Raw genomic sequence first — 288,358 nt, 5'->3', positions numbered from 1 at the left:
TACAACTAGAGGAGCTTTGAGCGTCCCCTGAGCCCCCCCCTCAATGACTAACCTGCCGATTGACACATTCACAAGACCCCTTACTGCTACTCCTGAGCAGCTGCATGGCCCATTCATAAATACCGACACACGCCTTGCACTGGTCCTGTTTCAGAAGCGGAATTTGGTCTGAGACGGACCATGAAGCAGCGTGTCAGAAGCGACTGGCCAAACGAGTCGAGGTTTTTCCCGCCACTCGATCTCTACGATTCGTAAACATCGTTGTAGATTTGATTTTTTTTTTGCAGGTGTTCAACCTTTCCTTCCGCCTCTCTCATCTCCCTGATCAAAGACCCCCCCTTCATTGGCTGCAACTTAAAATAAACCTAAAAAAAAAAATAGAGAAGCATTCGGACTTGCTCCTCTGTCACTGCCAACATGTCATCACGTTGCGGCAACTCTGAGTATATTGTTCGGGAGTGATTTACGTCTGTTCCCGTCTTTGAATTTGCCTTTGATTTGAACATGAAACGAAGGAGGGGGGTGGGGTGGGGTGGGGGGGATAGCTTTGTGGGGTGCGTTTAATTTACCCATTCAAACGCCACGATGTGAACAGAATTCAAATTGAAAGAGACATTTTAATTACACATCAGTTCGCAGCCAGTAATTCCAGCAAACCGGAAAATAAAGCATTTGGTGCTTTATCAAGTCTGGTTATTCTCACACTGCAGTTAGGAAGCAAAATTTATTGAATTTGAAAAAAAAAAATGCTACTCTTCTTTGAGCAACGGCTAACACTTAAGATTTAATGACCAAGTTTTTTTCTTCTCAGCAGATAGTCCAGCACCAACAGCACGATAGAAAAGCAATGACCGGGTTCTGCAGAACTGGAGCTTAAAGGTACACTGCGTAACATTTTGGACTACACTGATGCGGCAAAACAAAAACATGCTCCTCATGACCAGCTCAACGCAGAAAATGCTATTACTGCAGTGTGTGAGAAAAGAATGGATTTGGATGAGAAACTAACCTGTGTAAAACTCAAATTCCACTGCCTTTCGTCACATCTCCATGGCGACGAGCGGGAGACGTACCCACTCCCAGTAAAGTTTACAGTCATATATTGGGAGGGGTGAGCCTCATAGATGTTTGTTTGTACATTTATGACGTATTTTTCAATGATGAAAATATCTGTCATAAAATAAATGCTTGTATTTCAATTTTATTCATTGGGGGAAATTTCACGCGGAGTGGCTTTAAGGTCATAAAGCGACCCTGTTCTGCTGGACCGGCAAGGTTGCATTCCCACAGTGCTCTCCTCTCGCTGGATCTCCCTTACCTTGCAGCACACACCCCTCACCCCCACCCATCCCCCGCACCATGTAAACACAAGCACGTGTAGACTCAGAGACAGGGCCGGACTGGGACTGAAAAACAGCCCTGGACTCTGACCAGCCTGGCCCAAATTAGCGTAAATGGGCACTTACCACCCGCCTTAACGGAGCGCATTTTCTCCTGTTTGGCTTTACCCAAATCTAAAAGCTTCTCGACTGGAGAGCAACAATGTAACACCTCATTTGAAAACTAAGACCTACAAGAGTGATTGTAACTTTTTGTCAAGTCGGCACAATTTTTAACCTCTTTTTTTTTTCATTACTTTTTTTGCGGCTTTTTGTTGTGTTTTTGTCACGTTTTTATTGTGTTTTTGTCACATTTTTTCTATCATTTTTTGTAATGTTTTTGTGGCCTTTTCGTTGCTTAGTTGTTGTGTTTTTGTTGATTTTTCATCACATTTTTCGTCACTTTTTGTGTTGCTTTTCTGGCACATTTTTGTTTTCTTTTCATCCTCTTTTTGTCGCTAATTTGATGCTTTTCTTTTTTTCTTTTAGATTTGGGTAAAGCTCAGTTAAAGGAATAGGCCACCGTTTTTACATAATATGTAGATATGATCTTACCTTATCTTTGACGAGTTCTTTAGGACCTGTCTGGTCTTCGAAATCCGCGCAGTAATCCTCACTTTACTCTGCGGATGCCAAATTACTCCTGGTATTATTACTCCTTACAATATAGTTCCCCCTTTTATCCGCTTAGAAAATCTACATTGTTTCATTTTGTGTAATTATACTTTGTAGTGTAACACTTCACGTAACCATATTTAAATAGGGAAAACGTGGAAGAGCTTGGTAGCTTCTATCTTGACCTGTTTTGGAGCTATAGTGGAGAGGGGGAGAGGCTAAATGCTAACGCCGTCTGCGCTGTGTATACGTGACTGAAGGCACGGGTGAAGATCAGACAGGTCCTAAAGAACTCGTCAAAGCTAAGGTAAGAACATATCTCAGTATGTAAAAACGGTGGCCTATTCCTTTAAGGCGGGACCGGTGGCCCTAGAGCCAGTGGCCCTTCTGTGCTCTTCCAGAATGGACATATGGCTGCTCAGAGATCAGCAGACAGTAACAGTTAGCAGCTTAGCAGTTTAGCATTATGGCAGAAGTTTACAAAAAGATCTGAATATCTTACCAAACTACGCTGATGCAGCTGAAATCCACATGCAATGTCTGTTTGTTCTATAATCCAACATCTACAAGGAGCCATCAGGTTCTTCCCCTCTTGATTAGCAGCACCGGAGGCTGTGTGAGTGAGGTGTTCAAGCAGGGTTGCCAGGTCTGGGCATCCAAACCCGCCCAAAAATATCTGAAAAACCGTGGAAAGCCCGCGGACATACTACATTGTTTAGTTACAGAGCCCATGTGCTCCTACAATGATGAGAAACTCACAGAGCCTTGGATTTGAGATTTTGTCATTCGAAATAGTGATTTTGATCAAAGTTGACAGTTCTTTCACCAAAAAAATAATGGTTTTTTTGCATTGTTTTGAAGCGTCTCTGTCGTGTTTTTTTTTTTTTTCGGTCACTTTTTTATCACTTTTCCGTGGTGTTCTCATTGACGTTTTTGTTGTTGCTTTTTCATCACGCTTTTGCAGCGTTTTTGTCACATTTTGAAAGTGTTTTTGTTGTGCTCTCGTCTTTTTTAACCACTTTTTGGAGGACTATGAGGCCTTGGGAAATGCCCGATCGGTAACCTCTGGTATAGATCTTCACAATAAATGGCTGTGTCTGCTTTGCTGTTGGTCGCCCCGATGAACAAAGGCATAGCTGGATGAGAAGAGTTTTTTTTTTTTTAAACTGTCGCCGTTCATGTGTGTCAGTTTTGCAATATGTCCTCGCGCATCTCAGAGAAGTCCATTAATCCTACAGACGCATTGATGACTTGTTAGTCCCTCTTGGCTCTGACCTTGCATTGGGCATCTCTCTGCAGCTTCAGAGGGCCCTTCATTAAAACCTTCGCTCGACATTTCCCACAGCCCCAGGCTACTTATACACATCCATGTACAGATGACTGACTCAGAGCTCATGTCCATCCACATCGACAGCTTTACTACTGAGATACTATGGCAGTCGGAATTGCTTTTTTCCCGAAACAAGGTAAGATGCGATTCTGTAGGCCAGAGACAATGATTTATGTGAGTTTAGCTGGAAACCTTTTCACCTCTATTTACCTCTTATGTCTTAAAATGAAACGTGCTGGCTCATAAGACAAAATCACTCCTGTCCACTCTCTATTATTGTGCAGAATTCTACTACATGGGTGTGAATTGAGCTTGTCACTGCAGTTAAAAAAAAAAAAACCTTCATGTGATAAGTTTCTGAGTGCAGAGTAATTAAACACATTGGGGTTTAAGCAAAGACTTGCACTTTAAATGGCAATAGTGAAAGCTGAAGCGCTTTATAATTCTCAGACAGCGCTATCAGCTCTGCTTCGCACAACTTTAATTAGACTTTTAACTATTCCAGCGCCGCGCAGGCACCTGCTTAAAATGGAGACATCAAGCTACATTAGAGGTGTCTCCTCATAGCCTACTAATCAAGGCACCACCGCACGAACTGGCTCCACGCGCTGCTCGGAAATGCATGTCAGCATTTTGTTTTTGTGATATCCACTGGATTCATGAGACATTTCCTACACCATTTTGAGTTAACCAAGAGTATTTTCTTTTCTTTATTTTTGTTGTTATTAGGCTATTTGCGCAGGCCAATTTTTTCAGTGCTTTATGAATTGTTTTTTTTTTTAAATGAATGTATTTTTTCATGCCTTTTTATTGTTTACAGTGTTTTGATCAATTAAAAAAGTTAATAAATTGAAAAATATATATATTATTGTATTGGCCGTAGCTCTCATCGTCTAAATGAGGCACACATTCACAAACTTTATTCCTTATATGCGTCATGAGTTCCTCACATCCATCACATCCCTAAACGCCTGTTGAAAATGGGACTTTTGACCAATTGGACATTATCATTATTCATTCATTTGATACATGCACAAACACAAGTCATGCTCCATAGATGCCATCTTTAATATGAAAAAGGCAACACAAATCTATTTATTTCATTGTATCATTGACATGTGAAAAATTATATTTTCTGTAATTTAACAGATCTTATTTGTAAAGTTACAATTGATGACATATCAACGTCATCTTCTCTCTGTCTTGCCTTTTCTTCCATGTGCAACAATAATCCACTGGGTGGCACTGTGACCTGAGTTTTTGCAGAGTGGACCAACAGCGACATGCACAGAGAGAACCCAGGTGGTGCTCAAGCACCTGCGCTTCTCCCTGGTGCTGCTGTGAGAGGATCAGAGGACCATGACCAGCCTAGTGGTTTATTACTGATATTTATGGACAAACCAAATGTACTTTGCACTACATATTAGTATTCACACTATTCATAAACATAAAGCCTTTTCATCGACTTTACAGGACAACGTAGAACAATTTAGTTTAAAGGTCTTAGAGCAACTTGTAACACATGGTAATGTTTTACCAGTATGCTAAAAAAAAAAACAACCACAACAGCAGTTTTATTGTGAACTCCATCACACTGTGTTACGCAATGTTCCATTATCCAAAATACCATACTTGTTTGCTATGTTTTCAGGTTTTTTGTACGTACTGCGGTCTTAAGGTGTTCTATGTCAGTCCAAACAGGCAGAATTCCACTTAGGGTGAACAAGTCATGCACCTGCGGTGGAAACAGCATAGAAGAATGGTGACCAAACAGATGACAGCAAACCACAGAGCATCTCTCCATAACACAAGACGTTTTGTTTCCATTTCAGTGAGTAAACACAGTGGGCCGATCATTCAAACTGGCAAGAGCACTATTCACCCTGCCATTGTGCCACCTGGCCGCGAAGTGCATCACTCAAAATGTGAAGAAGACAAAGGAGGAGAGAGTGGGAGAGCACAGTGGGAGTTGCTGCCCTACAGGTTAAAATTAGATCTTTTGCATGTTTTGCCCAAGTTTCTGTTCAACTCCAGCAGTGGTGAAGAGCAATCTGACCAGTTTCTCCACATAGAGAGGAATCTGACCAGTTTCTCCACATAGCAGTGATTGTTTACTGTCCCAACAGTGGAGGGGCATGGGCTCCCTATAGCCCTTCTCAAAACAAACCTTCTTAGTTCACTGTGTCGGCCTGATTCGAGTCTATAGGTTACACCACAGCACAAACTAGCTCCACGCTCTGTTCAAGTTTTTGTGATATCCACTAGATTCATGGGACATTTCCTGCACAAGTTTGAGGAATTTTAACCAGTCCTCATCCCGTTGGCTCATGCCCGATAATCATACATACACGAGCTAACCAAAGAGTGTTACTGATTCCCTTTTCTTTACATTTTTTTTTATTAGGCCATCAGGTCCATTTTTTCAGTGCTTTAAATATGCAGGTTCAAAAATAATTGCATGATTTTTATTCCTTTCTATTGTTTTCAGTCTTTTGATCAACCTAAAAAAGCAGATTGAAAAATACACATTATTGTATTGGTCGTAGCTTTCATAGTGTAAGTGAGGCACACTCTTCACTTAAAGCAGAAAAGCACAAACTTTTTTCCTTATGTGCATCATGAGTTCCTTACAAAAATGATCTGTTGAAAATGGGACTTTTGACCAATTGTACATTTTTATTATTCATTCATTTGATATATTATACACAAACACAATTCATGATCTATAGATGCCATCTTTTAATATGAAAACAAATCTTTATGTCCCCCCTGAAAGTCGTCCCTCTTTTCCCACATGCACAGGATGGCCGGGTGTTACTTGTTGTAACCCGATACATAAGTCTGGTTCATGTTTGCATATAACCTTGTGGAACCTGACATCCCTTTTTCGGCGTCCGAGCTGAATGGCATATGGTGTTGTCTCACACGGCGGGGCGGAAGAGCTCAGTTTAGGTCGTCTAGTCTTTCTGGTCTGTTGTACTCTGACTTGTGAGTTTCGGTGGGACAGTGGCTCGTTGGCTTTTTTTTTTTTAAATGTATTTTTTTTTTCTTTTTTTTTCTTTACCATGGCTTATTTCAACAGCTTGAGTTGTTCAGTGACCTTTTATCTCTACTTGAATACTTCATACATGGATTAATCAACCATATTTTAGTACTCAAGCGGAATACACAGTAAGTATTTTAACATTTGATTAGATTTACACTACAAAATAACTAACCTCGATCCAGAGATTTTTCCCCCCCTTCTCCCTATAAGCGACTAAGAAGAGAGGCTACATAAGGCCATGTGATACCTGATGTAGAGGTGGTATCGGACTTCATTCAAGGCTCCTCCCCACCCTCAGCTGTACCCACCTGATCTTGCTGACATTCCAGACGAGGCTCACCTCATCTTAAACAATTCACTGCGCTCTCCACTGAATCTCTCTTTTTCTGAAAATGAATGTGAAAAGGTCCACCTAGTTGGCGTGACTATGGAAACAGGTAGACTCCCACGCCCTTTGCATGTCAAATTTCTGAACAGTTGGCATGCAGTCTCACAAGAACACCCGCTCTCTTGCCTCTCTCCTCAGCAATTATTGTTGGACACACAGATGCCATGATTGGAAGTTAACTGCTCAGGTAGGAAGCCAATTGTTTTGTTATTTTAATTATCATATAGGCCTAATTAAGTTGATGTAATATTAAAAATCTCACAATGTGTCTTTTCTACAGAGCAGATCTAATGAACCCCTCGAGTAAACAAACTTTTAAAAGGACAGTGTTTTTGTTGCTGCTATGCGTTGCTGGCATCACCACCATCTGGAAAGTTTCAGAAATGTCACCTTCATTTAAACTTTATTTGACAAACACAGAATGTGGCAGTGAGAAATGCCTTGAGCAGGATCACTCCTGGTTTATGCAACGTTTCCAGAAAAACATCACACCGTTGTTGACCAGCAATTATAACCTGTCACAAGAGGCTTTTAACTGGTGGAAGGTAAGAGCCCCATTTGTTTTAAATGTATTTTATCAAAATTGTATTTTTTGAAAAACACATTTTTGTAGGAACTGTTACGTTCATGCTATTTTTGTTGTGAAAAGATGTGTATCGAGACTGTGATGAGAAGTGAGCAAAGAAAGTTTTGTGCATCTGTCAGTGGTGTGCTAAGATCTCAACTGACTTTTTATCATATGGTAAATTCTACAGTTCTACAGCAGCCACAAACTAAACTGGCTAGCCATACTCACTTCTTTCTCTTTTTATTTGAAATATATTTGAAAGAAAAGCATCTCCTGTTTAGAATAAACCTGTGTTTCAGGATCGATTTTAAAGTTCTTTTAATGGTTTTTAAATGTCTTAATGGTCTTGGTCCTTCTTATCTCTCAGAACTGCTTTTACCCTATGAACCTTCACGGCCCCTTCGCTCCTCCGGCAGAGGTCTCCTTGTTATTCCTAAAGTCAACAAAAATACTTACGGCGAGGCGTCTTTCCAGTATTACGGCCCTCGCCTCTGGAACGACCTGCCGGAGGAGCTCAGGGCAGCAGAGAACATTCATGTTTTTAAGAGCAGGCTCAAGACCCACCTTTTTAGCTTAGCTTTTAGCTGATTTCTACTTACTTATTTATTCAGTTATTTTTATTATTATTTATGTTTATAATTATCTTATTATACTAGTTTCTAGCTAGTTTTACATATATGTTTTTATTATTCTAATGTTATTTACATATTGCAAATATGAGCCGTTATTTGCATATTGCAAATAACGGCTCCTCTGATGGCATTTCTGATGGCATTTCCTTACCTGGTTCATCTGTACCCAGACTCAGCACTACGTCCATTATCTCATCGTGTGTGTGTGTGTGTGTGGCTGCGTGTGTGTGTGTGGCTATGGGGAGGGGGGTGGCGTGAGCAGTGTTGTCTGTTTGGAAGAGTGGGTGGTTGGGTGGGCGGGAACTGCTTTTAATCTGTAAAGCACTTTGTGTTACAACCCTGTATGAAAAGCGCTTTATAAATAAAGTTTTGATTGATTGATTGAACTAATAATAGTATGGCTAGCTGGATAGGATAAACTGTGATGCACAGAAAGTGTGCCTCCCCCCACACACACCCCTGATAAACAGTGATTCACTTACACCTCAGTGGGAGGGTTGGAACATTAGTGCCTTGTTTCTAACGTGGTTGAGGCATCATTAGCAAGTTGTAAAGCTCGATTCAAGAGTCGAGCTTTATATGTGGCCTCCAGGAGCAGCAAAGTGCAGCCAATGGTGCTGCTGGCTGAGCGAACCACTTTGTTCAAAGACTTTTTCTCTTTCAGAGTGAGATTACCAAACCACACAGCAATACAACTGTTTAGGACACTCTCAATTACACAATAGTAAAAGTTCAAAATCTTAGTATTCTGAGTTAACTCTCGGAGCCTGTGTAAAAAGAAGAGGTCCTGTCTTGCTTTCTTAGCAATGTTAGTAGTATTAGAGCTCCAATTCAAGATCTGAGAAAGAGTCACACCCAGGAATTTACATTTCTCAACAATCTGCTTCGGCACATTTGATTATCACATTTTTATCATGAGATGCTACATGAGTAAACAATGTGAACAGCAGGGGGCTCAAAATACACCCCTGCGGGAAACCAGTGCTGACATTCAGTTCATCTGAAACACAACCATTGATTTTGACCCTTTGTGGTCGACAAATAAGAAAATTTAAAATCCATTTACAAATGTCATCATCAAGTCCAAGGCACTTAGTTTGTGGATGAGCTTTGTTGGGGCCATTTGAGTTAAATGCTGAACTGTAGTCTATGAATAGCATTTTAGCATATGCTTTCTCTTCATCAAGATGCTGAAGACAGAGTCCAAAGGAAAGGAAATGGCACTTCTGTTTTTCCTATATGCAAATTGTTGCAGGTCAACAGACACTCCAATTTGATCTCTGATAAAAATCCAAATCTCAACACTCAAGAGTTTTCATCGATAGTCATTCAGACACGTCACAGGTGTCTTCTTGGGCACTGGAATTATGATTGATCTTTTAAAGCTAAGTGGAAAAGTGCACTTCCTAAGTGACATGTTGAGAAGATCTGTCAGAACAGGAGCAAGTTGCTCAGAGAACAGTTTAAGGAGGGAGGAATACAGTCTGGCCAATACTGTTGGTCAATACTCCTCTAATGGGTAATGTCAAATCTGTGCTTTTGTATCTCACAGAAACTGCAGCTTGAGAGACGCGACATGAAGTTTTTCAAACAAACCACACAGAAAATCTTCAAGATGTTCCCTGCATATCCTCCTGTGCCTGAACCTGGTCTGGATGGCTGTCGCACATGTGCTGTTGTGGGCAACTCTATAAATCTAAAAAGATCCCATTATGGAAAACTAATAGATGAACACACTTTTGTGTTTAGGTAAGTAGCATTTGTGTTCTTTTACTGAAAGTTACCATAAAACTAATGATGAAATAAAAATGTTCCATCTAGAATTAACTTTGGTAAAACGAAAGGCTTTGAGGAGGACGTGGGGAACAGAACCACTCATCGTGTCATGTACCCAGAGAGCGCCACCGACCTGGACAACAACACACACCTGGTGCTCTTCCCATTTAAGATCCAGGACCTTCAGTGGCTTGTGGATGCATTTAAAACAGGCAGTAATGCAAAGTAAGTGAACCCCTTTTGTATTATTTGGATGTTTAAAAGATGCTGCTGGTTCAAACTGCCCATGGTCCATCTTAACAGTGTTTGGTTCTTAGGTCCTATGCTCCAATAAAAAAAAGGATGTCAGCAAACAAGAGCTTGGTGAGTTCATGTGCTCATTTGCAGATGTGATGACCTTGACTGATTCTTCTGTATAACAGGTGATGGTGGTCAATCCAGCCTTTATGAAATATGTCCATCAATCATGGCTTGAAAAGGAAGGGCAATACCCATCCACCGGCTTCATGGTTGTGATTCTAGCTTTGCATATTTGTGATGAGGTAAGATGCAGCATTAAAAACGCGGGGCCCATGAAGCAACTTAGAAGTTGGGCGTTTTTTTCTGGCCATGGAACCTTGAAACCATCTCCAACAACATTCCTGGTCAAAATCTGACTTAAACGTAGTAACAGTAATATATAGCACAAATAATAGCAATACACTTTATTTGTATAGCACTTTTCTAAACTTCAGTTAATGCTGGAGTAGACTGCATGTTGAAGTTTCAGCCAATCCTGTTTCACGATTACTGAGTAAGTCCATGGGATACACTGTACTTGTTTCAGAACATTATTGACATGTTTTCATTTACTGATCCCAGAAGAAACACTGTAAAATCTCTTTAATGTCTGCATTACGTAGCCCAAAGAGCATGTGCACCATCTGATCAGTCCTAGGGCAGTGTCTGGGCTCACAATTATTAAAAAGTGTTTTTATATTTTTTTATTTGAACTGTCCATTAGCATTAATATTTGACATTATGCTTAAGAAATCTTTCCTGGTCAGTATGGGATGTTTTTGTTTCATTTTTATTTATACTGAGTTTGTGTCCCAAGAAAGCACAGCTACAAATGAGCTCTTTGTTTTTAGGTGAGTGTGTTTGGTTTTGGAGCCGACAGCGATGGAAACTGGAGTCATTACTGGGAAGTCCTGCAAAACAAAGCGTTAAGAACAGGACCTCATCCAGGTTCTGTTGAGTATGACATGATTTCGGAGCTGGCCAGACAAGGAAAAGTTGCTTTTTATAGAGGCTGGTGAAAAAGATTACTGTATACATATATTTCATACTGTATATTTGTTTCACTTTTTTTTTTAATTTTTTTTTAACATAAACAATTCAATTTGTCTCATCTGAAGTGCAGTTCTGTTGATTGTTTTGACACATGTTTACACCATATTCAAAAATGGAGAGCACACATTTTAATTCTTCAAAAATAAAATTTCAATGCTCTAAATATTGGGGGAGAATTGTGAAATTTTCATTGACTGTCTAGTAAGTTACCCATCCTGTGTTTACCGACCAATGGTAAATGGACTCAACTTATATAGCGCTTTTCCACCTACATGGGGCACTCGAAGCGCTTAAGATCAACTGTCTGAGATGTTCTTATAGCTCTTGATAAGTTTGGGCTTTGCTCCGGTTCTCTCCTCAGCGATGGAAATTCAGACTAGAATCATAAAGTCCTGAAAAATAAAACCTTATCTAGGCTCTGTTGAGTATGACGTCCTCTACTCCGATGTTAGGCCTGTAGGCAAACTGCAGTGGGTCCAGGGTGGAGGTCAAGGCGGCTGGGCTTTAGTGGGCCGGTTCCCTGGCGTGTGCTGTTTTAGGAACCGGGATCACACAGGAGGTCTTCCACAGGACGGGGACCTTCCCTAGTGTCATGTGGACACTGTGGGTCCTCACCATTTGAAGTTGATCATATAGCACAGTATATGTGATGTTGATGGAGCTCAGCAAAAGTTGTATTTTACAATTAGGTTAGACCATCTCATTATTCTATACTGGTTAACAAAGAGACCCAAAGAATCGGACAAAATCTTAGACAAACCAATAGAGGATTCTGCTTTTTTTTGGGTTTTGTTGCTTAAGTTCTGACTTGTACCGTCCATAACTCCCTGATCACATGGATCAACCCAGAAGCAAATCCACAGCTCTTCTTGAGATGAATGTATCAAAGGACACAAGTGATAGACAAAACAGAGAACAGAAAGAATGCTGCACCCTCAGCCTATAGTATTATACAAACCTTTTCTGGCTTCAAAGGTTTTCATAATTCATGTCGCCAATATTCCTGTATGCTTTATTGTGCTATGTATAAATAAAGTGAATAAGTTAATAATAATGTCCACATGAAATTACAGGCATCAGAGGAAATGCTTTAGATTAAGCAGCTGTTTTAAAGGAAACAACAAGCCATTTTATCAGCCAGACCCATTTGAGACCTGCACATTTCGTCTTCTGAAACACTGAATACACACCAGGAGCCCCTACACCTGCTGCACGGTGGAGGCGTCACAAGAAGAGCTACAGGAAACAAAAAAGGGACAAACGAGGACATACTTTAGTTATCAAACATCAATCAACACGGAATGCTTATCAGAAGGAGGTATAACTAGTTTTTATTGGCAACATTTCCAGAGAACGTGAGAGACAGGTCAGTCGTGTTTGTCAAGTTGCTGTCTCATGGAGTAGGAGTGCTGTGATTGACCTGGTGTTACCGGTCCGGCAGGTCAGCGATTCTGTTGGATATTGGGGCTTTTCTACAGTGTTTTTTAGTTATTGAACTTTTCTAAATTTGAAGATGACGGGCCTCTGAGAAAACAATTCACACGCCAGAGACAACCACCACACAGCGTGTAACATTTAACAGAGAGCCATAACATCGAGCACACATGCACTGCGCAGCTGTCGGGATTGGTCTGGGGTTTAGGTCGCTTCAATTTAGATTTGGCTCCAGCAGGTGAGACGGAGGCAGACGAAACCTGAGCAGACAAATGGTAAGTGGTCTCAACTTGTATCACGCTTTTCCACCTACATTAGGCACTCAAAGCACTTTACAGCAAGGAACCACTCACCCATTCACACTCTCATTCACAGACACTGGAGGCAAGGTGGGTGAAGTCTCTTGCCCAAAGACACAACAACAGTGTGGACCATGTGGGAGCTGGATAATATAGCCGCCCTGCCTGGATTTTTTTCTTAATTGCAAATTTGCAGGCTAGTTGTTGTGGAACTTACTGCGACAGTTACGCTCCTCTTTGCTCCCTAACGTTGTGAAACATGCTCATGAACTCGTCTCATCTCACAATGACTTTGGATATTACAGATGCATTATGAAAGTTTGAAATGAGTTTATACTAGAAATAACAATTGTTACTTGACGTGCTCCCTTTTTAGTTTATCGGTCTGTGCATGATTCTTGTCAGCAGCATCTCTGATGATGAGAGGATGACTGTGGCGATCACCTCAGTGAGTAATACAGGATAATCCCTCTGTTAATGGTAAAAGACAGGGGTCAGGATCCTTTTTAGAACCGAGGGAAACTTCAAGAGCATTAAGTTGCTCATGGGCCACTGGTTAAAAAAAAAAGTATATGCAAAAGACTTAAAGTTAAACAAATGAATTGCTGGGTTGCAGGTGACATCATAGCGTTCTAAAGGTACAAAGGTTGTACAAAGAGCTCATGGACCCAGCGAATGATATTGTTGGGTTGCAGGTGACATCACAGCGTTCTAAAGGCCTATTGCTGGGTTGCAGGTTCTAGAATGTGATGATGTCATCGGACCCAGCGGGGGGCAGGAGCCAGTTTTTCCTATTAATAACATTACACTTTCACAAGTCGTAGCTAAAAAGAAAATATATGAATTTAAAAAATGATCTTTAATATCAGTCACTGGGTCAAAGATCTCTCTGTACAAGACCAAAAATTTCCTCAAAAACAAAATATTTTTTCCTCTATATAATAGTATAGGCCTTTAGAATGCTGTGATGTCACCTGCAACCCAGCAATTCTATTATATAGAGGAAAAATTATTTTGTCTTTGAGGACATTTTTGGTCTTGTACAAAGAGATCATGGACCCAGTGACTGATATTAATTATAATTTTTCTAATCCATACATTTTCTTTTTAGCTACGACTTGTGAAAGTGTAATGCTGTTAATAGGAAAAACTGGGTCCTGCCCCCCCCCCCCCCCCCCCCCCCCCCCCCCCCCCCCCCATAATCACATTACATCATGCATGCGGTTAAACAAATAGGGGACAGAAATATCAGGTGAAAGAAAGTGAACTGGAGATTGGCAGCCTGGCTTCTGTCAGTCTGGCCCAGGGCAGATGTGGTGTTACCACCAAAGCGCTTTGTGACCATGTGTGTGAAAGGCTTTATGCAAATAAAGTCCTTTCCTTTACAATAGGCTATTCATAATTTTTCATTACTACAATGGCCTACACTTTTAAAACAAATAGGCTACAGTTGCTTCATTACACATTATAGGCTCAAAATATGTACATTTTCTAAAAAACAACATATTGTTTATTTGTAACAATAAATAAATAAATAAATACATACTAATACTAATAATACTATAATAATAATAATAATAATAATAATAATAATAATAATAATAATAATAATAATAATAATAATAATAATAATAATAATAATAATAATAATAATAATAATAATAATACAGCTGCTACATAGGCTATCTCTTGCTGCCCCCTGCTGGCATTAAACCTCTTGTTCACCTTCTGCCATAAGGATCGCCTATGTCATCATAGAACAATGGGATAAGTCCATCCATCATGCCTGGTTTTGTTGTTAAGAGTTTTCTATTTTTATACACCAGTAAAATACTAGATATAGGATATATAATAAGATAACACAACTGTCGGACGTGAGCTAAAATCAGAGCATCCAACAGCACTCGGGCCACCGCTGTCCGGAGACAGTGCTTTTAGTTTGAAAGGGCAGCGGTGTCTCGGCTCAGGCTCAGAGCGGGAGATGGAAGATGTGTCCGTCCACATCATTAAAATATGCCTTGTTCGATAATGTGCACAGAGTTGTACTTTTACACAACTGCGGATTATTACTCGTAGCGGGACGGTGAAAGCAGGCTTATGGTGACGCTCTAGTTATTTTGTGTGGATGGATGAGTATTTTGGAAAGATGCAGGCTGCAGATGCTCCTCGTGGTTTCAGGAATCCGTGCAACCATGGCTGTGACTCCAGCGATGGACATGTCACCAGAGCAGAGCACACACCACAGTCACCACCCAGTTTCAGTCGCCCCACAAACGTTCAGCCGACTGGAAACGTGTAGACCAGGTTAGATTTGAGCGACGCCTTATCGGAAAGAAGAACTCGTTCAGGTAACAAAAGTTGTTGTTTTTTGTCTTTGTTTTTGTTTTGTTTTCTTTCTTTTTTTGTTTCTTTTCTTTTCTTTTCTTTTCTTTTCTTTTCTTTTCTTTTCTTTTTTTCTTGTCTTTTCTTTTTTTTTCTTTTTTTTTTTTTTTCTTTCTTTTCTTTTTTTTCTTTTTTTTCTTCTTTTTCTTTTTCTTTTTCTTTTCTTTTTAAATTTAGCAAATTAAACGCGCCTCCTCTCAGACTATAGCTATCCAGCCTTTGTTTTTACCAGTGCATTCTTAAATGACCCTAATGGCTACAACTATACCATCTTCTGAGACATATATCTTGATTATTTAAAAATATTGCTTTGTGATCTTTTGAAATCTTTGGATCTTTGGAAAATTGCTGGTAGAATATAAATCACAAGAAATTGAATATTAATTTTATGTGTAAAATATAGGCCTACATAAAAAATAAAGAAACAGTTGACTAGAGGATCAGACGGTGCGTTTACATTGTTGTAAATGTGTCTTTAAGTCCTCCTATTAAAAGCGTAAACAAAACAGATGGGGAACAAACTAGCTTCCCCTCTGTAACTGGATACCGTGAGCACTGTTGTGCTGTTCTTCCATTTAAAGAGCATCATTAGCATTATTTGCTAAAACATAGTTAACGTTTAGGATTTTAATCAAATTTGTATCCAGTTTTTTAGTTTGACCATTTCTGTGACGTTTATAGCTTCACTTCTTCATTGGACTGACAGGGAGTGACAGAGACAAACAACCATGTTTGCCTCTATCTATGTCACTTCCTGTCAGTAGCTCCAAAATTCAAATAAAAATAACTTTTCTTCCCAACATTTCTTCATTAAAACTGCTGCTTCACTGAAATAAAGTGATTGTTCTTACTCACAACAGATGTTATCCATCTAAATAAGTCATATTTTCAAAAGCATTAAAACCTGTCTTTTTACATGTTACATTGATCGCTGCTACAATCAATTTTGCTTTAAAGCAAATCATGGAACTGATATGTGTGTTTTTCTCTAAAATAATTATTGTGTAAGTATACACAGTAAAAATGTCACTGTTTTTATGTGTTTTTTAGATGCCCTCTAATTCATCTTGATCTTGTGAATCACAGGAAATAGTTTAAGAAATGGTGTCAAGCAGCTGTGCCTAAATCTCTCATTTGATGTCTTTGTTACTGGTTTGCCCGTCAGACCATGCAGGTCAAATGGGACAGTTATGTGTGTGATCCATTTCAGATTCATAACGGTGTGAGACAAGGCAGTTTGTTTCCCTGTGCTCTTTAACTTTACATCAATAGCCGGTCCAAACAGTTGGATATGTGAAAAACTGGTTGTGTGTTTGGAGATGCCTTAATCAATCACTTAATGTATGCGGACGACCTAGTGGTGTTAGCCCTCGTTCAGCCGGTTTCCAGCAGTTGTTTAATGTGTGCTCTGTGTGCGGGGGAACTGCAGGATGTGAAATACAACTCCACAAAAGTGTAATTAGGGTCTGTCGGACAAAGGAGAACAGATCATTGAAGTTTCCTGACTGTAAGCTCTCGGGGAACATCTTGAATGTGTGTGATGTTGTCAAGTACCTCGGCCACATCATAACTGGTCGTTTAATCCCATGATGAGGACATGTATCGCCAGTGCCGGATGACATTCTGTCATGGAAATTCTCCTCCTGCTCTGTACAGATGAAATTAGCTCTGTTTCAAAGCTATTGCCCATCTGTGGGTGAATTATAAAAAAGTCCAGTATCCAGAAACTTACAGTTGCATACAATGATACATTTACTAAATAAGCCCTGATGAACAAGTGCCAGTGAACTCTTTGTGTCAAATCGAGTGAACACTTTGCGAGCTGTCTTGAGAAATCTGATATGTAAATTCATATGTCGCCTGAATGATTAAACATGTTGTCGAATGTTGTGTGCAGTGTTGTACGTTACACCTCGCAGCTGTGGAAACATGGGTATGACTGCCTCTTGAAAGTTTAGAGGTTTTTATTGTTTGTTTTGTGTTTTGATCTGGACCATGAGTCTGTAATGAGATTATCTATCTATTAGGGTGTCCCAGGCTATACAGTGAACATTTTAAAATTGTAATATTGCAATGCAGTCCTCCCATAAAGTTTCACTATGACTCCATGATGCTCATTTTTCAGCTCATATAATTTTTTCCATGGGGCAGCTCACAATTGTATATACTGTTTAGTTTTTCAATAAACTAATCATAAGTGAAAAAACCTATAAAAACTCAAATTCCACCTTGTTTTTTTTGGGTTTAAAGCTGAATAAATCAGGCTTGGAATTAGATATTCAACTATCCCTCTTAAAAAACCTTTAAAGTATTGATTGTTAAGTCCGAGACTGGAAAATTTGAAGTCTGTAGTGCTCACCCGCTGACCGAGTGGGGTCTTTCTTCATTGCTTTTTTTGTGCTTTTTTATTGTGTTATAGTTGCGTTTCCAGCACATTTTTGCTTTTGCTCTTTGTCACTTTTTTGTTGCTCTTTTGTTGCTTTGCTTCGCTGTTTTGTCTTTCAAGAAGCTTTAAGATGTGGGTGAAGCCAAACTAGAGTAAATGTGCTTGGTTCAGGTGGGGTTAAGAAGTTAATTTTTAATAATTATTCAGGAATAGCTTTTTGCTAGGGTTTACTGTTTAGGCCTTCAACTAGCTTGAAAACCAGACAAATTTATCCTAAACAGTAAACAAGTTTGCTCACTGTGCACAGTATAATGTGTCTAACATTTATGTTTGTTTGCAGCAACATGACCACATCAATTAAGCATCACCTCGAACTCGAAGTACAGATAAAGTCCGGTTGATCGGTCATCCGCGAAACAATAAACGGTCGAGAAGTTATGAAAAACTTTGTACATTAGCATCGCAAAATGAATGAAAGTGCAAGACCTGCTGATTCCTTTCTGGATCAAGTCACGCATACCGGTGCGACACAAGCCGGACATTATCAAAAAGATCAAAGACCTCTACTCTCATCATGGTCAGTTAGTGGAGTAATGGCAAAGACCAACAGAAACAGAAGGAAACAGGAATCAAGAATTTAATAATTGCAACGCAAGCATCACGAATAATGAAGAGGAGAAACGGTTTGTTTTACAGGTAAAACAAACATGTAGTAGTTCAGCTTAAGTGGACTATTGGGTTTATTGTGAGGCTTTTGAGCAGAGTAAAAGTACTAAGAGCTGTGAGACTATTTTGAAAAACACTTGCGTTGTCATTTAAAAGACTTCAATGACCTTGGGGGACCTCTAAATGTTATCAAAATGAGCAGAATTTTTTTGAGTAGTGTCATGGTGCCATAGTGAAACTTTTTAGGGGGACTGCACTGACATTTTCCACATTTTTGGGACACCCTAATCTGTATGCACTTTGACGCTGGCTATATGGAAAATCATCTGACTGAATGCAGGTAAAGACTGAATAATAGGTCAATAATAAAATTGATGAACAACAAACAATAAAATGATAAACAATAAAATGATAAAATGATACTTCATGCCAAGGAATCATTTACAGCACAATATGCAAAAATATTCAATTACACCATTTTCATTTAAAAACAAAGTGACCTTCAAAGCGAAATCCCTGCCTAAACCTATCAATGACACATTTGGCTTCTGTTTCCATGCTGCGACAATGCTAACATTATCTTTATTCCTTTGTAGAACCACCAGGGGGGAAGTCGACAGAGCTTATCTATCCGGACCATGGCAAGTACTTTAAATGGACGCTTATGAGATTTTGTTTACAGTATATGAATAGTCTGTTCTTCTTGAGGTTATAATGTTAAGATGTGTATATTTGAAGGAACATGGTGTAAAGTGCCTGTGGTATGAGGTGACATAAAGGGCAAGGCTCTGAGGCAGTGTAACATGTCCAGATTCCAATAAAAACAAGCAGAGTGAAGAGTTGTAGAGGCCACTCTTTTGATATGAAGTTGAACTCGCTCTTCTCTGTAGAATGTGTGTGTCTGTAAGCCTGCCCTTGTGTGGTAAAGCAGACAGGATTATCTCAAAGGGAAGTACCACACCCATCGCACCGCCTCTTTCAGGTGACAGGTCCAACTGACTGAAGGACAGCATTACATAAAATTGGGTGAAATCAAATCCAATCGTTTCAAACTTTAGAAGGAGTTCACCCCTCCCAACCTGAAAACGGAGCTCAATTGTGAAGATCCAGACCCTCTGTATGAAATGAGTACGAGGGCATGGTAAGACCAGGCTAGGTTCATCCATAGGCGGGCCGCATATATTGATTCGAACTGTGGCCTAATAAATAACAACGGCTTACACTTATTGCGCTTTATCACATCTACATAAAGTCATTATTCACTCACTCCACACTCGATGGCGGTAAGTTACTAGTGTAGCCACAGCCACCCTGGGGACAGACTGACCATTTACCACATGGCTATAACGTGCTGTTTATATCCTGATCTCATATTATGTCAGTGCCCTCTGCTGGACAAGTGAAATTCATGCTCTACAATCATCTCTCGGGCCTTGTGTTCCTTCCTGTCAGTCAGGAAACTGCACTTTCCCCTTACCTTGCTCTGCTAGCCCCTATTGTGTATTGGTTATTGCTCTGTATGTAGTGTCAACAGCTGTACTTTGCACCAAGGGTTTGAGAATATCAACATTTAGATTTATTTCTTGTGGTTTACATTTGAAAGAATTGACAATCAAGCCAATTGAATTGAAGTAGGAAATTTCTTGTAAATTTTTTTTTTAACATGTTTTATCTTTACATACTTTTATTATTGGGGACAAAACAAACCAGTCTTGCATTGTATTTATAAACTAATGTTTTATGATGACTGTGTTGGTCAATGTGTCTTACAGATGTTCATGTGGGGGAAGAAGTTGAATACCAGAGCTAAGCTTGTCGTGTTGATTGTCAGCGCTGCTTGCTTTGCAGCTATCTGGAGATTTGCCTCATGCCTTTCCTTTGAGGCACTAGAAGAACCTGAAATGGACAAATGGACTGAGACATGGTCAAAAATCAAATCTTGCAGTTGTGCTACGTGCATTTCAGATTTCAACGTATTTTTTATGAAGCGATATAACAGAACAGTCAATCCTTTTTTAACCCCGCTGGAGGATATCACTAAAGAGGAATTCAAATGGTGGAAGGTGAATGTGGCTTCATTCACAAAAGCTATTTCTATTTTAATAAGCTCTACCTATCGTATTTTTGAGACTTTAAGAGACTGTTTTATTCTGTTCACTAGACATTGCAGCGTGAAAACGGTGATTTAAAACAATTCATGGAAGCAAAGAAGCGTGTTTTCACAACGTTTCCATCCAAGCCATATATAACTGGACCCCGTCTGGACCGCTGTCGGACGTGCGCTGTCGTGGGCAACTCAGGAAATCTGAAGGGATCCAAGTATGGAAGTCAAATAGATGCCCATGATATTGTTATAAGGTACATTTCATATAGCTACATTTGAAAGAGTGCAAGTCAAAAGTTACTATTTTACCATTTTGTCATAGAATGAATAAGGCTATGACTACTGGCTATGAGGAGGACGTGGGGACAAAGACAACTCATCGTGTCATGTACCCAGAGAGTGCCATCGACCTGGATAATAATACTCACCTGGTCCTGTTCCCTTTTAAGATCCTGGACCTTCAGTGGATAACCGAGGCCTTCACCACTGGTTTCCGTGGACAGTAAGCCATTTCTAATACATACAGTTGGTCAGGGAGTTTTCATTTGAAAAAAAGTGTATACATACTACAAATTTGTATAGATTTTGTAAAATTAAACCTGTAACATAATAAATGCACAATTATCTGCCCCTCCCAAAGCAGTATAATATCCTCAATAGAAGCGCAACAAGCATTTACTAAATGCATACCAGTTCATTGTTAAAGAGGGGGTATTATGCTTTTTTCAATCACATAGCACCAGTCTATAGCACACTACAATGATGACCAAACCTTCTGTTGGTCTGTAAATGCAGTAAATTAGAATATTTGCCTTGTATAAAATTGCTCTCTCAAAATGGCTGTAGCAAATGTTTTGAAATAGGCCTCTGTCTCTTTAAGAACCTCAGACTCTTTCAGACACGCCCCCTCCACACGCTGTCTGTGGCATCAATGGGGAGGGGATTCTGCTGAGGAGCAGTGGTTGGTTCCTCGGCTGGTGACAAAAGCTCGGAGGCGTCTCCAGGAGGTGGGGGCGTTCCTAGGAGGACTCAGGCAAACCTATCCCTAAGATGGCTGCCATCAGAGTTTTTACAGATTACTCAAAAATACGTGAATGTGCCAAGGCAACACTTCAGGCATGTTTTTAATGAGGGAATGACATAATAACATGATGTAAAGCTTGAAAAAGTCGATTTTGCACAATACCGCCCCTTTAAAGAGTTTTAAGTTAAAATAATAGCATCATATGAGTAAATAAAAAATATTCTATACGAATGAGAATATACAATCAACAATTTATGCCTTTCCTTCCCAGATCATACGCACCAATAATACCAAAAATTAAGGCTAACAAGAATCTGGTAAGTACTGATGATTATTGACCTCCATTGACAACTAAAATGATGTTTCAGTTCTTTTTTCTTCATAAGTGTCTTCCTGATTGCAGGTGATGATTGTCAATCCTGTATTCATGAAGTATGTCCACACATCGTGGCTTTTCAGTGTAGGAAGATACCCTTCCACAGGCTTCATGACCCTGGTTCTCGCCATGCACATTTGTGACGAGGTGAGCTATTGTCTATGTTAGGGCCTTGGTTTGTCGCCAATTTTGTCGGGGGCTGGTTGGCATCAGGGTTGACGCTAGATACTGCAAGCTTGGCACGACAGTGACTTTGTGGTTACAGTATTTGTCCACACAGATTCAAAAAGCTGGCATTTAGAATCCAGCTCAGACCTGTGTTTACCATCCTTGTGTTCCTGAATGTGGCGTGCCAGTGAGTGATAGGTGGTGGTTGCGGAGGCCTGATGCTTCAATCAGTGAACCCCAGGAAAAATGCACTGAGTGTACGGCATCATTGTGTCCAATTCCAACTCCATTTAGAAAATTAAATATTAAAGTGCTCAGGAAGTTGCGGTTAGATAATTGTTCTGTGGTGACGATGCTGTTTAGTGATGCAAAAGGAGCAAAGAAGACTGTTGTGTCATGATTTGTCTTTTGTTCCTCTGTTTTGGTATGTTTTGTCTTTGGTCTTGTCCTGTGTTTTATTTTGACATGTGTTCTGTCCTTGTGATTTTGCTTTACTTCCCTCGTTACCTGCCTGCCCCGCCCTGATGTGTTTCACCTGTGCCCCGTTTCCTCTTGTATTTATACCCCTGTGTTTCCCTTGTCCTTTGTCGCGTCATTGTCTATGTCAGCCCCGGTCTGTTTTAGTTTTGTCTCTGGATTTTGTTATTTTGGTTTTCATCCATTAAATGTCACCAGTTTTGTTGCAGTCCTGCACTTTGGGTTTTTACTTTCTTCGTTCCACCACAACCATGACAGAATGACGCGACCACTTCCACACCCAGCGGACTGCCCTTTGGCAGCTGAGGACCCCGTTCCCCTCGTTCCTGCCCTGAGCCACCGCCAGACTCCTTCCTTCGTTCGAGGTGGGCCCCTTCTGTTCCTGAGCCACCGCTGGACATTGTTCTCCGTCCAGGGTGGGCTCTTCTTGTCCTGGGGCCACCATCGAACTGGAACCTCGGTCTGGGGTGGCCTCCTGTCCGTGTCCTAGGTCCACTGCAGGACATTGTTCTTCGTCCTGGGTGGGCCCTTCCTGCTCCTATCCCTCTACGTCACCCATTGTCTCTCAGCTGCCTCCAGTGCCTGCACCTATCCCCGAACCACCGCCAGACAACACTCTCCGTCTGGGGTGGGCGCCATCCATCCCTGCACCACTGCCGGACACCGACCTCCGTTCTCGATGGGCCCCTTCTGTCCTGGAACCACCGCTGGACACCAGTTTCCGTTCGGGGTGGGTTCCTTTTGTCCTGGGGCCCCCGTCAGACTGAGACCTCTGTCTGGAGTGGGCTCTTTTTGTTCCTGTCCCTGCTACATGCCTGATGTCCTACAGACCTGCCTCAACCGCCATGGCCCTCAGTAGGCCATGGGACGTCTGGGAGCCGTCCCTTGGTGGGGGGGTACTGTCATGATTTGTCTTTTGTTCCTCTGTTTTGGTATGTTTTGTCTTTGGTCTTGTCCTGTGTTTTATTTTGACATGTGTTCTGTCCTTGTGATTTTGCTTTACTTCCCTCATTACCTGCCTGCCCCGCCCTGATGTGTTTCACCTGTGCCCCGTTTCCTCTTGTATTTATACCCCTGTGTTTCCCTTGTCCTTTGTCGCGTCATTGTCTATGTCAGCCCCGGTCTGTTTTAGTTTTGTCTCTGGATTTTGTTATTTTGGTTTTCATCCATTAAACGTCACCAGTTTTGTTGCAGTCCTGCACTTTGGGTTTTTACTTTCTTCGTTCCACCACAACCATGACATGTTGGTCTGCTCAGGTACACTTCAATTAGGGGGCACGGTAGCACAGCGGTTAGTGCTCTCGCTTCACAGCTAGAAGGTCCGGGTTCGATTCCAACCAGGGACGGGGCCTTTCTGTGTGGAGTTTGCATGTTCTCCCCGTGTCTGCATAGGTTTCCTCCGGGCACTCCGGTTTCCCCTACCACTAAAAACATGCACAATAGGCCAGGATGAATGATGTGTGAGTGAAAGTAGTGGTGGTCAGAGGGTCCGTTGGCGCAGACGTGTGTAGTCGTGAAAGCGCCTCTGACAGTCTCCCACAGGGGAAACTGAAGCTACCAACGTAACTTTCCACCACTGAGTATGGAGTGAATGTACAATTGTCTCATGTAAAGCGCTTTGTGACTATATGTCTGTGAAAGGCGCTATATAAATAAAGATCTTCTTCTTCTTCAATTACTTGCCGCATACTGACTACTTTTATTTTTGCTTTCCCAGTTGAAGATTTTTGGATTTGGAGCTGACAAAAATGGAAACTGGAATCACTACTGGGAAGAACTTAAGATCAAAAACTTAAAGACTGGAGTACATTCTGGCAGACATGAATATGATCTGATTCAAAAGCTGGCAAAGCTAAATAAAGTGACATTCCTCAGAGGGTGGTGAAACATCCTCCAAAAAAAAAAAATACATGACTGTTACAAAGGCTTTTGTTTTTTTATATTTTAATATCTGTTTTGACAATCTATACATAGTGTGCAAATCTGTGATTTTGTGTATAGCAATACCTGACATCTTGAAAGATTGTTTACAGTAACAAAAAAAGAAGCTTGATTTATAATAACATATTGTTTTACTTTAATTTTGTTGTGGTTTTTTTTTATAGCTAATTAAACCTGGTCTACAAATAAGGACTGTACACAGAATAATGGACGGATAAAGAGTTGAGAAACAAGATTAGCCTGTTTAGTGCTGAGAAAGAAATGTCAGGCAGAATTTCAGTGACTTACTACGATACAGTACCAACCTCTGCTGCCAAGAGCTGTCATGCAAAGACGGTATATCTAAACCATTCCATTCCATTTTAGGAAGGTGGAGACCCAAACCCAAAGTAAAATGTAATTGATCTATATACACACACACATATATATATATATATATATTTTTTTTTGGTAGAGTTTATACATTTTGGGCAGAACTGTGGGCTCTGACATTGATTTTTTGTCACAAAATAAAGTGCAAATATATGTTTTTGTGCTATTTTTCAGAGAATAATGATAAAAACAAGGTTTTTTATCACTGAGTTTATGGTAAAACAACTTTACTCTTTTTAAATCCTAATGATAATTTAAACTAAAAATCGCCCTGATCAAAAGTTTACATACCCCAGTTTTTAATACTGTGTATTTACCCCTTTAACATCAATGACCACTTGGATTCTTTTGTGGTAGTTGTGGTTGGGCCTGGCCATTCTTTTTCGCAAAAAGCCTCCAGTTCCTATAAATTCCAGGGCTGTCTTGCATGAACTGCACGTTTGAGATCTCCCCAGAGTGGCTCAATGATATTGAGGCCAGGAGACTAAGATGGACACTCCAGAACCTTCACTTTATTCTGCTGTAGCCAATGAGAGGTCGACATGGCCTTGTGCTGTGGACTTTTGCCATGTTGGAATGTCTAAGGGCGTCCCATGCACAGCTTCCAGGCTGATGAGTGACACTTTTCCTCCAGTATTCTTTAATAACATGCTGCATTCATCAATTTTGATCTAGTTCCCAGTGCCTTTGTAGCTGCCGATTGATACTCTCAGTACTTTGGATATCTTTTTTATAACCTTTTCCCATTTTCAATTCTTTTGCTTTCCTAATGATTCAGAAACCAGAAACCCCAGCAGCACTGGCTGAAAGATGCGAGCATGTCAGGAGCGCAAAAAATCACTGACCTTTTACACACAATAATTACAAACACAGATCACAGGTGAGGATGCTTACCTTTTGTAGCCATGCAAACCCAGTGTGTCCACTTGTGTGCATTTTATCAGGCCAAGATCACCGGGGTATGTAAACTTTTGATTAGGACCACCTTGGTAGTTTCTTTATTTCATTATGATTTAAACAGAGTAAACTCAGTTGTTTGATCATAAATGTCTTCACACAACCATGAGTGAAGATAAACATTTTGTGTTATCATTCATATTCTCTGAAAAATAGACAAAAAAACAAAAAAAAATCTGCCAGGGTATGTAAACTTTTCAGCACAATTGTGCATAATAATCGTATTGCATTTGTACATATTATACATTTTTAAAAAAGATATTCACAATTTTTTTTTTTTTAGACTTTAAAACCTTTTTTGACATGTATTTATTTATTTTTTTTAACAATTTTATTAATTTATTTCAAGAGGGACAATGCACATTAATCAACATTTCTGTAAATGTGCCAGTTTTAGCTCTAAAGCTAGTTTTCAACTTGGTAAGATGTGGATTGCTGGCAGCAAACACACTAACAACAGCAATCATTAATAATGGTGAAACAATTCATTAGTATGATATCACACAAAACCTATGGCAACATTCGGCACAAGCACTACATGGTGTATCATCGAAAGTGTGGGCTCAATCTCATTTATCAAATGTCTTCATATTTTGATTTTGTTGTATGACACACATGAGAGCAAATGTGAAATGTGTTCTTTTTAAGTGCTGCATTATGTGTTTACAAGGCCACACAAATAATAATAATCATCATCATCATCATAATCATAATAATGCCTTACACTTGTACCGTGCTTTTTCAAGCCTGTATTACCAAGTTTCTCTAAGTGCCACCCTGTGGTGTATTACCACAGTACCTATTGACAATTTAAAAAAACTGGTCAAATCAAATCAACAATGTGCTGATGCATGACTGAGCCAAGTGCTAGGATCCTCTGCACAGGTGTTGCTTTGTAAATAATAATTGTATTTGTATATTTATCCTCATAATGTCCTCTGTTTGAACTGTATGACCTGCCCTTGCACCAAAATCTATTTCTGTTGTGCAAGTCACAGAACGAACATTCAGATGTCATCAATGTATGAATTGTATGAACAAATTCTATGTTATGTAAGTATGTAGCCTTAACTTTTAAAATGTTTGATCCATCCATCCATTTTCTTCCGCTTTATCCGGGGCCGGGTCGCGGGGGCAGCAGTCTCAGCAGAGATGCCCAGACTTCCCGAGCCACGCACACCTCCTCCAGCTGTTCTGGGGGGACCCCGAGGCGACACCAGGCCAGCTTGGAGACATAGTCCCACCACCGTGTCCTGGGTCTTCCACGAGGCCTCTTCCCACTAGGACATGCCTGGAACATCTCCCGCGGGAGGCGACCAGGAGGCACCCGGAACAGATGTCCTAGCCACCTAAGCTGGCTCCTTTCGACGTGAAGGAGCAGCGACTCTACTCCAAGCTCCTCCCGGGTAACATGAGATCCTCACCCGATCTCGAAGGGTGCGCCCAGCCACCCTGCGAAGGAAACTCTTTTCGGCCGCTTGTATTCGCGATCTTGTCCTTTCGGTCATTACCCAAATCTCATGACCAATTGCTGACGCCGCACCGATCCGTCTGTCGATCTCACACTCCATCCGTCCCTCACTCGTGAACAAGACCCCGAGATACTTGAACTCCTCCACTTAAGGCAAGGACTCCCCACCGACCTGTAGAGGGGAAGCCAATGTTTGATTGGTTTTATAATTGTTGTTGGCATTATACACCTTGCCCAGGGACAACAGTTGAAAACTAGCTTTGCAGCTTATATTGACACATTTACAGAAATGTTCATTAATGTGTACTGTCCCTGTCAAATCAACTAATAAATAAATGTTTTTAGTGGAAGGGGAAACCAGAGTACCTTGAGGAAAGGCAGACACGGGGAGAACATGCAAACTCCACACCAAAAGGGCCCCTGGTGGGAATCAAACCCTGGACCTTCCATCTGTGAAGCACGAGCGCTAACCACTGTGCCACCGTGCCGCCCAAAACAGCCACATCAAAACTAACTAAGTAAAGGTGAGGGAAACCCTGGGCTAACAGGTTTGCCTTAGGATTTCTTTGAAAGGGTATTGTCATTTAACAAGAATAGCTGACAAAGGAACGGGAAGTGTCCATAATGATGTACAAAGTACATGCAAAACTATGTAGACCGTCTAGAGAGTGTGTTATAACCATACAACCATCATTGTTGGATCTACCTGGATGAATACAATGATTCATGATGCTGCAAAATGTATTTGGAGGCAATGATCATTCCTCATATACTGTATTTCTTGTTGGTCACAGACAAGTGAGACAACCATAAAACCTCTACAATCTCTATATCATCAAGCTGTTAAAGTGTTCATCACTGTCTGAGCCTTGGAAAATGCAGCATGTTAAACTTTGATCATTTAATTGTATACGCCAATGTGCAATAGGTTTTTAAAAATGTTGAATACTCTACCACTGATTTTGCCTGACGAAGGCCACTGGCCGAAACGTTGCATTAATAAAGGAACACTGGTGTTGCAAGTATACAGTGTGCGAGAGATTTTTCCTTTTCTACGAATACTCTACCACTGACAACATTTGCCCAGCTTTGTTCTAAACAGACGACCAAGAGCTCCAGGTCAACGAGTCGCAATGACTGCAGACTAACTCCTAAACGTAGCTCGGCCTTTGCATAGACGGCCTTCTCATTCAAAGGCATCAAACAGTGGAACAAACAGGGTCTGAAACTGTCCTTAGACCTGAAGGATTTCTCGATTTCTCGAAACGTCGGGCAACTATGTATCAAAATGTCCAGTTGAAACTTTTTAACTTTCATTGTTTTATCTACCGGGATAATCTTCGTTGGAACATACCACCACCATCAAAGGCCAAAGCTAAAACTAATGTGGTTCTTCAGAGTTGTCAAGCAAGGAAACACACGTATTTGGAGCCAGGCATTTAAATAGTTGTTTTACCCATAGCAAACCTTCTGGAGTCGCCCTTATGGCCAAGGGGTTAGTGTCGCAGCTAAATCGGTTATGTTTGCCTTTGGTTGTTGAACAAGACCAGCCTGTTTGGTGCTGAGTAAGGAAGTTCAGTGACATGAATACATTACTCACCACTACTGCAAAGTCTGAGGCACTTGGTCTTGGTTAACACATCCAGCTCTGAACTAAGTTAGTGTAGACATGGTTTGCTCTTGATCTAAGCCTGTGAGCAAATTAACAGCACAGCAATGATACAAAAACACAAGCTATATCAGCACCCCGCCACGAGGACCAAAAAGAAGTGCTTTCTTTGCCCTTTGGTTATGACATGACAAGGGATAGGGATAAGACAGTGTCATCTGCGCACAGAAAATATAAGGCTGAAGAGCGCAGCCATGCAGCAACTGAAGTGCTCTTCAGAGGCACTAAAATGAAAAGCAAATTAATAATGAATCTCTTTATGTTGTAATGATAAGAAGCATTTTCAATGGACAATACCTGTGAGCGGAAAGACAAACAAGCGCATATACCAGGTATGTCAAAGGTTAGGGGAAGCTGTTTATATTCTGTAGAGTTGAGAAACAATTAGAGGTGGAGAACAATGACATTGACAGGTCACGTGAGAAATTACAGGCTTGTGTATTTTGAGAGCACCATTTTAGTAACACCAGCAACCTTTGTTAAAACTATACCTGACCCATGCAGGAAAGCAATTTCGGAAGAATCGAATCGTTTGGCAACGCAGGATTTCTTTTGAAACGTAACCCCTGTCGTGCAAATACACCTGTGTCATCTCTCAGCAAATGTCGATTCAAAGCCCTCGGTAAGCTTTGGTTTTTGCATATTTACGCTTCAATTGTGTCTGTTCACTGACAAAGAACATCTATAAAGTTAGTGTGATGCAATATTCCACTTCTTTTGGTTGCTACACAAATATACCCACATACAAAGATATACAAATGGCGAATTGAATGGTAAATCAATGAATAGCTTTGCCCATTTGCCACTCATTTTGCTCTGTGGTTATGTGGTTGTTGTGATGGAATGTGCCATGCTGTTACTATGCTTAAACACCAATTTGAGGAAGCGAAACACACATCCAGAACTGAAAATGATCCATGAACCATGTCACAAGTTATTTGTTTGGGACAGTGCACGGATGAACACACATGGCATGACAGGCAATTTGTGCAAAAACCAAAGCCCCAGCAAACTGTCTCACTCTTTGTGCTTGAGCTTTTGTTCATTCTCGTATAAACTGCCCTGCCTTCTATGCACCTGTTGCCTCCTGGGGGGGGCGGAGTTCTCCTCAGCTTCACAGTTTACACCAAAAAGGATATACAAATCAGTTAAAAGTGCAATTACTAAAGCACAGTTTTTCATAAAAACATAAAATGTCAGTCAGAGCCTTCATACAACATGGAAGCTTATTTGCATTATATTCAAACGAGAGCACCTGGAGGAGGCCTTCGCACACACATGCAAAATCCACACACGAAGGTCCCGTCCGGCCCGGAGGCAATAATATAATTAATTTTTCCTATTGTAATAAATATAATTCATATAAATAAATGTGCATATAGGCTTGCTTCAATGCAGTGACCAATTAACACCCGTACATTAAAAAATGTGGGCTTGAAATGAATACACTACAGTGTAAGGAAGAGCGCAGACAGTGACCAGTAGTGGAAACAAAGCAGCCCCTTTTCAAGAGGCTCATCATGGCAGGAAGAGCAGCTGGCCCACAGTCAGCCGCAGATACATCTCCGTCTGAAAGCCACTAACCATACAGCAGGGGTAGGCAAGTTTGTGTCATGCGTCAGTGCCAAAACACCAAGGGCTGAAACTCACCATTGTAGCCCAAAGTAAAGCACCTTTTTTCATGTTTTGCACATAATATATGACCCAATTTGGTGTTTTGCTGGGAAATGTGAAAATATTTACATTATTTTCCACAGTTTTGAGTCCTTTTCACATATTTGGTCTCTGATTTATGAATAAATGTTTCTTCAAAATTCTCTTGGGGGCCAAAGGTTTTATGCTGGAGGGACGAATTTGGCCCCCGGGCCTGACGTTGCCTACCTCTGCCATACAGTCAGGTCAAAATTCAAGCTAGAGTGAAAAGACGGTTCAAGAGAGGTGTAAAGGACATCATTATTGTCAACAGTAGCCTCAGTCATCAAATACTCCAGATCATTTGCAGATTTTCCATTTGAGAATTTCCCATGAAAATATCACTGACACCCAGTGGTGGAAAGTAACAAAGTAAAAAGTACAAGTAAAAAGTACAAATTATAGGTACTTTTACTTTACTTAAGTACATTTTATGATGAATACTTTTTACTTTTACTTACATTTTAGAGCCTGTATCTGTGCTTTCTACTTCACTACATTTTTAAATTGGATTAAAAGCAAAAGTATTTTATTTTCAAAGTGACCTCTATACGATGAACTGGTTCAGTCTTAGTCTAGACTTGGTTTACCCCTTTAGACCTTGTTTAGATCTGGTTAAGACCTGGTTTAGACCTTAGTCCGGGTTTAGAGCTGATTTAGTCCCTGTTTTTGAGTTGTTAGTTAGAGTTAGTGGTTTACTCTTTTAGATCTGGTTTGATTAAAAAAAAAAATCCTACACATTATACTCTTAACTTTTACTTAAGTACATTTTTGGTCCTGTGTCTGTTTTTTCTTCCACCACTGCTGACACCCAACCACGAGAAAGCAATCTAACAATCCTTACTTTGTAGCGCGATTTGTACAATAGTTCATTGTGTTTTATAGCACATGAACTTACAAAAAAATCAATATAGGCTGTTAAAAGACATATAGTCATTTCAAAATGAAAAGTGTGTGGATACAACTTATTTCCATAGGCTATATGCACCGCTGAACAGAAGTGTTTCCAGACAGGATTTTTAACATCGTCAAAGCAGGAGCTGGCCTCATTTCTTATACCCTAATGTAAACGTTTAATGGGCTGCAACCTTCTGTTGGTCAGTGGGTTCATGCTGTCTCACGCGCAGACCATCGACAATACGGTTTGGAGTCCCGTTCGTCTTTCGGATCAAATTGAAAGCAATGCCGCCCTCTAGTGTTTACCCACTGGTACACACGTTGTAGTGTCGGCATGGTCTGAAAGTAGGTGATAGGCTAAATATTTTCGCGCAAGTTTGATTTTCACAAGACATGATAAAACTAAAACATTTACACAAAAGGCTATTAAGTGACAATAGGTTGTTCCCTATAGGCTACGTTTAGGCCTATTTCTGTGTAGGTTTTTGTTGTTGTTTTCCCCCAGAGTCCTTTTGGACACACTTTGGAAAAGGCTAGTTTTATTTTTATTTTATTATGATGATCAATGTTGTATTATATTATGATTATCTATTCATTGAAAAAATAAATAATAACACTTGCAATCAAGAAATGTGCGCACAACAGTTATATTGGAGGAGGAACCTCTTTTCGAGTAAGTTTACAAATTTCAGTCAGTTGAAAATTCATAATGCAAAAAGGTATTACCTCTATATAAGCCTGAATGGTTATAGGTCTACAAGGCCTGCACCACAAGGCCTGGATCAAGATCAAATCAGGACTAAACAATTTCTAAACCAGAAGAACCAGTAACTTCAATCATTTAAAATCAAGCATGAATTTCACAGATGTTATGCAGATGTCATTCCAGCACAGCAAAAGAATCGGATTGGATAAGTAAGGGTCCTGTTTAGAATGAAGTAAAAAAAAATGCATGTTACCCCGAGTGCCACCTTAAGAAGCCCACAACTAATGATACAGTTTGAAAACCAATGTTCTACCCTTAGTAAATAAAATAATTAATCTGAATTGTTCTGCTTCCACTGCTCTGTCTACCTGTCTAAATGAACATCGGCAATCTGGCCCATTCTATTAAGCACCCGTATGCGGTGCACTATTATTAGACTGCAGCTAACAAAGCTCCAACAGGAAATTTGATAAAAATGAATGGCAGAGGAACATATCTAAAGCCATAGTGCATTCTTGTCATACCAGCAGTGTTGCACAATAGTCTCAACTTCCAGCTCCACACGGCAGACTTCCTTTGTATTTTCTAAGAGGGTAAAGTTTCAAGTGGGTTGTACCATCTATTTTAGCTTGTTAAAAAAAAGGGATATATTTTATGTTGGTTTTCTTATACTAACTGTACAGTTATATTGTAATGTTGTACTTTCTGTAAAGCGTCAGAGAAGGAAGCGTTTGAATGTGTTAAAACTGAAAATATGATTTCAAAAGTGAATAGTATATTTTGAGGGTAATTATTCAGAATAGACAATAAAATGCAAAACAAATCCTTTTTTATTAGCAATTCTTTATTAAAGAATATTACCGATACATACCAAAGTCGCTAGTTTTTATAGTAACATATGAAGTTGTTCTCCAATTCGTGTTTATTGTTCTAATCTTTTCCATCGGGTAGTATTGACGTGGATGACTGCTTTTCAGCAGCCGGTTCAAGTAAACAACCTTCTCTCAGCCTCTGCTGCATCTGCTCACAGCTGAGTGTAGGATGTTTACATGGACAAGGTCTGAACAGATCATGCCAAGGACATAGGCTAAGGCCGTTAACCAGTTCCGAGGGCCGCTCCAGTTTCATTGGGCTATGTTTGAAATAGCTGGACACGATCATATCTTGAAGCGCTTTCTGTGGAAGTGGAGGGGCAAGTCGGCAGCAGCAAACATCAGACTGAAAGCTTGATTTGACAGACAGCTTCCAGTCGGGGATGTTTACAGCTTCCAAACTGCCTGCTGAAGCGCACTTGTAGTTTCAGTGGTCACACAATGGAAAAAGGTTTGCCCAGGTCAAGACAGAATAGTAGCAGGTCATGAAACACATCGGCGGCAACAAAACGTGTAGCTCTTCAGTCAAGTTGTGAGCTCTGTAGAACACGGACTCCTGTTAGAGAGTAAAAGGAAACAATTACTTAACAACAAAACATCTTTAATGTGTATATACAGTTATACAAGAAAAAAAAAAAAGAAAAAAAAATCCTGCTGAGAAAAGAGCAAAGAGTACAAAATGACATACTTGAGTCCTGCTTTAACATGCAGTAGTTCGTTATTCCAGACAGATAACACATATTGTAGCCACAAGGAGTGTCATGTATGCCATTAATATTAAAATAAACTAAACAGAACAAAAAGTTGGCCTAACCTATTTTCCACAGCACAAGCCCGGCTCTGTGTTAAATGGCTGCTCGTGAGGTCGACTTTCAATGACAAAAAGAACAATGTTTTTCTCCACAAGGTCAACCGCTCGCATCCACTGTCAGGACTCCTGATTTATGAGCGGCGACAATTACGTGCTCGGATGGCTTACGTCAACAATAAAACTTTGTTTACATATTCAGTTTTACAATGATAAACGAGCAAGTTTCACCTTCCATTAAAAGTATGTCAAATGACATTTAGCAAAAATAAACGCTAGCTAACAGGCTATCTGAAAGACGAACGTCTCCAAATAACGGTGCAGTAGTTAAAGTTGCACAGCTGGAGAACAAACACTGTTAGAAGGCCAGCTACTTTGTCCTATCCTGACTGCAACACTGAAAAAGATCACTTAGAGGAATGTATGACACTTGCTATGTACCACCCACCGCAGAACAAAACCCACCTTTTCCAACACATTTCTTAAAGTAACTTTTCTACTGAGACGTTGATCGTAAAAACAAGCTCTAAACTGTAGCAACTGTTAGCACTAGCCTCTGTTAGCAGACGTCCTAGGCTAGCTAGCTCAGTGACAGAGCTAGCAGTTAGCTCGTGTCTGACCCTAACCTTCTGATGTCTGACGGTCCTTACCAGCGGACAAAACGATCGTTTCCTGCAGTGCACAGAGCCATCACAGCGGTGAGTAATCCCGGACTTTCGGTGGATTTTAGTTGTGTTGTATCCTGTTCGGAGCAGCCAGTTAAGTTTCCTTCCGTTTTCATTCACTTGTCTTTATTTTGACCTTTGGTTACTCGACACCAACATTGACGTCATTGTCATGGCAACAGAGCTCCGCCCCCGTGAGCCTGGACACTAATAATTGCATTTGCATTTTCACTTGACATTTTTTGCAGAAAAGCCTGCACTCACAAATGACCTGCTTGTCTGAATGCACTGCTGTTTAGATTATTCCAAGGTAAAAAAAAAAAAAAAGGTTGGTCTTTTGTACTTGGTTCACACTAGACAGCCTTTAAGGCGAGACACGCAGCCTGCTGTGAGAGGGAACAATAAATAAATAAATAAATAAATAGCTACGTTCAGAGATACTGCATTGATTTGTGAATGTTCCTAATGTAATTTCCTCACATAAATATAAGAACAATGTTTTTGAACTGAAATTAAGCCATTTTATGTATAAAATAAAATTCAAATTACAAAATTGTTTTCAAGTTTTGAATGTATTAATTTGTGTTTTGTTGACATATTAATTTAGCTAAATCAGACTTGGAATTTATATTGAAAAATAAACACCATATTATGGCAAATTGTCCTCAAACCATTCCATTTAAAACCGCGTGTGGTCATTTATAGTAGAGAGTCTACCCCAGGGGCGGCAGTGGTTACAATAGCTGACCACCCCCGAGTATGTCGTGAATGAATAATGAAAGTTGGTAACACAGGGTTGTGTTTTGCTTCCCATTTTGACCTTCGTTGCTGGAGTGCTTATTGTTTTGCTCTGGCCCTTGTTCTCACTTTCTGCCGGGATCATTACAGGTAGTCATAGTTCTTATATTCTATAGTCTGTTTGCAATTCCTTGTTCTTGTCACAGTCTTTTATGTACCTGAGCATATTATTATTATTATTGTTATTATTATTATTATTATTATTATTGTTATGATTATTATTATTATTGTTATGATTATTATTGCGTGTTTTGAGGTGCAGCTCAGTGAAAATTAATAGCCTCAGCCATTATGACGGAGTATGTTATTATCTGAGACTAGTTAGGTTAATAAAGCGCCATTATAATTCCTTAGACTATTTTTAAAAATCATATTGTCCTTCTTGTTGCTTAATAAACAATGTGATTTTATTTTAAAACAATGAGGGCCATAATACTTGCAATTTTTAATCACCAATTCTTGATTAGCCATCTGTAGTAGTACAAGGCTTCGGAATGTCCCTGTGAATCACCACGTAAGTAAGGCGAGACTGCCGAAACATGTGGGGAACCAAAATTAATAAATACATATATTGGTGAATAATTATTGGAATATCACTGCAAATGCTGGAATAAAAATATTATATTTTTAATTAACATGCTATTTTTGAGTTAAAATTAACAAACAAAGTCCTATAATAACTTTTTTGCTGCTTAAATGCTGATTTCCGAATGAAAACTCAAAGATAGTGTTACTGCCATCGTAAAACCCATGAATCATGATGAATACACTTATTAAAGTTTTAGTAAAAGCACTAGCTTTTTATTTCTGTGTTTGTAGTAATTTAAAAAAAATAATTATTCGCCAATATATACATTTATTTACATTTATTATTATTATACATTTTTAAATTAATTTTCGGCAGTTTTTGTCATCCATAATGTTCATTTCAACACTGCATTTTCTTTTTATAGCAATCCAATTGAGCAGCTTTTTCTTGTTTTTAAAGCTGCTTTTCAACGCATGCTCCAGTAGAGGTCAGGCTTGTACCATTTTGTTCTTTGTTTCATAGCGGAGTAACATTTGTGATACAGCCTAAAACCAGACCACATATCTATTATAACCTATTCCACTATTTCCCCATTAATTTGGCTATTCTGGTCTTGTAGTTTGTCCCTTTAAAATGTCTGAGCAACAGCAATACTTAGTATTGGGAGTCGCCTTGGATTTCTGAATGTCACACATTGGTGGATTTCTTAATAATTCATATAACATGTCTGAGTTATTTCTTACCAAAAGGCCGAGCGAAGAAAATCTATCTATAACCTAACCAGGAAGATTGATTCCCTTGTCATTCCGTGTGGTCTGAAATTGCCCAGAGCTATTATATGACGAGCTGATTTTCTGTGCTCACCCGAATGGAACACTTTCTCCTTGTAGGGTCTTTTTGCTATATGAGATTCATTAGCAGATCCTGCGCTAAGGAAGCGTGCTGTCTTTCCAGAAAGACGCTCTGACCACGGACAATATTGACAGCTGTTGTTTGGGGGAGAGCGGTGCTGATTTTTTTATTTTACTTTTTTTACATTCATTTAAATTAGTCAAAATTCCATTTTTTATGTGTCTTTAGTATCTTATTCTGTTCAGAAGTTATTGATCTGCAAATTTAAAAAAAAAAGAAATAAAAACAAAAAACATCCAGATCTTCATATTATTTTCATCTTTGTAGTCGTTTAGATCCTCCACACGGTTAAGATTTTTTTTGGATGAATGTGTCTGCTCTGTTTTAAATGGACCATTACGACAAAAGATTTATGCATCTGCTGTTTGCATGACTGTTGACAATAAGTTACAATAAAAAAAGGAGGGTACTTTATTATCCATCAAAAACAAGGATGAAGCCTGAAAAAGCAAGCGTTGTTCTGTTCTAAAAAGAAATTCTCTGCACTTTACTCAACTAAAATGACAAAAAACTTTAGTGTGTAAAATTTAAGTACTCCAGTTTATATTTGTAACAAATAGTAACAAAAGCCATTATAACCAAATATGAGCAAAATACAAAAAGTTAAAAAGAGAAACGTTATATTTAACAATGATCTGTATAATTCAATTTAAATGTATTTAACCAAATAACACTTGAAAAAAACAAAAGCCTAGTAGCTTCCCAGAAAATGTATGTGCTGCACTTATGCTGATTAAAGTCATAATAATATTAATACATACAATCTTAAAGCATTCTTTGTTGTTATGGCTTCTTCTCTCCCTTCCTCTTCTTTGAAAATGTATTTCCCCACTTGCCTCATTGAGTGCCATTTTCTTATGGTACCAATGAAACTCCAACCAGCCAGCTATCCAATTTCTGTTCAATAACCACCGCTGCATCCATCTCCCATGTCCTGTCAAGTGTCATGGGGGCAAGTGCCATCCCTGACAGGCAACACATGAGCAACAGTCATCCTGGAAATACGCTCTATGTTCATACATATAGACAGAATTGCGCTTTTACGTCAATGACAGGAAACTAGAGCATCCCTCATGCACCCATGACAGCTGGAACACCGAAGTTATACATGAAATATGTGTTTCTATTTGCTGTATACTTTCTGACGCTTTCTCTTTGCAAGGTAAACTAGACTTGGTTATTTGAATAGTTGACATATTTTATCTGTTATTTTTTATTTGTACCCTGTGACTCATGTCCGCATGTGTTTGATCTTCCTTTGGTGCTAGTGATCAGACCCTGAAATGACGTATAGTAATAATAATAATGGCTTGTATTATGACAGTCTGCACCCGCAGGAGTCAGGATTCGAACTGCCAACCTCACAGTTATACAACACACCCTACCATATAAGCCACTGCCGCCCTTGCATCATCTTTCCAAAACTCAACACAGTCATTATTTCATGATTAGTGCACATGTTCAGTTTGACACGCGAGTGGACATTAAGTGATAGCACAGGTCTTTAAAGGGATATTTCAGGATTTTTGACATAGGACCTCATTTCCTAGTTATCCAGAATGTTGCTGATACCTGGAGATATTTTTTGTGTATTTCATGCAGTTCTTATGTTTGAAGAGTTTCGTGGCACTAGGCTAGTGCAAGGCTAGCGCATTTCTACGATATCAGCTAGCCTGCATTAAAAACAGTCTGACACACTCCACAGTGCACCTGAGGCAAATCACTTATAACGCCAGACTAACCATATAAATGTCTGTGTCGATAGAATAATTTTTGTTATATAACTGACCTTGCATCACATGAATGATTGCATTTTGAGGGACTATTTTGTAGCATATCACTCTGCCGCTGCATAGCTTATCCAACCACGAAGCTGATGCTGCTCAAATATAAGGTATTTTAAATGCAAAACGGTTAAAATGATTCTACATTTATATGGTTAGTCTGGTGTTATAAGTGATTTGCCTCAGGTGCTCTGTGGAGCGGGTCAGACTGTTTTTAATGCAGGCTAGCTGATATCGTAGAAATGCGCTAGCCTTGTATTAGCCTAGCGCCACGAAACTCTTCAAACATAAGAACTGCATGAATTACAAAAAAAATATCTCCTGGTATCAGCAACACTCTGGATAACTAGGAAATGAGGCCCTATGTCAAAAATCCTGAAATATCCCTTTAATCAAGGCTGGTTCAAGCTTTTGTGAGGGCCAAGTGTAAAATTCAGACTGGGGCCCCATTTACAAGAAAATATCTGCAGTCACTAATATTTAATTGTGTGTATTTTTTTCCACTTCTAGATTACATCATCAGATAATCCTAACTGTATAAATACATTTGCCTTGCATTGCCTTGCTAATGCTTCAGTTATTTTGATTCTCTGCAAACAAGAATTTTTAATTTTTATTTTAATTTATTTATTCATTTTATTAGGTAGTATTAAATATGTTAAACCTATAGTTTAGACACATGTTTCTCAATCTTTTCACAAAGCTTTTGCACTAATCTCACCCCTGTCTTAAATTAGATCAGAACTACGTCTAGGCCTCTAACAGGATCATACCAGGTCTTAAAGGCCCTGTACCTGATTTTTTTTATTTTTATTACAAACAGTTAAAGAGGAAGCCACTAAGTGAAATTGTTGGTTGTGGTCCAAAGTCATTGTTAACTTTCCTCACATCACAGTTCACATCTTTATAGGCACATTTCACAACTTACAGGGTCACAGAAATGCTAGAAAATTAGAACAAAATTGGGTATAGTGTCTTTAACTGAATTATTTCTAAACCAGAACTAAATCAGGTGTGTAGGACATAACCTTGGCTAAAGTGGTTCTAAACATCAAATTAAAGAGGTCAAAAACACAGCAGCTAAACCAACACCCCCCTCATCTCCTCCCTTTCACCTCCACAGTCTCAATCTTCCAAACTTTTTGCCTGACTTCTTCAGAGTGATACAAAGCGAAGTTATGCTGTTACTGATGACGATGATGACGACGGTGATGCTTTAAAAAACTTTTAATCCAGCAGGCCCAGGATGAGCAATGCCACTGTTACACATGCACTCTGTAAGTCCTCCTTCGAAGGGTGGATTTGACAGGCTTTAGTGTGCTCCAACACGACTTAAGAGCCTGATCTGTTCTGGTCTAGACACCTCTGCTCTGATGAGTGCACTACACCTCACACAGTCTACTGCAAAGGTATGAGGACTAAGGTATAAGGGACAATTAACAATGCCGTTTCTAAGCAGACTCAGCGGCACATCAGGAGCAGGGATTCAAATATTTAGCAGATAATTATGAGAAAAGTACTTTGCAATATATTATGGCTTCCCTGCCATATAGATTTTGAGTACATCTGTTGCAATATTCTAGTGTTGTTGTGATCTTCTTAACGCCTGAACGAGCCTCCCTCGGCCCATAGCGCTCTTCCTCACCGGCCTGGGAGGATTTATGCTTTGTGTTAAGTAAGTCTGAAGCTACTCATGTTATCTCGCTCCATCAATAGCAAATACATTAACAATATCTAGTCGCTGCAAGCACACTATTAATTTACCGCCAGTTGTCCCTACAGGGCACAGCGCAATGATTGTTGGAGGCAACCGGCTGTATCTGCTTACTGCCTCCCCGGGACAGAGTGTCGCGGCTGGGGATCGATGTCCACTGAGTCCTCGGGTTTGGAGGGAGGTGGCAGGGAAGGGCGACGGGATAGAGGGGAGGGGGGGTTGGGGCGGTTGGAGCCATGTCCCCCCCTCACTCAGACTGTGCAACACGGGCCCGTCCCGTCCAGAGGTTGAAGAGGACACGCGTAATGGATACGCGCGGCTCCGGTTGGTGACAGGAAGAATGGGGCAGAGGAGTGACAGGTGATGGGCAGGCAAACACAGAGGCATTCATCAAATGGAGGGGAGCGTTTGTTCTCCAGGGCAGCTTTAGGGAGCGGTAATTGAAAGTACAAAGTGACGAGAGTAACAAAAGATTAGAGGTGGACTGTGGTGGTGCGGATAATGCAGTTTGGGTTCCCTGCTATTTGAGGACAACCATTTAATCGCTTTGATATAGGAGGGAAGAAACGCTTTCATGTTAATTGACATTAGGTTAGGGCGATGTCGCCACAGATTTACCATGTGATGAAATAAGAATATAATATAATTGTCAACTTAACGGAAATTTAACAAAACTTTTAAAAATAAAGAGCAATTTTAACTATCTACACTGGTGTTTCTCAAATGGATTAGGGGGACCCCAGGGGGTACGCGAGCGTTTGGCAGGGAGTCCTTGGAATAATTTCAGAAACTGAATTTAATTTCAATATGATTTTAAAAGAAAAGTTTATTCTAGTGATATTTTCCTGTAAAAAGTTTGCATTCAAGAACGTTTCAGCCTTATTTTGAACTCAACACACTTAACACTAGCTTGGGAATACCCACAGCACAGCAGTCTGGGGACCGAAATCTTCGCATGGATTTGGGGACCGATCACAGAACAAGGAGGGACTGCAAGACGAAAACGAGCTCTTCGACATACGGAAGCTTGTTTGTTTATGGAGACAAAAAAAAAAGTTGATTCACGGATTGAATGCTTGAATGAACTGTACACATGGCTTCTTTCTTTGCGTCAACAAAATAGAGTCTTGTAGCACCATTAGCCACGCCGACGTTTAAACAATACATTTTTGTAGTTCTGCTTCCACTCCAAAGAATAAAGTTAGACATTGTAGAAGTAACACATGCCTTTTTCTGCTGTTATTAGAATTTTTAGAGTGTACAGAAGCCAAAGTTTCATGTTTTCCATTTTTCACCAGCATTAGGAACTTTAAGCCGACATGAATTTGCATTTCCCTTTTAGAATTGGCTTTTTTTAATGTATCCAATAACCTCTGTTCTATTCAACTGTATTACGAAGGATCATTTCATACAGTCTGAGATATAAACACCCCCCTTCCCCCACTTTGATAACATTAATTTAGCTCAAGTACAACCCCCTCTCCGCATAGACCTCGAGTTTGACCTTTCCAGTTGAGACCTAGATACTTACACGCTGCTGTAAAAATGAGAGTTCATTGCAGAGGCCGAAAGTCCCCAGAGATAAAGCTACTGCCTCGGCAAGTTCCGCGACCTCCCGACTTCCTGAGCTGGAGTCAAAGGTCAACAATAGGGCGTACAGTAAGTGCAGTAAGAGGAATGGGTAGCATATCATGAGAAAGCGCTATTCGATGTGGGTAGTTATTCCAGCGGGTGGTGAGCAGGATAGGACGGAATAGTTTTGACATTGGTGTGGCAGACAAGCAGAAAATTGAGTGCTTGATCCGTTCCATCTCGTGGAATCACTTGGTTTGATGCATCAAACCTTTTATTATTTTATTATTGTCAGTTTTTACTTGTGCTGTAGCACTTTGAGATTCCATGTAAAGTGCTTTACAAATTAAAGGTATTATTATTATTATTATTATCAAAAATGGCAGATGCCTTCTTCTTAGCAGTGTCTCGTGTTTAGCAGCACACAACTCTTGTTATCTTTGCTGGTTTTGCTGTTCACTATATGTAAATATATCGATGTTTGTGTAGAGACATCTCAGGAACCGAATGGTCATGTCAAATCTTGGACTCATGACAATCAGCGATCTCTCTTTCCAAATGCACCTGAATCTTCCAAATCAAAACAAAAGGCATCTCCCTCCGCCCCTTCAGCAGTGATACCCAGGCATTCCCTCTCAACTAATAGGTCCTTGTCCTCCCCGTATAGCTCCAGAGGGCAATAGAATTCCTGGTGCGAAATGATATTTGAAGTGATTAAAGGGAGTGGCTGAGCGGAGATGACAGGTGTAATGGAGAGCAGAGAGTGTTCGCCGGGCCATGATAGCCACGGGAGGGCCTCTGCACCAGGACAAAGTGGGTTACCCGTGTCATCCTTGTATTTAGGACGACTGTTTTCACGGGTTTGGGCTCGAAAAAGACGCAACATGCAGAAACTAAGTGCTAATCTAATTATATTAACAACAAGTACTTCTTTGAGTTTGAGAGTTCATTTGCCAAAAAAAAAACACACAAATAAAACACAAAATCTCTGAGTATGAGATAGAAGGTTTGTTCACCCTGATGTATTTCAAATTAACATGTCGTCTATGTGTATTCAAGTCCAACAAAGTCCATATGCAATCACCTCAGGTTATATTTTGTGCACAGAGGATTCATTCTGCCATCTGGGCAACGGTCCGTCCTATTGGCTACGCCTACGCCTCTGTTTTTGTGTTTTTCTCTGTGATTTGGAAAACCAAATCAGACAATCCTTTTACAAAGCCATTCATCTTGACAACATAACCACCGGTAAAGGCTTATTGTTGCATACAAATGTGAGCACGGTGACATCATTAGCGCCCCTGCTAGCGGGACGTTAACCTGCGGGGAAAGGTTGTTGTTAGCCGTGCTCCAGTCCAGCTGAGGAAGATGTTAGCGCTGGAGGAGAGTGGGCTAATTGGCTCGGACTGTGCCCCGAGAGCTGCTGCCCCTGGTGTCAGATCGCACGGCCGCGTGCTTCACTGCTGTGGAAACATCCCTGTCAGCAGCCGGACGTTAGCGCCAACTAACCGTCCTGTAGTGGAAGCAAAAAGGAACCTTTCCTGAACAACCTTGATTACGCCGTTTTAACAAGGCCGAGAGGAGCGAGAGGAGCGTCTATCACTCGCCTCACTGTGGGTCTCAGGTTTGATTTCTGAACTGTATGAAGCTTTTTCAGGTGCATCAAACTCTATTAGGTAAAGGATTCCTATTTCCCCTATTTCTTCCTATACTATATTTTTTACCTGGCATATACAATGATACATTTACTTTATTTTTGTATTTGATTTCATTTAGAGTAGTGAGCTTTTTGCCCGTATTTGGTAATACATTCAAACATATACTGATCGCTATGTAAAACTTTGTTGGTAATGCTATGGATCTTAAACGATTTATTACCTTGGCTTCTCTTGCGGTTTGACTTCTGCAGCAGATGTTTTCTGCCTGACGGCACTGTGCAAAGGAGTTGCAAGCTGCGATTCAGGAGCCTGTGCGGGAGGTTAAGGAGAGCGCCTTCGTGCGTCAGATAGGGCGACGTGACGGGCCGGCTTTTTTAAGGTGAACAGTTCAATCCAAATTTTCTTTTTTTTCTAGACAATTTTACCCAGAACTCCCCTGAACAAACACAAGAAACAGCCCAACAATAGAGCAGGCCACACAAGTAAGAGCTTTTAGCACTAAAGTCAGTCACTGTAGCTTGGCTGAATACTCTAGAACAGGGGTCCTCAAACTTTTTCTCTGGGGGCCACATTATCGTTCCTGACTGAGATGGGGGGCCGGGCCAGGTTGGCTATAACATAGAATTGTATGACCCAGACATTTAGTTTTAATTTGAAATACCACAGCTATTCCATCTATTTTTATTTTCAAATAAAACATCATTGCGTAATGTGACCAAAGTATTAGCTGCTTAAACTTGTATTGTGCTTTACAAGCCTGTGTCACAAGTTTCTCAAAGTACACTGCAATCATTATTCATTCAGTCCACACTCTGTGGTGTTAAGCTTCATTTACCACGTGGCTATAATGTGTTGTTTATGTCCTGATCTCTTATGTCAGTGGCCCTGCTGGACACGTGTGGAATTCTTTTTTATTTATTAAAGTTGCCCCCTAGTGGTTGGAATGAGTATATTTGGCCCACGGGGTGTAGTTTGAGGACTCCTGCTCTAGAAAGATGAATTTGTAGAGTAAAGTTACACTCTCATCAAAACATACATAGAGATATTAGGAGTTATGTTTTCTTGAGTCCAAAGTCCTGGAAACCCCGGCCTGTCCCTGTCAGCACAAGAACATTTAGTGCTATGTAACCCACCCCCATTGAGTGGCAGCAGCAAAGAACCTTATAATTACCTTTCTTTTAAGTGGAATTCTCTAAACAAGGCCTGCTGTCTGGGAAGAAGGAGGAGTGTCTGACGGTTAGGGCACAAAGCAATCCTATTTACTTCTCTCGACAAAGGTGGTCTTCTGCTGGAATGGATCAGCATTGTGTGCAAGACTGATGGCCTCAGCACATCTCGCAGGTATTTCATGCAGAGCTTAAAGACAGCGGGAATAAAAGGTGCTGCAATTTCCCAAGTGGCAGATGTCTATTAACAGTTCCATAATGAATGCTAATTTGTGCAGACAAAATAAGAGCGAATTGTTTGCAGCCGTCTGTTGCACGGCCCGAGCGCTCGACAAACAATAGCTACGTTACTCAGCGTGCGCTCTGAAAACATAAGAAAAGGTTAGAAAGTGAGAAAAATGTTATTAACAAATGCCCTTGCAATAAAATGACACTTTTCATAGGTTGGGAAAGTACAAGTGTGCCTTTGAATCATTTGAATTGTTAAAATGGTATCATGTAAAAAAGAGTTACTTACCGCTCTCTCACATCTTTATTTAAATGAGGAATTTAGGTCTTGAGCTAAGTATACAGTGAGCTACCTACTGAGACGAGCCATTTCTGCATCGACATTGATGTTACATAAATAGATTTCAAATGGTTTTACAGTGCCAGTAGATTCTGCGCGTCTTTGTGTCCCACTTGTTTAAACAGGTTTCGCAGATTAAAGCTCCTCATGCTGTACGCGCGTAATTGCTCGCGGACACGAGGCATTTCTGGAGCCGAGACTGTCGAAAGCCCGAGACGCTCTGTGGTCCTCGGATCTTTCTATTAACGGCGCTGGAGGGTTGTTTCGCTTTTTCTTTTTTTTTGATTCTGGTAATTCGGTAAATGGTTCTTTTCTTTTCTTTGTCTGAGCGAGTGTAAAAGTGTTTGATCTCGCGTCCGCCAGGCCCCGCGCTCCCCTTGTGTTTGACTTTGTGTTTAGCAGCTTGAATAAACGCTCTGGCACACTTTCTGCTCCTACACAGAAATACTTATTGAATGAAGATCTACTTTAAAAAAAAAAAAAATACAACTACAACTGAATTTGTATTCCCAGTCACATATTGAGTATCTTTTGTGACCTGAATGACGTTCAAGGCTGGGAACAACGGCAAAGATCACTCCTTACATCCCTCAAACCAAGTCTCAGCATCTTCAAGGTGAATCAAAATTGTGCGTTTCATCTTCACCAATCTTCGGGAAAGGAAAAGTCGGACAAGATACAGCAGGTGAAACACCATTTTCTGTTTGATGGTTTGTCGAGACGAAATGTCCACTTTGATGAAAGACTCAAGCAAGCCAGTGCAGGAGAGAGTGGATGTGTTGAATGCACAGTAAAAACTCAAGTGGACCACATGGAAGCTGAAAGCACAGTTCGTTGCGAGAACAGAATCAGCTCTTTGATGAACTGGAAAACAGATCTCGTAGATTCAACCTGAGAATTACAAATATCCCAGAGGGCAACGGGACCGGCCTTGACACCGTGGAGTTTGTGTCCGAACTGCTGAGAGAATGCATGGGGGCGGATGTCTTGGATAGAGCTCACTGCAACGGGCCTCGCTCTGACTCCCGGCGGACCTCACCCAGGATCTTCGTAGTGTGTTTTCACTACTTCCAAGATAAAGAGAAGGTGTTACGCTGCGCAAGAACACAAGAGTAAAAAAAACACGATGGATCGATGGATCTGGATTACTCGGATTGGAGTACGGAAAAAATGCCAAGTTGAGGTACCACAGCTTAACCACCCATCGCCAGTTTGTCCCATCAACCCAAACATAAGCCCTTACTCCCACAGCACGAGAGAGCCAGTCAGTTTGGTCCAAAGCTACGGTGCATATCAAGGTTGTGAAGACAGACCCAAGAAGCGGATTCACCTGCGTCGTCTTGACAACCGAAGTGCCGGGATGAGCGCGGCCCCTGTTAGCCAAATCCTTACCGCCTCATCTGCCAGGGCAAAGCTAAACGGTACATATTTGACATTCTGCGCACAAGCTGTACAAACAAGGCCTTCATCTTCTGTGTTCCAACTTAGAAACACGCTTAGCCCGCGAAGGGTGAATGCAAGATGATCGTTTCAGAGCTACGGTTTCCTTAAGTGGCGGGTCAACCTTCCAGTTCTAGAGTTCAAAGTACTGCGAGTCAATATCCATCATGGCTGTAGAGCCAGAAGTCACTTACTGTAAAAGCTCCCCCAAAAAAGCCGCGCATGATCCGTCTGTGTAATGCAATATTTTTATTTAAAGGGAAGGAAAATCATTAGCCACAATTTATTATTCAATAGCTCCAAGGCTAGAGTTACTAAGGTATTCATGAATAATAAAATAGTTAAAAGTCAAATTTCTATGGATTTTTGTCTAACCTCCACAAAACGGTGGAGCGCTGCTGGGTTTATAAGCTTCAGCCCACCGTTGGGCATTGATGCCACGGCAGGAGAGAGAGCACAAGTACGAATGGAAACTGAAGCAGCACTGAATTCAAACAGGTGAGAATTGTGCTTTTTTTTGGGGCAGTGTGTTATTGAATAAAGCAATTGGAAGAGGCCCTAGTGTATGTGTTTGACTACCTGATGTCAAAGCAAAGCAACACCTCTATGTAGCCAATCCCGCAACTTCACTTAATTCCACAGTGTAAATTTTAATAGTCTTTTCTAATCCCTACCCCTTGGTGCCCAGAAATAAACCTCTCTTTTGCCAGTGACTCATTAGATTTTCGCTTTGCAGTATAACTCCGTCCAAAAATGAAGACAAACAAGCCTCCCTGGCCTCCCTGTTTTAGTGGCACATTAGCGGGGCCGACATGCCGCGGGCCCAAGGCGCGCGGATGCTATCTCCGTATCATTGTTCTGCTGCTTAATCGCTGTGGCTAACGACGGGAAATGAAATTGTGCAACGCCGCTTCCTACGGGGTAATTAGCGCTCTTGACCTTGTGGCACTCTTTGGCATGTAAAGAGCGTTTGGAGAGAGATACACATTGCGCGCGGCGACGTTAGCCTCGAGACAAAAGCCGGGCCCGATTCGGCGACACTGTTATGTGCTTGAAACAAATTGAAAGAATGAAAACTTGATGAAACAGGGTTGTTATGTTCACTTGGAGCGGTTGAGGGGATCGGAAATGACAGGGAAAGACGTCAAAGCTAATGGAAATGCAATGGAATACTCAGATATTCCATTGATATTGACTGCGCGCAAATGTACTTATTATTATCATTCATCATTATCATTATCCAAAGTGCAACAAATGAATGCTGTGTTGCTATTTTTAGACTTACTTGGCATGTCCTTGCTTTCAAGGTAATTAAGGCTGGGTGTACAACTTGTATTGATATGTTAACCCTATAGGGCACTCATTGAAAAACTTTTATACTGTTATTCGGGGACATAACACAAGTTTAGTTCTGTTTTAACGTTTTTTTCCAATTTTTTCAATATCATGCAGAAAATCTATGTGAGCAATATTGTTTTTACTCATGTACGCTGGGATTTTCCCTTTTGATGTGCGAAGTTTCTCTCCTAAAACCTTTCCTAAAAATAAACTTTGGCAACATATGAGCATAGTCATAGGGTTTCTTGGTTCTTTTGTCAAGAAAATACTGTAACAAAACGAATTAACTTTAGGTTTAAGTATGATCAAATATGGTGCCTGCCTTTTTCATGCTGTAATTTCACTTATTTCACTTCGTCCTCCAAAACCAACACATATATCATCACTTTGCACAATTATTCACCAATAACATGTGAGTTTCATCAACTTACCATGGTGAAATTTACAAGTTGTGTAAAGAAATGTACCATGGATTTAGCCAGACTTGGGTCTTTTTCAGATTTCAGAGAAAACAGGAAGTTGAGGGTATGACAAGTCGCTGCTGATTGGTTAAATGCCACAGTAGCGGGATCTGTGATGTAGGGTAATCTCTTCTGATTGGCTGAGTGAGGTCTACATGCAGCTTTACCTTACTGATGTGCAGTAGGGAGGCCATATGTAAAGCATGCAGAAATGACTAAAAAATAGTCACTTGCTCTAAAAAGGGTTAACTCGGCTACATTTATATAGAAATTATAGACAGGAGCGTTGTTGATCATATTCTTATAAAGTAAACCCATAAACAAACAAACATACACTTATAAAGACCCAATGCATCTTTGTAGAATGGGGGGTAAAAAAACAAACAAACAGACACGCGCAGGTCTACAGCACTGCCAGTACCGTTTTATTCTGAAGTAGGTCGCGTTTTCAATTTCTCCTCGAATTGAAAGCGTCGCGGAAATTGGCCCCCATTTTCACATACCGTTCAAACAATAACAACAGTGTGCATTTGCGGTTTGGAATGGAAACTGTGTGCGCCTTCACCTTACTGCATTTGAGATCTTAAAAGAAAAAAAAAAAGTACAGGCCTATGTCTGGAAAATACACTACAACAATGGGACTATATAGCAAAAGTATAGGCTCCTTGTGTTAGGCTGTTGCGACCACGTTTTCCTTTTACAGCAATGGGCCGTTCTCCATATAATGCTGGTGATCTCGCGCCATTGTCCAGTCTTGCTGCCCTTCTTGACAGGTGCGTGTGTGTGCGCGCATGTCCTGACCTTGGTAGCGCTGCGGGGTGCCATTGATTTGTTTACCTGTGCGCCCCTGACACTTTCTCATTAGCTTTTCCTTTCGCACAACACTTCCAGCTGCACGGGCGGAGGAGGCTAGACCACCGAATGCACTCCACTGCAGACCCGGGCTGTGATCAATGCGCCTGATAGATCGGCCCTGGCAATATAATTCTGCTCAATGGCCGCTTAAATGGATGCGAGCGCTCTATTTAGTGGCCACAATGATGCTCTCTTTTGTCACCGTGGGAGACGGAGGCTTTTTGTGCGGCGATGAGGGGTTGACGAAAACAATATCTCCAAACAAGAGCTGGCTTCCAATTTCATTTCAAGGCTTTTAGTACGTGCTGTTACATAAATAAGTGAATAAATAAAAGTAGTAGCACTGTAGTAAATCATAGCCAGGTAGTGTACTATAATAATAAAAAAAGGTCTCCCCTCACATTTATATCAAATTTAGCAAATGAATTTCTATTGTACTCCAATTCATCTCCATTGTCTTGCCTTATGATTATAACATTTACACCGTGTACCTGTGTGCTGTTTACATTGCTGCATGGTCAGTAGGAGGCACTGTTGTTACTCTCCACGGCTGATAAAACTGTTCTGAGCTGAGTGTGAATTGGAGCAGCATGAAAAATGACGACTTACCTTCAAAATGTTTTGATTATAACATTGGTCCATGTACTTGATGGTCACACTGGGAGCTGCGAAAGAGGCAAGTTATTCATCATATCTAACTGAAATGTCTGATTGCCCACGTAAGCTCTGATTTACAGTATTTTGGTTGCATTAATAATAGGGAAAAACGTAAAGGTGTATACTTAACCAAACAAAACGCCCCCAGGGAAGAAGAAATCCATTATGGAGTAACCTGGTTATTCGGGATGTTCAGGTCGCCAGCTGATCTCTTTCTTTCTTTGGGCTCATATTGTGTTGCTGAACCGAGACCTGACCAACAGCAGCAACCCCAGTACCTTGCCTCCAGGCATGGTGATCGAATTTTGCGGTTCCAAGCCTTACAATACAGATACTCCCCTAATACATTGAACCATTGAAGCCATTTTATTTCCTTTATGCCGTTTTTTTCTACGTGTGTGTTTGCTCTTAAACAATATGCCATCAGTGAGTCACGGTGTGTCTGTAAATATACCCCAGCCTTAGTCACTGTGGATTCACAAGGCTGTGTGCAGTCAGGCAAACTTATTCAGGCAATTTGTAAACACACCCTTCATATGCGCATCAGTCTTTGGCTGTGGCGGAACATTTGGTCTCAAATTACACTGCCTGGGTTTAACTCACTGTTTTGGAGCCTATCGCACGACAACCAGAAACACTGGCTCTGTAGTAGGTAATGTATTACTTATTTGTTTGCATATTACATGAGAGTAATCCAGAGGTAGTAGCAATGACTTCCCCACAATAAAACTAAGTATCAATCTAAGGCAGGGGTGGACAATTCATTTTCATAAGGGGCCACATGAGAAGCCTGAATTGAGTCGGAGGGCCGCACCGACAATAACTCGATCTTATTCTGCTCAACTTCATCCTATTGTACATTACACCAAACTGTGTATTTTGAATAGCTACTACCTTCTGTTATTTAGAAGGAGTATTTATTTCTAAAATATATCGGGAGTGTATTGCTGGGGTCCATAAACTACTATAATAAGCTCCAAAATAAAAATATTTTGATTGGGAAAATATTATTGAGGAAACTTCTTTTCAATCAATGAGTAATAATGAGTCTGACAGGACTGTAGCCTCATAAAAACGGCTTACAGTTGTATTGCACTTTACAAGCCTGTGTCACACTGTTGTCATTATTTATTCACTCCACACTTGGTGGTGGTAAGCTGCTATTGTAGCCACAGCTGCCCTGGGGCAGACTGTCCATTCCCCCACGTGACTACAATGTGTTGTTTGTATCGTGATCTCTCATTATGTCAGTGCCCTCAACTGGACATGTGTGGAATTCTTTCGTTTCATTTTTATTTAAGCTGCCCCCTAGTGGCTGGAATGAGCATTCTGGTCAATTCTTTAAAAAATCATAACTCTGCACAGGAATGGGCGAGAAACGTATTTTACATACTCAGGAATTTATGCTCTACGTCGGGCCGGATTGAATCATCCCGCGGGCCGAGGTTTGCCCAGGTCTGATCTAAGGTAACGTTATTGAGTTATGAGAGTATACGTTGCACAATTCACTGGCCTAACCGAGTGCATCCAGTTCGGCTGTACCCAAATCTAAAAGCTTCCTGACTGGAGAGCAACTGTGTAATGCCTCATTTGAAAGCGAAGGCCTACAAAACTGATCCTGACTTCGTGGGGTTTTTTTGTCCTATTTTTTAACGCGCTTTTGTCGTGTTTTCATTGTTTTTTTGTTGTGTTTTTGTTGGTTTTTTCGGTCGCTCTTTTGCCGCTTTTTTGTTGTGTTTTTTGCCACAGGTTCGTCACCTGTTTGTCGTTCTTTAGTCCCTTTCTTTGTAGTATTATTTTTGCTTTTCTGGCACATTTTTGTCGCTTTTTTGCCCCTTTTTTTTTACTTCATTGTCACTTTTTTCCTCACATTTTTGTTGCGTTTTCATCCTCGTTTTCGTTGCTATTTTCACACTTATTTTTCCAAGAAGCTTTTCGATTTCCGTAATGCCAAACTGGAGAAAATGTGCTCGGTTCAGGTGGGGTTTAAGAGATCAATAACACATCTCTCGACGGCCGGCTCTTTCCTATATAGGACTCGGCACATATCACATTAAAAACAAGTGTGAACAACCAATGGCCCTTGAGAAGTGCTGACAGAGGCAACTCAGAAGTGACAGCTCTCAGCCAAGCGCTATCATCCAAATGCAATAACTACGCTACAGCATAAAAACCTATGTTCAAACTTTCAGTGCAGCCGACCTGTATGTTATCTCGAGGGGCCGGCGGGCAGCGTAATTGCCTCCTTCTCTCATTTAGGTAATTGATGGCGACTGCGTGACTTCTTTGGCTGCTTTTACTTGTTAGACAACCTGTCAATAGATTGTGCGGAATCCATTCACCTTCGCATAGGTCAAGCATCCCAGCCCGTGTGCATGAATTCATTATAAAGGTAAAGGCTGTCAGAGGTGTTAAAGGGCAGTATGGTGTTTGTAAGGGGAGATAAACGGCGCTCATGGGGAAGAATGCGTTAATAGGACTGCGTGAGTCAGTGTTTGTGCATATAGGGAAATGGGCTCATATAGGTATCAGTGGAAAGCATAACATAATTGATGCGTAAGACTTGAATTGAACTTGCCACACTGGGAATTGGTCTGTCCAAAGCAAGCCATCCAAGCTTAAAACGTAACATAGACGGGTACATTTGTGTTAGCTCTCAGTCCTCCAGGAATTCTCCACCGTGCTAAAGGTGTAAATATCATTGAAGCTTCGGGGGCTTCTCGCTGTTGCAATGAAATGTCAAACATGGCATTTTGAATCACTTCCTTTAAGGCTGTCCCTGGACCCAACAGGCATCAAAACCTGATCTTCAAAGATATTAGATAATTTATTATACATATTTTTTCGGTACCTGCTTTCAATAGTTTTTTCATTTTTCGAAATCAGTAGTACCTAATCGTTTCTTCCGGTATCAAAGTGATATTGTTTAATGGTGCTCATATATATAGGAACATAGGAATACTTAAAGCCAAGAGCCCCCTCAGCTGCAGCACACCGGAGGCGTCACAAGAGGAGCTATAGGAAACTAAAAAGGGACAAATGAGGAGATGATGAAAGACTGTTGTGGAGCTGCAGGAGGAGGAGGAACGAGGGGGTGGAGCTGACCAGTGCAGGACACCACGCTCTGAAACAGAGACAAACCCAGGAGGCGCTGCACCATTTCAGAGGATCAGAGCAGACAGAGGTCAGCCAGGTTTCTACTGAGTGCGACAGTTTCCCCGACCTCCAAGGTCATGCTGGTCAGGTTGACACACAGTGGCAGCGCTTGTACAATGACAATAAAGCACTTACTTACTTACTTTCTTTTACCAAAATGTGTATAACAATAATAATGGCTTACACTTGGCTTACACTTTACAAGCCTGTATTACCAAGTTTCTCAAAGCGCTGCCCTGTGATCCTTATTCATTCACTCCATACCCGGTGGTGGTAAGCTACTGTTGTCTGCCCTGGGGTAGACTGACGGAAGTGAGGCTACCATTCTGCGGCATCGGCCCCTCCTTCCTGCTCTTCCCAAACGGTCTCCCATCCAACTTCAATAACTTCAATTACTTTCAAAATCCTCATGTATCAAAGTAACATTTCACCCAATGAATGGAATAAAATACATTTATAACACTGAAAAACCTAAAAATTACCAAGCCAACATGTGTGTGTTGCTGTGGGCGGCTCAACTCTCCTCAGGCCTGACTGTTCGTCTCCATGAACTAAACGCAGCCAAATATGAGATTTAAAGAGGTCAGGTCCTCATCCAAATCCATTCATTGATTACCCACTGCAAAAGTAGTTTTCTGTGTGGAGCTGGTCATTAAGATCAGGTTTTGTATTGATGGCAACAGTATAAATCCAAAATGTTACGCAGTGTGCCATTAAACATAAGTGACATAAGAGGAGGGAGAGTTCATTTCACCAAGAGAGTCTGCACTCGTGGTTCATTGAATGTTTACCTCCTCTTATACCACATTTCCAATAACAAAATCTAGTTATGTTCAACAGCAGGACAACACATCTACAGCTGAACCTGCACGGAGCATAGTCAGCATAACTGCGGTAAGCATGTTACAATGCAATGGGCGGAACCTGCACTTTAAACATGTCAAAACAGATTGATCTCTTCTGAGCCAGACAACAGTCACATTCTCCTGTTTTTTTTGTATCTGGATTATTTATTCGACCTTCCGCTCTGAAAGTTTAAGTCTGTCCCGCAGGACTGTGGGGATCTCGAATGTCCCGGGTTTGCATCGGTTTCGAACACACACACGCAGCATGGAAGATATAAACTCTGTCAATATTTGTGGAGGATGCAGCGGTAGCCTCAGGTGGGCGGATATATCTGTAGGCTGATCAGCTCCGGTTATATAATTGAGATGCACTTTTTTTTCCTTCTTCTTCTTCTCTCCATTCTATTTTAATAACTTGTGAAATGTAACCCAGGGGGGAAATAAGAAAATTGCAATGGATTTATGTATTTTCTTTTTTATTATTATTAATCTGCATGAACTCTCAAACTTAGAGTGAGGAATTTCCAGCTTGCATTTTTGATGCATACCCTCAAGGCTGTTTTGACATGTGGTATGCATAAAGCAATTTACGAGGTCAAAAGATCAGTCAGTTTTATGCATTTGGATGAAAAACTTTGCTCTCTTCAACATGTCAGTGGATTTCTGTTTTTTTTTTTTTTTTTTGCTCGTTGTTGAGTGATTCATTTCAAACGCATTATGAATCAGCTTACTGTTTAATCTCACCCAGAGACCATTAAAAATGCGGCTCAAATGCACTAATCTCCTATTCCAAGGGAGCGACTTTATTTATAGATATGCTCCGCCATCTGTTGGTCTTCATAAACAAACCCATGCGTTGTCATATAAGCAAAAAGTCGTGCGTGTTCCACGGGGAGTCGGCTAAGTGATCGCAAAGCATCGGCGGCAATACAAATAACAGTGCTTGATGTTTTTCAATATAGAAGTCGCGGCGGAGGAAGCGTGAGGGCAGTGGCCGTAACTTAAAGTAATGCCCTGTCAGGCGGGCGCGAAGAGTGAGGAACAGTGGGCCATTACGGTGACAAAGTGGTATTTTGATCATTGTGGAAATGGCTGGCCCTTCTCTCTCTCTCGCTCACGCACCGGCCCACAGCTTTTGTCAATTCACTAAATATAACGTTGACAGCGCCCGCGAAAGAGGGAGTCCAGGAGATCCCGGGAGTGTTGTCTGACTGAGGGAGGAACATCCGTTATGTCACGGGCCCTGAGACGTTCCACTGACCAGTATCGTGTCGGCGGGTTCCCCCTTTCAATTCAAAACACGCACCAGCAGCTATAGGTGCTCGCTCTGAATCTTTGTCAACAAGAAGGGTGCTCCGGACAGATGGCCCCAGTGGCAGCCCACAGAAGGCCCAATAGGGACAATAGAGAGTTGCTTTATCTTAAATAAATGCTTTATCCCCATCTGAACTGAGCACATTTTCTCCAGTGTGGCTTTACCCAAATCTGAAAGCTTAAAAAAAAAAGAAAAAGAAGAAGAAGCATCACAATAGCGACAAAAACGAGGATGAAAACGCAACAAAAATGTGACAAAAATAGTGACAAAAAAGTGACCAAAAAGTGACAAAATAGTGACAAGAAAAAGTAACAAAATAGTGACAAAATGTGACAAAAAAGTGACACAAAAAGCAAAAATAGTGACAAAATGTAACAAAGTGAAAAAAGTGACAAAACAATGACAAAATAGTGACAAAAAAAAAAGTGACCAAAAAGTAGTGGAAAATAGTGGAAAAATTGTGAACAAAAAGTTGACAACAAGTGACATAATAGTGACAAAAAGATGGCAAAATAGTGACAAAAAAGTGACAAAATAGTGATCAAAAAGCGACAAAATTGTGACAAAAAATGACAAAATGTGACAAAAAAGTGACAAAATGCATAAGAATATTAAATTAAAAAACAAAAGTGACAAAAAAGTGACAAAATGGTGACAAAAAATGACAAAATGTGACAAAATGTGACAAAAAAGTGTCAAGATGCATAAGAATATTAAATTAAAAAACAAAAGTGACAAAAAAGCGACAAAATTGTGACAAAAAATGACAAAATGTGACAAAAAAGTGACAAAATGCATAAGAATATTAAATAAAAAAACAAAAGTGACAAAAAAGTGACAAAAAAGTGACAAAATGTGACAAAACACGGCATTACTATCACTTTTGTTTGTTTCAAATTAAGCATTGGACTGTTGCTCTCCAGTTGGGAAGCTTTTAGGTTTGGGTAAAGCCGAACTAGAGAAAATGCGCTTGTTTTAGGCGGAGGAGAAATGACATAGAAAATGATAACCATGTTACCACATTCTGTCGTCAAAGACATACCTGGAGTACTATATCACTACATTCACTGCATTTTGAGTTCTATCTTCGGGCATAAATGTGGGTGCATTTGGGTAAAAAAACACCAGATTATCACAGTTTATAAAGCTGGCCTCATGTCCTTTCGTTCTGCTGCTGCTGCTGCTGCTGCTGCTTATTGGAATTCGGCCCAAAATAAAGCTGCAATCACTGATCTCACTCTCTGCATTCAAACACAGGCTAAAGGATGTAAATGTTTTATTAATCTCTTACCACCCGCCTCAACCGAGCACAGTTTATCCAGTCTGGCTATACCCAAATCTGAAAGCTGCTCGCCTGCGGAGTTTTACAGCCTCAAGGCCAGAGTAATGCCTCATTTGAAAGCTAAGACCTACAAAACTGATCCTGATCACTTTTTTTCACATTCTTTTTCATCAAATGTTTGTTTTTTGTTGCTATTTTGACACATTTCTCTGCATATCCTGCTTGTTGTAACTGTTTGTCCTGTGCTCGCAATGTTTTGCTCGATAAAACAAAGGAAATACATATACACATTTCGACTGTTGTGATTTGTTTTCCTTCTTTCTTCATCAGAGTCATCATTAGTTGAGGGTAACAGCTCCAGCCTCGTGGAGGGGGAGGGGTTTAACAACTGGACTCGCATTCAGATCGCGGCGGAAAGACGCGGCTAGACTCCGGTCAGGGCGAATCCAATTTTATAACCATTTTGAGATGCACAGGAGAGGCGTGGGCTATTTCACCAATTCCAAACACGAGCATATTTGTTAAACGTGAACACGCAGTTAGAGACCTCATGACAAGACCCGCGTTCATCCTGCAGATTTTACCTTGTTATTATAGCAAAGCAAGATCTATTTGTAGAAGTGTTCGGCTGCTAATAGGAAGCAGCAGACTTAACGCGCCTCCTTCCCAGTGGCCCAGTTGATGTAAATCCAAATTGATTGCAGTGTGAGACGTGTCAGCTTTCAATCTTCATAAAGTCTTGTTTTACACTGGCTGCCGTCACCTGAGGAGTAATTAGCCCGACGCGACCGCGAGCTGATGCCAGTGTCATGTCCAGTTACGCACCAAAGCCACGACTGGAATTACAGACCGGGACCAACAGGGCAGGGGGGCAGGGGAGTCTGGGAATGTTATCTTCTACCCCTCTTTGGAAGATGAGGGGGGCAAAACAATAGATTCATTGCTCTACGCCTTCGGACACTCTTTTTTTTCTTCTTCTTGAACTTGAGGATGAGAAGAGACAGAGCATTTAAGGTTAGGCACAGCTCATAAAAACAAATAAACTACCGTTGGAACTCTTTGAAATTGAAGATCGGTTACTAAAATCGAATACAATTAAGGGGAAGATTAGTGAATTTTACAGTATTCTTGAAAATGGAGGACAGTCATCATTCCAGATGTTAACCTCTTACCACCCGCCCAAACCAAATCCATTCTCTCCTCTTTGCCATTTTCATCACTTTTTATTTCCCTTTTGTGTTTTTGTCACTTTTTTATTACTTTTTTGCTGCTCTTTTGTCACTTTTTTGCTTGATTTTTGTATTTTTCTGCTGTATTTTTGTCATTTTTTTGCCTTATTTTTGTCAATTTTTTTGTCTTTTTTTTTGCTGGATTTTTGTCACTTTTTTCTTGATTTTTGTCTTTTTTTATTTGCTTGATTTTTGACATTTTTTTGCAGTTTTTCTTGTCTTTTTTTTGCTGGATTTTTGTCACTTTTTTGTTGCTCTTTTGTCAGTTTTTTGGGTCACCTTTTAGCGTTTTTTTGGTTGCGTTTACATTCTCATTTTCTTCTCGTTTTTTGCCTCTGTTTTGAAGAAGCTTTTAGATTTGGAGAATTTGGAGAAAACATGTTCAGGTGGGAGTTAAGAGATTAAACACCACCTGATAGAAATATTTAGGGTTGACGTTCGAAGAAAATGTATGGTCAAACATAGTGAATGCACCTAATTTCCATTTGCAAGCAATAAAATTAAAGAAGCAGATTTTAAATGTATTTATAGATTTTACCTTACACCAGTAAAATGTATTTTTTTTTTTTTACTGGAAAACAAAATTTCAAAAAACATTTCTGTAGGAGCAGTTTCGAAATCCGCGCAGTATCTTCACTTTACTGTGGATGCCGAACTACTCCTGGTATTATTACGCCTTACAATATAGTTACCCCTTTTATCCGCTTAGAAAATCCACATTGTTTCATTTTGTGGAATTATGCTTTTGTAGTGTAACACTTCACGTAACCATATTTAAATAGGGAAAACGTAAAAAATAAGCTATAAACTTTAAATTATAAGGCTATAGGGGCATGCATAAGAATATTAAATTAAAAAAGATAAGAATAAGAGGCAAAATATGACGACAATTGACATAGAACAACAGGATTGGATTTACATATGGTGCATAAAGTGATAAAGTGATATAAAGTGATACAGTGATAAGTGATAGTGCGGACATACCACATAGTGCAATAGAGCAGATTACAGTCCGTACTGAGTTATTCGGTCTCTCTATAAGTGGGTGGGACATGAGGGGAAACACAAAGATTGTGCTGGCAACTTGCTATGTGAAATAAAAAGATAATATTGAAATAGTAATAATGAAAAATGTTAGGCACAGCAGGCAACGCTCTTTTTTTTTTTTTTCATATTTTATCGCTTTATGCATTTGGATTGCTAAAGAATTCTAAATAAACGTCTGATCCTGGGCTTTAAAACGAGACTTGTGCCAACAATCTCTGCTTTTTCAAACATCATTTTCAACCAAGGCACAGAGCTCTGTTTGCCGTGACGCATAGAGCCACGACTATGCTGACGATTAAAGGTTTGTCTTTTGTCGCTTCCTGATCTTGTCTGGTTTTCACATCTGGTTTTCACATCCTGTCAAACTGTGAGGCGAGAGTGCTAAACGCTGCCCGGACATGATTCAAAATGTTTCAGGTGGTTTGCGTTTCAAGTTAAAGCACAACTCTAGTTCTCACTTCAACTTTTCTAAAAAAAAACAACAACAACAAACATTAATGACGGTCTTGGCTCGGATCACAACCTCTTTCTGGAGAGGAGTGTAGTTCTTGAGGAGAATACAAATATTGGTATCAATATGATCCTTCTGTAGCGCAGCTTCGGGCTTGAATTTGATGGAATGGTATGGAGCTACAATAATATAAAAAGACTGAGAAGATGAGAGAAAAAACAAAACTTGTATTGAATAAATCTACGATGAGAAAGGGCTTATTAAAATTCCCCAAACTGTTTTTTTTTTATAGATATTATGAAATAAAGCTAAATGTTAACCATCATTTGAATTCATTGAAATAAAAAATAGACATAGTTCTTGATAGGGTATTTATAACTATCCCGGGCTGATAGTTCAAGCTGATAACATTGATTTATCTAAATGGACTTAGTCACAGAAGGCTCTCAGCCGCCACAATGTTTCACTGCTCTGGGCCATGTTGAAGAGTAAACAAAGCCTTCGGAAGTGGCATCCTATTTATAAGAAAATAAACACATGGTGGTATCCCAGTGGAAAGGCCTCATTCTGCAGTATGAGAATTATGTCTTCAGGCGATGCATTCTGTGACTAAGACCATTTAGATTATTCATTTATATCAGCTCTAAACATCAGTCCTCAAGCCACAGTAACCAAACACATTGTTTATAGTGGAACTGGGTCTGTAACTGCGCAAGCGATCATGGAATTTCAATTATTATTCTTTTTCAATCTATAGGACGTATAATCAAGAATACAACGCTGGATTATAATCTCTTCACGTGTATTTTTAGAACATGAGAAATTCAGCTTCATCAGATTGCCACTTCACTGGTGTAAAAGCGTGATTAATTTAGTATGAGCATTGTATCATTATTTCTTTTTATTTCGAAGCTTTGAACCTCAAGAAGCTCCCGAGTTTGAGCTTCAGGGTAAAGGACCCGAATTCATCCCATCAATCCAAAAGTGTTCCTGAGACTGTAATCTACAAATTAAGCTCTGCTGCTGGTGCTTCATCATATGGACTCAGGTATGATGATTTTGGTTTAATATTGTGGAGGCAAATCAGCCATAAATGTCTCAGCACCAACTAAGACAGTTTGGGCAATTTTCAGATGATTGTTCTGTTCCTTATTGTTGTTAATGAGTCCAATTACAGCGATGTCAGTGTTATTGATCATGCGGATGTGAAGTTGTCTGTAAAGTTGTAGCTTTTAGAGGAATGGCTTGGGAGAAGACAAAGCACTGGGAGGATAAGGGTCACATGAATATTGGTCAATAAGCTCTTATTGATTGCACGTATAATCTGCTGTGAGTTTGTACATGTGCTGCAACAGGCTTTCTCTATCGAAACGATCACACTTGCACTTAAAAGGATTCGCTTGTGATATGACCATTAGGGCTGGGAATTGATTTGGATTTCCCAAATCAATTCGATTCATTTTACAAGGGCCCAATTCGATTAGATTCAATTTGATTTTCGATTCAGTACAGGATGTCACACAGAACTTCTCAGAAGAACTAATGCTGCAAATAGTAGAGATTAACCCCACCAGTTTGGCTTTACCCCAATCCAAAAGCTTCTGGAAAAAAGGAGTGAAAATAGCGACAGAACTGAGATGAAAATAATGATGAAGATGTGACAAAAAAGTGAGAAAACTTTGACAAAAAAGTGATGAAAAAATGACAAAAATGTGACAAAAAATGACAAAAAAGACAAGAAATTGACACAAAAATGTGACAAAAATGTGAAAAAAAATGACCAAAAAATTGATTAAAAAAGACAAAAAATGTGTCAAAAATGTGACAAAAAATGTATTAAAAAAAAAGACAAAAAAGTTACAAAATGAGTTGAATACCCCCCCAAAAAAGATGGAAAAAAAAATCTGATGACGTGAGGAAAAAGATCCATTTAGATGAGATTTGTAGATCTTAGCTTTCAAATGAGGTGTTGCACTGGCCTACAGGATTTGGGTAAAGCTAAACTGGAGAAAATGCTCTCGGTTCAGGCGGGAGTTAAGAGGTTAAATAACTTGGTTCATTCATTAAGAATTGAACCCAGTACATTAATCATGTACTTTTTACCACCTGACCAGGAAGTCACGTGGCATATTATGGAAAAAAAGACGTATAAAAAAAAGATTGCTCTAAGTTTGTTTTTATTATCAATATTGGGCTATTCAAAGGACAATTGATTCTAACCCAGCCCTAATGTTCACCCAAATGAGCCATTCATCCACTTTCTTCACTTTCTTACTGGCAAGTCCAGAATGATACCACTCCCTATTTTTCATACACAGGATGCCCTACCATGCCCTCCTTCGCCAAACTCAAACGGGCCCGTGCAATCAGTTTATTTGCAGTCAAGTGTTTTTAGTGGGCATCCTCCATCTTGGGACATGGAAGTTCTTACAGTAACAATCCATGGATGGCGCACGGGAGTTAAGAGTTTTGTGATTCATTATCCTGTTCGACTATTAACGCGGACCACCTCATAACACCAACAACACACATCCACCCGCCGTTGATTGGTTTACTCCTCATGTTTGCTCATGCCCTTATCTGCGCTGTCCGGTCTGTCAGCTATAGGACCTGTTTGCCAATGGACTTCCAAGGAAACGAAGCCCCTGGCAATATAGTTCCAAGAATAATGAGCGGTGCACGGTGTTCTCCCCGTGTCGGCGAAGTTCCCTTCCGGAGCTCCAGTTTTCCCTATTACTGACAACATGTACAATTCTCAATCTCAGTGGGACCTCACGGGTTAAACAAATGGTCAAACATGAAATAACCAATGAGGGGCGATTTAAACAGCCCAGATACATTGTTGAAGCTCTTAGTTCTGTCATCTGAGCGTTGTAAAGGGTCTTAACCTTAACCTTAACCCCCGCCATGACCAAGTGCATTTTCTCTTGTTCAGCTTTACCCAAATCTAAAATGTTACAGCCTATAGGCCAGAGTAACGCCTCGTTTGAAAGCTAAGACCAACATAAGTGATCTAGCAGGATATTTTTCCTCGCATGTGTGACAGGGTAGCCCTTTGCGCTCCTGCACGTAGTGGCTGATGAGGTGAGAGGGCGCACTATAAAAAGGAGGGTTCGTTACGCAGCCCGACCTCTCACCTCTGACGTCACCCGCTGCGTGGCTGAACACAGGAAGCAAGGGCTTCCACTGTTTAGGCCGGCTACTTTGGGCCAAACATGCGCTTCAGTGGCCGAATTTGTGCGCGGAAAGCCAGCAATTCAATAGCGCTTTCGCGCGGGGTCCAGTGCGCGTCCTGCTCTCCGGGTGCTGTCACCATGGGGGAGGGTCGCAGCCCTGTGTCGCGCAGGTGTGCGTAATGTGAGCGCTTCGCTTTTATCCCACGGGTCCTTCCTTCCTTCTGAGAAAATGCAAGTCTGTTCGTCGCTATGTTGATCCCTCATCGCAACCCTGCACAGCCCAAATTCAGAGACCTCTTTGATAGCAGTGGTCTGTTAGGGCAGAGGGCTTCGGACTCACACCGCCCCTCGTCAGTCCCCTCATCCATTGCTGGACCGTCACTCCAGGTAAAAGGTGTGATGGACACGTGGGGCTGCTGAATCTGGGCCGCCAGCCGTTCCGCAAGGACTTGACTAGCAATGGGTTTTCTCTGCTGTTTTTGTTTTCTTTAATTTCAATCTGCAAGTTTTGTATTTGCACCGCTCATGTAACCTGCTCTCAACTCAAATGAACTAAAAATATATTTAAATCCAAAGTAATAAAAACAATATATTTTTTATAAACCTGTCTCTGTCCTACCTAGTCCAACGAACCTGTGTGACCTTAGCGTGGGGTAAAGTCAATACTGGGTTCTCTGACCCACAATTCAGAGTGGCGTTGTGATCACTGTAAAGCAATGCAGTTAACAAGTGGGCTACTGCCTCGGTCTGCTACACATGTTTTTCATTGCTTCTTTGTTAACTTTTGTCTCAATTTTTTTTGTCTTTTCTGCTGCTTTTTTTTACTCTTTTGTTGCTTTCTTGTTGCTCTTTTGTGCCTTTTTTGTTGCGTTTTTGTGGCTTTTTCATCCTCGGTTTTTGTCTCACTTGCGTGCTGCCATTTTGACACGTTTTCAAACAACAAAACGTCAAAACAGCAACGAAAATGAGGATGAAAATGCGACCAGAAAGCGAGAAAAGAAAACAAAAGAGCTACATAAAAGCCAGAAAGAGCGAAAAATGATAAAACACGGCAAAAAAGCATCAAAGTGCAAGGGGAGAAAAATATATGATGATATGATGATTATTATTATTATTAAATCCTCTGTTCACACAGCGCTGGAGATGTATGGTAACGCGTATGCTAATGACGGGCTTCAGCACCACGGAGAGCTCCTGCACTTGGCTCCGCCCCTCGTGTCTGCTGCGTGCCGCCTGTGTGGCCGGCCGCGCGCTCTGCCTCCTCACTTTCCCGCTGGATACGAGCGAGACCGAACCGCTCCTTCCTTCCTTCCTTCCTCCACCTCTGCCGCCAGCCCGTCACACGACACGACGAAACCACTTTTCTCTCCCCCCCCGCAGGCTGTAATGCGCACCGGTCTCAGCGCTGCGCCCTTTCGGATCCTACACGAAGCCTTACCCTTCTTCTTCTTCTTCTTTTTTTAATTCTTCGGGGCGATAAAACAAACTGAGACATGCTCCTGTGAGCGCACGCTTGGATGACAGCAGCTGCCGCCTCACGCTTCACGCTCCAGGTTTGCTAAGTTTGGCGTTGAACAAGTTTCCCCCCCCAACACCACCTGTCCGTTTGGGCAAATTTCACTAGTTTTTTTTTTTTTTTTTTTTGCATTTGACTCGTTGACTCTGAGTGAAAGGGGGGGAGAAGAAGAACAAGACGCAGAAGAACGAAAAAAAAAAAAAAAGGAAACAGAATGGGGAGCGAGAGCTACTTACCGGAGCTTATGGGAGAGAAGGACACGCTGGACCCGGCGTTTCTGCACTCCATGCGGCTACTGGACCAAGGTAAAGCCGCGTGGTGATCGGAGTGGCGTTGTTGGTTACTCGACACCAACAACGCGCCTACTTTGTGTTAAAAAATACAGACTATTTTACTCACATGTGCGTAGGATTTCAGAAAGAGACAGGTGGTCGAAGTTCGAATTGTCAATCACTCTTGTAAACTTTTGACGTTGCAGCTTTTGACGAACAACGTGGGACCTATTTAACGCGATTGACGATACCAACACATGTCGATAGAGAGCGCGGCGCAACTGAACGTTAAAAAATGTGACTTAACTACAGAAAATCTGACTTCAACAAACAAGAAAAGGGCTGTGCTGCGTTTGCTTTGTAATGTCCAAGCGCTCTTATGTGAACGATCAAAAAAAAAACAAAAAAAAAAAAACAATCACTTGGTTTGTTATTATGGGATGTGCCAGGAATCCCCCAAATCAGTGCATATCCCTCATGAACTCTTTTCATGTTGTTGAAATTCTTGAATAGCTCTTCTGAATCCCCCCCCCCAAAAAAAAACCAACAACCCAAAAAACCCCAAAAACCAACAAAACAAAACAACCCCAAAACCCCAAAAAGCACAACATTTTGCCAAAGCCAAGTTTTTGCGACGGGCGCATTAGTGAGACCTTCAGCATTCAGTCGACTTGACATCCAGTTAGCAGGCTGGACTCGTCTTCATCCCCACGCCGACACGTGTAAGCCGCAGTGCGAGAGCAGGAATAATCACCCTCTTATTCAAATGTACATGTGTTTCCCCTCTTTGAAGCGAGTGGACGTGACCGAAATGGAATTTGTATTAAAAAAAAACGGGGATGGAGCCACAGCCACAGTTTAATTAATCCTTTGCCTCTTTGAAGATGCTGGAAATCTTTTTTTTTTTTTTTTTTTGCTACGCATTTATCACTTGTCACCCCCCCCTCTCCTCTCCCCTACTTTCGGACTACATAGCGATGGGATTTATGGCTCTAAAATGGGATGCAAATCTTCGGCACAGGTTAGGAAGCCCATGTGCATTTCCTGTAGCCGTTCTTTTCATAGACTCAGGGTATGTGAGAAATAATCACGTATAGGGGCACGTATGGTGATCTACTCCTTCCACCGAAACTTTGAAAATAGGCTTACGTAACTCAAACTTGACACAGTGAAAGGAATGAGTCCGGAGCCATATCCCGAATAAGTTTAAGTGCGAAAAGCCTTCACTCACGAAGCCAGCTCTTCTGTAAAGCTGTTTCTGAGGTTTGTTAAGTTACACTGTATGAAACCAAAGATCTGATCCAGTCACAAACGGCTAATCACGGCACTTCCACGACCCCCCCCCCCCCCTAATGGGCTGCCGGGACGTTTTAAGTATTCTTCAACAGCCACTGGTGCACTATGTTTCTTTTAAAGGTAACAGACAAGCAGATTTGGTCCGCTGCGTGCGCCGCTGTGGCTGCACTGGAACTAATGCTATGAGCCCCCAGACACTGGTGCTGCGCGGGCTGCTTTATCCTATCTGACAGGCCGGTCCTGCTCACAGCTTGTGCCCAAACATAAGACCTCGAGGGTTCCCTATAAAAAAAAAAAAAAAACGTTCCCCCAGCAAAGTCAGGCATAATTTTTATTTAATGACGCGCTCCCACAGCATTACTTCCACGGATACTGTCGCCCAGCGCATTCGCAATCAGACACTCCAGATCATTATAAGCCTCCCCTGCCTCTCATGGATCATCACTCGCATAGTTTTATGTGATTCGCCGTGGCGTTTACTCTTGGGCATAACCGCGACGCGCCATTATATTTCAAAAGACCAGTGTGTTTGCTGTGAATAGTATGGTAATGCTTTCAGACAAGAGACTCAGCCTGGTAAGTGCATGTTCCTATCATTTCTGAGGGGCTTGTTTACTGAAGTCAAGATAGTTGAGAGGCGAAAGCAGTAGTTTTCAATGTCTTTTTTTCCCCTGTATTGATATTCCATTATATAACACACTTTTACAAGTCCCCCCAATACACACACACAGAGAGATTGGTGGGAAGGGTTAGGATTAATAGTAGCTGTAATTACATTTCTAATAATTGCCCGACCCTGACACGATAATTACTATATCGACTTATCGTTCAATAAATGAATAAATGACAGATAAACAATACATCATGGGCTCAGTATTTATCGTCTTTACATAGATTTGTATTTTCCCCCATTTTTCCAATGTAATACTTTTTTTACTTTACCCAAAGCAGGTCATGTTCCGCCGCATCTCATGTTCAGTGTTGGATATTTTAAGATTTCGTTTCTGTGGCATTATAAGGTCGTCAATATTATCGTTTATCGCGATAGTTTCCTGCCTCAGTAAATCAAAAATGAGATTTTGTTATCGTTAACAACAATCTTAATCGTCGGCTCATACAATAAATCGATGACAAATATTTGAATGTGTTACGCTGTGTAACCAAATGATTTTCTCACCCAAAGTCATGTCGGGCATAGGAAGTAATCACAATACATTAGTAGTAGTAGTTTATTCGGTCACCTCTTTCCTTTAAACATAAAACAAACATTTCCAATTATTCGTGTACAACATGACCGAAAGGGTTTAGGCTGAAGTGAAAACTCATTATGCCTAACACAGTTTACATACTTCCACTAGAAAACAAACACAAACATTTATAATAAACTATGTCAAGTGTCAAACAGAAGAGAAATTAGCTCGTGTCTCGAGTCAATTTCAATATTCCAACATAGATGCATTTTGTTTTATGTTAATTTATTTTAAACTAAGTCATTTAGATTCAAATTCATCCTTTATGGATCTATTTAAGTCTTTTCACTTTCTTTTCTTACTTTATTCATCCTAAGCTTATATATTCTTGAATTTTAGTCGATTTATACAACTCTTAGAAAGCTTTGACAGTTTGGGACTGTTTTAACTGATCTTCCAACACCTCTTACAGAAATACATCGACTTTTTTTTATTCTTTCTAGCATGGCACATTGACATACCATGTAAACGATATTGTAGTAAGTGTAAAAACCAAGTCACAAAGTATATGAAACTAAGCATTTAGACTTTACCTGAGGACAGAATTACATCTATATTTTGATCGTCATCGTCCTGATATGAAAGTCTTTTACTTTCTGTTTTCGAGGAGTTTGAGTTCAGATGTCTGTAGGGAGCAGTATGTTTGTAACACTGCCTTGACGCTGCGAAAATCCGCTGGATAAACAAAGCCGGAATGAAACGTCACTTCGGGCTGTGCTTTCTTTGAAACATAACAACAGTTGCGCGAGGACCCTTTGTCGCGAGAGAAGAGAACCCAATTCCTGCCCCGAGTCAGTTTGAAGTCGGCTTTGTTGACGATGAAAAGGTTTACATTTACCGCTCAGAAGTACATGTTTTTTTTTTTGGGATAGAGGGTATTATCGCGTAACGTTGCGCGGCATTGATCCCATGAGCTTGTTTCTCCTTGTCAGGTTTGAGGCCACTGGTATCAAGTCTTATTATCACTTGGCTGACTGACATGCACTGCTGCGTCTGCGCTCCGAGTGTTGCTGGCGTTGTTCCACTGACTCTTTCGTGGCGCATATGGATGAAGTGTTGCCTCCTTCACCACTTTGATATTGTCGGGCCGGTGCGAGCTTATGTCGCTCAGTTATGCAGGCTTCTTTCCCAGATACTTACCCAGTCACTCGAAACCTCTCATTACGTCGGTCCTCTTTGCACGAGCCGGAGCGCATCGCATGTAACTCTTTTCTTTTCAGGGGCTTTTATGTCTGAAGTGTAAGATTCAAACAGCTGCTGAGATGCAAATTACAGCGAGGTACAAAGTGAACAGTAAGCTTTGGGAGTCATGTGGAAGAATATCAGGGGCACACAGTATAGAGAAGAAACTATAGGACTACAGCTTATAGAGGAAAAGGAAAAATGTTCCAACGATGTACAACTTTTGCTTTGATTTAACAACATGCGATATGAATGAAATCTAAAAAAACAGGATGCAAAAATAGAATTACACTGTCCTTCAGGTGCAAACATAAATGGAAAGGTAGAGTGAAGAAATATTGAAAAAGATTCTCCAAAAATATGTGGCCCAAGGTTTGAACCCCCAGCACAAACGCATCCTCTGAATCCAGGTCTGAATGTCTATGAACATGGTCGGGAATCTGGTTTAGCAGCACATATGTCAGTCTTTTTCCAGATGTGTTTAAAACCGTGACCTGAGTCATTATTTTATTTTTATTTGTTCAAATCTAATTGCGATATTTGTCTGATAAAATCCCATCAGATTCACAGAGCCTCATTCCTAACACGCACCCTTCGTAAAACCTAAAGAAAATCTGCTTTACCGCTTAGGAATCTAGTGAAGACCCAACTTTTCATCTGACAAGTTTAACTTTAACACTGTGAAAACTTACTGCCAACATAATTTCAAGATCAGTTCGGATATAAAAAAACTTTATTGCTTTACTCAGTCTCAGACTTGGCCATTTCCACCACACAGCATCCAGACTACAGCTGAACTACACTGCAGAAAGTACAACTATGATGGTGCTTGGACTGTCAGCCTGAGATGATTTGGAATTCTTTCATTTAATTGATGTAGTACTGTTAAAAGTAGAGATGCACCGATCCAACTTTTTTTGCTGCTGATACCGATACTGAGTTTTGAGTATCTGCCGATATTTACCGATACCAAGACACTGATACCAGTTGTCTTTCTCTGAGTGAAAATTTTAATTGATTCTTTCCCTCATTTCAAGATCAATAAAGTCATATTTTATTGTTTTATTTTATTTATTGACCTTTATTTAACCAGGATAGTCCCACTGAGATTAAGAATCTCTTTTTCAGGGGAGTCCTGACCCCAGAGGGGTCATGATATTACAGATCAATCAACAGTTATATCTGGGATATGGGGCTCACCAGGATCTCAATTAGTTGCACAGACCGGTGCTCATTTTCATCAGGGCACAACAATTATATCCATTGATAAACTCTCCGATAAACATTTAACCAGGATCACTGAACTTTTCTACAGTAAATATCCCTGGGTATATGACAGGTTTGAGGTTACATTAATACGTTTAAACAACTCACATGAAGTGATCAGTTATTTCTTAAACTAAAATACAAACACTTGGCATCAGCAGTGGTCGATCTTATTTTACTAGGCCACTTTAGGTATTTGTACCATAGTTTCTGTCCCATCTGATAAGTTGACATCAACATTACCACGCTTCTGCTAGCTTTAGCATGCTCGTGCTCACCGCTGCATTTTGCGCGGCGATCACAAATACATTTGCGTGGGTTAAAACTAACACAGCGATTGAATTCTCTTCTTAGCTTTAAAATGATATACAACATGCCCATATTCACTTAGATTTACATGGTAAAAGTTTTGTTTTTAAGGAGTTGAGCCAAAACTGGTATTGGTTCAGTATCAGCTATTTGCAGCCGATACCTGATATCGTATTTTTTTCAGTATCGGCGCCGATATCAAATGCCAGTAGTAGATCGGTGCATCCCTTGTTAAAAGCGGTCGGTAACGTGCCGTGTTCTGAGGGCTGTAGATGCTGAGGGTCGGGCATGATTATCCGGCCTTACTTTATCACAAATTTTTCACATTTGTGCAAACCTTTTTCTTGTTTTAGTTTGCGTCGCTCTCCTCCATATTTGCATAGATATAATTTGCCATGAAAGGGGTAGGATAGCAGCGACACCTTGTAGTAACTCGGACACCCACCGTCAATTTTTCCGTCCTGCAAACAGTAATTGGCCAGAGTTAGAGCCAGCAGCCCAGACGTCTCCCTCTGCAACGAGGTGAATCCGCTCTCGTCCGCCGCCAGATAAGGCTATGTTTCACTCAGCACTTTGTTATCTGGTGCGCCGCGCAAATCTGGGTTAGACTCTTTTAAGAACAAGCTCACCGTCGGAGGAGCTCTGAATACTTAATGCTTCATGAAAGACATTTAGCAGCCACTTCCCCGACACACGCGCTCTTTCAGTCTTTCATCCACAGAGCAGGTCCTCCCTTCGAGCTACTGCAAATATTGGACATTTCTCAAAAAAAACTGGAAAAAAAGGAAAAGAAAAGATGGAATACTTTAAGCGTGTCCTAATACGAAAAGCGCGCAAGTTCTCAATCAAGCGTTCCAATAAAGTTAGTTTGTGGTATTTCCGTCTGGGGAGAAGATTGCTGCTTTGGACGCCATCGCACAAATTAATCCGTGACATTTTGTGAAGTAAGCTGAACTCTGCGGTGCGCGGGACTTGGCCAGAACAGTCTGCCACAACTCCCCCCCAAAAAAGTGTAAATACTGTTATCTCTCTCTTACACAACAGATGGAACATGATGCAGCTTAATAGAGCACTTCTTCTGCCATCTCGCTGATGAGTTTTTGGACTTGATTATGCAATTGGCAGGAGAACGGAGGGATGACAAACTGGAGATTCTTTAAGCAAATGGAAAAAAAACAACAACATACAAGACTACTACATTAGATTGAGCGGACGACCATTCCAGGAGTTGGGTAGGCGCTGCGAAACTCTGATTTCGAAATACAGAAACTCATAATCTTGAGCAATTGAAATATCCACGCCAATTTACAGTAATTACAAGATCTTTGTCAGCTAATTAGACTCGCCCTCGGGAAGCATTTAAAAACAGCAACCACATCGGCCTGGGATGAAAGGGTTGCGTGAGATGATTAAATTACTGTAATTTGTGGATTACTTTTATACAATTAAACACAATTGCCTTTTCTTATTGAGTTTCGAGTAAACTCTGGACAGTTTCTAACAAAGCGGGGCAGTTAATGAAAGCATAGGATGTAAAGCTATGAAAAAGGGGTCGCGCTTTAACAAGGGGGAACAATGTGTAACAAGGCAGTACAAAGTGTAACTATGTGTCAAGGTGTAGTAAAGATATTCAAAGAGTAATTTATGGCGCTGAGCTAACACACAAATTGTGCATTAATTTTAATGTTGCAGGACAACAGTATTACTGTTGTGAAAGTAAAGACATGACTCCAGGCATTTTTATTGATTGTTCTTTATTTTTTTTATATTGAAAGTAATTACACACTGTCACCACAGTAATACTGTCCTGCAACATTAAAATGGATGCACAATACTACATTCCCTTTTGCCACAACTATCTGATAGCTCAGCACCACTAATTGTTCCAGTTCATTCATACGGTATTGGCTTGGCGGTTTTGTTATGATTGTATGATGTAACCTTTGAATGAAATAAATAAAAAAAATGAAAATAAATACCTTGACACATAGTTACACGTTGTTACATGTTGTACTGCCTTGTTACACATTGTCCCCCCTTGTTGCACTTTGTACTTCCTTGTTATACATTGTTCCCCCTTGTTGCACTTTGTACTGCCTTCTTACACATTGTTCCCCCTTGTTACACTTTGTACTGCCTTGTTACACATGTAAGAGTACCTGTACTTACATGTGTAATTACTTTCTTGTTACCCCGTACTTACACCTGTATTCTAAAGCGTTACCGAAAAAAGTTGGACGTGGACATTTTTTGACCAATAAAACCACTGACAATCTCATCATTTCGATTGTCTTTTCAGTTTTTGAACCTGCGTCAAAACCAAATCAAGAGCCTCTACGAGTCCGTCCAACTTTTAGTAATTGTGGCCGACATGGCAAAGGCACGAGCGCGTTCATTTCCAAGGCTTTTGTAAACTTCGTGAATGAACGCGTCCGAAAATCCCAGCTCACACTGGCTCGTCCCAGCTGCCCAATCAGGGCTGGAACCGTCGTCCCCCCGCTTATGAATTGTACTCCTCTGCCCTTGCTGACGCCAGACAACGCCGCGGACGAGACCGCGGAGCCAAAACGGGGAAGACGGGCAGGTCCGGCAGCTAACGGGGAGCGGAAAATCCTCCGCCGCATACTAACGAGCGCCTTCCAGGTTACACGTACACTTGGGGTCGGAGAGAAGTGCATCTGTTATTTACATGAAGTCGCTCTTGCCGTAGCCCACAGCGCAGCACACAGGGTTCCCGTCATTAAAGCATAAATCATATTCACAGGCTGTACATCTTAGCACTTATTTCCTATGTGGCTTGCCCTGTCGGTAATTTCAATGTTGCCTTAGGTCATTCGGAAAAGAAGTGGAGCCCCATAAGATTCGGCTGCATGAATCAAGTGTTTAATGACAGAGCAGGTAATTACTGTAAATGAGAAAGGTTCATAAGTTTTGTAAAGTAAGTTAATTTTTTTTCCTTTAATGTAATTACGGATTTAATTATACAACCATGCATTGCTTTTATGAAACATCAAGCTCATGTAAGTAGAATGAAGAGCATTGTATTGATCACAGTTATTACAACAATGGAATGATTTGAACCACAAGCATTATATACAAACGAAAACTATATGTCCAAATTGTCCCTTAAGTCGTGGTAAAGTACCTGAGTTTGTATCATAAATGCCTCTCTCTGATGCAGAGCGAGTGGAGAGAGTAGAGCTCGGACCTCTGGCACAGTTCTATCCTCGCCCGCTGCGGCGCGTAGCCTGCATGTCTAGTGCTTTTTAATTGGACGTTTCTCAGCAGGAGCTCACAACATTGTTTGCATCGCATCGAGTCTGCCGTGAAATGCGGACAAACAGCAAAAGCCGCTGCTCACTTGCAAACAGCGCTGTCTTGCTCTCTGATAATGTGGTATTTTCCTGGATTTACACTTAAAGCAATACTAACCTTAATAAATCCTTTTCGTAGTCCCTGTGGGGGTAGTACAAGTGTTTATGGGATGATTGGAGGGTCTTTCATCTCCCCCAGGTGTCTCCGGCCAGAAAACCATGTTTGCAACTTGACTGCCAGCGGACTGGAGCAACCAACACACCCTAATAGAATCATGAAGAAGAAGCTAACATGCCAGCGGGAAAAGCTAGCTGTGGGCTAGCGTCACTTTAAACAGTATTTACAGCAAGTTTGAGTGAAAAAAAATATTTCCATTGTATAATTAGATGTACAATATCCGTCTCTCCCTTCGCCTTTCCTGTCAGCGTAGTATTTACTCTCCAAGACAATTAATAAGTTAAAAAATCGCAACTTGCTACGACACCTGCAGTTGCGCTTATGGCCTCTCGGGGCAAGAGTTACTTAGTACTGCTTTAACAAAAGACTGTAGGTAAAAGAGAGATAGGACAAAAAAACATCAATACTGTGAATAACAGCCTATTATCTGACCATTTGTTATAGTTTATTTAACAGCCTATTATCTGACCATTTGTTATAGTTTATTTTTGTGTTTTGGCCATCTATTTGAGCTGCCTTTTGACAAAACTTTGTGTGGTAACTTCTAAACTAAGGGTGTCGAACTCTTTTGGGACGAGGGCCGAAATTCAGCCCCCAGGGCAGGTCGTGGGCAGCATATATTGTAAAGTACTGTGACCTCATAAATGACTGAGGCGTACACTTGTTGCGCTTTATCAGCCTGTGTCACACGTTTCCCAAAGTAGCTCCACACTCGATGGCAGTAAGTTACTATTACTATTACTAGACTGTCCATTTACCACGTGGCTATAATATGCTGTTTATTTCCTGATCTCTTATTATGTCAGTGACCTTTGCTGGACACTTGTGGAATTCCTTTTTTACTTTAAGCTGCCCCCGAGTGGCTGGAGTGAGCAAACTGGTTCTTGTTAAAAATCCATAATTCCGCACGCAAATGGGCTAGAGACTTTTTATTTTGACACGGTCAGGAATTCGTGCTCCTCAAAGGGCCACATTAAATCTTGACCTTGACACATGCGTTCTAAACTAACAAGTAGCACAAAGAGATATTAATTACAGTGGAAAGTAAGCACTGTTTTCTCACATTGACATGATATGATAAAATGTAAATATGTGGGTGTTATTAGTTTAAGCAGACACTGTTTAATCACTCCTAAAATTTAGATTTTCTTCCCACTGCATAGTGTAGTTTGTTGTTTGCACCAGACAAATACAACCAAAACAACTGTCTCTTTTTCTACTTGCCACCACCAAAAATCGTAGTTTTGATTCGACTGTGATTCATGTTGCGCTGTCGGTAATGAACTCTCTCTGAACTGCGAGGCCTTTTGCACATACAGCCTTAGCATTCAGATGAGCAGAAGACCGTAAGTCCTGTTAGCACTGCTCCGTCTCCCTTTCCCCGTGGACTCCGGAGGTGAAATGTAGGCCAGGAATAACAAAGCCAAACTCGGGCTATAAAAGCTAACAGGCCCCCGTTTACAGACGGCACACATCACGCGCATTGATTCTCTCCCCCCGCTAATGTGGAATACATGTTCCAAGCGCCGCGTAATGAGCTGAAGATGCTCTGATTTAGTTGGAAAGCCACTGTGACATATGGCTTGTTTGGCGCAGTTCAATTGTCATCCCTGTTTCCCCTCATGCTGGTGAATGCACGCGGTACTTATCGTCAAGAGTCATGGGCAGTATATCAAATCAGTTATAGCTTCTCCTTGACATAATTGACTTTTCAAAACCAAGGGAAACAAGCCAAAGTTATGAAACCCTCGGCGTGTCTGTCATCAAATACACACATGGGCTATTTTCTCACTGCATTCTTGGATTGTGGAATATATATTACTTTGAATAAGGTAAACAAAACAAGAATTTGGCCTCAAGAGAAGGCTACCGATGCAGTGTGTTGGATGGGGAACAAGCCTCATCTTTCTCGACTCAATTAGAAGCATTTCAGCCTCCTCATGCGTGAGTTTTCTGGCTCTTAGATTTTGCTAAATAACACAGAAGGAAATGTGCGGCATAAAGAAAAATGAGCTGATGATGCTTCTCTCAACCTTTTTAAACTACTACATTGTGTAGTTGTTATTGACATACACTATATTGATGTGAGCACATCTGAATTCAGTAGTTTGAATTCGGGTGCCTCCAGCGTACATTGGTGTATGAATGAGTGTGTGAATGGGTGACTGGTTCAAGGTAGAAAAGCGCTATATAAGTTGAGCCCAGTTACCGTTTATGTACTGGATGTTGTCTACAGACCTGCTGCTTTAAACGTGCATATTTCAGCTAGGGTTGTTCCGATCGTGATGGAGGATGAACATCACGATGGAGAGCCACCATCAAGGGCCATCCATCCTTTTTTTTTTCTTCCGCTTTATCCGGGGCCAGGTCGCGGGGTCGTAAAAGTTTTTGGAAGCTATCGGAGCAAGAACATCAATAACGGAGTCACTTGAAGAAGGAAGAGAGACAGTTTTTGGACAATGGACTTCTGATGAGCAGAGGCAGCGATGTCTTTAACAAGAAACATGTCTCTGTGGAGTCCAGCTTTGGAGATGGAGGTGAGCACCTTCACTCATGATTTTATTCGTAACAAGTGCACGTGTAGTTTTCCTCCCACTCCCATCTACTTTAATGCTGAATGAGTGGAATCTGTTGCGCGTCGATGGCGTGTTGGTCGGATAAAAGCGACCTGCCGTTCAGACTGAAGTCGCAAAAGATACAGTACGTATCAGATTTAGGACAAGTGGCCTGGGTCGCATCGGGTCGTTTCAGCCTGCAGTCTGAACATATGCATGATATTTGAAGTAGCCTGCCAGTGACGTGTTACTCTGTGAAAATACCATTAATTCTCAGCACGCACGCCCCAAACCCCCCACCCCCGATCCCATCGTCCATCACGATGATTCACTGTAAACATCATCGACTGCCAATTAAGGGAACATTGCCCATCCCTAATTTCAACACATTGCCATGTCATTTTGTCAGATTTGAATATTCTGGTCACCTTAGCAAATGTCTCTCGAGAAATGGGGAGTTTTTGGCCCCTGAAACTTTAAGTAATTAAGATTCAACATATGCCTGTTTCAAACAAGTGCACCGTTTCTTCCTGCAGGCTAGGACAGTGCTCCGCTCTGCTCTTTCCAGATTTTCTCCTCGAGACATTGGCGGCAATGGGACTTAATGACTGCATTATTCTCCAGGTGTCGTCTTATTAGTCTTTTGCATGTGCGCACAGCGACCGTCAGCACATCTCCATATTGCTCGGGATCCAAACTCCACCTGGTGCGACTCGCCTTGGGCTCAGCTTGTTGATTCAATGTCGAGGCGCCACTGTTTCCTCGTAGGCCGTCTAGCCGAGGTGTAAATGCTGCATTCATATTTCAGATGCCACAAGGTTGAACATTTTCGCTTCCATGTCGCTAAGAGCCTGCCTTGAGCGATCTGCTGCACGGCTGTCCAAGAGGAGACTCTCAATTAAAGCGGCCAGCCAGGGCAGCTTAAATAATGCAAAGTGCACTTGTTTAGGCCGCATGCTGAAAGCTGATATTTCTTGTCTTTGTGAAGGACATATGCCGTGTTCCCTCACTATGTGTCTTCAGTTCACATCGTAGAAAGTAAGATTATTATGTAATTTATTTTTATTTATCATAATTAATATACTGTGTATCTGGTAAGGGCTAATTTTTCATCACATTGGCCCCAATACCATGGCTGCCAAAAGAAAAGAATTGGCTCTTCGGTGAAACTGTGGAGAAATTAGGAGTCTCTTCCCTCGGGGGAAAGGTTATTTGTGAGGGGATTGTACCAGGGTCAGTTATAAAAGTGAAAATGCAATCTGAAGGCAGGACAAAAATGGAACGAAATGGAACGGGAGTTGAAAAGGGGAATGGAAGGAGGTTATAGGAGCTGTCGTTGATGTGTTGGTAATAAATAAAAAGTTTGGAGGATTTAAAGAAAAACAGAAAATCCACGGCTACTTTTGACCCTCTATTTCACACAATATACTTGAGTCTCATCTTGTACATTTCAGCCGTGCTCAGGGAGGCTCAGCAATGCCATGCACCACTCGCTTCTTCTGACTTTTCAACTCCAACATAATTCAGACATTTCTCTGTTGAGACAAGGACCAGTTCTCGCCAAGTAAAAGAAAAACTATTTCTGTGAGTCGCTTCTAAACAAGAGGTTCTTTATATTAGTTCTCGGACTTTAGGCCCCAGTATAATAGTTGAATTGATTTGTCTATAAAAGTCTGTTGAACGCAGTTTACCCAAGGTCTTCTCTGCGATATAGTGGGTCATGTATGACTTTTGAGCGGCTTTGTGTCTCCTGCTTGAGGTGTCGTGACAGTGCGACCTCCTCCTTATTTATTTGGTTCTGTGCGATTGGCACTTCTGTAGAAAGGATTGCACTGGATTAGCTTCTCCGCCTTCCCAACTGATCCCATCCATTTTGTGTAATCCAACTCAATTTAATTATGTTTATCGTTCCACCTCGCTGGTGCCGAGGAGCCGCGGCACACCTCCACCAAGATAAGCCCGGGGACTTTGTGCCTTTTACTGGCAGCGTCTGCTCAGCCTGTTGCTTCACAAGCAGATGGTAGAAGTCACCCCTGCGCGCCGTAAATAACATAGTATCCACCACGATATCATGCATCCCTCAAACATGGCTTCGACACAGAAATAGACATCCAGGGCAGAAGAACACAACCTCCATTTTTCCCGGGCTGTTGTAATGAGAATGTGTCGACTTTAGATGGCTGTCCTTTGATGTTTGAAGAATAAAACGGACCAGCATACATTGCGCTTCATTACTTCTGTGAGTCTAATCCTCGGTCTGTATCAACAGACACAATGAGGCCTATAAATAGCTTTATACAGAAGCGGGCAGAGAGGCCCAGCATTGCTAAGAGCATGGTGAAACCCATACCTTTTACTGCTAGTGCAGAGTAAATGGTACTTACTTTGAACATGACTATAACATTTATCTGCTCGGCCAAACTCCCACAGCATTTATGCTCCAGGAGCTGAAATCCTTTCAGAACAATGCCTTATAAAAACACATGCTTTTTGCAGATTAGCATTTAGCACGTGCTAAACTTGTTCAGAAGAGAACCTTCTTTTGAGATCCATTTACTGTGAAGATACTGTGAAGATGCACCAGTCCAACTACGTGTACTTTTATAGATGCTGTAAAGAAGCCAGCGAGAGCACAAAGTGGGGAATTACTCCCACACAGAATGACCATTACAGCTCCTAATTTATGTCAACCAAAAACTCACTCGACTTCCGAAACTTTACCTGTTTTAAATGTTTCATTCCCCTATAAAGCACTATGGAGATTTCGGCTGAATGGCAGCGCTGTAAAGATGATAGGAGGCTGGCGCTGTCGGATTGTATGCCTTAGTTCAAATCCCTCCGGAGCGGTTCACAATACGGCGCGACCAGGTTACCTTCTTGTGCCATTATCCGCCGTCATTTTGATGTCGAGGAAAAACCAGCGTGCCGGATCTGCGCCGTCCTTTCAGCCGCATTCATCTTCTCTGCCGCGTTAAGTATTAAATGTCCTGCACACCTTTTTGAAAAGTCGGCGTTGCAGGCATGAATGTTTAATGAGCGAAGGCGGTGGGATATCGCTAAATGAAAGTTAAGTGCATTTTCTGGGTTTTTGGAGCAAGGGAGAAGTTCTCCTGTAACGCGGCGGTGAAGAAGAGGGAGACGGATGCTCATTTACCACAGCGCCAGGAGACCCTTTTCTCAGTGTCCTGCAGGGCTGCCTGCTACCTGCACCGTCTCTATTTCAAGCAAAGCCTAATTGCGGTTTGAGTACTTTTTTCCCTCTTCCCTAAGGAGTTAAAATAATATATAAAAGTCTAGACATTTTTCGTACAAAATGATGTTCCAATTACCCGCCAGATGCCAGTGTGTTTTTCCTCACCTTGTTACCGCGTTTGCGCCTTTCTCTATTGTGTGTAAAACATTCATTAAGTCTCTCAGCAAAGCCATAAACAAGGGGTCAGATCGGGATATACGACCCTCATAACAAGCAGTTATCCCCTCTCCCCGCAGCAATTCAATAAATTCTGCTGCTGCCCTGAGTCTGACACCGCTGTGGCTCATACTTGCACCTTCGTGGCACCATTTGGCAGCTCTTCCTCTTGTTAAAGTTTGACCTAGGATTTGCCCATGAAGGCACTTGTTATAGGTCAACCTGTGAGTGGATTGCAGCGGTCTTGCTTGTTAGGCCGCCCGGCTCTGCTCTCTCTCTCTCTCTCTGGCCATCATTAGTGGACCGAGAATACTCCGAATGTCCGCCGAGTATACAAATGGATTTTTTCAGGGGATTTCCTCGACAAAATAAAGACCTTTGTGACAAGCAGCAAGGGACATGCAAAAGCAACCTTCAGCTTTTTAATGAAGACCGTTGAAACAAGTTGAAAGTCAAAATCGGAGGCTTTGAGAAATATACCGTGTGCCTTAACCCAGACGGTGAACACTATGAACAGCTGTCAGTGTCTGATTATAAGTTATTTGTGTTCCCCCCCATCCTCTACGTTTAACCCATCCTTCAGCCTGTGCCTTTGGGCGACATGTCACGGGTTGTGGGTGACTGGTGTGCAGCATCCAGGGATTCATCTTCCTTCATCGAGGAGGTCAGGCGAATATAGCAGAAGTATTCATCTAGAGCAGCAGTCCTGAATTAACATACAGGGAACGTACGGGGATAATTTATGATTACATGAGGATTTTTTTTTTTACCTTTATTAAATCCTATATTTTCACTGTGCTTTGAAAAAAAATGCACTGAATTGAATCCTGATATTACATTTTATTACATATTACATTTTGCCTCAAATAGATTAACGCCTGTATATTCAATTTGAACGATGTTGCCAATGCAGTGCTGTGTTTCTCCTCTTTGCTCAGTGCTTGACACTGAGCCGTGCGCAGACCTGGTTTAGTCCTGGTTTGGTGCAGGTTTAGTCCAGGTTCAAACCTTCTTGCTGCTAATGTTTTTAGAAAACTGTCGTGAAACAGCGGCTCTGTGCGCGCTTAACGATCACGCGTGCATATTTAATGAGATCATTAGGGTCTTCTCGGCTTTAAAACTTTAGCGAGCCGTATTTCAGTCATTCCTAAAAGGTGTCAGGAGCTGAAGGGCAGTTGTTGTCGCTCTGCTGCAGAGAAACAGACCACGCGACCGCTCGACTGAGGGGATTCACCGTTGGGTCCAAAGGTTCAGGTCTGGACGGGATGGCATGGGACCCCCCATTAGTGCATAAAAACATTGTCAAATCAAGTTAATATGCATTTAATCAGTCTGTTTTCAGTATTTTAATGGATTTCACAAATGATATGCTCTTTTACACTCAAAAACATACTAAAAACAGTATCATTTTTATTTTAATTTCATCTTGAAATCACCTGGGGACCCCCACTCAAGGCCTTACGACCCATGCTTTGGGAACCACTGATCTAGAGTGTGGGTTTGCGGTAATCGAACCCATAGCCTTGTATTGGTTGTGCAGGGGTCACACGGCAAACCATTTTTTTCCCTTTGACCGCGCCGCCAACAACACACTGCCCTCAGCCTTGAGGTAATTTTCCAAATGTAGAGCATGAATGAATGTATTTTTACACAACGCCCACTGCATTGCACCTACTGTACCTATTCCAAAAGAGGAGCCAGTAATGTTCCACCCACCATTAAGCAAGTAAGGAAGACGAAAAACATCGCGGCTTGCAGCAGCACTGTAGTGGCGTGTTACTTGTTTGATGGAAACACTGGCCTGACAGTATATTTTCATTTACTCAACAATGTATAAATAAATTAGGTTCAAATGTCCTCAGGAAAATGTGCCACCTATGCTTTTATTAAAACGCACTGCAGCTCTATACATTTCTGAGCTCATTATTGTTAACACCAGTTTTTCTTGACATTCCATTCTCTAGATTTTCTCCTTGCGCAGCATCTCTGTCACTTACACCCGACAAAACAAAAAAAAAAAGGAAAAAGAAAGAAAGTCTGTGTGCTACCGCAGCTATTTATCAGACTACTCATTGTTTGACAGGATCACATGTGTAACAGCTCAATTCTCCGCCGTCATAAGTAATGCATCCCTGGCGTAGACGATTATAATTACAAGCGAGCGCCCAGTCCGCACAGTCAATGCTCCTCAGCCGGACGTGTCAATGGGACGAGGTGAACGGATAGAAATCAGGTTTATAGATCTGTGGTTGACGGGCGCCCTACACCCCACCAGAGGGCCCCGGTTTTTAATTGCCGTCTGACCAGGCGCGCTCGCGTATGTGTGTGTGTGTGTGTGTGTGTGTGTGGAGATCGGTGGTGTTGATAAAGGGATGGAATGGCTTTCTTTTTCTCTGTGGTTGTTGTATTGACAGCTCCTCGTCCGGGAGGCGCTGATAAGGAGTCACGATCCACGGAGACAGCACTGGATTGCATTTCAGAGCCAGGATCCAGTGTGTGGTTTTTTGGAGTGTGGGTACGGACGCTGGCAGAGGTGTCGCTGTAATAGTAACATGACGTGCACAACAGAAAGAAAAAAACACGTGTGAAAATGGTTTGTGTTTGTTTACATGTGAAATTATTTCCCGTCTTAGCACAGAGTTTGATTAAACATTGCAACTAATTGTCACAAAAACTCACAGAGAGAATTCTTCTTTCACTTGTAAGGAGGTATTAGGCAAAATCAACTTTGTAGAGCTTTGAACCATGTTGCAAATAGAGATGCACCGATCCACCTTTTTTGCATCCGATACTGGGGGTTTGAGTTAGGGATGGTCCGATATGAGAATTTGATGCCGATACCGATATCCGATATTTGCTTCGCTGCTGTGGCCGATATCCGATATTTGCCGATATTTATTTCAACGTGAAAAATAAATAGAAAGGCTCAAATGTGGTAAAGTTTGCAAATTGCTCCATTACTGGAATGTCTTATGCTTATGCCTGGGACACATCTCACACACCAGGATGAAGCAAACAATCCCTTTTATTAGAAAAATATTTAAAAAGACCAAATGCAATGTTGGAGTGAAATGTAATTTGGATTTTGGCTAAATATTAACTCAGACCTACTTATTATTATACTTTCACCCATGTCCTCTATTTATGGGAAACACTGACACTGGGAATATGTTAGGCTACTATTGATTCTATTGTTTATTGAAACATGTAGCCTACCATGTTATTTAAGCTACATGTTTTAACTTTAAACAAATCTGATAAAGGACACACTGCTCTGTATGAAGCTTTGGAATTGCAGAAAAATAGTCACTTTAACAGCACCTTATACTGAACTAATGAGGCCAGACTGAAGATTTAGAGTTGGTTTAGAGCTGGCAAAAAGCAAACAGTAGATTTACAAGATTGGCATGAGCTTTGAACTGCATTGTCTTCAATGATAAATGCGCAAACGATCGCAAAAGCGTCTAATTAAATATGCGCGAAAATGCAACATAACGCCTCGTTTTCACGGGTCATTAACGTGACAAAAGTGGGCAGAGTAAACATGAATACAGACATTATCATCACTGTAGTTACACCTACATGACAGAAAGGTCATGTTTACGTGTCGTAGCCTTTAGCCTGTTAGCAGCTATGCTAGCGCTAACAAACAAAGTTATAAATCTGGCGTCAGGACGGAGAAACTTTTGCAACATTCACCTCAGATGTAGCAACAAATAATCCATCAGAAAATGATTCCTGTTAATCCTGACTCAGAATAATGTCCATGAGGCAGATTTAGTCCAGTTTGTTGCAGCAGCAACTTGTGTCTCTGCATCTCTGTGGTGTCCGAGTGTCTGCTCCACTTTGTTTAAACTTAGTAAAAACATATTCTCTTTTGGAGACGTGTGAATTTATACTGGAGGTTTTTTATTTTTAGGAGACACTGTTTATTTTAGATCATTTGAATAAACTGTTGGCCCAGTCAGGTCAGTTTAGCCCGTCTACACTGCTGCTGCATTCAGGTGCGCTACGACATTACGGTGCAGTAAATAATTAAAGGGGAAAAAAAAATATCGGCCGATATTTCCCAATATCGGACTGATACCGATATGTCAAAAATAGACAAATATCGGCCGATAATATCGGCGGCGCCGATATATCGGCCATCCCTAGTTTGAGTATCTGCCGATATTAACCAATACCAGACTTTCTTTAAAGAGCCTTTCTCTAAGTGAAAAAGTGAATGGTCCTTATTTTCATTTCAATCAAGTATTTTCTCATGATGTTACAGATCAATTATCAAATAGGCCTATATTAATAAACTAATGGAAAAACATTTAACAAGGATCACTGGATTTTTGATGCTATCCTTGGGACAGGCTATTTTACATTAACAGCTCACATGAGGTGATTTGATCATTACAAAATCTTTTATCAGTTATTCTTTAGCAGCATCCGCCGATTTTATTTTATTTGGCTACTTTAGGTATTTATCAGAGTTTCTGACTCAACCTTGATTAGTTGCCGTTAGCATTAGCATACGGCCGGTAGCATTAGTATGCTTTTGCTAGCCGCGCCATTTTGTGTAGCAATTAAAAATAAGTTTGCTGAGGTTAAAACTAACTTAGCTTCAAAATGAAATACAGCATGCCCATATTCACTTAGATTTAGGTGGTGAAAGTTGTGTTTTTAAAGTGGTGAGAGGCAAAACTGGTATCGGCTCAGTATTGGCTATTTGTAGCCGATACCCAATATCGTATTTTTCCCCGTATTGGCTCCCATATCCGATACCAGTATTGGATCGGTGCATCCCTAGCTACAAGGTTGTTCTCTCATCGAAAACATACCTGGGGCAATTACTGCTATTTTTATTGAAATAGCTGCACAGTGAAGGAGAGCAAGAGGAGGGCTGGGCGGGGCTTATGGTGACTCACTTGGTGGATCAGGAAGTGAAAATGCTGGATTTTTGCTGTTAAAGATCAATATTGTATCTTTCTAACAAACAAATTGTAAAATAGTGATACAGCTGTGTTTGACATTATAAGCACATACTGCACAATGCATAGTACCCCCTCTCTGTCACTTTAAGGTTTTGATACAAAAGTATGTTTAGAGTAATGATGTCATATTGGAGATGTATGCCCCATTGTAACTTCAGAGCTAAATTCATTAATTTACATTAGTAAATTTTTTTGATCGTTCAGAGAATCTAATAATACACTAAATAGTTGGACTCATACGCCAATACAATACAATAATGCCAAATTGTATTTTACAGTATGAGTATTATAGTTTGGTAAATATGAGATACTGCGAGAAATGTACAAGCAGGGCCGGGGGAACATAGTGAAACGCATGCGGCAAATGAAAATGCTCGCCGTGTAAGAGCATCGTATCTAACAATCAATAAGGAGAGAGTGTATTGATTTACAAAACACAAACACAGCGGACTGAGCTGTGTACAGGTCACCGTCTGGCCGCTGTCTTAGCACAACCCAAAATCGGGGCGGGACACAAATAGCAGACAGGAAACGCCACCCACCTCCGCGCTAATTGAATATACTGTCAGCGTCTAAAAGTTACCCGGCTTAATTAGGCTTTTGTTCACAGCTAATTGCAGAAAAGTGCTGATACTGCAGATGCTTTTCGGTAATTAAGCAGATTTCGTCAGTGGCTTTGTTCTGACTCTGCATTTATGACTTTCTTTCTTTATTGTCTAATCAGATGCGGTCACGTAAATGAGACGTTTCATATTTACTGACAAATATAAACAAATACGGTACTTCATTTTTATTGGCGTCTTTGCTTTGAGGTGAAAAAACAACTTACTTATTTGCTGGAAAGTGTCCATATTGTGGAGTGGGCAATGTCAAACCATTAGTTGTGTCACCAATCCACTGCAGATTGTAAATATTCTGGTTCAATACAACAGCGTGCACTATCATTATTGAACAGGGAAACGATCCTGCCCACCACATATTATGCAGCTTATTAGAGCATATCAAGTCGAGGACCAATAGAAGAAATACCGAGAAGGCACGGATCCAAGGGAGCCGCCAGCGCCACGCTCTCGCACGATCAATATGTGATGTGTAACAGAAGCTAAATGCCACGGCGCCTTGTGCACAGTGACATCCCTCCGCACACTTGACTCATCTCAGTCTCGGGCAGAGAGGCCGGACATCTGCTCCGCGTGTCATAGATCTGACCATTGAGAGCGACGTTAACCCCCGCGGGGCACAGCAAGGGCCCGCGCTCCGGGGATGTAATGGTGATTCCCGCGGAGAGGGAAGAGCGCAGCGTGCAGAGCCGCCGCTTCCCCCCCATCGCCTGCGCTCATAATGATTATTGCTTTGTTATCCACACGGCACGCCACCGGGACTGGTGTGAAATGAACAATGCGTATACGCGTTGAGATCAGAAAACACGGAGGCTGGAACAAATCAAAGCTGTCCTGTTCGTAGACAGGACGTAGCATTGTGCAGAGAATAACATCAGTCGAAGCAAAGTCAACTATGGAGCCAACGACTTGTCACCTATGCCTGTTTTAAAATGTTATTAGTGACATAAAAAGCATTGTGTCTATTAATTGATATTGTAACATTTGTAAGATTAAGATATTTCATTTCTGAGTTCTGACCAAAACAAGAGGTTAATACAAAGTGACGTTAACTATCTTCTCCAGGTCTTGGAGATATTAAGGAGCCATACTTGAACACTTCATTGCCATGGCAACACCCTGCACTTTTCTTGTCTTATTGGTCCTTTTTTTTTTCCTTTTTAAGCGAATATATTATATTCAAGTTGCTCTTCAAGTTGTTCAATTCCCCCCTGCTCCTTGGGCTTAATATAAGTAGTTAGGAATCCATGAACTTTCCTGATTAGTCCTAAATAATTCTATGTCTTGCGGCTTGTTTGTATTCATGAGTGGAATTACTACAGAGAGCCGGCAGCTTCAATGCACACAGATGTATTTTTAGAATGTATTTAGTCTATATTTACTTTGCAAAGTTGCGTCGTTTAACTGCACACGCCTGGCTAATGAAAAACGTATTTGAGGACATTGCGCAAGAGCTAATTTTAACTTCACAATGGTACTTTTGACGAGCGCTGAAACATTTCTTTTGTTCACATCTTGTGTCGGAGAAGGACCATGATATTTGGCGGCGTATTACATTTTGGAGAAACACACAGTATGCCATCATGAAAAATCCGTTTCTTTTTGTCAGCAGGTGACATTATTACAGCGTTGGCACAGCTTGGAAACGTCTCAGAAACAGCTTGTAGTTGCGCTTAAGGTGGAAAAAGAAGTCACCATTTCTTATGTGGTGAGTTTGCAATGGGAACGGAATAATATGTAAATGAGAACAGTGCTATAGTGAATCGCGTCGGACCAAAACGCACACAATGGTAAAGCGGAGGATGTGAGGGGCCGGAACTGAGGCAGGTACAGGAGGAAAAAAAAAATGTCTTTTGGCACCTGTGACATCTATAGCACTCAGTACTCGCTGTCTCTGCTAGATATTGTTGACAGAATAGACTATTGTACACGCTGTAAGGGGAAGAGAACTTGAGACCAGCCATGCCATTTGCAAAGATATCGTCAATTGGCTGCTCTAAACTACGACTGTACACCTCATTTGGCGTAGTTGGCAGGTTAGAGGGAAAGTTCCACCCTGACTCTGCTCATTCACTTCGGTGGAATCACATTACAACCCATGTTGATAATGCCTGACTTTGAATATCTTTGGAAATCTCTAGATTAACTTTTAATTTCGAATGTAAGCAACTGTTTCATAATACTAATACTAATGCAACTGTTTTTGATATTAAGAAAAAAAAGCTTAAAAAGAGGTAGCAAATTCATCCCTCCATCCATCCATTTTCTTCCGCTTTATCTGGGGGCCGGGGCTGTTCTGGGGGGACCCGAGGCGACACCAGAGACATAGTCGCACCAGCGTGTCCTGGGTCTTCCACGAGACCTTGTCCCACTAGGGCATGCCTGGAACACCTCCCGAGGGAGGCGACCAGGAGGCATCCGGAACAGATGCCCGAGCCACCTCAGCTGGCTCCTTTCAACGTGAAGGAGCAGCGACTCTACTCCGAGCTCCTCCTGGGTAACTGAGCTCCTCACCCGATCTTGAAGGGTGCGCCCAGCCACCCTGCGAAGGAAACTCATTTCGGCCGCTTTCATTCGCGATCTTGTCCTTTCGGTCATTACCCAAATCTCATGACCATAGGTGAGGGTGGGAACGTAGATCGATCGGTAAATCGAGAGCTTTGCCCCCAGACTCAGCTCCCTCTTTACCACGACGTTGTGGTGAATTCATACACATTAAACTTTTGTTTTAATTTGGAAAGCCAAACCTCCACTGTGCATGAGATTCTCTTTAGCCCCTTGGTCATTCATTTTTGTCAGGTAAAATGAAGAAGAAAACAACATGATATAACATTGCTTTGTTTAAATTCAAAATCATCCTGATATTTGTAGGGCGAGTCGTCTCATGATCGGAAGGTGGTTCGAATCCCAACTCCTGAAGATGCCCACTGTCGTTGTGTCTAGAGGTGGGCCATATCGTTATCGCGATAAAAAAAAATTGATTTCGCTGTCATTTTTAAAAATCATCGTTATAATTACGCTCAGCTCCATCAGAGCAGGATAAACACTGACTGTAGAACATGGGGACAGGTGCTTAAAAAGTAAAATGAAATGAAGGATGCTTGAGTAGCTCATATGTGCAAAGAAATAAGTATGCTGTAAAAAAAAAAAAAAAGGCGTAAAGCTGGAATTATTTGTCGATCGTCAATTATATCATCACATATATCATTATCGTGAGATTTCTTTTTGTATCATTGTATAGATTTTAGGCTATATCACCCTGCTCTAGTTGTGTCCTTGGGTAAGACACTTCACCCACCTTGCCTCCAGTGTCTCCGTACATTGGTGTATGAATCAACGTGTGAATGGGTGGCTGGTTCCTTGCTGTAAAGTGCTTTGGGCCTAATGAAGGTAGGAAAGCACTATATTAGTTGAGACCATTTGCCATAATGCCCAAGAAAGCCCCACCACACCTGACCTAGAACAACCGAAGCTCCTTTGAGGTCTTTTATTTTCCATTAGCTTGTAATCAGCGCATAGTAGATTCACTTTACATTGTTTCGGTCTCCTGTATTGTACTGTACTCGTGTCTCCCTGCTCCCCTTTTTCCCAACACAAATAAGCCCGTCGGCAATTACTGGCGTCTGCCTCATTATCATATTTATTTTAAGTATCTTATGACCCATTTCATTCCAACATGGCTTCCTCTGGTCATGATTGAGTAGTCGCGTATTTAAGGCCAACCTCCAGAGACGCCCCTGTGCATAACGGGAACATTACTATCAAGTGCAATCACCGGGCCTGTCCTTGTCCAAAGGAAAACTGCTAGTCCTAACTAAGCATTGTTTTAAGTTACATTGACTACATTATCAGAGTTAGAAAAAAGTGCTCCGTATAAAATGAAGCTTTCGATGAAGGAAATCCAACTCAAGCGATCAATGGTCTGTCATGTAAGCAATATGAGAAGGAATAGTGAATATGTTTGCCTGGCGGCGCGTGATACACTATATAGAGTCGCGCTCTTGATAGGAAAGGGCTTGCGGTATGCTGCCCTTTGTAACGTGACCACTGTAATGGACCACATCTGATGGACGGTTATGATTGCGCCAATGGAACAAGCAAGAATTCTGTCTTGATTGCCAGGTGCACACATCAAGACTAGAGTTAATGGCAGAATCTGTCACCACAGTGTTTACCGCGTCCACTGGCCTGGGACTGGTAATGGAAGATTAATAGCAGGCCGACGCTCCCCTCCCGCTCCAATCGCACTTATCGAATGGTTTCATGAGGATATGTTTCTTAGGTCTGGGCAATATTGATCGGCCACTTGTAAATTTATGGTTATGTTACTTCAATTTGCTCAAAGGCAGAAATGTTGTCTTTGCGGACGTCGTTCATTGACTTCCTGCAGGCAGTAGGTCTCAACCCGATCCCTGGAGACATGAACCCTCTCCTTTTGTGACAAGGGGAATGTCATTGCTGTTATATTATCCACCTAATTGACTCTGACCTTCACAATGCATTACATTTAGGAAATAGTTATCGATAAGAAAGGCTCGCTGGCGGGTTTAAGCATTGCACACACTCAGGAGTACTGTAAATATATCTCAAGTCGCACCTATTTTCATATTTTGGCTGGGGTGCGACTTATATATCAAAATATATCATTTCACATGTTGAGAGCCGCTAGAGGGCGCTCTAGGCTTGTGTACCAGGATCTGTTTACTCCTGTACCACTGAAAATTGAAAAAAATGGTAATCGAGCAGCAGAAAGAAAGTTTGTAGTGAGCGAGAAACTTGTGAGGGACTGGCGAAAAGTGTATGTTACTCTTACTGCATGAAGAAAACCAAAAAAGCTAAATGCCGGCTAAAAGCTAGATGGCCACAGCTAGAGGAATGTGTTCGCAAATGAGAGCTTGAACAACGTGTTACCGGGAGAGGTTTGTAAACGGTGCTGTTGCGCCTCCATGCCCAGGTAGTTGCCAAGGCTTGTTGAGACTTATAGTCCGGAAAACACGGTTGTTCTCTCATCAAAAACATACTTGGAGCTGTGTTTTGACCCACTCGCACATCTTTGAATCTTCTCCAGTGGCTATTCCTCTCATCGCCGTAGCAGCTCTCAAAAATTGCTTTCCTCACCTCTCGGTCTCTTCCTGAGCTTAATCCTGTCATCGCAAATGCTATAGATCACTACAACCACACGAGTTGTACAGACATTTTTAGGCCCGAGCGGCCTGCCGTCGCAAGGGCCTATTGTAATCGTAATCACAGCGCAGTGCGCGCAGCGCACTGAACCTAAGTGCGCGGAGCGCACAAAAACAGCGCGAAGCGCTGTCCCCATGTCAACCGTAAACTCACCGTGTAAAACAGTGAAGCCTACACCGGAGGTGTGGGCCCTTTATACTTATTATTGCATTAAAATGAATGGGGGTATATAGTGTGAATGGGGGTATATCGCGCTCGTCATCCACCCAGGAACCCCACGGATGCGTGCGGATCGTTGAAAGCTTTCCAAAAATGTATAATATGATATTGTCGCGAAAGCGACGATATTGTTTTTGTAAAAAATATTATTATTATTCTTTCTTTCTTCTTCTTCTTCTTCTTCTTCTTCTTCTTCTGCTCTTTGAGCAGGAATTTGACCCCCTGAACATTGTTGAAAACTCACCAAACTTTGCCCAAAATTCAGGTCCGGTGAAAAATTAATTTAAATGTGTGTTTTATATTGGGGAAATAAAAAAATCAAAATACATTACGCCAATGGGGGAGGGGCCAGCGTCAACTTTGTCGTAGAGCGAAGAGATTCGGTACAGACATTCGTCATGTGACGACAAACAAAAAATATTATTGTGGCCACGCCCCCTGACAAACCGGAAGTCCGCCATTTTGACAGGAAGTCCGGAGAATGCTGAGTCAGCGTTTTCGCTGACGTCGCATTTTAACGAACTCCTCCTAGGGCGTTTGACCAAATGAGCTCAAAATCGCTCCAGCTCATCTCGAGATGTGGGGCATCAAAAGTTATTCCAATTTTGTGCCAATATTCTACGGTTTGTTTGCGGCGAAGCCGCAATCTTTACGAAGAATTTTGCAATTCATCAAAAACTAATAATCGCTCCCATTCGCACAAACAAACTCCGATTAAAAATCGGAAATATACATTTTATTGACCTTTCACCCCTGGACGCAACACATGTGAAAAAGTGACAATGGGCGCAATAGCGCCCCCTCCAGGTACAGAAGAAAAAATGCATTATCGGAAAAAAATTAGTTTCTCGGAAATGGATGAAATTCGGTACACAAATAGTTGATGGCGTCCCGATCCAAAAAGCCAATGAGACGCCTATCGTACTTTGTACGGTGTTGCCATGGTGACGCCCGGGGCCCCCCATGTTATCCAATGGGGCTGACACATAAATCTCACATTATACAAAATTACAGCGCGTTAGCGCCCTCTGTCAGGAGCTTGTGGACAGCGGTCATGGAAATACGGCCCGTTAGGGCCGTCTGATACTAATTATGAAATTAAAAAGATTATGGGCGCGCTAGCGCCCTCTGCAGGCTGGAGCCATTATTCACATGGAGAGGCTAAAAATGTAGTTTTGATGTTTACTGACAAAGATTAATGGCACATCGGGGCAATAAAATGCAGTGTGGCGCCCTTTGGTGGGTTATGGCGCGGCAATAGAGGCGCTAAAGAAGGCACGGCCCGCGAGGGCCGTTCGATGCCGCTTGCGGCTTTAATTTTCTCTTCTTTTTCCTTTTATTGAAACAGCTGTACAGAGAAGGAGAGCAAGAGGAGGGGGAGTAGGAGGTATTTACAGAGATTGTGTTGAAATCAGGAAGTTAAACTACTGGATATTTTGTTTCCGCTGTTTTAGATCAATATTGCATTGGTAATAGACCGAAAGCAGCCACCAAAACAGGCTAGTTAATGTTTGTTTTATACAGAGAAATAAAACCCACTCACTGCATTGACTTCTTGACCGCATTGTGCTCTTTTTGTAGCAGAGAACTAAGTGGACATTATATTGAAGTGTAATGGACTAAAATGACCTCCACTCTCACCTGCTTCTTCATATGGGAACACATTTATCACATTTGAAAAGCAGCACTTATTTTATACTGCATTTGACTCTGACAGCCTTTGCTTTATTACTTTTTGGAGCCAATACATTTCAAAATGGCTCCAGTTTCAAAATGTCTGTCATTATTCTCTTTTCATGCATAGGTGAAACTTTTTGTAGTTCAAGGCAGACTATGTTGAATGTGATTGGCCCGTCATTCCTTCAGAGCGAGATGGAAACTGATTTGAATGATCTAGCACAGGTGTCTGCAACCTTCAACATCAACGAGCCCTTTTGGACCATTTCAAACCAAAAGAAAGACTCAAAGATTCTGGGCACCACACTAGTTTTAACGTTCAAACGAGCCAACTAACTGATTAATGTTATTGTTGATCTGTTTAGGAAATACATTGGCTCATTTACTGAAAGCGGCTGATGAATGAGGGTGCCACACAAGCAGATATACGCAGATAGGGACTTAAAAAAAGGACTGATCTGTGAGAACACGCAGACAGAGGCTGTTCCACAGTTTAGGCGCTGCAACACTAAGGGAACCATTGCCCCACTGTTTGTACCGGGACCTGGGCACATCCAGAACCATTTGATTGGAGGACCGGAACACTCTGCTGATAAATAAGTGAAGTACAAGTTTAAAATGGAATAAATAAAAAGGTGCTTCATTTTGCAGTCACTGACTTCAGCAGCAAATAGCAACATGTACATGCATGCACTTTAGCAATTGACATAGATTCTATTATCACCTGCCCACAGTAAGGCGTTTTTCGCACTGGCTTTCATACCGTCATTTAAATGAATGTTTTTTTCTCCACAAGTCCTTTGCAAACTCATTCTATTACTTCCCATCGTCTCAGTGCAGGGACCCAGATGTTATGCACACAGCACCGGGCGACGTCTTTATTGTGAAGCCCCTCTCAAACCTGAACTGGCGGGACTTAATGACAACAGTGGACAGCTGCCGCGTATATTTCCATCGCCGAGCTGCCATCCTAATGATGTGGAGTGGGCGGTGATGCAGCCAGGCATTACACGCAGCGCTGCCACGGTGTGAACAGATTTTTCGTTTCAGATGACATAAAGCCACGTCTTCTATGTGTTACACCGTGAACTGTCAGGCCCGAGAGTCTGCGTACCCTTCACACTTTTCTTGTTTTTTCCCTCATTTCACTCCCTTATTTGCTCATATGTCTCAGGTCGCCGCTCTGACTTTGGCAATGCTGTCAAAGATTACTGTCAGACAATAGTGGCAGAACTGGGCTGAGATAAAAGACAGGCCAAGAGAACAATGTGTTTCAAAGCCACACTGTGATTACAGTCTCTGTATGTGAGTGTGAATTTAGCAATGTTAGGAAGGTCTCCACAGCGTGCATTCACACTTACCAACCTGTCCATCACTGAGGAAGAGGTTTCTCTTTCTCATCTCTGCCTCAAACTGTACACCTCAACGGATGCTGCAAGATGCAAGCATCAGCATCAGCCATTAGCCATATATGCAATGTTAGCATGTAACAAAGTGTGGTAAACATGCAAGTACATTGTAATATATTAGCACTAAAGCCGGGGTGCTATTTACGGTCACAACCAACCTTTTATGAATCAACTACTGAAAAGGTAGTCAACAAATGTATTAGCATTTAGTATCATTAAATATCTAGACTAAACATATTCTTAAAGGGACTATACGGAGTTTAAAAATGTTAAAATTAAGTATTTTCCTCCCCCTACATGTTTCAACAATGTCCTAATGTGTAGAATGAGCTCAGACATATTCACCACAACTACCTCTGAAATCATGCACTGTCACTCAAAAAGGTGTTAATTCGGGTCCGAAATGCCGTCATGCACAAGCTTTATATAGAAGGTGTATGACCTGAGGTGGCAGTAGTGAGTATAAAATGGCTAACTTGCATCTAGCCCCTTTAAGAGTATGTAAAATAATGTAAAATTACTCTTAAAGCAAAATATAAGTAATACAACTGAAGTGAAATGTAGTACCATGATCTAACCATCATGATTCAGATGTTTTCAGAATATTCTTTCTAAATAGCTCTGAATACAGGTCTGTTGTATGTTCATTTGTGCATTGGTGGACACTAGTGTTTAGTTTGTTTACTTCTCGATTGCTCTCACGATGTGGCTCTGACATTGACATGGCCGACCCTGTCAAACATTACTGCCAGACAAAAGTGATCGGGCGAGAGGGAAGGACACAATGAGGAATAATTACTCGGCGGGCCTGTGTTTTGGAATGCGTGATAATTACAGTGTCTTTGCTTTTGCTCGTCTTTAGCCGTGCTGTTTTCACGGAGCCGCTTGTTTGTCTGGAGTGGGTGTTGACACGCAGGAAAATATGGTTAACATGTCTCATGTGACACTTCAATTTCCTCTCTGTCAGTCAGTGCAGCTGCAGCACTGCTCTCCCCTCGCTGACTGACAACAAGAGAAACATCTAGCTCTTGGTCTAAGTGTAATCACACACGGAGGCTTCTTTTTATAGCCTTATAAGAACATATATGAAAGATATATTTGCCTTAATGAAGCTGTGAACTTGACTGCTGAATGCTAAATTCTGGATTATGACTTAAACATATTCTTAGTAATAGTTTTATTTATTAGAGATTCCACTTGCTGAACCAAAACAAATCATTACTCCTTCTTCCTTTGGCAGATAATTTATTTTATTTTATTTATTTAGAGCTTGGTTAGATAGATAGATAGATAGATAGATAGATAGATAGATAGATAGATAGATAGATAGATAGATAGATAGATAGATAGATAGATAGATAGATTATTCATCATTGCTCATTTACTTGCCCATTTTATTTCGCTATGTTCTATTTCTCACCGCTCACCAAAATGTAACCTTTTTCTCAGTGTAAAAAATTTGCCCTTATGATTTATGTCACCGGCGTTGGTTGTAAAATAAAAAATAAAATGACATTCCCTGAAAATGGATTTTGTTTACAGTAAATCCTGTCCACCGGTGGCACAGGGGTGACGGCTCCCGGGCCCACGTTCGCTGCCGCGGCCTCGGGGAGACTGTCATAAAGAAAGGCGCGTCCTGGAGAGTCGGCCCCGCGGCATTGCTGAGTCGACAGCCCGCTGTGTCCTAGAGTAGTCCATTAGCTCTACCTGCCCCCTTTCTCCACAGGATCCCCACAGCACTAAATGAAGGCAGGCATATTTTCATCTTCCTGACAGGCTGGCTGCCGGTGGAGCCAGGGGAGATGGAGGTCGGTGTCAGCCCCGGCATTCTGTCGGCAGCCATGGCCCAGATGCTGCCGCGCTGACCACGATAGATCACTCATACTGTTTTTTTTTTTTTAGCAACACAAATTTCATTATCGCTCCGTGGGGACACTACACGCACATTGCATTGGAATGAAAGCAGTTTCAATAGAGATATTCTGTCGATCACACCCTCCATTTTATGCTTTCGAATCAAGAACCTATAGCGAGAATGCCTTTTCCCATTCATAAACATCCTTGCATGTCTTTCAGGGCTTCATTCCTGGTGTCGGTGACCTCAGCCTCCTTCTTCTTATGTCAATCGACCCTTTGTAGGTCTTCAGAATATTTGCACAACCTACTACTAATTCTACGCTTGTATCTGCAAACATTTCTCTCCAACGCCGTGCTTTAAAATATCAAGATGAACCAGTCTGTTAAAAAATAAAAAATCAAGCAAGATAACGACCCAAGGCAGCGGTCGTTAAGTGGTCCCCTATTGCTTTACACAAATGAAATAAAAGCAAGTATCTATCGCATAGCGTTAGATTTGTATTGCCGCTGCTTTTTACAACCACCGGAAGGCTCATATGACTGCCTTGTTCAATTAAGCTAATTAGCCTTCATGTGCTGTTTCGAGCCATATTGGCGCGCATCTGCAGTATCTAGGCAACACCAAAAAAACTGCACTGATGTGAGCAAACCACCAACAGTACCCGGGCTGTTGCTTGTTCCTTTGCAGCATCTCCCCAGGAAACATCAATGTAAACTGGAATAAACCCTACTTTGAAATACCCCAGAACACAACACTATCTTTATGTCCGCGCGCCCGTGAGCCGACTGAAAAATATCTATCGACAGACTTTTCCTCTCAGTTTGCCTAATCAATTAATCATTAAAGGCTCGTTCTAAGTGCAATTCCACCTGGCGCTTCTAACGCGGCGGTAGGTTCCTTTTAGTCCCTTTGACTCCTGTGTGCTGTTTTATGGTGGGCTGTTAAATGCTCCTCTGTGGGCCGGGGGTGTAGCAGCTTTGACAGTAGGACTGGGCTATAAGACTATGGACGACGGTGTATTCAGGCCGTGTGGATCTCCAGTGCACATAAATAAGTCATGTCAAACATAAGGTTTTATATTAGCCATAGCGTGTGTCCTGTAGACCTGCCAGCCATTTTAGTCAATGTACATCTGTGCCCATGTCTATTTGTAGATTTTGACACTACAATTGTCATTTTAACAGCTTGTTGAAAGAGTCACTGACTGCTTTTTGTATTATGTGATTTTTATTTATTTTTGTTCAATCGATGTAGCTTTGTCTGCAGTAGTGGAAGTCTGTCTAACATTCTGGATCCTCTTGAAGGATTATTTGGAGTATTTTGAGCTTCTCTTTTGCACCTCTGTGGCAGGTGCTATAAATGTCGTTGGAAATTCTTCTAATGTAGAACGTGTTGGTTAGGTTTCATCTGTCAGACGGTAGGACTTGATTGAACTGGAGCTTTTGGAGGTGTTGCCTTAAAGGGACTATACAGAGTTTACAACTGTGTATTTTCCTCCCCCTACAGGTTCCAGCCATGTCCTAGTGTATAGAGTGAGCCCAGACTTGTTCACCACTCAAAAAGTTGTAACTTCGGGTCCGAATTGTCTTAATATAGAACCTGCTGTTACACGTAAGACCTGAGGTGGCAGTAGTGAGTATAAAAATGACCAACTTGGATCTTGTCCCTTTAAAGGTGCATTATGCAACTTTTTTATGAAACAAAAAGTTGATATTTGCGTGCATTTGACCTTGTAGTGGCTGTATGAGTGGTTACCATGGCGCCTTTACCTCCCATCACAGTGGACTCGATCCGGGATCAATCGTTTCGAAGGTTTTCACTGCTGCCTCTCACCAGAAAACCTACAAAACAGTTGATTCTAGAGCATTGCAGAGGCCACTGTGATCAAAAGAAAATGGCCATGCTGACCACTCATACAGTCGCTTGGTCACTACAAGGTCAAATACGGGCAAATATAAACTTTTTTTTCCACATAAAAAGTTGCATAATGCACCTTTAAGGAGCGTAGCGTGCGATGACTTCCTCGAGCTCAACGACCCCTGTGTCCGTAAGATATGTCTCTCTTTAGGCACCATTCAAGCACCCGACTCCGGATTTTAATTTATTGATTGTGGGCCAGGCGGATTATGAAAAGTGATGAGGGAGGGGTCGGGTTCGTGAATGTCATGCACGAGGGGGAAAACACTCCGACAGTCATCTGACAAGAAACGATAAATAAAATAAAATAAAATAAAACATAAACTGCAAACTTTGTCTTGCCGCAAGATCTGCCAGATGTCATTGTTTCACAAAGCGCGAGTCAGTCTGTGATACAATTGTCACAAGCGATGCTAATAGACACACTGAATGTTGTTTGGTAACTCTGGAAAATGATCATTGCCTTCCATGACGCCGTTCAAATTTTATTGCCACGAAATCTGAAAAATAGATCGTGCCTTTCCACTAATAACTAGACTCTGCAGCGCTAAACTCCCTCCACATCGTTTCTACTCGGCTAAGCATTGTTTTTTTTTTCTTTCTTTTGCACATTTTATTCCTGCACATCGAGTTAAACGAACCATCTGCCTCCAATATATCTCTCTGCCTCTGAGAAATGTTCACAGAAAACACTAACTCCAATCTGCCAGAATGAACGCTACTCCCCAACCGCAGCCATACTTCTTGTATTTATGTGCTTTTTTTGAATCCGGTGATTTGAGCAGCCTTTAGAGGAGTGTGGAGGAGTCGGTGCAGCGCCTCCACCTCAAACCACGGCCGCCTGAACAAAGCCAACCACCCACTCAAGTTAGGCGTGCATTTAAATCTCCAACTTTTGCCAAGAGGTCCAAGTCAGAAGGTGAAAAAGACTATTGGAAAGACATCTGTTTGCTGTTTGGGTGCTGAGCGCAAACCTACTGGGACGCCACACTCCAGTGCTTCTGCTAATATATTATGTCTAATTACGTGTACAGCGTCTATGGTGAAAAAGCGTTAATTATCTTGTTCCATAATGCATCTGTATGTACACACATTTATTACTTGCCAACTCCAGCGTTGTTGTGAATATGATCTCGAGAGTCATTTCGCAGTGCGTGTATTCAAGGCGGGTTAACGCTTCACAATCTGGCACAGAAAGTCAAGAAAAGACTCCTAAAGGTTCCTAAGGGGGCTCTATGAGGAGGACGGTGGGGGAAAAAAATCACACTTTAAGTTTGGAATATTAAGTGTGAAAAGGATAGTAATGATGAAGTCATGGGGCCAGATCTTGTGGCGGCGCACGGGGCGGCGCAGGCTCTTGGCGAATTATTTTCCGAGTGGCGGCGCTATATGTGCCATTCGCCTCCGCCACCTGTGAGGGGGCGTCACAAGAGGAGGTGACTGCACTGATGGAAACAGGGCTGACATTCACTTCCTCGTTTACATTGCGCTGTCTTGCGTTCTTTCTTAAGCCTTAGGCTCTCACAGGTCAAACTAAAAACTTTATTTACCCCATCGTGAGCTAAACGATGTTCACGTCTCGAGAGAAAAAGCGCTACAGTGTCCGCTGTGGCGCGGATCGGCCCGCGCTTGGCGTGAACGCGAAGCAAAACAAAAGCACATGTTCACCCCCCACTCCTACACAACCACTCTCCTGGACGCGGAGTCGATCTGGTGTCAATCTGTGTCTCCACCCACTTAAATGCGCTAAGTCTGGAGTGGCAAGATCACAAAGTGCCCTCCTACTGAGCGCAAAATGTCACGCTATCGTCTCCGTTTTGATGCACAAGATCGGGCCCATGGTGTTTGAAGAATGTTGTGTACGCACCTAAGTAAAATGGATCTAGTGGGGCCAGATTCAGATTTGAAGCCTATTGGGAAACCATAGAAACGCAAAAACAGGAAGGGAAAAGAAAGAGTTTAATCTCACTCATGTTCGTTCTTTCAATTTCTGTCAGTATAGCAGTCCCTCCAGGATTTCGTGGCCATTTTCCATGATTGTTGCTGGGATTTTTCCTAAAGTTGCGCCAAGAAGTTGCAATTTTTTCTGCTTCTTCCTAAAGAGACTCTAGGGAATAAGGAAATACTTAAAAATACTTTTTTGAACAGTTGTATCATCTAAAAAACAGAACCATGTACCATTAATATTATCTGCAATTTTATCACAATAAGATTGCATGATTTTGGCCCATACAGCTGATGGCCGCGGCCCATAGAAATGAATGTAGTGGCGAGAGACGTGTGCTCCATCGCATGCTCTTTGTTTACTTCTCAGTCTAGCTAAGGTGCTCGGTAGATCGTGGATGTACATGAAAATATCAGCGTTTATGATGCAGCCACCGTATAGGACTATTGTTTTGTTCTCCATTAGCATTGCATTAGCCGCAGCGCTAATCACTCCATTCAGAGTCCCGCGCTGACGCTGCTACACACTCTGATGCGCTGATCACAGAAACTCCCTCACCTCCGGATTCACACGTCTCTGCCTCCACAGAGATGAAGGTGAGCAGCGTTTGTGCAGCTTGTAAAGAGTCGAGTGCAGCTCAGTTTGGACCTTTTAGAACCTAAAAGGAGGCTTATGTTCGGGAATGTTTTGGATAAAGATAAGAACTGATCTCATAAGCACTGACTAAAACACAGTAAGATGTAATTAGCAATAAATGATTTAGGCTATTTACAAGAAATATTCAGTATAAGCTTATTGTAAATTATATAAATGGCCATGTGGACTATTTAATTGTATTTCAAATTATTATTAAAGGGACTATATGGACTTTAAAAATGTTAAAATTATGTATTTTCCTCCCCCTACATGTTCCAGCAATGTCCTAATGTGTAAAATGAGCCCAGACCTGTTCACCACAACTGCCTCTAAAATCCTGCACTGTCACTCAAAAAGGTGCCGTCGTGCACGAGCTTAATATAGAAGGTGCAGTTACACACATGACCTGATGTGGCAGTAGTGAGTATAAAATGTCAAACTTGCATCTAGCCCCTTTAAGGACTTAAAAGCAAGTAATACTTTAATAAGTCAGCTGTAAATATTTCATGTGCAACAACATTGTCTCGGTTTAGGCTATATTTTAGTTACATGCGACAAAACGGTGTTAACGGTAAATGGGGAGAGAAAAAAACGAAATAATATCGAAATCGCAATATTGATCGAAAAGATTTTTGCTTGATTTTGCATTAATAGTTCACTCAATCAATCAAAGTGTACTTCTATAGCACTTTAAAACAACACTTGGCAGACCAAAGCGCATTTCATCTATCTAACTTATCTATCTAATATACACATCTTGTATATCTAACTTATTAAGTTAGGCATCTTGGCAATCTGCAGCGTGGTCAGGTATCCAAGGAAATCATAATGAGAGTTCATCCCAAAGCTCTTAACTTCCTCATTAAGTGGATCATAAAAGCCCCGACTGTCTTGTTATAATTACAGTTTTTTATTTTTTATGATGCAATGCAGAATTGGAATTCATTACTTTCGAATGTTTTTGTCCGACTATACAAACCTTGTTGAGAAAGAACTTTCTGACTGCATATTTTTACTCAAACCCATTAACCCCAACAAAGATAAGCATCAGTGAGGAGAACCTCGACCTTTCAGTACTATATTCCCTTTGCTTCACTCTCTAACACCAAATTGTCATAACCCTTATCCTGATTTACTTTTATACTTTTTTTTTAATACCATATATCTTATTATTTGTTCACTTGATATTGTCACTTTGGAATATCTTTAAAAAGTTGCCACCTTTGACAGTGCTGTCATTCTATTTTCACCCAACTTTTTCTATACTTTCTATGCGTCACCCTCTAGCCTTGTCCACTTGCTGGTTTATTTCCTCCCCATCTCCCATTTGTTTGGATTTTTGAAGTTAGAGGGGACGCAGGTGCTCCTAGCTCCAGTACGATCCCCTCTGGTGTGCAGTCGATAATGAGACTGGGAGAGCGGCATGAATAAGTCTGTGAACTCTTTCTCATTTCCTTAATCTCTACCCGCGGGCTAGTCCGGTAACGCCGAGTCATTATATTCCATCAGTTTGCCGGCTACTTGATCACACGTATCGCCTCCCACGAGGTAGGATAAGGCCAGCATGAAAGATCTAAATGGGAAAAAACACACTCAGTAATTCAATATCTTTAATAAAGTCAGCGACTAAATCCTCTTGTTAAAACCCATGTCGAAAGATTAATTGCGGCATTACCTTGCATCTTTTCAAGCCCAGACGTGACCTCAAGCAACCTGACCGACTGGGCAGGACGAGCGCACCCCCAACACAAAGGCGAGTATTGTTTCACTGCGGAGCTGGCAAAGGCCTCGCTCTCCACTTTGTCGACGTCGTCCACTTTCTTAATATCCCCACTTTCGATCTTGTAGATGCTTGAAAGTCCACTTCGAGCCAGCAAACGGACTGAGCGACATTATCAGCAGAGCCCCAAGGCTAAGCAAGAGGAGATTGATTTAATCACTTCCAAAAGAGGCCGAATATTGAGACGCAAGGCCTCTCCTTGACAACTGCGTAAAAAGGTTAATAAGATATGGGGACCTTACTGGCTCAAATCTGCACTATCAATGTAGGTTTATTTTTTAGAAATGTCTGGAGATGAGGTGATCAATAAGGCTGCATGGCTTGGACTGTAAAGAGATGAAATGAACCAATGGATTTATTACCCAGCATTAAAACGTAGTATTCTTTTGTAACTTTTTTCTTTTAAACATGCAAAAACTTGGTGTTTTTATTCCATTTTCCAATCCCCAAAACATAAAACTGCTTTGTTTGTTTTTTGATGTGTTCTGCTGCTACTACAACCTCGGGGCATGAAGCTGCACACTCTCACTCTCAATCCTTTTTGTTAACACTGCCCTATTGTTCAACAAAGAGCTAAATGTCTGAAGCGTCCATTTAAGAGTTTACAGAGCTCTCTTTATAGATAGTGTATATTACAGTATCTCACATCAAAACGTTATTCACTATAGAACTTGAAAGGTCACGGGCTCCTGTCAAAGAGATTCTGCCGGAGATGTGAAGCTTGTAAGCTGTCGGCAACATCATTTCCATTTTACTGCGCTGCCGAGTTGAATCCGTTGAAACCGGTCAAATTCGCAGCTAAAATGTGACTTGTGAGTTGCATCCCGTCCCGAAGAAGTAAGGAAAGTAAAGTTGGTCCCACTTACGACATCATCTCGGACAAAGTTTCCCTACACTTGCTGCATACAGTATATTGTACACTATACGTTTTGCTAAGTTACTTCAACAATTAGTCTGCGTGCCCATTACCGCAGAAATAAGAAGTTGCACGGAACCATGGGCTGAAAAATGACTTGGAAAGAACTGGCTCAGAGTAAACTTTGTCCTCTGTGTAGTTTTTCATAGACACTTGCCAGCCATTTAAAGTTTGCCTCATGAAAATTTACCCAATTACCCAGCTGTTGTGCAAATGATGTTACAATTATTTACAGCCATAATTGTTTCATCCATAATTGAGCAACTCTTTGTCCTCAAGGCACTGGTGGGCATATAAGGGAAAATAATTAGCTTGCTTTTAAATGAGCTTATATTAATGAATCTAAGTGGTGCGCTTTAACCGTTAAGCACATTTGGAGCGGGTCGTCATTTTAGATAAAGACTGTGCCACTTTTTCTTCCATTAGAAGGCAATGTGGTGTGTTGCATGAGCAAAGATGGTCATGGTGTATTTTGCCAACTTTTAATGCAGACGCGGCTTCATCAAGACGCCGTGTTCGAGCGAATGTCCGTTCCTCCTCAGTGGCCGTCCTCTGCACCTGAATGGGCCCAGCTGCTTCCAGTCAAACCTGCACGAAAAATTGAATTAAGTAAGAGTCATTAGGAATTCATTACCCTCCATTCATTACATGGCCTTATCTGAAGGACCACTGTAGCAATGTGAGAGGGGCACTCGCGTGCGCTTGTCCCCACTAAGGTGGTTATTAGCAGGAAGCCTGGCCGGTTTGCCTGGCTCTGTTAGCAGGATGAAAAGGTTGTGATATTTTTGAAGACTCATTCACGCAGGTATCTGGAGTATGGGTAGTTCTAGCACTTTGTTTTTTCCTTTTTTTTTAAATACAAAGGCATGTAGACTGGGAGCTGGTGTTATCTTTGTGAGTTCCGATAGGCATCACTGACTGGCGGATTAATCGATCGGGAAACATGGTCTGTCTGTAACAAAACAAATATGGCATCTTAAACGAGTGCTAAGGCATGAATAAGCGCTAATATTAATCATGCAGACAACTGAGAAACAGCATGAACTTCTGATGAACCAACAAATAAAGCACTATACGGACTGTTAATGAGAGGTAATAGAAGTTATTAAGTTCATGACACTGGATACTGAATTTAATAGAAATACGACGCTCCTCCTTATGAAGTAGAAGTGGCGGTGTTGCCTGGCTACCAGCTTACTATATGAAGTTGGGGACAGTTGAAGTGTGACGTGAAGTGACTGCTCTCACACTGGACAAGTGAGTTTCCTCATTGACAGTTGTGTCACTCAAATCGCAAGCCAGACTCGTAAATATCAAACGTTTGTTACGATTTGATGTTTTGGAGGTTCTGATCTGACAAACAGTCGCACTGACACCACTGACATGAACTCGGTGAGCAGAAAATCAGGCGTAATATTGGGCATAAAATCCTCTAGTGTGTCCCCAGATTTGGCCAATGGGACTATAGTCGCTGTGTTAAAGCCTTGCTTTGCATAAAAAGACTTTGCAATAGCTCTCTACATCCCCACATTTACATTCAACATACTTTTAAAACGCTTCAATATTCATTTTGCAAAGTGTTAAAATGACTCCTTTGATGGCACCAGCAATCCAAACCTGTTCTGCATCAGCGTTTAGCATCGGGAGAAATATGCTTGTAGACCAGTGCAGATCTTCAATGATAAATTTGCTGCTAAACGCCTTCTGACAAGTTGTGCGGTTGTGGGAATTTTTAAAGCTGAGTGAAGTAGCTGCGAAATGTCAGGGGGCTCGAGCATGATCTCCGTTTGCCAAAGAGAAAACATCCCTTTGACAAAGACACTATGGAGGCACCGTGGAATCTGTTTTTCTGGAGGGAGCGTGGGTTCATTTGCACGGCTTTGTTCTTACGCATTCCCTCGCTCATTATTTATTTAGGTCCAGCGCACTTCCTCAGCAGCGTGACCTTTTAGCGCGCCTCTGAAGGAAGTGGCTTCAAGTAGCTGCACTTTTCGACGACCCCCAAATTGCTTCATTCGAAACCGGGAGGGGCAACCACAACCACGATGTCACAACCTGTGAAACCGCATGGCGCGGTGCGGCGCAGCAGGTCAGGAGTCACTGCGCTGGGAGCTGGGGATGCACGCGCCAAGCAGGGAGGAAATCTGTATGAAAACCATATGGCCTCCTTTCCCGGCAATTAGTCTTGACTGAATCGATGAGTGGCTGTGGATGGTCTTGTTTTTCCGCAGATGATACTGCTTTTTACTAGACGAGTCGTTTCAGCGAATATGATACGATATTTGTTGAGAAAAGGTCTTTTGCAGGAGTCTTTCAAACGTGATGCTTGTGGTGGAAATGTAGCGTTTCAGATTAAGTGGCTGAGCTGCGCGTTCACCTCCATCTTTCGAGACGTTTCAATGACGATGGCGACGGAGACGTTGTTGCGAGGGGGTGGTGGGGGGGTGGGTTGGAGGCTGCCAGTGTCCGTTTACCCTGGAGAGAGTAGCTGCAATCCATCAGCCTGGCTGCGGGCCGTACAGCTGCCGACTGGCCCTCCGCGTGGACCGCTCAGTGTCGCTGCTACCTGTCCCCGTGCGCTCACACGTCTCTGTCCACTGTTCACTCATTTATCACAGCGTCATCTACTTGACCACTGGCCGAATCCTTGAAACTGGACTTGGCTAGTGTTAGATTGGCCAATTTAATAAAGTATACAAAAAGAAATCAACTTTGTATGAAGTTTTTAAAGGGTAGCTTGAAGGCCTGTCACGATAATTACTATATCGATTCATCGTTCAATAAATAAAAGATAAACGATACATTTTGGGCTCAATATTTATCGTCTGAACATTTATCAGCATTTTTCCCTTATTTTTTCTTGTAAAACTTTGATTTCTAACAGAAGCAAATTGAGTTACATTATATTTCATGTTTATTGCCGCTTCTGTGGTATTTTAGGATAAGATGATGCACTTTTAGAACAAAGGTCATTTTTATGCCTGAGAGTTGACAGTATCTAGTATCGTTAGAGTCAATAATATCATTTATCGTGATACTTTCCTGCCTCAATATATCGAACCTCAAATTTGTTATTGTGACAGGCCTAGTAGCTTGACATTTTATTTCAAGAAATATCAGATATGGACCAAGTCACCAGTCAGGCTTCTGCTATTTAGGACAGACTAACATTTACTGCCTGAAATAAAACCATGTGGTAACTTTAAAACGTGCTAAAGTTCAGTTTTTGTGTCTTGCAGTTGTCTGTTTTTGGTCTTTATCTAGTATATTTTTTGGACCGGTCTCGGAGTGGCTTTATAGAGCGACCTAACCAGAACCAGTGTGAAAAACGTCTTTTTTTTAATGCAATTTGGTGAAGAAATTAAGATTTAATTTTAAATTTTATCAAGCCTGCTACGTTGAAATGGTTTACTAAAATACAGCGATGATATTGTTATTGAAATATTCAAGCCATTTGTCAATTGTTGTTTTTTTCTCTTTAAAACCTCCATCATTTATTGCTTTGTGTCTGTTTATTTACCAAAAAAACATTTTTAGAATAATAATTATTTGATGTTCAGACCCAATTCTAGGTTCTACAATGGAGACTGTTTATTTCACTCAGACTTTAATCCAATTGAACTGTAGTTAAAAATGCAGTAATTATCCACTCATAATTGTTGCTTCATAATGAATAGTTTATTCTGATTTACTATTAGGAATATAAAACATACAACTAATTATTCACACTTTTCTCCTAATGAAATATTAACCTCACTCATGCTCGCTCAAAGATGAAACATTTTGAATTCGTAATATGTTGTTACATGATTAACTTTAGCTTCTAAATATTGCTAATTAAGTAATGTCAAATAAATGTATTCCTCTATGATTGAGGGAACAAGCAAACATTCTTTTTAATCTCAATGGGACTTTCATGGTTAAATAAAGATTAAAATAATGAAAGTGTCCACAGACTATAGCTAAAAAAGTATAAAAAATGGATGACGCTTAACATAACGCCAGTATTTTCTATATTTATCCCCATTATGGAAAAAGTGTAAACACACAAAAATCACAAAATCTGTCATTGCCTCGTCCAAAATCCAAAACTAGGACCTGTTTCTGCCAAAGAAACGGCTGTAGACAATCATAAAATTGCATGACGATGATTGAGCTTGAAGTAGAGATTGCAAGTTTTATTAAATTAAAGATAAAAGATTAATTGCCCAATCCTACCACTTCCTATTTACGTCAGAAACCTGCTGTAAAGATGCTACAATTAGACACGGCTTAATACAGTTATATGGGTGTATGGCGAGTCACTGAATGACAATAGGTTTTAAAAGAAAGAAAATAGAAAGACAATAAAGGCACTTACCGTTAACTTATGTCAATATAAAACTTCACTTTAACCACCTTATTGATTTCCTTAATCTTTTAGCTTTATTCTCAGTCAGGGTTCGGTGCAGTAGGGCCCGACCGATATGGATTTAATGTGATGTAATTAAAAAAAAAAAATCTCCAATAGCTTATAGTTAAACATTTATTGTTATAGTTCAGGTTTCAATCATAGAAATATGTATCCAATAGAGGTCGACCAATGTGGGTTTTTCTAAGGCCAATGGCGATATGCACCAATGACATTTTAGGCCAAAAAAATAAAATAAAAAATTCTGGTCGATACTCCTGTGTATGATGCCTCTAAATGTGTAAGTGTTGAATTGTGACAGAAGGGGGCGCTGTATGATGGCAAAGGGCTGATTTGTTCAGGACATTCATGTTTAGTAGGTACTTCAGAGGGAACTCGTATGAAAGAACTCGTATGAATCAATAGATTTAAAAACATAAAGAACGGTAAGTCTCTAACTCTTATGGTTCTAAAATTATACATCCACAACATAAAATATTAAAAAATAATTGTACAAACTTGTGACTGATTTTCACCGCGATGTTTCTCTGCTCGCCTGAGACCTACAAAGTTGTGGCTTACAAAGAGCTCATTTTAAAGCTCTGACTGAGCCTTGAAATTTTGCAGCTCTCTGAAAGTGGCTTCATGAATACCTGTGCCTGTAAAAGAAAGATCTGAATCTTATTAGAGATATTGAAATGACAAAGCTTATCTTTTGATGCCTCATCATTAGCTTCAACCTGTGATGTAGCGACTTCCTGGAGTCCTGGGCAGCTTCAGTTCCAGGCATGTCCTAGTGGGACAAGGCCTCGTGGAAGGCCCAGGGCACGCTGGTGGGACTATGTCTCCTAGCTGGCCTAGTGTCACCTCGGGGTCCCCCCAGAACAGCTGGAGGAGGTGCGTGTGGACCGGGAAGTCTGGGCATCTCTGCTGAGACTGCTGCCCCCGCGACCCGGCCCCGGATAAAGCGAAAGAAAATGGATGGATGGATGAATATTATCAGAGAGAATAGAGAGACAAAGCTACAGTATATATTCTTTTTTTATTTATTGAAGAAGACTGTGACATCAAACTGGCAGATACCGATAGAAATGGTCTTAACAGAAGCAGAAAGCCCTCCCCAGTCTGGTGAAGAAGTGAGCTGAGACAGTTTTGGGCTGGCTCAGGAAGGCTCCTAGTTCAATGTTGAGATGCTTCACCACATCTTCATTAAAAGTAGCTGGTTGTTGAGCTTCAGCCTTCAGGAGTGAGTGGGCAGAGCCGTGCTCCAGCACCAGCTGTTTAGCTGCTGTTTTTCCTATCTTCTGCAGGTCTCTAAAGCTAATGTCACATTCTCTACTGATGATAAGCTGTTCTTTGATCTTCTCAGTCAAGTTGATCGCCATGTGCACACTGCCCTGTCTGTCATGGGATTTGGCCAATTTAAGCACTTTCTTTACCAGTGCATGTGAGAGAATGTAGGACACCTGAACAGGAGCGTCCTTGGGGACAGGGGTGTCCTGAACAGGGGCGTCTTCAACAGGGGCCTCCTCATCAGGGGCGTCCTCAACAGGGGCCTCCTCATCAGGGGCGTCCTCAACAGGGGCGTCCTCAACAGGGGCCTCCTCATCAGGGGCGTCCTCAACAGGGGCGTCCTCAACAGGGGTGTTCTCAACAGGGGGGTCAAGGGGGGGGTCCTCAACAGTGGCGTCCTGAACAGGAGCTTTCTGAACAGGAGCGTCCTTGGGGACAGGAGCGTCCTTGGGGACAGGAGCGTCCTCAACAGGTGCATCCTCAACAGGGGTGTCCTCAACAGGGGCGTCTTCAACAGGGGCGTCCTGAACAGGGGCGTCCTGAACAGGAGCGTTCTGAACAGGAGCGTCCTCAACAGGAACGTCCTTGGGGACAGCAGCGTCCTTGGGGACAGGGGAGTCCTGAACAGGAGCGATCTGAACAGGAACATCCTGGGGAACAGGAACGGGAGCGGCCTCAAAAGGGGCGTCTTTAACAGGGGTGCCCTCAACAGGGGCATCCTCAACAGGGGCCTCCTCATCAGGGGCGTCCTCTACAGGGGTGTTCTCAACAGGGGCGTTCTCAACAGGGGTGTTCTCAACAGGGGCGTTCTCAACAGGGCCGTCCAGGGGAGGGTCCTCAACAGCGGGGTCCTGAACAGGAGTGTTCTGAACAGGTGCGTCCTTGGGGACAGAAGCGTCCATGGGGACAGGAGCATCCTTGGGGACAGGAGCATCCTTGGGGACAGGAGCGTCCTCAACAGGGGCGTCTTCAACAGGGGCGTCTTCAACAGGGGTGTCCTCAACAGGGGTGTCCTCAACAGGGGCGTCTTCAACAGCGGCTTCCTGGACAGGAACATCCTGGGGAACAGGAACGTCCTGGAGAACAGGAACATCCTCAACAGGAGCGTCCTCAACAGGGGCGTCCAAAGCAGGAGTGTTCTGAACAGGAGCATCCTTGGAGACAGGAGCGTCCTCAACAGGGGTGTCCTCAACAGGGGCGTCCTGAACAGGAGCGTTCTGAACAGGAGCGTCCTGGGGGACAGGGGCGTCCTCAACAGGGGTGTCCTCAACAGGGGTGTCCTGAACAGGAGCGTTCTGAAGAGGAGCATCCTGGGGGACAGGGGCGTCCTCAACAGGGGTGTCCTCAACAGGGGCGTCTTTAACAGCGGCGTCCTGAACAGGAGCGTTCTGAACAGGAATGTCCTGGGGAACAGGAACGGGAGCGTCCTCAACAGGGGCGTCTTCAACAGAGGTGTCCTCAACAGGGACATCCTCAACAGGGGCCTCCTCATCAGGGGCGTCCTCAACAAGGGCGTCCTCAACAGGGGCGTCCAGGGGGGGGTCCTCAACAGTGGCGTCCTGAACAGGAGCGTTCTGAACAGGAGCGTCCTTGGGGAAAGGAGCGTCCTCAACAGGGGCGTCTTCAACAGGAACGTTCTGAACAGGAGCGTTCTCAACAGGAGCGTCCTGGGGGAAAGGAGCGTCCTCAACAGGGGCGTCTTCAACAGGAACGTTCTGAACAGGGGCGTCCTCAACAGGGGCGTCCTCAAAAGGAGCATCCTCAACAGGAGCCTCCTCTACAGGGGCGTCCTGAACAGGAACGGTCTGAACAGGAGCGTCCTTGGGGACAGGAGCGTCCTCAACAGGAACGTTCTGAACAGGAGCGTCCTTCGGGAAAGGGGCGTCCTGAACAGGAGCTTCCCGAACAGGAGTGTCCTTGGGGGCAGGGGCGTCCTGAACAGGGGCGTCCGGGGTAAGAGGAGCAAAGTTTACCTCTGTCAAAAGAAGAAGGTCTTCTTTTGTGTTGTCTGGTTCTACGCAGAGAAAGTTGTATCCAAATCCATTAAGTATTTTGGCGGCAGCGTTTTGTTTGGCCTCACTCTTGGAGTGTCCCGCTCCCACCACTGTTTCGTCGGCTACTGTCAGTCGGACGTACAAGATCCAGGGGTAAAACGCTTTGTCCACGTTGGCTACATGGTACTCTGCAGGGTTCCCTCTCCATTTGGTGATGATCTCATGCAGGCACACGATCGGGTTTGCGGTTGGCTCAAAAGTAGGGAGCTCTCTCCAGAGCTTGGTGCTTTTTGAGGATTTTCCGCCCAGCATTTTCCCTGGGAGGGGGATACTCTGCACTTTGGGTAGAATCTGCTGTGCGGCCAGTGTTTTTGCAATCATTTTGGTCGGGCCCTGAGCCTCTGACGTAAACTTTCCCACCGTTAAACGGAAGGTGAAGGTGGCGTTGTGGATAGGGCCGTCTTTATCCAGCTCGAGAAAACAAGCGTCCAGGCGATGTTTTGCTGCGAGCTCAAATACCTCGGAGATTTCATGCTTGTAGCTGACGTCGACCTTTTTCTGTAAGGCCATTGTGAGTTTTGAATTCTCCATTTCAGTGGGAAAAGTCTCGTGTTCGTGTCCTGTAGCTGTGATGAGAAATATGAAATACGTCTTGTCTCTGCTGAAGGTCTGAACGATATGAGCAGTGGGAAGTGATGACCTAATCTCAACAGGCCGTTATTCTGCAAGGGTTGCTATGACGTCATACTTGGATGGAATGTATGATCGGAATAATGAGCACAGAATGTTTTTGGTTAACTTCCTGGTTACCAGTGTGGGTAACGACGACTTCCTGTCAACACAAATTAAAGATTAATTAAGATTTAAAAAACAGAGGAAAATTAACGTTAGCCTTTAGCTTCAAGGCTATTTCTTTTAAAAATAAATCGATCGATTCATTATATGTATCACTTTGTTCTACAAAACCTATTTAGTTCAAACACATTTTCAACACATTTCAATAATATATATATTTTTATCTATGTTTTCACACCCAAATCCCTTAAATGTCAGGTTGTGCAAACGTCCGAGCAAATAACCAGACAAATAAAGCTTCTGAAAATGGTATTTTCAGGGTAACAAATTAAAAATAAAACATCATGGCATATTTTTATGTTAAATATCTTTCAAATAAGCCATCATGTGTGAATATTTATGGTTTTAGAGCTTTTAAGATCACTAAAAAACTTTCGACAATTTGTAATCTTAAAATGTCAGGGTGGCACAACCGTAAGAACAGGGCTTTTATTTTAAAATAAAGAGTAGTACCAGCTGTTACGGCCCTAGGCCACCAGCTCCTCCATTTTGGCCATACCCCTTTTGTGGCGTCATCTTGTGTGCTGAACCTTGTTTGTTTTGTATTTAAATGTGACTGTGGAAGTCCTCGACAGCCATTGGTGGACTGTCTCTGAGCCTGGTTCCTGAGTGGATAATGGTCCTGGTGCTCCCCTGGCCTGTGATTGGTGTGCCGCCCCAGAGTCAGGCCAACTCTGGGCTCCCACCTGAACGGCCACACCCTTAAAGGACCTGCCAACCTGCCATTCGGGGCTGCTGGGATTGGATGTGAACAGCATGCCACTTTGCCCAGTGTCTTTTTGAATCTGTTGTAAAGACACTCGTAGTCCTTGTGACTTAAGTTAGAGACTGGTTTTGCTTTTTGTATTTCGTTTGGTTATTAGTTTGAGCTTTGTTTTGGAACCCTTTTTGAAACCCTTTGTTCAATTCACCTTTGCATTCCTTTTTAAATAAATTATAACTTTAGTTTTACCATTTCACATCTTGGTTTTGTTACTTCCCCTTCCCCTTAGCTGAGCTGGGTTGTAACAATTGGGGGCTCGTCCGGGATAATTATACCCTATCCCAACTAAAGTTGTAATATCATTGTAATTGGATTGTAGTAGGTGAGTTTTGATTGGAGTTTTTTTTTTCTAAAATGGCGTCTGTGATCTCAGGCCAGGTGGTGGAAGGTGGTAGTCCCTTGGCCTTGTCTGTGGCTGAGGTTGAAGAGCCTAGTGTGCATGAGCGTGTGCTTGTGAATGCTGTGGGGGAAGATGGGCGACCTAACCCTTCGAACACTCTTCCTCATCACCAGCCCTCAAGTTCTCCGTGGGACGGGGCTCGGCTCAAAATGCGCCTGGCCCGTCTCAAAATGGAGGCTGACGAACGGGAGAGAGTGCGCATGGTTCAGCTTGAGCTGGAAATCAGAAGGCTTGAGATTGAGGCTGAGACGGCCATAATGCTCAGGAAGCTTGAGCTGGAGTCTCAGACCCCCTTGTTAAAAGGCCCTTGCTCCGGTTTTGGGTCTGACCTGCCTTCCACCTCCCAGTCTGTAGCACCTTTTGACGTGAGTAACTGCATTTCTCTTCTTCCAGCCTTTCAAGAAACTGAGATTCATTCATATTTTACTGTTTTTGAACGCATCGCAGTGGCTTTAAAATGGCCCCGTGATGTTTGGTCCATTTTGTTACAGACCAAACTTGTTGGCAAAGCTCAAGCCATTGTTGCCGCTTTACCACTTGACCAAAGCTTGTGCTACGACACTGTGAAAGCTGCTGTTTTGAATGGCTACCAGTTGGTTCCTGAAGCCTACAGGCAAAAATTCAGACAACACTCAAAAGTTCTGAGCCATAGTTACACCCAGTTTGCTCAAGAGAAGGTGAATATGTTTGATAAATGGTGCACTTCTGCTAAGGCTACTGATTTTAAGGTGCTCAGAGAGCTGATTTTGTTGGAGGACTTCAAACAATGTTTGCCTGATTGTGTTTCAGTATATCTAAATGAGAAAAAGGTCCAAACCCTTTTTGATGCTGCCATGTTGGCTGATTCGTTTGTGTTAGCTCATCAACATGACTGTTTTGACATTCCGCCTGAAAGCTGCTCAAATTCTGTTCCTTCTGTGTCTTTGAGGCCCAACAGACCAAGAAACCAAAGAAAATGTTTCTACTGCCATAAGTCTGGACACCTCATTGCCAACTGTCCTTCCCTGAAACAAAAAGCAGAACGCTCTGCATCCCAAACCAATGGTGCTGGCATGATTCAGTCCGAGCCAAAGTCCTTAGCCACTAGCACCATCCAAAATTCTGACTCCAATTTTGAGTCCCCTTTGTCTGATAACTTAGTACCCCCTTTTGGCAAAGCATCTGATCAGCACTCTGTCAATGTAATTCCTGACTCTCTTTCTTTTACGCCTTTTTCAGATACCCAGTGTGTGATATCCTGCTCTGCTGGTGAAAGGTCCCAAGCCCGCCCTGTATCCAGCAGGATGTCTAGTCCAAGATCCAAAAGCAGTCTGTGTATGGAATCTTACCAACACAGCCCCAAACCTGTCCCCTGCATTGTCATATTGCCTCATAACAAGAGCTGTAGTCAGCTCAGAGGACTCAGAGGTTTCCAATGTGGCTCAAAATGTCAGGTTGGTAGAATTGTAGCGCCTGGTTAGTTTAGCTGTGCGCTGATCTTAGTCTCCTGTCCAGTCTACACGTTAGTTTCGATTAACACCATTTAGCTCAGTCCTTTTCTGCTCGTGTTCCTTTTGTTTCTGCCCTTTGTGTGTTTTGCAGAAATGCTGATGGTGCTTAATATTTTTGCCTTAGTCTGGGTTTACAGTTGTAAGTGCGATGACTTGTTCGGATGTAAGTATGGCTTTGTTTATTTTTGCATAATTTTTACAAACATGGTTTGTAATTTAAGGGGGGGAGTGTTACGGCCCTAGGCCACCAGCTCCTCCATTTTGGCCATACCCCTTTTGTGGCGTCATCTTGTGTGCTGAACCTTGTTTGTTTTGTATTTAAATGTGACTGTGGAAGTCCTCGACAGCCATTGGTGGACTGTCTCTGAGCCTGGTTCCTGAGTGGATAATGGTCCTGGTGCTCCCCTGGCCTGTGATTGGTGTGCCGCCCCAGAGTCAGGCCAACTCTGGGCTCCCACCTGAACGGCCACACCCTTAAAGGACCTGCCAACCTGCCATTCGGGGCTGCTGGGATTGGATGTGAACAGCATGCCACTTTGCCCAGTGTCTTTTTGAATCTGTTGTAAAGACACTCGTAGTCCTTGTGACTTAAGTTAGAGACTGGTTTTGCTTTTTGTATTTCGTTTGGTTATTAGTTTGAGCTTTGTTTTGGAACCCTTTTTGAAACCCTTTGTTCAATTCACCTTTGCATTCCTTTTTAAATAAATTATAACTTTAGTTTTACCATTTCACATCTTGGTTTTGTTACTTCCCCTTCCCCTTAGCTGAGCTGGGTTGTAACACAGCAAACAGGATATACTGTAACATCAGCCAGAAGAACAAGTAGTCTTTATGTTGGCTTTGCCACACATAGGCCGCACTCGAATATAAGCCGCAGGTCTTCATAGTACTGTGCATCCGCTCAGAGCTGCCCATGGTGCGGGCAAAGGAGGGCGGCAGGGACGGCAGTGATAAACGCATAAAAAGGCACGCAGAAATGGTCAGTGTAGCCTACCTCAATGTGGAAGTGTAGGGATGTGACGTGTAACCCCAGGTGAGCGAAGCCCTTCGACTTTTAGGCTTAAGTGAGCCTTCATCATTTTAAAAGTTACTCATCTACCGTTCCTCAGCCAAGAGCAGTGTTGATTAGAAGTTCAGCCATAATCTTTCGCCAAGCTCGTCTCACTTTTGTGTTTACTGCCTCTTGTGCCTGTTGGCGGCAGTTCAAAATATCCGATACTGAACCGATATCTGTTTTAGGCTGACACCAAGCACTATGTGGCCCTCTTGTTTTATTGCTGATTACAGCATCAGTCTGTTAAAAGTTACTGATGAACTGTTCAGAGGAGAAAGGCTATAGAGACAAGTCAAGGCTTTAATTTTCAAACTTTTCATTTGTAGGAAGTCAGAAGCAGACCACACATGCATGGCTTGTACAGCAGCTGCCTCAGTCCTATGCTGCCATGGTTAATGCTAAATGGTCTCAACTTAGTTCTTAGGTCTTAACTTGATAGATATATTTTGAACTTGAAATTAAAAGGATCAACTCTTTTATTGTTGGGTGTAAACACTAAGTATAACAAAGTTGTTAAAATACCAGGTCTTTCTACAAGAAGAGTTGTTGAAGCAAGAAGACAAAATGAATGTACAATTTGGGTGTTTTTTGTTTTTGTTTTTTTTACTGTTGACTAATGCATTGTTTCATATTTGAAGTTATTAACAATACAATTGCCCAGCATATTTATTGTCTTTTCTCAGTTTGTCAGGTGGCGCAACCAAGCAAAATGCAAATGTTTTCATAAAACATAGGTTTAAGTGAACAAATTCTTAATAACAATGATGAGAAAAGGTACAGTATTGAATAAGATAAGATAAGATAAACCTTTATTGATCTCACAAAGGAGAAATTCACTAATGTAATCATTTATATACTTTTAAATACATTTTCCTGTTATTAATTGTAAAATCATGTTGAGTGCAATCATCATAAATTATTGCACATACAAAAACACAACCAAAAAAGATTGTGTGCTGTTCACTGCAAACATCCTAAGATATATTTGGAGATTTGACTTGATTGATTTGACTATTTCGATTTTAGAAAAAACTTAGTTGCGCCACCCGACATTTTTTTATGCAGAGAAGCTCCAAATATATCAAAAAGGTACATTTAACACTTTTAAATATTATTTGACAAACATAGCATGTTTATACACATTATTATCACCTAAAAAATACCCTTTTTTCCCCCAGACCCTTAATACCTCATTAACCTGAACACAGTCGACTCTTTGTTTGATGAAAATCCCCCTCCTAGGGCTGGACGATACATCTCATTACTCTGGATGTCTTCTCACTCTCGAATCAATCTTTCATGAGCAAATGTCCGCCACTTCACTCAGTCCACGTGAAACCTCGCGTACTCTGGGTCTTTCTCTAATCTCCCCTCCTGCCTCCTTGTACTACTCCACTTCTTTCTTCTAAATTTAGCACCTGTGTCCCTTCGCAACAAAGTGAGAGGCAAAAGTAAAAGTGGACAATGCCTGCAGTGTGCCCGGCCTGACCGAAGAGCGCGGCGTGTATCCATTTCTTGTCCATTGTAGGATATCATTTGCCGTAACTCGATCCGACGCCATGGGACTCTGAGTGAGCGAGTTGGAGCGCTGTTGAGTGTGGCCCAAGTCAGTTATACAGTGTGCTTCATTGTGTATGGAAAAGTCTAATATTATGCTTGATTTAGGCTTTTTCATAATACTTAGCCTCATAATATAGTGTTGTGCAGTCAGTTTGTGATAAAGGAAACTCAAGTCAAAGGATTCAAATATTCGACAACTTAAGTAATTTGGAAGAAATATGAGAGGTGAAGAAATTAGTTCTGTGCCTATATTAGAGGAATTGATAATGGAGGTATTATTTTAGTCTTTGGTTGTAATTAAACTTTTGACAGGTGGGTAATGAAGGCTGGGCAGACGGACTGTTGAAGCTCTCATAACTATTTAATTAGTTCTAAACTCATTAGAGAGCACGCATTTCATTCTACGCATGTTATTACAGTGTAAAATTGTGAAAAATCTGTGCTTGAATGGTTGAAAACAATGGAATTTCGATCAATTTGGATTCTATTTTTCTCACCCCCCAGTAGATAGCAAAAAAAACACACAAAAAACATTCTGAATCTGATTTGCCCTTTCAAAAATGTTTTACCCACTCAGCTCCAATTTCTCCCTTTTACCGTCTTTAGACAAAATGTCAAGAAGTGGTTCGGAAATTGCAAGTGTGCCGAAACGGTGAGCTTTTCTAACTTTCAAAATATCAGCGCAACGGAAAAGTCTGCCTTACGTGCCAAGTGAGGAAAAGGGCAGGGTGTAAGAGGAGCTAAGCTGAGCATGGGTAGGTTTCCGCGTGAGGAGGGCTTAGCATTTAAAGCAGGGTGTAGTGATTTCTGGTGAGGCTCGTTAGGACCGCCCTCATACACTGTAAAAGCGGTCACGGTCCGCGCCGCAAAGCTCCTCAGCTCGGAGGAGTCGTCGGCCTTTTCCTTTGTCGAGATGTTTCTTCGACTGCAGTGTCTTACTAGTTTGAGTAAACATTCAGTGCACTCAGAAATCAACTTCTCCACAAAAAATACAGCAAGATGTGCGGTTAATCGCCTTTTCTTTTTATGATGGACTCTTGAAGAAAGGTGGAACCGGGGCCAAAAGATTGATCAAGGTTACAATTTGAATGGTTGTATTGAGCAAAGGGAAAAAGTAACTTTCAGCATATACTTCAACACTAGTATTTTTTTCATTTTTTATTTGTATATACTCTGACATCAACAATAAGAAGAATATAGAAGTTTACATGTTTTGTAGATAGATAGATAGATAGATAGATAGATAGAGACACTGCAGGTGAATAGGGAAAAAATTTATATTTACAGATATCAATTTTAAACTTTTGCTGTAGATTACTGGCATAAATGAGAGAAAAAAATACATAGGTTTCTGTCATTTTATCTTTTCATATAAGAACAAGGTGTTTTATGCCTAAAAATGCCCCAAATTTCCCATCTTTTTGGCGACGAAATCTGAATAATGGATAAAGCTACATTCAAATTTTTTTTCATTTTATTGATAAATGAGTTGCCAAGACTTTTTCAGAGGGGATTTTGGATGTCTTGTTTAGTTTTAAAATAAGCTGTTTTTTAGTGTAAAAATTTGTAAAAATTTAATTTTCGCCTTATTTTTTGACACTCAAAATTCAATAAATGGGGATAGGGATTAAATAATAAAAAATCCCTCTGAAAAAAATCTTCCAAGTATTGTTCAGTCCAAGGAAAATTTGAAGTCTTTAGGTCCGACTGACGTGGACATAGTGTCGCCACAATGACAGAAAAACGTTTTGAGAAAAAGGCCCTTGAAATTGCATTGTCCCATATAAGTCTATGGGCAAACATTGAATCAGCGCAATATTTAAACATATTGTTGTGAAGATTAGGTATATTTTCTTTTTCCAGGTGAAAGCTTGTATGTTCAGAGACCAATTTGGCCCAAAACCTGAAAAAATTTAGTTTTGCCTGTAGTGTCTCACCTTAAGAGTTCGTGGTGAAGTTTTCTTCCACTAAAACAGAGTTTCCCACTTTCCTCCGGTCGGCTCCTGTGCCTTTCTCTCACTCTGCTCTGAGCGGACCATTTAACTCCGCCCCTTTCCCTTGAGTCTCCATGCAGACGGTTGTCAGTCACAGCAGAGGCATGAAGACGATAAAACTAAAACACTTTTGAAAACTCCACGGCTTATTAAGAGGTTTTTACTTTTTGAGAGCAGACAAGGAATATCTAAAACAGAGATTACTATTTGTAAATAAAGGGTTTTGTTATCTTAATGGGCCTGATTGTAGGCTACATCATGAAATATTAATGAGCGGGACTTTGAGCAGTTTTCTTCATTTGTCCAAACTGAGTGTAAAAATAGAAATTTTATTTTTTGGCCATATTGCCCAGTCCTACTCCCCACAGGAATAGGCTACAAACATTTTTTTATTTTTTATTTTATTTACATATTCAGGAATGTATGCTTTCAAATTAAATCATCTCGGCGATAAGACATGGGGAGTGAGTGCATTTAATTTGTATGAATGCCTTGAGAGGTAGTGGATAAAGATGGATTCACACCAACCAAACGCCTTGTCACTGTCTGAAGCGCAGCAGGGCGATGTTCTGTCCCCTCTCGTTAATTGTTTCCTCATGTTTCCATGGCCTATCAACACTTCTACACAGCCGAGACCCGACAAAAGCACGAAGACTGACTTTTCCAGACAAACTACACTTCACTACTTTGTTTCCTCACAATTTTTACAACGAACCTGAAGCCTGAACGCAGCTGCATATGAATCTGCTCTCACCGATGGATGAAACGGACTGACTATCGATACGGGATACAGGAATATTGGATCGATTCAAAGTTATAATAGACGAGAGAAAAGTGTGAATGGACCACGCGACCAATCCGTCTTCAACACAGTCGGCGAAATAGTCTCACCACTCGAGGAAAACCTGCAGAGGGAGATTATTGGGTCGGTGCGAAAACCATAATATGAAAAGGTACAGACTCACAGCAGCAGAAGAGAAACTAGAAAGAATGGGAGAATGTAGTATATAGAACATAAAGCAGAACTGAAAAGCAGTCTGTTTTTTGTCTTTTTTCACAGATTATTTTGAAAACCTCGCCACATTTTTGACAGACATAGTGTATCTCTGAATGAAAGCTTGACGGACAGATTGCTACTGAAACCGCTCACAATCTGCATACCACATCAAACCTGGAGAGATAACGTACGCTACAAAACTACGTGTGTGTGTGTGTGTGTGTGTGTGTGTGTGTGTGTGTGTGTGTGTGTGTGTGTGTGTGTGTGTGTGTGTGTGTGTGTGTGTGTGTGTGTGTGTGTGTGTGTGTGTGTGTGTGTGTGTACGCAGCCGGTGCCAAACGCGGCACTCATAAATTAGTGCGCCGCGGCTGGAGAACATCAAGTGCCTTTTCTCATCGCAAATATTGATCTTTGTTTTCTGCAATTGTTTGATGCTCGACGCCATGAAAAGGATGATGAAGCGCAATCCAATTGATTTGCCTCAGTCAGGAACAAGGGCTGGCGCGGCCGGCAGAGATCACAGTGAGAAAGCAGTGCAGGAAAAAAAATAATACAGAGCGATCATATCAGAGGAACCACTTAATTCTGTCTCAATAGGCAACAGCTACATGCTCGCAATCTCCAAACATGGGGGTTTGATCTGGCAATTGTTCTTTACGTCGAAGAAAGTCATGCATATTACGAGCAGAAGCGCCATAGCGAGCAAACCAGTGATGTGTAAACAGAGTTTTTTTAAGGCGAGGCATTGATTTCTCACACAGTGGTCAATGTTGAGATTTTTTAGCTGGTTTTCTTCCTTTTGGTTTTAATGTCAGAGTAAAAGAAAGATGAAACGCACCCTTGATAATGTTTACTTTATGACTGAGATGACGCTGTTCTCCAAATATGGCTTTCTGACGAGGCAGCCGCCGCGAAAGACAGGAGAAAATACAGGTGCGTGTGCTGACCTCAGAGAACTCTTCCAATAACATCTCCATGTTAGTTGCTCCACAGTCCAAACTTTCCAGTCTTGGACTTAAAGTGCATATGACAGGATTTAATGCTTTTGAAATTATGACCTATTTAGATGGATGACATCTGTTGTAAGTAATCATTATCATTTCATTTCTGTAAAGCAGCAAATGAATGAAGAAATGTTCTTGAAACTATAAATATCACAAAAAATGTCAAACTAACAAAAGCTGGGTAATTTTTTCCCCGCAAAATCTTAAAGCAGTCCTAAGTAACTCATGCCCCTAGAGACCATAAGCGCCACTTTTCACTCATTAATTATCCCTTAGAGTAAATACTACACTGACAGAAAAGACCAAGGGAGAGATGGATATTGTACATCCAGTTGCACAATGGACATCATTTTTTTCACTGAAACCTGTCTGTAGATACTGGCCCGCAGTAAACTTTGCCTGTTAGCTTCTTCTTTTTGAATCCATTAGTGTGTATTGGTGGCTCCGACTCGGAGGCAGGAAAGTTGCAATCATGGCTTTCTGGCCAGAGACACAAAGGGGAGATGAAAGACCCCCCAATCATCCTATTAACACTTGTATTACCCCCAGAGGGACTAGGAAAAGGTAAACAAGTTACTTAGTACTTTAAATATAATTGTGTTAACTACATGTTGTGTCTAATAGTACTATGGTCAAGGTCAACGTTTATTTATAAAGCACATTTAAAATACAGTTGACACTGCCCAAAGTGCTGTACATGTTTCAGTGAGAGACAAATATATATATATATATATACGTACACACAGTATGCACTTTAACAGTATGCACTTTAACACAGTATGCATTTTAACAATATTTTTAACTTTAACAATATTTTTAAGTGTTTTTCAGAGGGATTGTTTAAAATCAAATTCCTTGGAATACGAACTGCTAAAAACAAGTTTTTCACTTCAAAAAACTATATGAATAAAAAAAATCTCTGGAAAAAAAACCTGGGTCTATCCATTATCTTGATTTACCCGCTGAAAATATAGGCAATTTTGTCCATTGACTTCACATTAAATCACAGAAGCACAGCACATTCAGAGCAATGAAGTGAGACATCAAGGCAACATAGATGGGAACCTGTGCTCTCCGGGCGTTGGGAGCACTTTTAATTGACAAAGGCCATGAGTAATTGAAGCTTTAGAACCGACATCCATTATGAGTTATGATGATTCAGTGTATTCTGATAACGCAGCCCGCAGATGAATCCCCGATAACGACGTACATTAAGCTGCGGCATTTTCATTTCTCTGTCTCCCGACTCCTCTCTGCCAGACAAACCCCCCCACCCCCCACGCTCTCCCCCTTCTCCTCCTACCCTTAATGACACTTTTATGGGAAACTTCATTAGGCACGTAGATGTCGGACGGATAAACACCGGCCCCTGCTAATTGCGGGATAGAGGGCTCTTGCTGCGCTCGGTCCACTTCAAAAGTTTCATTGTAAACTCGGCTGTTGTGATTGTGGCACGTGATTTATTGTTAATTAATACACGTTGCACATGATTTATCTGTGGAGTGGGAGTTCTTTTTTCCCCCTCCTCTTCATTCAGGTTCTATTTGCAGAGGCTGGGCACTGGGCTGATAGGAAGAGAAAGCCTTACAAGCTGTATGTGAACGGCCGAACAAAGAGCATGATTCATCCCAGTGTACTGCATTGAACGTGCCTCGACCAATGTCAGGCTGGAGTCAAAAGATCGTTGGGAGCTTTTAATAAGCACCATGTTTCAGAGAGTCATGAGGTTCACCTGCGATGTAAGATTTCTGCTGTCCCCAATGCAGTTTTTAAAGAAATGGACTATCAGCAGATACTGTGCATGTTTTGTTCAATGAAGGTTCTTGAGTCATTTTCTGTAGTCGAAGTGTTGAACGAATCGCCTCTCATCCAAAAGTCTTAAATTATATTGTGGCCATACCGCCTTTGCGATGCCCAATCCCGTCAGACTTTGGAAGCTAAGCACCAGGAACACCAGGAAGCCTAACAAATGTAGTGTGTGAGTAGTTGGTGGTGGTCGGAGGGGCCGATGGCCTGACTGGTTGCCTCGCTTCCGTCAGTCTACCTCAGGGCAGCTGTGGCTACAATAGTAGCTTACTACCACCAAGTATGGAGTGCATGAATAGTGCAATGTAAAGCGTCTTGGAGTGTCCAGAAAAGCGCTATATAAAACCAATGCATTATTATTATATGAAAATCAATAATCTAATCTTATCTTATACTCTTATCTTACCTCAAACACACAGCAAACATACAGTTTTATGAGGAAAACATGAGCATGTTTTGTTTTCTCGAGTTTTGAGAAAAGAGCCTGTAGCTCTTCTACTCCAAATGCGTGAGCAACAACAACAGCAGCAGTGCTCCAGTGCAGGTGTGACTGGCACATGTGATGAAAATAATGCAGCTGCAAGAAGAAAGGCTGAGCTAAATTAACAATAGTTCCACTTTAGCTCCAAACTTTGTTTTGTTTGACAAAAAGAGTTGTCCATGACCTGGTGAAAGTGAATTCTCTGGAAAGTTTCTGATCCAAGTCCATAAGCGATTTCAAAGGTTCCTCGGTGGTGTTAGCAAAGCAAAGCAAACGCTATTTCTCCTGTAAACCCGCGCTCCCGTTTGAATGACAGCCAGCAGCAGAGTGGCTCATGTGGCGTTTCATTTGTTTGAGACTAATTAATCGTGTGATTAAAGAAATGTACACTGTTAAAATTGATTTGCATTAACGCGTTAATAATTTTTTTGATTTTTTTGGACAGCACTAGTTTAGACTTTTTCGGTCTTAAAGTTCTGGCCTGTTGTGGCACAATCTATGAGACTTACTGAGTAATTGTGGACAAAAACTGTATGCAAGACATATAGTGAATAATGTATGCCGGTATACAATTAACCCATTTAAATTGATGTTTTTTTCTCTCATAGTAAGTAGTTTTAGAACAGACATTCATTACAGAATCAGCAGTTTTTAGATGTTGGCTGTGTTATATACTGTATACCACTTACTCAGTCTATTGGTACTTGTAAGGATGTTACCGGATGTCCCGTGAAGGCAGACGAGGAGGCAACAAAATAGTGCTCAAAAAAGTGATTTATTTACAAAAGAACATGAACTATAAAGCAAAACAAAAAGCCTAGGATTTAACTTAAAGAAACAAAGGAGACAAACAAAAAAAACTGGTGCAGCCTCACGGCAAACTGCTCTCTTAGACAATCTACACCTCAAGGATTAGTAGCAGTGCCCCACCTCACCCACCTGGAAGCAACCACTTCACAGGGAAGGGAGGTGAGCCAAGTGGTCTTTAAAACAACCAAAACAAAACAAAGATAAGCAATAAACAATAACAAACTATACAAACAATAATCAAATCATATTAAAGCAATATACTTGATTACAGGAACCTAAAAAAAACATACACAACAAATGAAACACAACACCCCCCCTTTAAATCAATCCCAGTGCTGCAGCCCAACTTCCTCAGGTGTCACCACTAATCACCCAGCTGAGCTGACAGCACTAAACCAATCAAAACAATAATCAACTAAACTAGACCATATGACCAAACAATACAAAATAACTGACCACTCCCACATACAGTGAAAGGAGAAGTACTAAAGATCAATGTGTAGATGCAAAACAACTTTCTCCTGCTAAACTCAAATCATTGTCTTTGTCCCACAGAAACAAAGTGTTATCAGTCTCCTTGAGTCTCTCTGTCTAAACCAAAGGTTAGAAATCTTGAGGTAATGGACTCAAACCTGAACTTCAACAGCCACATCAAATCTATAACATCAACAGCTTTTTACCATCTAAAAGAATTGTGTTAGACGTCTCTAAAAGCTGCTCACTGGCCTCTCTAAACGATCTGTTAGACGCTGCTGCTCGGGTCCTGTTGAGAACCAGGAAATACATCTATATTAGTCCAGTGCTCGGGTGTCTGCACTGCCCCCGTCGCTCAGAGAATAGAGTACATGATGATGATGATTGATGATGATGGTACACATCAGACATGCTGCCTTATGAATCATCGCCTTCTTTGAGAAGCTCAGGGGTCTCTTGCAGGTCCCAGAGTTAAGACTAAACATGATGAGGCTGCGTTTCTGGAGTCGACTCCCTCCCTGAAGATGTGAGACAGGCTTCACCTCAGACAATGTTCAAATCCCGGAGGCTGAAAACACTTCGTTTTTAGCCGTGGCTACAATAATGAAAGCATTTTATCTGCACTCTTCACTTTTGATGTCATTCATTTATGATTTTATTGATGTTTCATGGATTGATTTGATCTGCCTCCTTTTAATTCAATGTAACTGAAGCACTTTGAATTGCGGTGTGAGTGAACTGCAAACAAACTCACCGGGCCTTACCTAAAGAATAGAAAAACTGATGTGTTACATTTTGTGTATAACCAGTACATTCGCATCTTTGCGTACATTAATTCCCCTTATTAGAAGAGCATGTGCCAAAGGCCTCACATCATCATGATACATCATTATCATCTAAAGAGCTGGAGCTTGGTCTGGCGTTCACTTGGGAGTTGCACGCCGAAACTTTCTTTCCTTTCATGTGTTTTTCCACTTTTCTGGACTTTTTTTGCATATTCTTAACAGTTTTTTGTCATTGTCTTTTGTCTTCAAAGTGAGTCAACGGTCATTTTTTCTCAGAAGTTCACTATGTGTTTGAAGTAGAACAGAACAGAATTTGAAAGATAGACGTTCAAAAACTGTGTCCTTGGAGTTGTTGCCTTCTTTTCCATCAATTGGATGTTCTCTGCCGCTCAGAGTCTACAACATCGTATTCTAGTATTTAGGAAAAGTCTCCTCAATGTCACGTCTTTTACTGTAACACTCCGATTGTAGTTGGGTTTTGAAGCGATTTTTACTCAGAGCAGTGACTTTGAAATCCAAGACTCGCTGTTTGTTGTCCTTGCTTCCTATTTTCCAACTTTGAATCACATACAACTTCCACTTTATGTAGATATGACGATTTTTTCTTCTCTGGAAACCTAATTGTAAGTTCAAGAAACTTGCAGCACCTATTCTAAAAGCCGGCTCCGACTCCATTTCACCTAATATGCCGTGTGCAGCTGCTCCTAATTTCACGGATTAGGGAAAATTTGTCAAACTGAATCCTCTGAAACCTTCCGCAATCTCTGCTCAAATATGTGCCAAGATAAACTCTGTCTGCTACAATCGTAATGATAAGGAAACAAGGCTGAGACATTGTGCCTCGCAAGGTGAGGAGCCTTGAGCACTTCTGGCATCTTTGGGCACAAAAAAAAGAGAGAGAGTGAAGGAAAAAAAAACCTTAATAGTCTTAAAAAGCAGGGAGCGTGCACTTTGAACAACCCCGCCACCCGAGGGGATCTTCGGGGAACTTTAATGTTCTTATGCAGGCATTTCAAATTCTCTCCCGAGATGACGTCCCAGCAGAGACCATGATTCTGCACTGAAGATGGTTGCTTAATGCTATAGTAGTAGATTGAAGGGGATTAGGGCCCTATATCGTGCATTAGTGGTTTCTAAAGCCTTTTTGTTTGGAATCCTGCTCTCCATATGAGGACTTTTTGTGACTATCATATGGATCCAGTATCCTGTTGTGAGCCATCTTAAACTGGGGTACTGGGATTACATTTGCGGCTTTTGTTTTTGCGTCAAGATTCTGTTTGCTGTGTTTATTTTATACATTTAGGAGCATTTAGGGAAATATGAACTGCAAAAGTTGTCCAAAAAAAAAAGCATTTACTTATGAACTAAACTACAGACTACAAACATAATAAGAACCCATGGAGAAAGAATATTTTTGCGGGATGTTGCTCATTGTACTGCCTAAACAATTGCATTTGAATTTTAATTCTGTACAGCCCGACTGTACAGTTAAGTTAACCTAATAACCCCCACATGAACCAAGCACATTTTTGCAACTTGGGCATTACCCAAATCTAAAAGCAAAAAAGTGGCAAAAGAGTGATACAAATGTGCTGGAGAAGAAACAATAACATGATAAAGATAAAAGTGATGGAAAAGCCACAAAAAGTGGCAAAAATATGACGAAAAAGTGACGAAAACATGACAAAAAAGCAACGCAAAAAGCAATGAAAAAGCAACAAAAACGTCAAAAACATGACAAAAAAGCGATCAAAAAATACGAGAACACAACAGAGACACTTCCAAAATGTGACAAAAAATGCAGCAAAAGAGCGACAAAACTGTTCTGGAAAAGCAAGAATAACAAAACAAATAAAGCAACCAAAGCACAACTAAAGAGTGATGAAAAAGCAACAAAAAATCAACAAGAAAGCAACAAAAGAGTGACAAAAGGTGGCCATAACACACACCAAAAAACTACTAAAACACGACAAAAACACTTACAAAATGTGACAAAGCAGTTGGAAAACAGTGTAAAAACTTTCAAATGAGGCGTCACACTGGCCTATGAGCTGTATGCTCCCGTCCAGAAGCTTTTAGATTTGGGTAACGCCACACTGGTTAAAGGAACAGGCCATCGCTTTTCCATACTGAGATATGTTCTCACCTGAGCTTAGACGAGTCTTTATGAGGGCATAAAGATTGAGGTCTCAGTCACGCAAAAAGACCAAAGATGTTGTTAGCATTTAGCCTCTCCTTCTCTCCTCTGTGGGGCCAAACGGGGTGAAGTTAGAAGGGACCAAGCTCTAGGTGTTATTGCGCCTTACAATATAGTTCCCATGTTTATCCGCTTAGAAAATCCATGTTTAATTTTGTGTCACTATACTTGGATCGCTTGGTCGCTTCTAACTTCACCCCGTTTGGCCCCACAGAGGAGAGGAGGAGAGGCTAAATGCTAACAACATCTTTGGCCTTTTTGCGTGACTGAGCGCACACATAAAGACCAGACAGGTACACATCAACTCATCTAAGCTCAGGTAAGAACATATCTCAGTATGAAAAAACGGTAACCTGTTCCTTTAAGAGGAAAAGTAGTTTCCATGGCAAAACACATACATGAAAGTACCTTGTGTAAAATGATTCTGGCCACTAGAAGCACGATAAAAGACCACAAAGAACTCTCTAGCCTGATCTAAAATTGCATGCCACTGAGTCAGAGGCATTCGAACTTTGATGGCGATTCTTTCACCCCACTACAGCCAACCATCAGCTTCGAAGCAGTTTATTTCAGGTAAAGAAGTAACTGAGTTCAAGGGAAAACGACACCAGAGAGAAAGAGAGCACGCGAGTGTCAGAACCGGTCTGCACCAGGACCTTTCTGAAGTACAAGTGCTCTTGTGTCCCCGAGAGCGGCGGGGAGTGTGTAAGTGGCTGGATTTGTTTCCGATGCTCGGCGGGGCTGGATAGTGAAATGAAAGAGGCATCACTGGAGGGGCTCTGTGTTAATCCGTGGACATTATCTGTACAGTGTGCGTGGGTCTTGGCTCGTTAGCTCGCAGCGGAGCGCCAGACTGGCAGCCACCGAGGCAAGCGAGGGAAGAAGGCAGAGGAGGAGGGACTCGCCGGCCGCTGAGAATGTAATCTCCAGATTAGGGGGCGAGACGAATTCCTGCTGCCAGCCTGACCTTGTCAAGGCAATGGAGGAGCCGCGGTGAAATTGAGATTTCAGGACGGGCCCGAGACGCAGACTGGTGGCTTTTTTTTTTTTTTTTCATGTGCGTTTCTCTTTCAAGGGTCACAGCCTTGACGCAGCAGTTCACGCTAAATGTGCTTGGTGGATCACATGAAGAGTGCGAGGGGGGGGGAGGGATGTTTCTGGCATGGTCTCCAAGCCTCGCAGTCTGTCACCCCGAAGCGAGGCATTTACACGCCGTCGAAACAAACTAAAAGCACTGCCGAAGGACCGGCGTTGTCCTACTTTAATGTGACTGTGAAATGGCAGTGTCAAATTCAAATCCAACCCTGCCAACGCTGAGGCTACATGCTCCTCTGGCATGGCAAATCTTGTCAGAGGAGTTATTTCTACTGTCCACAATCATTCATTACTGCCCTTTTGCATGAGTAAAGAGCTTGCTAATTATTCAAAGAAATCCAAAATGTCTTACAATATCTTTAGTATGATAAAAAAAAAAAATTAATATGAAGCCTAGGCGTTAATTCAACCTGGGAGACTAATTTCAGCATCACCTACCTCCAGCTAATGACGGCTACTGAGAGGGCCACACCTCCACCTCAGCCATCAGCGTAAGAGCCGCACCCCCATAGCAGCCAATCATCGCCCTCGGTCCTGCTTTTAAGCCCCAGCAATCATGGTTCGTTCGCTTCCCAGCTGTGCTGCGACCCGCCTCCACCCCATCTCCGCCTCTTCCATCCACGGCTTCTACCTGCTGCATCTTCACGGGTCTTCCATACCACCACCAGTGTCCAGGCTCCGGGGGAAGACATCCCAAACTACAAGCATGTCAATAAATCTTCCTAATCCCTAATCGCTGCTTTTGTCTGTTTGAGACTATCCAGGTTGAATTAGCTGGAATGTTTGAAGTGTGTAGTATTTATGTGCATTAAGTAATTGTCATAAGTTGGCTCAAGGTGACGAACAAAAAAGGCTTAGTTCAGTTTTAACCCTTGTCTAACTATGAAGCAAAACTAGATTTTCAAACTCACTTTAATTTGAAAGCCTGAGAGAAATCGTACATGTGCCGTCATCTAAACAGCCTTCTATTTAGAGTTAGAGTTAGACGCCTCCTGTGTCCGTGGATTTATTCTTAATAATATTGTGATGGCGAGCACAAATTGGAAAATGAAACTAATGGCACAATGTTCCGCTTCCACTTCTGACCCGTAATTGCAAAACAACGGAATAATGCGAGCGCATCAGTGCCACGCACACTGGCGAAGTCGCTGTCACCAGATGTGTTATTCACTAAAGCGGAAGAGAAACTTCTTCCAGTTTTCAATTCCATCATTCACGGCAAACAACTCGCACTAAGCTGCTCTGCGCAGGTGAAGAATTGATTACCTGTGCAATTTGTGAAGTCGTTTAATAGTCCCTTTACTTTTATTTACAGTCAGCAAATAGAGTCAGATACAGTCAATACAGTCAGAAATATGAGCTTCCCCAAGACAATACAGCAGCTAGTCTGATTTACTTTCTCAATCGATTCAATTACTTAGTCAAAAAGTTCAGGCGTGAACTGAACTTTTTCTCAAAATGAGGTTTTCGTTACGCTCTTGCAACAACTTCTCCACTTTTCTCTACTGACGCAAATTTTCCATTCTTAACAATAGTTTTAAAGGAATAGGCCACCGTTTTTCCATTCTGAGATATGTTCTTATCTGAGCCAGTGCCCGTGGAAGAGCGTGGTCGCTTCGAACTTAAACTCTTTTGGAGCTATAGGAATATACTGGGAGAGGCGAAATGCTAACAACATCTTTGGTCTTTTTGCGTGACTAAGGGCACACAGTTCTTCCATACTGAGATAAGTTCTTACCTGAGCTTAGACGAGTTGATAGGTACCTGTCTGGTCTTTGTGCGTGTCCGTGGAAGAGCTTGGTCGCTTCCAACTTCCAACTTCCCCCGTTTGGAGCTATAGGAATACATTGGGAGAGGCAAAATGCTAACAACATCTTTGGTCATTTTGCGTGACTGAGGGCACGCACAAAGACCAGACAGGTACGCATCAACTCGTCTAAGCTCAGGTAAGAACATATTTCACTATGTAAAAACAAGTGGCCTGTTGCTTTAAAGGTTTTTGCAGAGGGATGTTTTAATATCTAATTACTTGCCTGATTAATTGAGCTTTGAGCTGCAAAAACAAAGTGGAATTGGAATCCCCCGCTCGCTTAATAGCTTATTCAAAAACTGAAACAATAACAATATAAAACAAATAACACAAGCCTGGCTCTATCCATTAAAATAAAAATACAGCAAAGGTTTCACCTGCAGTGTGTTGTCATGACACTGCACTGTCAACTCCTGAACATGTCCTCATTGTCAAATATAAAGCACAAATTGAACTGTAGTGAAAATAATCACTGCTGAGTTTTAAATCAGTCTATCAGAAGCTCCACAGTACAAGCATTAGCAGGATTGATCGTACACTGCCTCACATAGAAAACCACCTGGAGCCTCTCGCTGAATAATAAGCGCGTGCTCGGTCAGCTGTCTACCTGAATATACTGAATGACTAGGTTATTCCATCTGTTTTTCCTGATGGCGTGGGTATAACCCAAGCCAAGATCACAGTTACAGCATTTCGTGTGGACCATAACCCGTTTATCTGCTGAGCTCGTGCTTTTGGGCCCATAGCAGGTGATACTGAACATTAACAAAACTGCAGTGGACTGTGCGCCTCTAACTGCATTTCCATTGAATGAAAGTCATGTTTTTGGGTGGAAGCCGAGCACAAAAGGGGTTTGCGCTGCAACAAAATGCAAATTCAAGTTTCAATATTTGGAGTATTCATGAAGATTCGTACAAAAATCCGCGCGCGACACCGATCTGAAAGGGAACAAAGGGCGTTCGTTCTGTTTCTCTATCCATACTCTCGCCTCATGCCCTGCTTTTCATTGTTTGCCAGAGGACACATTCCCTTCCCGCGTGCAAAATGCCGATCTCGCTTTAGTGAGCTGCGACCTTTCATTCCACTCATAATATTTACTGAGGAGGTAGTCCAAGCGCTGGCTTATTAAAGAGCCGCGGACCCAATGTCATTTGTCAAATGGGAATTAGAAACAACATTGGCCTTTGCGACTGTAATGTTATTGGCTCCAGGGGAGGCACAATAGGTGTTTAATTTCTGGTGCTTTGAGGTCTGAGGACAATTATGGCGAAACAAAACAAAATTCGAAAGATTTGGTACATTTGAGCAGACAAATGAACCAGAAGCTTTTTTTATACCCTAACAATGGTAGATTAATTTCACTTTAAAGTTACTCTCCTATTTGTTTCCCTCTTATGTATCGTCTGGATTGATTGTGCAGGCCATCTCCGGACACTAGCCGTAATAGCCAGAGAGCTCTCCCCGACTTGAAACCCCGAACTCAGCTAAAGTCATGCATAATCCCAACTAATCTACCAGCAGCTTATGAATTTTAAATGGGCAACTCGACACCACCAGGCTGCTTTTACCACAGTCCACTTCAGACAGAAATGCAGATGGTGGTGTCCTGGTGAGGGTTGTGGACACTCACTACCTCCATATGTCGCACAGGCGGTGGTTCATCTATCGCCATCAATGTAATAATGTACAGGACGTGCATTTACAACCAAAGAAGGACGGAGGAGCCAGTGCCCTGAAATCATTCACATTCCTTGGTAGTCTCTTGGCCATACATGTTGAAATATCGTCCTTTTGAACACTTAGCAATGACTTGGAGGTACTTTCCAGTTCACTCTGCTCTGTGTTGTTGTCTCAGTCAGTCAGTATATTTTTTTGAAATTGCATTTTAATTTGAGGAAGGCCCGGCGTGGTGCACCTCATGATTGATTGCCTTTGTCGATGCTAAAGCATCAACAGGTAGCCATGCGCTGAATCAACAACCAAGTGGTCTTTAAAGTATGAGAAAACACCGCAAATATTGATACAATATGTTGATACAATGACAATACAATGACAGCAGCATGTTTGCAATGGTAACACTAGACACTAAATGAGATCACATTTATATCTTCAGTTCTGTCTTTAGTCAGACCCAGCAGATGAAGAATCATGGTCTAAAGCCTTTCTTTGACATTTTAACAATAAATAATTTTTCATGAGAAACTGTGCCTTATGCTCTCGAAATCAGTTTTTGTAAAATTTCAAATCACAATTTGGCAATGCATTCATGCTGTACGGCGGATGCGAGCCGCCTGCTGGAAACAGAAAGCTTCATCTTGGCAGGTTGCTAGGCGATGCATAAATATTAATGGAGTCTTTTCCTCTGAACGTGCGCGCCCTGTGGCCCCTCGGGATGAACCAAAGCTTGGAGATATCTCCATCTCAGCGATAACTCTTTTTTATCCCTGTTAAAACTCCCATCAAAGCATTTAATTACATTCTGCAAATGTATCACTGCCTTTTTGATGAGCTAGTACAATGAGTTTAGCATCGCTGATATGGCTACTGCTTTGTGGCCCAGTCTAATTGAAAATGTATGTGTTCTGGGGCTCTCTTAAAGTGCCTGAATTAAACTTCATTTGTTATTTTGTTATTTTACAAACTTCAGAAAAAAATACTTCACTCTTTAAATATGAATAATTTAACTTCAGAACTAGACCTGTAAATCACTATGGGCTCGCCACAGAAATGTGATCAAAACAGCAGCATGTGCGACATACCCACCACCGCATAGAACATTGGTCTGTAGAAAGTAAAGGCCATTGGCCATGGGGGTCTGTACAGCCCCGGTCAACCCACTTGAGCTGAAGATTGCACAGGGCACACCTAGTCAGCACGAAAGTCTAGTCTAAAGTTAAGAAACTGAAGATCGGGCACTTTGACTTTTATCTTTGGCACAGACATGATTTGCAGCAGCCACATTCCCTTTACAATTGCAAAGAGACCAAAAGGATACAGATTAAACAAACTCACATCTTTAGTTATCAGATATGACTCAGTCGGTGGAGCATTCACAAACGGACTGGGAGGTACGTGTTTTGATCACAGTGTCCGTTTGTGTTCACTAATGTAGTGTTCTCGGCCAAAACACTTCATCTACCTACTCAGTCCTCTCCGTGGGTGTTTGAATGCAATGTGTGTGAATATGTGAAAAGTTCTTAGAAAGTGCCCGTAGAGTCAATGAATGCAATCATGTATTGAGCTCACGTAAGCTTATTTTTGTTTTCATACATCTATTCTATTCACCAAAATGATTCCTCACCCCACAGAACGTGTGTAATAGAGTTGGCCCGGTGCCTCACCTTTCCCCCGTCGAGCTTTTAGCCTGAAGTCTTTGTGGTGGCTGCACGCCACCTCGCACTGCCCTCTCCGCTGCCCTCTCTGCAAAACCATTTTCCTGGCACCAAAACACAGATGTTATCCATCTGATTAAATGGTCAAGGTTACATCTCCAAATACATCAAAGTCTGCGTCTCCCAAAGGAAGCCAGCAGCGGGGCAGGCGAGTTTTGGATCGCCAGGAGGCTGGGGCTCTTCTGTCCTCGCTGCGTTTTGTCTTACGCTCATGACAGAAAATGTCGTGGGTGTGGAAAAGTCGTGCCGATGATTTGAAATTTCTGAAACGGGCACATTTCCCTGTTGGCATGGTGGATATGAATGGAGTTTGTGAAACTATTGGAAAGACTGCAATATCCACTTTTCAATGTTGTGATTTTAATTAATAACATAAACCAGTGACTAAGTACTCATCTAGCCGTGTTTATTTGTTGGGAAAATAATTTGTACCAAACCATACACTGAAAGCAATTTTTACTTTAGATCAAGTTTTGATGCCCGATGTTGACACTACAGAAAGCAGTATTGTTTAGGTGTTGATGTTGTGAACCAAGTATTGTTTAAGAAGAACTAAGTAACGTTTTTACCATAATAAATCCTTTTCATAGTTCCTTTGGGGGTAATACAAGTGTTGATGGGATGATTGTGGGGTCTTTCATCTCCTCCTGGTCCGGGTCGGAGGTGCAATACACACTAATGAAATCACGAAGAAGAAGCTAACAGGCTAACGGGCAAAGCTAACTGTGGGGTAGCACCACTTAAACAATATTTACAGCCACGTTAGAGAAAAAAAAAATATCTCCATTGTGTAATTGGATGTACAATGTCCCTCTCTCCCTTTGTCTTTTCTGTCAGAGTAGTGTTTATTCTCACAGACAATTAATGAGTAAAGGGGCATGAGTTACATAGTACTGCTTTAAAGCAAAGGTATATAAAAAAAGAGCAGTCCCAAGCCCAAGTTAATAGTTTTGACACTTGTTTTGTTTGGATCAATTTCTTGAAATGCAGTGAATACAAAACCCCACAAATACTATGCTTTGTGACTCATAATAACTTCTTAAGTCGACTATGGCCGACGAAAGACACTGCACACCTTCCATCTACTTTCGAAGCGACGCGACTTGTATATTGAAACGTTTGCTTTTTGTCTCTCCAGAGATCGAGAAACTCCAGAAAGACGAGGGGAAGGAGGAGGAGAAGGAGAGGTTCATCGACGTCGTCATCAACAAGAACATGAAACTGGGACAGAAAGTTTTAATACCCGTCAAGCAGTTTCCTAAAGTAAGTGCCTCCGAACCGCCACCGCCACCAGGGACTGCAGTTTGACACGCGCTGCATTAGAATGTGTGTTATTTATGGAGAATGAAGCTAACTACAAGGCAGAGGCAACCTTGGTAATTCCTCCCAACAGCCACTTGACAGATTTTGTTGACGTTGTATGTTGTTAGCTGTAGCATGTTGCGTAAGTGCTGCGTGACAGAACTGGGCTAGATTTATATTAGGGGCTGAAGTTTTTTTCTTCTTAACAATACTCGCGAGGTTAGATATCCGAGGCGAACCGTATAGCGAGTGCATCTATGACGCTGAACACCGACCTTGGGCGCTGACACTTTGATGCAGCGCTAAATTCATTTGAGGATGAATATTTATGAAAAGATTCGCAGGATTTTTTTTGTCAAATACAGTTTGTGGGAAGAGCGGTTTATTTGCGGGATTACCATAAGTCTTCTGTTTTATATAAGTGACAAAACAGATGCTCGGACAATATGTTCTCTCCTCGAAAGTTTGTAAAGAAGTTTGCACCTACGCTCTCATGCAAACTTTTTTGAACGCTGAAATTATGCAACTGTTTCGTCTATGCCATATCTATTGCTTCTACTTTCACCAAATCTAATACATTTGCCCATTTTATTTTTTATTTTTTTTGCTGAAATCTTGGTGCAAAAAGGCACTTCCTATCTTCGACACAGGATTTGAGATGCAAGCGTCCTTTATTTCTCTTAGCAGAGCCACGTGTGAAAGCGGCGCAGCCTTTGAAGCTTCAGTGACAGTGGCGTTGAGACATGACGGGGTATTCCCAGTGAGAGTGCCTCGGGCAGGTTGGTGTAGAAGTGCTCGGGTCACGCTACACATCGGCACATCACTCAAGACCGGCACAAAGACAACAGGGGCCGCGTGTGTGTGCTGGAGCTGTTGTAGACCTGACAAAGAGGTGTTATTTCGCACTTCAATCCTTACTTTAATGGCATTCACAGTAAAGTATTGTCACCAGCTTTTCAACAACACCGGTGTCACGTTTTACATTAGTCGTCACTTTACACTCGGATGACCATATAAAGAAGGCGCCGTCGATACAGTACGTGTTGTGGTGACAGATTTCATTTAAAAGTAAGAACATTTAAAGGAATAGGCCACCGTTTTTACATACTGAGATATGTTCTTACCTAACCTTAGACCAGTTAATATATCCCCGTCTGGTCTTTGTCCGTGCGCTCTGTCACGCAAACGGAGCACATACGCAGCCTCTCCCACATGTCATATAGCTCCAAAAATGCTCACGATAGAAGCTACCAAGCTCTTCCACGTGTTCCCTATTTAAATCAAGTTACGTGAAGTGTTTTCATGCGAAGTATATTTACACAGAAATGTAACATGTCGATTTTATAAGCAGATAAAAGACTTCCCCCCGCTCACTTCCGTCAATAACCTTTAGGAGTTACTGCGCGGACGCTATGCTCCTCGTATCATTACGCCTCACAATATAGTACCCCTTTTTATCTGCTTATAAAATCGACATATTAGAAGAAGAAGAAGAAGAAGAAGAAGAAGAAGAAGAAGAAGAAGAAGAAGAAGAAGAAGAAGAAGAAGAAGAAGAAGAAGAAGAAGAAGAAGAAGAAGAAGAAGAAGAAGAAGAAGAAGAAGAAGAAGAAGAAGAAGAAGAAGAAGAAGAAGAAGAAGAAGAAGAAGAAGAAGAAGAAGAAGAAGAAGAAGAAGAAGAAGAAGAAGATCTTTATTTATATAGCGCCTTTCACAGACATATAGTCACAAAGCGCTTTACATGAGACAATTGTACATTCACTCCATACTCGGTGGTGGTAACTACGTTTGTAGCTTCAGTTTCCCCTGGGGGAGACTGACAGAGGCGCTTTACACACACTTTTCTGTGTAAATATACTTCGCATGAAAACACTTCACGTAACTTTATTACGTGAAATAAGGGGTATATATTAACTGGTCTAAGGTTAGGTAAGAACATATCTCAGTATGTAAAAACGGTGGCCTATTCCTTTAAACTCATCAACACAGCGACCTGACACAGCAGGGGTGGAAAGTTTGTTCATCACCCTCCAATTGTAGGCCAAAGTAAAGCATCACTTTCTAAAGGCAGTGTCATCATATACAGTTGTGCTCAAATGTTTACATATCCTGGCAGAATTTTTTTTTTTCAAAGAATATGAAAGATAACACAAAAACTGATTTTTTTTTTTGCTCATAGTTAGTGGTTGTGTGAAGCCATTTAGTTTGCTATTTTTTAAATCATAATGAAAAAAGAAAGTACCAAAATGACCCAGATCAAAAGTTTACATACCCCAGTTCCTAATAATGTGTATAGCCCCCTTGGAGTCTGTCATTGGTGTTAAACTACCACAACTGCTCTTTTGTGGCAGTTGTGGATGAGGTTTTTTTTTTTTCTGACAGTAAACCGGCCCATTCCTCTTGGCAAAAAGCCTCCAGTTCCAATAAACTCCTGGGCTATCTTAACTGCACGTTTGAGTTCTCCCCACAGTGGTTCAATGATATTGAGGCCGGGTGACTGAGATGGACGCTAACAAGACCTTGTCTTAATTCTGCTGGAGCCACTGGCATCAGCGAACCAGCTCCATATTTCAAAGTAGCACTTTTTGAAATTCTACCAGGGTATGTAAACCTTTGAGCACAACTGTATGGCCGAAAAACGTGTGTTCAGCCAAGAAGGTTTAGGAGGAGGAATGGAAAGGAAAGGAATTGACGGTATTTTAACTTTAACAGGCATTTGATCTCTGATTTGATCTCAAAATTATCTAAAGGGCCAGAGGTTTAATGCTTGACGTTGCCTACCCCTGGCTTACAGCCATATGGAAAAGAAACAAACCTAATGCCACTAAATTAGAGCGGCCTCCTCAGCGATTTAAAGTTAGGTGTGGGAAAAACATTTGACAAAGATTAGGACTTCTGAGTTACACTATGCACCCATATTATTCCCATTTCCGTTATACATAAGTGACTAAAGGGAAAATTCAGTTCCTCCACCTGTGCTTGACCATACTCTTGACATACTGGTTAATGATAAACACATATTTATACTACATTGCACTTTTTTAGGACACATGAAATCAAATCTTAGTTATTAGCAGCCGCAAAGCTATTTTCTCCTGGTGGTGTCACTTACATGGTCTTGAAACTCAATCTAGCTGCTAATTGGTGAAGCCTGCGGTCGACTAGTCATCGACATTCTCAGAGCTGAAATCAGGAGCACAGAATGCAGTGCATGTGCTGTCGGCGGTGTTTCTGTATGCAGTGTCACCTGAGGGTTGATCTAAGTGGCGCAGGTTCCCGGCTAAACAGATTTACTTTGACAGCTTTGATAAGTAGAGCCACTAATACGCTGTTTAGAGCTCCAACAAGCCACCAGAGGAAGACAAATTCAATTTGTTCCATCTGACAGGTAGCAATGGCAAGAGTGATCGGTCGGACTTGAATTGGTTTTTCTCCTGAGCCGCGAGCATCACCTTTTGGCTTCTGGCATTGAAGTGGCACGGCCGCTTTCCCAATAGCCATTTAGAAGTACACGCTGAGAGAGCTCGAATCCATCCTCGGCAAACACCGCTTTTTATCAAAATGAGGCGGGCAAGGACACGCAGCGGCGGCAGGTTCCGGGCCGCTGATTCTCCGTGATAAAGCGCTCCTACAGAACACTGATGAATGCCCGGACCGGCTCTGGCACTGGCACGAGTAATGCTATAAATGTGTTCCGTAATAGCGCTGTAGAGAAATCAAAGTCTCCTTTTCATCTGTTATGTTTGTAGACGCCCAACCAGTTATTTAGAAATCATGCGACCGCGTTGAAGCTACAGACGTTCACCTTGACAGAGTAATGCCACCTCTGCTGCCCTATTGTTAGGCTGACAATTTTTCAAACTGTCTTTTCCGACTTTCTAGTTTCGCTCTTGAAAAAGGAATAGAGCTAAACACATGTTTTCCAGAATAGGCTAGACTGTTTGTATTCACATATTTATTTGATATAAGTTTATATTCCTTTCATGATTCCTTTCAACGATTTTCACAGATATTTGCAAAAGTACACATTGGCCGCCGATGTCTTGGTCTGTATTTTTGAACAGGCTTTGGGTAGAGGAACAATCGATGATTAAATAGGAGCCTCTGCATAACTGTGACTCAACCCCACTGCACCTTGGATTTTAATGAAACACCGTTACGATGATTGGCAAATTAGTCACGGTGATTAGAAAATCAGTGGTATTCAATGAAAATAGGCAAACAAGTTTAGTCACAAGTTTAATGGTGGCAATAATCAAACACATTTGTGCACTGCAATTATTTACACTGCATGATCACAAGAAAAGTCACAACAACAAAAAAGGCCACACGTGCTATTTGATTTAACCAAGTGCTTTACCTAAATCTACAGCATTTAGGCCTCCTTTGAAGGCTAAGACCTACAAAACGGATCGTGTCAAGAGAAAATGTGCTCGGTTAAAGTGGGGATTAATAGATGAATACAGTAGGGCTGGACAATATGGCAAAACTATTGCTCAATCTCGATTTTCAATTTAATTCTATTTTTCCATAATTAAAACAAATACATGTGGCTGATAAATACAAACTCACACATAACCTTTACAAACCACAGGTCAAACACAAACCAGTACTTTCCTCCAGTATCATTTAACCCCTATTGTCTCATCCAATCTCCAAAATCTTGGTGCTGTTTCTGCCAAAGAATTGTCTGTAAACCGGACGATAATAAATAACGATTATTATTGAGATTGACCAAAGTTTCAAGCGATTCCAATTGAATTTCGATGAACTGCTCCGCCCTCAGCTGTGGCATTGTTTCAATAAGCTTCTGCAATATCAATATCAGATCCAGTGCTGGAAGATTCTCAATGGGGTTCAGATCTTGGACTCTGCGGTGGACAATCCATGAGAGAAATCGATGTCTCCTGCTCCCTGAACCACTCTCTCCCAATGTGAGCCCAATGAATCCTGGCATTGTCATCTTGGAACATGCCCGCGCCATCAGGGAAGAAGAAAATCCATTGATTGAATAACCTGGTCTCTCAGGATGTCAGATTGTGCTCATTTTTGGGCACATAGTGTTGCTGAACCAAGACATGACCGACTGCAGCGACTTCAGGTCATAACAGTTCGTGAACCTCTTACCCCCTGCCTGAACCAAGGGCATTTTCTCCAGTTTGACTTTACCCAAATCTAAAAAGCTTCTCAATTCTCTACAAAAGTGATCCTAACTTTTTTTGTCACGACGTCACTGCGTTTTTGTCGTGTTTACGTCGCGGTTTTGTCACTTTTCCGGCACATGTTTTTTGCTCTTTTGCTGCTTTTTCATTTGCTACTTGCGCAATACCATAATGCATTGCGCCTGGGGGGGTTTCTGCTGTAAACAATATGGCGTTGCGAGCAGTCATCAAAGAGAGTACTATTAATCCTCCCAATACCCTAACAATACCATAACCAAATACCATAACCATTTCTCATTGCCTTTTTGCATTGCTTTTGTGTCACGTTTTCATTGTGTTTTTGCTGCTTTTTTGTTGCAGCTTTTGATAACTAATAGCAGTAGTAGAAGAAATACTGTAGCCCTAGTCTGAACTCTCACCAACGCTCGCTCACGCGGCGCTCATCAGCACATGGAGTGTATGGTGCCGGCCCTGTGTTCTGGCAGGGAGCTGAGCGGGCCATTAGCGATCTGTAAGGAGTCCCCCCGGCGCGTCTCCAGCGCTGTGGCGGCGCTGTAAGCCGGGAGCATCCATTCATCCTGCCCTGCCGTCCTCAGCACAATCACTCTGTGAGCACACCTTTCGCCAGCCCAGCAGTAATGCATTCAGCGCATGATGAACAGATCTGAGATGCCCCCGCGCCGGCTGACTCAAACCGCCAGCCCTCCCCCCCATCCTGCCTCTGTATCCGAACTGTGATCAATCATACACTTGTCGTTACACTTGTCCACGTGAAGGCCTTTCCTTTCTGCTGACAACAACAGTACGGGGCCTATGGTTCAATTGTGGTTTGTGATTTTCAATTTTTTTTAGCCGCAATGTAAAGGTGAATTACATGTTCAACTGCATGTGACCCAGGGGAGCTTGTACAAAGGGAGGCTGAAGTGGATATGGGTGGGCCTTTTTTGATTTCCCATTTGAGAGAAGGCGTCCCCTTTTGGCCAGTGTAATGCCTCATTTGAAAGCTAAGACCTGCCAAACTGATTGTAAATTTTTTGTTGCATTGTCGCCGTGTCATTACTTTTCCGTCACATTCGTGTCGCTTTTTTGTCTCTCATTTCGGTGCCTTTTCATCCTCGTTTTCGGCTCTATTTTGACACGTTTTTCTAGAAGCTTTGACATCTGAGTTATGGCAAACTGGAGAAACTGCTCTTGGTTTAGGTGGGAGTTAAAGGAACAGGCCACAGTTTTTCCATACTGAGATATGTTCTTACCTGAGCTTAGACGAGTTGATGCGTACCTGTCTGTTTTTTGTGCGTGCCCTCAGTCATGCAAAACGACCAAAGATGTTGTTAGCATTTGGCCTCTCCCAGTATATTCCTATAGCTCCAAACAGGGGTGAAGTTTGAAGCTACCACACTCTTCCACGGGCACGCACAAAGACCAGACAAGTGTGTATCAAAGAGTCTAAGCTCAGGTAAGAACATATCACAGTATGAAAGAGCTGTGTGCCCTCAGTCGGTGTAGGTAAAGGTTTATGCAGCTTAAATATACTGTAATTTTGTCATAGCAACAGCAACAACCTAGGACTTACCACATGAGTTTATTCTGCTGTGATTACCGACGCTGCTGCCCAATCCTCCCCCCGCCTGGTGCGGTAGGGCGCCGCGGCGCAGGCAGGTTCCGTGAGTCACCTAATCCTCGGTGATAACTGCGGCATTAGCCAAAGCAGAAAGCATCAATCGCAGCGGGAGTCAGATGGGATCCTGATATGTGATAAACAGCAGGGATTACACAATGAATACCGTGCCAGCCGTACATTCAGATGGATTGTGCATATGCGGTGTGTGTGTTTTCTTTTTTTTAAATGTCCAGATTAAGTCCTGTGTCTGACATTTACGAGCATTAGTCCTATGATTCGCCTGCAAATCTGCCTGATCTCCTTTTAAACAGTAGGGAGGAACTGGAGCAAACAGTGGTACAGGCTGGCGTTATGATTATAGCGTTTTCTGCTTATGAGGTCCAACAGAGGAGGACTTAGTAAAGGCTTTAAACTGAGGCTATGCTTGGCTTCTGATTAGCTTTACATAATGCTCTGTTCTGTCTTACAAGATGTTCTCCAATGCATTTATTGTTTGTAGACCTATTTGGTTATCCTTGTCTTAATAGCTGTAGTCGAATGATATTTATTTTGTCCTTCAGCATCCTGTCAAAGCAAAAAAAAAAAAAAAAATCCTTTGCCCTAGGGCTGAAAGATATATCGTTATCGTATCGATATCGAGATATGAACATTTAAGATATCAATATCGCAAAAGCAATATATATTATCATATTGATATCAAGATATGAACATTCAAAATATTGAAATCGAAAAAGCAAGATGTAGATTTTCATCAATAAAACTACACTCTTTTGTTTTATGATTTTATTTTTCTGAAAAAATGCTTGGTTTTCACATTATAGTTATATCGTGTCGTATCAATATCGGATATCTGGCATGAATATTGAGATATGAAATTTTGTCCATATCGTTCAGCCCTATTTTGCCCTGTGCATCGAGATATAAAGTCTATGGATTGTTTATTGTACACTGTCCCTGTTTTTCTGAGGGGAAAATGCAAATAAATGTACAGATGATAAATATCGACCCCAAAAATGTATTGTTTATCTATTATTTATTGAACGAAAAGTCGATATAGTAATTATCATGACAGGCCTAGTGACAATGGGGTCTCTAAGTGCCTAGTTGGTAACCAGGCCAGGCAGACTCTCCTGTTTCTGTTCAAAAGCAGGCAAGTTATTTTTTTCATCACTTTCATAATCCTAGATAAGTCACTCAAATGGGGAAGACTCTAACTAACTTCATAGCTTTTCTCTCCTGTAATTCAAATCATTTAGCAGCTCACCTGTTGATTTGTCTGTAGACGGCAATCTTCACTGCAATATCTATTTTCAATATTTTTGTCCGCACGTAAGCCCGGCTCGTTGGACCATGCGTTTCTCTCTGATTGATCAATCTGCCTGTCAATCACACTCTTTCTCACGCTGGGAGAAAACGCCGGGTCCCGGACTGTGCGTCTCTGTAAAGAATGGTAAAAGGGTGTAGTCTGGCTGTCCAGGCTACTGAAGAAGTAGCATGTTTTAGATTTATAAAGATAGAAAACCTCACCCAGACACAGACATCCACACATGTTGTGAATCAAAGTGGGAAATTCTGGATTTTGAGGCAAAGGTAGATTAATATACATAGCTTTGATTGTTTACGTAATTGTGGTGTCGGGCTTCAGAGTCAATCGGATTGTGCCACGTGTGGCTGAATATTAGGTGAGTAAGTAGAGACATTCAGCAAATGGCAAAAGCAGAGGCAGGCACATTGCGTATCATGGCACATCTCTTAAGATTATAATTATTGCAACATAACAGAAAGTATTCCCACAAATGAGCCAGATGTGCAGAAAACTGGAAGATCATTCACTCGGGGCCAATTAGCAACATTAATATGAGTTTATTTTCTGTTTCGTCGCTGCTGAATAAAGATCATTGTGGTACTGCATTTTTGTTTTAATTCACACACTAATTGCCTATGACTAAACCAGCGTTCCCACCACCCTAATCTACACAGAAATACAGACTCTTTTCAAAATAACCGAGCCAGTTTGTGATTGAACGCGTGTCTTTGATTGTTAAGCAGCTGGTTTGGTTTTGAACTCAACTTTTGGGCTTGGTCATAGCTGTCTGTCTGTCTGTCTTTCTTCTTCTTCTTTTTTTTTTTTTTCTGGAAACAGCTGTCACCAAGTCAAGGCTAATGCAGCGCGAACGCGTCTAACAAGCACGGAGTGTCAATTTTGGCAAACAACACAAAATCCTAATTACTTTCCTTATTTTGATGCCGCTTATGACGCCGTAGAAACACCCGCGCCGATTCCGTCTTTGTTAGTCGAAATAATGTGTCTTTTCTATGTTTCCTCGTCAATCAAATTTAATTTAGCTAAATGCATTTTACATAATTTGACGTGTTTCATGCACCAGTGTAAGAATCCCTTTTTTTCTTCTTTTTTGTTGTTGTTGTTATACCCACAAGTCAGCAAGCAGAGCGACATTGAAAGAAGTTAGCCACTTGCTACGCTACCGCAAATCATTGTTCAAGCAAGAAGCGCTTTATTAGCTGGCTGTTCAAGGCTCTATCCAGGTGGAGATGATGGATGCGCGGGACAATCGTTGAACTCAGCACATTCGGGCTAACCTTTCCTTTCCTCTTTTCCTTTTTGTCACCGTGGTAACAATGCTTGCGCACTTCTTTGTAAATAGGATGACTTAAATGGAAGGTTTTTGTGTCTATGAAAAAAAGAAAAGAAAATAGACAAAGAATATTGACTTTTTCCTCATCTGCTTTTTGTCTTTTAAGTCTCATTCGGCTCTATCGGGGAGATTGCAAAGTGCTGCTAAAGGGAGTTGCTGGCAGAACCAATTTTGCGCTGTGACCTTTTCCGGTGTGATTCGAGAGTGCTAACTGCCATTATGCGGGTTGAACTGTCAAACACAAAATAAGGCGCTCTTTTCTCGCCATTAACTCTAACCCCTCGCCTTAACTAAGCACGTTATCTGCAGTTCGGCTTTACCCAAATCAAAAAGCTTTTTGGAATAGCGACAAAAACATAACACAACAACAAAAAGAGCATCAAAAGAGTGACACAAAGTAACAAAAACGTGACAAACAAGGATGAGGACTGGGAACAGACACTGCAGGAGGGACATAAAATAGCAAATAGTCCAGTCCTTCCAGAGTTTGAAGGGAAAACTAAAATTAGATTTTTTTTTTAGAACTCCCTTTGTCACATCCAAGTTTGGAAGAACTTCGTACCAATGTTGGAAGAGCTGTGGTCAGGTAGTAGACCACACTCACGTACTTTAAGACTGTCCAAAACAAATTGATTATTGGAAAGACATACAAAGTGAAATCAACAATTGTTTAGGTCATAATATTGGGAACATTCCCTAGCAATCTCAGATCAAAGTGTAACATTTCCCAACTAAAAATACTACTCTTAAAGCAGCACTAAGTAACTTGTTTACTTTAAGAAATAGTTTTCGTAGTCCCTCTGGGGGTAATACAAGTGTTAATGAGATGATTGGTGGGTCTTTAATCGCCCCCTGGTGTCTCTGGCCAGAAAACCACAATTGCAGCTTTCCTGCCTCTGGGTCGTAGTCACCAATACACAATAATGGAATCACGAAGAAGAAGCTAACAGGCTAACGAGCAACGCTAGCTGCGCCAAGCGCCACTTTAAACAGTATTTACAGCCAAATTTGAGTGAATAAAGTGATCTCCATTGTGTAACTGGACGTACAATATCCCTCTCTCCCTTTGTCTTTTATGTCAGCGTAGTATTTACTCTCACGGATAATTAATGAGTTAAAAAATCGCAACATGCTACTACACTTGCAGTGGTGCTTATGGCCTCTTGGGGCAAGAGTTACTTAGTACTGCTTTAATTGCATATAAAATGATTACCCTGTCATGGCTTAAACCTCAGCTCAACCATCACCCAATGGAAAACAAAAAAAATGGAAGAAATGTACCACATGGAGTATATAACAGCATGATAGTTTTGGTTCATTAAGTTTCGAATCTTTCCTGTAGCAATTCTACAGTTTTCTTTGTGAAACTGCCAAAGACTGGCATGAGTGGTTTTCGAAATGTATTTGTTTCTGACAGGTGTAGTGATTGTGATCCCATATCTATTCTTACATTTTCGATTTATTGTTTAAAATTTTGTGCAAATTCCTCAATTTAAACATGTCTAGAGCCGTCATGTCTGAGGCAAGGCGGGGGTATTGTCTGATAAGTGATTCAACTTTGCATTCCTGGACATGTTTGAAGGGTCTAAACGACACTATCGGGATTTTACTGTTTGTGGGGCACATTACATTATAAATAATCTGATCTAGTGCTGCACAATATGAGTGCAAACAGTTTTGTTTATTTTTATTTTACTCAAGCATCTTAGAGTGTCCAGAAAAGTGCTATTTAAAATCAATACATTATTATTAAACCGTTTCCGCACAGAACACTGACATTTTTTTTCTTCTTTTTGTTAAAATACACTACAAGTCAAAAGTCGGGAGGCTTTATTTGTTTTGTTTTTATTTATTTTTATTTAAAGACCATTGTAGTTTCTCTAAAATTCGTGACTCAATTAAACTTGTGCAGATTAAGTTACCATGCATTGTTGTTTTAGGCTGTGTTTCCAAAGAAATGTGTAAATCTTAGTCAGATGAAAGACCTCAGAGATATTCTGTGACCTTGCTCAATGTAGTAAGTGAGTGCTTTATTCGAGCGTGGTGTCCTGCACTGGTCAGCTCCTCCACCCCCTCCTTGCCCTTTCTCCTGCACAGCTCCCTCCGCTCCAACAGTCTTTCCTCATCTTCTCCTCGTTTGTCCCTTTTTTGTTTCCTGCATCGCCTCTTGTGACGCCTCCACTGTGCTGCTGCTGTGGGGGGCTCTTGGTGCCTCTTCAGTGTTTCAGAAGAAGGAAAAGGCCATATTAATAATATGGCGGTATATATTGTGCAGTTCTAATCTGCCTCTACTATCCCTCTGGTTTTACCATCAACCCTCAAACCTTCAGTGGCCAAAGGAGAAAGCCACAATAGCCACACAATAATTACCTGTGAGAAATGTAACTTGGGAAAAGCAACACAAGCACCCGAGTGGAGCTCCAGAAAGTATAGAAAATGGGCGTCGCACTAAAAGGTTTGAATGTTTGAAGAGTGTACCGCATGTTTTGTCAGTGGGAGATTTTGAAATTGGAATAACAGTTTTTTGTGACTCAGCAGTGATGGAACAGTGAGTGCCCCTTTTCATTTGAACCCTTTCACGGCTGGATGCTTCTACGCATGAAGCTATTTTACACTACGTTAGCAAGAATGGACAACTTGCAATGCTTTACTGCAAAATTAGCAACCCTTAGAAACAGCGGCAGCGATGTAGCATTCAATAGAGCGACGTAATTAGAGACTCAGAGGCTATATGTGTGCCGGTGTTTGATTGTGCTGCACGCACTCCTATGCAAAGGTGAACTTCTCTGCAATATAAATCAATGCAAGGTCGTTACATTGCAGGAGGCCACTTTGTCCCATTTACAGGAACACGGCTAGATTCGACACAGCGGGGCATGGTATTTACTTAGAGGCTTGGATTGAATAGGGCGCTGCATGATCCAATATAAGCACTGGCTTTAATTATAGCACCAACACAGAGCAGAGAAAGAGGCTGGAATTGGCCCGAGCCAGAATGAAAAAACCCACAACAACCACAGTCAGTTACTGCATTAGAGCGAATCACTGAAGCTCCCGGCTCAAATCCCTCACTCAGGAATTGGCAAGCGCGCTTCCTTAATAAGCAATGGCTTTCAGAACAAAAGGCAGGAGGGATAGACTAGGTGCGCTGTTGAACAAAACAGGTTGATTTTTTTTTTGGGGGGGGGGGGGGTTTGCCTCTAGACGGCTAATTGACGGGCGAGATGGTTGGGGAAGACACGCACAGGGGGAAGGGATATTGGCAGGACTCCGTGTCTGTCTTGAGCCACAGTGCAGAGCCCCTGCAGCGTCCAATTCTGTCAGGAAAGTGTTTGTACAATTTCCAATTTCACAGCAAAATATTTTCAATTGATCATTTTTGCAAATCTGATTAAACACTCTATAATGTTGGAAATCCCATTTGGAATATCAACTAAAAAAATGTCTCCTGATTGTGAAAAGAGTCATTATTGTGATGTTATTATTTGTAATGACCACTTTGCTTGCGGCATTTTCGGTCTGGAAGAAGAAATGGGGGAAACAAACAAATCAAAGCTTTGAGCATTTGTCTGATTCTACAAAAAAACGCTTTCACATTGAATTTTTTGGAATTGATTATTTAATTCATCGCTAACCTAATAAGTATAGATTACTCATCGTCTCATCTTTCTGTAGACGGCCAAGTGGCAAAACATGATCGAATATGTGAATACTTTTCAAGGCACTCACTCTTATCAAGGTTTTCGACATATGCATTCTGTCATTGATGGGTTTATTTGGTTGGGACAGTGCATGTTGTCCCACACGCGCACTCTAAAACACCCTCTGATTCATCCAGAGTATACCCGTCGGCCTGTCACAATAACAAATTTGAAGTTCGATATATTGAGACAGGAAAGTATCGCCATAAATGATATTATCAACTCTGACGATACTGGATACTGTCAACTCTCAGGCATAAAACGACAGTAAACCTTTATTTTAAAGTGCATAATCCAGGGATAGGCAATGTTTTTTTTTGATGATTTTGAAAATAATATTATAACACAAATTAAAAGGTCAAATGCCTGTTTGAATCATAGACTGCAAAAAAAAATGGACGTCTTATGCTCACTCCTCCCCGTTTACCATAATGACCACGGTCGTTGGGAAATTCATGGCGGATTTACAGACTCCCCCTCCCCAGCTCTGACGAAGCATGTTCCTAAAAAGGGCATACGGGCGGGATTTTCACCGTAGACTCGGCCCTTGCGTGACGTGTAGCTCGTGCTGCTCCAATGCTAACAGTCCGACCCTCATTAAGTAAGAGATTTCAAAAATTCATATTACGAAAACCAGTTTCATATATTGTGATTAACCCAGCGTTATCTCGGGAGGAATATCTAGCCTAGTCCAGTGTTGAAACAATTGAAACCAGGCTTTAAAGTAGTTTTTAACGTGTCTAAAGTCCAATGCTTTTAAATGGGGGCCTAGCGGCGATATGGAGGTACTACAGCAACGGCGGAGCAATGGCGGCCCCCACGTTTGTGGTCAAAAAGCAGGGCAGCCAGCGGCCATTGGTTTGAATACTCTAAAAATGTGCAAAATACAGTCAAATCTTTCAAAATTTCTAAATATAACACCCAATTAGGTCATGTATAGGGCTGGGTACCGTTCAATATCTGAATGATGCTTTATCCGATATCTACACTAAAATATGTGTTGTCTAGGAACACAGAACAATAATGTGTGGAAGATCTGCACATTTACAATATCAGGTTCATCTCCAATGAAATGTGTGAAACTTAATAATAATTAATAATTTGGGAGGAAATGTGGCTAAAAATAATGAAAAATCGTGTTAAAATTGTTTTTTGGGGGAAAAAAGAGGAAAAAGTAGGGAATCAATTTGGAAAAATTAGTAAGAAGGAAAAAAAATGGTGAAAGCAAGAAAAAAATGTGAAAAATAATATGAAAAAAAAGATGGAGCAAACATTGGGCAAGAAATTGAAAAAATTGAGGGGAAAAAATGGGAAAAACTAATACTTTGTCAAGTCAATTCTTTAATGTTGTCCCTGGACTAACGGCATCAAAGCCTGTTCTTTTAAAAATAAAAATTGGTACCTGCTTATCAGTACCTGCTTATCACACATATCAGTAGAACCTAAACTTTTTTTCCCGATACCAGACTGGTATCGTGGCCATAATCATGTCCAGACAACGCTGGCATTTGTAGAAAACGGTGCTTTACTTTGAGCTAAAATTGGCAGGTCCGGCCCTCAGTCTTTTTACAATGAATAAAATTGGCCCTCCGCCAAGCAAACTTGCCTACCCCTGGCATAATCATATCCTAAAACACCACACAAGCTGCAATACACATGAAATATAATGTATAACTCAATTTGCTTCAGTTAGAAATGTTTTACACCCTAAGAAAAAATAGGGAGTAAATGCTAATAAATGTACGGACGATAAATATCGAGCCCAAAAATGCATTGTTTTTTTGTTATTAATTGAACGATAAGTTGATGTAGTAATCCTCGTGTAGCTGCACTGGAGTGAATGAAAATGTGTGTGAACGTGGCTAAACAAATAAACACCCTTCCACCTTCACTACAGTGTTTTACCGATCTACTGTACATCACCGCTAACATCACAGAGACGCACTACCTTTGATATATCGGGTCGGCCCACGACTTTGCGCCGACACTCCCCATCCTTGGACACTTGTGCTTAGTGTGTAGGTTTTATGGCAAAAAAGCTGTGACCTTGCAAAGTCATCCGAGCGCCGAGGCCTTTGATGGACGTTTTTTTTACTTTTTTTTTACGCCAAAGGTGTCAGGGTTCAGCACTCGCTCAAACAAGACCATCATGATTATTAATGTTCAAACACTGGGAAAGGCTGTGTGCTTTGAACTAATATCAGTGAGAGAACTTGAGATTTCAGCAGAGCACAGAGATGCTGCAGGCTGTGGGACATGACCCAAAATACTGGGAGATGCATTAATGATTCATCTAATGATAATTCTGTTTTTAACGCGAGGGACTTTCATTTTTTTTTCAAGTTTGTTTGTATCCACTGTTTGAGCGCACGCATTCAGGAAAATGCATTTAAACTGGATGATTTTTTTATGAATTCATGTGGTTGCCGTCCTCATTAGCTTTACCTTAGTCTTTGTGTTTTATAATCAGGGGGAGAAGGTTAGTCTGTTTGACAACTCACAAAAAGAACTCAATGACAGGAAAAACAACAACTTTATTCAATGGAAAAAGGTGTTGCTTTATATTGCAACTGACCTTGACTGAATAAAGTGCCCGTCTTATTAAAGGTTCCAAAGCATCAAAAGTATTAAATACGGACACGTCTACATCCCAAAACAGCATACCTGGCTTTTGCTGAGTCAAGTTTGCCGCTGCAAATTGGATTTTGTTTGTCGAGTAAGCATAACAAAAGCCTATGCAGATTTGACTAATGCTTAAACTGAGAGCACTGCTTCTATCAGTCGTCGGAAGCCCCAGCGGAGTGACTGTGTGTGATTGACATTCTTTTTTTTTCTACTCGATCTCCGGCGGAAACGTTGGGATTGATCTGACTTGTGTTTCTCTCTCTCCCGCAGTTTAACTTTGTGGGCAAACTCCTGGGGCCACGCGGGAACTCGTTAAAGAGACTACAGGAGGACACCCTCACCAAGATGTCAATTCTCGGCAAAGGATCCATGAGAGACAAGGAAAAGGTAAAAGTGCTGCTCTTCATTTTACACTCGGAGCTTTATTTTTTTTACTCGGTTCCTGGCGCACAATCAGTGTCGGAGATGTGCTGATTTATTGTAAGGAATTGCTCCGTGATTGAGTTGAGCAATTATACTCGCCTTTGTGTTCACGGGGCTGCGCCATTTCAGACAAATGTGTGTGATTGAAGTTTAAAGGAATAGGCCACCGTTTTTACACACTGAGATATGTTCTTACCTTAGCTTTCTGCTTTTTGTAAGACGTAATGCCAGGAGTAGTTTGGCATCCGCACAGTAAAGTGAAGATATTACTGCACGGATTTCGAACTACTCCTGGTATTATTACGCCTTATAATATAGTTCCCCCTTTTATCTGCTTAGAAAATCCACATTGTTTAATTTTGTGTAATTATACTTTGTAGTGTAACACTTCACGTAACCATATTTAAATAGGGAAAACGTGGAAGAGCTTGGTAGCTTCTATCTTGACCTGTTTTGGAGCTATAGAGGAGAGAGGGAGAGGCTAAATGCTAACGCCGTCTGCGCTGTGTTTACGTGACTGAAGGCACGGGTGAAGATCAGACAGGTCCTAAAGAACTCGTCAAAGCTAAGGTAAGAACATATCTCAGTATGTAAAAAGTAGGGCTGTCAACATTAATCTCGATTAATTAAATTAATCGCTACAACAACAAAAAATATATATTTTGTCCTTATATTCTATTTCATTAACCTAAAAGTTTGCAGTTTCTGTCCTAAAGGTTCAGCACAAAAGAAAATGTCTCTAAAAAGTGAGTTATCAATCCCGTTATCAGCTGTTGGGCTTCTCACATAAATATGAAACTGTGGATTTGGTCAATGAAATGTGATATCAGTATCACATGCTTTAAATGTAAGTGTTTTATGTTGGATAAAACATAAAAACATAAAAAATGAATATAATTATTAGAAAAAAATTAACTCACTTAATCACGATTAATCGCATTTCACAAGTGCGATTAATCGCGATTAAAAAAATTAATCTATTGACAGCCTTAGTAAGAACGGTGGCCTATTTCTTCAAGATCAAGATTCGGGGTCCACATTTTGTACATTGTGCTACAAATACACAAAAAATGTTCCTATCTGCCCTAGAAACAACACACATTATCCATTGTATTGCATTTCACTTTTCCCCCTGGACTGACATTCAACGCTGTGCCATGGCAACTCCAAAAAACAAATTTCAAAAACGGCTAATGGAAATATCACAGCCCCTCTATGTCGCTGCTCACCATTTCAACACCTTCCTTTTGAAAACTGAAATGCACCAGATCAAATGCAGACCAGACTGTCTGCATTCCTGAGTATGTTTTCTCAGAGCGTCCATTCACAGAGCTCTCGGTCGTGAACAGTCATACAAATCTGTAAAAATGAAAATAATCTCTTGCCGATTCTTGGTAAAGAATGCATTTTCTATAAACGATGTTGTGAGGGTGTCATTCGTTTCTTTAAATTCATGAAAACTGGAACACATAAAGATCCAAAAGTATTCTTAAACAGGACTTTTAACGAAGCTGATTGCGTGCGGATATAAAGGGCTCTAAGTGCGCCTCTTTAGCGGGACGATTGATTGCCGATGGTTCTGGTAAAAATCGACCGGTCCGTGTCTGGCCTCGCGCGGTGTTTGTCAGCCGAGATTTGTGAGACGCCGGTGATTCTCGCCATCATACGGCACATTCTTTTTGATTACGGGGATCAATAGCGTTTGATGGCAGCGTCGTGTGGAGGAGCGATCGGCAGAGAAGTGAGAGACGTGTCACGCTCAAGTGCCGACTCCGACAGCGCTCACAGCAGATTTATGACTGACACTCCACAGACCTGGATGCACCGCACGGCAAGGAATCCATATGTTTCTCTCCTCGAGTGTCAGAGTTTTTTTTTTTCCTCCTGATATTGGTATGTGTACTAGGAGTTTGATTTCACCGTAGCTAAGGTTTTCAAAAACGCTGTCATCTGCATTGGGTCATTTGAACTTGAAGGTATTTCCCATCTCAGCGAGGTAAACAACGAGGTCGAACAAAGGGCAGATCTTAGAGCGCATAAAACAATGTCCAGACATGGGGAGGAACAGAGCTGAGGACGCTTCGTGAATGAGAATCAAAACAGGCCTCGCGAGGTTGTGTACAGTTCTACACAACCTCGTCCAGAACAATGGTGCTTCAGTATCAGCTCCATCAGTACGTATTGTCATCGTGTTCTTTGGGAGGACGCTTTACTCAGCTTGCTTGACGATATGCAAAATTGGAATATCGAGTGTTTCATAAATTGTAGGATCCGACCCGCCATGCATGAAGAGAGCAGGCGAAAGTTGAAGACAAAATATTTAACGCACACTGTAGCTTGTTAAAGAAATGTATTTAGTGAGTTTCAATACTACAAGTTTTTTTTGACTATATTCTTATCTTTATTTGCAAAAATCACAATGTTTCTGCTGCAACTACAGAACAGTAGGCTACGCAGTGCTACCGATTCATTACAGCCACGAAGTCTTACCTGTGCTAGCTAGGGCTGTAGGAGACCTGCAGGAGACCTGAATGCCCTAGCTAGCACAGGTAAGACTTCGTGGCTGCAACTAGCAATTATTTTGGTACAATTAATCGATTAATCGTTTGGCTGTGAATGAAAATTGTCTTTTTTCTTTATTTTTAATCACATAAAGCTAAAGTGGAGCCACTTGAGTTGATGGAGTAAACTTAAAATGAGTGTTTTTAGAGACTGTTGACTGATTTCTAATTGGTTGAGACACAGTCAGATATTTATGAAATTGTCAATGTACAAAACACTACATACACTCATTTGAAAAACAAATTGGGTTTCCATCAAAAAAAAAAAAAAAAGAAATGGTCATGTCATTTTGGCAAGTCTGTGTTTACTAGAAAACGATGAATCGATTACTAAAATAGCTGTTAACTATTTCAATAATCAATTCGTTGTCTCAGCCCTAGTGCCAGCCATCGCTCCCTCTACAATACATTTTCACATCACAGGTTGAGGCAATAATCCGAAATCGTGAAGAGAAAGCCGGTGTTATGTAACCGATTAGTAAAAAAGCTCCTAGACCAGGGGTAGGCAACATCAGCCCTGGTATAAAACCTCTGGCCCTTAAGATGATTTTCAGAAATGTTATGACAAAATTCAGTGCTCAAATACCTGGTAAAGTACTTGTACTAGTAAAATGCTGAAAATACTGTCAAATCCTTTCAAATTCCTTGGCCATTTAGTCCCGCTCCGGCATTTGTGGAAAGTGGTGCTTTACTTTGGGCTATGAGTCAGATATGGCCCTTGGTACTGTATTTTGACGACGAAGAATATCGGCCCTCCTCCAATAAACTTGCCTACACCTGCCCTATAGACGAAGCAGCGGTTCAGCGAGCCTCCTCTCTCGCCTTCTCTGCTTTGACTTGAGCGAGTACAACCGCTCAGGTGCATTGAGTTGCCTTGTGTACGAAATGCACGGTATAAATAAACATGCCTTGCCTGTGCACTTTCCGGCCTGTGTCCGAGTCTCGTTTCTCTGCTTCTGAATCCTCATTTGGCGATGATACGCTTTAATCTCACAGATAAATGCTGCGTGTGCATTAAGATGGCTTCCTTCTGTGATGCAGTGTGCGTTCGTGTGAGGAGCTATCGTTGCTGCACGAACTTCAAGGCGTATTGAAACGGGGGCAGAAGCTCAATAAATGAAATAAAGCGAGCGCCATTTGTTGTTTTCCTGTGAGCCTCGTTTAGTTCTGTGTTTGATCACAGTTGTGCGGGGTCAAAAGGCCTCACAGCGACAGGTGCCCGTCTGCTCCGCCCGCTATCCTCACTGCAGCTGAGAGCGGAGGAGAGGGGGTCACACACAAACTGTTTCATAGACTATACAGTTATTTAAAAAAAAATACATTTTCTTATTTCGCCGTAGCCTCTTTGGTTAAAACTGATGTAAAATGCAAAGGAATGAGGAACTGCAAAGTGCTGTTTGCAAAGGCCATCCATCCATCCATCCATCCATCCATCCATCCATCCATCCATCCATCCATCCATCCATCCATCCATCCATCCATCCATCCATCCATCCATCCATCCACTTTCTTCCACTTTTCCATTGCCTGGTCATGGGACGCAGCCGTTGGAGCTGCCCACATCCCATTGCATCAGCCCCCTATGGCTCCTCCTGCAGGTCCATGGACGGCCTCATGGTTCTAACTGGGCCTGTTGGTCTCTCATAAGGGTCTTCTGAACCACTCTTTGTCTGACCCGTCACCTAGGACCTGTTTGCCATGGGACACCCTACCAGGGGCACGAAGCCCCTGACAACATAGCTCCCAGGATCATTCGGGCGCTCAAACCCCTCCACCACGTTAAGGTGGGGGTTCCAGGAGGGACTGTTTGCAAAGCACAAAGTTAATTTATAACATATATATATAACATAGGTATATTGTGTTCAAAGCACCACACTTTTATTACTTGAATAAATACTAATAATCACTACAGTAATTTGATTCATGTTTGGATCAGTAATGACAAATATCTTTATGTGCAGCTGAATCAGTACAATAGGTCAGGCCCATCTAGTCAAAAGGCCAGCAAGACCTTCTTTGCAAGTTTGCACGCATGTCTTTGAACGATCACAAAGATATCGATATCGAGATATTTTTCGTCAATATTGCCCACCCCTACTCTCAATATCACTATCAATCCAAACAAACGGAGGAGCTTGAAGTAGATTTGGGGAAAACATCTTGTAAGAGGAGCGGACTTAAAAGGATGAACACTACTTGAACAATCCAAAAGAAATCCTATCAAAGGCTTCACTCTATTAAACAACTGAAAAATTGGACTGTCTCTGGTGAAAAGATGTTCAACTTTTGTTGTATTGCTGTGGAAAGCATCCAAACTTGGGATAACTGCCTGGAGCGGAGCCTAATTACAGGGGGAAAAGGATGTGGAATAGGATCGATAAGAAAGGTTCTGAACTGAAATCGAATTGAATGACGGAGCAGCATAACAACATGGTTAAACGTTCCAAGAGTCCGGCTGGCATAACATAAGCCCTTTTGGTTATTCCCTCTCTCTCTAAGACTGTCCAGATCGGCCTGTCCTGTCAGCAGCGGATGATGTAAAGTCCTGCTCGAGCGCGGCCCCTTCTCGTTAGCGCCGTGATTAACTCATCCATTTTCCACTCGGGGACTTGGACTCCCTCTTTAATTTCACTCATAGACAAAACACATTTCCGTGAGTGGGGTTTGGAGACGAATATAACACCTTACCGTCTGCGGGACCTGCCGCGTGCCCGTTCATGTTCCCTCTCGCAGAATTAGATACTTCATTATCATACAGCTCATTAACAGTCTGCTAAAATATGGACGCCAAGCCACAGGGAAATGTTTGGCAGATGGGGTAACTTTTTTTCTTATCTCTCTCTGAGTCTATCATGGTCTTTTGACTGTCTCAATAAGGATACATCAAGTTATCAAGGCTGCAGATTTTCTGTGGAGTGGATCTGACTCAAAAATTGATAGAGTGTGAGGCGTATAGCTGCCAGTGGAAATGGAGTATGTGCAGAAGGGAATAAAAAAGGAAGGCTGCCAGCGAAAGGCGTGTATATACCATACAGGCCAGATTACAAACTAGCAAAATAGTATTGCCTTGGAGAAGTATTCAGTATTCAAGTAAGAGCTGTTGTTCTGGTCAGAGTCCTGATGAATTAAATTTGTTATGCAGTAGCTAAGGAGCGAAAATTTGGGTGTAGTTCATTTTTAAACCACAATTCTTTTTTTTTTTTTTTGGAATAGATTTTTTTTTGTGTGCCTCATTTGTATTTAACCCTGCAAGCCCCTTATCTTTGAGGCTAGAGTTGTTATAATTAAAAGCCCTGAACCCAATTTGACCCAGAGGAAGTTTAAATGGGTTTGTTGTGGTTCTAACTTTTCCAAACACATTCCTAACATCTCGGTTCTTCGCTGGGACGAGTTTATAAATAAGCGCATTTCACAACTTTGGGGGAGCAAAACTGAACTGTCACATAATGCTAACGACAGCAACTGGCCCGTAAACAGTGCTAATTCTGGATTCGCGAGATCTAAAAATGGATTTCACTATACTGTGCCAAAAGAAAATGATAAGTGATAAATGGATGGCATTGTCGTAAAGATTTATTTAACCATAAACCAGTTTTGTTCAATGGGTTCTTGTGGAACATAAGCAAATGGCGGATTGTTAAGCTATGCAGTGTAATTCCAGTTAACACCACGCATTACTTCAGCGTGAACGTGTGAAATCCTTGTCTTCTCGGCAGTATTTATGCTAACATTTTCCCCCAATAACTGGAATTAAATACAAGCATTTATTTTATTACAGAGGTTATTGTTGAATAATTCTCAGGGATATTTCAGGATTTTTGACATAAGAGCAGTTCATGCAGTCCTTAAATTTGAAGAGTTTAGTGGTGCTAGGCTAGTGCTAGGCTAGCACATGTCTATGGTAACTAGTAGCCTGCATTAAACACCTCTTCAAAATCATGGGGCAGTCCTCCAAACGTTGCCATATCTGAGTTGTAGAAAGCTCCTTTGTGAACTGAGCTGTTAGCAAACATTTCCATTGACTAACATTAGTCACACGTTAGCTGCTGAGTTACTGCTGGTAAATACATCTAACTCACTGTGGTGTCCAAGTGCTTTAATGTGAACAATAAATTCTCCATTAGTTTACAATTGCTGCTATTCCCATAATGCTTAGTGATATGACATCACATTCCCGAACTCTATATCTCTCCAGAAATCAGCAACACTCTGGATAAGTAGGAAATGAGGCCCTAAGTAAAAAATCCTGAAATATCCCTTTAAAATATGAACAAACGTGACCTGACTGTACCTTTACTGGGAGCGGGGACATCTCCAGCTCGTCTCCATGGTGATGTTGACAAAAGTATGAGATTGAAGTAGATTTTCTGTGTCTAGCTGGTCATTAGGAGTTTTGTATTGCTGGCAAGTTTGCAAGACGATCCAAAATGTCATGCAGTGTGCCTTTAACCTCTTTCACTACGCTTTTAGATTTGGGTAATGCCAAACTCGGTTAAGAGGTAAAAGAACCCATCCAGGCAAACGGCTTTAACCGTCCAAGAACAGGATGCAGAGTTTTAGCCAGTTTTTCAAATGTCCACTGTCATTTGAAAATGTATCTTTATTGAACGTTTTCCTCTCAGTGTTTAAAGCTAAATAAGCCTTGAGCCCCACGTTTAGCCTTCAGTTTGATTTGTATCAGACTTGCAGGGAGTATATTTCTGCATTGCGCACTAAAAGGAATGTGGACTCTTCTTTCATTTACCTGTAATAGAGATATGTGAGTGCTCTATAAGCTTCGTCTCCAGGAGCTCTCTGGTCCGCTGCATTGTGACTCTCTGTATCCAGGGTGAACGGCTTTGGCTAAGCTGATTTACAGAAAAAAAATGTAAACCAGGGCAAGATGCTGCCAATCGATAGGAGGAACAGACAGCTGTAATCTGCCGCCGAGGGCTGCTGAGCGGCTATAGACTGCACTGGATCACCAGCAGCTCTTATCAGGGTCGAAGAAAGCCCCCTCCCGCGACAACAGCGAATAAAATCATCCACACACAGGCAGATTGGTTTTTATAGAGGAGATAATGTAAAAGAGGAAATTGGAAAACAAAAAGTGTGATACCGTACGTACAAAATAAAACGGTAAGGAAGAATATGATTGTGTTGGAATAAGTTTGTTAGGTTTATGAAAACAAATAGCAATTGTTCTAATAATGCACAGATAAGAATGCACTCTCTCATCCATTTTCAAGATGCAGTTCAGGACAAGTATAGGGCTAAGAAACACATCTTGGGTGATATAAGGTGATCGTAGAAGTCATACTTTATCTTTAGTTCTTACTTTACCGTGGCAGGAAAATGCACTGGATTCTACATGTTCCTCCCGTGTCAAATAAAAATTAAATGTTCGGTGAAAATGTTGCTATTTTCTCTCACAGTACGGCTGTGTAAACAAAGAGTCAGACATTTTTCAGCCAAAATAAAACCATAAATTCGACATGTTCAACAAGGAAAGAGGCTTTATCACTGCTTTTCTACTTTTAGATCGTCTAATAGTTTTAACAGAGTCAGAGCTTATGCCACAGCTGTGCGTTTGGGAATCGAGTAAAAAAATATATGTATATTGGCTTAAGTTTTGTCTATCAACAAACTCAGCCTGTGCAACCCACTCCTGTTTTGGAATAGCGACGACAAAATAATGATTGTTTTTCATCCCTTTTCTTTGCAAATGCGAGAAGGCAAACATGAAAGAGGAGCAGGCAGCCCGCTAGCAGCAGCCGCTCCGTCGGTGGAGGTGCTATGCACGGCCCTCCGCTCGCGAAACAACACAGATTTATGGATGGCATTATCATATCATTAACATACCACCGGCAGCCTTAAAAGAAGGTTATTTATAATTAGGTGACATCAGAGACGCCCTGAGTTGGGTTTTTCTTTTTTAAAAGGGAAGTCTATGCTTTTGTAGGACCCATAAGACTTTATTTTTTGTTGCTTGTTGTTAAAAATGGAGAAACTGGGACATCCGACCTGTTGTTTTCGCTGCTCTGCGTGCATTGACGGGATTCGTGGTCCTTTAATGGGAGCCGAATCTTTGGGATCCTTTCGTTTCAAAGGAGAAATGTTTTGTGCTGGAATTAATATAATTTGCTGTTTTTCTTTTGAAATGCATTCATACATGATGGCCAAACTTTTCGAGACCAACAAAGCAATCGTGCACTCACAGGTAGATTTATCAATGTTACTTTTTGGGTGTGTTTATCTGACCTGTGAATGTCCTTGGAACTGACCTCTTTACCTGCCTTAGGACAAGGGATGTAGTTTAGCTATTATGCTAATTCATTCTGGTGCATTTACATTGAGGCTTTCTGCTGACGTGCACTGTCCGAATTCAAATAAATAAATTGAGTGCATGTCTGCGGTGTATTTTGAGCGATCATAAGCACAGAAGTAGCACCAACGCTAAAACAGTTAGCCCGGTGTTGGCTAATTTTGTGAGCACACCCTGAAGGATATGAAACAAGAAAGAAGAACGAAGAAAGAAGAAAGAAGTAAGAAGAAAGAACAAAGAACAAAGAATTAAAAACAAGTAAGAAGTAGAAAGAAGAAAGAAGTAGAAAGAAGAAGGAGGGATAAAGAAGAAAGGAGGAAGGAAGAAGAAAGAAGTAGAAAGAAGAAAGAAGTAGAAAGAAGGAGGAGGGAGAAAGAAGACAGGAAGAAGAAAGGAGGAAGGAAGAAGGAACGAGAAAGAAGGAAGGAAGAAGTAAGAAGAAGTAAGAAGTAAGAAGTAGAAAAAAGCAAGAAGTAGAAAGAGGAAGAAAGGAAGAAGAAAGAAGAAGGAGGGAGACAGGAGGAAGGAGAAAGAAGAAAGAAGTAAGAAGTAGAAAGAAGGAGGGAGAAAGAATAAGAAAGAAAGGAGGATGGAAGAATGACGAAGGAGGGAGAAGGAAGGAAGGAGAAAGAAGGAGGGAGAAAGAAGAAAGGAGGAAGGAAGAAGAAAGAGAAAGGAGGAAGAAGGAGGAAGGAAGGAAGGAGAAAGAAGAAGGAGGGAGAAAGAAGGAGGGAGAAGAAAGAAGTAGAAAGAAGTAAGAAGTAGAAAGAAGGAGGAGGGAGAAAGAAGAAAGGAGAAAGGAAGAAGAAAGAGACAGAAGGAGGAAGGAAGGAGAAAGAAGGAAGGTGGAAGAAGAAAGAAGAAGAACTTTATTTATATAGCGCCTTTCACAGACAGTCACAAAGCGCTTTACATGAGACAATGATATACATTCACTCCGTACTCGGTGGTGTTTCCCCTGGGGGAGACTGAAAGACTGTAAAAAAAACTCATATTACCAGCCCAAAGTTGAAGATGTGTCCGAGCCGTTCCAGGACCCCGGAGGAGACTTTATATTTTTTTGCTGCTCGTTGTTGATGGAAAGGAGAAAGTAGGACATCCAACCTGTTGTTTTCTCTGCTCGATATGTCGGGAGATACCGCGGCGTCCTAATTCCCGCCATCAATAACAATCCTGGCCCGCTTCTGTCGGGCCGCCGCGGCCTCTGCAGCCCCTCTCGATGTTTACCGCACTGTAGTCTAAACGAAGCGGCGCGGCGGAGAGAGAGAGCGAGAGGGGGGAATGACTTAGTGCTGCTCCATTTTCCGACACTTAGCCAAACATGAGCGCGTTCAGGTAGCCAAGGCAGTCACCTCGAACGACCTGTTTAGAGCGCAAATGTTTATCCTGAACTTGGGCTGAATCGGTTCCAGGGTGTTTGGGGCCATTTTATTGTTAGAAACGAGCAACGTGTGAAGAATATTTGAACAGATCCTCCCGAAATGTGGCCATTACTTTGATTTACTAGAGAAGTGTAAAGGAGCTATAAACTGACCTTTTCAGGTTACGTATAACACATTTGGACCCTGTTTCAACAGTATTTTATGCTTTCTTAATGTATCCGACAGTGCTCCAACATTCACAATAGGCTTATCTCCTTACTACGTACTTTCACCATGAATCTGGCTCTAAAGCGATAGAAAAATCACTTGGCAGATGTTCCTAATTAATGGATGGGACATTTCCATAGGAGACAAAGTTTGACAGCGATGGTTCTATCACTGCACACAGAACACTTGGGTGCAGGTTTCCGTATAGGGAAGCGTTAGCATTTGGCACAAACAACAAAAAACCGATGCATCCATTTAGCTTCATTTAGCTTGCATTACAGTGTTGCTGATGGCTTAATGGCGTATAATTTTCAGTTTGGCACAGGCCCTTTTAGATCAGTTTGTGTATCTCTCCACCTAAAGTGGGTTTCACAAGTACTGCTCGCCAATACTAAAATGATCACAAAGTAAACCCGCAATATAAACAACGTGTGGTTTTCATAATGCTAATACATGGTTCCGTTTTAATCCCTGAATACACGTTTTACTCTCTAAGAGCTATTCACAGTCACATCTCAGTTGGTGTTCCTTTGGTTGTGAGAAATGGCTATTGAGGAAAGTGTTTACCTCAAAGTTTTCTGTGCCTGCTGCGTCCTCCCTGCATTTATTTCCAATTGCGCTTACAAGTTCTTGTCGGGAAAAAAACATTGCTGTTTTTTTTTTTTTTTACTTGAAGGATTTTGAAAAACGGCGATTGACTTTGCAGCGCTCTTTACTTTCTTTAGATGTTCAGCGGAGCCGACATAGTTTACTTATGAATGGCACATCTGGGCATCAAGCTTGGAGGAGGCCACGGAGAGGCTGAACCTTAAACATTGATGGAACTGTGGGCTAAATATCGAGTTGGGAGTTTGCCACTAGAGTGATGCATGTTTACCGGGATGCCATAAGACTCCGCGAAACCTCTTTGCCGCCAGCAGATGGTTATTATGACAAAGAGCTTTTAATGATTCTGAATTTCCCCCCAGGGACAAGTTCAGAGTAAGGAGAATCTAAGCAGAGAACATAAATATGGCAGCTATACACTGCACAGTAATGCACCAAATCCCCATAAGGAACAGGGCGAATTAGAGAATTCAACCACCACTGGCATCACTTTTCAGGGTCCGCTTAAAGCCAGCACAGGTTTGGACAGTCGTCATTTGTTGGCAGAAGTGTTTTTTTTTTCTTTTGCGTCACTCCATATTATTCTCAAACGTCAGTGACTAAAATAGCTCCGCAACTGTCACACAGCGCTTTAATATTCATAACTTTTAAACATCTGTCAACTTGATGCTTGACGCATAACTGTTGAAATATCTTAACAATTCAGACTAAGCGACAGGGGATTCCAGTCCAATTTATAATCATCTCCTCCTCCAGAGACGGATCGCAACTGTCAATTTAGTCATCGACAACTTTCACTGGTAAACTATCGAATGCAAATGGCACATGATCGCACCATGGATGTTCAAAGTCGCCGAGCCGAGCAGGCGTCTTCATTCAAATTGAGTGGAATTAGAATAAATGAAATCCCTTTCGTCTGCTGTTTCAACCAACGGCGCCGTAACTCAATATTCCCCGGTTTTATAGGCTTTCAGAAAAGGCCGTTCACATTTAGATTGAGTTACAGCGGGCGAGTCATGACAGCAAACGTATCCAGCAGATATGATGATGAAGCGCTGCTCGGCGGCACGTTTTGTTTGGCCGCCAGGCTGCGGCGAGAGGACGGCGGTAATCAGTCACATATGACAGCCTTTTCCGGATACAAACTGACTACAGACGTATCAGTATTGTTTGTCTACTCTCAACTCCTCAATATATAGAACTCTCAACTGCAGTATATATGTTTTAGAGAAGGGGCAGCTCACTTGTGTTTATTCACTTCATGTAGGAGGACAGTGCATTATTTTTGAATGTATGGTTTGTATGAGATTTATTTTTTCATTGATTCAAATATTGGCAGTTGGCATTATAGCAAAAATAATGCATGAAAATAATCTGTGTCTCTCGGTAGTCTGTAACAAAACTGGGTAAAAAAGTAATTAAATAAATTGGGAACTTGACTTTGTGTGGTTTAACCAACTCTATGACATGAGCATCAACGGTGTGCTGCCGAAAATCCATATTTGTTTGATGGATGTGTGTGTCTACTTTGCTTTTATAAATGAACTTATTGAATGTGTTTCTACTATTTTCCAGACTATAAGTTTCTCCGGAGTATAAGTCGCACCGGCCTTGGCAACTACCTAGGCCAGGAGCTGTAACTGCACCGTTGACAAGCCTCTCCCGGCATCACGTTGTTTAAGCTCTCATTTGTGAACTTGTTCCTCTAGCTGTGGCCACCTAGCTTTTAGCTCGCGATTAGCTTTTTTTGTTTTCTTCATGCAGTAAGAGTAACCTCCGCTTTTCGCCCAGTCCCTCACAAGTTTCTCGCTCACTACAAACTTTCTTTCTGCTGCTCGATTACCGTTTTTTTTTTCCTCAGTGGTACAGGTGTAGCAGATACTGGCCTTCTTGCAGCTGTCAGTGTGAAAAAAACAAACATTTAAAATTATGTATTTTGATATATAAGTCGCACCTGAGTATAAGTCACACCCCCAGTCAAACTCGGAAAAATAAAGTGCGACTTATATACGGTAGGTACAAATTATAAAAACGTAAGCAGTACTGTACTTTACCTACTCTAAACTGACCAAGTTTGGATAAGATTGCACCTCCTGAAAAAAACATGTTTTGTCTGTACCAAAACAAACATGGCAGACACAGAGGACTATGGAACAGAGCCTGTGTCTATCCTGCACCACACAAGTTAAAACCACATCGCAGAGTCCAAGGCCACTGGCCACATCTGGACCGTCGTAAAATCTGAGTGTAAAAATGAAAGGAAGCAAAGTGCTGTGGACCTGTTAACATCTCGGTCTGTTTACATTAGACAGAATGTGTGGCTGGGAAGCTGCAAATGAATTGCCCCTTGGAGAGAAATAAAGTCTTCTGAATCTGAATCAGAAGTTGTTTTTTTTTTTACAATCTCCTATTGCATGAATGTGGATGTTTATGGTCATTTTATTGCACACGGCGCTGAAAACCTTCAAAATAGACTGTAACCAAGATATTTCTGCAGGATGTGGCTTTATGTCAAGTAACTGTATTGTGTGCTTATCACGGTTAGGACTATTTTTAAAAGTTGCCAACAGCAGCAGAATGGAAGTGTAGTACTACTAGTGTGTGGTTGTTTGTCTCCTCTGTGCTTCTCACATATTCGGCTGCAGTATCTACTGTCTGCTGTCAGCCTGTTTCAAATGATTTATTCATATGTCATGGGGCGGGTTTGTCATTGAGAAGTGGCCAATGTGCACTTTTAAATATTATAAAAGCCCATATCATATTCTCATTAAGTCCACTCCCATTTATGCAGGTTTGATCGTCCGAATTGGCGATGAGTGTTTTTGTGTGAGAGGGGTCTTTTCCCTCTCAAAAATGAAATGTGCTCTGAAAAGTAGTATTTTGTTTCATTTACAAGTCTGTGATACCATCTATGTCACAAAAACGAAAAAGATCCCATAATTAACCATGCCTGCCCTGTCTCTTTCAGGAAGAGGAACTACGGCAAAGCGGAGAGGCCAAATACCAGCATCTAAACCAAGACCTGCACGTCCTCATTGAAGTGTTCGCCCCACCAGCTGAGGCCTACGCCAGAATGGGTCACGCCCTGGAGGAGATCAAGAAATTCCTAATACCAGTATGTTCTTATTCTTATCTCTCTCCTGTCCAACAAGTTCAACTAGAAGCTTAAAACAAGTTATTTAGCCTTTTTTGTGCATTAATTCTTGGTTTCACATAGTTTTTTTTTTATCGTTTGCATTGTTATATTATGACAACAAATCACATCTTAAATGGGTGCAGTAACAAGTCACTCTCTATGACAGTGAATGTTTTTGTTTTTGCGTGAAATGAGATATACATAGCGCACAGGAGGGAGCATCTCTACATGGGCCAAACCCCCAGCACTCTTTCTCCATTTATAATGCATGACCTGCCCTGTGCTCACAGCTATGATCATTTACATCTCATGATTAATTACTGCATAAGCGAACGCTGCTCTCACTGCGACTGTAAGACACATATTGATCGAACAACATTGATGGGCTGTGTAATTTTTGGTTTTCATGGTGTTTGTGGCATTTGTCCATGTTATCAAACAAGGCCACTACGTTATTGAAGGTAATTTGTGTTTTTGATTGCAATGTTTGGTCTGGTTGATTTATTTATTTAGTTACATTTTTTGTGGGGGGCCCTTAAGGATAAATGCTTCCCCCTGTATTCTTTCCCACGTATCTTTCTTAATCTTTCCATTTTTATAACCGAGATGGCTTCTCGAGGGTACAAATCCCTCTTCCATACAACGGCCACATGCTGAAACATTCATGGAACTTAAATGTATTTTTGCGACAAATAATTTGGTATGCATTATGGTCAGGGCTGGGCTGGCAGAGAAAATTGGCTGGGGACTTTTGGGTCAAGACGGGCCCTCTAAAAAACCAGTCATATTCAATGCAATAGCCGAGGCCATTTGCAATACAATGAGCTGTTGAACTAAAACAGTATAAGCTACAAAACCGAGGACAATAACTGCAAGTTGTTCCTGCCGAATTTAAGCTAAAACCTCACAGCACTCACGACTTTAATCTTGTTGTTTACAGCTTGCTGGAACATTTGTAAATTTACTAAAGGAGGTTCCTCTCGCGAGTGCGACACAATAAACTTCACAAAACCAACCAAATAATCTGTGGATTAAGGTAATGAAATAGTAAAACTCACCACGGAGTTAGAGAGGTGTGGAGTGAAAATAAAGTCCCATAGGCATAAACATTGTAAATCCTTTCAATGGAAGCTAGAAGCTATTTCCAAACTGAGCGCACTGAGACGAGGGGCAGGGGGGCGAGTCACCTGACAACTCCCAACATGCACTTCTTTGCATACATTTGTCTGAAATGTATAAAACTATGAGTCTGAGGTTCTGTGGGTCCTGGAGAGTGTTACAATAAACTATTTTCACTTATACAGGCAATTAGGATGTGGGGCATGAGTAATGTTATATGTGAGAGGCCTATTGCTCATATAGGCTACGAGATTATCTGGGAACCATAACTCAAGAAAGCGCAAAACGGAGGGGTATTAAAGGCATCAGATACCTTTGGTGGACGAGTTGTGTAATTGCATCCAAATAAGGATATGTACGTCAATAGAACTTGCGGTATAATGTGGGCCAGTGTAGTGTGGTGCAATATGGGCCTGATCTCTCATCTGGTCTGACCGGCCCATAAGTACGGCAGCCCATCGGAAAAAACCCCGGTGCACCCGATGGCCAGTCCAACCCTGATTATCGTCTAATTTCCTTTATCTTTTTATCAATATCTGTTTTAGATTTTTTTAAATGAATGATTTTAGGTCAAGGATTATTTAGTCACAGCAAAAAACAACAACAACAATGTGTTCTTGTCTAAAAAATGGTGATGCTCTTTTTTGAAAATAACGTGCCAACACTTCATTTTCATTATGTGCTGTATATTCATTTAGTTTCTAAGTCACAAGGAAATTGCAAACAGCGTCTTGAGGATTTTATCAGTGGCATATCTGAATGTCCCGCGACCAAAGGAGGGGGAGCAGCAGTCGCGCCACTACTGTAAAGTACATTAATTAGATATTCCCGGGGCTGTGGGCCTGCAGATAAAGTCTGTAATTGAATCCACTGTAATTGAAAGCCGCTCCATCGCTGCCTGTTACGCGTGTTTCCCTGTGTGCGCCAACAGGACTACAACGATGAGATCAGACAAGCCCAGCTGCAGGAGCTCACGTACCTGAACGGGGGCTCGGAAGACGCCAAGGTGCCATCGGTACGGGGCAAGTCGGTCGCGCGTGGAAGAGGCACACCTGTTTCGGGCCCCCCCAGGTAACCTCCCTCTCACCCTTTTCTCTCTCGCCGTCACCCCTGCCATATGTGCGTCATTGTGTATAGTGCACTTCCCATCAACAAGGCGCGGCGTATTATTTACAGTTAACCAGCTAATGGGCTGCTGGCTTTTTCAGGAAATGGATGAGCGCCGGATTGTGTTGCGTTTCGCTGAGTTAATGGTGTGATTTAGCATTGCGGGACAGGGAGCAGTGCCTTTTTTTCTGGTCCCCGAGAGCGTGAATGAGCCCCGGTGTCGCCTTTTAAATGACAACAAAGGAGCACAACACAAACTTAAAGGCACAGCTTTCAGTGATGTGTAGTCTGTGCTGCACTCAAAGGATCTAGTCAAGTACTTACTGCTTTTGAATATGTTTTTTATACAGGGTGTTGGGGTAGTGATGGCACAGCTGATAGGGTGCACAACAACCTGAAGGATGGCGGTCCAATTCCCTCTAATGCAGGGGTGCCCAAACTTTTTGTTTCCAAAATGAAAAAGTGCCTGTGGGTCGCGGGCCAAACACAGCGATGTCAAGTGTGAAACACATTTAACTGCATATAGTAAGAGTTACTTTACTTTCTTTTTTGGTATACATTTGCATTTAATTCTATCTGTGTAAATAACATGCTACATTAAAACAAACATTAACTATGGCAAAAGTCAAGTTTTAGTAGAAGAAATCAATCATTGTAGCAATATAGTGCAAAATGTAAACAACAACACCGCCTGTATCTGCAGTACCTACAGTGACTTTACCTCATTCATTTGTTAGCTCAAAGAAAATGTGATATTAGATCATTTTGAAAGTGTCAGTTCAGCATAAATTATTTTATTTATTTATTTATTTTTAGTCATAAAAAGGCAAAATGCGCAAATTATATAGAAATTTCATCTCTTTTTTTCTGTCCCAAAATGGTCCATAATCCAACTTTAACATTGTTTTATACTGAGAGAACAACAGGGACTTACATAGTGAATATAGTACTGTGGCTTCTCTGTGGTTCTTTGGGGTTCTCCAACCAGTGAAATATGTCGGCCTACATACTGTATATAGTATAAGCTCTGAACAAGAAACTTTTTACTATTGTCTATTTGTGGTATTCCTGCTGGATAATGCTCAAAGTGCTCCTCACTTTCAGCCCAAAGTAGATTGTCAAAGCCGCCTCCAACTAAAAAAGAATTTATTCTAATATTGTGCTCCATTTTAGACTGATACGTTTTGCCAGTCTTATTTGCAGTCCCGACTTTTTTTTGGAAACAAAACATAAATAATTCAGCCTCGCTGCGAATTGTTGACAGACTAATATAATAATATCTAACATTATTTTCCCCAAAGAAAATGAAATCAAACTTAAAACAATACAGCGGCCCTACGTCCTCGATGGCAGTTATTTCTCCAAGCTTCCAATAAACTGGCAGCCGAGTATTTCTTCTGAAAGCACAAAATGAACTCTGTATTTCTAACTTTCTGCACCTGAGCGCTAATAAAAAAGGATAAGCCAAAAGCACAGATGATTGGCACAAACCCCCAAAACAAAAAAGCTGCAATCATTTAAAGTTACACTGTGCATGGGCGCTTATTTACTCAAGTTTATTTACCCATACTGGGAAAAAGAAGTGTGTGGTTTTCTCTCCACGGGGCAGTGAGTAAAAAGAAATTTTAACAAGAAAGCATATTAGTGACAGTATGTTTGCTTTTGTTTGTGTGGAACACTGCTGGGATTCCAGCCAATCATCTTGTGTCTGCTCCTGGTTTTTAAATCAAAATGGTTTTATTGGTAACAAATGTAGTCAACTTGAGAACTGTACTACTTTTGAATACATGGAAAGCAGAACTGAATTATCCATCTATCCATCCATCCATCCATTTTCTTCCACTTGTCCGTTGCCGGGCCGTGGGGGCAGCCGTTGGAGCTGCCCAAATCACATGGCACCAGCCCCTATGGCTCCTCCTGCAGGTGGTGGGTCCACAGGAGGACGGCCTCATGATTAACCGGGCCTGTTGGTCTCTCATAAGGGGCTTCTGAGCCGCTCTTTGTCTGACCCGTCACCTAGGACCTGTTTGCCATGGGAGACCCTACCAGGGACACGAAGCCCCCGACAACAGAGCCCCCAGGATCATGCGGGTGCTCAAACCCCTCCACCACGTTAAGGTGGCGGTTCCAGGAGGGGAGAACTGAATTAATGATTTAAAACTGCAAATGTTATAGTGATAAGATGTATACCCTGCAGAGAATAAAATGTACTGTCTTAACTGGGAATATAACACCCTGATATCAGACCATTTCAAATAGTGAATGAGTTGATGAAGTAAATGCTCTGCTGATTCAACCCATACCTGACCACAAAATAACTCCCACACAGTCTCTTGCTTTCAATTGTCATATTTATATTGAAGTTGGAAAAAGCTTTTTTGTGCTTGAAAACTAAAACAGCCTGCCAGTCAGCGCATAGGCGTGCCAAAGATTTTTGTAGATCTGCTATTCCCCACCTACGCACCTGTTGCAAAGAACAGATGTGCAACGTATTATTTCCACAACTTTAACAACAAACTATTCAATGACACTGCATGGACGTTTGGAAAGATTATGCAGATTTCAGCCTGTTGATATGTTGATTGTAGGCAGAGGTTATTTTCTTGTTGCTAAAAAGCTGCCAACAAATGGTTACACAAAAAGGCAGGTTCTTATACACTAAAATGCATACAGTACGTTTAAACAGGACATTACTGTGCACAGTTTTCCCTTTTTTCTTTGTCAGGGATTTCATGAAGAAGTTCTTGGGAATAGAACGTCACTTGTTATGGGTGGGAGACTTTTCTCTGACTCTTCAGAATACAATTTTAGCGCCTGTTGTATTATTTTTATTACAAATTTAAGCTAAAATTCACACTTTACTCCACATTTGAACCGAGGCTAATATGAACCAACATTATACACTGTAGCCCGTAACAGAAATAATGGTAAAAGCTTGTAATCATTAGCAAAGTTGTGCCAGATTTCCATAAAAAGCCTTTCTATGTAAATGCCCTTGGCTGTGTAGCTTTCCTGTGAACCCACACTAATTCGGCCTCTCCGGAGACCCAGCAACGCTGCAAATATTATCCTCTATTGGCCATTAGGAGACTTTAAAAGCTTTGTGTACAAAACTAAAAGGCAGAAACCACAGTGCACCGTTTGTTCTTTGTTTTTGAAAAGAATGCGCCGATCTTTCATCAGTTTTTGGGAGATAAACAAGGTCACGGGGAAAAGGCTGTGTATTCCTTCAGGTATAAGAGGCTGTGGTGAAAATGATGCAGTAATTAGCATTTATTACCAGCTGATATTCCAGTCCCAAAGGCGAGTTGCGATTGTGCTTTTGCCATTGTACACTGTTTAATTGGGATGGAGTGGGATAGTGGATTCTCTTCTGCTCGTTTTTGCTGGTAAGGGCAGCAGCCCAGCAACTATGTAAATCAATAGCAGTATGTCTTTTATGATCACACACAATATCCGTGAGCGCTGCCTAATATATCGCAAAAAATATCGTATTGTTATAAAAGGTGATGCAATATCTGTATCGCAAGAAGCCACAATATATCCCAACACCACTAAGTCTTCATCTGACTGAGATAGACGCATTATTTAAAAAAAAACTCAGCCAAAAACAAACAATGCATTGAACTTATAAATGTGTAAAAGTTCAGTATTAGTTTTACACTTTTTCGGTCCTGAAGTAGTGTTTTGTCAAGTTTCACACGATTTGCAAAAAAAGGATTTACTTACGATTTGTGTTTATCTCATAGACTGCCAGCCATTTTCAAATCAGAGAGCTCCCCACTGCCAGAGGTTTTTCAGGATTTATAGTTTTTTCAAGACCCACATAAAATGTAGGTCTAGGTCTATGTCAACACAAAACCCACCAAAAGAAAGATTAAAGAAAGATTTAAAAAAAAGTTGGTTTGTACCTCTTCCCATTCTTTAGAAATCGTCAAGGCTTTGCTGCAGCCGTTCCCATTTAAAAACCTAATTGACGTCTATATTGACGTAGTCAATGAGTTAATTATAATGGAACATATCGTGTTGAAATGTTTTGTAAAATATCGCAAAAATAACGTTATATAATGCACAGTCGTATCGCTTGCTATTACAATATTGTTCAGCCCTAGTGTCCATTTAGACAAGGACTTCTTCTCCTCACTAATGCTACACAAACAGTAGTTCGTTAAAAAAACAGTGTTCTTTTACACCGTCAACATTCACTTTGCATCTCAACGTGGCATTTGTCTCAAGTTATCTGTATGTGTTTGTGATTAGGAATTTCCAGTGCTTCGTAGTAAAGCTAATTTCCTTTTTACGAATGGCAGGGAACCAATAGAATGAACATGGGTTATTTGGTAAACATAATCTTACCCCAATACTCCAGGTCCTAACCTTAACAAGACTCAACATCCAGCCTGTTCGGACCAGCAGTTTCCCATAGATGCATTTACCATTCTATCCCAAGTATTTAGTCGGCTCCATCCACATGTGCCCTTTGTAACTTCCCATCTGCAGTTTGAAGCTTCTCTGACCAGCGACCTTGCCATTTTCCAACTACCGCTATTGCTGTGCCATTTTTGACACTGTTTCCACTACTCGCTCAAATACAAAATGACCCGGGTTGCAACCTCGCCTGTGTGCCTGAATTAGTTAACCTTCTTTTAAAAGCACCAACCGCCACGTTTCCCAAAACATGAAGGTTGCGCCATGTGGGTTTCCAGCTGCCAGACATGACTTGCCAGCTCTGACAGCGCCAAGTTTGACATGCTGCAATGCTCTCAGTTTTCACTTAACCCAGCCCACAAATGAAATAAGAAATAAAGTTGCATCCGGTTTGCACAAGAGTAAATAACATCTAAATTTGCTGTAATATGGTCAGAGAAGCAAACGCTGCGTATAGAGACATGATTCACTTGTTGACTGCGGGGAAGCTGGCCTCCACCCTCGCTGTTCCTCTCCTACCACCTACTCACAGTCACCCAGCTCTCGGAGATCAGAATCAGAGCTGGACTAATACCGACAATCATTCTGGCCACAGGAGCAGAGCAGAAATCGAAATATTTGCAATGTTCAAAAAGTGCATTACTAGTCCATTACTTTAGCGGTTATGGTTTTGTGGGCAATTGGGGCTGTAAAAGAAACTCAGAAATCTATTTAGTAGTGGCTTTAAAGCAATATCATTTTACTTTTATTTCTCTCTCGTAAATGCGATGCATGTTTGGAAGTGATCTAGCAAGAGTTGTGCAGTGAGTCTATAGACCCATCCTGGAGGGATGAGTATAGAATGGTTGCACACCCAGGAACGCAGGTGTAATTTTCTGTCCCATTCATTTTAATGAGGCCGCAAATAGAAATGAATGTATTGGAGACTGCAGACTGGTGTATTTGTATTCTCTGAACTTCACTTAATAAATCCTTTACGTAGTCCCTCTGGGGGTAATGCAAGTGTTGATGGGATGATTGGGGGGTCTTTCATCTCCCCCTGGTGTTTCTATCCAGAAAACCACAATTCCAACTTTGCCTGCACCGGGTCAGAGGCGCAATACACACTAATGGAATCACGAAGAAGAAGAACAGGCTAACAGGCAAAGCTAACTGCGGGCTAGCGCCACTTAAACAGTATTTACAGCCAAGTTTGAGTGAAAAAAATATATATCTGTAATTGGATGTACAATATCCCCCTCTCCTTTTGTCTTTTCTGTCAGCGTAGTATTTACTCTCACGGACAATTAATGATTACTGGCTAACATTCATATTCACCCTGGGACCAGTCTTCGGAACACGGACATTCTGTTTGCAAACAGTGAACGGTTTATAACCATAAGATTGACAGTTTTATTCCTTGTTTCCGTCAGTATGACTTAGGGCAGCTGTAGCTACAGAAGTAACTTGCCTCTTGCATCAGAGCCTGCATGATTAATGCTTGGAGTATGAAAGAGCAAATGCAATACGGATATCATACAAATGATTTGTAGCGTTCAGCATTCAACACTGGTGCATATTCATTGCAATCCGAGGTGAGTTGATTAAGAATTCCCTGAGAACGCAGAGCATGAGATTGTAAACTGTCTAATTAACAGTCTCATAATCAATTAGATCCAAAATCTAACTCATTAAACTCACAAAACAGCATTTTTAGTTCAAACTTTGGCAGTTTAGCAGGTTGTGAAAATTGCCCTCTAAGATGGCTCGTACAATCTTCAACCTCTGCATCTAAGGACACATACTATGATACAGAAGCTGCTTGTAAACCTTTGCACCATGAGTTTTCTCTTCTCTGTAAATCCACTCGCATGCTGTAGTTGGATCAATGAGTCACAAGCTTGTTAGGCTGATAATAAAGGGTGTGCAGACAACCTAATGTTTCATCCCAAATTATGATTTACTCTGTGCCGTTATTGTGCCGATTTTTGTTCTGGATTAAAAGCATGGCAGAATTATTTTCCTTCATTTCTTTCATTCTCTCTTTTTTGAAAACATGAAAAATATGTTGTGTTAAATTTGTAAAAAAACAAAAACAAACGTTGAACTAAAACTTAATTAAAATTCATCCGTGACTAAATTTCCTTCAATTAATCAATCATTTCGTGCTCTGTAACTGAGGAACGTTTTCTATTTCCACCCATTGCTCTTGTATCGACTGCTTTAATAATTAGCAGTCCATAATGGCCACCGATCGCGTGCTGCATGAGCTGGCTAATATGATATACTCCACACAAAAGTCAATACACACAGGTTACTTAATGCAGAAACAAAGACGGTGTAGTTTGCATTTATGGCAGCTCCTTGGGAATGAGAACAGGCTCGAATACGACCAATTACACTCTTTCATCACAAAGACCTCAAATGCAGTGGACATTTTGTATCGGCTCCTCTAATTTTGCCATGTAACTGTATCTAGTATTGCTTTAAGCTCATATGCACATGTTTTATAAATGGCACCCGATCTCGCAAAGCAAACCATTTCACCTTCTCTAATCCATTCCTCTCCACGTAGGGGGAGGGGGGGGGATATGTGTGCCCAAAACAACCCTGGATTGGCTTTCATCTAAAAATATTTCCTCTTGTGTGTTGTGTCAGAAGTCGTGGAGGTGTCCCGCCCCTGCATGCTGCCGTGCCCAGAGGAGCAGCACCCAGAGGGGCCCTCACCAGGGGATCCAGGGGGGTGCAGAGAGCCAGAGGTGCCCCGCCGGCTGCTGGATACAGGCCAGCTCCTCCTGTGGTGCAGGACACGTATGGAGAATATGTGAGTACATCCAAAGGCATTTTTTTTTTGCTTCTGCGTATGTATGTGATGTACTGACTATGCATGAAGAACAACATTCTTTTACAATACCTGGATTTGAGATATGCTGTGGAAGTAGAGCCTGATACTACAATCCCTGAGTTAAAGGTGCACTATGTAACTTGTTATGTGGAAAAAAAAAACTCTTGATATTTGTGCACATTTTAGTGACTCGGTGGCATTATGGGTGCAGCGGGGCACCTTTGCTTTCCCTCACTGTGGCCTGTATGATGCTCCGGAATCAATTGTTTTGGGGTTTCTGGACAGTTTTTGGTACGAACCCCGAAAAACAATTGATCCTGTAGCGTCATAAAGGCCACTGTGTGGGAAAGCAAAGGTGCCATGCTGCACCCATAACGCCACTGAGTCACTAAAAAGTCAAATATGCACAAATATCGAGGTTTTCTTTTCACATAAAAAGCTACATAGTGCCCCTTTTAAAATGGCAAAGTTCAGCAGCCAATGTAACTTAGAAATAACTCATATTCACATTCTCTTTTCAAATCACAAATCATGACATGAGCGCCTTAACTTAAAGGGGATAGTTGCAAGTTGGTCATTTTATACTCACTACTGCCACCTCAGGTCTTGTGTGTAACTGCAGGTTCTATATTAAGCTCGTGTATGACGGCACTTCAGACCCGAAGTAACACCTTTTTGAGTGACAGAGCAGGATTTTAGAGGCAGTTGTGGTGAACAGGTCTGGGCTCATTCTACACATTAGGACATGGATGGAACATGTAGGGGGACATAATTTGAACATTTTTAAACTCTGTATAGTCACTTTAAGGTGAGACACTGGACGGGAACTAGAAAAAACGTTTGTTATCTGTCATTAGCTTATATTTACCAAAGAGACCAAATAATGATAATGGATTGAGCCAGGTTTGAAATGTATGGTTTTATTTCTCTGATTTATACAAAGATTTGCTCTGGATCTTGCTCTGGATCTTGTTATCTTCTTATTAGTGAAAAGATCTGTAAAAAATCTAATTTGGCCTTGTTTTTGGGATTCAAAACTCAATAAATCTAGGAATTAGATATTAAAAAACCCTCTAAAAAAAGTGGAGCTAAAAAAAAAGCTAAAGTGGAGATTTTGTTGGAGTAATAAAAAACGCATTTAGAGAAAAGTCGTCCTAAAGTTTCCTAAAATATGCGCTTGTGTATTTCCGAGTAAGTTTGTGGCTAGTGTTTTTCTCAAAGGTAATACCATATTTGGATTACAGAGTGTTGTCCAGGACATTTCGTGTGTCCCGTGGATCCCAAACATGCCAGTATTTGTGAATGGAAACACGTAGTGACATGCAAGGAGGTATAGGATATTATCTGTTTAGATGTTACTTTACTTTACTACAACTTTATGGGGCACTAGAATCCTCTGATTGTATAAACCGCACAGCCAGTGGCCAGATTAAGGCTTCTTCACACCTTTTGGATTACATTAAGTTGCCTTGCCTTCTTGGTGCACATGTTGCTATGGCCTGACGCAACAGTGACGCAATACTACACCAGCTCCTTTAAAAGAGGGGTCTAATGTGAGCGCCTGCATGGTATTTGTGATAGGCCTAACGCACATGCTGAATAAAATGAGCCTTTGAAAACTGTATATTAAAATATGTACCATAATGAGTTAAAATTTCAATAAATACAATTAAACCAAGACCAAAATGAGACTAAATGGTGACTAGAAAAACAAAGTCTAAGGCAGGGGTGTCAAACTCATTATGGGCCGAAATTCAGCTCCCTCAGCGGGTCGCATATAATGGAGAAAAATTTCCCCAAAAATGAATAATAATAAGGTGTGATTTGGTCAAAGCCCCAACTTAACTGTAGCTTCATTAATAACATCGGCTTACACTTGTATTTCACTTTACCAGCCTGTGTCACAAGTTCCTCAAAGTACTACATAGTAGTCATTATTCATTCACTCCACACTCAGTGGTGGTAGACTGTTAGTGAAGCCACAGCCGCCCTGGGGCAGACTGTCCATTGACCACTAAGCTATATAATGTGTTGTTTATATCCTGAGCTCTTATTATGTCAGTGCCCTCTGCTGGACACGTGTGGAACTCTTTCCTTTTTTTTTTTTTTTAATTTAATGCTCCCTAGTGGCTAGAATGAGCATTCTGGTTATTCTTTAAAAAATCATAACTCTGCACAGGAATGGAGACATAGATAGAGACTTGCTTTTTTTTTTTAAATACTCTGGAATATAAACTCTACAGGGCAGGGATTAAATCATCTCCGGATCAGGCCCGCGGACTGTATGTTTGACAGCCCTGGTCTAAGCTAAATATTTTTATTGTAGCACAAATATCGATGTATCTTATGGAAGAATACATTTTGACCGAGGAGATTCAGTGCTCTATTAATCTGAAATTGTGTTCGCTGCCTTGCCTCCGTCTCCCTAAGGACCCGTGACATCGGCGTAGCATATTTAGAAAAAACCAAGGAGCAGGGAGGTGGCCCATGTTTGGAAATTGCCCCAACAGTCCGTACCTAACCACATCTGACAGATTTATTCAGAGGTGGCGATGGTAATGCGCGGAGGTCACACAGAATGACTCCCGGACCAGCTGTTTCCCATCATTGTCGCAGTTGTAGCTCCTCTCCCCCGACACCTGCACCTGTGCTCCGGCGCGGAGATGAAAAACCCAGGACCCCCAGCATCTGCTACATGATAAATCGGAGCGCATCGTCACAAATTAAGAGACGGAATGAGACCGCTGCGCTTTGTATGAATACATCACAATCCCAGCAGACAGGAGCTCCGCGGCGCACACGCTGACAAATGGCCTCTCGTGTTCATCAATAGACTGACAGAGAGATGTTTCTCCACTCACGTTTGTTGTCTTTGTTTATTACCGCCAGGCATTCACTCAAGCAAAGATCCATTCTTTTCCCCAACTGCGCAGCGTCACCTCGGGCCATGGTGCTCCTTCACTTGAGCTCAATTATTCACAACAAACTACCAGCTCAACATTTGTTTACCAACTTTATCTCTCCGTACTTTGTTTAACTCTGTTTGGGTATTTTACTTTTGGTAAGTTGTCCACAGTGTTTTCAGCTACAGTGCATTGTTCGTGTACTTAGATATAAAGAGAGGGATCAGACACAGAGGGAAATGTGCTATATTTGATTAATTTTAGATTATGTTTCCCAAATGAATGAAACATCTTGCTCAAGTGCGTCACTACATCTGAATATACACTGCCTGACCAAAAAAAAAGTTGGCACAAAAAAAAGCTTATGTGCTCTAATATAATGTCATTGTTTTCAACAAGCTTCTCCAACGCCAAAAGGTCCTGTGTCATTATTTTTTCATTACGATCTTGTATTGATGATGGGAGAGTGTGACCACTGTGCAAAAGCCTTCTCCGGCACATCCCAAAGATTCTCAGTGGGGTCAGATCTGGACTCTGTGGCCAATCCATGTGTGGAAATGCATCAAGGAAGAAGAAATCCATTCATCAAGAATGACCTGGTTATTCAGGATGTTCAGGGCGTCAGCTGATCTCATTCTTTGGGCACACAGTGTTTCTGAACCTAGGCTGGACCAACAGCAGATCAAAACAGATAGATTCAGGTGGCAAAATGTTGTTGTGTTTTTTTGTCAGGCAGTGTATAGTGTGCACAAGCACTGTGTTTGTATAAAATACTTTGATCTGAACACTGACTTAAAGGAGCTATACCTGATTTTACTTCTAGAAAAGGAATGGCATTTATTTTGTCCTCCTTTAGTATATTGTAAACTGAAGCATTTGTGGAGAACAGTGTGTATCAAGTTATAAAACATTTGTATCACTTTTATGAACTTTCAGACTAATTGTTCTAGTTTTTTTGTGAAAGTGACTCTGAAAAGTGACCCTGCAAGTTGTGAAGTGTGCCTATAATATATTAGGAAGGTTATGAATGAGTTTGGACCACAACTAACCTTTTAATTTAGTGGTTTCCTCTTTCATTGTTTGCGATCAAAAAATCAGGTATAGGGCCTTTAAGCATTATCCATCAAGGCAAGTTTATTTGTAGAGCACAATTCATACACAAGGCAATTCAAAGTGCTTCACAGTTGCATAAATATAAGAAAACAAATACAATCAATAAAAACATCAACATAGAATTAATCAATTACAGTAAGAGGCAAGTGTAGTGTAGATAAAATACTTTCAGTTATATGCATTTTTAAGTCTTGTTTAGATTCGCTCTGTCTTGAGAACTATTTTAAGTCTTGTTTTGACTCGCTCTGTCTTGAGCACTATTTTTAAGTCTTGTTTTGACTCGCTCTGTCTTGAGCACTATTTTTATCAGAAACCTTCCTGTGGTCCACTGGTGCTTCTATTACTATATTTGGTTTTGATGGCACAGTCCCAGCTCCATTGCCAATTGGCTTTTTTCTTTTGCTTTATGACATTGGGTGGCACGGTAGTACAGTGGTTAGCGCTCGTGCTTCACAGCTAAAAGGTCTGGGTTCGATTACGGGCCACACAGAAAGACAGGGCTTTTTTGTGTGTAGTTTGCATGTTCTACCTGCGTCTGCGTAGGTTTCCTCCAGGTGCTCTGGTTTCCCAGGTTAAGCCTGGGTTAATCGTAGGTTAATCCTGACTCCGCATCATGGAGATGTGCGTCGGCCCAAGCGTCGGCCCACACTGGCAGCTCACTGCCCCAGTGCCATTGAGGGTGAGTCAAATGGATGAATTTCCCTATGAGGATTAATAAAGTATACCTGAACCTTAGGTACGGCAGAGATATGGAATCATCACTTGCTTACATAAAGCCGTAAGCAGCTAATCCGCTTGTTTGTAGTGAAAACTAAATTCAACAACTCTCTTCAAAGGGACCTATATATTATACGAAATGTTTGATCCGTGTTATATGTTGTATCCTCATTCAAAACCCTTCAAATACCCTTAGTTGTGTTTTGTTTCATTTCAAATCAGTTCGCCTTATTGTCAATTCTACCGCCCGTGAAGCAAATACAGCTAGTCGAAATCATTTATTCGCAAATGTTTTAATAATCTTTTCTTCCTGTCTCTATTATTTTGCTTTCAAAATGTGTGTCAGGCAAATTCTAGACACGCACATCATTTAACCGACTAGTTTAAGATTAAAGTGTAATGTTCCTGCACGACCCTGAATTTACCGGCAAAACATTTGAATGGAGCGCTGAAGCTGGCATGAGGCATGATACATGGATATCAAGACTGAGGAGGATTTTCTAATGCACTCGACCCAAACTGTTATGTAGGAAGTATCACATTACAGCCAATCTAATTGTTACCAAACAGGATCACATCTCTGTTCAGTTCTGGCAGCAGCATCCGTCTTTGTTACTGAGTAATGGTTCCTACGATCCCAGCCAAATCTCATTCCGACAAATTCATTAGCTCTGCCGTACCTGCCGCTAATCCCGTTGGAGAAGAAGAAACCGTGATGTAATTCTGCATGGTGGGTTGTATGTCATCTTTTGAAACTGGGGAAAAATCATCGCTAATAAATGTCGATTCCATTGTGACGGCAAATTTACCGACGCGAGTGGGTGAGCAGACCAAGAAATGGAATAAGCGTTTAGGCTGCCATTGTTGTAGCTGGTGTTTTTAAAGCAAAACATCCAGTAATTGCCAGCTCTCCCCCAGGAGCTCGAGTGTGTCTGAACTATGAATTGTTAATTGAATCATGTCGTCTCGGAGGGCCGCCCTTGTAGCACTTTTAATCTAAATTGAGTGTAATGGATAGGAAAATACCAGGGATAGTATAATAAGGTCTTATGTGGCAGTCACCAGGCTGAAAGTTTATTATAGAAGACAAATGTCACCGTGTAAATTTACATGGGGAAAAAGACGTGTAATGATATTTTATGGGCGTTGGCACTTGACCGGGTGGACAATGAATATATTTGGCTGTTCAATGTATAGAGAGCAATAAGTACCCTTTAAAACTCAACCTGTTTATTCACTTAAAGGATCTGTATCATGCTATTTTAGCCATTCCAAAGTTAAGTATAGGCATTTATATGAATGATTGTACCTTTACCGCTATTGAGCACTCATTTTTGTGATAAATATAAGTGTTTTCTGGAGGTATTTTTCAAACCCGGAAGACACGACGCTTCGATTCAGTTAACTCCGCCCCCTCTCTCCGCACATACTCTACCGTAATATAAATAAACAACAATAAGTGAAGATATTTCACAATGCAGTTATAAGGAGTTGACATCTGCAACACAGCTTCATAAATGACTAACACACATGCTAATATGCTAACACACATGCTAATATGCTAACACACATGCTAACCCGCGTTTCGATTGACTCACCACTCTGGTCCATCGCTGTTTACATTATGGGACTCGCGTTGGTTATAAAAGTTAATCCACTTTGATTCTGGCGAAGGTTCACCAAACATCCATCAGTGACAGTCACAGAAAAACAATATTTTGGTGATAGTCGCTGAATCCCGGAGAAAAAAACAACTTCTGACGGGAGTGGCCTCTTCTTTAGGAAGGTTGAATCATAGACTGTATATAGTCCTGTCCACGTAGCCAAACGCGCTTCTTTTTCTCCGTGACATTATCGTTAGGTAAGAATAAAGAATAAAGTCTGTTCAGACGCTCAGGGGATGGGCGTGTTTGTTTTGGCCACAGCTGACCTGGAAGCACCTCGGACACATCCTTTCTTTTTCTTTTTTTTTTTTTTCCTTTTCCTTTATTTATTTATTTCTTACAACAGAAATAATGAAAAGGGTGGTTCACAAATTAAAATCAGGCCGTAAGCGTCGAGCACTTCCGTTCAGCTGTGACGACACAACTGAACACTCAGTTGTTCACCAGGAGAGGGCGCAGCTGCTCAGAGAGCAGGATTCAGGACGATTACTGAGAGCTGTGTGAATGAAGCCACAAACCACTCTGGGGGTGTTTTTGATAAGGAAATAGCATAACAACATGGCTCCAAAAAGTCGATTTTGCATGATATAGGACCTGACCAAACCATACTGTGATTGTGGTTAGAGTTGCCTTTTGACTATTTCAACTGTTTTCTTATTTTCCTATGTTTTTGTGTGACCTGACGAGGCCTGTCACGATAACAAATTTGAAGATCGATATATTGAGGCAGGAAAGTATCGCGATAAACGATATTGTTGATTCTAGATGCTGTCAACTCTCAGGCATAAAAATGACAGTAAACCTTTGTTCTAAAAGTGCATCATCATATCCTAAAACACCACACAAGCTGCAATAAACATGAAATATTATGAAACTCAATTTGTTTCAATAAAAAATCTTACGTTTTCGTGACAGACCTGACATATGTTAAAGAGGGGGTATTATGCTTTTTTCAATCACATAGCACCAGTCTATATCACACTACAATGATGACGAAACCTTCTGTTGGTCTGTAAATGCAGTAAATTAGAATAACTGCCTTGTATAAAATTGCTCTCTCAAAATGGCTGGAGTGAATGTCTTGAAATAGGCCTCTGTCTCTTTAAGAACCTCTGACCCTTTCCGACACGCCCCCTCCACACGCTGTCTGTGGCATCAGTGGGGAGGGGGTTCTGCTGAGGGGCAGTGGTTGGTTACTCAGCTGGTGACGAAAGCTCGGAGGCGTGTTCCTAGCAAGACTCAGGCAAACCTATCCCTAAAATGGCCGCCATCAGAGTTTTTACAGATTACTCAAAAATACGTGAATGTGCCAAGGCAACACTTCAGGCATGTTTTTAATGAGAGAATGACATAATAACAGGATGTAAAGCTTGAAAAAGTCAATTTTGCATAATACCCCCCCTTTAAGTGATGATGTCATTGCTCCACTTCCGGGTCCAATGGAGCTCTATCCCTATTCACCATAATGGGATTTTTTAACCTGCTACCTGCCACCTTAGGGTTAGGGTTAGCATTTATGCATATATAAATCACAAAGCATATTGACTGGAGAGCTTACAGCCTATGTCAGTGTGACTGGGTTAGGGCTAAGATTAGAATGATACCTCATTTTAAAGCCAAGACCTTTTAGTTTCTGACCATAACCCCCTGATCAGAGTGGACGGCAAGTAACAGGTTAAACATCTGATTGCAAAGAAGTATTACATTTACTCTGGATTTTCATTAGTACTGCTTTTTTATTTTATTTTTAAGGCTTATTTTAGACATTCATTCATACTTGGAGACTAAACGTAGGAGTAAAAACGTTTTTATCTGTTGTTATTTCAGGAGGAGATTCAGATAAAGTTGTGTTTTTTGTTGCGTTTATCTATGGAGCTCTCAACAGTTTGGACCCGGAATTAGTTTATCATTATGTGTGATGTCACACTTAAACACACAGTCTAAATGTCATGGGACTTTTTGTTTTTTCTCACTGCCATTTCAAACAAGACACAAACGGACAAACAAAGCCAGCTCTGGATTGTTATCAGCTCAGAGAGAATGTGCCTTTTTTTTTTTTTTGCAAGATTCAAATCAGATTGGCAAGTAAGCTGTTGTTTAAAAAACGAAAACAAAAAAAGATTCAATTTCCGCACCAGATGACACTTTTATGTGAAGTCTGCATGTTCTCTTGTGCCTGGGTTAGTTTCCTTCGGACACTCCGGTTTCTCTGTCAATCTAAAAGGCACATAATAGACTAATCTTCCGAGAGGTAATTCTGATCAAACTAGCTCAAGGACAATAAAGTGTACCTTGCCTTATTTTAGCCTTACCTTCATTCATAACATATATTTGTGTATCTTGAACACAGTGCAATCGCTGACCTTAAATGTCACGACAGAAACAAACCAATCCCTTTTTCTGTTTTGTCAGTGCCAGACGGCTGCAGACGGATCAGCTTCCCAAAATACGCTGTGGTCAAAACATTGTAGCGATCAAGACGAACGACGGCCGGTTCAACAGCGCGGGGGGAAAAGCGTAGACATTTGTCAATTGTAACGCCGCTCCGCCATACTTCAACTTGATGCATGAGCTAACTCTTTGGCACCTCCCGTGCGATAGAACCGTTTCTATTCCACCGGGGGATCGGGCTTCGGCGAATTCCATGCCTGCTCAGCGCGCTGAAATACGCCGGCAACAAAAGGCGACGTAAGTGACGCCGATTTTCATCTTAGTCCTGGAGTGATGACACACGGCCACAAAGCTGGTGGGTGTTTGTTTTCTGGGCGCAGTATCACAGGGTGTTACTTTGGCTTTATGGTGAAGAAGTTAAGAGCGGCGGCGAGGCACAGCTGCACGGAGGCGAGACGCTCCCGCTTCGAACAGATGGTAGCGTAATGTAGTCGTCTGGGAACAACAAGCCTCCCCGACTTGTTTTGATTCGCTTAATTTTGGGGATTTCAGCAAGAGCCAATTCAGCTTAGGGCTCTCGGAAGATGATTCAAAACGAAGGGACGGTCTGGTGTTTCTGCAAATATCGAAAAATAAATGATTTTTTTTTTTTAGCAGACTCTTGAAAATAGCAATGCAATCAGGGATAAAAGGTTGTATGTTTAAGTCTAATTGGTCCGTTTACACTTTTTTGTTGGTCTTGGATTGATGGCATTGTGTGTCAGGGCTCTTTGAATCACTGACATTAATCTCAGAGACCTGTGATGATTAGTTGTCATGTGTTATTTGACATGTTAAGATGTTTTAGATTGAAATAGCTTTTGATTTCAGTAAATATGACCTCCTAATGCTACACATTGAACAAATGACCACTTTCAGTTAATTACAAGCTTTAAAATGTATTGAAACTATGAGTTGCATAATAATTTGGAACAATAGATTTTGAGTTTTTACATTTTTATTTATTGTTTTTGATTTAAATATTGTTATCACGGGGTGTTTTTTCACATTCATATTATCCTCTAACAGTGAAAGAGTTGAAAATTATGCTGACTGTTTTTTGGTGGACAATTTAGAAAATATTAGAAAAATATAATTTGCACATTGATTTGGAATGCGGTGTAATGCTACACTCTAATCCAATTTAAATCCGTTGCCCTGTCCTTTCATGGTTTCCTTGTTGTCCTACCACAATGAATAGCGCATTCCCCTCAAGTATTGAATTGGGCATTACATTATGTCTATGTTGCAAGGTTCTTCTTGAGATTGCAATTTTTATTGAATTTCCATAAATTGTCCAGCCTTAAATCTTACTGTCAGATTGTGTATTTCGCTAGTTTATGTTTCCCTCTGTAAAATCCAGTTTAGAAATTCAGTGCCCAATGCAGCCTCGTCGGTGTCACGCGGCCTCTCTGCCGCTGTGTTATTGTGGAGCACAGTGCCGCGGCTGTGATAGCGCTGTAGTAACACGCAGAGTCGGGCCCTCTGTGAGTCTTCAGTAACCTCCAAGGCCAGTGCTTATCTTTTAACAACACGCCTCTCAGCTCATCCGCTGGCATACAAATGAAAGACTCACTTAGGGGCTCTCATCCCCCCTCCCCCGCTCCCTCCAGCGCTGTCACGCTGATCCTGTTTGGAGCCGGAAACATCACACTGCCATTGTACCCGCCGACATATTTGGAGTAAATGCTGTATCAATACAAAACACATCAGATATTAACAATAGCCTCACTTACGCTGTTGTCGCTGCGTTTTTTTTTATAGCAGCTTTGCCTGATTCCAACAATGTGCCGGGGTGATTTGTAAACCAGGCATGTTTCTCCTCACGGCCCGTCTGTAACTCAATTATGGAGTAGCTCACTCTAATAAATGGCAATAACATGGCATTGTTAAAGTTTAATGCGGGCCTTAATGCCAGGCAGAGGGGCTCGGCGGTGGCAAGGGAGCAGCATCCAGAGAAAGTCACGGACAACAAGACAAGGGCTCCCTTTAGGATTAATGGCACCGAGTTTGGGCCGAAGACAAATCAGGCCAACCTTGATTACATTAGCCCAGTTTCCATCAAACAAGGTAATTCACTCTGGTTTTACAAGCTTGTTAATGGATTTTAATGTTGCAATATGAAATTTATGTCACTAAAACAGCATGGGGAAAAAGGTCACTTTTTCAGCCCTACTGTTTGTAGGAAGATGTAGATGGGTGTCATAGAGAACAGTCGTTGTGGTGTATTTGTTTAATACATCCAGAGGTTTAACATTGTAAAAATATGTCACTTGGTCAAGGTTGTTTAGAAATGAAAATGTTAAACCTCTGGTCTTGAAAGTTGATAATAATGTGTTCATCCATTGGGATCAAACAGTGGAAATTCACATTAAAGGTTTCAGTGATGAAGGAATGCCATTCATGTCACAAACACCCACAGAGTCCAACTTCAATGTGGGCATCCCGCCCAAGACAGAACTGTCAACATGTGTTAACCCTCCATCACTCTTCTCAAGAAACTTTTATTCGTTGGACATTTTTCACTCAAAGCTTGCAATGTTTACCGTTGATGACCCTTGAGCAACAAAAATGTCTATTCATCCATCCATTTTCTTATCCGGGGTCAGGTTGCGGAGGCAGCAGGTTGAGCAGAGAGGCACAGACAATTCGCAGGCCAGCTCAGAGACATAGTCTATCTAGCGTGTCCTGGGTCTTTCTCGGGGCCTCCTTTCAATGGGACATACCCGGAACATCTTCCCAGGAAGGCGACCAGGAGGCACCCGACACAGATGTCCGAGCCACCTCAGCTGATTCCTCTTGACATAAAGGAAGAGCGGCTTTACTCCGAGCTCCTCAGCCTATCTCTAAGGGTGCACCCAGCCCCCCTGCGAAGGAAACTCATTTCGGCCGCTTGTATCCTTGATCTTGTCTTTTCTTTCATGACCCAGAGCTCATGACCATACCATAGGTGAAGGTAGGAACTTAGATCGACCGATAAATCGAGAGGTTTGCCCCCGACTCAGCTCTGATACAGCGATTGCATCACTGCTGCTGACGCTTCACAGATCCATCTGTCAATCTCACGCTCCATTCACCCCCAACTCGAGAAAAAGACCCCAAGATACTTGAACTCCTCCACCTTTGAATCATGGCCTCGGATTTGGAGGTGCGGATTTACATCCCAGTCGCGGAAAAAAAAAAAAAAAACATCACATTTATATACCGCCTTTCTACCTGATGTAGGCACTCAAAGCACTTTACATCAAGGAACCACTCACCCATTCACAGACACCGGAGGCAAGGTGGATGAAGTGTCTTGCCCAAGGATACGCTCCTTGGGCCTCCACTCTATGCGCCACTGCCGCCCCAAATGTATTTTCAAAAAAACAGCAACTCTCCTACTGTATGTATACAGACTGCTTTGAGCTGAGCCACGTTGCACAACCAGCACATTTCTATAGAGAAGTGTAAACTAAACTCTGCCCCAACGCTGAGATATTCAGTGACTTACAATGTGCAACTCAAAATGCCAGTAAACATTTCATATATTGTGCTATGCTAAGGGAACGGTGCAGTGTTGTATTGTGCTGTCTCCATAGGGGGAACAATAAGCTCCTGTGAATGCTAATGCCCTGACAGAACAGGCGCCGGAATACTGAGGTCAGAGGAGATAGGGAGAAAACATTATTTACTATTTTCAGACATTTGTTATACATCGCCTGCTGCTTTCTCAATGCGGGAATATTATCTCGCATGCACTGCTGTAATTTCTCCTCATATACAGGAGGATGTGAAATTCATTACAGCTATTAACAAACAAAGCCTAGACGTGTGCCTAAGACGCAACGCGTGCATAGGAAATAGCAAGGTAATAATATGCGGTTATAAAAGTTCATGATATCGCTAATGTAATGTGACTGGCGCCCACACAGCTCATTATTTTTAATCAGCCCCTCCCCTTCGTCTACAGCGGTGTTTTATGAGGAAGCATCTGAGCTCCGTTCACGGCCAATCACAGCGCAGGTGGCTTTATGTTGGTGGCTTAGAAATCAGGTTAGTGTATATAATATAACGTTTAATCACACGTAGGATAAAGGATGAAACATTAAGGTTACGGCGAGAAGTAACAACAAGCGCCACCGTCAATGCTATGCAGTAGTTTTGCCACAATGTAAAAGTAACAAATATTGCAACTGCATGATCATGTGCTTCCGGTCCCAGATGTGTATGATCGTGTGTTAGTGTGAGAGAGACGGAGGCAGAACTGTTACCCAGGAGCACTTGAAGTTTTGATCGTGTATGATGGACTGCACACAGAACAGATTACATGTGAATGAGGGCTCAGATTCGACAATCACTCATTTTATTTCATGAAGGACAAAATGGTCTAAGTGGTGCTTTTGTCGCACACTGACTTTTAGACATGCAAAGAAAATGCTGTGTGAGAAGTGCAGGTCATCTTTTTTTTCTTTTTTTATTCAATTGAGGCATAAATGAATGCCTTTTTGCTTGTGAAATGTGCGCTTAACATTTTACGAAGCACATCAACTTCAACAGAAGACGTATGGGACAATGACTGTGCGTCGAAGTAGAATAGTATGCGTTTGTGTTAACAGCGCTGTCAGGTGAACTTAAGCGGCTCAGACAGCTGACTTTGTTGTTTGCCACAGGTTTTGACATTTTCTCTTTTGTACTTGAAGGTATTGTATTGCGCTTGTCACAAGCACAGCTTTCATGTTTTTTGACTCCCTCCTGAGATTCTTATGAGTCCGTGCTCATAGCTGCTTATTTCTGCAGGTACTGTAAAACAAAGGCTTTTAGATAGACTGAAATTGAAAGAGCGTCTGGGACAGCCACGTGTCTGAGGAGACGGGGAGATTGTATCTGTTTTAAATGGACTGGCTGTTCTCCCCAGATAACATTGAGAGCAGGTCTATTCAGGTTACAGCAGGTTAGCATCAGTACAACATGGACTTTTGGATGAGCTAATGCAAATGAGAACGCACAGAAACACAGATTCCTTTCAAGTCAGAAACAATAATCGGAGCGGGAGGCGTTTTAGGGTCACATTAAATAAAACATGTGGGCACTGCATTGAAAAAAAGTAGAAAAATCTAAATTTCATGAGAATAAAGTCAAAGACGGACAAGAATTTACTTCAGCCCCCTCTTTATTAGCATTAAACAGATACAAACTGGATTTTCTTTTTATTTACAAGGCTCTTAATAAGTTGGTACATATTTCTGTTAGTAAATGGATCCCCTGTGTCTTCCAGATAAGAAAAAAGGAAGTAACTTGACTATGCACACAATATACATTATGCAATATAGTAGCAGGGAGTGAACTGTATGTAAATAAGTACATATTCCCCAAAAACAATGAGATGCTTCTTCAACGTTAGAAAAGTCACAGTTCAATTGCACGAAACAATTGAAAAGTAGTAAGTGACTTTTAAAGTGGGTTTAGTTTTGAAAAGGTTGTGATCGTCACGAAAAAAAGCAGAATTCCTCTTCTACTTGGAAACTAATTGCGTTCTCTTTGTTAAGTGTGCCGAAAGCCATTACAGTAGCTGTTGTTTTGGATGTGGTGCGGGAGGGTTCGCTTTGTCAAACGTACTGTGCGTTTGCCTGCTTCACCTCGCTCTAGCATTATCACTGGGGGACCGCTGGATTGGCTGAATTTCAAATGCCAGAAGAGACAAAACTTGCCTTCAAGCTGAATGTGAGGGGGGGGGGGGAGTTGAAGTCACAAATGATTTCACAAAACACAGCAACAATACCACTTAAGTGCACGAGAGTCAAAAACAAGTGCTCGAAGCCGCTCGTTGGGACGATCAAAGAGAGGCTAGTGCCGGCAAAATATATTCACTAGTACACCTTTCACGGCTTCTGTTGGTGGCGAGAGACCCCTTAATTCTGAGATGAAAAACCCTTTGTATGGCCTTTCATTTCTCCCATATTCTTGCTTAATCTTGAGAATGGATATCTCAGGCAGTACTCATCACACATCTGCTTTATACATACTCATTCCTTTACATGTAGAATAACATAAAATGCGATATTTGTGGATAGATATTCAGAAACTAATATTTGAGCGTCTGACCTTTTTATTTTGGTGCCCACATTCTTTTTAGGTCAGGCTTTTGTAACTTTTGAACGGTCAATAGTGCCCATCATAACAACAAAAACTCATGGGATTGGAGGCCATGAATATGTTATAGTTTTACACAATTACAATTACTTTTTTTTTTCTTTTTCATTCCAAAAGTTACATAATGAAACTAATCTTTTCTCACTCTGTGGCTTCTTGAGGATTAACAACACAAGAGCCAGTCCTTCCTGTGGCAGCTGAGGAAACTCAAGCTATATTTCTAATCAGGAATTAACAATAATGTGGATATGACGAGTGTTTTCTAGCGCCGCTAAATTGTTCATTTCCAGCATGCAAATCGGGGGCAGATGAATTAGCCAAGTAGTGCGTGGGGGATGAGAGCCGTGTCACTGGGGGTCGACGCCTTTTGTGGAGCATAAGTCCCATTTATCCTAAATTAGCACGGGCGCGGCACTGGTTGCCTTTGATGTGTCTGTCGGCAGGGCATGGCGCGAGGGTGCGTATACGCTGGGCTGGGGGGGCGCACGAGCCAAATCGCTGCCGCACTAACAGATGTTCCGGACTCCAGCTTTGAGGCGCTGATGAAACGTTAGCGCTCCGCGAAGCCCCGCGTCCCACTGTCACCGGGGCTGACAGGAGACAAGGGCAGAGAGCAGCAGTCTCCAACAAGTACAAGATTTGCATTTGACTTTGACAACTATGTCTTTGATGAACATTGAGGGCGTTTCATCCACTTGAAGTGGAACTTAGGAACTGGTGCTGTTCACTTGCTGTTTTGGCCTTAATTCGCTAACTACATTTTGGTGAAAAGCAGGTTTGCAAATGAAGTTTCTGCTCCTTTGCACAAATGTGTTTGTACGTATTAGAAACAAGGCGTTTGGACACATAGGAAACTTCTTACCACCTGTTCAGCGGCACTCATGCTTGCACAAGTTTGTTTTGAAGTTGTGAAGTTACTTTGGATCCCGAGTTCAGTGAGTGATGCCTAAACTAATAAATAAATAACAAATTAACCAACAATGAAAAACTGCGGTTGTATTGAAAAAAAAAAACTATATAAGATTTGAAAACAAGGCAATCATGTGGATGTAAGTTTAGTTCTAAATGGAAAGACGACCTGAAAATTATTCCGTAACAGTATTTTCCATCACCTGTATTTATGGGAATATTGTTGTCTCAGTGTAACATGAGGATTACTTTATAGGCTCTCATCCATCCATACCTGGAGTTGTGTTTTGAGCTGTGAGCGCATCTTTGAGTAATCTATGAATCTTCCCCAGTAGTTACAGACTGCAGCGCTGCGGCAGCTCCAACAAAAGCTCCGCCTTGCGTATCCAGGAAAACGTTTCCTCACCTCTCGGCCTCTTGCTAAACCTGACCCTTTCATTGCAAAGTAAAAAACACTTCCCATATCTTCACTATAGCCCCAAGGGTCAAACAGTATTTTTTTTTTCTGTATTGAAACGGCTGCACAGCAAAGGGGAGCCAGAGGAAGGAGGGTGGGAGTGGCAAATGTGGTTGCAGATGGTAGAGTGGGTCGTGGTGTGGTGTCTGCGTACACTGGTGTATGAATGAGAGTGTGAATGGGTGTGAGTGCTTCCTTGCTTAAAAGTGCTTTAAGTGCCTACTGTAGGTAGAAAAGCACTATATAAGTTGAGACCAATACGGGGAGACCGCATGAAAATCATAAAGTGAAACTAGTGGATATTTTGTTTCAGCTGTTATGGAACAATATTTCATTTTATAACAACGTGTGGTGATAAAGATGTGTTTGAGATTATAAATACCTGCTCTTTAAGTGAAAGTAATGAATAAGTCATAAGATATACCAACATTTTTCTTTAACTTTTTTTCTCTTTTTGCACAGAGTCATTTTTTTAATATAATAACCATGTTTTGCCTTGTGTTCCAGGAATACGACGACGGTTATGGAACATCTTATGACGAACAAGGATATGAATCATACGACAACAACTACAGCAACCAAGGACAGAAGTAAGTGGCGTTTTTAGCTAAATCGTACTCTAACTGTAATTGTAATTGCGATTATTGCAGTAAATAATGGCTTGTGCTGGTGTCGTGACGTCTGTTGGTTCGTGGGGGCGGGAGTTCAGACGGAGGTTGTGAAGCCGTTTGGTGCGGGAACAGCTGGGTGATGTTGCATGAGCTGTTAGCAGCCATTAATGCTCATTTTCTGCACTGTTTGAGGCTCGAAAGGAACACGTCCTCTCATTAACTAATTCCTCGTAAAGTGTGAAATGTTTTAACTGACCTTTGAAATGTCCGAGAGATTGATCAGAGACTACTGTTTGAAGAAAAGGAGTCATTTAATCAGTGAAATACCTGCTGCTCATGTTTGAAATAAAGTCTGGGGTAAAACTACACTGAGGTTGCTTTAACTGGAAGTTTCTACAATATAAAGTAATTTGTCTTTCTATGTTGTTTGTAATGGACAGAAGCGGCAACAACTCGGCTACATATTCAAATGAAGATCCCCAATGAATAATGGAAAGAGGCAAAATCTTCGCGCAATTTGATAATAAGCGTAAAAAAAAAAATGTTTTATTCACCACATCAAACTTGTTTTTAATTCTTCGCCAAATATTGAATATTAATTTGAATGCTGCCCTCCATTCGGCAATCAGGTTTGACAGAGGTGTGGGAGAGATGTAGGCGATGAATAATGAATGAGTAATGAAACAAAAAAAAAAATGTTAAAAGAAACGGGTAGACGCGCGGAGGTCAGCTGACAATTTCACATTCAAATGGAAATATGTTGCGCAACAACACGGAGCTGGGAGTAGCCAGTTTATTTCATGCATTATTTCTTCACTCTATAAATGTGGCGTGAATTAGTCGATGATGATGGTTGAAGGACGTGGGAATGGGCTGTTTTTTATGGGGTATAGCGTCAAAAGTGTCCTCCTAAAAAGCACAATAACTAAAGGATGCCTCATTTGGATTTCCAAGGATATACATTCGGGCACCCCTGCTTTAAACCAATATATTTAGATCATACAAACTCTCAACAAAGGCATACAAATCATAAAATTTGCCCTTGACTGTAAATTCTGTGCCGTGAGTCTTAAATTGAGACTCGTGAAAAAGTATGTCACCGGCTCAGCTTATTTTTACACACCAGTTTTAATTTCTGCAGAACTCTGTTGCATTCTGTCTGGGCTCCTGAGGCTATTTGTTTCTGAGCTGAATCACGATGAAGGCGCCCGGGTGAAGGTAGGGGAGCGTTTTCAGCGTTACGGGTTAAATAAATCACCATGTTCCTCTCGGAGTTTTTGATTGCGCGTCTATTCAAATGCATTCCCAGGTCATTTCGTCTTGCCGATGCACTGAACGCAGATATATATTTTTTGACTCAAATCCTCTTCCTTTCGGCAAACAACACGCCAGGCTCGCTGTGTTTCTCGCTGTGCGGTGTGGGGGTGTGATGTAGCCTAGGAAAAAAAAAAAAAGTGGCGAGAGATAGCAGCAGATATGGATGAGACCTGGCTGACGTACATCCTGACGAGTCGACAAAAGAAAACATCGACCACCCGGCTGACAAAAGCCAGGGGACAGAGTAAAGCTCCCCCCCCCCCCCCCGGTCCTATTCCCAGCTGCTGCGGTGCAATTCAATTTTAAACATCGCCACAATCTTTCTGTTTCTTTTGAAGTGGCCTGGACAGGCATACATAAAAGCGGCTCATTGTGCGAGAGATGAAATACAGTGGGACAAATCAGAGCCAAAGCCTTTTGACCTTGTGTGGCTTGGAGAGTGCGATAGCTCCCTGGATATAAGGAAATCAATATTCCACATTTAGCCACGGAGGAGCCTCTGGTCAATGGAGCAACCCCGCGCTGTGTGCTGTTTTTGCGTTGACACGAAAAAGGCATTGACCCAATAGCACCTTTAGCTACATCAGCCGAAAGGTCAAACAAACATGATAGCAGAAAGATGTTGTATTATAGCCAGATAAAAAAATCATATCGAGAAGGTTGTGTGCGTCTATAGGTGACTGATGGTGCGCTGGGTTATTGTTTAGAGAAGGTTTAGTGATGCTTTGCCCCATCGGAAAGGTTAGTAATGGATCAAGAAAGAAGCAAAGCCACAATTCCTGCTAAGCTACGATGTAGGTGAAATCATTGCCTACTTGGATCTTGCCCAACTCTTTTCCTATACTATACAAAAGAGTTGGACACCGTGTCTCAACCCAGTGGGCAAGAGAGACAGGCGAATTAACCAATCAGAGAAGTGTCCAAAATACCATAAAGATGTGAGGAACAGTGCAGGCGGAATCAACAAGTAAACGCTGATAACCTAAGCTGACAGAAGTTATAAGGTTTACTCTGAATGACGCAAGGATAACTGAGAGGGAAAGTGTTTCGAATTTGCGAGACACTCGACCAGTACACATCTGTGCTTGGACCGTCCTGAAACGTGACAGTTGAAATGGTTTGCTGTGAAGTCGGAGTGTCGGGCCAGCGCCGATCTAGGTCAGCATTCGAAGACAGTAACAGCTTTCTGGCAAAGAATGGGTCACAACAACTCATTTTTATGCCGTAACTCGGGCCAGGTTACTTTCTATACTTTCCCATGCATTCACTTTACATTGCATTGCAGATAATTGGACCAAAAAAAAAGAGACAGAATGAAGAGCCGGCACATAATACAGTGTGTACCCTTCACTATAACGCATTTGTGCCATGAGTGACCGCTGTTTTCTTTCGTCACGATCAAAAAACTTGTCAAAAAGTATGTCATCGTCTCATCCTATTTTTGCCCAGCGATTTTCATCTCGAAAGAACTAAGGGGCGCCGTGCTGCCTCCGTTCTCGAGGCTGTTTGTTCCCAAGTCGGAGGCGCTTGGGTAAAGGTAGGGACCGTCGGAAAGGGGGAGAGAAGAAAAATGGAGTCCATGATGGAAGGGCTGGAGGGTGGGCCGCGCCGAGAGATTTTTTTGTGTGTGTTATCTGGCGAGAGACGGAGCAGCTAATAGGGCCCCGACATCCAAGAGAGTGCGCCTCCAGAGACAGCTGATTCACTTACTGCCTGTGCGCGCCATGCGTCTTGTGTCCTGGTTTTGCTTGAAAAGTGACTGCCTGTGTACGGCGTCGGCGGGCTGCGCTAACATGGCGGCGGGATTGATGCAAGGCTGCTGGGAATGGTTTGTTTGATGTGAAGTCTCCAGTGATTTGCAGATGACATGGGACTTCCAGATTGGTAGCCGCGGGCCAGGGGCTGGGCGTGGTGACAGATGTGGCAAAGGTTACGTCACGATCATAAGGCTGATAGAAGAATGGAGTCTCTATCCCTCTTGAGTGGTATTATTTGTAAGTTTAAGCCTCAGGCGGGTACATGTTTACAGAGTGGCAGATGCACACTGGCCGACCTCTAGTGTGTCTTTTACATACAAAACTAACTATTTCAGATTCCGTATGAGCTGTTCTTCATCAGAGATACAGTTAGGTCCATAAATATTGGGACATTGACTCAATTCTTTTGTTTTAGGCTCTATAAACCACCAATTGAAGTGAAACAACACAGATGGGCTTAAAATGCAGACTTTCAGCTTTCATTTGTGGCTATTTACATCCAAATCGGATAATCAGTGCAGGAATTACAAGCGTTTTTATGTGAGCCTCCCACTTTTCAAGGGACCAAAAGTAATGGGGCAAAGCAACAATTATAATATAATTAATATAAATTCTAAATCAAACGTTTTTTCTTTTTAAGATTATTTTTAAGATTTGTTTTCAAATCCTTTTCAGTCAATTACAGCCTGAAGTCTAGAAGGCATAGACGTCACCAGTCGCTGGGTTTCATCCCTGCCAGGCCTCTACTGTAAACGTCTTCAGTTCCTGCTATTTCTCGGGGCATTTTTCCTTCAGTTTGGTCTTCAGTAAGTGAAATGTTGCTCAATTGAATTCATGTTAGACGATTGACCTGGCCACTGAATAACTATCCACTTCTTTGCCTTAAAAAGCTCTTTGGTGGCTTTGGCAGTAGCTTTGGGTCATTGTCCATCTGCACTCTGAAGCAGCGTCCAAGCATTTGGCTGAATATGAGCACATAATATTGCCCAAAACACTTCAGAATGCATCCTGCTGCTTTTGTCAACAGTCACATCATCAATAAATACAAGGGAACCAGTTCCATTGGCCCAAACAAGCCCATGCCATGATGCTGCACCTCCATGTTTCACTGATGAAAGGTGGTATGTTTTGAATCATGAGCAGTTCCTTTCTGTCTCCATACTTTTCTCTTGGTTGGTCTTTGTCTCATCTGTCCTAGGATGTTGTTTGTGTTGATGTTTTGCTGTGGAAGGCTGTATTGTTATCAGGTACATCCTCTATTCCGAATTATAGGTCCATATTGTCTTTCACTGTAGCACCAGAGGTGATCCAAGTTTTATGTGGAGAGGCAATGAAAAGCATAACCCCTTCTAATGTGATTACTGAAACTGACTTTTTGTTAAAGTCAGTCATATCTTCCTTGCCTCAAACCCGAAAGTTATTTTCACTTTGCAAAATCCATTTAGCTCAAAAAAGACCAAAACACCTCAAGCAAATGCATACAGTAAACATTCACAAATCAATTCTCAAATATTGCAGAGTGTATGGCTCAGGGGAATGTGCTCTATTGCACTGCTATTCTTTGTGCCGTGATGTGCTCCTACAACATACCTACCGAAACTAATGGGAACACTTGGTGGCACAGTGGTTAACGGGAAGGTCCTGGGTTTGATTTCTAGATTGTGTAAAGGCTCATTCATGCTTCCATTTCGTGCGTAAGTAAGTCTGCGCGTTCCAAGTGCAGTTACTGTCACTCCATTTCTATTTTGTGGTTCACCCATTGACCTGTGCGCAGTAGTGTCCCCAGTGGTTTGCTCATGTACTGCTCTGTTGATATGACTCTGGAGAAACAGAGTGACGATGGCGAATGGACAGTCACGCAGGAGACGGACAGAAAGCTGCATATGTCGTTTGGAACGGAGAGCATAAATAAGCCTTAAGGCCAATCCGTGTTAAAGGAATAGGCTGCCGTTTTGATACACTGAGATAATGTCCTTACCTTAGCTTCGATGCGTTGATGCGTAACTGTCTGGTCTTTGTGTGTGCACTCAGTCACGCAAATGTTGAAGCTCAGAGGTTAGAAGGTCACTCGGTGTCAATATCGGAAGAAGCCACAACACATCACCAACTTGCTGAGGCGATGTGTTGATTAGATTAACACATTTATTGCTAACACTGCCCAATATTCCAAATTCCAAAACTACTATTATATTTGTTATGAAGAATATTTTGAAGCCTTATTTTGACATCATTTGTTCAAAATTAATAGATTGTTGGCTACTGTGTGGAACAGCTGCAAAAAACATGGTTTTAATATTCAAGACAATAACAGAACAAGTCTTGCCTCAGTCCTTTTTCAGTCTTATTTCTTACCCGTCTAATTTAGAACCCGTAGCCATGCCCGTGCCCTTCTTGCCGTCCCCTCTGCATACATGTGTCCACGTGATGGACACAGGTGGAAGATTTGTGCCCTCAGTCTGAACAAAGCCACTGCGGTCCCCAGCTGCAGCTCTGGCCCCGGAGGTGTGCGTCTGTGTGTGTGTGTGTGTGTGTGTGTGTGTGTGTGCCTTCGACCCGCCAGTCTCCTAACAACGTCTGCGGCAGCCTAAGGAGCTCCCTGCCACCAGCCTCAGCCCGGGCAGTGGCAGAATTTCGCTGGCCGGGGGATAACAAGCTGCACAATTTACACTCTCCCCATCACTGCGTTACCCCAGTGGCTAAAGCTCCCGAAACAGGCCCGGCCATTTGTGGGGAGAAATATACGGTTCCCAAATGCATTGTAAGGCTACATTAAGGAGGGTTGCTATCATTTATCTTAACTGATGATGCCATGGGAAGCTATGAATAGGGAACACATGGCTAATGAGGTGTCAGTGACTTTGCCTTTAAAAGAAAGCGCTACTTCCTGACAATCAATAATGCTGGCGGGATGAGACAGTAAATGGGAGGAAAACAGCTGGGCGTTTATTTGAAATGCATTATCGTTTTAGTCATTTATCAATCAACTTTTAGAGGTACTTAGTGTTTAACATGTGGGTAATGGAAAATCTTCTAAAGCAATTTGTTTTGAAGTTTTAATTAGAGTTTGAAATGGTCTATGAAAAAAAAAGAAAAGAATCTGTGACGCCTTGCCGTGGATTACCAAAGACAAACTAAATACTTGGCTAATGTTTTGCGAATGTATGGCTCTCATTGTTGCAAAATGTGATTATGGCAAGTTGTTTGCTGCATTCTTTATCACAAATTTTGGCTATGACAATGACTCTTCTGGCTCCTTTGGGTACAAGGAAAACTGAGCATGCCAAAAACTTTCTGGAAATCCCTCCTTTTCAGGACCACAGCAATATAGTAGGGCTGCAACAACCAATCAAAGAGGGGGTATTATGTTTTTTTCAATCACATGGCACCAGTCTATAGCACACTACAATGATGACCAAACCTTCTGTTGGTCTTTGAATGCAGTAAATTAGAATAACTGCCTTGTATAAAATTGCTCTCTCAAAATGGCTATAGCGAATGTCTAAAAAAAAAGGCCTCTGTCTCTTTAAGAACCTCTGACCCTTTCCGACACGCCCCCTCCACACGCTGTCTGTGGCATCAGTGGGGAGGGGGTTCTGCTGAGGAGCAGTGGTTGGTTACTCGGCTGGTGACGAAAGCTCGGAGGCGTCTCCAGGAGGTGGGGGCGTTCCTAGGAGGACTCAAGCAAACCTATCCCTAAAATGGCTGCCATCAGAGTTTTTACAGATGACTCAAAAATACGTGAATGTGCCAAGGCAACACTTCAGGCATGTTTTCAATGAGGGAATGACATAATAACATGATGTAAAGCTTGAAGAACTTGATTTTGCATAATACCCCCCCTTTAACTATTCATGACGGATTGACTATCTGAAGTAATGGACAACTGATTTAGTCATCAGTAATTGCCATATAGTCTGTACAGTCCCTGATGCTGCCACATAATGAAATACACAACATGTATAGAACTTGTAAGCCCTGTTATAGCCATGATGCAATCTTAGTTGTATCGACTGTTGAACATGGCACGAACATTAAACAACACATCACTGTCACGATCACAGGCCACACAGAGAGCAGATGACAAATAGGAGCTGACAACCTGTGTAACCTGTGTACTGTACTGTCATAGGAAACAGCGAGGAATGACTCGCTCAGACGTAATTAAAAACGAGAGGCAAAAAAAAAAAGGCACCCTTCGCCCAAAGACATGGGTCTGAAGCTGTTTTTAGACGGCGCTGAGACATTTGTTCAAAGGTATGAAAAAAAAGAGAGCTCGACGCCAGGGGGAACATCAGCGAGTGCGCCGCGACATGACAGCCATGCCAGAGTATCGCGTTCGTAACACCCTGCTCCTATCATCTGCTTCCAGGAGTTAGCACACTTTAGCATCTCCGGAGTCTCATCAAGGAGGACCCATTCAAACGGTAAGGTCAAGGAGGCGAGAGGCAGCAGGGTGTCTGGAGAGTCGTTAATGTTATTACGATGAGGCGCTTCTGTCGAGGGGGGAGGTTCTCATTGTCTTAATCGCTTGTGTGCAACTTGTAGAATTTACAAATCCGCTGCAATATACAGTACGTATGACAAAGATGCTGAATTTTGTTGTAGGCTTGAAACAGTATAGTCACACGAGCAAAGAAGTCTTACTGTAACTATGTATTCTACTTTAAAGTCCCTTTCTTTCCTCGTGCAAGCAAAATCCCCACCATTGTTTGAGGAAGTGCAAACTACCCTCGCTCCGCGTGTACTCGCTACTACCAAGGTCACGGCGAGGTTAGCCCCAGGAGCTCTCGGGCGCCATCAAAGCTGTGTTTGAGACCTGACGCCTGGGAGACTAGCAGCTGACACCTCACAGACTCGCTTGTACCAGCGCTGACTGAACGAGTGTGTGCGCTGATCCCACCGGCCCGGAGCAGCGGGGACAGCGCACTGCAGTGTTTAAAGGGCACACGAGTCCCCCCGGACCAGCGGCGGAGGTTCGAGGTCCCAGAGACGCCAGAGATCGGCAGCCTGATATAGCGCCGTTTGTCATTGTTTGCGGGGTTGACGATGGAGTTTGTCCCGTGTCAAAAAAGACTGGACGTTGTAAATTGACTCACGATGGAGGTTTGATATCGGCAGATACTCAAACCATGGAGTAGTTATCGTATCGGAAGCAAAAAAGCTGGATCGATGCCACTCCAGGTTTGGTCAGTTAATATATTGTGCCTATAAGGAATCGCCAGAAGCATAAGTAATCCGAAGATCAGAATTTGAGAATAACAAAGATAAATAACTGTGGAGGAAAATGACAAATGTAAAAAATTCATTCTCCAGGCAGTATCACAAATTCAACACAAAGCAACGTCCCGAGCTTCCCCTGAAACTGCCGTTCTAATCACAGACTTTCTCTCGAAAGGAAGATTTGATGTCATTTCAAATAAGTATAAAACGGTCTGAAATGGTCGTCTTGGTCAGAAGAAGATTCATTTGTGAAGTCAAACGCGTGCCGGGGGACATTTCCTCCCTTGCAGCGACTGTTCAGCGGGGGGGCCGGCCTTGCAGATAGCTCCGCAATCAGCCGCTGCATTGAGCAATCATCGGTGTATCGGGAGGGTTTCCATTAGAAAATATGGGCACTTCCTCTCATTCACGGTTATAGAAGGCCAGTGAAGCTTTTATCTTTACTTTGGGGGACTTTTTTTCCTTTATTTTTATTACATTGTACTCTTTAAAATCACCAGAGAGCTGAAAATCTAGCAAGTAGTGTGTGCTTAAGGTTAGCAATCACTTCAAGAACTGCAGCCACTGATGAAAAATGCCAATAAAATATGCTTGGTTGAAGACTGTTGAGAAAAAAAGAAATCATTCCAGTTTTTAAAGACGTTGTTAGAACATGGGTGAAATGTAGAGGGACATTTCTGGAATTTTCATTTCTGGAATTAACTTCACGCCGCCCAAGAAGTGACTTCCTGTTTTGATCCAGCACACCAAAATAAAAGCACCATCTTATTCATTAGTTCAACCTTCTTTCTACCTTACTATTAACAGACAAAAACACTTAAAATGTGTGTACTTAATTATATCCTTGTAATATGGAGAGGAGCTGTGTGCTTTTATTTTGGTGTGCTGGATCGAAACAGTCACTTCTTGGGCGGCGTTGTTATGATTTGATGTGAAGATATCAATTTTAAGCTCAAATCCATGAAAGAACTTACACATTATCACACAACATGAGCAATATACAGTACCAGCAATGACCAGACCAAACAGTGCTACCCTTTCTCCCATCGCTGTTTGAAACACGGGAGCCCCCGCTGTTGTGTGATTGGACATCCACCTATTTCCTGAGGGTGGCCTTAAATCTCTCTCCTTAGAGCTGCTTTCAAAACTGGGAAAATCCGTTAGCACCCTCGGTAAGACATCACCGCCAGATTACCCCCGCATCCTTTGGTATTGTCCTCTCGGATCGCTCAAATTTATCACAGAGGAACGGAAGACTAATGGCAACGCACGAAAACAAAGTCCACCGGGGAGAGTGCACTACATCATTCAGATTTAACACCGCCATCTGTTTCACATGGCCGGGAACAGCCACACGAGTGCTTTTGGAAGCCGGCGCTCGCCCCGGCCCGATGACGGATGGAGCGGAGAGGCCGCCGCTTTACCTGTGCGAATCCCCGGGCATTAGCAGTGATCAGCCGCCTGCTACAGCGGTAATGGTCTCTTAAAAGGCTAAACTAATGGGGCAAAAATAATAAGGCGCAGAGATGACAACATTACAGAGGTCAGACGAAGAAGCAAGAGCGCTGTTCTCAAGTGGAATAGCTTGGAAGGAGATTTTGTGATGCCAGGTTTTTGTGCTGATCAAGAGTCATTTCTATCATATCTTTTATTAATGGAGGTTATCGAAAGCACTTTGTCTTACATATTCACATTTCATAATAAATTATTAAAAGATTCATTTTGTGTTTTTGTGAATCTGAAAATGCATCTTTAGTCATTTCAAGTTGAAAAGCACAGAGTAAAGCAGAGAATCTGATGTGGCATGTGGGCTGACAGTGGCTCAGATGGTGGACCTGACCTGGAAGTTGGCAGTTCAGGTGCAGACTGGAGTTGTGTCCTTGGGCAAGACCTTGCCTGTGTGAATGTGGTGCATGAGTGATTAGGTGTTGGTTGGTCAGTCTAAACCCAGGGCAGTCGCGGCTGCTATTGCAGCTTACCACCATCGAGTATGGAGGGGATTAATAATTCAATAGGGAAAAGTGATGTATTGTTATTGATGTTGTTAATGTTGATCTGCTACTCGTCATTTTGGCCCAAAATAAGGAGAAAGGAAGTGTTGTAAAAGTATTAATTGTTTATAGAAATGCTCAGGTCGTACATGGCAAGAATGCTCTTTTATTATTATATTTAATTCTGTATCTTGTTGCAAAATCTTACCGTGATTTGTCCGGATGTGAGGATATATTTATTTGACCTTCATTAAACCAGGATTGTCCCTCTGGGAGTAAAAATCAATTTTCAGGGGAGTTCTCGCCATTAAGGGGATCTTGTTGTACATATTTTATTTGCCCACTGAGAAATCTTTTTATAATGTAAAACTTTCTCAAACAAAATACATTGAGAAAGTCATATGATTGTTTTGTTTTTGTTTTTTTAGAATACATGACAAATTTCATTATAGGAACAGGCCACCGTTTTTACATACTGAGATATGTTGTTACCTGAGCTTGAGTTGATGCGCACCTATGTGGTCTTTGTGCGTGCGCTCAGTCACGCAAATAGACCAAAGATGTTGTTAGCATTTAGCCTCTCCCAGCATATTTTTATGGACCCAAATGGTGGTGAAGTTAGAAGCGACCAAGCTCTTCCACGTTTTCCCTATTTATATACAGTTACGTGAAAAAGTCTAGATACACAAAATTAAAGGGGCACTATATTGTAAGGCGTAATAACACCTAAGGAGGTGCTCCTATAATCTAGCAGCGTCTTTGGTCTGTTTGCGTGACGGAGCGCACGCACAAAGACCAGACAGTAACACATCAACTCATCTAAGCTCAGGCAAGAACATATCTCAGTACGGAAAAATGGTGGCCTGTTCCTTTAAAGGGGCAAAGCCATTGGAGGATAACTAAAGTTATATCTATGTGAATGTGTTTTTTTTTTATATACAGTTGGTAAACTTCCACATTATTTTGTGATTAGACTTTCTTTCTTTTGTATCTAATCTCGTGCCAAAAAACAACTGCAAATTGTTCCCGATCACACGCCGAAAACTGGACAACTTTATTTTGGGATTCCCCCCCGCCAGCCTGCTGATAAAAGACACTGACTTCCCTAATAGGTGTTGCGTTGCCCCACTCTCTCCACTCCACACCTCCAACAGATGTGTTTTCCTTGCTCAGCTCGGGCCCAACTGAAGTTCAGGGAGACACAAAGCAGTGGACGCCTTGTACTAATGAATGTCAGATCAAAAGCCGGCCCATTTAGAAGGTTCCTTCGCACCTTCGTCGGGCCGGCAGCGGGCAGCTCATCTCACTGTTCCAGCTGCGCTCTCTGGCCAGGATCAATGATGATGAATGTGGAGAGGTGTGAGGAGAGCTCTCACTGTGCTCTCATGTGCTCTTTCATTTAGCACTGGTCAAAGAACGGCACAGCCCACTGCAATTTGTTCACAGTTGGTGTGTTTTCTTGGGTGGTAGAAACGCGGTCGGTGTGGTGAATTGCAAACCAAATATGAATCAAATTAAGGGGAGAACACGATTTTACCATTTTGATAATTGGGTGAGTTTTTCAAATCTGTGGCAAACTTTCACAATAAGGATTTACTTATGGCACTTTTTGAGTCAGTTTTTCCAATGATTTATGTCGCAAAATACAACTTCAAGCCCATTTTGCCAAAACATTTCAGTCTTGTGCTTAAAGCCACACTGCCTAGAATTTTACCCAATAAATGAAATTGAAATAGAAGCATTTAGTTTATAGTTTATTTATAGTTTATAGTTTACAGATATTTTCATCATTGAAAAATACCTCATAAATGTACCAACAAACATGTGCTTTTGCTGTGAGCGGCTCAGCTCTCCTAAGACATTACTTTAACTTTACAGGGAGTAGGTACGTCCCCAGCTCGTCTCCATGGAGATGTGACTAAAGACAGCAGAATTTGAGATTTAAAGGGACTATAAGGAGGTCAAAAATATTCAAAGTACGTATTTTCCTCCCCCTACATGTTCCAGCAATGTCCTAATGTGTAGAATGAGCCCAGACCTGTTCACCACAACTGCCTCTAAAATCCTGCTCTGTCACTCAAAAAGGTGTTAATTCGGGTCTGAAGTGCCGTCATGCACGAGCTTAATATAGAAGGTGCAGTTACACGAATGACCTGAGGTGGCAGTAGTGAGTATTTAAAGAGGGGGTATTATGCTTTTTTCAGCCACATAGCACCAGTCTAGAGCACACTACAATGATGACGAAACCTTCTGTTGGTCTGTAAATGCAGTAAATTAGAATAACTGCCTTGTATAAAATTGCTCTTCCAAAATGGCGGTAGCAAATGACTTGAAATAGGCCGCTGTCTCTTTAAGAACCTCTGACCCTTTCCGACACGCCCCCTCCACACGCTGTCTGTGGCATCACAACACTGCGCTCGTTGTCTCAACAGTATTGAAACTACGATCGGTGCATTTTTATTTTTATTGTTGGAAAGGAGCAACTGTTTATCACTTTGTGAACAATGGCCACACAGGATATTATTTGGAGACAAACCTTCCACACCGGACGCTTGGACGGGGCTCTTGCCTGAAAAATAACTGCTGTTTGGAGGCTATCTCTTTGCAACTGCCATGCCCTATGGATCTCTAACTATACCCCCATGGACGACACCAGGATCTGCAGGAGCCCATACGATTCAAAGACGGACATTATCTGTGCAGGTGGACAATGTTTTTTGAGGTTACCCGTTAGCTTGTTATAATCGACTACAGCTCATTGTTGATGAAAAGTCTGCAATAAACCACAAATGTGTAAAGCCAGGCTCATTGTGTGATCATCGTAAAGGCTGCTTCAAGTAGTTGCCTGCTTTATTGACGTTATTTGTGCATAATATGCTGCCTGTTTTCAATGAATGTTGTGAAGGTGAAGGTTGTTAGCTTGTCGCGGCTAATAGTGCCTTAGCTCCGGGAGAAACCACTCGGCTACGACTCACTGCAGATGAAATGTGAGCAATAAACTACGAAATCAACAAGCCAGGCTCCGTGTGTGATCGTCATAAAGGCTGCTTCAAGCAGTCGCCTGTTTTAGTGACGTTTTCAATGCATAATATGCTGCTTGTATTCAGTGAATTTTCCCGTTAGCTTGTCGCGGCTAGCTTGTTAGCTCCGGGAGAAAGCCACTCGTCTATGACCCATTGTAGATGAAATGTGAGCAATAAACTTCCAAATCAACAAGCCAGGCTCCGTGTGTGATCATTGTTAAACGGTTCGTTATGTGTGTGGTGGTTTTATTGACTTTTTGTGTGCATATTTCTCGTTTTCACGTGATGACTCGAGGTTTAGCTTAGCATTAGCTTTCTCCGGAGGCTCTGTGCATCATCAAGGCCCAGCGCAGAACCAGACACTGAAATAAGCGTTCTTGTCACCGGTTTTAATCCTGGGTGTTTCGGTAACAGAAACACTGATGTGTGTCTTTGTAAAAGTCTGCTGTGGCTCCGGTTCACAACACATGAAGCTAATCCTCCATGATGACTCTGTTTACATCTTAGGGCTAGACACTGCGGGGAGGGGGTTCTGCTGAGGAGCAGTGGTTGGTTACTCGGCTGGTGACGAAAGGTCGGAGGCGTATCCTGGAGGTCGAGGGCGTTTCCTGAAGGAATCAGGCGTTTTATCCCTAAAATGGCTGCCATCGGAGTTTTTACAGATTACTCGAAAATACGTGAATGTGCTAAGGCAACACTTCAGGCATGTTTTTAATGAGGGAATAACTTAATAACATGATGTAAAGCTTGAAAAAGTCGATTTTGCATAATACCCCCCCTTTAAAGGCAAACTTGCATCTAACCCTCTAAAGAGGATATGTTCTCATCCAGATCCATTCTTTGATTACCCAGTGCAGAAATAGCATTTCATGTGTCGAGCATGTTTTGTACTGATGGTAACAATATAGTCCAAAATGTTGCCTTTAACAAAATTATGTCATTTTTATCAGGCAAAGTAGGGCTGGGCAATGAATCGAATATTCTAAAGGTCGATCACAATAATCGCGTGGTGCGTTTTTATCGAGGAGAATTGACCAGTCCTGTCGCATTCTGGAAAATGCCTGTCAGGTCAATCCCAGGGAAACACTCGGCCCAAACAAACAGGAAGCACAGGATGGCACATGCGGCACAAAGAGGAGAGGTCCTGGTGACTTAACATTTAAAATCAGCAATAAATTTGCGCGAACTCGTCTGATGGGCAAAACAAAACCTCGCGCTGAGCCTCAGAGGACCAGGACGCGCACGGGGATGAAGAGTTTACCTTCGAAGAGGAAAACTATCGATCGCTATTTGGACCATGTGGATTTGTTTTGAGGCTGCAGCGGTGGATTAGCTGGACTTCTAACAGTGAATTGTAAGTTTGATCGTCTTTGTTTTTGCTGATGAGTTAGCTGCAGTTTTCAGTTTGGCTGAAGCATCTGAGATCGAGATTGATGAATATGGGGAAAATAATCGTGATTATTATTTTTTTTTCCAAAATCGCCCAGCCCTAATCCATTTTGTCAATAAACGAAAACCAAAAATTGGTCAATGTTTATCCGTGCAAGATTTGTTTTTCTTCCCCGTTTAATTTACTGGTAACTAGGGCTGCACGATATTGAAGTGACTTGCGATATGCGATACTGCTGTGCAATATTGTGATAACGGTATTATTGCGATATTTCACTAAACACAAAATGTTCAATTTTTTCAGCAAATTGTGTCAAAAGAAGACTTAAAAAACACCCCATCAGGACCAAAACAAGGGTAGAATTTAACAAAGCTAGTAAATGTTAAGCTAAAACTGAACTTTTACACGACTTGCAAAAAAAAAAGGGTCGATCTCAGTCAGATGAAGGCTATGGGTATGTTGCGATATATTGTGGCTTCTCGCGATACGGATATTGCATCAGTTAATATCCCGATACGATATTTTTCGCGATATATTGTGCAGCCCTACTGGTAACAATGTTGATTCATTGAAAAAATAGAAGCAACACACACCAAAAGTACTCTCAGAGGTGAAGATGTAGAGGAAAATCTTCATGAATCAAAAAAACAGCATCGCACGCTCAAGTAGCCGATGTCCAATTTTTAATCAGGATGATTACGTTTCATCAGATCATTCTTTTTTCATCTTAGAACCACAGTGTATGAACAATGAATGATTCATTCATAATTACAAAACATTAAGGTAAAAGTTTATGTTTTCGTTCTCCAATGGCTAAAACCAGTCTGCAGTCAACTTTGGTGCTACTCTGCTGAGTATATTTGGTAATGTGGCCTCTACATTTGTTAAGGTTGTGCATGTGAGTATATTTAGTTGAAAGGTTCTACAGTCAAGGCGGATGAAAACGAATGCACAAAAAGCCGTCTTGCTCTGGCATATTTTTCCTCTATTCAGTGAGTCTAAAAAGCGTTCGATTTGTGTGTTGATAGTAAAGGTGGAGTGAATCGGCAGCTGCTTCCCTCTAAGTCCGACCGCCGAACAACTTTAACATCCATCTTTGACCTTCAGCACTCCGCGGGCTCTGTAAATGAGAAGACAAAGTGGGGAGAAGTTGTGTAGCTCTATTGACAAAATGTCACCTCCCGAATTAGAAGCACCTAACAGCTTTTGTTGCACTCTTCTCTCCCGTGTGCAAGACTGGTCTGGCAGCTCTGAGCAGCAGCTTGCCATTATTACTGCTCCACTGTGCTTCTAATAACACGCAGACTGCGAGTGTTAAGAGAAACCGGGCATTTTCTCAGGCCCAATTGTCTCTCCGACTGTTCGAATAAATTAAGAGGGAAAACATACTGACGGGCTACAGCATGTAAACAAGCCTGCGCAACGGCGTTAACGATGTTCGCCGCACGTCAAACCCTGTTCCGCCTCGTGTTCTTTTATTGTGTGATATGACACGACGAGATGGGGATAATCAAGCGTTCCAGTTGCTGCAAATTGTTGTCAAACGTTCATATAAATCGGGGGTAGGCAAGTTTTCGTCACGGAGAGCATCATCGCCAAAACACCGAGGGCCGAACCTCACCATTGTAGCCTAAAGTTAAGAACCATTTTCTGCAATGCCATCAGTGGTTCTAAAGTGGTCATATATCTTATATTGTATTTACCACACATGTTTTTATTGAACAAGCCGTAGATTTCCTTTTAAAGCAGTACTAAGTAACTCATGCCCCTAGAGGTCATAAGCGCAACTGCAGGTGTCTTAGCATGTTGCGATTTTTTTTTAACGTAATTTTTGTCTGTGAGAGTAAATACTACGCTGACAGAAAAGACAATGGTAGAGAGAGATATTGTTCATCCAATTACACAATAGACATCATTTTTTTCACTCAAACTTGGCTGTAAATACTGTTTAAATGGCGCTAGCCCACAGTTAGCTTTGCCCATTAGCCTGTTAGCTTCTTCTTTGTGATTCCATTAGTGTGTATTGGTGACTCCGACCCCGTAGCAGCGAAGTTGCAATTGTGGTTTTCTGGCCAGAGACACCAGGGGAGATGAAGACCCTCCAATCATCCCATTAACACTTGTATTGCCCCCAGTGGGACTCTACGAAAAGGATTTATTAAGGTAAACAAGTTACTTAGTACTGCTTTAAGACTGAAATTATGATCAAAACAACCGAACCTACACACTATAAAAAGGCACTATTTCTCGCATTTTTAGAGTACTTTAACAGGTATTTGATCCCTTATTTGCATAATAATATTTCGCAAAATCATATTGGGGGCCAGAGGTTCTGTGCTGGAGGGCCGGATTTGGCCCCCGGGCCTGAGGTTGCCTACCCCTGATATACATTGTCCTATCTGGGGGCATCCGCGGAGGGATAAAGTGTTGCGTTTTCAGGCCGGTGTGGGATGTAATTATTCAGTGCACTGTCAGGTCCCCCAACCTAACCCGATGAGTGCCTCTGCGGCCGTCGCGTTGGCCCATCCCAGGTCTGTGTCAAGGATCTTCCGCTCACATGACGTCCAGCCTATATTTCACGAGCGCTATACTGAACTGACTGGAGGGATGTACGGCAAGGAGCTTGGAAAGGACACCATTTACTACAGGAAAAAAAAAAAGTTTGCCTTTGCGTTGTTTTGGATTGAATTATTAACTGTGTAAAATGTATGCTAAGCCCGACGCCAGGCTGTTTAGGGAGCTGTCTCATGTCTCATCGGGCTGCCACAGTGCTTTTAGAGTGGCTTCTAACTTTCTGCTCAATTGGTCCCGTTTTCTTGTCCACTCAAGCTTCCTTTTTGTATCCGCGGCAGTCAAGGTTTAGTTACTGAGCTTTATTTGTCATTATTCGACACGAGTTGTGGAGAAAAACACATCCCAAAGCTTCTTCTGAACCACAATCAGGTGCTGCCTTTAAGTGGTAAAAGAATACAGGAGGGAGTATATTTTGTTGCAGTGTGAAATAATACAGGTGTTGAGACAGCTGTTTGTCAATTTGAACTGTCTGTAAAATTGTCCTTGAATGTCTGGTTTGTCCTGCGAAGCGTGCAAAGGGCCAACAGCGGAACTCAGAGTGAGCAGCACCCTGCGATCACCCAAAACACGCTCTTTGTTGTGAGCCTAAAAGTACACAGATACAAGTCATACTACGGGGAAAAAAAAACATCTTCAGAACCAAGGTCATGTGAAAATGTCTTTGTCAAACTTTCGATTGTGTTTCATGACGCGTGTGTTTTGCTTGCACTGTGAGTTGATTAAACATGGGTGAATGCGTCAGAGCTTTGGGCTTCACTGTGGTCAGTGCTGAAGTTAAAGAGTTTGGTGTGCTCAACATCTCACTTCCTTCGGAAACCTTCAAACCAAGCATTTTGGTGCCCCCTTCTAATGCTTCTTTTTGGTTTTCCTGCTATTTTTGGCTAGTCATCTATTCTTGATGATGCATTGGTTTTATATAGCGCTTTTCTGGGCACTTTCTGGGCAAGACGCTTTACATTGCACTATTCGTTCACTCCATACTCTGTGGTGGTAAGCTATCTTTGTAACCAGAGCTGCCCTGGGGTAGACTGACGGAAGCGAGGCAACCAACTGCGCCATCGGCCCCTCCGACCACCACCACTCACTCACTCACGCATTACATTCGCTAGGCTTCCTGGTGTTCCCAAACGGTCTCCCATCCAAGTACCGACCAGGCCCTTCCCTGCTTAGCTTCCAAGGTCTGATGGGATTGGGCATAGTGAAGGCGGTATGGCGGTATTCTTAACCCTAGACCACCATAAATGATTGTGAGTTTCCTTATGCTGCGTTTGTGTACCTAGTGATAGAAGGTAAAGTAGGTTTCGGGTGGATTCTACCCAGGGTTCGGGTAGAGATTTCACCAGGGAAGTCTCAAATATCCCAGCAATGGGTGGACCAAAAAACAATTTCCATCTTCATTTTTTTATCTATCAATGTTTTATTCCCAAATTCCTCATTTTCCAGTAATTTTGGAGCATTAGGTCCCCTCATGATGCTTTTCTTTCATTTGGTTTGGCATGACACAGTTTAAAATAAAAGAACACTACTCAAATTTGTCATGTATTGTCATGTTTTGATATATCTTGATGACAAGTACTTATTATCTCGGGTAAAAATCACCCGGCGTTAGTGATGGTGTTTTGAATTAGAGCGACAGTGTTCTAGGGTTAAATGCCACAAACTTCTCTGTCTGCTTTAGTTTAGGCCCAAATCTGTAAATAGCGACTATAGCTTCATAGTATCAAAGTATTAAAGCAAGAATGAGTTGCAGTGTTGCCACCTATTGTTTACATCAACAATGCTCAATGGCCAACAATGACTTTATAAAATTCCCACATCATTTTAGTATACATGCATTTTCTGCTACGTCTCAGCCCATATCGGTATATTCTGACCATTTGACTCGTAGCTTGTAAGAGCACAGCAGGTACATCACCACACTGTATCACTGTTTTTTTCCAGTGTGTACAGCAAATACAGTGTTTCTCTAAGCATGTTTTTTTGGGTTGTCGGTGTTTGCCCTCAGCCCTGGGGATGCGGTGTTGTGTTGCTCTAATCGCGACTCGCGCTCAGGAGAGGCACAGGCGGCTGAGTGACAGGCAGGCGGGGAGGACACAGCTGTGATGGCTCCTGTCGGCTCAGTGGCAGCCTTATGATGAATTGCTTCTCTTGAATGATAGCGCTGTTACTGAATGATAGCCACGGCGGATTGTTCTGTCAGCGCCTCGCCGGGGCCACAAATAAATAAATATATGGGAGAGGGTGGGGAAGAAATGAAGCGCCCTGCTACCCGCCCATCCGCCTTTTTATTTTTCATTAAAGTTGCCACCTCTCGTAGATCTCCATATGCAGCGATATGGAACTGAGGGCTCGGGCAGAATGGTGCAACAGGAAATTGCCTAGTAAAAATTGCCATCGTGGACCCCAACTTTTGATCGATTGAGACCTGTTTCTTTTTTTTCTTTTTTTTCACTTCATGTCTGGCCATTTATATTGTAGCAGACTTCCTAACAACACTCACATTTTGTAACTAGTTTTACATGAAACCTACTGTTTTACAAAAGATTGCTGTAAGTAAAACTGAGGTAGAGCCAAACCTTAGTGCAGTACAGCCCCATACCTTGAGCAAGGATTGAACTGAACTTTGCCACAGTCATTAATTTACTCTTTTTGGCATTTCTCACGGCGGTATTATATAAAGCTTTTCTGATTACATGAATGCAAGTTAGGGTTAGGGTTTTAAAGAAGAACTAAGTAACGTTGTTTACCTTAATAAATGCTTTCCGTTGTCCCTCTGGGGGTAATACAAGTGTTGATGCGATGATTTGGGGGGTCATTCATCTCCAACTTTCCTGCCTAAGAGTCAGAGGCGCAATACACACTAATGGAATTCTGAAGAAGAAGCTAACAGGCTAACGGGCAAAGCTAACTGTGGGCTAGCACCACTTAAACAGTATTTACAGCCAAGTTTGAGTGAAAAAAATGATCTAATTTGTGTAATTGGATGTACAATATCCCTCTCTCCCTTTGTCTTTTCTGTCAGTGTAGTATTTACTCTCACAGGCAAATAATGAGTAACAAACCACAACTTGCTACGACACCTGCAGTGGTGCTTATGGCCTCTAGGGGCATGAGTTACTTAGTTCTACTTTAATGCAATTTTAGAAAGGCATCTGGAAATGGATTCAAAGGGTCCACAAGAAAATACTAATAACTCCACAAGGCTGAAACTGATCTGCTATGAACTATTACAAGAATCACGTGCTATCCAGGATGTAGAGAGCTGAAATACAGAGCTACTTATCCTTCTTTATAGCTACCGCCTTTATGATCTGCTGAATCAACCATCATGATCGAGATTGTGATTAGATTCCTTTTTTTTTTTTAAACGATTTTTTCCGAAGCTTTGAATAAATGTGACTGTCTTTGCTCCTTGCTTGTTTCTCCTAAATGATACGGAGAAAATTGCCTTTGCAGAAGCCACAACTTTTGATTGATTGAAATCTTGTCTTGTTTGTGTCATGCCGGCTTTCTCATATTTTACTGGAACTACATTAATTATATTTAAAAGCACAAGTGTAGACATAGCTTTGATGTTCCGTAACAATATTGAAAAAGGTGTTTCATTCCTTTTGTAGTGTAATTTCCTGTGTATTGATGATATATGTGTGTGTGTTCACAGCTCAGAGGACTATTACGAGTACGGCCACAGCGGGGAGTCGTATGAGTCTTATGGTGAGTGCCCACTCCTCAATTATTAGCACTCAGTCTGAATAATGGAAGCATCAATATAGCTTCAATTACCTGGCTCATTTCCTGTCATTCATTCAGCATATTAGAGCAGAAGAAATATGCATATATACTGCATATATTAGAACGACAACAATTGCACTATTTCTTAAAAATAGAAAGTGACAGACATGCCTTGTCATAAAGGAGTTGTTTGTCCATGTAGAGTAAACTACTTTTAATACTTTCTTTCTTAACTGCACAAACATAGAAGGTATGATTTTGCAAGTCACTCATCTCTGCCTTGTGATATTATTTGTTACACTTAACCTCTTAACCCCTGCCTTAAACGGGGGGTTTCTCCAGTTTGACTTTAACCAAATCTAAAATCTTCTTGGAAAAAACAAAATTCAACAAAAAAGGAATGAAAAAGCAATAAAAACGGTTACAAACAACTGACAACAGGCGACAAAAATTGGATGAAAAAGCAAAGTGACAAAATAGCACCATCAGTTTTGTAGGTCTTAGCTTTCAAATGTGTTACACTGGCCTGTCGAGAGTGGAGAAGCTTTAAGATTTGCGTAAACCCGAACTGGAGAAAATGTTCTTGCTTACGGCGGGGGTTGTGGAGGTTTACAGTATTTCATTAAAAATCATGTTAATTATTCTGTTCCTAAGAAGAGGTACTGGATTTGGTGAAATGTTATGTACATGTGTTTCATATCGGGCATACGATGTTTCATGACATCACATACTTCTGAAAAGTACGAAAAAAATCACAAGATTGTTTTCAAAAGCTCGAACATGACAATTTCTACCTTTTCAAAACGTAACCACTATCAAACTAGCATACTGATTATCTTTAGCCGACATAAGCTACAAACAGCTCAATATCAAAGCATACATTGTTCTAAATCGACCATTCACTGTTCATTTATTATATTTACGTTCAGATGTTCTTATTCCGTCACTTAGACACAGGTGGCTCCCGGTTAAGACCTACAAAGATATTGGTGCATATAATACATAATCCCCTTTGTCAATGGGATACTTTTAAAATCAAATTCAAAATGACTCTTTTAAAAGTGCTTTGAACTACCTCTATCTACTATACAAACACAGTATCATTAAACACCAAAGCGACGAATAACTTAAATCAAATCTACTATCACGTGGAAACTGGAATAATCCCTGGCTTCAGTTCAGTTGATCAAAATGAAAAGCAATAGCTACAAAAGTGAGTTCATGCATCGCACTATGCAAAATGGGCCAAGGTCAAATTAGCAAAAACTGTCCTGTACTTTGGAATCAAAACCCTATCAGTGAACAAGTATCCCATTCCAGTTCCAAGTATAACAGCGTTTTAATGTCTCAAAGTTCTTATGGAAATGAGTACACACCTGGGCAGATGGGCGTGGCAGGCAGGTAAACAGCAGACACTTATATTATGAGCTTCTCTCTTCACGCCTAATTGATTTGGATCTTCTGGAGAGGCTTCAAAGCAAACAGCAACTTTGTGGAGGAACACGGGATGATCAGAGCCCCGCGCCGCCTCCTAAAGTGGCGAGGGTCGCGGCTGGAGAGGTGACAGTTCAAAGACGCACTTAAAAAAAAAAACGACAACAACAAAAACAAACAAACACAAGGTTAGCTCTGTGGCTGTCTTCAAAGTGACTGCCGCTGAGCCCTGACAACTCTAATTAAGGTCTACTGGCGTCGGCGCGGCAGCCTGCCCCGGGAGAGGCTCAGCACTGGCTCAGGATCACACGCGGGGTGCCATCGATAATGCCACTTTCGAACCGGCGCTACCAGGGGGGGGAGGCTGAACCTGGCACTCATTTAGCCTAATGCTAATGGTGACCTCTTTTGGCCCGGAGCCACTGAACGCTCCTTTTCAAGTAGCTATTTGATCGTCTGCTCATTCAATTATCTGAGATGCATCCTCTCAGGTGAAAGGTAGAGTTTGTGTGTGTTGTCTGTGTTGAAATGTGCAATGATATGTCTAGTCTATTGTCACAGCTAACTTCACACGGGGTGAAAATGTGTTTTGACATGTTAGGAACTTGTTGATACATTTTATGCATTAGAGGTCGACCGATTTTTGGGGGGGATATTTGATGGCCAATGCCGATATGCAGAGGCTAAATTTATTTTATTACTTAACTTCAAATCATGCTGTAGCTAGCAACAGTATGCTATTGCTAACGGCAGCATGCTAATGCTAATCAAAGCTGGGACAGAAATTGACTCTGTGCATAACTTTAAATCCTAACAACGCCCCGCCCAAGAAGTGACTTCCTGCTTCGATCCAGCACGCCAAAATAAAAGCACACAGCTCGTCTCATTGATTAGTTCAGCAGGTACTTGCAACATAACAAGAATATAATTAAATACACACAGTTTTAGTGTTTTGTCTTTTAATAGTTAGGCAGAAAGAAAGTTGAACTTATGAACTGCTTAACTAATGAATAAGATGGTGCTTTTATTTTGGCGTGCTGGATCGAAACAGGAAGTCACTTCTTGGGCGGGGCATTGTTATGATTTAAAGTTATGCACAAAGTCAATTTCTGTCCCTGCTTTGATTAGCATTAGCATGCTTCCATTAGCATTAGCATACTGTTTCTAGCTGCAGCATTTTGCGCGGTGATCAAAATTACAATTGCAGAGGTTAAAACTAACTCAGCCATTGAATCCTCCATTTCAATTCTCTTGGTTCTGTGCTTCAAAATGACATGTCCATATTGACTGGGGTTTAGTGAAAATAACTTTAGTCAAACTTGTTGCCAATTATCATTGCAATGTTTCTCTGTTTCTCTGATATTGGCTTTTATGGGTGCTATTTCGGCCAATAGGCAATACTGTAAAATCCCCCAATATCTGTCGACCTCTATTGTGCAGTTATCATTACTCGTGCTAAAAACTGAAGAGGAAAATTAACGCACATCTCATGCAAATGTTATTGAGACAAAGTGAGGTTTTTATGGTATGTCACTAAACTTGCTGCACAACACTCTCCCAATACCTCGAGTGTTGATGAGTTTTATCAGAAATCAGGCAGTTTTTCTTATTGAAATCTCAAAAAAAAAATCTGTGGATAAGCTCGGGGGGGAATAAATGATTTAAGTGGAGTACGCGCGTCTGCAATCACACCCCCCCTATCTGTTTGTTTTTGTTTCCTCTCTAATCAGGTCAGGAAGAGTGGGCAAACAGTCGCGGCAAGGCACCGTCGGCACGCGGCACCAAGGGAGCGTTCAGAGAGCAGCCATACTCCAGATATTGAACTGTTTATACCGCCGGCTCCGAGTCCAACCCAAGTAAAGGATTTTTTTATGGACGCTCTCACCTTTTTACAAGTGAAACCACTAAACTACACAGAGATATGAAAACATGAAATGATGGGACAGCGGGTGAATCTAAAGTGGTTTTCCAAAATGGCCTCCCCTCGTATCAAACCCCCATGGTCCCACTGGGTCGTGTATAATACGGTTTAGGTTGTCTTTCCCGCAGGAGTCGGAAGCTGGCTATGGGCTGGTGAGGCTAAGGCCAAGTTTGAACAAATATAAATATCAAAGGGATTCTAAGAGCAATCATTACGCAGACTTTAGTGAACACGGTCCTCAATTTTTTCTTTCTCAACGGAACAAATCGCAATTTTAGAGAATCTGAAAGTTTTGTCATCGTTAATTGACATCTGCCGAAACTCCCCTGTTGTTGGCATCCCCTTACCCCCAGTATCCAAGACTGACATCCCAACAAGCCCATTGCAGTCACAGCTCTCTCCGGCTGCGTTAACGATGCAGGCTGAGAACACGGTCTGTCTAACTAACACTTCCACAACCTCCCTATAGAAATGGGATTTAAGCCTCAGCCAAACAATTCCCCACAACCCCTTCTCGTACTCCTGGATCTGCCAAGGACGTGCGGCCACTCCACAGCCCCTTCACCCGCACCCGAGTGGTTTGTCGAGTGCGCTAACCATCAGTCTCATGCCTGGGCGTGGCGTTTGTTTGTCGACATCAAGTCTGACAGTGTTACTCCGCTCTCGTCCAGGCTGGACTATTGCTTTTACCCAGTAGAAGAGCGGAGCCCCAGTCTGAGCATCTCCCATCTCCCCATCTTGAGAAATCCCATTGCTCTTGCTAATGGAGTTTTAGGGCTGGGTGACGTGGCAAAAAAAAGGGTAATCCCTATGACAATCTCCCAATTTGGAAATGGTAAAGGATTTCATGATTGTCGTATCATGATTTTGTGTTTTGCTTTTCTATTTAACCTCTTAACCCCCACTTTAACCGGGTGCTTTTTATCCAGTTTTACCCAAATCTAAAAGCTTCTTGACTGGAGCTTACAGCCCATAGGTCAGAGCAACGCCTCATTTCAGAGCGAAGACCTGCAAAGCTGATCTAAGCTTCTTCCTCGTTATGATTGTCACGTTTACGTCCTTTTTGGTTGTCTTTCCATCACTTTTTTGTTGCTTTTTTTTACATGTTTTGGTCACATTTTTGTGGCTTGATGACAGTAAAATTACACTTAAAGGAACACTGCAAAAGAGGAGTGAAAATGTGACGTAAACATGGCAAAAAAGTGACTATATTGTGACAAAAACATAGCTTAGATGAGTTTTGTAGGTTTCAAATGAGGCGTTACACTGACCCATAAGCTTTAAACTCTCCAGTCGAGAAGCTTTTAGATTTGGGTAAAACTGAAGAAAAGGTTAAGGGGTTTCATGCAGCTCTATTTATGCTCAAAGCACAGACATTTTTTCCCCCAACCTCTTCTCCAACTGGATGGATTTAACCAACAACAGTGAAGTATAGCATATCCGAAGCAGCAAATGACAAATATGCTGCTGCTAAGAAGACCTGAATCACAATCAAATCTGAATCGCGAGCTACCCATGCTGAAACTGGATGAACCTGGCCTTAGCGCTCCAAGGTCCTCCCTCAGCTCTGTTAATATGAAAGGCATTGTACGACACTTTTACTCTGATCATTAGTCGAAGCTGTCTCTTACACTGCGTGGTTGATCACTTTCAGATGTAGTAACGTAGTCCTAGGAAAGTGCAGTACTGTAGATATATTTTCTCCGGGGGATAACTGGTCGTGTCTCTTGTAAATTCTATCCACTTTAAGAAGAGCATAAGTCATAATGTATACATTGTATTGCTGTTTCCTTCTTTTTTGTAAACAAATAGATCTTTAGTGTTAAAGGGCTTATAAAAGCATGGTGTGCTTCTGTGAATGTCGTCCATTCCCTAAATAGTTGTGTTTTATGATCATGGCCCTCAAATTCCACATTAATATGTCCTATAAATAGTGGTGTACAAAAATTTGCGCTGCAACACTTTCTCTTCTGTGTGACTTTTATAGTCTAAATGTACTTTTTCATTTCAAAAAGACTTTTCTTACTTTGTAGAGCCCCAATAATGTCGTTCTAAATCCCGTGGTGGTTATTAGTGTCACATCCATCGCGAGATTCTTTACGCTTATGTAAGCCCTTTAATATTTTCCTCTTTGTTGATGCTAAATAAACATTTTGAAAGAAAAATCCTGTGTCTAAGAGAATAATTATTATTTATAAACACATTTATAATTTAAACTAACCTTAATTCCTTCACCAACTGTCGCCGCTTGAAAACAACTAAACCGCGCTCACTAAAACATATGAACAGGAAATGTAAATACTCCCGCGCTAGAGCCCCTGACCTTGTAGGCGACCTGTGATAAGGGCGTATTTGCAATGCATTTTGAAGCCGGAGCTTTAGCGGATTTAGCGATAACTCTTGAAACTCTATCATCTCTGTTTGCTCCTATAATTCGATGTGACGCCGCGCCTCGTCAGTAAATACATTTAGAGTGACAGAGAAAGCCTCCTTGACCTACCTCCAAACAGTCGTGTTGAAATTCGTTTTTCTAAGTAAAGATGGCTGCTCTTTCTTCCTGTGTTGTTCTTGTGACCCTCTGCCAGTCGTTTAAAGACTCTAAATGACCCAGCTGACCTCCGCAGAGAGAGGACGGCAGTAGCAGTCTAAAAAGTCGGCCGTCCCACCAGGTAAACCACCTAACCCAGTTTAAGCTCTCCCCTAATAACCTGTGCTTCATAAACTAACTCTAAACTAATGTCATTTGTTCAGTGTACGCTAGGACTATTTAAATAGTTGTAATAACCACGCTGTAAACACAAGATAAATATTAGCAACATAAAGCTAACATTTCTCATGAAATAACCTAATTCTAAGAATTTGATAAAATAATTATATATTTGACTCCTGAAATATATAGTGTCACTATATATGTTACAGTGGGAGATGGTTTTAGTCTGTTGTGGTCATAGTGTTGTTTTATTCCTTTCCAGGTAATAGTCGAAGCACACGGTCCCATATGTCTGAATGCTACATCCATACTACAGGTATGCTCTTCTCCTCACCTCATCGTGTTTGTGGGTTTTCTATTTACTCTACAGCACACGACACATATCGCCTGAAAGGTAGTAATAACATAACCTTAACACGATTTAAAGGAATAGGCCACCGTTTTTACATACTGAGATATGTTCTTACCTCACTTTAGCCGAGTTAATATATCCCCGTCTGGTCTTTGTCCGTGCGCTCTGTCACGCAAACGGAGCACATACGCAGCCTCTCGCACATGTCATATAGCTCCAAAAAAGCATGGAGCAAAACGTCCGCGCAGTAACTCCTAAAGACTTCCCCCGCTCACTTCCGTCAATAGCCTTTAGGAGTTACTGCGCGGACGTTTTGCTCCTTGTATCATTACGCCTCACAATATAGTCCCCCTTTTTATCTGCTTATAAAATCGACATGCTACATTTCTGTGTAAATATACTTCGCATGAAAACACTTCACGTAACTTTATTTAAATAGGGAACACGTGGAAGAGCTTGGTAGCTTCTATCGTGAGCTTTTTTGGAGCTATATGACATGTGGGAGAGGCTGCGTATGTGCTCCGTTTGCGTGACAGAGCGCACGGACAAAGACCAGACGGGGATATATTAACTCGGCTACGGTTTGGTAAGAACATATCTCAGTATGTAAAAACGGTGGCCTATTCCTTTAACTAAACCTCCAGACTAACTGATGCATATAAATACAAATAATACATTTTATTATCTACAACAGAAGTGTAGGCCCACGCTGTAATGTACATCCCCTCTAAATGATTGAAGATTCATAGCTTTCCCCCAGGTTAAGAAAAGGACAACAGACATTTGGAGATAGACATCTAAGTTTGAGGTCTTATCCTTTTCTCAAATCTGACTTGGAAAAGCTTAAGGCATGGAGCGCTATGCAATATAAATAATATATGAAGTGAACTTTTGGTCCCTAGTACATTGTAAGGCACATCACGGCAGAATTAGCTGCAGGACTTGTATAGTACTACTACAAGCAACTGTCTGTCACCGAGACACACGATGGACCGGACAAAATATAGATTTAGCTGGATAGTTGTAGTTAGTCTTGCACAATATATCGCTCAGTAATGTAATATTATGTGATGCACTATCGCAAGAAGCCACAATATAATGATTATCACTGAGGTCTTCATTTGGCTAATTATTAAAGAAAAAATGCATGGCCACCTAAAATTGTGCAAAAGTTTAGTTTGTCACGATTCCCCCAGTTGAGTTCCAGTTTCGCCTTGTTGTGGTCCTGGTTTAGTATTGTTTTAAGTCTTACGTTGACACACTTCGCTCTTTGTTGAACACCCTTGCCGTATTATCTGACGGTATTACAGAATCCTGTAAAGTACCTGTGTTCTGTGCAGCATTTAGAAACATTCTGAGGATGAAAGATTTCTGTGAAGTCTGAGCCGTTGCATCATGTTTGTCTCACTCCGCTCTTAAATCCCTCTTTTGGCTGTGAGCTCGGTAATCACTGCTGAACACATCCAGCCGCAGATGGGGCGACGGGACCTCTGCAGACCCCTCTAATGGCTGTCCACTCGTGTGAGCGCCCTTAGGAAGTTCAAAAATGGAATATTCTGGCGAGGCCAAAGTGTTACTACCACACTTCAAATATTCATGTGACTTTGAGGGTACTTGACAGGGCTGGAGCGTTTCACTTTCCCTCTTGTAGAATCTGGGCATCTCGACCCTGAATTGGCTGTGTGTTTTACCCTTGTGGGGTGTTCCCCTGGGAGCACACATCCTGCTGCGCTCTCTGCTTGTCTTTGTACCTATACGCAATTAGTGTCTGAGAGAGCGGTGTCATTTGAACCGCGACGCCACCGCTGGTACTGCACTTTGTAAATGAAGCCCAGAGCTTTCATTAGGAGAAGAAATGCAAGGGCTGAGTGATTATGCTGACAAAGGGGGACGAAAACTGTAACCTTGAATAACACATTTAAATTGGAAGTTTTCTATTAGGTTGTATAGGGTGATAGTGGATAGTGGATAGAACTTTTGTCTGCTTTACCTGTGCAGTTTAAGATAAAAACACCATTGAAATGTCATTGGGAAATGTCATATTTATAGTGGTGTGTGTGTTGAATAGTTAGTGCTTATATCTTGGTCAAATACATAAGATATAATATGCATGAAGATCTGATTACCAGCTTCATTGTCTTAACATTTAGAGATTACAATGGGTGTGTAATACATGTTATATATACCAATATGAAAGGGCGACACTTGAAATCATGATATCATTTCGACAGTTGTTCAGCTCCAAATTTGATTTGTCTTTCTTTCATTTCTTTACAGAAAGGACAAACTTCACCAAAGCTTCCAGTGAACTTCTCAATATGCAATCTGGGCACCATGGACATACAAAAACCTGGACCTTACTGTACATTGTTGACCACATACCTCTTCTGTAACGGTCACTGGGCGGCTGGTATACTGCCTATATCACGCACAGCTTTTCTCCACTGGAGCCGAATGCAGTGGTTCATCCTGTGGGACAACGCATCTGAGGACACGTGCTGCTGCGAAGTCCATACATGAAGTCCTATACATGCAGGAGTGCTCTGACCTGTCTGTGAACCTGGACTCCTCTTTACGGATGGCTCTTGAGGATGAATCTACCGTAACTGTGCCCCCCCCCCACCCGGATACATAAATAATACACAAGCGACAATAGCATGTTCCTCCCAAAGACGGCTCAGCCCATATCGTAGTATTCATTAACCTATTTCACATCCACTCCCACGGATACATTATTCACCCAGTGCCTTATTGTTGTGTTTCTGACAGCTTTAGATGTTTAGTCCCCATCGCTGGAGTAAAAAATTGGAGCACTATACCAAAAATGTCTTTTTTATTTTTCTGTGGAAAAACAATATTCAACAGTGAGTGCACTGCCGACTTCAAACGTATTGCCCTATCAGGACAGACAAGCGCAGCGGATATGAAATTTTAAAGCTTTTCCCCCAACAAGGAAACAAGGAGAGTTGCGGGGGGAGTCGCGCTTAAGTTTGCAGAGGTCCAGTGTGTGTTGTAAAAAAAAAAATGTGCTGGACCTCCCGCACACGTGTTTAGCCACGAAAAGGGTTGAGGTGTAGTGTGTCTTAACATCGACATCGTAATTTTGTTGCTCGCTGGAAGTCAATCATTGTAAGAGTTCGGAATTGTATTGTACCCAGATATGTTGTGGTGTTGTGTTCGGGTCAGGAGTGCCAGGATTAGCCTATTGTACATGTTTATGAGACGCATTTAAACACCGGGACAAACTTGGGACCTTCTTTCGGTGTCAAGGCTCTTCCATCGCAGACCCCTACTTTAGAGCCACACCAAAAACTAAACACAAATCTCATATCTTCCAGGATATCGGTGTTTAGCGCCTCTGGCATTGATCATCTGATGAACTCCTCACCTTTTTTTCGCAAAGAAAAACGGAGCCGTAAACAACAGCATTTTATTTAGTGCTTTACAGATCACTGAACCATGATGCTTGGAAAACACCCCACACTCTGGATGTGTACAGCCTAATCAGAATAGACATCATTGGGTATTACGACTCCGAAATAGCTTTCCCCCCCGTACACTGATCCTCTTTGTGTCTCGTGCATAAGTCCGAATAGACCCGATCCGTATTGCACCCTCTCCTGCGCCCTCCTCCTCGGGCAGACAATAGTTTTCCATTAGACCAGCTGATTCTCTGTCGAGCCGCGGGCCAAGCCTCAAACAATAACGCGGCTAACCTCGAGCCGGCGTCCTCCCTCTCCCCGAGTCAACTCCCATTCCCCCGGCGCACGAGTGGCTTAAAAACCGCCGAGCTTATCTGCAGTCGTCCCTTCCCCGTTAATAAAGTAAGAGGAGCTTATTTGATTACATACAAAGGGAGGAAGGAGTAATCTGTCAGTGCGAGACAAGTCCATTTCAAGCACACCAGAATTTAGACAGGGGATTAAGAATGTTACCGGATATGATATAGCGTAATAGGGACCATTTCATCAAGAGGGGAAGTTTGGGAATTTGAGTTTGGGTGCTGTGGATTGTCATTGTCGCAATAAGAGAAGAGCGTTTCGATACTACTGAAATCAGGCCATTGATCAGGATCGTCACACGAAACGACAGTGGTCACAGCCCGAATTAAGAGCATCCAGGTTGATACACCTACACCGTGTTATGATGTTAAACCCACATCAAAATATATGTTTGTTTTGGTCACTGGTCACTGTCCCGTCTCTCGAAACTCAAACTCAGAACTGCAGCCCACACAGCGGGGACCGTCACACAAGGATTTCAGTTTGGTTTCTCTGAATTTTGCAGTCTATAGACCCTGTCCTTAAATTTGCTGTGGTCTTGTCTTCTTATCCTGTAAATACTGTATCCTTTTAACCTGTTAAATGCCGGCCCTCCAGTCAGGAGGCCAGGGTTAGGGCAGGGGTCCCCAACTATATCAGCTCGAGGTCCGCAGACTTTTTCTTTCGTAACTTTCGACATATGCCCAGGGTCCGGACATGCGCAGTAATTGCTCTTGAAAATGCTAAAGCAGAACTAAGTAACTTGTTTGCCTTAATAAATAATTTCCGTAGTCCCTCTGGGGGTAATGCACGTGTTAATGGGATGATTGGGGGGTCTTTCATCTCCCCCCGGTGTCTCTGGCCAGAAAACCACAATTGCAACTTCGCTGTCTCTGGTTCTGTGTCACTAATACACACTAATGGAATCACGAAGAAGAAGCTAATAGGCTAACGGGCAAAGCTAACTGCGGGCTAGCACCACTTAAACAGTATTTACAGCCAAGTTTGAGTAAAAAAAATATCTCCATTGTGTAATTGGATGTACAATATCCCTCTGTCCCTTTGTCTTTTCTGTCAGCGTAGAATTTACTCTCACGGACAATTAATGAGTAAAAACCGCAACATGCTATGAGACCTGCAGTCACGCTAGTGGCCTCTAGGGGCATGAGTTACTTGGTACTGCTTTAAAACACGAGCACAGGTTGTCTATATACAAAGCAGAACTGATATTAAGATAAGATAAGATGGTACTTTATTGATCTCACAGATGGAGAAATTGCATTCGATGAGAGAGCATCCGGCAGCAGCACCCATTCAGTGCGCACCACTCTTTTTCCAGTTTACATTAGTAAGTAAATAAAAAATGTTGCCATCTTATTTCAGTGTTATTCAAATTATTTAGATATTTTTTAATTCAGCCTTAGAAATTAAAAGCATATTGAGAGGATGAAAAGGCTTTGGGGTCCGGACTAAAGCCTCTGGAGGTCCAAATCTGGACCCAGGTCTGCCAGTTGGGGACCCCTGATTATGATTAGTTTTAGGAGCAGCAAATGTGATGTAAGTTGTGTTTCACTCACACAGATCTTGCGCATATTTTTAAAAACTAGAAGGTCTTGGCTTTCAAATGAAGTATCATACTGCTCTATAGTCAATACGCTTTGAGATTTGGATATGTATAATTGCTAACCCTAAGCTGGCAGGCAACAGGTTAATTTTCATTTTTCCACTGCTTCCCTGGAAGAACAAATGAATATAAACCTACAAAAATGCCAGGGCTGAGGTGTGTACAAACCAGAATAACGGATAAGAGGGCATTTTAGTAAAAAGTAGTAATAACCTGGAATGATTTCACTTATGATTAATACCCGTCCTTCACCTCAATGATCGGCTCTTCAGAAAGTTTTAATAAAACTAGTTGAGAAAGTGGAGGCCTCCCTCGTGAACAGTTTGTATTATATAGATTACACTCTCTTTTTTCTCCAACATCCAGATGGTGTTTTGCATCCACATGGAAACTAATTTGTACAATTTGCACTAATTTCTAATACAATAATCTTTAGGTAGCTTTTGTACAACAGTGTTAAAAAAAAATGTTTCCCTCTCTGTCACAGAGGAATCAGCAAACTTCGAATAATTATTTTTCCCAGGTTTATTTGCGCCGTGCTGCCAAAACAAGGACAAGGATATTTGATTTGATAAACTACTCGGGAAATCAGTCGGTGCGGAACAATCTTGACTTGCAATTTGGGTGCATTGAAGGAAATAAGTCAGTGATCATGGCAACACTTGTACCATTTCGTATTTCTTTCCAAAAAAAAGAAAGAAAAAGCACTTACACGTTACATGACCTTTGCTATTGGAGTTCTGGGGTGCGTTCAGATCCATACTTGTCACCGGACACCTGGACACTGAAAGACTGCCCAGCGACGGGAGGCCAGATGCTTATGTTGCAGTTGATCATGAGGAGGATGTGAAGCTGCCACCTCCTGCCATTTGTCCTGTAATTAAGTGGCTCTGGTGAGATTTAAAAGCCCAATCAATGTCTGCAGTCTGCTGTCGCTGGGATCAGAGCTGGCCAGAACCAGAGGGATCGATCGGTACAGGAGAACACCGGCGCTGACGGCCTTTTATGTCGACCTGCTGCATTCATGTACTGTATGTGTTTTTTTGTTTTATTTAATGTGTGAAGAAGAAGAAAATAAATGTCTCTAACTTGAACTACCACTGCACACAGAGATGGCACAATCACTTGGGCTTTTTTTTTTTACATCTTTACTGGAAACACATCTTTAATCCATGGGTTTTGGTTCATGAGACGCCTTGGCATCGTGTTACTTGTTTGTATTGTTTTACATTTTAGAGTTGCTATTTTGACTGTTTGAATCCCTTATTTAAGACAGGGTGTCTTAATCGAGCACATTTTCTCTAGTTTTACCCAAATATAAAAGCTTCTTGACTGGAGCTTACATAGGCCAGAGTAATGCGTCATTTGAAAGCTAAGACCTGCAAAACTCATCTGAGCTTCATACTTGTTTTTCTTATCATGTTTTACCATATGTTCCAGTCGCTCTTTTTTTCATATTCAATGTATAATTTCACATTGCAGGCTAATCGAGCAGCAGAAAGAAAGTTTGGAATGAGCGAGAAGTGCAGGTTTCTCAAAACAAAGGTAATCCTGGGCTAAAAGCTAGCTGTTCACAGCTAGAGGAACGAGTTCGCAAATGAGAGCTTGAAAAACGTGCTGCCGGGAGAGGCTTGTCAACAGTGCAGTGCTATGTTCCTTATGCTATAGTTATCTGAACTGTTTATGTGACGTAAACATACCAGACACCTATTTAGTTTATTGTTTAGCTTCATGTAGCTAACCATCAATGTGTTTTACGCTAGCATACCGTATGCCTATTCAGCCTTTTGTTTTTTTCTTCATTAGGCATATTTTGGCTGGTGGGTCTTATACTCCAGAGCGATTTAGTCCAGAAAATATGGCAGTCGTTTTTGTAGCGTTAGTTTGCCACATTTTGGCCACGTTTTGACACGTTTTCATCGCTTTGTATATCTTTTTCACGTGTGTAGGCCTACTGTATGTGAAAAAAATGTGACCAAAACAAAACCAACAAAAACCTGATGAAAGCAATACCAAAAAGGACAAAAAAACGTGACAATCATAACGAGAAACAAGCTTAGATGAGTTTCGTAGGGCTTAGCTTTCAAATGAGGGATTCCACTGGCCTTTTAGATGTGTGCAAAGCCAAACTGGAGACATTGCACTCGGGGTTAAGAGGTTACAGTGCTCTAAAGTGACTCTATTTTATATCTTTTAACATTGTTATGTTTGCCCCTCACTGATACGGTAAAGTGCAACACATTAAAGCCACACTGTGCAATATTCAAGGTAATATTCTAGGTAGTTCATTTAAAATTCAAAACACAAACATGATCTGAGTAACAAAATAGACATTTATCAAACTAAATCATTCGGGGAAGGAGCTGATGTTTATAAACCTCTTGTCTGGTTAACTGTAGGAACCAATGAAATGAATGTGAATAAATGTTACACAGCGCAGCTTTAACTCTTCAATCAACAGTTATGCAAAATGAACGACTTAACCTCCATAAACGCCACCTCTGCGCTGTATAGCCGATTGTAAACGCATTTGTCAATACCGTGTACATTCTGTTGTGTACAAAAACACATAAAAAAAAAAGGAACAAGACACTTCTCGGGTCGCTCTTTCGCTCTGAATCTGCAAACACTGTCGACGTCTTGAGTATTCCTCGCTCTCTAATAAATAGCACACTTCAAAGGCGCCAGTGGGCTGTGGTTATGCAGCAAAGTAACTCATAAAGCCAATTCCTCTGACATAACGACGGAGGATTGACGCGCCGTAATGAAGTCGCCGCTAAATATAGTCCCATTAATTCCGAGTAAAGGCGTTTGAGGACTGCTGGCAACTTGGCATGTTTTTCCCCCCAACTTCAAAAACGCAATAATATTTACCTTGATTCGCCCTTGAAATAATAGTCGTAGATCAAATACGTCTGTCTAGCAACCTGTTAAATATTGCATGTTCCCCTCGGATACGCCGCACGGCTCATGTAGATGTTGCTATCCTTTATTCTTTTGGATTTTTTATATATATATATTCCTTTTCCTCCCGACGGCCGCTCGACTTTGAAGTTGTTTGTCGGCGGTGAGAATTTTCTTATTTTTTATTTTTTTCCCCGAGATTAAAGTCCATCTGTCTTTGCCCTTGTCAATAACGTATACAGGTATAAACAAACACAAACAAAGCGCGGCGTGTGCCTAATGGGGCCAAATAAAAACATGGCTTTGATTTAGAGGGATGTGCTTGGGAAAAATAGTTTTTTTTTTCTTTTTTTTTAAGTGGATGTGTCAAGTCTATGTGTACTGAAGGCCACCGGAGGAGAAACGTTTCAGCGACGCCAATTGACTTGTGAGACCGTGGATCTGAAGATGGAAGTCGTGGTCTTAAAAGGTACTTTGTTAAACATCATTCAGGTTTGCGTGAGCCGTAGCATTATTTCTTGTTTTATTACTGAATGTAACTGCGCTTCTCTGTACACGAGACTAAACCCTCCAGCTATAGGAACTCCTGAACAACAAGGTCTTTGTTTTTTGTTTTTTCCTTCATTTGCTTATTTGGTGTCATGCACGATTACGAAACACAGAAACGAACAGTAGAGGCAGACATCGAAATATATCAAACGAAGAGTGTCCTCTTACAATGGGGCCAAGCACTTAAACTGAGCCCAATAAAATGGCGTGTATAAGAAATAAGATAATCCTTTATTGATCTCACAACGAGAAATTCTCTTGTTATATTTGGCGTTCAATAAGATCACTCAGGGTGTGCAAATAGACAGGAAATGTGCAAACTGTTAAATAGTAAGAGGTATCTTATGTACAATAAGCAAAAGCAAAAATCTTAAGGGGTGGAATTCTAACAATAAGGAAATAAGAATAAATAAAAACAGAATAATAATTAGAACAGACTATAAAAAGTAGAATATCGAAGTGCAAAGTTTACAGTCCTAGTGCAGGTTGTCAATAAGTGACGCTGATACAGGGAATAAAGTGGCGCTGAGCTTGGCCAGTGCCCTCCTGTCCCTCACCTCCTCCACAGAGTCCAGGGGGCAGCCCAGGACGGAGCTGGCCCTCCTGACCAGCTTCTTCAGTCTGTTCTTGTCCTGCTTTGTGCTGCCACGGAGTCATAAAAAGTCCTGAGCAGAGGCCTGCTCACTCCGAAGAACCTCAGTCTCCTCAGAAGGTGGAGGCGACTTTGGCCCTTCTTGTATAGGGAGTTGATGTTGTTGGACCAGTCCAGTTTATTGTTGAGGTGAACACCCAGGTACTTGAAACTGTCCACCTCCTCAATGTCCTCCCCCTGGATGTTCAGTGGTGTGTGCAGTAGTGTTTCCCTCCTGAAGTCGATCACCATCTCCTTCGTCTTACTTAGGTGGTTGTGCTCACACCAGTCCACAAAGTCCATGATGAACGACCGGTACTCCAGGTCGTTCCCCTCAGACACACAGCCCAGATTCATACGCCTGTGCTCTTCTGACACGCAAACAAATGTAGCGCCACTTCAGACAATCTGCAGAATAGTTGGCTCCTCAAGACATGATAAAAAGAACATTATAACAAAACAAAAAAAAAGATTTAGTTTTCAAAATCATATCAGACCTGAAAAGACTCACAGAGACAGAAAGGCATGAAGAAAGTTTTATTGAACGACCACAAATCATGATTGGGGCTCAGACCACGGAGGGAGATTTAATGAACTAAATAGTTGCACAGCATTGATGAACGATAGCCAGAATCTTTCCCGGAGCCTGGATACTGGTGGTGGTAGAAGAGGAGACCAGTCATCAGGTGATGAACAAATGCAGCTTGTAGGTCTTCCAGGTTGAATTTGCGTAGAAGCTTCATTTAACTCAGTGATCCTCAACTCATGGGTCAGGACCATGGCCCTGTTTCCAATACCGATACCTGAACAATGCTAAATTATTTGTCATATAGCACCATAAAACAGATTCATGTTCATTAATTACTTCTACTTCCATTTAATTTAATTTACTTTGTATTATTTCTTTGCGGTGAAACAATCAAAAAACTTCCAGGGCCTCCACATTGTTTTTACATTTTTCATAATTTTGAACACATTTTTCCATGTTTTTTTCCCCCCAATCGTTCAGTTTTTGTTTGTTTTTGTTTTTTTCTTAAATGTTCCCACTTTTTTCCAATTTTCCAACAAATTGTTTCACTTCCCCCCCCCCCCCGAATTTTCCCCACTTTCCCCCCCCCAGTGTTTTTTATTTTACTTTTTATTTACATTTTTCCTACATTTTTGATGACCAACAGCAACAAAAACTTGAATATGAAGATTTTAATATTTATTTCCTCCCTGCTTACTATACTAGTAATACCTAAACCTATTTTTGGAACCCATACTGGCATCAATAAACGGCACCCAGCTCTAGTCAGGGTCTCTGAACCATTTTCAAATGTTCTCCAGGGAACATTTGTTTCAATGTTTTTCATCCGAAACTGCATGGGCACACTACCAGAGTCTGATGAAGTGAATGTTATTGGGTTGTTTTGATAATTATTTCAGGCATATCTACTGCTTGTCCAATAAAGACTTACAAAATACAATATTTGACACGATGTATGACACATTACGTTTTTTAATTGTCATCCTCCGCTTTGCATTAAACAAGACTTCATTTGACAATTCAAGCTTCTACATTTCAAAACAGTTCTTTAAATTGTACATTACATCTCAATTGGTTTCTATAGATACTGGATCTGATTAAGTGTCTGCAGAAGAGAGCATAACAATTGAAACAACAGTCAGTTTTCGTACAGCAGGCAGTGTATGAGCGCAGTCATGGACACTGCACTGTAATTGTTATTGCCACTCATCCTCTTGTGTAATACTGACCTTCTTCCTGACATAAACATCAGCTCGCTTCACTCTGGAGCCTTGATGAGGAAAACAGTATCCACTGGTACATGGCAGTGCAATGTTATTTCGGCAGGATTTGCATAATTGAATGTAAAGGGATTCACAAATAAGCCTATACAAAGAAAAGCAACACTGAATTCTGACGGGGAGGGTGCGAATTATTCCACAACCTTTAACAATGTGGGAGTATGTTAGAAGCCGCAGTTTTAGGTAAAGTGATGATATTAGTCAGCCGTTAATGAAAAAAAAAATGTGTTCAGAAGTGTTCAAATAAAGGGACATGCAGCACCAGGTTCATAGCCTAGACAATGTCGTGCAGAGCATGGCAAACAGTAATCTTGAAATAAATATCGTGGTCCGAGCTTTAACAGGACACAGATTCGTTGGTTGATGAATACTGAGATATGTTTCGTACCTGAGCTTAGACGAGTTGATGCGTACCTGTCTGGTCTTTACGCATCCTCTCAGTCACGAAAAAACATGTTGTTAGCATTTAGCCTCTCCTCCTCTCCTCTATGGGGCCAAACGGACCAAGTACTTCCAAGTTTTCCCTATTTAAATACGGTTACGTAACACCTTAGGAGCACTTTGACGTCATCGCAGTAAAGTCGAAGTGCTCCTACAATATTGTGCCCCTTTTTATCCGCTTAGAAAATCAACATGTTTAATTTTGTGTATCTATACTTGGATTGTGTAACTACTCACGTAACTGCATTTAAATAGGGGAAACGTGGAAGAGATTGGTCACTCTTCTAGCCAGGTACGAGCCAGACTGATCCTCCATGTTAAGAGACACATGGGGATACAGTCTGGAATTGTGCGATTTGAATCTCGCTGACTCCGGCAAAACCAAGACGAACCAATCATAGCACGGGAGGCGGGAGTTAATGGCGCGTCATCTTCCCCGCTAGGATTCCCCATCAAACACCAGTGCTCCTCCGGGCCGTGACCAAAAGAGTGAAGATGACCACAGCCACGACACAGCGATCTTTTACCAGTCCCCTTTGTTCTGTTTCAATGAGCTGGACTTGTCCTTAAAGCCACAGCAAGAAGCTGCTCTGGAACATTTACTCGACTGCACGTGTCGACTGCAACAATCATGGCGAAGATCGTAAACGCTAAGTGTAAGTCGCTTTGTGTTTGATTAGTTCAAACTGCGACCGTTAGCCCCGCCTCGAGTCTTGATTTGGAAATTGCGTCCTATTACAATTCCAGACTGTCTTTACTCTATATGTATTTATAAATACATATAAAGACAGTCTGGCTTTATGCCATGCTATCTAACTTCACCCCCGTTTGTGTCCATAGAGGAGAGGAGAAAAACGGTGGCCTGGTCCTTTAACTGCTCAGGGGTTTGGGATGCTTTGAACAGAAAGAGAATATTTAGGGTTCAGGGTCATGTTTTACTTGTCCTGACATGTTCCTGTCAATCTTTCTTTATGTCTTTCTTGCACACCTCACCCAAAATTTGACTTTATTGAGCACTTATTTGTCATCAGTTACATGCAAATTGGTCAATGTTTGCTTTGAATTCTACGCATCCAATCGAATGAGTCCCTCTCTGAGCTTTGCGTGTCTCCAAGATACAAAAGTGTAGAGTAATGTCGAGTTTTCTTCACCAAATACTTGTAATGTGTTGAGATGCTTCTCATTCACGTATCACAAACGCTTTATTGTTTAAGGGTCACTTAATCCAAATGTGGTATGTTGCTGTTTGTGCCGCATACATTTATCCTACACAATGGTCTGCCAATATGTGCCGCTATAATGATGTTCCTCCTCAAATGAAACTCAGTGCCTGCCATACAGTGATTAACTGGAAAAGCAGAGGATATCAAAGCGAGTCCATTATAACAGAGCACCACTCCACCCTTTGACCATTCCATTACAGTGTACAATAAATTACCATTAACTGGAACATGATGGACCGGCGGTAAAAATAGAAGCACTTCTACAGCTCATCGCAAATCATGAGTTCTGTTGAGGCCGTTGTGGCTCAGTGACAATTAAGCAAATCATATTTCATTATTGGACTAATGGCGATACTTTCTTCTTGTCTAACATAACACAGTCCAGAAAAGCAAAACAAAACAATCTATTTCAGAGTTTGCCGTGGTTCCAGGTGCAGGTACTAATGGTGGTCGGGTTGTGATCTTGGTAGATGAATGGATTGGTCTCCAGTGAGAGGAAGTAAGGACTTTTGCCACTGAAATGAACTATTCTCCTACTGAAACACTGTTCGATAATTAGTAAGATCGTGTGACTGAAACCCATGGATGCCGTTGTGTCAGTGGTTCCAGATGTTTGGGTGCCACAGGCGCTGATGGTGGTTCAGGTTTAGGGTTGTTACCAGGGTGAACGTCGGCTTGTTTTCACCATATGGTGTAAAGAAAAAAAAATGCACATGGGTCATTCCGCCAAATCGGCAGCTTTAAAGGAATAGGCCATCGTTTTTACACACTGAGATATGTTCTTACCTGAGCTTTGACGAGTTCTTTAGGACCTGTCTGGTCTTCACCCGTGCCTTCGATCACGTAAACACAGCGCAGACGGCGTTAGCATTTAGCCTCTCCCTCTCTCCTCTATAGCTCCAAAACAGGTCAAGATAGAAGCTACCAAGCTCTTCCACGTTTTCCCTATTTAAATATGGCTATGTGAAGTGTAACACTACAAAGTATAATACACAAAATTAAACAATGTGGATGAAAGGGGGAACTATATTGTAAGGCGTAGTAAAACCAGGAGTTGTTTGGCATCCGCACAGTAAAGTGAAGATATTACTGCGCGGATTTTGAACTACTCCTGGTATTATTACGCCTTATAACATAGTTCCCCCACATACACACACCCACATACATTTTAATTTCCGAAGAGATTCATAGCCGGAGAACACTGTGGGCAGCTATATTTGACTCAGTGTCCGTAAGTGGTTGGGTGGCGCAGGAAGTGACTGTGGCCCAGGTTCGGGGTGTGCGGGGTTGGCTTACATCATTTGGTACAAGGTGAAGCTGTCAGCTGTCTGCTCACAGTGGAGTCGGCCTTTGCAACCCTCAAGAGAAGAAGGGAGGATTTACTGTAGAACAGTAAAACATGGTCACTACATCTCAGGACATAATGTCCAATGTGTGGGGGTGAAGTAGAGATGTTTAATACTTGCAGTGTGTTGAGTTGAAAGAAAGAGACGTAGGAAGGTACATGATGCTATGGGACCAGTTTCTGAAGTTTTTGACAAATTCAAGCAAGCACATGTGTGAATATGGAGTAGATAAATAGCCTTTTGTTTAGTTCTCAGTGCGCGGCAGTTTGTGGATGTACAGTGAAAATATCAGCGTTTATCTGTACTATCTATATTGGATGATCTGATATCACCAAGTTATTAAGAGTCCAGGACCGATGTGAAGTTGTTTGCCCAGGACAAATGTTACAGCCAGCCAATCAGCATTCCCCTATCCCTAACATTGGTCCTGGACTCTTAATTACTTGATGATATCAGATCCACCATTCATGCTGATCAATCTACACGTAATACTTTTGAATTTGATTGTGTTTTTCCGTCCATCTTCCGGCTAGATTCCATCAAAGGGCTACTATCGTATTTCTTCTACAGTAGAGCTGGAATTTATACGGACCTCCGACCTCTCTCCTCATAATGACCAGTGTCCAGGGACCAAGCCATAAAACTTTATGTGCTTCATAATCATAACTGCTCCCGGAGATGAGAGCTCAACCTCCCCCCCCCAAACCCCAACCCGCACACATAAAAACCCGACACCGCCGGCCAGTGCGCGCCACATAAAGCCAGTCTTTGTGAAATCCCATCCCGCTATTATCTGCATGTGAACACACCGTTAATTAAACATGTATTAATTGCACGTGGAAGGCGGAGAGCGTCACAAATCATCCGAGCTGACAGCGGATTCCAGCAGCGCATGTATTTATTCGTGTAACAAGAGCGGGTTCTTCTTGAAAACGCAAAATGTTGAATTTCTTTCCCACACTCGCAAAATTCAAAACAGTTGATTAAGAACAATATGTGGCCTTTTTTTTCTTCTTTTTCTTTTTAAATGTTGAGTCATCTATCTCGCCTGTCACTTATATTCGGGTATGTGACAGCAGGCCTGGTACTGCGTCTGGTTTATGTGGCCCCGAGTTAGAAGTCACTGCATTTTCCACAAGCACATCCATTTTCCACCGCTCATCCGCATCAGGGTCAGGGGTCGGTCTGAGCAGAGGGGGCCCGAAGGCAAGCAGCACCAAATCACTCGTCCTAGTAGCCGAGGAGATACGTGTGTATAATGGTTTTAGAGCCCGAGTTTGATAGAATTCTAGCCTGGCGGGCAATGTGTGACTGGAACTCAACACGTGCGCTTTTGTTAAAGAACACATTTCATTACATTACTCTATTTATTCACTGCGAACACACTGGTAATGTTTACTTAGGTTTGGTAGCACAGAATAATCTTCTAAGTGCTCAGAAGGTCCTCCGTCAACACTCCAACACTAAACCTCTCGGTGCTGCAGCTTAATGCTTTTGGCAGTGCTGTGACAAAACACTGACAAGTGATTGAATTTAAGCCGAGGCTTATATTTTTATTCCCAACAGCGGGTTATTTTACTGTAAGCTGCCAATGATAGGTGGGTATAGGCAGGTTAGAGCTGGCCCACAGCACTCGGATATCTTCTTTTTTTCCAGGTATGATCTCAACACATCTTCGTTACTACCATACACTTTGTTGTATAGGAAATGCAAGATCAATCTAAAAAAAAGCTGAAATAAAATTTCCAGTAGTTTCGTCCCTGTTTTTTTGCACAATTTTCCGTCATCCTCGTGCTCCCCTTTGCTGCGCAGCTGTTTCAATAAAGAGAAGGGGGGGTGGGAGTAGAGAAGCTGTGGCTCATGTTTTTACTTGTGATGAAAGGATTAACCTCTTACCTTCCACCATAACCGAGCACATTTTCTCCAGTTCAGCTTTACTCAAATCTAAAAGCTTCTCGACTGGAACTGAAAGCCTATTGCCCAGAGTAACGCCTCATTTGAAAGCTAAGACCTACAAAACTGATTTTTGTTGTTGTTGTGTTTTTGTCACATTTTAATTGTTTTTTTGTTGCTTTCTTGGCGCTTTTTAGTCGTACTTTAGTCGCTTTTGTAATTGTGTTATTGTTGCTTCTTTATCACTTTTTTGTCGCTCTTTTCTGGCTTCTTTGTTGCTTTTTCATCACTTTTTATTCATATGTGCCTCGATTCCTGAAAAATCCAAAGCTACACAGAGGCTAATTTTGATCAAAATCACAGATTTTTTTCTAGATTCAGAGATAATGTGTGTTTTATGCAACACTCTCCTTTCTGATTAACTCCTCTCTCCTCTCTGGATGGTCACTAACGTTATTGGAAGAGGCAAATTTCTAAATACATTTGTTTCAAGTCAATTTTCTAGGTCAAAACATTGTTGCTCATTTCGCGTGTGCACTTAAACAGCCTCAGATTGAAGACTTTAACAGGATGTTTCTCAGCCGTCCTTGGTCCGATTTTAACCATTTAAAAACTCAGAGAAACGTTATAATCTCAGCTGTTTGAATCTTGGGAAGCTGCTCTGCTTTGTTAAACGTGCTCCAGAGAGCGAGAGACAAGTGTCGGGTTTACAGCTGTTCGCTACGCAACACCACGCCCCCTCAGACTAAAAAAAAAGAAAGAAACACAATAATATATACAAAATGTCCAGATCGTGATTTTTCACTTTTTGATCATCATGTATTTCACTTCTGTTCATCACAGAGCTACCAAAATCACACATAAGGTGTATTAGAGTGTCTAGCAAAATATAAATTAAAAAATGCAAAAACGTTTATCCGTTTTTGGCACTCAATGTGTTAATTCTCACAACACTAAAAGAGAGACATACAAATGATCATTCTTCCAGTTCTTATGGCACCCTGGGACTGATCAAAAGCTGCTGTGATGTGTTTAAAATGAGCACGATCAATGCAGTTGCACCAAGAGGAAGATGTGTGACATTTTCAACGCAAGACGACGCCATCCATCACGCCTCCCAGAATAAGGTGAAAATAAGTGATACGTACCGCTGAGCACATGTCCAGTAGTCGGACTCTCTCTGACTTGACCTTGCCGGGCTGTAGAGGAGAGAGCCCTCGGGTGTGGAGGTGCACACTGACCTTGTGCAGAGAAAGGTCAATGCTCCTCAAATATATATGCAGTCTGTAGTGGAAATACACCTGCTGCAGCCGAGCATGGGGCCGTGTGCGGAACCAAAATCATTTGTAATGCTATATCATTGGAGATGGCTATATTTCGTCCAAATCCATGTGCCAATAAAATATTTTTTTGCCGCCCTAGCCAAAATTCTTTTTTTTTTTTAAATCAAACGTTCAAATTTATTCAACCGTTTTAATCAGACTCAATGGTGCTCAAGTGCTGGGGCTGATTTCTTCATTATATTTCAATTAGACCAAATGATATCTCGGCTTCAATCTCGCTTAATGATTCTAATCCACCTTCTCTGTCGTAAAAAAAAAAAAAACCTCCTCGTTCCCGAAAACCTCTCCATGACCACTCATCCTTAGAGATCACCCACGTTACGGCGGGTCATTTTTAGGCCAAGCACAATGAGCTCATTTCGTTTGGGGGCTTTAATTAAACTTTGCCAATTAGCTGGAAAGGGGGTGGCGGTGATGTTGTGGGCGGCTCGCGTGCGTAGGAGAGCTAAGATGGCATAAATCAAGGAGATGGAAGTTACCTCCTCTACACAAGACGCACTTTTTGATGTTAATTTGTCACAATGGTGCTATCCGGTGTCCCATGGGGGGGGGGAGCAGAAGCCGGCCTCCCCCCCTGTTCTACTCCAGGTTGGTTTAATAAATCACTGGGGGAAAAATACCACTTCCTCGGGGTGAGGAAGAGAAAGAAGAACCACCAGGGTCACGTTTGTACAAGAGCGGGCCAAATTAGCATCTTATACCCGCAATTCGTCACCGAGGAACAAACCGGTCGGCTGTAAACGACTTCCTCTAACGATACACCAAGGACCGAGGGCTGTTACCGCAAAAACAGGAGCCCCGAAGCAGAGTGAAATCTCAGTCTTTATAGTTTTAATAATTCAGGATCACATACATAGCTCGATAATGTTTTCAGTCGTGAGCTGGGTTTATTTTATTTAGCTACTTTTACTTCTGAGGGTGATTCGAAACACCCAAAATAGTAAGTGCACAGTTTTCTTCTCCATGTTGTTAGGGATCAGGTCCACAAATGTGTTAGATATTGCTTTTTACCTACTGAATTGCTGAATTTTACAAATAAGGTTTATTCGACAGGACTGATCAGGGTGAAGAGCAGAGAGAGATATTCTGCAAATTGCCAGAGCCGAATCTTTAACCGTCCAAGGTTTGAAACCAGATGTTTACATGCACTTAAAAAAAAAAAATCAGACAAGAAACTGAATTAACTTTGACTTTTCTAGGTGAATTTCAATTTTTTTTTATTATTTCTTTTTGCTAAATGCCAGATGATGATGTCATGTCCTTGGAAGCACAAGTCTGATTCATCCTTGTGCAATTTCAAGACGCCTGAAGGTGCCACGTTCATTGGTTCAAGTAATGATATGAATGAAAAGATGGAAATGTCCAGCGATTATACAGACCAGAAGATGAACGTGCTGTGGTCTGAAATGTGAATATCAACCCAAGAACAAATGCAAAAGACCTGGTGAAGATGCTGAACCTGGTAAGAGTTTGTCATCATCCAGAGTAAAACAAGTTCTGTACTGACATGGGCTGAGAGGGAACTCTGCCAGGAAGAAGCCCTTGCTCCAAAAGAAACACACAATGATAAAGACAAAAATTTTACATATAATGTGGCTTGATGCTTGAACATTTTGGCCATAATGACCATCGTAACGTCCGTATTTCCCAACTGTGAAATACGGGGGTGGCAGCATCATGCTGTGGGGTTGTTTTGCTGCAGGAGGGACTGTGCACTTCATAAAAAAGATGACATCATGAAGAAAGAACTCTATGTGGAAATATTGGAGCAACATCTCAAGACATCAGCCAGGAAGTTAAAGCTTGGGCGCAGATGGGTCCAAATGGACAATTCTCAAAGCATGTGGCCAATACTGGTTACAACGTGGCTTAAGGATAACAGTCAATGCTTTGAAGTGGTCATCACAAAGTCCAGATCTCAGTCTAGTTGAAAATGTATAGGCAGAGCTGAAAAGGCATGTGCACTAAGATGGCTACAAATGTGTCTCAGTTACACCAGTTTTGTTTGGACAAATGGACCAAAACACCTGCCAATTTTTGTGAGAAGCTTGTGGATGGAAATCCAAAATGTTTGACCCAAATATATACAGTTTGAAGGCAATGCTATCAAACATTAATGAAATTAAAACTTTTGGTTTTGTAAAAAAAAGTAATACAAAAACACAATTCTTCTGTCTTTTGACAAATAGAAATCTATACATTTTTATAATTCTAACTGACCTAAAAAAAAAAGTATTGTTTCTGGTTTCACGTCAGTCAGTGAGTAGAAAATGCAAATATGTCTTTTTATAAAGTGTATGTAAACATCTGGTTCCCGCTGTATGCACAGCAGTCTTAACCAGTATGTGCCTTGGTTTTTGAGAGTACAGATTAAACAAGGAAATCTACAACCTGAAATCTATGAATTGCATTATATTTTAGCAGGAAATTAAAGACCAATTGCTTTAATAAAGCCCATCATAGTTTATATTGTTACTTGAAATGATCTTGTATGTGCGATTTTGTCCCTCTTCACTGTATTTTTAATCCTCGAAGCACTTTGAGTTGCTCTTGTGCATGAAAGGTTGTATAGGCAGGGTATGCAGATAGCATTCAGTCATAGCATTTGTGGCATATTTGAGTTAACATTCAATGTGGGTAGTGTTCTGTTTACTTGATTCCAATCTCGCACTGAAAAGTTGACAGTAATCATGTGGTTTATGAAGCAGCATTTGAGGGTCATCATGATATACAGCATGATCAACATAAACCTTATCCACCTTAACTTATCCAAGTATCTAGTGCACACTAATACTGCACTGACAGGTGAGAAAGTCTCCTTAACGCATAGGTTTTCAATAGTTGACTTATGTTGACTTGACGTAAGTGCTGTCACGATCACTTCCCCTCAATGTTGTGCTATAGGCAAAATTCTCTTGCAATACAGCAGCTCTTCAACACCACAGAGCTGCCTCTCCAATGTAATTAAATATGACAAAGAGCGCTAAATTACACACGGACAAAGCGTTGGAATGAGTGTCAGGACTTGAGTCTGTGTGGAGAGGTCTGTGCCGCTCTCTATAGCCTCCGCTGCTCTGGTCTGGAGTGATAGGGCCGGAGTGAACAAGCCTTTGTCTTGTCAGAGTATAGTATGATATTGAACCAGGCTTCTCAGTCATAATTAATCCCCCCCCCACTTTGACACACCATGGGAGTAGCCTCAGTGTAGGCCATGTCAGAGATCAGAGGGGAGGGTGCTGGCTTGGTGCAAAGTAATGCTGTGGCTAATTGGTGCTGCAAACAGGAATGTCAAGTTAACAAGGAGAAGGTGATCTAAAAGTGAACTAATCCATAATCTTGACCCAATGTATGAAACACTGGCTTAGTGAATGGGTTAAAAAAATATATGTAAAGCGCGAGAGTGTATTCTTAACCGTGTCCGGCTCCTACATGTGTAATTGACAGTTGCACAGCCGGCCCTGTACTGCACTGCGCTGCGTTGTCCGATAAATTTAACACAAAGTGCAGATTTCCTGTCAACCTGGGTCTCCGTAAAGCTAAATGCTGCATCCGACAGGCAGCTAAAGGAATGTAGGGCTCCTAATGGGACGCCTGTTTGTTATTCCACTTTCGGACGTGTTTACAAAAGTCGAACAAAAGTTTGGCACGCGTTTAAGTGACTGTAGTCGTGCTTGTAAAAATGCAGCGCTCAGCAGCAAACGTGGTTTAGAAAGCAGCTCACAACTCCTAGAAATGGGATGAAATAATGTTTTTTTTCCAGGATAACCAAAGCTTGGAAGGCGTGTGGACATAAAAATAGTTTGCATGTCTCACAGCATTGTCGCTGTACCACAGGGAGATAAGCAAAACCCCCACTCCACATACCTCAGGAAACAATGAATGACTGTTTGAAGTCAGAGTTAACAATCACGGTTTAGGAAAATAAAACTGTGATGACTCTGAACTCTGAATGAATCTCCAAATGACCATTGGATGGACTTACCACCACTCGCTAAAGACTGATTGATTTCAGATTTGAGTGCTAAAGCCAATTTATTCATCCACAGACAGAGAGAATGAACTCAACGAATGTGAGCTGCTCTAATGATGAATTCTTTCCCAAGGTCAACAAAGATACATAATGTCGATAGTGCATTTGTGAAGCTTTTTAATGTGTTTATTTCAATACAAATGTATTCCTTAAATCACATTACCATATGACTTCCTCCCACCCAACTGTGACTTGTATCCCGATCATATCGAGTTACAGCCTGAACAAAGGACCGCCCCCGGTATAAAAAAAAAACGGTACAGGGAGCAAATTTTCAGATTGAGTGGAGATTGAGTTTTTGCCCATCATTTTTTACGTTTTACGTGATTGTAACTAACCATTCCCTCTTTTACATTTGAATTTGTGCAACATGACAACATTTTTGATCGCTGCGCTTTCAGCACAACCATTTGAGTCTAGCTTGTCGAGCTAATTCGACTAAGGCCCAGAGGAGCTGGCCCCCGCCCTGCATCCGCTCGAGATCGCCACCCGAGAGACCACGACACCGGCCTTTCGGGACGCTGGACCACAGTTAGCGTGGAAAACCTTTCTCTCACAGTCATAAGCGCATTTCAGACCTGGCTCAATAAGACTCACATCACTTCTGCGCAAACCACCTTAGCTTCACCTACTGACTTTCAGACACAGTTTTAGAACATTTTATCTGACTATTCATTCTGTAAACCTGCTTGGTTATTCTGTTTTGCATTTTAATATTTAATGCCGTCTGTTAATTGATTTCATTAAAGGGACTAGATGCAAGTTTGCCATTTTATACTCACTACTGCCACCTCAGGCCATATGTGTAACTGCACCTTCTATATTACGCTCGTGCACGATGGCAATTCAGACCCGAATTACCACCTTTTTTAGTGACAGTGCAGGATTTTAGAGGCAGCTGTGGCGAACAGTTCTGGGCTCATGCTACATGGACATGGCTGGAACATGTAGGGGGAGGAAAATACATAATTTTAAAATTTCTAGACTCCCTATAGTCCCTTTAAACCTCCATAAACCACAGTTTGCTTTGGTAGTGTCTGTGTTTATTATTTCAGACTAAGGGTCAATGTGTGTCGGTTCACACAAGAATTCACATACTTCAGATAATTTTGTGGTTTAGCCTCTTATTCTCACTTCTATATTGTTCGCTTTTTCGAACTGGTGCCCCGTTCAATTTTAAGGCTAATCTACCAACCTATTAATTAATTAATAAAGAATTTAATTGATTAATAGACCCTCATATACTACAGCATCAAGACCTCAGCCTAATTCATGAACCTGACCATAAATCTATAGCTCAAGATGAGAAATTAAACTCGCAGGTTCTTGGGTTCATTCCCGGGCTGTGCGAAGCCTCTCTTGGTGCTCCAGTCTAGCCCGCCAATCCAAAACATGCACCGTAGGCTAAAACCTCCAGCTCTATGTGACCCTGGATTAATATCAGGAAATGGGTGTTTGCAATGTTGTCTTTATATCTGGTTTCATAATATGAACCACTACCAGTTTCATAGCAATTGTTCTTGCACCCATTTGTGTAGCCCAACTAATCCAAACATTTGTCCTTGTGTTATCCAACATTTGCTTATTATATTCTGTGAATTTAGAGATGTTTCATTTGTTTGTGTCTCTGCTGCTGCTACATCTCCCCCTGACCTTCTCTTCCTCCTCCCGGTGATAATAATTGACGTCTGTGTTGCTTTCACTTTTGACTTTTCTTGTTTTTTTTTGTCAAACCGTCATACTCCTCTGCCTTTAAGTCCGACTGCGACCGCGCGAGTACTTTTGTTCACTGGCTCGCAGCACCCCCCAAGTAGTGCGCGTAGTTAGTCTTTTTCTTTTTTTTTTTCTTTGCACAGTTCTTGTGTGGGAGTAGAGCAGATATATTCATGTAGATGGAAGCAAAATTGAGAGTTGGATTCAAACGGAGAACTAATATGACCCGCTCTCTCTTCTCTTCTCTTCCCGCCCGCCAACCCAGCCACCAGCCTGCTCCGGTTGCCATGGCGCCCTCTAAACCAGACCAAAAAAAAAAAAAAAAAAGTTTGACAAGAAGCACTGTATGAGAGCTTGGCAGGTTTTTGTGATGCCGTGACATTTAAGAAGCCAATAGTCCAAAATGTAGCACTAACAATAATGGGTCTCTTTTGCATTGGCTTATTATAGTCACTCTCCATAGTCACTCTCTCTAGTGTCTGGGTGGGATTTGTCCAGGCGCTCTATTTTCTTTCCCCCCAATCAACCCCAAAACGAGCACAATAGATACAGTCGGCAATTTTTCACTCTGTTGAACCGTTTTCTGTCAGAATATAAACTTATTCATTACAAACAAATTAAGTCAAGTCAAAATGTAGATGTTTTTTCACAGCAGATTGTTCAGAAGAAACAAAAAAACGGCTGTCATAGGTAGTGTTAGCATGTAGCACGATGCTAACATTTAGCATCATTCTCTGCTATTTATGGGCTGTTACTTTGCTCCTCTCCATGTCTTTGTGTTTTCATTGGGCAGAAAACTACATCAAAAATTCTGCATTTGTAGGGCCGGGCAATTAATCGAATTTTAATCAAAATTGCAATCTCTACTTTGGTCAATCTCAATACTCGTCATGGGACTGTAATCGACAGGTTTACAACCATTTCTTTGGCACAAGCAGTACCTAGTTTGGGAGTTTGGACGAGACAATGGAAGACTTTTGTGCATTAAAGGGACAACACAGAGTTTAAAAATGTTAAAATTATGTATTTTCCTCCCCCTACATGTTCCAACCATGTCCTAATGTGTAGAATGAGCTCAGACCTGTTCACCACAACTGCCTCTGAAATCCTGCACTGTCACTCAAAAAGGTGTTACTTCCGAATTGCCGTCATGCACGAGCTTGGTATAAAAGGTGCAGTTACACGCAAGACCTGAGGTGGCAGTAGTGAGTAAAAAATGGCAAACTTGCATCTAGCCCCTTTGTTAAAGTCGTTTTTCAGTAATTGGAGAAAGTTAGGATTTTTCTCGTCTTTGTTTTCTGTTTCAAACATGACCATATATGGGCGATTCCAGAGATGCTGTCTGTATTTTTAGGTCATCATCTAGAGATACACAAGAGGAATGTCCCTTTATGGCCTTTCCAGCATTTTTGTTTTTGTTTTGTTTTACCAAAAAAATGTATGACTCCAGAGATCATATAACAAGAAAACAGCATTTTCTTTTTTTTGAAATTTCACTCTCAACCACTGAGCGTTACAGACCCCTAGCCTCCATCTGAGATTGTACATCTTCAATTTCTGGAATAGGAACGCACCTCTCTTCACTCTCCCACCCCCCCTCAGCTGCTGCTCCGCCACATCAATGTCAGCGCCAATCCCCCCGGAGGTGAGGCCGGTCCGGAGTCATGGGACTGTGTGGGTGTAGGGGGGCTCGGGTCTAATTGGGGCCCCAGGAAACGTTCCCCTCTGCCACTAGTACAGCCGAGCAGCCCCTGGCCTCGGGGGCGCCACAGCATCGGAAACCCGCCAACAGCCAGGGGTCAGAGATCGTCCGGTGGCTGGTGATGCGGCACTGACCCCGTCCCCTGACCCTGCCCTGAGCTGCTCAGCCTGTCCCCGCGTCAAATTCAACTGGAATGATAACAATGCCAGGACTGCGTGCCGAGGTTTGAGTGTTGCGACGAGTTTATTTTTCAACTTCTCGGGGATATTCTGCAATTTTATTTCACTTAGAGATAGACGCTGCTGTGGTTGGCTGAAAGTGACAGACAGACAGACAGACAGACAGACAGACAGACAGACTGTGAGAACACTGGCTTCCTCTACATTTTACTCACCCTGTTCTGAAGTGTCTGGTTGACTATTGTGTCCCAATTTCTAAAAGCTTATTCCGAGGCAAAATCAGAACACTGAGTCATTTGCTTTGTCTTGTGCGCATTTGTATTTTTCACGTTATAAAACAGCTTTTGTACCCTGGAGCCGACCACAGGTGGCACATTTAGTGAGATGATAGAAAATAAAGCAGGTCCAGCTCCCTTGTTTATGCCCATATTATGCAGAATCAACACCAAAAACGTTGTATTTGTTTTTTTTCAGTTGCACAGTTTATTTTTAACTTTGGTCACTGAAGTTCACAAAAGTGCCCCCTCTTCTGGCGTGTTGTACAACTGCATGATATAACTTAGGGGTATTTTCTTGACACCCTTGGAAAAAGAATCATAATTTTAAGGATGAAATGACATAAATTCACTTGAATTAAGGGATTAAATCTGAAGTTTGCGTTGATTTGGTCTGGTCTTAAAGGAGCTATATCATGCTATTTTAGCCATTCCAAAGTTAAGTATTGGCATTTATATGATATATTGTACCTCTATCGCTATGGAGCACTCATTTTTGTGATAAATATAAGTGTTTTCTGGAGGTATTTTTCGAACCCGGAAGACACAATGCTTCGATTCAGTTAACTCCGCCCCCTCTCTCCGCACATACTTTACCGTAATATAAATAAACAGCAATAAGTGAAATTGCTTCACGATGCAGTTATAAGGAGTTGACATCTGCAACACAGCTTCATAAATGGCTAACACACATGCTAATATGCTAACACACAAGCTAACCCGCGTTTGGACTGACTCACCACTCTGGTCCATCGCTGTTTACATTATGGGACTCGCGTTGGTTATAAAAGTTAATCCACTTTGATTCTGGCGAAGGTTCACCAAACATCCATCAGAGACAGTCACAGAAAAACAATATTTTGGTGATAGTCGCTGAATCCCGGAGAAAAAAACAGCTGAGTGGCCTCTTCCTGAAAAAGGTTGAATAAAATCCGTAGCCAAACGCGCTTCTTTTTCTCCGTGACATTATCGTTAGTTAAGAATAAAGAACAGGTGTGTCCAGAATAGATGACAACGAGCTCCATCTTCACAGCTGCAGCGCAAACATGACGTCTGTTCAGACGCTCAGGGGATGTGTTTGTTTTGGCCTCAGCTGACCTGGAAGCACCTCAGGCACATCCTTTCTTTTTTTTTTGTATTTTTTTTTTTCTTTTTTTTTTTCTCTTTGCATCTCTCTTACGACAGAAATAATGAAAAAGCTGTTTTACAAATTAAAATCAGGCCGTAAGCATAGAATTAAGACATTACATTACAGACGTCGAGCACTTCCGTTCCGCTGTTACGACACAACTGAACACTCGGTCGTTCACCAGGAGAGGGCGGAGCAGCTGCTCAGAGAGCAGGATTCAGGAGGATTACTGAGAGCTGCGTGAATGAAGCCACAAACCACTCTGGGGGTGTTTTTGATAAGGAAATAGCATAACAACATGGCTAAAAGCTCCAAAAAGTCGATTTTGCATGATATAGGACCTTTAAAGGCACACTTTGTAACATTTTGGACTATATTGTTGCCATCAGTACAAAACGCAAAAGCTAGTACTGCAGTGGGTAATCAAAGAATGGATCTGGATGAGGGCCTAACCTGTTAAACTCTCAATTCTACTGACTTTTAGGCGACATCTCCATGGAGACGAGCTGGAGACTTACCGATAAAGTTATTGTGATGTTTTAGCAGAGGTGAGCTGCTCAGATCAAAAGCACATGTTTGTTTGAGGTATTTTTCAATGGTGAAAATATCAATCATCAAATAAATGCTTGTATTTCAATTTTGTTTATTGGGTGAAATCTTACGCGGCGTGGCTTTAAATAAGATAAAACCTCTTATAGCCAAAGGAACAAGTACATTTTTTCTTAACTCAGATTCTTTTGTATCATATCAAGTGAAAAAGAAATCTTTTTAAATGTAAAAAATATGATTCGTCTGTAGTGGGATAGTGGGATCCATGCTTGTTCCATTGGCATCAGCATCTTTACCTCATCTTACATAAGTTCAAACCGACTCAAACTCAACATAAAGAACCTTTATTCAAGCCATGTATCTCCTGTAGCTGCAAAAATACCTATGGCAAAGGTTCAGACTAGTTGTAAAAGCCTGAAAAAGCCTTCAATGCCGATGCTAAGGGGTGTCCAATGTTAGTTTAAAAAGCCAGACTCTTGGACCTTGACGAAGTGATCTCGGAGCAGCTACATGAGCCGGCGTCGACATGGCGCGTGGCCTGCATCGATCCGTGTTTACAGATAACATATGGGCCGGATCATCACAGGTCAGCGATGCCATGTGTCTTCATAACTTTACCTTTCAGAGAGATATAGCTGTCGTTTAGCCACTCTGCCCACTCCATCTATTTTAATGTACCCCCATCGACAACAGCATGCTGCACGATCAATACAAATAATACCAACGAGCGCGGTAGAAATTCTAGTCACTCAAGCTTTTATTTATGAGGTAATTATACTGACAAGGGTCGTGATTTATTAGTGTATGCACGACCGGGGGATGAGGCTGTTTCTTTTCTTATTGTACATGAACTCAGCGTCACCCCGGAATAACGGCCATCCCAGAATGAACTGAAATGGTTATGAACACCTAATCTTGCTTTGATTTAATTACAAATGATGCGGTAATGGGGCCGGTAAAGCATATTTTGGCATAATGTGGCGTTTTGTGTGGACACTGCTATCTCCGGAACGGGCTCATGCAGTATATTCCCAAAAAGACACATACGTTTGTTTGCTAAAATTGTTAACAGTTTTGGTTTTGGTATTGTTTGTGTATTGTTTGTGTATTAGAGCATTAGGTGATGCTGTCACGTTGTCCTAACAGGCATCAGGCGCTATGACCACATCACTCCTGTACTACAGTCTCTTCATTGGCTCCCGGTGCCCTTCATGATACAATTTAAAATCCTATTGTTGGTTTTTAAATCACTGAATGGCCTGGCTCCAGAGTATCTGTCTGAAATGTTGACTTTGTATTCTCCTGTGAGAGCCCTGCGGTCATGTGACCAACAGCTTTTAACCTGTCCCCGCTCTAAGAAAAAAACCCGCGGTGACAGAGCGTTTGCAGTCGCTGGACCCAAACTTTGGAACGAGCTCCCTTTGAGCATTCGATCAGCCTCATCCATTGAAAGTTTTAAGTCACTCTTAAAAACACGCCTCTATACATTGGCTTTTAACACGAGCTGAGTTGATCATTCCATGTTGTTATTTGTACTGTGTGTATGTGTATATATATATTTGTCTCTCACTGAAACATGTACAGCACTTTGGGCAGTGTCAACTGTATTTTAAATGTGCTTTATAAATAAACTTTGACCTTGACCTTGACCTTGTCGATGTTGAAATTGACCATAAAGACCATAAAGTTGATAGAGACACTCCCAGTTTTAGTTGGCTTTAAGTTAAGTGAAGATGTTCTCTTTTGTCCGAATCAGAAAGCTGTGAAGATGGAATGAATCAGTTCCGCGTATTGGATGTCTCAAATGACCAGAGGAGGATGTACAACCTGTAATGGGCCTGAGTGACTATAAGATACTATAAGACCTGCCTCAGCAGCACACGATCCAGGGCTTAAAGGAATAGGCCACCGTTTTTACATACTGAGATATGCTCTTACCTCACTTTAGTCGAGTTAATATATCCCCGTCTGCTCTTTGTCCGTGCGCTCTGCCAGGCAAACGGAGCACATACTCCTAAAGGTTTTTGACGGAAGTGAGCGGGGGAAGTCTTTAGGAGTTACTGCGCGGACGTTTTGCTCCTCGTATCATTACGCCTCACAATATAGTCCCCCTTTTTATCTGCTTATAAAATCGACATGCTACATTTCTGTGTAAATATACTTCGCATGAAAACACTTCACGTAACTTTATTTAAATAGGGAACACGTGGAAGAGCTTGGTAGCTTCTATCGTGAGCTTTTTTGGAGCTATGTGACATGTGGGAGAGGCTGCGTATGTGCTCCGTTTGCGTGACAGAGCGCACGGACAAAGACCAGACGGGGATATATTAACTCGGCTAAAGTGAGGTAAGAGCATATTTCAGTATGTAAAAACGGTGGCCTATTCCTTTAATGCCTTTAGCTAGCCGGAGGCCTTGATAACAAGCCAGACTGTAAAACAACATGGACACACGAGGTACAGCCACAAAAATTCTATGGACGACAGCACACAACAGGGAAGCACATAAGCAAATTAGCTTTGGTCAGGCAAACAGTCGGGACTCAGCAATGCTACCAAAAGCCTGTACCGTCGCATACAGGCCAACGAGTATGGCGCTACAGAGGGGAGCCGGCGATAGAAGTGCTCCACAGAGGCACTTAAAGAGCAGTGAATAAGTCATACTGTAATCTCTATTTTGTATGAAATTGATGAGGAGCCATACCTGACAGCAGAAATAAGGTGCATATAAGCGTGGTAGCAGGAGTGGTCCGAGAATGGGAAGTTAGAGGTTGAGTGATGTTTAATAGACACAGCGCTATAGGAGGACACAACAGGAACCGTGTCATATAAAATGGCTTTTAGGATATACTTTATAGTCCCCATTGGGAAATTTGAGAACATAATCTGCAATGTTCAGCAGTGTGGCATAGGTTTGGTGTCACTTTACACACAAAAAATAATACAGACTTGTCATATATAATTACTTACTGTAGCCATATTAATATAACGTTTGTGTGATCGACAATTTCCCCATTTGGCTCCTTTCTTTACTGCTGCACTGAGACCAAAGAACAGGAGTCGCTCTCCTCTCCTATGGCACTCGACTTGTGACTAAAACGAACTGATCTTTTTTGAGTAAAACATCTGTCCAAATGAAACTGCAGACATTGCGTGTTTCCGCCGACCACGTAAATGCAGATGCGCTTAATGAGGCTCGATAAACGGACTGCAGCTCAGTTGCAACCCAAAATATTAATATCTGCAAATATTTGGTCAGTCAACACAACTGTTGTGCTGCCGACCGTCCTCTCTCCAAGCCCAAGGTACACATCTGAGTAAAGTGTTTGTGAAAGTCTTTCGCACAATCTGACGATCTCCACATAATGTTGGTGGGGACAATTTGTCATGGCTCATGTTCGGTTCCACCTTTGGTTTTGTTTAGCGTTCTTGTTCCAGTGTCTGTTCATGTTCTTTGTGTTTTATTTTGACATGTCTGTTCTGTCCTTGTGGTTTTGCTTTACTTCCTTATGTTGATTGCCTGCCCCGCCCTAATGTGTTTCACATGTTCCCTGATCCTAGTATATTTAGGCCCTGTCCATACGGTAAACGAACATTTTCCAAACTCTCCACAAGCTAAAGGTGACAAGTAGAAATTGGGTCGAGTCAGTCTGTGTTTTTGGACTGACAGTAAAAGTCACTGACAGATGTTTCTGCTTTAGTCCCGTTAGGTCTGAAGAAGAAACTCGCCTCCTCATCTCTTCTGTAGATCGTAAATCCTTGAATCAGTTTCATTTTCACTGTTTACAATCCACAAAAGTTTACTGCGCATGGGCTCTCTACATCTTGTTCCATTATCTGTGTTAGCGTCACAGCGCCTCACACAGGCCCGGACGATGAATTGCGCCGTTTTCACAGACCTGGGTCGACCCATGTGGACGCACACATTTACTCAGCTGGCTTCGTGCTTACAAAGAAAGTTTCTGAAAATATAAGCGTTTTGTCTTTGTGTGGATATAGCCTTATCTTGGTCGGTTCATTGTCGGCGTCAGCTCAGGTTCCTTTGAGTTTCGTTTCACCATTTTGTCATCTCTGGATTTTGTTTTTTTGGATTTCGGCAGTTTTTAAACACCACCAGTTTTTGTTCCAGTCCTGCATTTTGGGTTTTATTTTCCTCTCCACCTCCAACCATGACACAATTTGGCCGTGCAAACATACGCCCTTGATGCATGTTGATTCTGTTCATGCAACACTTTTAATTTGATAATCAACAAAGTCCCGAAGAATGTTTGTTGTGAATATGACTATTGGTCTCGTTTTACATGTTGCCTTCCAAATGGTTGCACAGGTTTTCATCTCCGCAGATGAAAAAATATGAAGGACACTGTAAAGTACTATACTATGTGAATTCCTAAATGGAACATTTCTTCTGAGTGCTGAGTAACGGCGGTGACTTCTTATGGCTGATGATGGTATTGCTCATCGTTTCCCGTTATTTTTTGCCTTGTCTATGCACAAATGATTTCCGAGCAGAGTCGTTCCTGTTTGATTTGGCCCTGTCTTGTTTGGCCGTGCACCGTGGCAGTGACAGCAGAGCGACACCACGCTGCAGGAGATTTTGCACGAAGCTCATTACACTCAGACTTTTGCTGCAAAAAAAAAAAAAAACGTTTTTACCACAGCCACACGACTACACCAGCTATGGGCTTATATTGTGTCATCCATCACTGTAGTGTGCTGTATTTGCTGGTCACCATCCCCCTCTCACAGAATACTGACAAGCCGGCCAAGATGGTGGCAGGTGAATCACTAACCAAGACTCGCATCCCTTCCCCTCTCCTTGTCGTGAGAGACTCCCCCCCCCTCCCCCAATCCAAAACTGCAGCGCATATAACATGGTGAACATTTGATGATTGGGATAAAACAACAATCTCTGTTAAAGAGACATGAGTATCTGAGGCTAGACATGGCCCTCGCTGTTTTCAGAAGCTAATTTAATATGGCCCATGGATACAGTTTTATTATTGCGCAGTAAAGAGTGCATCTGTTTTGTTTTGGTAAAAAAATCCTTGTTGCTTTGCACTGAAACACAAATCTGCATATTTACAGCCCATTAGCTGCAGTAAACGGTCTGTGTGTGTGTGTTCTGGAAGCCGACTCCGCTGTGAGCTATAGGCTGCTGCAGGTGAGCTTCCTCCAGGTATACCCTCCTCTTCTGTTATGCTATTAAAGGGAATGGGAAACATGTGTTCGCATCCAAATACTACAATAAAAAAAGTCATTTAAATTCTAAACTGCATCTTAATAAGACTCAAGCGTTCTTACATCCTTGTGTCCTGCAGTATTATGAATGCTAGAAATGTTTGCAAGATCTGGAGATGGTTCTCAGGCAGAGGTTGAAAGAATGGTCAAATGTCCAGGACTCATTTTCCTATGGGGGACAGGAAAGTGAAAACGCTCGTCCCTTCACTCCTGTATTTCTTTTTTTAATTTTAATTAGTGCTTGTGTCAGCGCAGCTCACTCCCGCTCTCCCCTCATGACCACTCCGCACTTGGCTGGTGCATTTGCATACATACTTCTGACAGCTCAGAGAACTCCACTTTGCCTATTAGAGCAAGTGCGTATGCGGGCATGCTATATCAGGCTACAAGGAAGTGAGATTTACAGGCGGATCTGTCTAACATGTGTAATTGGCCTACAGTGAGACGAGCAAACAAGAGCTGAGTGCTGTGAGGGCCCATTTGCACCTGCGTTGGGAGCACAGGGAACGGAGCGAAAAAGACGGGAGTGCAGGCTGTTTCGTGTACTATCAGAGGGGTAAACAAGTGGGCAGGTCCACATTAACAGGCTTTAGAAGGCTAGTTTGGATGTGTCAGACAGAATGAGAATTTGGATTTGGATAAAGGGTTTCTGATCCGTAGTTCGCAAGAACAACAACACAAACAGATAGACATCTTTGCATCATCACTGTTTACAGAATCATTGATGCAGGTTGTGTTTTGTCCAATGTTGCACAGCACAATGCTAATTGATGAGGAACAAAAAGCAGAGTTCGGGTTACAGGAAAATGTTTCAACTGGCTGCCATCGTCTCACTCTAATACACATGATCAATCCAAAAAGATAGCATACGCCCATTAAGTTTGCAGTGGAATATATTTTGTATGCACATTGATTAAACAATATTTTCAGAGAGAGGCAAAGAGAAACAATGGGGCTGAGGACACAGCCCTGGGGAGAGCCAGTGTTTGTTGTGATGCCAGCTAAAGTCCTGTTTCATTTTAACCTGCAGCCTGCCCGTCAGGATGTAGTGTGAGAGAAAGCATGTGCTTGTGAATGAAGCCGTCTGATCAATTTATTACCTTCCCATCTGGACCTACATATTGGTCTGAAATTTAGAGATGACTAAATGCTTATTATGCAACACTGATCTTCCCACAGACACATATCAGTTGCCTGAGTTGACATAGCTTTTAAAATGTCTAATATGAATAGTGCCTATAATAGAACCGCATGACACCATGCCAAGCCAGGAAGTGAGTCATCAGCCGGTGCACACTAATTGAAACAGAAAAAGAACTTAGAGGTTTGTGGAAATGATTTTCACAAAACGGCCTCCTAACTTGTGTGTCTTGCAAGGTGCAACATCCTCAACTCAATCAACCCAGTCTAGCTGGTGACGGATCTGCGTGTAATGCCCTCGGTTGTAGATGCCGTGGAGTGTACATCACCACCGATAGAAACATGAACAAAGAAGATTTCATAAAAAGGCAGAGTGACGCAGAAATGCAAATCCATGTTGTTGTTTCTTTAGCAGAATCAAGTGCCACCTTGATGTTGATATGTTCGCCGTGCCCTGTAATACATGTGGTGGTAAAAGCAGATTTATGACACACAACAAGCTATTAAGGAGCTGTATGTGAGGGAGGTAATCAGGGCGGGAAATGGCCTGGAAATTCTCCTCTTCATGCCACATTGATTCATCCTTCAGAGAGGGAGAGAGAGAGGGGGCCCAACAACATTATGCAGCGCCCTTAAGGATTGTGTCAGGGTGATCGGGGGAATGGGGGTGGTCCCAGGTCAGTGGTAAGGTCGGGGTAGCCCTTCCCGAAGCCACTGGACTCTCGGGAAGCGGGGACACCTGTGTGATCCATGGAATGTTGGTAAGGGATGGTATTGGGAAGCACATAGGAGGAAGGGAACGGGAATAAAGGAAAAAGTAAGGTGAATGAATTGCGTACTGACCGACGCAACCTTTCTGCAAAGTTTGGGAGATGTTTTTTGAAATGACTTTGGATGCCAGACTAAAATTCATACGATGTTGCCGTTATCGTGTGAGATCAATATCCAAACGCTAAGATAATGCTAACATTGCTACAAAGCCGTCAGCTAATATTGACAACCTTGTTAGATAAATAAATGGCAGGAAAGCACACAGTCAAATAATTAAACAGGGGATAATAAGAAAGATAACTGACTCGAAAATTAGTTTGGGAAAAATATTGCCAATGTGTGCCACAGCTCCTCGCACCATATGAACTTTAATCTTGGGAGAAATAACGTTAAGCTTGATTTATTTATTTTTTCCCCTTAATGTTCCCAACACTCTATCAAATCTGGCCAAGTTTCTAAGTGGAAGGAAGCGTTTCAGCAGCAGCTCGTGACTAACTTTTGATCAATGGTGACCACATAATTACTTTTTAGCATAGTACTTTTAAATAAAGCTGGATTGAAATAGCAGGATGATGAAACCCACTTTCGCACAGAGAGCTTTCATTTTCTTTTCTGCCGCATGTTGTAGGTATTGTTAGAAGTCCAGATTAATACTAAATACTAGACTCAACAGACTCAAGGTTCCGCATCAAAACTCCTCTCGACAGGCACTTTGTGAGTAGTCTTATTGTACTGGATTAAACATTCTACTCTGTGACACTCCTCCATGTCACTCCTCTGAACACTGTAAATCCACTTTCCCATTTCACTCCAAACCCCACCCTGCGGTAAAGTCTATCCTGTCCCCTCTCTCTTTCTCTTTGACATTTCATTTGATTTTTTCTTTTTCGCCGCCGGGCCTGCTGCATGGACAGAAGGGGCGTCATGCAGGGCTAATGCTAGTACAAAGTGGCCCTCGGGTGCGCGGTGGACCAACGCTCATAAGCCGAAGCCGTAGCATGGTCAAGGTTATGATGCGATGAATGCTTTTAGTCTGCGGTCCTCTTGCTCCCGGGCTCCGAGGGGAAAATCTTCTGTAAGGCCTCTGCTGCCATGTTAGGGGTCTGCGTTTGTCAGTTACGTCCCAGAGTAGACGGATGGGGATGCAGGAACTAGTGGCTAATGCTAATGTAGCTTACAGGTCTGAAATGTCACTGTGGGTGACATTATCTTTGATTTGATTTGCTAGAAGTATATCTGATGCTATATGTAGCTGGTACAGATATCAATGCTGGGTTTTAAGATTATGTAGCTTAGTTTTACCACTTTTCTTACTATTACAACCTTGTTTGATTTAGTTTAGTTAGTTTAGTTTATTAGTGTATTTGACAGGGACAATGTACAAAATACATTAATCTTAGCGAGAAAATGCTTTGTACCAGATTGAGCTAATGCTAGTTTCCTTCTGCAATCCCCAGGCAGGTTCACAACATTAAAAAACACACATTGCAAACTATCACTGAATTAACATAGATAGATTATAGATGGATGGATGGATGGATGGATGGATGGATGGATGGATGGATGGATGGATGGATGGATGGATGGATGGATGCCCCAATCGAGAAGCTTTTAGATTTGGGTAAAACTGAACTGGAGAAAATGCGCTCGGGTAAATAAGAGTTTTTTTGTGTTGATTTGGTTTGCTAAAAGTCAATACGTTTCATATCAAAGGTTTTGGATAAACTCAAGGGGACATAGGACAAATTGCTCAAAACGGGGACTGTCCTGAGAAAACTGGGACATCTGGTCACCCTAAGATATAGATAGATAGATAGATAGATAGATAGATAGATAGATAGATAGATAGATAGATAGATAGATAGATAGATAGATAGATAGATAGATAGATAGATAGATAGATAGATAGATAGATAGATAGATAGATAGATTATAGACAGTGTTGTACATTGGTATTGTGGCCCGCTAGCTTCATTTTGCTGTTGTTCTGATCTTCCAAAGCCATTCAGTGCTTTTAAGTTTCTAATTAAGTGAATACAGAGGGAGATTTCTCTTCAAAGTGACTATCTTTAATTAAAAGTGTGGAATTAGGAGCGAGGGACCAGCGCTGCATTGATCTGTACGTTTAATTAACAAAGTGACTTATTTTGGGAATATACCACTCCTTTAAGAGGATTATTTCTATGGAACTGAAACTGATCCGAGTTCAGTTTCTGAGGCCAATCAAAGAACAAATAAATGTCAAGAATTGCGTTGGGATTAGGAGGTGTTTTTGATGGTGATTGACAAGAACGACTGGAATTGCAATTCTTTGAATCATCTGAATATTAACTATAATGACCAACTTTAACAATGTATTTTAATGATGGATTTGTTCCACTTTTCTCCCATATTTAGATGAAGTGCATTAGGGAAGAGACCACCACCAAGGCATGACTTCTATGACAACCCTGCCTTAGATATCAAAAAGTTTCCCAGATTTGTAGAATGGAACATGGAAACTATTGCCATGACCTCTCCAGTCTTGACAGGTCGCCCCAGAAACATTGAAACAAGTCTAAAATGAAAACTTTCCTGGGTACAAATAAATAATCACCATCATTATAGTCACAGTGGTGTAGTACACGGCTTTTTTGCAGTTCTGTATTCAAATCAAGTCAATCCCAAATCACATTTCTACAGCACGTTTAAAGCAGCCACAGTTGACTACATTTGAAATGACAGTCTCCCTCGAATGCACTGTCATTGTTCTCATGCTGTGTTGAGAGGTTGTTTTGGGGTCATTTAAAAATAAAACCCTATTACTGGGAGCACGACTGTCGGGTGACAACAAGGTCCTCCTATATGTCATTGTGTTTCAGAGTCATTGTCACCCACAATAAAACACGACACAAAACAACAAATACATTAAGGAAATAGTCAAAAATAACAAATGTTTTGCGAAGTACTGTACGATAAATGACAGAAAGTTGTCATTCATGGCCTGACCCCTTTTAGTTTGATGGAGGCTTACTCACACGCTGCTGTAGACCAGAGTAACATGTAAGTAACATAAAAGTTTAAGCTTTGGAACTGCTCCCCAAAGTACAAGCTCCAATAAAAAAAGATCTTTTAATAGCCATTTTCAATATTTCTTGCATTTTAATCATTAGTGTAGAGGGCCTTGAGAAAAGGTCATGAACACAGATGCTGAAGGATTGGGGCGTGGCTAAGGAGGGGATATGTGTGCCGTTATTTGCATGGTCTTTGAAATTAATATGTATATTATATAGTCGCACAGCCTCAGTCCTTACCTGGTTTCGCTCCGTGATTTAGACTTGAATGTGGAATGTTGACATAAAAAAGGAAAAAAAAAAAAGGAAGAAAAAGAAAGAAAGAGCATCCAAATCCATTTTTATACCAACACACACTCTCACAGATCGAAATCTTTTATTACAACGCAAGATTATAAGCTCAATAGCCGAAAGATAAGAATACTCCATGTCGTAAGCAATACTCACATCCAAGCACAGTGAGGTGAGGCGACGCTAACCCCAGCCCGCGCTGACCCCCCGCTCACAGATTGGATATTGATTGTGTTTTCTTTAAGCGTATTGCCTCGTTCGTTCTGCAATGTTATTCGGGACCGCACCGCTTCTGTCTTAGTCTATGAAAAATGCTGAGCCGTGTCACCCGGCCAACATAAAGAATCACCGACCTAAGGGGGTGGGGCTCGGCTTTTGGATTTGAGAGTGTTATTTATTTTACACTTGAATGCGTTATCATGTGACATTACCCTGCAGGCGCGCCGTTATGGAGAACATTACAGCCATTTGTGCGTGTATGAGCAATCGATAAACATGAACGAATCCAGCCAAGTCGATAGCACTTATCCGCAGCATCAGTCTGATTAACTGATAATTGGAATAAATAGACTCAAGTAAAAGGCCAGAGGTTGATTCACCCACACTGCCTATACTCTATGATTTAATGTGTGGCTGGTAACATTGAGAAAGACACGATTCTGGCATCAAAACATAGACAAAATACCGTAAGGTTTTTTGTGGCAATCCCAGCTGAAGGGCTAAGATGAAAGATTAAGAGTGTAAAAAATACTAATATACCGCTAGAGGTACGGCTCATTTTTAATATTGTAGCAGGGGTGCCCAAACTTTAGTCTTGGAGTAAAACTGAAATGCATTTGATGGGGGCTGAAACCCACATCTGTATAGTGCTCCTATTTCATGCAAATCAATGGTAATTACTGGTAAAGACTGTGCAAAACCCTCTCCAGCACATCCCAAAGGTTCTCAATGGGGTTAAGATCTGGAATCTGAAGTGGCCAATCCATGAGTGAAAATGATTCTGGAAGCATCAGGGAAGAAGAAATCCATTAATGGAATAAACTGGTAATTCAGGAAGTTCATCTCATTCTTTGGGCACATCGTGTTGCTGGACTTATCTGACTAACTGCAGCAACCTGAGAAGATAATAGATAATAGGAGGATGGGTGAAACGTCCTCCGTTGCTTTATCGGACTGTGAAAGGAGCGACGGCAAAGCTTTAGATTCACCGCTCAATCTACATTCTGTCCCTTCGCCGACAAAAGCGGGAAGTAAAACGATGGATGGATTTTGTCAAAGGTCAGTGGACCAGGCAAATTATTAAACATAGAATAGAATAACAATTTGAGCTCTAATAATGTACTAAATATTGTGTTTGATGATGATGTTGCTTTCATTAGTGTATTTGTTAGTGTGTAATCTTTTGGTGAGGCGATTATGAAGGGAATTAGCCTATTGTTAAACATTATATATTTTGCATTAATCAAGATCGTTACCATTTATAAATCTAAAAATACATCCTTCTTCGTTATTACTGCTAAGCCAAGCCAATTGTGCCTTGAAGCATTCCAATTTTCCATATGGAACCTTTCAGTAAAGGTCACAAACAGGGAAAAAACAAATAATTGCATTCTGGACTGAATCCAGGAAACTGTTTCTGAAGTTGAAACGATGGTCTTTTTATAGAAAGGAACTATCAAAGCTTGAATTGGCAGGTCTGAATTCCTCAAAGTTGACACATTATTATATAACCTTCTCCACGATCCAAACCACATCCCTTTATGACGAGTTGGCCCAGTGTGTAGCAAAACTAATTACATCCACACGCATGCCAGGATAGCTACTGTATATTGCAGTATACAATAAGTGACTTACGTGGGTGTATTCCTTCATCTCACCGCTGTGCTACTGCAAACACGACTCTGACACCAAGTTCTCCACCTCTTTCACGAAAGCCATATGCTACCGTGCTAAAGCGCGAACATTCTCAGTGGCATATAGGCAGAAGAAGGTCTTCGGATACGAAACCGGAGATACTTTCCTATGTGGGTGTTGGGTGTTTTAGTTTTTTCCCCCTCTGTGCTCGTGTATCATTGAGGCGTCTGCGCTGACAGGCAGCCAGCTGGGTCCACGTCAGCCCGTGTCAGAAGACTGGCACTTTTCAATCAATCATCTCATTATACAGCGCTCGAGATAGAAACGCTGCTCCTGATGAGGTAGTAATCAGCGCGGGTGGGAGAGATAGCGCGGGTCAGAGGTCGCATGTAAAGGGATGTTGCTCGCGGCGTGTTTGACGGTAAAGAATGTGATTGGATACAAGTTCTTGGTACATGCTTTGATGGAGGAGACCGATCCTGGACTGAAGGTTTCCAAAAGTAGCACATTTTTTACATGTCCACCCCCCTGCTGTCCTCAATGGTTGCTAGACTTACTAAACATGTCTCCTGCCCGTGATCAGACGCAGTCCAGGCCTGTGTTCTTGTCCGACTAATGTAAAACCAATGATTCGTAAACGCCGCTCTGTGACCCGCAGCCGAGCGGTGTCAGACGCTCTCTCCGGCCGCTCTGATCTGTCCGATTAGCCCCCACCCCAGCGCCGCCCGCCCACCCTCCCTCCCTCCGAACACACACCAACACACGCCAATGATCACACACACACACACACGCATAGCAATGACACCTCCATAATTACAGCGCGGGCTGTTGTTTGCGAAACCACACCAGCCCAGACTCCTACAGGGTAAATGACGCAGCCATGACTGTGACTCTCAAATGCCCTTCAGACAAATTGCAGTCGAACTCTCCACCTCGGGCCCGAAGTTGTTGTCGTCGAAAGGTTTATGATGTCTTCAGTTTGAACACGTGATCACTTTACAGTTTAAAGGTATGTACGTCAACACTGGGGAAAAAATACTAACATGGAAGTTAAATCATCTCTTAATGTCTGACTTTTGTTTACCATTCAATCTCTATGCCGTCTCTATGCCGATGTTGACTAATGGCCGGCAGCAACGATAACGTGTTGCGCAGTGTGCCTATAATACATATCTGAGTACCCGAGGGGACTTCTGCGTGTCGGAACGGTGGCGGTAGCTAACAGGGCAGCGTTGTTCTCTGAGTGTTTGGTCCGTCCTGCTGTGGCTAATGCGAGGTGTGGGGGAGGCTTTGGTACTGCAGAACGTCGTGTGTCAGCGAGTACTATTTTCTCTGTGGGCTGTGGTGGTTAAAAGAGTTGACTGGACTAAAGTACTGCTCCCGACAGAGTGCTCCGCTCTGACTGCCTCGAAAACATGGACGGTCTCAACTGTATTCATCGATATCCCGGTCTTAAAACGCGCGTACTTGGACAACTCAACAACACTCACCATCACATGGAGTATGTCTGTATAATGTATTGCGTATCACAGTAGTAGTATAGAAGGCAGTATACAGTGGCGAGAAAACGGAAGTACACTGTTTTGGAATTTCTCACATTTCTGCCTAAATCGGTCACTAAATGTGGTCTGATCTTCATCAAAATTACAGGAAAGTCACTGTTCAACTTTGGGTCCAACTGTCCACTGAGCATTTTGCCAGTAGTGCTGTGGAGCATCCAAGAGCTCTTTCGCAAACCAAAGTTGAATAGTTTGGGAGGAACACACAACGTCATGTGTGGAGGACAAATGAAACAGCACATCAACATCAAAACCCTATGCTCACTTTAAAGTATGGTGCAGCGAGAATCATGGTGCGGGGCTGTTTTGTTGCCTCAGGGCCTGGACAACGTGCTGTCATCAATGAAAAAATGTATTCACAAGCTTATCACGATATTTTGCAGCAATAACTGCTTTTCTGTTGCAGATTAGACGCTCACAATGATCAAGATGAATCTCGGACCATTCCCCTTTACAAAACTGCTGCAGCTCAGCGAGATTCAGGCGGTGTACTTACTTATTCCACGCTGTCCTGTGAATGTTTACATGTTATGGCCAATAAAAATATGATCACACGTAAATGTTTGGGTGGTACTAGTTTAAGCAGACACTGTTTAATCATTCCTGTGATTTTAATGAAGATGATCGGTGTACTACTTTTTCTCGCCACTGTAGACGGTTCAGCTCTTCTTTTCTGTCAGTTTCCGATAACAAAATAATACATATCAAAAAAGCGTCAATCCAAAAAAAGCTGGATATTTACTTTTCGAATCTTAAAATGAACTCTTAACCATAGATAGTCTGCACTAAAATTGGCTAAAGCTTGCAGACATTTTTTACTTAATACACAATGGTTTACCTTAGCATGATTTCAATGCTACGGGATTAGTCTCAGATTAAAATGGAAAATCATCTATCAAAAAAAAGACACGGATAAAAGAAAATCAAATATACTATTACTTAGAACCACCTGGATGAATCATCAACATACACCTTGAACCCGTAGCTTATTTAAGTGATTTTACATCAAGATCTGAAATTTGCCCAATGTTCTCAAAGCAGCGTCTTTTAGTTTAGTAATGCTGCTGTCTTCCAGGAAACCTCCATTTACTGCAGACGCAGAACCCATTGCTCCTGGGCCGCACGGGCAAATTCATCTCCTCTCACTCGGATACTGCAAATTAGGCTAAAATATACATGTAATCTATCTCCTGGCTGCAAAACGGTGAATCCATCTCGAACCCGAAGTGCCGTGGCCCTAAATCAAATGATTACATGTGCGCAGAGGAAACCTATTTGTTTCCTTCCTCTCTCCCTCCATCTCTCCCTCTCTCGCTTACTCTTTTTCTAGTGCTGTGATCACAACCTGCAATTTCATACATGGCTCCTTCAGTCGAGAGATATGGCACTGGCAGGTCGGCCACGTTGCAACCCGCTGTTTCATTATTCATTGTTCTCATTTTCAGCCCGCGCTCGGATTCATTTCTTTGCAGGAAGTCATCTAGAAAGCAGTGAATGCCCATATCCTGCAGTGGTGGTGGCAGCGGCAGCGGTGGTGGGGGAAGTGTCGGGGGAGCGGAGGTTGGGTGGGAGAAGCATAAGCATAGTAAAAAATAGCTTGCCTTGATATTTGTTGACCGTAGTTGAGAGGAGATGCAAATGGCCTAATACCCGTGTGAGTGAGGTATCCAAACCGCCGCTGTCGAATTTGTTTATTTGTGAAAAGATTGGTGTGGACAGAATGGAGATGCTTATACAGACCGTGGATAGTACTCTTGGGTTAGACTTAGCATGCTTGCCTCTTTATCATAGCTTTCCTCTGTCACCCTCCCAAATTTCAACGCGACGACAATAATGCACCATCACTCAAGCATAAATGGATGTTCATTTACTTTTTCCCGCATGTACCGCAGAGAAATCTATCTGAAAAAAAAATAAAAATGGTAAGACAAACACGTGGAGGTTTGAATGCAAAGTCCATTACAGTAAGGAATTTATGGAGCCGACCCCCATTTCCTAATAGGCCTCAGCAGCTATAGTTTGTCACCGTCAATGATTTTTGCAGATGTAAAAACCTTTGCCGAAGTAGCCGCTGAAGTGAAAAGAAAATGTCCGAAGCATTTGAGGGCTTGTTACTGTCGCTGCAGATTCCTGGCAATGGAAAAAGTTTCTTATTTGTCAGGTACGGTCCACGGACTGTATTGATCTGTCAGAAGAGTGGCACAGCAGTGAGTGATAGGCAGAAGTGACACAAGCTGAATGAGGAGACTTGATATTATTTGAAAGCACTGACCGGTGACACGATCTTGCAACTCTTGGCGATATTTTCTTGCATAGCCACAGACAATGTAGGGTCTTTGTGTGCTTTATATAGCAATCTAAGGAGGCCAAGGAGGCAAGCAATGCAGAACAAGTTAATTACTACCACCCATAACATCTGGAGATGGGCCCCAGACATGAGTATCTGGGTGCTCCCCAAATCTTTAGGCACCCAGGCAGATTTTCCCTGATTACAAAATGATTTTAATGGATATGACCAGTAAATGTGACCCATCGCGGAAATGGAGGACAACTCGGTTTTGGGGCATTTTGAGTAAGACATAGGGCCCGATCTTGTGCATCAAAACGGAGACGATAGCGTGACATTTTGCGCCCAGTAGGAGCGCATTTTGTGATCTTGCCACTCCAGACTTAGCGCATTTAAGTGGGTTGAGACCAGTGGGGGGTCCGCCCCCTTCACTCTGAAATGAGTATGTGCTAGTGGCAGGCCGTGATATTGCAGCCAGCAGCCCAAAAAGCCCTTTTTGTCATAGACACTCATGTAAAAGTAGCAGCCTGTAAAATGGTCCACAGGGCATCTGGAGTTTCAGACTGAGGCAAATATATTTCTTTAAAATTACTATTTTTAGGACATTGACTTTTTTTCTTCGTAAAAAAATTGTAAAGCATCAAAAATACATTTTTAAAAGTTTTCTAATGACGTGACGTCACCAGGGCCGCAGACGTGCGCGAGCGTGTGCGTGATGACTCATGAACGAGCAGATTCTCCCTCGTGTGATTTAGCGGCTGAAGTCTGAGCAAAACAAATGAACTGGACTGAAAACAAGGATAAACGCGAAATAACAAACATCTCAAGTAAGTTTATGTTTCTCTAAGTCTTTAGCCAAAAACGAAATACGAAATGTATGATGAATATAGCATGTGTTTATAGCATTGGATTATGGTTAAAAAGAAACAACTGGCCTACATGTTATTAAACTCATTTCTGAAAATTAAATAATGGCACTAATAACCTGTAACTGTTTTATTAATTAAAAAAATACTAGCAGTATTTAATGTACTTATGTACTTACACCATTATTTGTGTAAGTAGAATGAAACACAAAAAAATGCATGATTTCCACATCTGTCCTGGATCCAGTACAGTACTGTACAGTACAGATAAATGCTATGTAAAAAACAATTTCTCACATTTTACCAATGAAAATGTAATATAAAACACTTTTGCAGTGCTCATTCTTTGTATTTCAGCCAAACAATTCTAGTTATGATGTTATACTAGCAAATACAGTGAAGTAACAACTCGATTTTTATCAATTCTATCACAATATCAAGACTTCCAGCACTTACGAAACTTCCCAGAAAAGTGACCGAGCGGAAGTTCATGAGCGCGGCTACGTACGTCCGAAGGGCCGCTAAGCGCCCGGTTGTTCCAAGAGCAGGCTAAACTAGCTTTTTAAGCCCCGCACTGACAAACTAACCCCCAAAGTCATCGTAGCATGGTAGCTTATTCGCCTGAAATGGCCTTAAAAAAACATTTTGTGTTTAAAGAACGATGATATTAAGAGATTTGACTTTTTGCGTAATGGCGTCCGCTCCGCTCTGAAGCTTCGTCGGCAGCCGTGCGCGCTCCCGCTGCTTTCAACCACTTGGGCCGTAGGAGCATAGATACAGGTGACGCGTCATACGGGTACTTTGGGCCGCAATGGCGGACGAAACTGGTTTCATGCGCCACTGAGCACCCCTATGTAAAGGGATAGGAGCTGGGACAGCATGCCTTATCCAGTTTATAATAGATCCATGGTTGAGACACACACATTTTCCTCCAACCAGATCGACTCCGCGTCCAGGAGAGTGGTTGTGTGGGAGTGGGGGGTGAACATGTGCTTTTTGTTTTGCTTCGCGTTCACGCCAAGCGCGGGCCGATCCGCGCCACAGCGGACGCTGTAGCTCTTTTTCTCTCGAGACGTGAACATCGTTTAGCTCACGATGGGGTAAATAAAGTTTTTAGTTTGACCTGTGAGAGCCTAAGGTTTAAGAAAGAACGCAAGACAGCGCAATGTAGACGAGGAAGTGAATGTCAGCCGTGTTTCCATCAGTGCAGTCACCTCCTCTTGTGACGCCCCCTCACAGGTGGCGGAGGCGAATGGCACATATAGCGCCGCCACTCGGAAAATAATTCGCCAAGAGCCTGCGCCGCCCCGTGCGCCGCCACAAGATCTGGCCCATAGACTACGAAAGTGTAGTCTCAAAGCTTTCCAATGATGTGTAACACATGGAAATCTGATCATATTTGCCACATTTGGAGTGACAATAGGGCTCATTTACATCTCATTTAGATCCCCCCGTAAAGCTGTAAAGCACAAGGGGGAGAAAAGGCAAAAAGCAAGAAAAATGTGCCATCAAAGAACAAAAAAAAAGGGTTGCAGCCAGGTAATATATAAATAAATATCTCATCTGCATACAGCCACTTCCCATAGAGCCTACCTCTACAGCAACTAGCAACACAATGACAACTAGCAACATTATCCCAACACACACATTTGACCAGAGGGAAAGAAGAACACACACATTAGTCATTAGTGCCATGGACAATGACTACGTTATATTTTCCGTAACCTGCACACACAGCTTACGACCAAAAACAAAACGCAAACAAATCCAATCAACTGAACACACCACGTTAGCTTACAGCACAACAATGGCCTCATCAAAAAGCAAACAGCAAACATGGCAATCTATGCAAGGACGAAAGTTTGACCACATCAATTATTTTGTGTGATTTATATTGAAGAGAGTTGGCGTTTAAAGTGGATCAATGAAAATACCTCTCTTTTTATTCTTTTTGCATTTTGCATTGTTTTGAAGCATAAGAGAGAGTAATGTGCGTGCATGCAGTTGGAAGAAAGGACGTTTTCTAAAAATATAATGCAATTTTACTTCTATAGACACTATATAGGGTTTGTAAATATAATTGAAGTTTCAATGAGCAGAGACTTATTACTCATTTCCGTTTGGTCAAAACCTTAATATCTCAGCAGTACTCCGAACGCAGACAGAGCCTTATAATTCACAGTGGACAATATTAATTCTTCCCTCACAGACAGCTATAAGGCATCTACATACTCAGTACATTAGTTAGTTTGGTTATAACAATCAGGAATCCAAAGCATTCAGACATTTGAAGTAACTGATATCCACCTTGTGCCCTGCGAACCAGACAACAGAGTGCTCCAGATATCAATCACAGTCACATTGGGAACACTGCTGATGCGATACACGGGCCGGGCTGACCACAGAAGAGAGATAGCCCGGGACCTGTCGCTCACCGCAGAAAACCTCTCTGTCTGTGTCACCTGCCAGGTTACTTACCCACTCACACTGTTGATCAATACGCAGCACATTAAGAAGAAATCCGACCCGCGGTGACATTAGGACACACAGGAGACGTCCCCATCTTCTCCTGTTCAAATGAGCCCTTCCATGACTTAATCGAATCCCTGGAATAAACAAATTAAAGCCTGAGGACGGATCAGGTGTGGTGCCAAGTACTAATGGCTGGTTGTCTCTCAAACGCCACGTGAGAATGAGCCGCAATGTTCGCGGACTGGATTACGGCAGTTTTGGACAACACAGCGAAAGTTCAGGTCAGTCAGGTCGAGATGCATCAACTTATCGCTCGGTAGGTAAAATGAAGGACAATACCTTTTTTTAGACTTGATAAATGTGCCATAAACGCACGTGCTTAAATACAGAAGAATGAATGCAATCACAGCTGAGTGAGCGGACTGGCAGTCTCTCAGACCCCACAAAAACATCATCATCCAAATCACCCCGCCTTCTTAAAGGGAAGGCATTGAACACGTCGGACATATCAGCGCATGCATCCACATCAGTGCTGCGTTTGGAGAGCGGCGGTGAACAAAGCAGCGTGCAGCAGAGGTTTTTCCAGATGCCGACACTTTTTGGCGGTCTCCATGGCGTAGTAAGAAGGAATTCATAAAACGCGCCGCTCGGCAACTCCAGTGTGACAACATTTGGGATTTCAGCCAAACAATTGTGTCACCGAGAGAACAATATGTCCAACATGTGCGGGAACTACAAAGCCTGGAAATGCAAAAAAAAACAAAAACAAAACCACCCCAGTCAGTGTATCAGAGCTAATCAGTGCTAATGTTTTTTTTTGACTATGTAATAAACAATGTAAATATAATGACTCAAATCAATCAAATCAATCAATCAATCAATCAATGTTAGCGATAGAAGAGCGCTCACTAAAAACAGCTTCCCGGTCGATTTAGCCGACTATCCAAATACAAGTGCGATAGACTGATAACATTACACACATGTTACTGTTCTGCACTGTTTAAAGCCAGGGTTTCAGTTGAAATAGGCAAATAGGCAACAAGGTTCCCCAGAAGGGCTGCTTCTCTCTGACAGCCATCTGTCCAGGACAGGAAAGGCCACATTTGCAAAACTCCACTATCCTTGAAGGGATTAGATGTTTTTTTTCCTGCCGACTGCCACCTTAGGTCTTATGTGTAACTGCAGTCTCTACGTCAAGCTCGTGCATGACGCACACATGCTAGTAGTACACGCACGGATAAACAGAAACAGAATTGCCTCTCGTTTTGCACAGATTTTCAGTCATGACTTCAACTGAGGCCAAAGTTTCTTGTGCTTTATGTCCATATAGACAAAATATAAATATTAAATGTATGGCTTAACAGGTGTAATCACCAGGCCACGATACATTGCAGGCTATGCAAAATAAGCAACTCGCTAAACAATCACTCAACCATTGACTGAGCGAACATTGACTTGCAAACAACTTGCTCTTAAAACATACCACAGGCTAAAGGCAATACTACCTTGATAGCTTTTACATTTATTAGAATTGGATTTTATTTTTCACGTAAACATCTACTTATTTCAGCAGCAGTTGTGGTGAATATGTCTGGGCTCATTCTACACATTAGGACATTGCTGGAGTAAGGATGGGATTGAAAATACTTAATTAAAAAAAAAAAATCAGTTTAGTTCATTTAAGGCCACACCGCGTAGAATTTTACCCAATAAATAAAATTGAAATACAAGGTTGTTGTTTTTTTGACAGATACTTTTTATAATGAAAAGTAAATCTCAAAAATGTACAAACATGTGCTTTTGCTGCGAGCGGCTCTGCTCAGTAAGACCTGACTGTAGCTTTACCGGGAGTGAGGACGTCTCCGGCTCGTCGCCATGGAGATCTGACTAAAGTCAGCAGAATTTGAGATTTAAATAGGTTAGGTCTCGTCCAAATTCCTTCTTTCATTACTCACTAAATAAATTGTATACTCTGTGTCAAGCTGGTCATTAGCTGTATGTTGTTTACTGATGGCAACAGAATAGTAGAAATGTTACGCGGTGTGCCTTTAAGGTTAGGATTAGGTATACGGTTAAACTGGATTAGTTTAAACAAGCATTATTTTGTTGAGGCAACGTCATGGTTAGAGCTCTTATCATTGGCTGCCAATGTCGGCGACTGGCCAATCAGGGAGCAGCTGGCCTTTCCCATCTTGGGAAAACATAAAATTGCATCAAGGAGGTTCTTTTGAACAAAAAACAAAACATAGCCTACAGGTTAACTCTAATTTTGCATTAATGTACAGTATTATCTAAATCAATACATTTCATTCTAACCAGGTTTATTTCAGCACAGAATTTAGTTTTTGTCAAGAAAGATTTCACTCAATCTTTCACATTTCAGTCACAACAAATAAAGGATAGGTTTGGGTTTAAATGGTCCAAATCAAATGTAAAGGACAGTGTCAAATCGTGCACATCTGACAAAGAAAAAGTACAGGTGCACTGAATAGGTTGACCATGGGGTACTACAGTGGATCCATGATAACTGCAGCCCAATTTTATTATTCATAGAAAGTTCACTCCAGTCAATACCGAACGATCAAGTCTCCGCGCTGAGTCAGGATTCCAGATATTCGGATAATGTACTTCATTTTCGCAATCTTTAGCAACTTTTTAAACCGATTGCGCGTGAGGATCGAATTAGGGACGAACAGTACATGGGGCAAATTAAATTAGAACGAATGGGCTTCTATTTGGGGCTGAAATTACCTTGTAACTGAATCTGGTCAAAACATAAGTGATTACGTTGGTGCATCTGCGCATGGATCCGCGGGGCCAATCTCCCGCACGCAATCATGTGCTACAAAGTTGGTTATTAATTACCCTAATAAGTTGACTGTTTCATGCATGGCCTCCTGTGTTAATTCACTTACTTCTTCATGGGAGTGCGGCAGGACCTGAGAAACTGCATGTGTTGGCACTAAAGACATTTATGCAGCAGAGGAAAAAAAACTGGATTAGTTGCTGCTGACGGTCCGGAGTGGGCCTGTGAATAGATGACAATTGCAAAAGTGACTCAGATGATAAAAGATTGCTGTAAAGCTGCCTTTTTTTTTTTTTTTTTGCCTGTATAGACTAAAGATTCATCCAGATAGCAACATTAAAGAACCAGCGGCTGTGTTTCTTCTTCTTTTTTTTTCTAGTAGTAAGAAAAATTAGCTTTGTCCTTCAGTACTGTGAGAAGACCTTTGTGCAAAACTTTTTTATTAATCATGAACAAGCAAAACACTGGTTCTCAACCTCTTTTGTATTTGTGATATTCTCAAGGCAAGGCGGTGTTTTGTGTGAAAATAGAGCTCAAATTCCTTCGTATTACTGCAAGATCAACTTTAAATATGCTTTCCATTCAAAGCCATCTTCAAATAGTGCTTATTTCCACCTTTTAAAAAAAATATGAAATCATTCCTAGTACCCCCTACTAGGTGCTTGCGTGCCCCCAGGTGTCCCTGTACTCCTGGTTGGGTCACAGTGGTTTACTTTATTGTGACAGTATGTGTACTTGAATGTCATGTACCTCCTAGTTTTGCTCTAAACTTTGTGGCTAGTAGGGGAGTTAGATACTGAGGACTAGGGCTGGGTACCGTTCCTTTTTTTCGATACCACTACTTTAACGATACCTGCTTTTCGGTACCGGTGCCTTGACGGTACCTTTTTTGATCCCCATGTTATTTTAATTGAGTTAATATAATGTGTATAGAAAGTATTGTTCAGGAGAAAGTCCAAACACGGCACAACAGAAAGAACACAGGCCGCAGCAGCGTCACCTGTAACTTCATGTTTTGAGCAGAATTCACACTTAAGCAGCGATAAAAACAGAGAAAGGACCTGTTTGCCTCCTGAGCTGCAGAGACAGACCAGATCCACATCAGGACAGCATTTTCTCTCAGATTAACTTTTCTAAACTCACAGCGCTGTTCGACAAAGTGAAAGCACTTCACACGTCAAAGATCTGTTACATAGTGAGAGCGCTCACTCTGTCACTAAAAATGTACCATAACTGTTCCAAAAATGGCTAATGCAGAGTGAGCGCTTACTTTATCCACGAACAATCTTTGATCCCAAAAGCTCTGTGCTGCCATTTGGTGCAGGTTTAGCAGCAACAGCAGTAACTTCAGGCTCTGAGGGGCTTTCGCTAAAGGTAAAAAGCCTATGTGTTTCTTGTTGTCACTACCGTGTTGTCACTGCTTTTCTCTTTGTCTAAGAGCTCTAGTTTCTTATTCAGTCAAGGTTTAGTCCTGTTTTTAACCAGTTTTCTGTAAAGAGGAACTCTGCCATCTCTGATAATGACTAAAGTGTTAGTAAGTTATAGCTTTGCTTCTGCATTTGCGCTGAAGCTGCTCATGAGTTCAGGCTTTTTTAGACTCACTGCGGATAATTTATTGACGTTCAGACGTTCGAAAATTAGCACCGAAAAAAAAAAAGGTTTTCGATACCGCCCCCTACCGGAGCTTTTCGGTTGGTACCCAGCCCTGCTGAGGACCCACCACTCAATTATTTTAACTTATAACATCCTGAGACAACGCCAGGGGCATTGCGATTGCACCTCAGATAAAGTTAACTTACAAAGGTTTGCTAAAATTGACAGGACAAAGGCAAGTTACAAAAACATGGATTTATTCTCTTTAAGTTAAGATAAGTTAGGTAGTTAAGTCAAATATTTTTAGACAAGTTCAGTTCAAATCAGTTCATAAAAGGTTCACAATTGTTTCGGCATTCCAAACACAGGTCCATATGAAAGAGTTTGTAGAATCCAGGAACATACGTTGAATTCAAGAGGTGAAGTTATCACAGCAGTTATAAAATGGTACAAAAAGGGGGAGTGGGCACGAAATCGGGACCCTACAACAGTAAATTGCATATGAGACAGAAGCTATGAGGGGAAGAGTAATACTTCAGACTCCGAGCTTACATACAAGGTGAATGGTTGATTGCAATGCGCTCTCCGGGCGAGCCACTCTGGGACCCCGACCACCAAGTCCAATGACCATCAATTAGCGACCACGCAGTCATTACAGCACAAATGCCATTGAACTATAGCTCCAGCCACCGGTTTGACGCTCCAACACGACTTGAGCAACATGTAAACAACTCGTCCATTGCATGCCTAGCCCGAGTGCTGCATGGCGGATGTGACGTTGCAGAGAGGAGAGGTCAGGTACAGGTAAAAGGGCTCCTTTTATAGCGCTCCCCTACATCTGATTGGTTAACTGCAGGACGCTAAATCCCAACTAACTAGATTTGGATTGTAAATTGTCGAAGCAGGATTATATTACATTGCATTACATGACTTGTCATACAGGGAGAGTTTCAAATGTTATTCCTGAACCATGTAAGGCCTTTCTAGGTCCAGTTTCATGCCCTCGCCAAGGTTTTCTCTGAGTGCTCCCTAAACTGACTAAACCTTGAACAGGCATCTTAATGTGACTGCAATTTCCTCAACCTTTATTTTCCAAAGAGGGATTAGCGGTGTGCGAAATAAAAAATAAATAAATAAAATAGCAAATATTAGTAGCAGTATTTTAACAAAGTAATTTACAAAGCCAGGACAACGGCATCCAAGCATAACTGGAAAATGTGCTCAAGGCACAGGTTCTACCGAAAGACAGGGGCAGCCTGTTCCTTTTACATTGAATACATTCATTTTGAATTTGCACTTTTATTTTTCTGTTCCAATTTCACTTTAGTTGACAATTACATTTCCGTTCAGAACTTTCATTGTAACAGGTAGCTGGTGCACATTAGCTTTCAGTTGGATCACAGTTTGTTCACATTTAGTTTCCAGGCACATCACATTTTGTCACAGCTGCCTTAAAGCAGTACTAAGTAACTTGTTTATCTTAATAAATCCCTTTCTTGGTCCCTCTGGGGGTAATACAAGTGTTAATGGGACGATTGTAGGGTCTTTCATCTCCCCCTACTGTCTCTGACCAGAAAACCACACTTGCAACTTGGCTGCCACTGGGTCGGAGGCCCCAATACACACTAATAGAATCACGAAGAAGAAACTAACAGGCTAACGGGCAAAACTAACTGCGAGCTAGTGCCACTTTAGCAGTAGCCTTGCCTTAGCCATCCGTAAACCCCGGTCAATTATAATTTCCCTACATGTACGTCTGGATCTGATCTCAGTGGCCGCGTTGCATCGGTTGACGTTCTACCTACCATTCAGCGAGCGGGGGAGGCGGGAGTTGTAGGTGACGTCAAGCATTTGCGCCGCATTTGCTGGTTGTAGTTTGGCAATGGTGGCGGATACGAAAGAAATGGAAGCTCTTCAATCCGTCCTGGCTCACCTCCCAAATATCCAGAAATTAAAATGGAAGCCTTGGAATGCACAAGGAATGCTCCCAGGGGTCATGATGGCTCGCTTCACTCACTCAGGCGCATTACATACATCACGACCAAACGCTAGCGAAAATCAGATCCAATCGTTTGAAAGGAGTTCACCCCTCCCACCTGATAACGGAGCTCAATTGTGAGTATTTACAGCCAAGTTTGAGTGAAAAACATTAAAAATCATTTCCATTGTGTATTTGGATGTACAATATGTCAGCATAGTGTTTACTTTCACAGACAATTAATAAGCTACAAAATCGCAACTTGCTACGACACCTGCATTTGCGCTCATGGCCTCTAGGTGCAAGAGTAACATAGTACTGCTTTAAGTTCACATTGTCCAAAAGCAGAATTAATGAAACATAGAGAAGCAAAACAGAAGCAAGACAGCAGCATGGTGACCAGGTCCATCTAAATACAGATAAAGGGTTAGTTTAGGAGCTGTTCTTATAGGCAAAGGGTAAACCACAAGGCAAGGCAATCCGACTATCGCACGCCGAGCAATGGGTACCATGGAGTGGTGCGCGTTGAGGCCAAACCAACATCTAAGAATGAACCTGGACCCCTAGCACACCATGCACGCCCTGGGCACAGTGTGGAAAGCAGGAAGTACGAGTGAACCAAAATTGATAAAGCCACACTTGCATAAAAATATCAATCTGTTTATGGCTGGGGCGTTCATTCAGGTAATGTTGAACAGCTTCTGTTCAACATTAGCCGTTAGCTCGAAAAAAAAAAAAAAAAAAAAAAAAAAAAAAACTAGCGAAGACACACACATCCACTAATTCTAAGCCAGTGGGCTGGATCATAAAGCAAGTGTTATGGAGAAATCAGGAACGTGGTGAGCAAGTATTGGTAAAAAAAAAAAAGCTGGTGAGCAATTGTGCGGATCTTTCCTAATTTCTCCAAAAAAAAAACTAGTACCTTAACAATCACGCCTCCTCTGGTGACATTTATTGATTTGTGTGACACGCTGCTAATCCCTCATAAGAAAATAGCGGGAGGGAAAGCCCCGCCCCCTCCTCGCGTTGCCTCTGTGCCCCTCGTCCCCCCTAGTTTGCTCAAATTCATATCCAAAACATCTGAAAGTTCACCGACCATTTTGTAAACATTTATAGTTGAAATTATTGAAGTGCAAGAGCATGAGATCTCGATTTAGCCCGGGGCAGGAATACCCAAATAGGCACTTTGCACCTTCACTCACTTTAAAAATGCCACTTTCTGACAACTTTGGGCAGGTTTTGGTAACTTTTTCACAGCCCACCTGACACCTGTCGTCTTGATTAAAATGTGGAAGAAAAAAAAAGAAAATCCTCGGCTTGTCACTCGCTAAAAATACTCCCAAAATGAGTGAAAAATCCAGCTTGTGAGATCCATAATTAATGCGGTCATATTCAGCACTTGGTGGGGGAAATCTGATGTTCCCCTCGTACGCCGTCACCTCATCTCCGGCGGCGCCCTGGGAACCCAATAATCCCTGAGAGCTACAAAGCGAGCTGTGAAAGCATAAATATAACCCGGGTATCAAAACTTTCAAATGTGGGCCATTACTGTTCTGACAGCTGCCCGCGATAATTAGCCATCAAAGCTGTGGCAGTCACCGTTAGCTAACACCGGGAGAGCCTTGTTAGTCCCTGGGTGTCACTGCGTGCGCGCGTCGACGCTCAGCGGAGGTAAAAGCACTCACATCGCACGCGGCCTTTGGAAAGTCGAGATGAATAGGCGACAAAACATTGCGCTTAGAAAAGTTCAGATTGTGTCAAAGGAAAAGGGTTGGTTTTAGCAAGAAACTTCCACTTTGAGCGATTTCAAATGTCAGCCGAGAAGAAAAGGGAAGCTGTGGGGGATACGCTTTTCAACTGATTTAAAAACAGAGGAGCCATTCATACGGATAAGAAAACGTGAATTAGCTAGAGGTGAACAACGTAGACTGCCACGTGTACAGTTTGATTGTGTCATCTGTTAGAAATGTGGCAAAACCCACTGCACTGATCACTGACGATATGCAACTTTACTCAGAGGGTCTCTCTCAACTTATAGCGTATTTCTTTTTTTGAAATAAAAAAAATAATAAATAAAATAGCAAATATTAGTAGTGGTATTTTAACAAAGTAATTTACAAAGCCAGGACAACGGCATCCAAGCATAACTGGAAAATGTGCTCAAGGCACAGGTTCTACCGAAAGACAGGGGCAGCGTGTTCCTTTTGCATTTAATACATTCATTTTACATTTGCACTTTTATGTTTCTGTTCCAACTTCATACTTTAGTTGACAGTTACATTTCCGTTCAGAACTTTCATTGTAACAGGTAGCTGGTGCACATTAGCTTTCAGTTGGATCACAGTTTGTTCACATTTAGTTTCCAGGTACATCGCATTTTGTCACAGCTGCCTTAAAGCAGTACTAAGTAACTTGTTTACCTTAATTAATCCCTTTCTTGGTTCCTCTGGGGGTATTACAAGTGTTAATGGGGCGATTGGAGGGTCTTTCATCTCCCCCTACTGTCTCTGACCAGAAAACCACACTTGCAACTTGACTGCCACCGGGTCGGAGGCCCCAATACACACTAATCGAATCCCGAAGAAGAAGCTAACAGGCGAACGGGCAAAACTAACTGCGAGCTAGTGCCACTTTAGCAGTAGCCTTGCCTTAGCCATCCGTAAACTCCGGTCAATTATAATTTCCCTACATATACGTCTGGATCTGAACTCAGTGGCCGCGTTACATCGGTTGAATTGTCAAGCCCTTAAAACCACAGAAATAAAAATGGAGCTGCAGCGTTTGATCTAAACGTATACAACGGACTCTTAAAGGAACAGGCCACCGTTTTGCCATACTGTGATATGTTCTTACCTGAGCTTAGACGAGTTGATACGTACCTGTCTGGTCTTTGTGCGTGCCCGTGGAAGAGCGTGGGCGCTTCCAACTTCACAGCCGTTTGGAGCTATAGGAAGACATTGGGATAGGCCAAAGGCTAACAACATCTTTGGTCATTTTACGTGACTGAGGGCACGCGCAAAGACAAGACATGTACGCATCAACTCGTCTAAGCTCTGGCAAGAACATATCTCAGTATGTAAAAATGGTGGCCTGTTCCTTTAAGAATTCAATTGCTATGGTGACGGTCATGGCGTGTTTCTTCTTTTGAATTGCCAAGTTCTCAAAACCACAGAAATAAAAAAGGAGAAGCAGCGTTCGATCTAAACGTATGCAGCGGACTCTTAACAAGCAAGCTAGTCTGTGTTCATTAGCCTGCTCAATGCATTTATCCCATAACCATTAGCATTTAGCCACCACACATCGCAGTCCATTCCCAGTCCAGTCGACGATTTTTTTTCTGTCTCGCTGGCCTGAAGACTATTTGGCAACTGCTGGTCACGGAAATGTCTCTGTCTCAAAAGTGTCGTCTGAGCTAAATGCTAAAACATATTCAGTCAAGGATACACAACCAATGTCCACTAAACATCATCTTATAATGTGTTAATGATGGAAAAACCACAGAATGATATAAATGCCACAATGCATTTCAGGTGAAGAGTCCCGATAACATTGCAGTGATGGTTTTATCTGTACACGCTCCTTTGTTCCTCAGCTAATTCAACTTGACATACATTTTTAATCCTGTTAACAAGACTCAAAGTTCTGACATTATTATGGTCTTTGCAGCAGTGAATAGTTACTTCTGGCTGTACTTTTCAATCAATACAGAAAATCATTATGATGTGTGCTTGGATGGACTAAGGTCAGATGCCCTTTCCTACACAACTATCTAACTTGGGATTGGCATGTAGTCTGGGGGTTTTGACATAACCCTGAGTGAATGCCCAAACTCTGCCAACACATAACAGCAGTCGGGCAAAACAACAAACCATCTGTAAGAGATTTGGTGGGTGGAAGAAACTTTTTGTGATTCCCCGTTTGACTAAACCCTTTTTGGGTTGTTGAAAATGAAAAATCTTTGTTGTGATGTGCTTCATGAACAATAGCACGGACCACTGGTTTCATAGGTTTGCCTCAGGTGTCGAAAAACATTTGTGTAAAGACAAACAACTGTTATTGAGATAGTGGTGGGGAACAGGTGCGGCCGTGGTGCACATTATTATCCTCCAATGGGCTCTGAGCATCCAGCACAAGGGAAAAGACGCCGGCCTCAACTCTGGAACGGACAGCACTGCCTCTCATCTCAACAACTGTCACTTTCCATTAATGTGGCCCACACACAATCTCATCAATTATGTAAAGAGTGAATAATGGATTGAGTCCTGCATAAATTTCACATAACACCGTCTCTCTGATAGAGACACTTGGGGTTGGCTAATGCTGCGTCTGAACTGCTATCAAAAGCTAATCAGAGTGTTTAGGTACAGGCTGTGATTTATTTTCTTTGTGCAGAACGAACAGTAAACCCAACAACAGGCTTTAAGTGTGAATTATTTTGCTTTGATTCACAAGTGTACCAATTCACATGGACATGTCATTTGATTAGAATAAGAAACTGGAATACGTCTCGGCTCTGTCGTAACAGATGCAGAAGATCTAACTTACAGGATAAGCAGGATTTAACAGGATAATCATGGTAAACCACACTGCAATAGTTTTCAATTGCCTGTGGTGGGCAATGTATTCGCAAACATACTATACACAGACTAAGCTAAACTTTCATTCCAATCTACCGGATTTGACAAGTTTGCTCAGGGCAAAGTTGTGCACCTTATGAAAGTTGAGTCTGGAGAAAGTCACCGAAGGTTAGCGCGCAGGGCTGAGTGTCAAGCGGCTTTGTGGCGTGTTGACAGGACGGACAAACTGACGAGGTGAGGGAGAGGACTCCGGCCCCAAACACTACAAATCACAACGGGATAAACCGAAAATCAATGCTTCATTTCATGTGAGACAGAATTACACTGTCATCTCTTCCACTGATATGGATATGGCTATCATTTGTTGGTCCACGTTTAAGTGTTCGTAATTCATTGGGAACACCATCTGAATCCAGCAGTGCAGGATGCTGGCATGTATTCCGTTCATAGGTTTAGTGTTATTTTAAGATGTAAGTTCCCAGCAGGCCTAGACCAAAAGTTATGTAATATGTTTATGAGATTTATATAATTACAAGAATCATACAAAATGCGGCTCCACATGCCTGCTCTCTTTTCAAATTGAGAGCTCTGGATATTGGTTTGGGTTTTTCCTGGCTTGAAGATGATCTCTACTTGCAAAATATTAAATAGAATTCTGAGAAAATACTACGGCAAAGCCCCATTTGAAATCCTTGTCTCAGATGTTATTGTGTGACATGGCCTGGCTCTTACTCCACATTCTGCCTGTCATCAGGCAATAACCAGACGGCTGAGTGACTATTCCCTCTGGCACTTGTATTCTTCTCATACATGTCCTCTCAGGCTTCATGCTATTTTACACTTGGCACATTACAGAGTGTTGACAAATCAAGTTAGTAGGGCATAATGGACGAAACAAGATCATGTCAGACACAACACTAACGTCAAACACAGGAAATAGCAGTTAAATAAGGGTTTTGGCGAAGGGTAGAACTGACACAAGTAATGGCAAATGTTTTTCTTTCTTTCTTTTTTGTGGTTACTAGCAAGGAAAACACAAAGTGGGCTCCAGTTACGTTATAGAATTTGACGATGTCATATTCCCAGATGGAGGGCAGAGCAGGGAGAGACATTTTGACAAATGTTGTCCATCATTTTTATGGCAGAAAGGCCTTTCTGCTGGCCAACATCATGTTTTTGAATATTGTCTCCATCTTTTGACACCTTTCAGGGAAAATAATTGGACCTTAGTTTAACCGTGCTGACAGAGAAGACTTGAACTTTGAGACAGTTTTTGTATCATGAATCTCCCAGTAATGACAGTGATATAAAAGCCAAATATAAAACCAAACTCAAACCAAAATCAAACTATACTATCGTTACCACCATGGAATTTTAATAAGCGCTCATAGTCACGTAAAGAAATGTTTTTGTTCATTTTATTTTTTACACTTCCCTAATTACAATAATAACAAACTTGACTAGCTTCATAAAGCAAAACACTGGACTACAATTCACTGCCCACACTTGTCAGTGCATGACCTATTGCTGCTCGGATGGATCAACCCGGCAAACAATCTAACCACTGAGCCACTGCCGCCCCTCCTTGTACCTTCCATTCACCAGTGTTCAGACCTGACAAGAGACAAATCTATTATACTTTGATCTTATTGCACTGCTGATGGCTACACCATTGCCTGAGTGCAAAGGTTTATAGATTGGTTTCTTCGGCTTGACGAGCAACCAAATCTATTTTCTATGATCAAAAATGATGCTCTGAAACAGGATGCATTGGACTGTCCTGATGTGAGATGACGGGCTCATTTGGGTGCGAGGTGTGAAGCGTCAGTCCCATGGTGCTGTTCGACCTTGGCAGATGAGCTGTTCCCCGAGGAGACGTTTTAATGCCTGACCTTTTACATATACGAGCCCCCACTTTGTTCTGAGAACAAAATATCACTGATGCCGCATAACCAGGACCTGACAGGCTCCCAAAGTCAGCAAGAAAATTCAGTGAGTTTTCCATGAGGTGAGGAACTTTGTTTTAGAGACAAAAGTAAAGGAGTGGAAAGTAAAACTGATGCAAGCGGCTGAGGAGATGGAAGGCAAGTAATGTTTTAGATTTAATCTTAATCCCTTCTGTCAGTTGTAATTTTGTCAGGTCTGAGGGATCTACTTGTCAATAAAGCATATTCACTGCACCTAAAAGGCAGATTTTAGGGATAGAGTTAAAAATAAAACACATTAGCAGTGCATATAGGGCCGGTTGGTTGCCTTGTTTGGGTAAGTTTTCATTATGCTAAAATGTGACCCTTTTTAACAGTTACATTTTAGTTTGCGTCTACTTGGGTCACATGTCTTAACCCACAACTTCCAGGTGGGAAGGCAGGCAACAATCAGGTACAAGGCAAGCGGGTACACAGGAGCTGCCTTTCCACAGGCAGGCGCGTATCAGCCCAAGGCCTGGTCAACCCTGTGGTGGCCAGGGCTAAACCAGTCTGACCAGGTATAAGTTTTGGGACTGATTTCTGGCTGTGGAAAGTGAACACCCTTCACTAAAACAGGCAGGTCATACGGATTTAATATTTCACAACATCAGCGGCTAATGCTAACGCTAAACCTCATGGCACACACCCAAACACATTGAACAATCCAACTCACCAATTCCATGTATTCTCAAAGTCACCCAGATGACATGTCAGATTCCCCAAATCCATTGGTCCCACAGGTGGACTGACTCTAAAAGTTGTTATCCAGATAATAGCATTTAGTCGCCGTTAGCACAACTTTAGCTGGTGTTAGCATAACATTGCGTACCTTCATAATTCATGTTTTAGCTGTTGCATTTCTGTTTTATTAGCCTTGGCACCTCTGAATGATTCCACAACTCCCACCAGAAGGCAGCATTTGTCCACATTTTTCTCATCGTAGCTTACGAAACTTTAATGACGATCTACAGCGTGCTCCTTTTGTCCTTTTTTCCTATGTCCGTTTATAGGGCAAGTGCAATGTTTTGTAGTGTAAAAATGAATGAAAGTTATACTGTATATTTTCCTCTACTTACTTCATCCCATAATTGAAGACTACAGTTTGGATTCTCCTCTCCAAGTTCCTCTTGCTATTCATGACACCCCTTACTCTGGTTCTTAATATTTTATTGATAAAAGTGTCATAGGGGCAGCGTGGTTATGTTTTAACAGCTCACCTCCTGACTCCGAGGTCACTCTGAGGGCACCTGCGATAGAGATCACGTTTTTCTTCAAAGAGAAATCCAGCACTTATCAAACCGCCACCGTTTTGAAACAAACACAACCCGGGTTTTGTTCCCAACCGCCAAAAATATTCCAGTTTTCTTTTCTACTTTTCACCCGGTATTCATTTTGATTTTTTTTTCTCATTAGGTTCTCGGTAATGGTTTGGCCTTTCTAACAGGACTAGTGAGTCGTCTTGAGCAGAAAGGAGAGCAGAGAATTTGCATAACATTTGTGCAGAAGGCGCTGATGACTTGGAGGTCCCCGCTGCTGAAGAATATGCCAAGTGAAGTGTGAAATAAAGTAGCACTTGCAGAGCTTGTTCCCAGGAGAAGAGCTGAGATGGTGAATGAGATGTGCAGAGAACAGGTAGTAGCGATGCAAAAGATCCGGCACACAGATGGATTTTGTTTTTTTGGTTCAAATGTTCCTTTTCTGACGCTACAATTGATGTGTGTGTGTGTGTAGTGGTTGTGTCTGTTTTTTCTAAAGAACCTGAATGATTATGTATTTTACTGATAACCTAAGAAACAACTATTCACGCTGGGATCAACTTAAAGCAAAAACAATCCATGAATCATTTACCTCCATGCACGCTTTTCTAGAAAGTGGGAATACTTCAAAAGAGCGCAATAAGATGAAGAATAAATACCATCCATACTCTCTCTAACTCCAAAGCGCCGACCCTCATGCTCTTAACTGCACGTTTTTGATATTGATTGCAGCCTATCGCCGCTTTTCAGGCAGATTAGCTAAATTACCCTCTCCATAATTGGGACTTGCACTTAAGCAGAGCTCCGCAGTGAGCGGCGAGAAGGAGGGGGGAAGATTTAAAATTCCATTAGTGTCAATGACAGCTGTGCGGCGGCTTTAAGACACTGCACGTCTGATCAGCGTCCAAAATGTTCCAACGTAATTGATGCTGAAAAAATGAGCCTGCCACTGCGGGTGATTGATACTGCTGACTCCCTAATTACACAGCAGCACCCACCCAAGACACCCGGCGCGCATTGTGAGAGAATTCTCAAGTGGCTTTTTTGGTAGATTGAATGAACAAATGACAGGTCATATTTCTATCAAAGGTTCCATTTTCTCAACAAGACGTTGAACCATGTTACAATGTTCTTTGCCTCTCTTTCTCACACACACACAAAAAGCAATCCTGTGGTTCTTTCATTCATGAAATTTGAGAATATTTGAGCAATCCTACATGTGAAATCCACCAATGATATGGTGGCTCGATCGGTCTCTAAACTCCAGACAGCGTCATACATTGCTAGCGCTTTTACAGACGCTCAAAGTCACACTAGAATTTCATGCATTCTTAATTCCATTGCTGGTGTTGGTAAGCTTCGTAGCCACAGCTGCCCTTTGGTAGACTGAAAGAAGTGAGGCATCAGCCCTTTTCAACCACCAACCTCTCACTTACACACACCCCTTCCCAAGACTCATTCTTTTTTTATTTCAGCTTCCCTACAACCACCACTACAGATGCTGTTCTTTCTGTTTTAATTTTGATGTTTCTTTTCAGACTGAGATACATTCAACTGTGCAGTCACAGTAATTACGTTCATGCAAGATGTGATTTTCTGACAGGTTTGATGTATGGAAGCGCTGGAGTAGGAGGAAGAAGTAGACAATTAGCTAATTTATGAAGTGCATCTCACAGCTTAAAAGCAACAGTATACTCAATGTGTACTGTATATATATATTAGAAAATGCAGTGCCAAAATGAAATAGTTGCCTTGAGTTTTAAAGGCTCGACACTGCCCACTATTGTCGCCATGTACGTTGCTCCAGGCGCATAAATAAAACTGTCGTCTTGTGATGTGAAATCTACACAATCAAAAATGAGCACATTGAGCGCAGAAAAGGGGTAATAATAAAAGTTTGCCTTAAAACCAAAAATGTCAATCATCAAAAGCTGACTTTGAAATCAAGTCTATAAATATAAATGCAGAGAAATGTGATATTTGCACTGAAATATGGAAATATAAAGATAAAGCTTTAATAAGACCAGCACTTTCAAATTACTTTTTAAAATATAATTCCACAGCTGTCTATTTCTGGGGAACAAAAAAGAATTTTAATCAAGCAACAGATGGGAAAAAATATTATGACCATCGCTCAACCTCTTGTCTCAAATGCTGCTCGGTTCAATTTAGTTGGCGGCTGTTGTTTTTTCTTTAATAGCCGTTCACTTGTTGTTAGGATTAAACAGGGCCCTCCTTCTCTGGAAGGAAAAAGAATAAATAGGAGGGAGAAAAATTGTGGGGAAAGAATGCAGCCTTGAGGAGAGCCACTTCTTCGACTGGACAGGCAGTAGATGTGTCCAGTGATTAACTGTATACTTTAACATACATTAACTGTATAAGACATTTTACATATGTTTTGGCAGACTGCGCCATTTTGTTACAAAACTTTTACATTTCTGCCTGTCTTCCCTTAATAACATTCTCATAATAGAACAAATGGATGCTGGAATCTTCGAGTAACTATGTGGCACTGAGCTAAATGACATTTCATATCCTGATATCAATAATTTACAGCTTTTGGGAGTGAAATATGAGCGTCCTCTCATTTTAGCAGCTATTATAATGGCCATATCTCACAGTGACAAGCCTTCGCAGATTTGCTCTCTATAAAATCATATCTCATCTCGATTATTATTCACCTCTAACTTCGGCATCGGCCTCCTCCGAGCGAAATGCTCCACTGACTCCATCTTGTGTCATGTTGTGATATTTATAATCAATCGTCAGACAGAGAGGCGGCTTTGACGTCTACTGAAATTGTGTTTAAAGCTCTGGTGGGTAACCTGCCTTAAGTCATGCTGCATTGTGTTTGGAGTTCTGTATTTTGGGAGGCAGTCTGTCAAATGGTTGAGGTCGTTACCCAGCAATGAGTATAGTCTGTACACAGACTTTAGGGTCAATCATATAGAAATTCATCCTTGTTTCATACAATCAAAGCAGCATTTTAGTCAATGGGCGTAAAGGTATAGTGACTGTCGAATGGGTTTCAAATTATAGCAGCGCAATCATAACATTTCTTTGATTCCACAAGCTGTCTCACCGAAGGACTCATACCTAATTTGAAAGTGTCAAATTATAATGGCGGCTTAAATTTATTTTCTGATTGCAGCTAATGCGCTGGAGCATTGGTAGTTTTAATTAATTGAGGACTTGCACTTTTCTGTTAATCAGACCGGTATGAACAAAATGAGCATCAGATCCCTTTTAGTTTGTGTCAAAGAGGACAGAAGTAGCTGAATAGAAGTCTGACTCAGTAGAACTCAGTAAGTGCCGCTCAACTCTGAAATGTAGCTGGAAAAGGTGGTTCTTGTGAGCTTTTGGTGATATAATGTTGTGCTGTTTGTCGAGGTCTTTGTGGGGCTCGCTGTGGCCATCAATTAGTTGTTTGTGGCGCTGTTATGACAGAAATGAAAAGGGATGTGGCTACTGTGTTTTTCTGTGTGTGTTTCACTCTGTCGTTGCATTGTGTCAGTTTTTGGGACGATAAAATCACCCATGCTTCTCCTGTGGGTCCAAAATCGGGCTTGTGACTGGAGGATGGGTTCCAAAATATAGCAGCACAATCATAACATTGATTGCTCAAGCTGTCTCCCAGTGGGATGAGGACTCATACCTAATTTGAAAGTGCAGAATTAAGATGGCGGGTTAAATTTATTTTCTGATTGCAGCTAATGCGCAGTAGCATTGGTAGTTTTAATTAATTGAGGACTTGCACTTTTCTGTAAATCAGACCGGTATGAACAAAATGAGCATCAGATCCCTTTTAGTATGTGTCAAACCAAAGCGTTGGGCTTGTTTGGCTTTCTGATAGGACTTGCAGATGGACAGAATGGTGTTATATATGCAGCGATAGATGCAAAGCAAATATTTTTGTAGTGGATTTTACAAATCATATGGTTCTATGATTAACTTCCGAGAGGAGATCTTAAGGAGCTTGTTAATTGCTGGGTTGCAGGTGACATCACAGCATTCTAAAGGCCTATACTATTATATAGAGGAAAAATTATTTTGTTTTTGAGGAAATTTTTGGTCTTGTACAGAGAGATCTTGGACCCAGTGACTGATATTAATGATCATTTTTTAAATTCATATATTTTCTTTTTAGCTATGACTTGTGAAAGTGTAATGTTATTAATAGGAAAAACTGGCTCTTGCCCCCCGCTGGGTCCGATGACATCATCACATTCTAGAACCTGCAACCCAGCTATATCCAGAATCCTGTTGCCATGCAAACATTTTGCTATTTGGAATAATGTAATTGATTTCAACATACTGTCTGTTATTACAACATTTAGCAGCTCAAATCAATGCTTTGTTTCCCAGCTCACACTTAATACCCAAAAAGAGCCCACTTCCTCTGTGGGACCTGGCTTTGAATGGGATTATTGTGACCTTGTAATTTCTTTTGTGCATTTTTATTGGATTATTTTTTTTGCCTCCAATCCAGTGTCTTGTAACATTGTATTCCATAGAGAGAGCTAATAGTTATAGAGAAGAAATAATTGCTTGAGAGGTTGGTGTCTTCCTGTGGGGGTGTTGTGGCTGTTTTACATGCACTGTGTACTTTAGCTTTTGGCTTCCCACCGCTGCGGCTCTGCTTGGGGACAAGCTGTTTGTGTGAACTCTCAGTGCCCTGCTATTGAGCCTGTCTATTGCTATGAATAATCAAATAAACGCAATATTCTCCTCTCAGGCCACTGTTATTCACCACATTCTGATCCAATATGTTCAGCATTGTCCTTGGGTCTTGTTGGCACAGTCTGTCTAGAGCACTGTTCTCTGCAATGCAAGTTCCTCCTACTTTCTTTTTTAAAACACGGCAGGATCACTGTACACCTCTACACCCTCAAGTTTGTGGATGAACCAGTCATAGCCTGCATGTGCAGTCAGTAAAATGGTGAAAGCATCTTCCTAAACCCTGATTTTTGAGTAATTATTATCTGTCCAGTTTCTGGGATGTCTTCATACTCACAAAAAACGGCATATTAGTTTTATATGGAACAGACCCTGTGTTTCCCTGATTAGTTCATCTGTGTGTCAATCCTGCCCATAGGAATGATATGAAATATGCATGGGAAAGTCTAATATGAAATGTTTGAGTAAATGTTTGAGCTCAAAAGTATTTTCTTGCATTTCACCAAAGATATTTTAGAGATGGAGCAGATTTCAGATTTCAGCTATTTGTGGCAATCTCCAGAGATACGAATTCACACAGCAGAACGAGAGGGAATTCACCACTTTCTTCATAGGACCACTGAAATAATTTTACTCCTATATCTCTATGTGATGATGTTTTGTTCTTTTTAAGGTCGTTTTGTTGGAGCTTTTTGTGGGTCGACCCAAGGCCACTCAACTGTACTCAACTGTATATACCCGGCAAGAGAGAGACATCCCTGGATGAAGTTGATCCACTGATCCTCGTCGGAGTAGTAATCCAAACATCTTTTCGTGCCATAGTTTTGTGGGACATGTTGTTTATGCCCCTCACTGTCAACAGTAGAGAGAAAACGGATAGAAAAGGCTTTCGTGACATGCGTCAACACTCAATAATAGTTTAGTTTGTTTGTTTTTAACTAATATCTGCTGTCTGTGTTGAGAATAGTGCAGGCACGGCATCTTTGTTGCATGCAGGAGCTTAGGTTAACTTAAAAGATCTGCTCACAGACTTTAAACACATGTAGTGATGCGCTCTATCCAAGATGCCACAGGATGGCAACAGAAGTGTAGCTTTAACCGCTTAACCCCCTCATTAACACAGCACATTTTCTCCAGTTCAACTTTAGATGCAAGTTGGTCATTTTATGCTCTCTACTGCCACCTCAGGTCTTACATGTAACTGCAGCTTCTATATTAAGCTCGTGCATGACGGTAATTCGGACCCAAATTAACAAATTACATTTTTTGAGTGATGGTGCAGAATTTTAGAGGCAGTTGTGGTGAACAGGTCTGGGCTCATTCAACACCTTAGGACATTGTTGGCACATGTAGGGGGAGGAGAATACATCATTTTAGCATTTTTAAACAACATCTAGTCCCTTTAACCCAAATCTAAAGGCTTAATGAGGATGAAAACGCAGCATAAAAAGCATCAAAACAGGGGACAAAAAATGAGAAGAAAAAGCAACAAAACTGGTGACAAAGTGATGAAAAAGAGCGACAAAAACGCATTTATTTTTATGAAAAAGCAACTGGCCCTGGTGAACCCTCCCGCATTTCCGCGTCTGGTTTGGGCGGCCTTCCTCTTCTACACCCCCTCATAGCAGGTGAGAGCCTGCTCTATTCCGCATCAATTTCGGTGCTGTTATGGGCCAGAGAAAAAGAGGAAGAAACGACGACAAATAAACGCACAGAAAATATGACAAAAAAGAAACAGCAACACAAGGAAAAATCTTGGATCAGTTTAGTCGGCCATAGCTTGAAGGTGAGCTTCAGATTTGGGTTATGCTGAGAAAATGGGTCCGGTTCAGGCCACCGTTTTTCCATACTGAGATATGTTCTGTCTGGTCTTTGTGCGTGCGCTCAGTCACACAAAACGACCAAAGATGTTGTTAGCATTTGGCCTATCCCAACATATTCCTGCAGCTCCAAACGGGGGAGAAGCTAAAAGCGACCACACTCGTCCACGGGCACGCACAAAGACCAGACAGGTACGCATCAACTCGTCTAAGCTCAGGCCAGAACATATTTCAGTATGGAAAAACGGTTGCCTGTTCCTTTAACCTCATGAGTGATATTTTGAGCTTCATTGTATCATTTTGTTCCCTCATGTGGTGCTTTAAAGCAAGCCTGCGAATCCAGAGCTCAAAATGCCGAGTTCCACCAGCTCAGGAGGTCCCGTCTTGGCTAAAAAACTCCTATTGCTAACGGCAAACGGCTAATGTTTATGCCTGTTTCCAACTTCTTCACCACAGTCTGTGCACACTCCTCTAGCAAGCTTTACTTTCTCAAGCGTGTCCCTCGACGCACCAATAAAATGCTGAACTGGTCCAACTTTTACAACTCGCTGAACAAAAAAAAAATTCAGGGCATGGAAGCCACTTGCTGTTGCCTGCAAAACCAAACTCCTTTTCGGAGCTCGGTTCAGCTTCCAAACAGAAAAGGAAGTTGAATGTAAGAACAGTCATCCTTCCAGGCAAGAAACAGAGTAAGGCGGTGCCTGAGGTGGAATGAACTGTGCTGCAAGCCACCTCCAGAACATCAGAGAGGCCCAACAGGAGGTCGCCATGTCCTGCAGGCAAGATCCATGGGCTTTGACTTTCTCAAGAAGAAGATTTTTGTAGCTCTTAGGGACAGCACAGCGATTCTATTTGTCTGAGTTTACTTAAACAGGGACAAGTACGTTTCATGAGCTCATGTCGCAGCATTTTAGCCTAAGAAGAAGAGACACAGAAGAACAAAATCTCATACAAATACAGAACATAGAGCAAACAGTAAACACAACAGAAGGTCAGTGATGGCTACATGTCTTCAGCTCAGCGCATAAAGGGCTCCAGGCTTTAGCGCCTTGGACAGTGAAGGCAGATTGTCCAAAAAGTTGCTTTTCGCCTCGGGACTTGATCGTTCCCAATCTGAAGGGCCTGCTGATGCAAGCATTTACGCATTAGTTTCAACTGGAATGGAAGAAATATATACAGTATAAGAGTTTGCAAAAGTTTCAAATGTTGACAGGACACAGTGATTTGACCTGACGGGTTTCTTATCTAAGATTTTAACAGTTCTATATCGTTCACTGAAGATTTCTCCAATTGTTTCTACTCATGAAGTCGGTTCATGTGCTCAAATGCCCTTGCACTGCGGTTCCATGGTCGGTGTTAGCTCTCACTTCTTGTGCAGGTGGGTTGAGACGAAAAAAGGAACCGTGCAAAGATATTATTACAAAAGCCCTACCATTATCATCTCCATTACTCTAGCAATGAGGACTTAGCTGGACTTCGGATTAAAATGTCAGCGCCACAAAGGCCAAAGAAGCTGCCGACCTCCTGAGGGTGAATTAATGAGATATTTGGACTGTGATTCTGGCTCCTGTTGCCCAAGGGTAACAAGATTATCCCAACGACGTCTAATAATTCTCATATTACACTTAAGATGAGCACAGACTAAGACGATGTTTTCAGTCTTAAAAGATTTAGTGAAGAATGGGGGGTCCACACCACACGACTGGCATTAGCGTGATTATGGAACGACTGGTGGTTCAAGACATATTACACAAGTCTGTTGATGCTGATGTTTTATAACACACCTCTCTCCTGCTTCAACGTGTGCTCTGAACTGTCGGCCCAACACAGTTCAAGTCTTCCTACACTTGTTTATAGTTCTGTCAAAGGGAAATAAAAGTAGGCGACACGAAAAAGCTGGATGTAGAAAGGTGGCAGATAGGACTGGGTGCCGTTTGTTTTTATTTTTTTTGATAACACTACTTTAACAATGCCTGCTTTTCGGTACCGGTGCCTTAACAGTACTTTTTCGGTACTTATGTTATTTCAATTGAGTCAAAATAATGTGTATAAAAAAGTATAATTCAGGAGAAAATCCTAAAACAGCACAACAGCAGCGTCACCTGTAGCTTCATTTTTTGAACAGAATTCCCACTTAAGCAGCGATAAAAGAGAGAATGGACATTAATACCCCCTGAGCTGCAGAGACAGATCAGATCCACATCAGGACACCGTTTTCTTTCAGCTAAACAATGCGCTGTTTGACAAAGTGAACTTCACACGCACTTCACACGTCAAAGATCTGTTACATAGTGCGAGCGCTCACTCTGTCACTAATAATTTACCGAAACTGTTCCAAAAATGGCTAAGGCAGAGTGAGCGCTCACTTTTTCCAGAAACAATCTTTGATCTCCTCCTCTGGTGCAGCCATTTGGTGCAGCATGGAGTTTAGTAAACAACAGCAGTAACTCCAGGCTCTGCGGGGCTTTCACATGGTGTCTCCTGTCCCACTCCCCCTCGGGAGTGCCTGTCTAGATCAAACGGAGTAACCTGGGTGAACGGAGGAACCCTGCATTCTGGAATCTGAGGACTGGACGGTCTGTGATCTTGGCCCGTCTGCTGAGGGATCTTTCGGCCCTGGGTCTCTATAGCCTGTCCGTCCATGGGAGTGGATCTCTCCTTCTGTGGTTCTCCCCAAGGTTTCTCTTTTCTCCTGCCGGGTTTTTGAGTTTTTCCTTGCCGTGCTGGAGAGTCTAAGGACGGGGGACGCCCACGCCGCTCGTCGCTACCTCCTGTTGGACATTATATTTGCCTGGATTCACCTGAACTTTTAA

General features: G+C 41.7%; 3 protein-coding genes across 5 annotated transcripts; all 3 read left to right on the top strand.

Annotated features, from left to right (window-relative positions):
* Positions 1-9,514: 9,514 nt before the first annotated feature.
* On the top strand, positions 9,515-11,032 carry LOC306973397 (CMP-N-acetylneuraminate-beta-galactosamide-alpha-2,3-sialyltransferase 2-like; the record flags this gene model as incomplete). Its single annotated transcript, XM_079570323.1, has 5 exons — positions 9,515-9,707; positions 9,780-9,959; positions 10,052-10,097; positions 10,157-10,276; positions 10,865-11,032. The coding sequence occupies exons 1-5, from the start codon at positions 9,535-9,537 to the stop codon at positions 11,030-11,032; spliced, it is 687 nt and encodes a 228-aa protein (XP_079426449.1). The 5' UTR covers positions 9,515-9,534.
* A 3,800-nt stretch (positions 11,033-14,832) lies between these two features.
* LOC306974028 (CMP-N-acetylneuraminate-beta-galactosamide-alpha-2,3-sialyltransferase 1-like) lies at positions 14,833-24,344 on the top strand. Its single transcript, XM_079571135.1, has 7 exons — positions 14,833-15,147; positions 20,006-20,296; positions 20,395-20,591; positions 20,660-20,839; positions 21,633-21,678; positions 21,765-21,884; positions 24,100-24,344. The coding sequence occupies exons 2-7, from the start codon at positions 20,006-20,008 to the stop codon at positions 24,265-24,267; spliced, it is 1,002 nt and encodes a 333-aa protein (XP_079427261.1). The 5' UTR covers positions 14,833-15,147; the 3' UTR covers positions 24,268-24,344.
* A 39,286-nt stretch (positions 24,345-63,630) lies between these two features.
* On the top strand, positions 63,631-221,476 carry khdrbs3 (KH domain containing, RNA binding, signal transduction associated 3). Of its 3 annotated transcripts, XR_013793604.1 has the most exons (11): positions 63,631-64,206; positions 133,858-133,982; positions 150,055-150,171; positions 164,236-164,382; positions 166,454-166,593; positions 173,695-173,860; positions 190,714-190,796; positions 211,751-211,803; positions 214,986-215,111; positions 218,149-218,202; positions 220,516-221,476. XR_013793604.1 is itself a non-coding variant. In XM_079571315.1 (9 exons), exons 1-9 carry the CDS (start codon positions 64,116-64,118, stop codon positions 215,075-215,077), a joined length of 1,011 nt encoding a protein of 336 aa, XP_079427441.1. In that variant the 5' UTR covers positions 63,631-64,115; the 3' UTR covers positions 215,078-216,045. The 3 variants fall into 3 exon arrangements, 2 of the variants coding, with proteins under 2 accessions (XP_079427441.1, XP_079427440.1); XM_079571315.1 differs by lacking the exons at positions 218,149-218,202; positions 220,516-221,476 and having other exon boundaries at positions 173,698-173,860; positions 214,986-216,045; XM_079571314.1 differs by lacking the exons at positions 218,149-218,202; positions 220,516-221,476 and having other exon boundaries at positions 214,986-216,043.
* The last annotated feature ends 66,882 nt before the right edge of the window (positions 221,477-288,358 follow it).

Source organism: Gobius niger (assembly GCF_951799975.1).
Source record: "Gobius niger genome assembly, chromosome: 14".
Taxonomy (NCBI): domain Eukaryota; kingdom Metazoa; phylum Chordata; class Actinopteri; order Gobiiformes; family Gobiidae; genus Gobius; species Gobius niger.
The sequence above is the reverse complement of the archived record's forward strand: the minus strand, read 5'-3'. Positions and strand labels throughout refer to the sequence as shown.

Coding starts and splice junctions, on each gene's coding strand:
- LOC306974028 (XM_079571135.1), top strand. CDS start 20,006: ATGTTCATGTGGGGGAAGAAGTTGAATACCAGAGCTAAGCTTGTCGTG. Junction 20,840..21,632: donor ACCACTGGTTTCCGTGGACA/GTAAGCCATTTC, acceptor TTTCCTTCCCAG/ATCATACGCACCAATAATAC. Junction 21,885..24,099: donor CCATGCACATTTGTGACGAG/GTGAGCTATTGT, acceptor TTGCTTTCCCAG/TTGAAGATTTTTGGATTTGG.
- khdrbs3 (XM_079571314.1), top strand. CDS start 64,116: ATGGGGAGCGAGAGCTACTTACCGGAGCTTATGGGAGAGAAGGACACG. Junction 64,207..133,857: donor CATGCGGCTACTGGACCAAG/GTAAAGCCGCGT, acceptor TTGTCTCTCCAG/AGATCGAGAAACTCCAGAAA. Junction 190,797..211,750: donor TACAGCAACCAAGGACAGAA/GTAAGTGGCGTT, acceptor GTGTGTTCACAG/CTCAGAGGACTATTACGAGT.